Here is a 264,910-nt window from a genome sequence, read left to right as displayed (position 1 = left end):
ACCATAAACTTTATTCACAATTAACAAGTCTCCGAGGAGATACAGACAAATATATATATTTACAACAGGTGAAATAATAATAAATCTGAACGCCACCAGTAATATGGCTCTAGTAACACTTTGGTGCGGAGTACGCACTACTCTTAATGAATAAGTATTGGTACAACACAATATATATCAGAGGAGACGTGATCGTAATAATTATTGCAATATACAACGGGAAAGTTAATAAGACTGATTAATTGTACACGACATTATATCAGGGAAGGCTTAATCGTAGTAATTACTGTGCAGGGCACAAGATAACAGGGAGGACTTAATCGCAATAATTATTGTACAGGGCACAATATAACAGGGAAGGCTCAATTGCAATAATTATTGTACAGGGCACAATATAACAGGGAAGGCTCAATTGCAATAATTGTTGTACAGGGCACAATATAACAGGGAAGACTTAATTGCAATAATTAATGTACAGGGCACAATATAACAGGGAATTACTTAGACTAATTGTTTGTACAAAGCACAATATAACGGGGGAATTAATTAGAATAGTTATTTGTCCAAGACAATATACGTATATCAGTGGGGAAATTAATGTAATGATTATTGTACTTATGTGAGTCTCTATCCTTAAGGTCCAAAAGTTTGAGCTCATTAAATCATAAACTAAGACACAGTTTTTTATTATAACCTGGTAAACACAAACCAAAGTTTTTAGTTAATAATCACAACATGAAAAAGCTGAAGCTAACATGGCCGACATTACTCCTCACAGTGACGCTTGACTTGACATCCTACCAGCGCCTCCCCTCTCTCCTTGTGCTGACCCAATTCCGCCAACTGACTCAGGGAAAAAACAAGTCTGGGGGGCCGCCACTCTTGGGGAACCAAACAAGTGTAATATATTTTAATCCTTGTTATCCATAACCTGTGATAAGATGTCGTATTTTGTGTTAAATTTTTTTTTTTTTTTTTTAATCAAATTCCTTTAATCGAGAAATATTCTTGTAGGAGGGGTGGAGGGGGAGGGGAGGTTACATTAGGTTATCTATAACCTTACACTAAAATCGCTCGTTATTGGTATTAAAAAAAAATATATATATTATTACGAACATATTCTTAGTGTTTATTGTGCTAAAAGTGTCAAAGATTATCCTCCTAATGATAAAAATATTCTCATGTTAAATATTGCCGAACATAATTCGTTTTCTAATATGTGGTCCAAGTAATTGTGGTAAATTAAATTTAAAAATAACATTAAAATGTGATAAAAAATATTTCCAAGTCTTAATAAGTGTAATATATTTTAATCCTTGTTATCCATAACCTTTGATAAGATGTTGTATTTTGTGTTAAATTTTTTTTTTTAATCCAATTCCTTTAATCGAGAAATATTCTTTGTGGGAGGGGGGGTTACATTAGGTTATCCATAACCTTACACTAAAATCACTCGTTATTGGTATTAAAAAAAAAAATATATATATATTATTATGAACATATTCTTAGTGTTTATTGTGCTAAAAGTGTCAAGATTATCCTCCTAATGATAAAAATATTCTCATGTTAAATCACAACTCTAATCAGGTCTTAAATCGTACATATTTTTCTTTTTTTAAAAAAAGTTAATATTTATCCTCTAATGAACACACATTCTAAGTTATAAATAAAAATTACATTAAAATTGTGATAAAAATATTTGATAAAAAAAATGTCTTAATAGGTGTAATATATTCTTATCCTTGTTATCACAATAACCACCGGATAAGATTTGTGTTAAAATGACGTGCGCGCGCAACCTCGGCCATAAGGAGTGCATACGAGTGGGGCGACGCACGGACGCGCACAGCGCAATTCGAGTGTGGTCCGTGGTGATGAAGCGGGGTTACCCCCCTGCATTCCCTCGCCCTGTCACCCATAATTCCGCGGCTCAAAAATTCGGGGCTCAATCGGCTAAATCCTAATGTTTAGTATATGAAGTTTCGAGTTTTGTGTGTGTGTGTGTGTATTAAGGATACTAGATGGGAACATGCTGTGTTAAAAAAAAAAAAAAAAAAAAAAAAAAAAAAAAAAAAAAAAAAAAAAAAAAAAAAATAATGGGTTACAAGTTTTACTAGTATGTTTTTAACCCCTCCAGATGTTTCCATTTTCCCATACTTAATATAGTAAGTAATAATAATATACTTATTTACTTAATACTCAATACACAAAACTTACTATCTTTATGTATTTTTATGTTTTTATGTATTTCTACTAGTATTGTTACGTCGCCCTCTACAAATACCTCTGGGCAAGGCAAGCTCAGTGGAGACGTGGTTAGTAAGGAAAAAAAGGGAAGATAAGGAAGAGAAAATATGATGACTAATAATAAGCCCAATAATAATAAGGGAAAATAAAAATTAAAAAAAATAAATAAGTAAATTGGAATTAAAAAAATAGTTACCTAGTAACAGCTCCTCGGGTAGCGAACCTGCGTTGCGCGACTATATAGGCCGATACTCGAACCAGGCAGCCACACTAATATTCTACTAAATATTTAAATTCCATATACATGTGCTGTTGTTGCTAGGAGAGGTTCAAATAAAAGATTCAGGGTTAAGAAAATACTTATTATTGTTCACAAAACCGAAAATTCTCTTTACAAAGAAATACAAAAACAAACCCTACTTAATGCTAAATTTAGGGAAACAAAATAAGAAGCGAACTTGATTGATAACGTTATGAAAAGGAATTTTCATTAATACAACACGAGAACTAGTCCCACTCTTAACAAAATTGTCTCACCTACATCAACCCCAGGCCTGGTTTTGATATCAGTCGGCACTTCTCTTCATTCTTCTTATTAGAAGGTCACCACAGCTCAGGCGCTATTCCGTCCCGCTCCCTTGCGAGAAGTAGAGATTCTTCGCTTGCGGATTACCCTGGGATAGCCAAATTCCGCCAGGGTGATTTCTTTATCTTCCAATTTGTGTTGGGACTCAACCAGAACGGTACAGCATCCAATTCCCAACTCGTAATATTTTTTCCGATCGCCTCAGTCTCTCCCATATGTTGCTAGCGTCGCTTGTCTTTTTCCGCTGCCCTCTTCGCACCACCATGTGCTCTTCAAGTATAATTCCATTAACACATTCTTTATTTCTCTTAAATTTCCTAGGCTTATTTCCTTACTCCCCGATTTTACCTGACCCTCACTAACTAAACCGCACAAAATTCAGAGATAATAACAATCATACTGTAAAAATTATTTTCTTATGGAAAAGCTGTTACATGGTAACATTCCCTCTCCTTCCTGAGGAAAGAAGAAACAGGCCAAAGCAAAATGATAGATTAACAGATGGAGGAATATACTAATAAAGGACCTTAATAGAGCATATATATAGAATAAAGTAAGGATAAAAAAAAACAAAGGTAATTCGAAGGGTGAGTTCAGGGGCTGAAGGACTGAGCAGGTTGCTGGGTATGGTGGTTTCCAAGTAATCAATCTTCTGGTTGCGGCTTCATATCTTTTGGGTGCCAGATTCCCATATTCCGGCCCTCTTCATCTTCTAATTCGTAAGCTGTATTGGATATCTTCTGTACCACCGTGCACTTCCTATATTTTGGCGCTAACTTACTAGAAAAGTCTTTAGAGGCATCAGACAATACAAACTCCCTCTTCCATACAACCTGTCCCGGTGTATAACTCACTTCTCTTCTCCACAGGTTGTAGATCCGCTTGGCCTTCTCATAGGCTTCGGTCAGATTCTTCACTACTGCACTCCATACATCTTTTATGTTGCTAAATTTGTGGGCGAGTGCCTCTCTCGACGTGACGTCCAGCCCATCTAGGTCGGTATTGGTCTGCTGGACGTTGCTGTTGATTACCTGTAGTTCACGCCCAAAATTCAGGTATGCGGGTGTATAGCCAGTTGTTTCATGTTTGGCCGTTCTTAAAGCGAATGCTATATTCTGCAGCATTTTATCCCAGTGTTTCTGATTATCATTTATGTATGCCCTGATAGCCGTTTTAACGACGCGGTTCACTCTCTCCGTGGGGTTGCTTTGCGGATGATAGTAAGGTGTCCGAACTAACTTGACTCCATAGTTTCCCAATAGAGATGTAAATTCTTTACTCACGAACTGAGAGCCATTATCGGTTATAGCGACCTTAGGCGCTCCAAACACTAAAAATACTTGGTCCTCCACAAATTTAGCTATAGATTTAGAGGTGGCCTGTCTCAGTGGGTGCAGTAGCACATATTTGGTAAAATAGTCACAGACCACTAGAATATATCTATGTTGCAGAGAACTCCTGGGCAGTGGACCCATAATGTCCATGGTAACGACTTCCCATGGCTGCGACACTTTGCGTTGTTCCCCATAATACCCAGCAGGTTTCTGCTGCTCTGGCTTATTCGCCATACAGGTGGAACAACGCCTAACGTACCGTGCCACATCGCTCGTCATGCCTGGCCAATAGTATCTCTGCGCTATTCTCCCCTTAGTCTTGAAAATCCCTAGGTGCCCAGCAGTCGGATTATCATGGCATTCCTTTAATACCTCCATCCGCTGATATTTTGGGATAACCAACTTCCAGGGGTCTTCTGATGCTAAAAAATCCTTGGCATCCTTGACATATTTCCGAAGAACTCCACTGTCTAGATTCCATAAGGGGTACTTTTCGGGGCATGCTTCTACTTCCACTCTTATCTTTTCATACCAGGCATCACGCCTAGAAGAGTCTGTAATGGCACTAAGTAACCTCTCGTTCACTCTAGAAAGTGCGTCAGCCGCCTTATTCAACTTCCCGGCACGATGCACGATTTCAAACTCGTGTTCCTGTAACTGCAGAGCCCACCTTACTAGCCTGCCACTGGGATCTTTCAACGCCATTAACCACCTTAGAGAACTGTGATCTGTGATAACCGTGAACTTCATGCCCTCTAGGTAAGGCCTAAATTTAAATCGACCTGTAGTCAATGCGTCAGTCTGAAGGACAAATGGGCGTTCGAAGTCGGGGCAGGTGAGTATCGGCGCTTAGACCAGTCGATTTTGTAGCTCCTGTAGTGCCCTTTCCTGCCGGTCTTCCCACACAAACTTCTTGTTTTTCTTTAGCAAATCCGTCAACAGAGAGACTAAAGTTGAAAAGTTGGGCACGAATCTTCTGTACCAACTTGCTAACCCAATAAACCGCCTTACCTGTTTTGCAGTTGTAGGTCTAGGGAAGTTCAGAATAGCGGACACTTTTTCTGGATCTACCCCGTGGCCATCCTCGTTTACTATATATCCTAAGTAGTGAAGTTCGCTCCTACAAAACTGACATTTTTCCCATGATAATGTCAGGCCAGCCGCTCTTAAACGCTCGAGAACATCTTCTAGTACTTCTCGATGCTTCTGAAAAGTAGGTGTGACGATAATGATGTCATCCAAGTATGCGAAGACGTATGGTTCTAGCGTGGGTCCCAATATATTATCTATTAGCCTTTGCCATGCGGCAGGGGCATTATGCAGACCAAACGGCATGCGGCGAATTTGAAACAACCCTCTACGCGGTACGGTGAAGGCCGTGCGCTCTCTGCTGTTCTTGTCCACAGGGATCTGCCAATGAGCGCTCTTGATGTCCAAGGAGGAGAGATACCTACCGTTTCGTAAACGATCCAATATGGCCGACACATACGGTAGAGGGTATGCATCTCGCTTGGTGACTCTGTTTACTGCCCGATAATCCACACAAAAGCGGTACTTCCCATCCTTTTTCTTTACCATGACAACTGGCGATGACCACCCACTACTTGATGGTTCCACTATCCCATCTTTCAGCATCGCATCCAGTTCCTTATTTATGGCCTCTTGAATAAAGGGAGACACTGGGTAGTATCGCTGTTTCAGTGGGGGATGATCCCCCGTGTCGACGATATGTTCCACCCGATCCGTACAGCCCAGATGCGGTGGTGACGCTTCTCGGAACTTCTTGGTGACCGCTCGCAGTTCTTCTCTCTGCTTGTTCGTTAGTCTCTCGTGGCTGATGACTCCAGTATCTGCACATACACAGGCTAGGGCCGGATCCCCTGACTTATAGTATTACCCCAAAACTTGGTGGCAATGATTAAAGCCTGACATCGCTCAGTGGTGAAGGGGGTGGGCGGCTTAAATGACCAAAAAAAAAGGAATCGAAGAGGAAGCAGAAGTATCAGGGAAGAAATTAATTCAAAAACCGGTAACCGTTGAGCGCCACGCTGTTAATAAAGTGGTAACAGCGAACCACAAAAAAAAAGGATAAAATAATAAATCAATAAACAGAAACAAGAAAAAAATAGAACAATAAAAGTTAATATCAAACGCAAAACGCAATATGTATAAAGTGAAAAAACCCAAATACAAAAAAAAAATGACAAATACAGTTTATTAAATTAATAATTAACTATTGGCCAATATTACAAAATGATCTTACAGCTTTGTTTTCGCAGTTTTCTAAAGAAGCCTCACTTCCGGTCGTCCACGTAGGTTGTAGGCATTTTCCCTAAATCCCTCCGAGGTGGTCTGCCTGAGAAAACTCCTCCAGACAGGTACGCTGGCAGGGTACCTCTGTTTGCCTATTTTGTCCTTAAGAAAAAGTTCCTTAAAAAATCCGGTATTGACCGTATAATGGACGTCCGTCTCACATGAAGTCTTTCAATACTCTGTCCCCGTCTCTCCCCTCTCTCGGCCTCCGCGTCCACCAGTCTCCTATTCCCCCACCGTTCTAAGGGGTTTCCGGCCTATTCCTTTTACGAGTATTAATAAAATAAATTATCTATATTACCCGAATATATTCGGGTAATATTCCCCCCCTTACCTCCAGGACGGAACGTCCCGCCGAGAGGATCTAAGGGTTTGGAAGGTACAATAGATATTAGGGACTCGAAGGATTCGGTTTCAGATCTTGCACATGCCAAGTCCCTAAGTTTCTTCCGTCCAAGTCCTCCAATTCAGCAATAACATCAGACAGCATTCGTCTCACTTTACATTGCACAAATCTTGGTGCAAGTTTGCGGGTGTAATGTTGACTCGCATCGGACTGAGCGAAATTTTTCTTCCAGACGATGTCACCACGTCGATATTTCACCGGCCGTCTCCGAAGGTTGTAGGTCTTTTGGCCCTTCTCATACGCTCTCGCAAGTCGATCTCGCACTTCTTCGTATAAAAGAGGAAGTTTTTGTAGCTGTTCCTTGCGGCTTTCTCTCGAAATATCCGGAACTTGATGTTCACCGTCATTACCAAGGGTGTCTCGGTAATCTTTTCCGTTCCTCTTGAGTTCTCTACCGAAGTTCAAAAAAGCAGGGGTAACTCCAGTAGCTTCGTGAACGGCGGTTTGTAATGCAAACCCGATCTTTGCTAGGTTTTTGTCCCAATGCCTGTGGTTATCGTTTATGTAACAAGAGATCATGGTCTTGATCACTCGATTAGCTCTTTCCGTCGGATTTGCCTGTGGGTGGTAAGCAGCCGTATACCACAAGGTGCATCCGTACTGTTCCATTAGATCTTGAAATTCCTTGCTTTTAAATTGCGTTCCATTATCGCAGACAACTAACTGAGGGGCTCCAAACTTCAACAATACGTGCTCTTCTACCAAGTTGCTGACACCTTTAGCTGTAGCTTGTCTCATCGGTAACAATATACTGTATTTAGAAAAGTAGTCAACTACTACTAATAAATATTTATTCTGCTTTGAGGAAGAGGGTAAAGGTCCCATCAGATCTATGGATATCAACTGCCAGGGTTGTGTCACTATCTTCTGGTGTCCCATAAGACCTGCTTTAGCTTGTTGCGATGGTTTATTTTGGAGGCAGATCGAACAACGCGCTACGTATCGAGCTACGTCCGCTGCCATGCCTGGCCAATAATAGTACTCCTTAATGCGGTTGAGTGTCTTGAAACCACCTAGATGTCCTGAGAGGGGACTGTCATGAAATTCTGTTAGAATATCCTTTCTTTGAGGCTTCGGTACCACCAATTTCCATCTGCATTCATCACCCAACCAAGTGTCTCTTGAATCTCTGACCCGTTTATACAATTTCATGCCTTGCTCAACCTTCCAGCTTGGGTAACTTGCAGCGTTCTTTGTTACCTTCCTTACCATCTTCATGTACCAATCATCCACATCAGTGAAGGAAATCTGGATACTGGCTAGCATGTCTTCGTTGGTACGTGACAGTGCATCTGCTGCTGCGTTGTCTTTACCAGGTCGATGTTGTATGTTGAAGCTATATTGTTGCATTTTTAATGCCCATCTGGCAAGACGTCCTTGCGGATCTTTTAAATTCTTCAACCAAATGAGAGAGTGGTGGTCTGTGAGTACTGTAAATTCTGCTCCTTCTAAATAAGGCCTGAACTTCTCTATGGCCCAGAGGACCGCTAGACATTCCTGTTCGGTTGTTGAGAAGTTACGCTCATTCTTTGTGAGACTCCTACTCGCATAGGCGATGGATTTCTCGCCCTCGTCATAAATTTGAGATAATATTGCCCCAATGCCAGTCGACGAAGCATCGGTTTGAAGCACAAACGGTCGTCTGAAGTCTGGGCACATAAGAATAGGTGCGGACACAAGAACTTCTTTTAATTCCTTGAAGGCCTTATCTTGATCTTCTCCCCAACACCATTTCTTCTTTAGGAGTTCTGATAAGGGAGCACTCACTGAAGCGAAATGAGGAACAAACCTTCTATACCAACTAGCCAAGCCTAGAAAACGTCGCATTTGTTTTACTGTCTTGGGTTGCGGAAACTGCAATATGGATTCCACCTTCTGTGGATCCACATGTAGTCCATCTTCATCAACTATATATCCCAAATAGGATAGTTTTGCTCGGCAAACCTGTGCCTTTTCCCAATTTATGGTAAGTCCCGCATCTCGGATCTTGGTTAAAACTTGTTCCAGTGTTTGAATATGGGTATCAAAATCCTGTGTCACTATAACTACATCGTCTAAGTACACAAATACCTTTGGCTCAAGTTCTGGCCCTAAGATTGTGTCAATGAACCTCTGCCAGGTGGCTGGTGCATTATGTAGGCCGAATGGCATGCGCGCAAATTGATACAATCCTCGTCCAGGCACGGTAAAGGCAGTCTTTTCTCGATCCTTTTCCGCTACTTTAATCTGCCAATAAGCTGATTTTAAATCTAAGGAAGTCAGATACTTAGCATCTCTCAATCTGTCCAGAATCTGGGTTACATATGGTAAAGGGTAAGCGTCTCTTTTTGTCACTGCATTTAATTTTCTATAATCGACGCAAAAACGGTACTTTCCCTCGGGCTTTTTCACCATGACAACTGGCGATGACCAAGGACTAGATGATCTTTCGATAACTCCTTCTTGAATCATTCGCTCCAGCTCTTCATCTATTATCGCTTGCATTGCTGGGGAAACTGGGTAATAACGTTGTTTGATCGGTCGATTGTCACCCGTATCAATGAAATGTTCCACCAGATTAGTTCCTTCTAGCTTCTGTGGAATCACCTCCTTCCAGTAATCTAAAATATTTTCAAGTTGAGCTTTCTGGTCAAGAGAAAGGTTTGATCGTTCAACTAGTGCTGCCGAGATCAATAGTTCATGTGTATTTCCTGACTTAGCTCCAAAAGTCCAAGTATGATTTTGTACATTCGGCACAATGCTCATCTCCTTCCAAAAGTCGATGCCTAAAATGATGTCATTTACTAGGGATGGCACAACTAAGAAATTAATAATCTTCACATTTCCTTCTAAAGTGACTGGAATTTCCACCGATCCTTGAATTTTGCATGGAGCGCCATTCGCAATGGTTACCTTCAGGTGCGGTTCAGGTCTAAGTGGTAACTCTAATTTTTCGAGTTTCCTTCATCCTTGGCTTCCAATCATTGATCTACTGGCTCCTGAGTCTAGTAATCCGGTAAAATTAATTCCCAATAGAGAAACCATAACATGTGGTCTTCCATCAATAGTTTCTGCCGTTTGAAGAAGAGCACGGGCTGGAATCTTGGCCTGCATAAACTGTTGTACTACTTGTAGCCATTCTCTCCACTCTTTATTTCATGTGGACACTGGTGAGTGGATCGAGCCTTGTTCACTTAAGCTCGACCACCCTGGTCGTTTCCCTGCCTGGGTGTACATCTTAAGCACTTCTCTTTTAAAATGCCTTGCTGTCCACATCCAATGCAGAATGTCTTCTTACTGCTGCGGCACATCCGGTGTACATGGCCAGGTTTCTGACAATTCCAACACTTCACCTTAGAAGCGTAATAAGAAGTTGACTTAGATATGTTAGAATCCAAGCTGGATGAACAAGCTATTGGATTAGTCTTTAAATTCTTCTGGTGACCTCCTCGATAAGCCAGATCAGGTTCTAAAGCACCTTTCACAGGAGGTTCGCGGTATCTTGAGGCCATTGTTGCTCCTATTTCCAACTTACTAAGAACTGCTTCCAGTTCATCAACTGTTGTGTAGGTAGTTAGTGGTAGTAGACCACGGTACTCTTTCTTGACATTTCTCGCTATAATTGCCAGTTTGTTTTCCTCCGACATCTCTGTCGACAGGCAGGAAAATAATCCTTGCATCTTGGCGATGTAAGTTGTTGGACTTTCTAACGGACCCTGGGTACGGCGATAAATCTCTTCCATTAACTGATGGTCGTAATCCACATCGAGGAATGCCTTCCGGAGGTGCGAAACTAAGTCATCCCATGTCTTGAATGAATTTCTCTTTGTCCGGTACCAGACAAGAGCAGTACCCCTGAAGAGTTCGCTGGCTGAACTAAATAATTCCTCCTTGGTTATTCCTCTCGACATCTGCCTATCTTCTACTAGAGCTAAAAATGAACATAATGATGGAGACTGATCGTCACCAGAGAAGGTAAGATTCCATTTGTACAGTCTTATATCACGTTCTGTAGGTTGGCGAACTTCCGGAGAATTTCCTATATGGTTGCCGACCTCGAGAACGGGTCTGTCTTGTTGACTAACAGCTCCCTCCTCTTTTATGGGTTGTGGAACTGTAGCGGTTGCATTCTCTAATTCCTTTAGCGAATTCTTGACCCTGGACAAAAGCTCCTGACGACGCTTCTCGTTGTCATCTTTCGTGGCAATTCTCCATAAGCGATCTTTTAAGTGGATTAATCGAGTGCGGAAACGTTTTATTTCATTGGTTTCGGTTAACTCAGCTACTTCCAGCTGACTCTGAATTGAATCCCATTTTGTTTCGCAAATATTCAGCTCTTCTTCAACCTCTAAGGCTGCAAAACATCTTTCCAAAACAGGGACCTTGTCGCTAAGTGCCTTAGAAAGTCGTCTGCGTAGATCCTGGACGCATCCTTCCGTTGGTTGATCTCTAATGAATAGTTCGTAGGAAAGTTCATCCTTCAGTAACCTATAAATATCCATGATGCTGGAAACTGGAAAGAAATTTGACAGAAAGTAGGGAGACCAATAATACAATAAACTGTTCACAGATTAAAAAGAATTCAGTGTGACATAAATTAAAAATGAGTAATACTTAAACTCGTGTTGACTTCCTAAAGTTAATAAAAGTTTTAAAATATTCCTGTAAATGAGGATAATAATCAAAAAGAATTACACAAACCAAAAAAGAACAGTATGAATACTTTAACAAACTAATTTCTTAAATAGAGATATTAACTTAAGAATTTCGTATTTACAAAATTAAAATAAAGGATAAATATGTATACAATAACAATAGTAAGTGATAAATCTACTTAAAAAGTCACAAGACGGAACACAAACAATGTAATACCCTATAATAACTACTAAGCCTAAGTCTTTAAACAAAACAAAAAAAATCCCTCAATAATTTTTTCTACTTCCTGTTTTTGTTTGTTTCCTTTTCTTATTATTAATATTTGTTCTTTATCTATTCGTTTTACTATTCCCTTTTCTGCCTTTCTCTTTTTTTTTCCTTAATAAATTTTCCTCAATTAATTTTCCAAAATTCTAAAATTAAGGTAGAAATATTTCTAAAACCACTGAGAACTTCAGATGAAAGCCAATATGAATAAAAATTAAGTACACGTTCAGTTAAACCAAGCCAAGTTAAGTCGGACCAAGTTAAGTCGAGCCCCACGTTGGGCGCCAAATTAATATTACCCCAAAACTTGGTGGCAATGATTAAAGCCTGACATCGCTCAGTGGAGAAGGGGGTGGGCGGCTTAAATGACCAAAAAAAAAAAGGAATCGAAGAGGAAGCAGAAGTATCAGGGAAGAAATTAATTAAAAAACCGGTAACCGTTGAGCGCCACGCTGTTAATAAAGTGGTAACAGCGAACCACAAAAAAAAAGGAAAAAATAATAAAACAATAAACAGAAACAAGAAAAAAATAGAACAATAAAAGTTAATATCAAACGCAAAACGCAATATGTATTTATAATAAAGTGAAAAAACCCAAATACAAAAAAAAATGACAAATACAGTTTATTAAATTAATAATTAACTATTGGCCAATATTACAAAATGATCTTACAGCTTTGTTTTCGCAGTTTTCTAAAGAAGCCTCACTTCCGGTCGTCCACGTAGGTGGTAGGCGTTTCCCTAAATCCCTCCGAGGTGGTCTGCCTGAGAAAACTCCTCCAGACAGGTACGCTGGCAGGGTACCTCTGTTTGCCTATTTTGTCCTTAAGAAAAAGTTCCTTAAAAAATCCGGTATTGACCGTATAATGGACGACCGTCTCACATGAAGTCTTTCAATACTCTGTCCCCGTCTCTCCCCTCTCTCGGCCTCCGCGTCCACCAGTCTCCTATTCCCCCACCGTTCTAAGGGGTTTCCGGCCTATTCCTTTTACGAGTATTAATAAAATAAATTATCTATATTACCCGAATATATTCGGGTAATAATAGGTAGCCTTAGCTATGTCCACCACCAGTGACATTTCCCTCCAGAAGTCAATTCCAAGTATCAATTCCACACTCAGAGATGGTACAACTAAAACATTCAAAATCTTAACCGCCCCATTCAGTTCGAAAGGCACCACTGCAAAGCCTTCTACAGCGCAAGTCCTTCCATTTGCTAGGGTTATCTGTTGGTTATCCGATGGCTGAAGGTTGATTCCTAAGGGGGATAACCTTTTCCACAACCTGTCGTTGATTACTGTCCTCGTTGAGCCCGAGTCAAGTAATCCACTAACTGCGATACCCAACAATCTCACTTGAAGAAAAGGTCTTCGATCTTCAAGGCTTGGCTGGCTTAATCTATGTGACATCCCGTAACAGAACATATTCCTGACCACCTCCACCCAGTCCAACCATTCTGTACCTTCTCTGGTTAATCTCGGGCGGCTGTGTTCTGAGGAGCCGGTCTGTGCCGACCCCCTTGGTCCGTTTCCCGCTTTCTTTTGGTTTGGGCCACAGCGAGTACATCCTTGTGTGCTGACCTTTTGAAGCCCACACCTTCCACAAAATGGTGTCTTCGGACTGCTGCATGTTCGTGCCAAGTGTCCTGTCTGCCCACAGTTCCAACAAACGGGACCTCGGTACGCCGACGTTCTTCTCTCCGGTACCTCCTGAGTTCCGGTTTCTCGAATAGTTACTACCTGTGGTAGCGGTTTCTTGGTTCGATGACCTAATGCGGGTTCGAGTAGACCTTTAGCTGGCGGCTCCCTATATCTTGCAGCTCTCTGAGTCCATATCTCCAGGTTGCAGAGAACTGATTCCAATTCTTCCACCGATGCATAGGTAGCCTGCGCGAGGTGAGGTAGATGGTCGCCCTTAATATTTTTCTCTAGTATTTGCAGCTTTTGTTCTTCTGTCAGAGGAGTGTTTAACCGATTAAACAAACTTGTCATCTTGGCTACGAACAATGATGGCACCTCGTCAGACCCCTGAGTTCGTCGGCGTATTTCTTCCATCAGCCGGTCGTCGTAGGCAGGATCCTGAAAAGGTTTCTTCAATCCTCGCACCAGCTCTTGCCACGAAGAGAATTCTTGCCTCTTGGCTCTAAACCATATTTTCGCCGTGCCAGTTAACAAATCGTCGAATCCTCGAAAAACCTCTTCCTGCGATACACTTCTTGAGGCCATCCGCACTTCGACATCTTCCAGGAAGTTAGCCAGAGTACATCCTGCCTCTTCACCTGAGAAAGTCAGGCCCCACTTGTATAATTTCGGGTCCCGTCGAGAAACATGCGGTACGTCATTCTTGGTAGAGGTAGAAGCGGTAGCTCGCATCTCGGGGAGGGTAATTGGTGACAAAGCCTCCTGTGGTACACTCCATCTGATGTCTGTCCGAGTAGGTTGGGGGTTCCTCCCTAATTCTAGTTGGTCCAGTTCTTCTACGATACTAACGTGCTTCCCTTCTTTCCTCCCTGCATAATCTGGCACCGGAAATTGCTCCGTCGATGATGTACCCAGGGTTGAACTCTTAAGCTTGATTCTCAACTCCTGTATCGCCTCCTTTAACTCCGCAATTTGACCTAACAGCCCTTCTTCCGGTAAGATCCGGTTGCATCGCTGGTATATGTGTAACAGCCGCGTATTAAGTCGCTTCAGTTCACTAGATTCTGCTTCTTTATCACATTCTTCCACCGCTCCTTTCAACACCAGGTTTTCTTCTCACAAATTGTGAATTCCCTGTTAGGGTCTAAGTTTGCAATAAAACTGGGATCAAGAGAAACATCCTTGGATAAAGCTTCATGCAGCCTTCTGCGCAGATCTTGGCAATTACCTTCAGCGTTTATTCCCCTTATTTCTAATTCGTACTGCAACTCTTCCTTCAACAGCCTATACACATCCATCTTAGGGAACGTAAAATTCTACTTCCGGCTCAAGATGAACATGTTGAAATGGTCCCTTAATTTCTTTCGAGCTCCACGTTGGGCGCCAAATTGTTACGTCCCCCTCTACAAATACCTCTGGGCAAGGCAAGATCAGTGGAGACGGGGTGGGTAAGGAAAAAAAAGGAAGATAAGGAAGAGAAAATATGATGACTAAAAATAAGCCCAATAATAATAAGGAAAATAAAAATAAAAAAAATAAATAAGTAAAATTGGAATTAAAAAAATAGTTACCTAGTAACAGCTCCTCGGGTAGCGAACCTGCGTTGCGCGACTCTATAGGCCGATACTCGAACCAGGCAGCCACCCTAATATTCTACTAAATATTTAAATTCCATATACATGTGCTGTTGTTGCTAGGAGAGGTTCAAATAAAAGATTCAGGGTTAAGAAAATACTTATTATTGTTCACAAAACCAAAAATTCTCTTTACAAAGAAATAAAAAAACAAACCCTACTTTAATGCTAAATTTAGGGAAACAAAATAAGAAGCGAACTTGATTGATAACGTTATGAAAAGGAATTTTCATTAATACAACACGAGAACTAGTCCCACTCTTAACAAAATTGTCTCACCTACATCAACCCCAGGCCTGGTTTTGATATCAGTCGGCACTTCTCTTCATTCTTCTTATTAGAAGGTCACCACAGCTCAGGCGCTATTCCGTCCCGCTCCCTTGCGAGAAGTAGAGATTCTTCGCTTGCGGAATAACCTGGGATAGCAAAATTCCGCTTGGGTGATTTCTTTATCTTCCAAATTGTGTCGGGACTCAACCAGAACGGTACAGCATCCAATTCCCAACTCGTAATATTTTTTCCGATCGCCTCAGTCTCTCCCATATGTTGCTCGCGACGCGTGTCTTTTTCCGCTGCCCTCTTTGCACCACCATGTGCTCTTCAAGTATAATTCCATTAACACATTCTTTATTTCTCTTAAATTTCCTAGGCTTATTTTCTTACTCCCCGATTTTACCTGACCCTCACTAACTAAACCGCACAAAATCCAGAGATAATAACAATCATACTGTAAAAATTATTTTCTTATGGAAAAGCTGTTACATGGTAACAGTATGTTTTTAACCCCTCAGGATGTTTTCATTTTTTCCCATACAAAGATAATATTTATCCTCTAATGTGCATATTTTTTCTAATTAATAATAACATTAAAATGTGTGTGATAAAAAATATTTCCAAGTCTTAATAAGTGTAATATATTATAATCCTTGTTATCAATAACCAGTGATAAGATCGTATTTTTTTTTTTTTGTTAAAATTTAATCAAACTCCTTTAATCGCATTCCATAATGTTTAAGATGCTATCGGGTGACCTTAAAAGCACCAAAAACATATATATAATTATACTGGAGGAGGTTACATTAGGTTATCTATAACCTTACACTACAATCACTCGTTATTGGTAAGTATATTAAAAAAAAAATTAATAAATAAAATAAAAATAATATTACGAACAAATTCTTATCTCTACAAGTATGTTTTTAATCCCTCAGGATGCTTCCATTTTTTTCCATACAAAGTTAATATTTATCCTCTAATGAGCATATTTTTTCTAAGTAATAATAACATTAAAATGTTTGTGATAAAAAATATTTCCAAGTCTTAATAAGTGCAATATATTATAATCCTTGTTATCAATAACCAGTGATAAGATGTCGTATTTTTTTTTGTTAAAATTTAATCAAACTCTTTTAATCGCATTCCGTAATGTTTAAGATGCTATTGGGTGACCTTATAAGCACCAAAAACATATATATAATTATACTGGAGGAGGTTACATTAGGTTATCCATAACCTTACACTAAAATCACTCGTTATTGGTAGGTATATTAAAAACATAAAATAAAATAAAAATATGATTACGAACATATTCTAAGTGTTTATTGTGCCAATAGTGTCAAGATTATCCTCCTAATGATAAAATATTCTCATGTTAAAACACAACCCTAACCAGGTATTAAATCGTACATATTATTCTTAAAAAAAGTTTGTATTTATCTTCTAATGAACACATTCTAAGTAATAAAAATAACATTATAACCTTTAAGATGCTATTGGTGACCTTAAAGTTAAAAAAAAATATTTCTGAGTCTTAATAAGTGTAAAAAAAAAATATTTTTATTCCTTTAATCTAAAATATTCCAAGTCCTATTCTCTTACTCTCTCTCTCTCTCTCTCTCTCTCTCTCTCTCACACACACACACACAAGTTTGTATTTATCTTCTAATGAACACATTCTAAGTAATAAAAATAACATTATAACCTTTAAGATGCTATTGGTGACCTTAAAGTTAAAAAAAAAATATTTCTGAGTCTTAATAAGTGTAAAAAAAAAATATTTTTATTCCTTTAATCTAAAATATTCCAAGTCTTATTCTCTTACTCTCTCTCTCACTCTCTCTCTCTCTCACACACACACACACACACACAGTTAGATGTCGTATTTTGTGTTAAAATGGTGTCATAATGTGCGATAAGATGCTCACAATACCGCTCACTTATATATATATACATATAATATATATATATATATATATGTTAATATATATATATATGTTAATATATATATATATATATATGTTAATATATATATATATATATGTTAATATATATATATATATATATATATGTTAATATATATATATATATGTTAATATATATATATATGTTAATATATATATATATATATATATATATGTTAATATATATATATATATATATATATATGTTAATATATATATATATATATATATATATATATATATATGTTACCTTGTTAATGTTTAAGATGCTATTGGGTGACATTAAAAGCGCCAAAAACACACATAATATTCTAATGGGGGAGGTTGCATTTGGTTATCCATAACCTTACACCAAACTCGCTCGTTATTGATATTTTTTTTTTTTTTTTTGGCGCATCGACTGCCTTGGCCATTAGCGCTAATAAGTATTAAAAATAAATAAAAATATTATTATGAACATATTCAAAGTGTTTATTGTGCTAAATAAGTGTCAAGATTATCCTCCTAATGATAAAAATATTCTCATGTTAAATCACAACCCTAATCAAGTCTTAAATCGTACATATTATTCATTTAAAACAATGTTCATATTTATCCTCTAATGAGCATATCCATAACTTCTATATATTATTATAACCTTTAAGATGCTATTGGGCGACATTAAAAGCACCAAACACACATATTATAATGGGCGAGGTTACATTAGGTTATCCATAACTTCTATATATTATTATAACCTTTAAGATGCTATTTGGTGACATTAAATTCGCCAAAAACACTTTCTAATGGGAGAGGGGGTTACATTAGGTTATCCATAACTTCTATATATTATTATAACCTTTAAGATGCTATTGTTGTCATTAAAAGCACCAAAAATACATTCTAATGGTGGAGGGGGAGGTTACATTAGGTAATCTGTAACCTTACACTAAAATCACTCGTTATTGGTATTAAAAAAAAAAAATATATATTATTACGAACATCTTCTTAGTGTTTATTGTGCTAAAAGTGTCAAGATTATCCTCCTAATGATAAAAATATTCTCATGTTAAATCACAACCCTAATCAAGTCTTAAATTTAAAAATAACATTAAAATGTGATAAAAAATATTTCCAAGTCTTAATAAGTGTAATATATTTTTATCCTTGTTATCCATAACCTTTGATAAGATGTCATATTTTGTGTTAAATTTTTTTTTTTTTTTTTTAATCAAATTCCTTTAATCGAGAAATATTCTTGTGGGAGGGGGGAGGGGAGGTTACATTAGGTTATCCATAACCTTACACTAAAATCACTCGTTATTGGTATTAAAAAAAAAAAAAAAACAAATAAATATTATTACGAACATATTCTTAGTGTTTATTGTGCTAAAAGTGTCAAGATTATCCTCCTAATGATAAAAATATTCTCATGTTAAATATTGCTGAACATAATTCGTTGTCTAATATGTGGTCCAAGTAATTGTGGTAAATTAAATTTAAAAATAATCACCAAAAACACACATTACACATTAACCTTAGTAAATCTAAGATCCTAGTTTTCCGTAGAGGTGGTCGATTGGGATCTCGTGAGTGCTGGAGATATGGGGGTCAGAAAATTGAGATCGTAAAAGCCTACAATTATTTGGGAATCACACGGTCCAGTCGGCTCTCCTTCTGTGAACATTTTAAGAGGAAAATCTCAGTTGCCAAACTTGGTATTAATACCACGTGGGCCAATGTGATTTCGGTGAATGATGCGCCATTGCGGGTCAAATATCTAATTTATAAGACTGTATCTCGGGCAGTAGCATGTTATGGTGCTCAAGTGTGGGGGCATGAACAATATGAATTGTTGGAGAAATTTCAAAGATACTTTCTTAAAAGGTTGTTTTCTCTTCCTGCCTGCACTCCCAACTATATGCTGCACATCGGAACTTCCCTAGATCCGGTTTTTGTCTTCACATTTAAACTTAATATAGGTTATTGTCTTAATTTGCTTGAATTACCTGACTATCGCTTGCCTAAGATAGTGGCCATGGAAGTAATTAGGCGTAAATTATCATGGTTTTCTTCGTGGAATAGTTTATCCCAATTGCATGGTGTACACTTTGACTCATCAATCCAGGATAAATCCGTATGGTCAAAGCAACTAGGCTCATTAATTTCTACTTTAACACGTTTTTATAGGAAAGAATCTCTTGAGCGTGCTAGAAATTCTGATAAGTATCTATTGTATCGAGCTTTAATAGAAAACAAGGAAGAGTTCGGTACTCATTGCGGGTTGAACTCAGTGACTTGTTTAATTTATCTGATCTGAGTAATTTAAGGGGAGCTCTTAAATTTAAATAGAGTCCCGTGGATGGAGAGGGATTCGGACAAGGAGTATTGCCAGGTGTGTAATCTTCGGCAGCCTGAGACTCTTTATCACTTTCTTGGGGAATGTCCAGCATTTGTTGACTCGCGAAAAAGGTTCTTCGGCTCTGATCTCATTTCTGGTAGATTTATTGTTGAATTGTTTTCCACATCAGATCGGTTATTGCTTAAATTTGCTCGTCATATTTGGGGCATAAGAAATTTAAGATTGTCAAACTAAATATCGTATGTACTCTTCACATAAGGAATGTACACTTTTTTAAGCAGTATAATTCAGAGAATTTAATAATTTTTTTTTCTTCTTCTTTCTTTCTTTCTTTTTTTCTTTTGTCTCTTTTTATTTTTATGTGATCTTATTCATTTCCTTTTCTATATATTTTTTATATCTGTATTTTCTTTGTTTTTTGTGTAGAAGTTTCCTAATTTATATTTTACTTATTACATTATTGTAGATATCTTAATTTTTTTTTTTCTTCATATCTTTTTTTTTTACTTAAATTTACATATTACTTTGCTTCAATTGCAAATAGTTATTTTATTTTTGTATGTATTTATGATATTGTATTTAAGACAAACTCCGGCAGACGGTCTAGCCATGCCTATTGTACTTATTTTTATATATCAGTTTTTGTATTTATTTTCTTTTGTATAAATAAAGTACTATTTAAACTAACTAAACCAAAAACACACATAATATTCTAATGGGGTGAGGTTACATTAGGTTATCCATAACCTTACACTAAAATAACTCGTTATGGGTATTAAAAAAAAAATATATATATATATATTATTACGAACATATTCTTAGTGTTTATTGTGCTAAAAGTGTCAAGATTATCCTCCTAATGATAAAAATATTCTCATGTTAAATATTGCCGAACATAATTCGTTGTCTAATATGTGGTCCAAGTAATTGTGGTAAATTAAATTTAAAAATAACATTAAAATGAGATAAAAAATATTTCCAAGTCTTAATAAGTGTAATATATTTTAATCCTTGTTATCCATAACCTGCGATAAGATGTCGTATTTTGTGTTAAAATTTTTTTTTTTTAATCCAATTCCTTTAATCGAGAAATATTTTTGAGGGAGGGCGGTGGGAGGGGGGTTACATTAGGTTATCCATAACCTTACACTAAAATCACTCGTTATTGGTATTAAAAAAAAAATATATATTATTACGAACATCTTCTTAGTGTTTATTGTGCTAAAAGTGTCAAGATTATCCTCCTAATGATAAAAATATTCTCATGTTAAATCACAAACCTAATCAGGTCTTAAATCGTACATATTTTTCTTTTTTTTAAAAAAAGTTAATATTTATCCTCTAATAAACACACATTTTAAGTAATATATAAATATAACATTAAAATTGTGATAAAAATATTTGATAAAAAAAATGACTTAATAGGTGTAATATATTCTTATCCTTGTTATCACAATAACCACCGGATAAGATTTGTGTTAAAATGACGTAATGTGCGCGCGCAACCTAGGGCATACGGACGCTCAGGTGCGCGCAACCTCGGCCATAAGGAGTGCATAGGAGTGGGGCGACGCACGGACGCGCACAGCACAATGCGAGTGTGGACCGGGTTGAGGAAGCGGAGTTACCCCCCTGTATTCCCTCGCCCTGACTCCCATAAGGCCGCGGCTCCAAAATCAGACCCTCAATGCCCGTTACTATACTACTGGCACTTAAGTGTCACGCACTCTTAATTCTTCTTCTCGCCAAATTTAATCTAAATCGGGTGAAGTTTCATAGTGTTATTAAAATTAATGATTAATAATATATTAGTTTAAGGCGGTATTATTTACGTGAGGCAAACTTCTCTGCGAAAGTATATAATGCGTCGAGACCCTCAAAAGACATTTCTACATTAATTTTCGATTCTAATGACACTCTATTCATGAAAATCGATTCACGCGTTGATGATATGGAACGATTGCAATACTTCCCCTTAGTAGGTGTAAGAGCAGATCGTCGCTTTAATATTATGTAGGTGAGCGCTAACCCTTTAATCCTGCCAAATTTGATCAAATTATTTTGTCTATTCTGCAAAGTTACATATCTGCTTTACAGATATTCTTAACATTTGGAATAAGCAATACTTCCATTATAACCTGATACGGTGTTAAGTAACCACTGGAGAGATCTTTTAAAAGAATTAAGAATTATTTAAAAAGAATTTAATCTTAGAGTTGCGGTCCCCAAAGAAGCAAGAAAAAAAAAAATTGGGAAAACGTTTGGAATAAAATAGGAAGGTATTTGTACGTTAATAACAAAATTAAACTGCGATTACAGTAGTTCCTTTTAAAAAAAGTAAGAAAAATTTACGGCGATTGCATTACTTCTCCCTAAAAAGAAAGAGAAATTATACTTCAAATACGCACAATTGCAATACTTCTCTTTAGTAGCTGTAAGAGTATTTTAATGGCATTTTAATGTAATGCAGTAAAAGTTGAAACCTTCTTTTTGCCAAATTTAATCAAAATCGGGCGATGAATATTGATTAATTATTGATCAATATTGAATATTAAGATCCACAAAAGCAATATCCACATAAAATTCCCATTCGTAATGTCAATTCATTCATGTAAATTGATCGGTTCACTCGTCAATAATTTTAACGATTGCAGCACTTCCTCTTATTAGGTGTAAGAGCATGATGGCGCTTTAAAGTCACATAAGAAAGCTGTAACAATTTCTTCGTGCTTAATTTTATCAAAATCGGACTAAGCGTAAAAGAAATATTAGTAAAAATAGTATTAAAGAAAGTCTAACCTCTCTACCCCTTCCTCCCCTACTGAAGTGGCACAACGTCGAGACTTCTAAAATGCAAATCTGTACAAGATATAGATTCGAATGACGCTTTATTATTCATGAAAATTAGTTCATGCGTCGATCATTTGAAACGATTACATACTTCTCCCTAATAAGGGTAAGAGCAGAATGTCGTTTAAATGTTACGTAGGAGTGCTCTAAATCTTTCAACCTGCCAAATTTTATCAAAATCGGGTTAACATTTACAGAGTTATTAGTAATAATAATTTTGAGAATGGGCCTCACATATATGGGGCTAACTCCTACCCCATTCGATGTACAGCGTCGAGACCCCAAAAAGGCACATCTACATAAAATTCCGAATCGTATGACTCCTCATTCTCAAAAATCGGTCGGCGCGTTTAGGCGCTACGTTGTTTACAAAAAAGGTAACAACAACAACAACAAGAAGAAGAAGAAGAAGAACAAGAACATTTTCTGAAAAAGCCGTTTTTGGTCATTTTCGGCAACTTTTTTCTCAAAATCTACTTAATCTGGGTTGTTGCAAAAAAATTACAATTATAAAGGAGGGTTTGCCCTTTATTTTAAAGAAAATTTGGGGATTTTATCTTTTATAGTAAAAAGAGAAAAAAAATGTCAAAGTTGGGTGTTTTCCAACATTACGCTTTTTCGTGCAGTTTTTAACGATCAACCCTTATACAACTGTCCTACCGGACAGTTTTAATATACAACTGTCCTACCGGACAGTTTTAATATACAACTGTCCTACCGGACAGTTTTAATATACAACTGTCCTACCGGACAGTTTTAATATACAACTGTCCTACCGGACAGTTTTAATATACAACTGTCCTACCGGACAGTTTTAATTAATGGTGCGAGTGTAATAGACTTAGTACGGGCGAATTTTTCTATTGCTAGGGTTATTCATAATTTTGAAGTTTTAGATTTAGTAGAAAATTCTTGTCATCTTCCATGTTTATTAAAACTGTCCGATAGGACAGTTGTATAAGCGTTGATCGTCAAAAAATGCACGAAAAAGCGTAACGTTGAAAAACACCCAACTTTGACATTTTTTTTCTCTTTTTCTTTAAAAGATAAAATTCTCAAATTTCCTTTAAATTATAGAGCAAACCCTTCTTTATAACTGTCATTTTTTTTTTTTTGTCAAAATCCAGATTCAATATATTACGAGAAAAAAGTTGCTGAAAATGAGCAAAAACAACATTTTCAAAAATTGTTCTTGTTGTTGTTACCTTTTTTTGTAAACAACGTAGCGCCTAAACGCGCAAACCGATTTTCATGAGTGAAGTGTCATTCGATTTGTAATTTTATGTAGATGTGCCTTTTTGGGGTCTCGACGCTGTACATCGAATGGGGTAGGAGTTAGCTCCATATATGTGAGGCCCCTTCTCAAAATTATTGTTACTAATAACTCTGTAAATGTTAACCCGATTTTGATAAAATTTGGCAGGTTGAAAGATTTAGAGCACTCCTACGTAACATTTAAACGACATTCTGCTCTTACCCTTATTAGGGGGAAGTATGTAATCGTTTCAAATGATCGACGCATGAACTAATTTTCATGAATAATAAAGCGTCATTCGAATCTATATCTTGTACAGATTCATCATCGGCTGCTTCCGGCCCTACGTCACTCGAGTCTGCCTGCTGGTATACTTACTGCACCTCAACCTGCTAAGAGTCACTTCCGCTGATATCTAGCACTTCGCTTCATCCGCATCTAGTGCATTGATTGTAATATTACCTCTTCCTCATCCGCATCTAGTGCACTTGGTGCACTATTACCCTTCCCTCTTCCGCTTACCTCACTTCCAATTCTAATACGCCTCATTGGGCTTGATCCCAATATTTCTTACGCTTCTAGGATAAAGTGACCACACGTCCCGATTTTGGCGGGACAGTCCCGCTTTTTAGTGGACTGTCCCGCGTCCCGCCGATTTTTAAAAATGTCCCGCTTTTTAGCAAATATCTGCATTTCTTATTTAAAATGTACTGTAAAAATATATTATTTATTAAGTATTATGGTGAATAAAAGAAATAAAAAATACATTAAAAAACACATAAAATGCATGCAGAGTAAACTAAATTAGGCAATGTACCGAGTTAGATTTACTCGGTGGTGTTCAATCATTGTCGTTACGTCTACATTGGGATCGTCTAATTGGGTGACATTAAAAAAGGAGATTTTATGGGAATATGTGGAAAAATCTTTTGAATATATAAGTAACCATTTTCCGAAAAATAATATTTGCGAAAATGATCTTTTTGATGAGGTGTCATTGGTAAAAAGATATGTTACAGATGAAAAAATTAAATGTTGGTTGTCTGCAAATGTGGAAACAGACAAAAAATGGACGGAGTTATTCCTTCATTTTAAACAGAATAATATTCCTTATCAAAATATTTTGAAAACTTTAGAATTCGCGCTCTCCCTTCCTGGAACAAATGCAGCAACAGAACGTGTTTTTTCTAGTATTAATAAAATATGGACAACTGAAAAAACGCAGTTGAACATTAAAACTTTAAAATCTATATTTTAAATATAATTATACCAATTAGCCAAGGAGGAAAATATAATTTGACCAATTCATGTGAAATATTTCACATTTTAATAAATGATCCGAATCTCCTGCGAAGTATTCACTCGGATCAAAAATATGACCTTGAAAGAAAATCAATTTTTTTTAAATAAAAAATTTAATTTGATTAAAAATCATGATGTTCAAATTATTATTTTTTACAAATATTTTTATAGTTACCAATAATTAATAATAAATACATTTTTTTACAAGTATATGAATGTATACAATAAAATATATATAACTAAATTGTAATTCTCATTTCCCGCTTTTGTCCCGCTTTGCCTCAATGAAAATGTGGTCACTTTATTCTAGGAGCCCTGCTACACATTACACACACACACATCTTTACACACTTGTTTACCTAAGCTCCTTAATAGTTCCTATTCCCTTCTACCGCTTAATTAGAGATCCTTCATCGCCAGGCGGATGCTGTGTGCGCTCGCTTCCGGTGCGTTAAAGGTAAGTGTTTTCTTGACCATTTTCATTACTAAATATTTTCTTTGTATTTATTTATCCCCCCCCGAGCACGTATCGATTTAAATTACGTTTACGACATCTTCCCCTCTCCGCATCTGGGTGTAAGCCTCACGCGCTTACACCTTCTGTGTCTCTAAACGTTGTTACCTGCTACTTAGATCAACTAGCGCGCCCCACTGTGAAAACTTCTAAAATTTTAAAAAGAACAACGATATGTCTATACTGATAATATATTGTAAAGTTTTTCTAAAAAAAAAACTTTACTTACACAACTAATGCCTGCCACTAGTTATTAAATATGTGGGTTTGATTAACTAATAAAACTCGCTAAAGTTGTAAGTAATAACCTGATTTATTAACACGTTAACATTACTCACATTAACATTTACAAGCAACTAACGCTATTCATTACAGTCACCATTTACAACAGTCACAACAGTTTACTGTTACTTACTCACTTCGTAACGCCACAAAACTGTTCCCCGACTGACCACTGGTCCGCACTGCACCGAATTGCACTAGTCTCAGCTGCACTAACACAGCTCTACTCATCAACTGACTAATTGCCCAACTAGCTACCACTGAAGCACTCCGCAACACTGACTGTCCAAGACTAACTCATAAACTTGACTAATAACTATAAACTCTAATAACTCCTTAAAACTTAATTGAAACTTAATTGAAAACTAGATTGAAACTCGATTAAAAACTAACTTCTCCAGCTGTGTCTGCCTCCTTTTAACTGGGTGCCTCCCTCCAACTGGGACTGCCCTCCTCCAACTCTCTGAGCATAAGTTTCCACGCCCTCCTGACGTTCATTGGCTGGAGAAAACATACTGCCACCACCTCAGTTGTGAGACGCCTCCTCCCATTCTCCGTCTCTCTCCAACTCCGTCTGTCTCACTCTCACCTGTCAATCACTGGCTGGGAAACACATATGCCACCACCCCAACTGCGGCCTTTCTCTTAGCTGGCTTTTACACAGGTCACTAACTCCTTGAACAATCTAGCCCTTTCCTTTCTAGTTCAAGTAAAGACCGGCCCTTTTGTCTACACAGTGGTGGCCTGTTACCGGCTTTAGTCGCTTAACCCCTAGAACAATCTAGGCCTTTCTTTTCTGCCACAAGTAGATACCGCCCCTTTTGTTTATGCAGTGGCGGCCTGTTACTGACTTTGGTCGTTCAACCTCTAGAACAATCTAGGCCTTTCTTCTCCGCCCAGGTCAACTTCGTTACAATATGTACAACTAATTCCTAACTTAATAAAATATATTTTACTATACTTTATTCATTTGTCTGAGTTTGTGAACAAAAAAATAGTGTTTTACTTAATAAAGGTTATAATAGTGTGATTCCCCTCCGTTATGGTTTGTATATGTTACGGTAAAAGTAGATATTGCGGCAAATGTACACATTTTCCGGTAAATGTGCACATTTTCCTTCTCGTTTGGGTAATGTACATTCAACTAACATTTACAATTTCAAAGAAGGGAAATGTACATTAAATTCACAATGACCATGTCGTTTTGGTAAATGTGAGCATACAAAATACGAAATCGCAAGTGAAACTTTTTTCATTATGAAATTTCTTTTGTTCCTTTATAGTTTTATAAAATTTAACTGTTATTGTCCAGAGAAGTAGGCAGCAAGCCATACTTCAGGAACTTACAATAAAATGATTTTTTTTTACATTATTTATTTAATGTTTTGCTCTTCACTTCTTTCTTCATCTCTACTTTCTTAAGAGGAATTTTCAAAAAACTTATAAACTTTTACCCCTGGCAAATATTTAACAAAATTTTGTGAAAATTATGTTATACTCTCGATAAATATTTGCACAGTTATAATAAAGAAAAGTATGTTATTATTATTATTTGTTTGATTCCCATCGTATTGGTCCTGAAAAACTAGGACGAAAATTGTATTTATGAATGTTGGGATCATAACCTACGACATATTATACGTGTAATATGCAAAGAGAAGTATGTTTTGTTTGTCATTTACATTTTTTAATTAAAATAATTTTCGTTATTAAAGCCTTTTGTATTATGTTTATTTAAGTAAATATTTTTTTACTGCAACAACATTTTTAATTTATTTGTATTCCAACTTTTCTTAAAACATGAAGGTAAGAGTATACATTTACCAAAACGTGAAGGCAAGAGTACACATTTGCCGGGAAATGTACTAATGTACATATACATTATATTCAGTTCACATATACCTAACTTTTTAGGAAATGTACACATTTTACGGTAAAAGTGTACATTTCCCAAGATTGTACATTTACCGTAACGTATACACTGTAAAATAGAAGTAAAGATATAACCTAACCTAAATCAAACGTCTTTTAACAGTTGTTGAAATAAGTTTAGCAATTTTTGCGATTTTATTATTTATTAAGCAACTTTGTTGAAGACTTCATATTCATACATTCTTCTTAATTTTGTAAGTAGATATTTTGCTATTACTTAGTTTCATATAGTAGTATGAATTTGGGCATACTAGGACGTTTTTCTGCGTCGGGATCGACGACCGCGCAACGCGTCATCATGACGTCACAAGCCATACCCCTCATCATAATTTTGTGGTCCAGATGGACGAGGGGTTAGGGGTGTGACGTCATATTGACGACACAATACGTCACGATGACGCAAATTAATAGAGGTATTTTCCTCCTACGTAACAAGGAACGCAAGTCCTACGTCACAAGGTATACCGCTCCTCCTCCTCCTCCCCCTTTATGAGTGCAAGAGAGAGAGAGAGTGAGAGAGACATAATATGTAATAAAAAATGCATGCACGAGGAGCGCGCATCTGTCCTTATCCATTTTTTTTTGAACAAGGATCATACCACACAAACCGATCTTTTTGTGTACATTATTATTAATACACCTTGACCTTGTGCCTGCTAAATCAAGGACATATCCTGTGTACATCCACCTCTCTCTCATTAAAGGTGAGCACATCCTATGTAGTGTTGTAAAATTTGTAAAATGATTAAATAATATTCATAATAATAATGTGTTATCTGGAGTAAGGTTGGGGAATAACGGCTTCACTGACAGGAAATGCGTCAATGTATTGTTCTTCATAAGACAAGAATAATGTGATTTATTACTTACCACCACATCAATTATACAAAAAAAAAAGAAGCAGTTTATGTTAGTTTATACAAATGAAATAATACTTAATTTAAACTTTAACTTTGAGGGGGGAAACAACATGCACGCGTGTTCCCGTAAGATTATGGTGTTGTTGTTGTTGTCTACATCGTTAAATAATACTAACAGACTGCACACATGTACTATTAAAGAAATAGAGCCACTGTCGCCAGCATACGTAACATCGACAAGGTAACGAAAACAAGAACGAGGAAGAATTAGATGTTAAAAGTAGGAAAACAGATTATTTGGAAAAGAAGGCAGCAATAAAGGAAGAATATAAACTGCTTCTAGAGAAAGAAGAAAAGATAAACCAGTTAAGGGAAAGATTAGAAGACTATTTTTACACCCATTGGAAGAATTTACATCCGAATGCGGAGTATAAGGTGTCTGCATTTACCGTTAATAATAAAGGTAAATATACGTATGTGGGGGTATTGGTCGAAAAAGATGGAAATAAAGAGGTTTATTACTTAAAAGGCTGGCATGTTTATTAATGTATACAACAATAAAGAAGAACTTATTAAAGAGGGATACGTTATTATTCCGTACAACGGAATGGATTTAATTTGTCTACTTACCGAAGAAACGTTTGTAACGTTTGCGACAAATGGTCTTACAACGTATCATGGCCACACCTTCTCCAAGATAGAAAAAGTAAACTTTTACCCAGATGTATGGAGAAATATGGAGAATATTCCTTTTACACAAGAAGACGTGAATCAAATTAAGAACATTAACATTAATAAAAAACATATTAACTTTCGCGATTGTAGTCGTTTAGAAGAAATCGCCGAAGGGACAGAATTGATAATTTCTGGTATTAAGTTGTATACAGGAAGAATCGACGATATATATTACAGTTCGAAAATATAAATAGGTTCTACTGCTCAAATTACTGGCTGGAAAGGGAATTGGCGGATGTGGATTTAAGATACAGAATAAAAATTAAAGTAGATACGCCCAGTAGGAATAAGGAAATAGAGGTATTTTGCGTGTAACATTAGAGAGAGAGAGAGAGAGAGAGAGAAAACATGTAAAATAATATTATAATAAAAGATGTTGTAAAACGATTATTACAATAAAGTTTTGTAGTTAAATGTAGAATAGAATAGAAAAAATTCTGTATTCCGTGTTGTCACATTACAGGGGTTCAGTGCTAATATATAATATATAAACTAAAATAAATTTGCTACAGACATAATAACTAAAATAATAATAACAATACTAATAAATAGAAAATAATAATAAAACAATACAAATATAATAATAATAAGAAATAACCAAATAGTGCTCTCTACATATGTATAGTTTCTTAATTTTATTCCAAATGTATAGCTTTCAGAGCTACTATTCATTTAGAATAAACGATCTTTTTTTTAGGGCCTCAATAATAAAATAGTACAATTTATTCAGATGATCAAGAGACTCAATTATTAGCAATTTTTGGTCTAAATTAATTTCATTTTTAATGTGTAGTGCTTGAGGTAAATAATGTTTCCTGATAGAATCATAAATTGGGCACTGGATCCAAGACATGTTCCATACTTTCTGGTTTAAGCAGGTTACACAATGAACAAACGGAGTCAGTATTTATTGCATGATATCCACCTTTTCTAAACTATATTTTAATAACCTTATTGCTGGACACTCTTAATTGACTAATTACTCGTAATTTATCTATTGCGCAATTATATTTTAGATACTCCTCTGACATCCCCAAGCCACTTATATCTCTATAAATATAACTGTAACTAGAATTGACCGCTCGCTGAACATCCAAACTAAGTACATGGTTGGTCCATTTTTCCAATATGTTTGGCATTGCCCTTTTGACATAATCTAAATCATTTCAATAAAATAAATCGTATTCACCTACAATACAAAACCATTGACGCAGCTGGGTGAACCAATTTCTAGTGCAGTGTTTTTTATCTAAGCTGACAAATTTCCTTAATGCGTTGAAACAAAGTTTAGGCATCCAGTTTAGGCAATCGCTTCTTGGCTAAGATCAAAGTGTAGTATCTGTAGTTAAATGTAAATGTATTAATAAATCTGCATTTACTACACTAATTTGCGTTATTTGTGATAGATCCCTACTCTCCTTATTCCTTTGGATATTGCATTAAAAGAATTTGTTTTAGATAAATTAGTACATGTGCTTTTTGGTTAAGATGATAAATATTTATTAAAATATTGGAAGGACTTCGGGTACACGCGTCAATCTACGGAATTCAATTGGTGGAGAGGGGGTCGATGAAACTGTTTCGTGGATGGCATAGCAATCTAAAATCTTTCCTATATGATGAGCAAACCATACAAACCGCGCGTGTATGTTGGGTGATTCACACAAACTTGACACACTAATTGAGGGTGTTATCAAGTGTATTGGACACTAAAAAAATTATTATCGCATAAGGAAAAACAACACACTCGTTAATTATATAAACACTTACATAATGCCAAAAAATATTTAGAAATAGATATCTTACAACTGTCAATCATACATAGAAAAAAAAAAAAAGAGTGTACAATAATTATTATAAGTTTAATTTAATGATAACTATTACCATGGTCAGTTAGAAGGTGCAATGTGTCATCCTGCGACATACTGAAGGCTATCTCTATTGCAATAAGATCTATGACGCCGTAGGAAATGATATCTTTCTCGCGCGCTTTTTTTTTAAAAAAATTTCCTTAAGTTTGTAATTGGTTGTGTTACCTTCATGCCTCCCATATCTCTCCCCCTCTCTCTCTCGAGCGCAGTATATAAAATCGGTGAATAATTGTGAGGGTTCATCCAGTAGCTCTTATGTGTTACTACATGCAGTACATCATTTGATTTTTTCATCATTTAAGAACCAGGTAATTAAGTTTGACATTTTTTTATTTTTGCTTTTTAACTTTTTTTTTTTTCAAAAACAAAAAACATTTTTTCTAGAATGAGCGATGAACTGTTAAAAAAATTGCAACATCCTTCAACAAGCCACAACCGAACTTATAAAAAGGTATCAGAATTAGAGGTTGATAGACCTTATTTGATCTTCTCTTTTGCTAGAGTGGAGAAAACCAAATTTGGTCCTGCGATTGTGGTCCAGATACGGGATATTGATGATACAACGTCTTGGATTTTTTTACCGAGGCGTTATACATCCTCTATCACAGATCAGGATATACAACATTATATGGGTATTTAAAATACTTTTTTATTTATTTTTACTTTTTTCTTACCTTTGTAGTTAAAATAATTTTTTTTTTAAGATGGTGATTTGTCCCTTATCTATAAGGGGATAAGCAAGACAAGCAAGTGTTACATGATAGCATTCGAAGCATCTAAACAACAACAACAACAACAGGAGGAGGAACCGGCGAAGAAGAAGCAGAAGAAGAAGAAGGCGACCAAAGATTAGTTTTATTTTGTAAGTTCATTATGTCTAATCCGGCCTGTGTTAAATGTGGGAAAAGTTTCTCCAGACCGTACGATTTAAAGAGACATGTTGCGACATGTTCGCCAAAGAAATGCCCCAAATGTGGTAGTATATTCCGCACTTTGCTCACCTTAAAGACACATGTTTTGACATGTTCACCCAGGAAATGTCCAAACTGTGCTAGTATATTACCCAATTTGGTGTCATTATTAAATCATGTCTCTTCAGATTGTACTGCATGTGACGATGATACAACAACAACACCCCCAGTTAGGACTAGAGGAGGGAATGTACAAAATCAAAAGAAATATCGTCTATTATCCGTTCCTTTACAGGATGGTGTGGTGATTACCGCTTTAAATAGATCGGCTCAGAATATATGCATTAAAAATACTAATAATATAAAAGACCCTGTGCTATTTTTACAAGATAAACACGGGGTACTATTAAAGTATTTACTTAAAGCCAGAGAAGATCTATTGACCTTTAAATCATCCATCTTCCTAGAATGTGTTTATAGTCGATATAGAAATTCTGATCTTGAACAATATACGGATGCAAATTTTAAAACCTCGATAGAGATTATCGACGCTAGCACCATCCTAATTCACTACCTTCAAAGAAGTTTTGCAAAACTTTTGCGCGAACTACAGGAATTTGAAACTAGTGGATCAGGTTGGAAATTACATTCCGTAGATTCCCTTGTCCTCCGATTGACTAAATATCGCCCTTTAGGTGGAAGAGCGTACATTCCTTTACCAAAGAAAATAGCCAATAAAGAAGCAATTGTCAATATATGCAATACTGACGATTACTGCTTTAAATACGCCATTCTATCTCGTCAACTGGAGAAACCCCACCGTATAACCATGTATAGAAAACTTAACCACTATTACAATTTCGACAATATTTCCTTTCCCACACCTTTAAAGGATATACTTAGGTTTGAGAAAGATAATAATGTATCGGTTAATGTTTATTCTCTAACCGAGAAGGAGAAGCAGGTTTTTCATCTGATGGTTAGATCGAATTTAGCGGCTGTAGAACACTTTGACCTTTTATTTCTCCGTGATTTAAAAACCTCTCATTATTGCCTAATAAAAAATCTCTCACGGCTTATATCTTCCCAACTTAGTGACCATCATGATGGTGTTGTTATGTGTAAACGATGCTTCAAATCATTCACTCGTGATTATAGAACAGTGGATGGGAAAACAGCCGAGGAACGATTAGCCGCCCATTAACTTTTCTGTAATCAACACAAACCATGTCACATTCAGATGCCCACGGAAAATGCACAATTACAGTTTACAAACTACCACCATAAACAACACATACCCATAGTTATCTATGCAGACTTTGAGTGCCTACTTTTACCCGTACACAGCGTACCCGGATGTTCATCCACATCATGGTCTAGACAAACACATAAACACCAGGTTTGCAGTGTGGGGGCTAAGGTGGTCTCTACGTTAGCCAGCTATCAAAAAGACATTTTCCTATATACGGGCGATGATGCGGTCCAGCAATTTATGGAATATTTACATTCCGTTGTTAAAGATGTGGAAGTCCTATAAAAGGTGATCATTCCAATGAACGCACTATCCCACCAACAACAGGAGGATTTTGCTAATGCCACACATTGTGGCATTGGTGAACAGGCGTTCAACGGGTTAGAGAAGAGAGTTCACCATCATGATTACCTTACGGGTGACTTCATCTGCGTGGCCCATAATAACTGCAACCTCAAAGTACAATTGCCGAATTTCATTCCGGTCTACATGCATAACCTTAGCGGATATGATGCTCATCCGATTATATTGTCTTTAGGCGTTGATCCGGGAGATGTGTGGGTAATACCAAATTCCGAAGAGAAGTATATAAGTTTTTCGAAAATGTTTTCCGATTGCCCATCCATATGGCTTCGCTTTTTGGATACATACCGGTTTCTACCTGATACTTTAGAACATCTTATAAATAATTTGACGGAATACCCACAAATGGAGAAACAATTTCCCGACAATGACCAGAGACAGTTACTTAGAAAAGGCGTTTTTCCATACGCCTCTATGACGGGTATGGAGAGAATGGATGAACGAGCCTTACCAGCTAAACGCTATTTCATTAACGATTTAACCGATGAGCCCATATCCGATAGTGATTACCAGCACGCACAAAAGGTTTGGTCCTCATTCCACATGAACACACTTCGGGAGTACACAGAATTGTATCTGACAACTGACATAATTCTCTTAAGCGACATATTTGAACAGTTTCGACAGGTTTGTGGGTCTATCTACTACATTGATCCTTGTTGGTATTTTACAACACCTGGCCTGGCATTTGATGCATGTTTAAAGTGTACAAAAGTTAAATTGGATCTTCTAACGGATTATGACAAACTGCTCATGATCGAATCGGGGATTAGAGGCGGCATCACTTCCTGTGTTACAAGATATGCTAAAGCCAATAATCCCTACATGCCCGGCTATGATTCTACACAACCAACCAACTTTATTCTTTACATAGATGTTAACAATCTCTACGGGTTCTCAATGTCACAATACCTCCCGATTGGTGGGTTTGACTGGGTCGAAGTAGGACAAACCATCGACATAACCACCATTCCGGATGATGGCAACATTGGGTATATTCTAGAGGTTGATCTACACATACCTACACACTTACACGACTGTTTCGCTCAGTTTCCACCACTACCACATCATCACAATAAAAAACTCTATACCACACTAGACGACAAACACCATTATGTGATCCACTATAGAAATTTAAAACAGGCTCTAATAGGGGGTTGTACTTAAACAAGTGCATAGAATATTAAAATTTAATCAATCCCCCTAGCTTAAACCCTACATTGAATTCAACACCAGCCTTAGAAAAGCGGCTAGAAATGATTTTGAAAAGGATTTCTATAAGTTGATGAACAACTCTGTTTTTGGTAAATGTATTGAAAACAAGAGGAAGCGTTTATCTATTAAGATTGTCACGTCTGAACAAGCGTTGCTCAAGCTGTCGAAAAGAGCAAACTTTAAGGATCGAACAATCTTTAATGAAAACGTTATTGCTGTTCATCTGCACAAAGAGTCCATTTACTCTGATCGGCCCATTTACGTTGGATTTTCCATTTTAGAACTTTCCAAACATTACATGTATCATTTCCATTACCAGGTCAAGTTAAAACACTATACTCCTAAATCATTAACCCTCCTCTATTCCGACACAGACTCATATCTTTATAAAATTGAAACCGCCGATGTCTATGAGGACCTAATAGTATTAAAAGCACACTTTGACACTTCTAACTACCCGCCTACACACAAATGTTTCTCAAATCACAATAAGAAGGTGTTGGGCAAATTTTCCGATGAGTCTGGTGGTGATCCTATTGAAGAGGTGGTTGCATTAAGGCCGAAAATGTATAGCCTTAGAATATTTAAACGAGGAATTATAAAGAAGGTGAAAGGTATCAAACGGAGTGCCATTAATAAGATCAAATTTTCTGACTATTTAAATATCTTACATAATAGAGATTGTGTTCTATATTCCTCGTTTAAAACTATACTATCTAAAAAACATCAACTATTCACCTCTGATTGCAATAAAATGAGTTTATCCTCGCTTGATGATAAACGTTTTATTTTAGGCGATGGCATAAACACGCTTTCGTTTGGTCACTATCGGCTAGACACATAACAACAACAACAACATGCACACTTTAGCCAATCTATGTTTACGCTTTACATGTGATGAGAGGTATTTCCAACCAATTTCACTGTTAGATATAAGTATGATTGAAATATGTAAGTCTGTAAATAGAAGAAGTGATATTTCCCTATTGGAAATACCCAAAACTATTAAATGTAAATTAATCGATAAATACTCTTATTATTGTATAGATACTTATAAACAATGTTTTACCGATTTGTATCGAATTCAATGCTGGTAAACGCATGTCTGTGTCAGATTATATTGCTATATCGTATTGTTTTCCAGATAATACTTCTTTATTTTTACATTTTAAATCGATTAGAATAACTATTAAAATGTATTATTATAAAAAATTTAACATTCTTTCCCATAATATTACTAATAATGACATATTATTGACCGATAGCAATTCCAATTATAATTTTTGTGCTCAATGTTGTAACTTGCTCACACCGCCTCCTACCGGCATTTTCTGGCATTCTTACTGCACCACTATGTGCACAAACAATGGTAATCTTCTTCTATCCAGTATTATTTGTGACAAACTATTTTGGTGCTTTAATTGCATTACAACCCCACTATTTAGTGTAGACCATCTCCCCCACCCATAGTTAGCCCACCTACACCACAAGTGTGTTCAGTTGTATTACGATCGTTATTTTAAAAGGTAACAAAATGGAAGAATGGAAGCTTGTCATGTCACACCCTTTCTATCACCAATTTCAACAGGATTTCTCCAGCTTAACAAATAGTAAGGAGAATGCTCTTGATTTTATGCTATTATACGTTAAACTACAGGAATTGGAAACATTATCGCAGACATTTGTGCCAAAAAGCGATTATAAAGACTTTCACTATTTGAATTGTGTTTGGTCCACTCCGAAATGTGTGGAGGGCCCTGATACGTGCAAATGCTGCCATATCTCTAGTTTATGTTTTAATATTATTAGCAAATTAGATGCACTTTACCATTGTAATTACATCGAAGTGTTTTTGTCTAAAAAGGTAAATAATTTTAGTTTTACATAAATAGCGTTGTATATATTGGCTTGTAAACTAGATGAAATAAAACTTGTATATATTTAAAACATTTTTGTTTTTATTATAATCACCCATTTTTCATGCCATCTAAAAAGATGCGTTCGCTTTTTATTGAGGTGTTACAATGATGATGATAATGATGTACAAATAAACTGGATAAGATGAGCTAAATAATAATAGTTCTATAAGAATAAAAACAAAAAGGTACAAATTTGGTTTTTTATTATTTAATCATAACCCCATTATACTAATATTCTCAAATATGTGCTAATAGATGTACACAGGATATGTCCTTGATTTAGCAGGCACAAGGTCAAGGTGTATTAATAATAATGTACACAAAAAGATCGGTTTGTGTGGTATGATCCTTGTTTAAAAAAAAAAAAAATGGATAAGGACAAATGCGCGCTCCTCGTGCATGCATTTTTTATTACATATTATCTCTCTCTTTCTCTCCCTCACAATCTCACTCTCTTGCACTCATAAAAAGGGAGGAGGAGGAGGAGGAGCGGTATACCTTGTGACGTAGGACTTGCGTTCCTTGTTACGTAGGTGGAAAATACCTCTATTAATTTGCGTCATCGTGACGTATTGTGTCGTCAATATGACGTCACACCCCTAACCCCTCGTCCATCTGGACCACAAAATTATGATGAGGGGTATGGCTTGTGACGTCATGATGACGCGTTGCGCGGTCGTCGATCCCGACGCAGAAAAACGTCCTAGTATGCCCAAATTCATACTACTTCATATAATTTACTTCAAAAAGTAGCTGAATATTCAAAGTTCGTAGAGCTTGTTTTAGTAAGTTTGAGTGCACCTTAATTGCTGATGTCTCGTCAAAAAGTATGCCTAGTTCTGATTAATTGTTAAATTTCAGTTTCTTATTTCGACAAGTTATTATTATATTGCTTAGATTGTTTTCGTTGCTTGATCAAAAGAAAAAAGTAATTACCTGCCTGATGTAGTTTTTAGAAGTGGATCCCCTAATTTATTTATTTATTTCTATCTGTTTTTCGGAAGGTGTCACCTTTGTTTGATCAACTTGCAACATTTTTTTGTCTTGCTTCTGGTGAGGAAAATATTCCAACCGCCCAAATTAGATCTAGTCGATAATAAACTTATTACCGAAAGTGTCAACCACTTTACTAAGCAGTTTTTCACTTTCACGATTACTAGAGCTTAGTTTCATACTTCAATAAATAGGTTTTATTTCAAACATTTTTTCAAAGTGCTTTATTATATCTTGTATCAAATACGATTACATGAGTCCTAAACTTCCAAGATTGAAGACTTTCACAGCCTTTTCTCAACTCTCTGTCATTGCAATTCATTCTTGTTTCGAGTTCAGGCTTTTTATTTACATAATTTTAATTTTCCTTTTGGGTTTTTATTTATTTTTGTAAGTTGCAAATCTGATATAATCGTAACTCATATTCAGCTTGGATAACTAAAAAATATTTTCCTCCATTACTGTTTGTAGTTATGGTCAACTATTGTTCTGGTGGTCCACTTTTTATCTTCTTTTTTTTTCTATACTAAAATATTTTCAATCGGATAAATTACTTTTTGAAGTTCTATTGCAACAAACCAAAAACACTTTTGTTTACAAAGTTCAAAAATAATTTTTGTTTTCAGAATCTAAGATAAAAAATACGTTATTTATATTTTATATTAATTATTTACTTATGATTATATTTTTACAACAATGCCTTCTAAATACCGAAAAAGAAAGCAAATCATCAAAAATTTAGTAACGGGCATTAGACAGACAATTGACAGCACTGCTGAGCTCGAGAACTACACTGTTGTGACTGCCGCCGCCACTAAGCAACAACGGTACTACGTTAAAAATCGCGAGGGAATAGTAAAAAAACAGCGACAATACAATTTTAGACAGAAAGAAAAAATCCAATAGAAACAGAAAGAGTAATATTTAGAACATAAAGTACACATTAAAGAGAAACAGAAAGAGTACAATACAGAATATAAAGAAAAAATCCAAGAGAAACAGAAAGAGTGCAATTTAGAACATAAAGTACACATTAAAGAGAAACAGGAAGACTACAATTTAGAACATAAAGAAAAATCCAAGAGAAACAGAAAGCGTACATTATAGAACATAAAAAAAAATCCAATAGAAACAGAAAGAGTACAATTTAGAACATAAAGTACACATTAAAGAGAAACAGAAAGAGTACAATATAGAACAAAAAGAAAAAATCCAAGAGAAACAGAAAGAGTACAATTTAGAACATAAAGTACACATTAATGAGAAACCGAAAGAATACAATATAGAACATAAAGAAAAAATCCAAGAGAAACAGAAAGAGTACTATTTAGAACATAAAGTACACATTAATGAGAAACAGAAAGAGTACAATTTAGAACATAAAGACAAAATTAAAGAGAAACAGAAAGCGTACAATATAGAACATAAAGACAAAATTAAAGAGAAACAGAAAGAGTACGATTTATTTCATAAAGTGGGGGAAAAAAAAAAAACAGAAAGGGTACGATTTATCTCATAGAGAGGAAATAAAAAAAAACATAGAGAGTACAATTTATCTTATAAAGAGGAGATAAACAAAAAACAGAGAGAGTACGATTTATCTCCGCAAAGGCCATTCTACAATATTATTACCTTTAGTAGTGTACTTTTTTAAATTGTGTCCGTTCTCGATAACGTTCTTGCTATTTGCAAGTAATGTATGGCCAGGGGGAATCGCGCTATAAGAGCTTTCGAAGAAATAAGGTTCAGAATGTGCAGTGTGTTTCTGTTATTTTTAGAATTATTTTTGTTTTAGAAATTTCTAATCAATAAATTAAAAGTCGTTGTTAATAAGTTCGAAATCAATAAAATTAAAACCCTAACTCCTACAAATATTGTGAAAGTATTCCGAGGTAAACAGAAGCACACTGCACATTCTGAACCTTATTTCTTCGAAAGCTCTTATAGCGCGATTACTCATATATTAGTAATGGTCTTATATTACTTGCAAATAGCAAGAACGTTATCGTGAACGGACACAATTTAAAAAAGTACATTACTGAAGGTAATAATATTGTAGAATAGCCTTGCGGTATCACGTGAAAATTTTCAACACTAAGTATTAACACTATTTTAAATAAATTAATAGAATTTGTCCACGGCAGTAGAGAGGATTTGCCGATTCTGGCGCACCTAAAATACAAAATGGCGGCCATCCCCTCCCCCCACCCCCCCCACCCCTCCTTATTGACCAATCATCGATTTCGACGAGGGTTTAAGCCACGCCCCCTACCCCCACCCCACCTTATTGACCAATCATCGAACTCGACGAGGGCTTTAGGCCACGCCCCTTCCCCCACTCCACCCTTTTAATCGACCAATCAGCGAATTCGATGACACCCCTTTTACCCCCACTCCTTCCCCCACCCTTATTAATTGACCAATCAGCGAATTCGACGACACCTCATTACCCCCACCCTAGCCCTACTCCTATTACATGACACCTACCTTTACCCCCACCACCTCTAGGTCGTCGTATTCGTTGGCCTCTTAAGCTCCTCCTACAAGATGGCGGCTCTCCTAACAGCTGTAGTACACAAGATGGCCGACCTCGTACCAGCTGATGACCACAAGATGGCGGACCTCATACCTCCACCCCCCTCGCCCATTGATAGACAGGAGGGGATTTTTTTTTTTAATTATTTTTACTTACTTGGGATTCGATCCTACAACCTTCGTACTGATAGACACGTCATCTGCACCAGTCGGCCACAGTGGTAGTCTCGCTTACTCTAGTTTTGAATGTTCTCTTATGTTTTAACTTGGAATTATTTTTTAAAAAATCTAACCCCCCTCACCAAGAATTTTTTTTTTTTTTATTTAAATTACCCCCCACTATCACAAAAATATTGAAAAATAAAAATGGATAACCTCACTTTAGGTAATAGAAAAATTATTTACTTACCCCTCCACCTGGACTGCTTCCGTTGCTGATGACGCGACCTACACTCACTGAAAACTAAACCCGAACTGACACTTGGACTGCGATACTAGCATTAACCCCCCACCACAATTACGTCACACTCTAACTAGCCAATAGAATTGCATCTTTTTTTCCAAATGATTACCTCTCTGGACAGGTCTCTGTAGCAAGCCACCCCCTTTCCCTTCCACATCTTTTATCATACTGTTAATTTATATATATGCCAACATAGCTGAACAAGCTCCAACAAGTCTGGACATGTAGCCAGCTGCCTCTTTCGCTTTAACCGTTTTATTATTTCCGTTTACCAACTATACAAACCTGTATGAACATATCGTTATAGTCTCAATAGGATGACACGTATGATTAGCTGAACATGCTCCAACAAGTCTGGACATGTAGCCAGCTGCCTCTTTCGCTTTAACCGTTTTTTAGTTAGCCAATAGAATTGCGTGCTTGTCTTCCCTCTCTCTCTTGCAAGTGTCTCTCTCTCTATAAGGTGAATCATACCTCCCACCTTTGATGCAGGACTCAACCTGTCCGTTAACTTCATATATGTTTCTTAGAAAAAACAATATTTTTAAAACTGAACTTTGCCCTTATTAGCTTTTATTGCTTTATAAATAATAAAACTTTGAATGTTTTGGAGACTTAAAAACTTACTTTTTAAAAAAATGTTAACACTCTTGCACAACATGTTTGAACAGGCAAGTAAAAATAATGATGACTCATACCATTGTCATATCCTCAACGAGCACAAACATGCTCCAACAAGTCTGGACATGTAGCCAGCTGCCTCTTTCGCTTTAACCGTTTTTTTTGTTATTATGAAGTTAAAAGTAAATTGAACTTTGAACTTATTAATAAAATATAAATAAGTTTTAATTAACTTTTCTTTATTTATAAGTGTATAAAGTAAAAATAAGAATGAACAAACATTAATTAAAACATTTTATTTTTATTTAACGGAAGTATACAAGTAAAATAATAACATTTATTTCACAGTATAAATTTTATTTAAATTCTATGTCATATCTTCCATTATTAAAGCCTTTGTACATTATTAACAGTTTTTTCTTTGATTGTTGGTAATCTTCCACCATTTCATCAGTTATCACTGCCGCAAATCTGCGTGGAAGGAAGATCCTCGTTGGGTAGTCCATTGTCGGGCCAATATAATGTAAATGGGCAACGATGGCATCTCCAAATTTAGTGTTGATTCTTTCGAATTGCTTCACTTCGTATGAGTATCCGGTTCTTAGATCTGATAATTTGCCAATGCCCGCAGACCTTGTATTCACATCATTCAAAAAGCTTGCCAACTTAGACATCTGAAAGAAGAATATTATATGAAAGTATCACATCATGATCAATATATTGTTTCAATAAAAAAAGTATTATTACTTACCTTTGAAGTATGAAGTTAACCTCTCGAGCTGTGGGCAACGAATGACGAATTACCTTACAAGCTTCACTACTCTACCGTTACGGATGTCCCCCCCCCACTCTATGACGTCACTTATAGTTAGCCAATAGAATTGCGTGCTTGTCTTCCCTCTCTCTCTCTTGCAAGTGTCTCTCTCTCTCTCTAAGGTGAATCATACCTCCCACCTTTGATGCAGGACTCAACCTGTCCGTTAACTTTATATATGTTTCTTAGAAAAAAACAATATTTTTGAAACTGAACTTTGCCCTTATTAGCTTTTATTGCTTTATAAATAATAAAACTTTGAATGTTTTGGAGACTTAAAAACTTACTTTTTAAAAAATGTTAACACGCTTGCACAACATGTTTGAACAGGCAAGTAAAAATAATGATGACTCATACTATTGTCATATCCTCAACGTGCACAAGCTGCAGCTTAGTTTTTTCTTTTTTTTTTAACTAAATAATTTTTGGATATGCGCCCCTCTTAGTTCGGCTTCCGCCTTAAGCTTCCTCACCACGTCAAGGTGGAGGTCATCGAGGAAGTTTTTATTTTTTTTTTACATTTTTTTATTTTTTTTAATAATTTTATAATAATAAAAGGAATACTTGAAAAATAAAGCAATAATTTAATTTAATACATTTATTGAAATAAAACTTTAAAAGATACATATACCTCAGAAAAATATATAAAAACTTAAAAATCAACTTCAAATACAAATAAAATATTTAACTTCTAATTAGTACATTAAAGTGAAATAAATAAGAAATGTTTTGCTATCGAATCAGTTTATTTTAATGGTTGTTGGAATTTTAGCTGCCTTGCATCAATCGCATTCATACATTGTACAGAATCTGCACAAATCCATTCATGGTTTACGGGGATTTTACACCCCGCCAGTGACCAACATTCAGGTTTGTGTGCAACTCAATGCATTCGCCAGTGACCACATTCGTTCTTCAAGGCAAAAATATTTCCGTCTCATTCCAACCAAATTTACTGTTGAGCCAGCAATTGATGGCTTTAATTCGATATTGCGTACATTTCTCTTTACAAGTATTGTGCATAATACAATGATTTCCTGCTGTTTCTAATGAATCAAGTTTTGGACAGTCATAATCTTCTAAATTAATTACACAACAACTGTACAGATTTTGCAAAAGAAATCTTTTCTTTTCATAACCCTTAACAAACACAAATTTATAATTACAATCAATAAACTTGAAAATATCTCTAATCATTTCATATTCAATATCCCCGTCATTCCACTTAATTTTATGATAATAATTTTCTAACCAATAATTGGTTCTTCTACTTTTTTCACATTGTTTATGTTGGACAGGTGGCTTGAATATCCAGTGTCTGACTGATTGAAAATTATAGTCTAATAGAGAAAGCTCTTTAACAATATAACCTCCTACACTGTCTACAAAGCACTGGAAGTCAGCTATCAGCACGCCTGTTTGAGCCATACTGAACACTGAACTAGCTCTTCAAGCCTTCTTATACCATACGACGTACAATACCTGTTAGAGGATTATATTCTACCACCCTGTCGTGAATAATAAGACAATAGGCAGTGGTGTTGGGCGGGAACATTTCTTTTGATTCAAATTCCAATCTAACATCTACCGGGCCACATTTGATAGATTCACACTGTTTAGAACAATCTATTACAATTAAGGGTGTTTTCTCTTTAAAATTTTGTAAAGAACTTAGAGGATACATTTGTTCTCCATAATATGACATTTGAAAGGAAGCATACATATGATATAGAATGGCAAAACGGTTAGAGGAAAAATCTACATTCAAATCGCCGTATGGGAAAGCTTTACAATTAAGATAAAGTTTTACATTTGAAATAGAACAGTGGTCAAAGTGACTAGCGTTGCTTTCCACATTATTAGCACGTCCGGTCTGAAAAGCTAGAATGATATATCGGGGCTTTTCCATTTGACTAGAAGTCTTTACTGACCAGATTTGCCTCTGAGTGGCCGGCAACAAAGGGTAATCATAGAGTTCCCAACTTCTAAAACTTAGAGCAAATACCTTAGCAGATTTAAGATGACGCATAAGAGCCAATCTCTGATGTTCGTTGACTGTTACATAGGGTAGCATCCAGCAAAGCTTCACCATTTCAATTTTACACCTCTCCACCGCTTGTTCTTCATTCAATCTGTTGAATTTATAGGCATTTCCATCTTGTCTGCTTCTAACAAGTATCAATTCTTGTTTAACATTAATCACAATTTTCTGGTAATCTTCACAAAATCCCAGCAGCGATGACAGCGGAATGCATAAATTAAAACATCCTTCTGCTGAAGTGATGTTGAGAGCATCGCTTTGGGGATAGCACCAGCCCCAGTTTGTAATATACTGGCAGCCTGCCTTAAGCGAAACCAGCCCTTTAAGTGTACAAGCTATTCCTGGGTTTTTTACTCGATCTATTTCAACTCCACTTAGTTCGTATCTTATTTCATCAAATAGAAATGCAAAAGCATTATTGGTCAATTTGGATGAGACAGGAACTGCAGAGCCGTCTTCCTTTAAAAACTTGCCTTCCAAGTAGAGCAAACTTTGACTAGGTAGCGTGTATAGATCTTGATGTTGTACACTAATGCGTATTTCGTCGCCTGGTAGTAGTTTTGAAGAAGCATATGGGTGATGGGAATGCAATTCTATGCACTCGATTGAATTGTCAAACTGACATTTCTCTTCCAAATCTAACACTTCCATGATGATGATAGAACGTAGTAACCTGCAGCCTGAAGAAATCGAATACTGCTGTTGGTCAGCGATGTTCGCTCGGCAACTGTTCTCACTGGAATGATGCTCTTTTTCTCCGCAACTGTCCTTTTATCGCCTCTTCTAAAGTCTAAACCCATCTCCGTCTAGTGATCAAATGGCCAACTTCAGTTGTGAGCCTCTCTTTTATAAGACATCCAGCAGGAAGAGTAGACAAAGCTGACCGCAGTTGTTAGTGCCAACTTTCTGATACTGCTTCCTGTTCCATGAAATTCGACTTCCCTTTACATATCGGACAAATTCAGCAGGGGGATTGGCACCACTGCTATTGAAGAATTGAACATATTCTCCTCTCTTCTTGTAACAAACCCAGTGAGTACCACTGCCAACACTGCTATCCAAATTAAAAATGGCTCGTTCATTTTTCCAAGGTTTCTTTGGAAATTCATCAATCATGAACACTCCTCTGAAATGAGGAATTTTATTTGATTTTGCCAACTTAATTAGATCAAAATTACTTAGTCGCAGGCGAGGTAGCGTATCCAGCATTCGTTTAGCTTTTCCACTCAATTTTGAAGATTTGCCACCCATCCGTCTAGGAGTGGGTATGATTCTCTTCTTTTTCTTCTTATCTTTAGCACGTCTCATGATAAACTGAATCGCTGTTAGTTGTTTCTGGCTTTATATATGAACATTTTTAACATTCTCCCAACTGTTGTGTGAATTATCTAAGCCCAACCATTTCACCAAAATTCTATCACCTTTCCGTTTAATAACCTTCTCCACTAGGTAACTGTCGGGATGTTTGGCCAGCTGCAGTTCCTCTTGATAGAAACCTCCAGCAATCATTTGCCCCTTATAATCTTTCAGGTGATAGGTGACCGGTATGGTATTTTTCACTTCAGCAACTTTAAATATTTCTGTAGACCATGAAGGGCAGTAGCCTTTAGCAAATTGCGCTTTATATTTCGATATGCGTACATGATCACCAGCTTTGAACTTGGGAATGCTGGCATTTTTCAAAGTTTTCTTCGCATATACTTCACGTAACAGCTGTTCTTCTATTTCTTTTCCCCGTACTGAAGCCGGCGTCATTTTAATCGTTCTATGTTTAGTATTATTATATTTGTTCACTAGCGATTTAATACTGGTTAACCAGTCGTACGATCCTTGGAGACTAAATTTTTTCCACATTGCCGCTTTCAAAGTACGATTGAATCTCTCCACTATTGAAGCTTTTAAGTTACTATAGGTAGAATAGTGATTTATACCGTTCACGTTCATCAGCTTGCCAAATATCTTGTTGTAAAACTCTTTTCCATTATCCGTTTGCAAATTGTTTGGCTTCCGATCGGCTAATACTTTCTCGAATGCTTGACTCACTTCCAGGGCTGTCTTATTCTTCAGAGGGATCGCCCATGCATATTTGGAGAAACAATCAATCACGGTCAACAGATATTTGTGGCCTTTATTGAATCTAGCGTAGGGTATTAGTTCCACCAGGTCAGCTTGCCATAGGTCATCCAAGCCCTTCAGAAGGACTGCTCTTCTCTTGAACACTCTTCTTGCTGGTCTATGCAACTCGTTTACAATCTGTTCCTTAACAGAGGCCATGATGAAATGAAGCTTGCTCATGTCCACACTACGCTATTATACCTCCATCTCTCAGCTGGGCTTCAATACTTTTTATTTCCGCGCTGGCATTGCTGGTGCCAAGTAAGCTTCTTAATCGATCTACGAGCATGTTAGGATCTACATATCCGGCACCTCTTTTTGTTGAAAACAATTTTGAAATCACATTCTTGTATTTCATGTTTGTGTTCAGAACTTTAATTGGTCCGGAAGGGCTGTGCCCTTCTCTATGAGCGTTCGTCTGTTGCAGTATGCTCTTATAATTGATATAATCCGTCTTTTTCACCATAGATAAGTTTGGATTTGTCATGAATAATAACTCGAAAAGACCTGGTGTGCCGAAATAGGTATTATCACCAACAGATAGAATATCTTTGCTGATGGAGACCACTGAGTCACCAATACTAAATCTCCGACCGTCATAAACTACACCATATATCATATCCAAGTCCTTGGTCTCATTTTTGACAAATTTTTTGATATATTTTGAGGACATTTCTCCAACTTCCTTCAAATATTTTGCTGAAATTTCCTTCCCTTCGGGCGTTTGTGCTTGTTCTCGTACCTCTTGAAGCGGGCTGGCTGCTTCAGCAGAAGCAGAAGAAGATAACTTTAGAACTTCCGGTCGCTTTGGGGTTGAAAGTTCTTCATGCCATGTTTTTGTTAATCTTGACGGTGGTGTTGTAGCCGATTCCAGCCTCAGAAATTTTAGTCTCTTTGGAGGTGGAAGGGGTGTTTCACAAGTAGCTACTTCCGGTTTAGGAGATTGTTTTAATTCAAGTGGTGGCTTTTCCTGCTTTTCCACCAATGCTTTCAATGGACTCAATAAAGGTTGATATTTCATTTTCAAATATTCATCGGTCTCTTCTCTGTTTCTCTTCAATAAATTACACTTTTCTTGAATCGCCTTTCTGGTTTCGATTATTTCACGCATTACAACGTCACTAGTTGACCCCTCCATGGCTCAATGAACAATGATCTTCAAGTACATAGTTAAGGTATTATATAGGCTTCGAAACCTTTTCGATACCTTCCCTCATTAATCTGTCTATCTTTGTCCAACACTAGAAAACCATATCTATTTTCTTTCCAACACCAGTGGCAAATTTTTCTAAAAGTTTTGAATTCCATGTCGGAATTGATATGGTCATCGTAAATTCTTCTCAAATTTAATTCATCTTGCCGAAAGAGTATTAGGAAATTTGCATTTTCTCTCACTAGGTGCTTAGGAACTCTAGTATAACTTTGACTTAGATAAAATATATCAACTCCACTGTGGCGCCCCATACAAAAATAGGCTCTTACATTATCTTGCTTGTCACATGCTATATCATCGAAAATAATTATTGAATTTGGCAGGGCCTCTTTAGGTGGGGGAACTTGAGAATTGTCTTCAAATTCAAAGTACCCAATATCTTTTAAAGGTTCTAAAATTTGAGCTAGCTTCCGGTACTTGGGCTGTTGTAATGACTTTGCAAACAAATATATATTTTCATATCTCAACCCCTTTGGATCGTATATTAAGCTCAACATCAGGTTAGTTTTCCCACAATTGGACGGCCCACTTATTAAACATCTAATGGAATCTGGGAAAAGCTGACCGTGTTTGGAGCATTTCTTGGAAGAGGCCCTGTCGTCAAGATTTTGCACGGAGAGGGTGTGATGTTGCTTTATCAAGCGCATGATGGGAACTAATAAGGAACGCTCTCTCGCTTCTGTATATATATAACTAAGCTATGTACATGGCACAGGAAATCTATCTACACTGCATTCATACACCCGCCACCAACATTCACACATCCTATTTACATAAAATAAAATAACTTAAACTAAAATACCCACCACCTTTTTTTTTTTATTTATTAATTTTTTTAATTTTTTTTTTATTTTAATAAACTATTAATTAGAAAAAACTTAATACTAAATACTAATAATAAATAGAAAAAAATATTTACAAAAAATAATAATATATGGAAAAAAATATTTACAAAAATACGTTTAAAAAAAAAAATTAATAAATAAAGATTGACTAGAACAAAAAAAAAGACCTACTCTAAATAAGGTAACCATGCACATAGTATATGAAATATATATTTACAAAAAAAAATCCACAACGTTACACAGGTTAGTCCGCTATGGTAAAGTGGCCATGGGCGAGAGTGTGAATGCGATCGACTAGATGGCGTTTGTCGTCGTGGGGCGAAAGGGATACTTTTCTCTGTTCGACGGAAAAGAGTTTATGTTCTTTAGAAATTATTGTTCTAAACGTTGTTGTAAACTCTTTTCCCTCGAACAGGGCAGCCATATAATCATCAAAGGTGATTTTTTTATCTACGGCTGCCTTCTTTATCCCTTTCGCCCGCTTCTTCTCTAGGCCGCGGATGCGTACTGCGTACATCTTTGCGCGGAGGCCCACGAATTCAGAGACAGGCTCTCCACTGGCTTCATCCTTGAACTTCCCCAACACCTTCTTATTTCTGTTGCTCTTACATGGATGTCCGTCAGGGTAGTCACTGGTGTCAAACTCGTCCATCATTGTAGTTATGTCCTCGTAAAAGTCTTTCGTCTGTACCAAGTACATGAGGCTGTCAGTGTCTGTGTATAAAAGTTTTAGTTTGTCAGGTCCGTATTTTGTCAGCATTGTAGCGTAGTGAAAGTCATACATCCGGACTTTGGACAGATCAAGAATGGCCATTCCAACATAAATTGGTTTGTTCATCGTGATCTGTTCAAAGTCCAGATGTACAGCAGTCAGCGTCTCAGAGTAGATCGTCCTGTCTTTAAAAGTAGGTTTCGCTATTAGTTTCCGTATTCTACGTTCGTCGGTTACCAGTTCTATTTTTGTTCGTTTTCGTACGTCCTCCATGAATTTACCAAATACCGCGTTGTTCATTAGTTTGTAGAAGTCTTTGTCAAAGTCGTTGGTCGCCTGTTGTCTCATTTGGGTGTTGAGGTCGATGTAGGGACGAAGCCAACGGGACTGCCTGAATCGCAGCGCTCTATGTACGCGTACCAACCGCAGACCTAAACCCATAGCCTGCCTCAAGTTGACGAAGTGAACAACGTATTTCTCCCTGTTGGTCAATGGAGCCAACAATTTCTTATTAACCTGTCCCGGAGGCACCCTATTCTCCGGGAGGAGGGGGAAATCGTTGTGCAGTTCGTGCAACTCGGCCGGATACTCAACATCGGCTTCGACAATATACCCGAAGGGACCATCTTCCTGCATATTGCCCCAGTCTAGAATATCCGGATCTGATACCCATTCGAAATCCCCGTAAGGAAGCGGATTTGACATTGCCCACCCGTACAAATTATTTGCATCTAGGTAGGCAATGTAGCTAGATTCCTTATGGGGATCTCGATCTGGGTACAGATAAGCATTGTCAGCTTTACCATAGCGAAGACTGCATTGGCAAATGCCACCCCTAATACCCCGCTCAACCATCAGGAGCTGGTCATAATCAGTGAGTAGATCTAACTGTACCCCTGTACACTTCAGCATGGCATCCCAAGCCAGTCCTGGGGCCGTGAAATACCAGGCAGGGTCCAGCGAATATGCTCTTATGCAAACATCTCTGAAATTTTCAAAGATGTCACATAAGAGCATTACGTCTACCTTAAGGTAGAGTTCGCTGTACCCCCCTAGGGTTCTAATTTCAAAGGCCTCCCAAACTGACTGGGCATGCTGATAGTCTTCGTCCGAGATGTGGCATTCATTAAGGGTGCTGTAGAATGCCTCCTTAGGGGGTAGAACCGTCTCCCTAAGTTTCTCGAACGAATCTGTGTAGTCATAGGGGTACACTCCTTTTCTTACGACCAGATCCATCTTGTCGGCGGGGAAGAATTTGCCCGTGTCTATAAATTTATTGTTGGGCAAATTCTTGGACAACCTATCTAAGCTAGAAGACATGAAACGGAAGGTGTCCACAAATCTGACGGTTAGAGCGCCCACTTGCTTGCTAAATGAAATGTATTTCTCTTCGCTGTTGGGGATGACGTCAATGCGACTTGAGTCATACCCCAACTGGCGAACAATAAAGTGGGCGTCATAGCCGCTCAGATTGTGGAGGAAGACGGGAAGGAAACGAGGAGTGCGGTAAAGGATATTGCAGGAATTGTGAGCAGGACCACGATACACACCAGTGATGTGATCGTGATCCGCCACTTTAGGATCGGATCTATTGAAGGGAAGATTGCAGAGGTGACATTTTGGGGACCGTTTAAAGTCTTCCAGCTGAGATGGTGTCAGGGGTAGCATTGGCCGCTTAATGGAGTATACCAGAGCCACCTTCTCGGCCACCGCCTTTATGTAAGCCATAAATTTCTCTGCGGAATCTTCACCCGTATAGATGTAAGGTTCCGCAGGAAAATCGGCAGGAAGGCAGTGGCATATGTCTTCTGCCACTTTCACATAAGTGCAGAAACTCATAGGAAGGTGGCTCTGGTAGGGAGTTGTGTATGACCGGCCCAGATTGTTTCTGTTTGTATCAATTTTTTTTAAAATTGCCTCAAAATCAGCATAAACGACGAAGGGAACCCTCATTTGGTTTTGTATTTTTGTGAAAGATATTTTTGGAGGGGTCCCATCGTCGTTACAGGCTGGCAATACAATCCGGGTCGGTCTATTTACTCCACAATACTCCATATGTTCCCTCACCCGCTCGGCGATGCTTTCACCATCCAAGTTGAAATGGGTAAAGCACCGCTTACAAACGTGTACCCTATCTTTATGTTTTGTTATTTGACTGACGACTAATCTATCAAAATCTTTAATATACGTGTAATGACTTCGGCCATTCTCTAAAGTCAGAAGAAGGAGATCTCGATGGTCCTCCTTCTCCTGCTTTACCACTTTTAGAGGGTACACGTTTCCTTTCTCTCCAAGGGTGAAAACATTTATCGTGATGTTGTTGTACTTTTCAAATTTTTTCACCTCATGGAGAGGAGTGGGGAAGGAAATGCAGTCAAAATTGTACCTGTGCTCTATATTAGCATACTTACTAACGCGTTGTGGATTCTTTGTGATGAAGCAAGAGAGTATTGCGTACTGAAAACACCGGTCATCTGTATTTTGGACATTGATGACGGCTTTTTTATTGGCAATGTGAGGAGGAAGAGGAATAAAGCTGGAGCCGCCGAGAGGGGTAAATTTATTAACTTTTAAGAGGACTCCGTCGAACTCTTTTAGACACCAGCCACTCCCCTTTAGTGTTGACTCCTCCATCTCTACTATAATCTTCTTGAAGCTCTCATTAAGAGAGTCGTCGATGGAGGAGTCTTCATAAATGACTTTGTTCTTAGTCTTGAAGGCGCGATCACAAGTTTCACCTTTGATGTTTTCAAAGGTCGCCTCCAAGACCAAGTTATATTTCAGGGGAGAATCGCTGTCTGCCATTACTTCCTGAAGCAGACGACGCAATGTTTCTATCTGACCTGTTAGAAATTCCATTGCGTCGACTGCCCCGGAACTTGGAAGGAAAAAAGTTCGAAGAGTCCTCCCAAAAGCTGACTCCACTTCATACAAATGGCCTTGAGCTGCCTCAATACGGGCTCGTTTTGCCATGACTGGTGTTTCAGTACCGCAGCGTCGCAAATGAGCAAGCATCGTTTTTCGAGAAGAATACCTTTCTCTACAATTTGGACATTGGCGAGATTGCTCATTTGCGGCGCAAGCACGTTCATGACGTTCCTTATAGTCCCCCCGTAAAAATATTTTTGCACAATACTGACACTCCATTATTATTATTAAATTTTTAAAACACAAAATAAATACAAATATATATATATATCTGTGGCTTAGTGCAAGAAGTGCCAAAGTCAATATTTCTGGTTTTGAGAAATTTGGAGTTGAAAATAGTCGTTAGAATTCACTTGTATATAACAAATAGTACAAAAATCCTAGTCACTCCTAGTTATGTACCTATTGAAATAATTTCGAATGCAAACTATTGGCAGTGTTTTGTCGGAAAATGTTGGATAATAACGGGAAATCTCCTGACATTGGCACCTTTACTAGAAATTTTTATTTTTTATTTTTTAGACATAGACTATAAAGCAAACTTTTTTTTTTTATATACGAGCATGAATTGATTTTTTATTATTTGTACAAACATAAAACGATGTTATTTTTACATTTAAATGAACATTTTATTTAAATTCTTCCGTCACTTCTTTCACCAGGTAAAATATCTTCAGTTTCTTCGCTATTAGCTAACAACTGATAAAATGTCTTGCTAGTGTCGCTCAGAAATATTGATACAAATTTCAGATCTGAAACTTTTTTCCGAGGCAAAGGAATGGGAAACTTATTAATAGGGGTCAATTGTGTGATGGAAGATTTGGATGGAAATGGTTTGCTTCGGGGTGTCCTGCTTAATTGTAGAACGTGGAAGGGCTCTTCTTTTTTAAAGGTATTCTTGTAAAACATTTTACCCGGTGAATCAGCTTTATATTTAATCTATTTTACTTTCGCCCACTCCACACTTTGTCCAGAAGTGTTAATTTTGCGATGGATATAATCATTATTTAACAGAACATCAATTGGCATATTTGGATTCTGTTTCCATTATTGTCAGATAAGAAATACTTCTTCGTAAAATTTCGACGACTTTTTGATTTGTCAGGCTTCCTAATCCTTTGCACCACTTTATCTACTTCTTCAATTCTCTGCGCAATAAATTGATTCTGTGAATTGCCCGATAATTTGTAAAATTCTTGAAAAATTTTATTTCTTTGTTCTTCATTAATCTTCATAGAACAATTGCTCCTACAAGAGCAGGGTGGAACAGTTTCGCCTGCAGTAGATGTGTATTCCAAACCTTGAATTTTGGCTGACTTTCGAACATTTCTTTCCCATTGTGAACTATCGCGCCTCCGTTTTCGAGTAATTTCTTTTTCTTTCTGCTTTTTCTTTCCGCTACATAATTTTTTTGCTTTCTCTCCTTTCCCAGTTCTTTGCTTTTTTGTGAGCACCGATATTTGTTTTTCCTTATTATTTTTTTCAAATATATCAGAATCTGATGAAATATCACTTTGCTGTGGTATACATTCTTTTTCTTTAATCGAAGTTGAAGGCTTTCGTGTCCTGTTTAAATTAAAAAAAAAATTACTTTTGGCAAAAACTACAAATATTTAAGATTTATTAATTAGAAAAATTAATAAAGCGAAATTTCTAAATAAGTTACAAGTAATTTCAATAAAAGATTAAAAACAAAAAAGTTACAAGTAAATTAATTCAGTAAAATGGTATAAGAAAAAGAAGCATACTTATTTCATTCCTTTCTTGGCATAGCTATAAAATCTTCTTGCTTCTTGAATACATATCACTAATAATAATAACCACTACTAAAAAGAAATTAAATAAAAGTTAAAATTCCAAACTCGCAAGCGAAATTTTGGAGCACTAAACTGATGAAGCGCTTGAGGTTACGGAAATCAGCTTTGGTAGGCGGAAAACAGAATAAAAAAGCGGTAAAACATATCATTGCAGTGCAGCCAACATAGATTAGACGGAAAAAATTTTAATTCAATAAGTGCCAATGTTGACATTGGTACTTTCCTCTCAAATATTACTTTAGGATTACGAGTCTATGTCCTATTTGGTTTTTCTGACAAAAAAAGATATTGATGCTAAATTTTGACATTGGCACTAGTAACTTTCAATATCTCAGTTACTACTTTGAATTTGACTTTGACACTTCTTACAAGAAAAATTCTGATGGTGTATATATCAAAACAGACTTTAACTCATTTTTGCCAAAATCTGACATTGGTACTTCTTGCACTAAGCCACAGATATATATATATATATTTATAAAACACGAATGTAAAAATTAAGAATAAAAATGAATAAAGAATATAAACTAGACTAAGATTAAATTACTAAAGAAATATACACAAGAAGTAAAATTAACTATATAAAATGAAATTAAAAATTGAAAACTTAGAAAAAATGAAATACTAAAAAAAAGTGAAATAATACGAATATATATTTATATATTTGTAAAAAATTAATAAAAATAAGTACTTACAGTTTAAAGAAGGCAGGATGCTGGAAAAACTGTTGACACTAAGAACACTAAACACTTTATGACCGCAGCAGAATTCGGAGCGACTTTTATAGCATCAGAAGAATCGATTATGATAATCGATTATTAGTGAAAACATGAAATGCTATTGGCTAACTATAAATGACGTCATACCCAAGGGTGGGAGATATCAGTTAGTTACTGACCAATACAAACAAGGCATGCTCAGACAAGCAAGTTGAGCAATATTAAGCCATATACAAATAATGAGATAAATAAAGAAAAGTTAATTAAAACTTATTTATATTTTATTAATAAGTTCAAAGTTCAACTTACTTTTAACTTCATAATAACAAAAAAAATGATTAAAGCGAAAGAGGCAGCTGGCTACATGTCCAGACTTGTTGGAGCATGTTCAGGTAATCATACGTGTCATCCTATTGAGACTATAACGATATGTTCATACAGGTTTGTATAGTTGGTAAACGGAAATAATAAGATATATGCTAATTAGTTACGGTTGTAACAAGTTGTGTCATAATGTTTTAATTTTTTCTATATTTATTCAAAAATATAAATAAAACGGAAATAATATGTGAGTCATCATATTGAGACTACAACGATATGATCATACAGGTTTGTATGTAAACGGAAGATATGGTAATTAGTTAAGGTTGCAACAAGTTGCGTCATAATAAGTTCAAATTTTATTTAATTTTTCAAAAAAAAATTAATAAATGCAGCGCATATGTATTTGGGTGCAATTGCCTTCTGTATTAAGATCTCACACAATTTACTGGAGTTTGCGCATGCGCAGATGATTAAGTTAGCAGTGTAAAACATATTCTTATTTAAATAGCAGTGGTTATATATATTACTTGAATTAAGAAATAAATCGATATTAATCAATACATATAGTCAATGTGATAATCGATAGGAATAATCGATATTGCAACTGCCTGCTGTATTAAGGTATCACACAATTGACTGTAGTTTACGCATGCGCAGTTGATTAAGTTAGCAGTGTAAATTATTTTCTTATTTAAAACAGCTGGTACAATTGACCAAGGTTTACGCATGCGCAGTTGATTAGGTTAGCAGTGTAAAACATATTGCTATTTAAACAGCAGTGGTTATATGCATGCGCAGATGATTATGTTAGCAGTGTAAATTATTTTTCTTAGTTAAAAAACAGCTGTTGGCATATATATATATATAAACTAACAGGTACGATAAAAGCTGTGGAAGGGAAAGGGGGGCTTGCTACAGAGACCTGTCCAGTGAGGTAATCATTTGGAAAAAAAGATGCAATTCTATTGGCTAGTTAGAGTGTGACGTAATTGTGGTGGGGGTTAATGCTAGTAATAGCTAGTATCGCAGTCCAAATGTCAGTTCGGGTTTAGTTTTCAGTGAGTGTAGGTCGCGTCATCAGCAGCAGAAGCAGTCCAGGTGGAGGGGGTAAGTAAATAATTTTTCTATTACCTAATGTGAGGTTATCCATTTTTATTTAAGTTCAATATTTTTGTGATAGTGGGGGTAATTTAAATTTAAAAAAAAAATTCTTGGTGAGGGGGGTTAGATTTTTTAAAAAATAATTCCAAGTTAAAACATAAGAGAACATTCAAAACTAGAGAAAGCGAGACTACCACTGTGGCCGACTGGTGCAGATGACGTGTCTACCAGCACGAAGGTTGTAGGATCGAATCCCAGGTAAGTAAAAATAATTAAAATAAAAAAAATTCACCCTCCTGTCTATCAATGGGCGAGGGGGGTGGAGGTATGTTTCATTGACTGGTACGAGGTCCGCCATCTTGTGGTCTACAGCTGGTACGAGGTCCGCCATCTTGTGTACTACAGCTGTTGGAAGAGACGCCATCTTGTAGGAGGAGCTTAGGAGGCCAACGAATACGACGACCTAGGGGTGGTGGGAGTGGAGGGGGTAAAGGTAGGTGTCATGTGATAGGAGTAGGGCTAGGGTGGGGGTAAAGGGATGTCGTCGAGTACGCTGATTGGTCGATTAAGAAGGGTGGGGGTAGGAGTGGGGGTAAAGGTGGTGTCATCGAATTCGCTGATTGGTCGATTAAAAAGGGTGGGGTGGGGGAAGGGGCGTGGCCTAAAGCCCTCGTCGAGTTCGATGATTGGTCAATAAGGTGGGGTGGGGGTAGGGGGCGTGGCTTAAACCCTCGTCGAAATCGATGATTGGTCAATAAGGAGGGGTGGGGGGTAGGGTTAGGGGAGGGGGTGGGAGGGGAGGGGATGACCGCCATTTTGTATTTTAGGTGTGCCAGAACCCCCAAATCCTATCTACTCACGGCGATATAAATACTGTGTCAATCAAAAAGCTCGCAAACAAATGTCGGTACAGACATCACGAAAAAAAAGGTCACACCATACACTGCGCCTCACACAACAGCATTTTTAAATGCAGTACACTTCTACCACTTCTATCGGAATTATCGGTCCACTACACCGCGTTTAGGAACATAAAAAGACAGATTTACATCATTCGTAATCTATTTTTCAAAATTAATCGTGTAAGTACAAGAATCAATAAAGCAAATAATTTCGAATCTATTTTACGGTCCGTTAATGATTTAAAAAGTTTCTCGGAACACTTAAAATCGATACCAATAAATTTAAGAAGTACGTACCTTCTACTAGTTGCGACACCAATGAAATAAATATTCTGCATAAATATATTAGAAAAAAAATATCTTCCTTAAAACGTACATTCTCTTCTTTTCTGGAGACTTTTTGCGCGTGTTGCAATATGTTAATTTATGATGAGGATTTAAAAGATTTCCTAAATTTTAAGAAAAACAATAACAAATCACCAAAATCATGAAGTGGTTGTACTTGTTAATGGCGTACCTACACAAAACCGTGTCATATGGCGAGATTTAGTGAGCGCGAATAAAATTTACAAAGCGATTGCCGCTTTAAAAGAAATTAACCCATTATACGCGAACGTAAATCTAAATGTAAAATTATTACCGAATATTAACAAAAATATAGGTAACAAATATACTTTTAAGGATGTATGGGGGTTTCCTTAAAAAAAGTAGATAGTACAACTTTTTATAAAGCCGGATTTTATACTTTTCACTACCTTCATCCGATAAATATGAGCGCGGTTGAATCGAGCGAAATCGAATCGTATCAAATGCAGGGTGAGTACGTGTCGGTTTTTGATAAAAATTTAGATTATTTAACATTTCCGCATTTGTTTCCTAAAGGCAGGTTCGGAAAATTTGACGTAAATAGAAAGATTCCTTTGTCGGACGCTGAGTATCGTAAAACGCGAATATTGAATAAAGACGGGCGATTTCGGCGGGATCCTTGTTATTTATTTCATTTGTTAAATGACAGTGAATTTAAATACCTTAGCGGGGTCATTGCCCACTTGTTGAACGTTCACGCGTACAAACCGTACATGGTAAATGATATTTTAACTAAAGTTACCGTAAATGATGTACAGTTAGAACAGCATTTAATCTATTTATTTAGTTCGTTGCGGGGTACTAAAGAGTATTGGCAACGTCGACGCCAAGAACTCAATGCCATGACACGCGATTTTGACGCGCCGACTTTTTTTGTAACATTGTCATGTGCAGAATATGATCATTCTGAATTATTGCAATACATTGTCGAAATTAATAAAGATGTTCCTAACGTGGTAAAATGTCCGTCGGGGAGTAATGTGCGTTAGATCCGACTAGCGTGGGTAGATATTATCACCGTCTCATCCGAAGTATGTTCAAGTTCCTAATAAACGATAAAATAAACCCGGTATTAGGTTTTGTTGAACATTATTTTTGGCGCGTAGAATATCAGGAAAGGGGGGCGCCGCATTACCACATGTTATTGTGGATTCGGGATAGTCCGGAAATTAATAACGATTGCTTTAGAAAGGTTGCCGATTTTCTTAACACTTATATTTGTGCTCGGTTACCGGATCCTTTAGAGTCACCTGTCTTACACTCGTTTGTCCGGAAATATCAATTGCATAAGTGTAACTCGTATCGCCAACGAAAATATCGCGTTAAACAAAAAATTTATACCAAATGTCGGTTTGGATTTCCGCGTAAAGTTACCGACGAATTAATAATTAATGACATAATTTCTACAATTGCGCCTAGAGTTAAAGGTTTCGGTCCCAAACGTGTTTATGACTTTCCAAGACAGAGAAGTGAGGTTCGTATTAATGACTACAACCCTGTCCTTCTACTTCTCCTTTACGTAACCAGTTATATATCTAAAAATGAAAAAACGGAATTAGAAGATTTGTGGGCTGATATATGTAAAGAATCGAATAGAAAAGCATTGTGCAGTTTAGGTTTAAAGAAATTAACGCATCGGCAGATGGGGTATACGAAACATTGGATCGGTTACTCGGGCATCATTTGTACGGTAAATCGGAAGATATGAGATATATCAGCACCATGTTTCGCGAGAATAGAAAACTATGTTTAAAACCGTATAATGAACTAAAAAATATGCCGGCTAATTCCACGGATATATTTTTGAAGTCATGGCTGAACGACTATTATCCGAATCGACCCGACAATCTAGAAACTTTAAACTTATACGATTTCTGTCGTTATCACGATCTTACCCGCGATCAATTAGAAGCCGAAAACCGAAAAAAATTAAAAAATAATGTTATTTTAAGAAAGCGCGGCAAACCTTACGTAATTTAACATCCAATTTACAAAACTTTAAATACAGAACAAGACCGCAATAAGTATTATCATTCCCTTTTACTTCTTTTTAAACCGTGGCGAAATGAATTGGATATTTTAAAAGGTTTTCGGACGTACCAAGAAGCGTTTGACTATTATTCCACGGAATTAAAAGAGGCCATGATTTACCACGATAAATTAATTATGATTGAAGAAGGAATCAAAGAGCTTCAGAGTAAAATTTCGGAATTCAAAGAAGAGAATTTCATTAATTTAGAAGACGATAATATTATCCGAGAAGTGCAGGTTGCAGACGTGGCGATGTTGGAAGTTTGCGCGGCAATGTACCCTAACACTGACGATCGCGATAGTAAATTTAATTTAAACGAAGATCAGAGCCGGAATTTTTAATAAAATATCTAAAACACTTATCGACCAAAGTCATAAAAAATGCAATAGTCAAATAAAATTATTCGTCTCTGGTGTAGGCGGTACGGGTAAATCGTATCTCTTAAAAGCGTTAAAAGTTTGGATTAACAATACATTTCCGCCTAAGAAAGACGCTGTTTCAGTGGCTATTACGGCTCCGACCGGCCTGGCTGCGTCACCATTTACCGGCTTTTTAAACTCCCGGTTGAGCAACAACAAACCGCGGGATATAATAAATTAAACGTCGAAAGCTGTCGGGCGATTAGGCACGTTCTTCAAAACATGAAATTGTTGATAATAGATGAAGTTAGTTTAGTTTCGAGTCTCGTTTTCGCTTATATTCTTCTTCGGTTGACGGAAATTGCCAAAAATAATGAACCTTTCGGTAATTTTAATATTTTACTTTTCGGTGATTTGTTGCAATTGCAGCCAGTTAAAGGTAATCAAATTTTAAAAAATTAACTGGCATCGAATGCAAATCCAAACTCGGGTCTATGGAGTCGATCTCGGGCTGATCTTTGGTCGATGTTCGAATACGACGAATTAAAAATTAACGTGACAGAAAAATGATAAAAGCGGTTTCGTAAACACTTTGCTCAATATTCGGTCAGGTATTATCTGCGCAGAAGACATCGCACTATTAAACTCACGTGTTTTGCCAAAAAATTATTTAAATAATTTAATTGAAAATTATAAAGAATTACTCGATTCCGGTAAAAATCCGTTATGTCTCTTCGCGACTAATGCTCAGTGCACAACTTTTAATAAGCTTTATTCAGATAAATTCGCGAAAGAAATAGTCGCAATAGATACTATTATCGATGAAATTGATTATAATTTTAAACTCTCGAATAAAAAATAAAAGATTTGAACTTTTTAATTAATAAAATTTCGGAAGACGTCTCCTGCACTGCTAATTTATCTAAAACAATAAATTTATTTGTTGGCGCGAAAGTAATGATTAAAAGAAATATCGATATTGCTAATGGAATTGTAAACGGAACGATAGGTACAGTAGAACGGTTTGTTTATAAAGGAAACGTGGTAGATTCTTTAATAAATATCGTCAATAACAAACCCTTTTCTTTAGAAAGGGTAAAAGCGCGATTTCTGTTGTTAAAAAATATTTACGTGCTTAGGAAACAATTTCCGGTGACTCTTTCGAACGCTGTAAACATCCACAAAACTCAAGGCTTAACCTTGGATTGTTTATTCACGAGTTTAGGTAAAGAAGTGTTTGTACCGGGAATGCACTCTCTCTCGCGGGTAACTAACTCAAACGGGTTGTATTTAATAGATTTCGTTTCTATTAAGTGAATACCGTCGTTTAAATAAAATGATCCAATCACCATGTTTGCAAACTGCGAATAATAATATTTGTGTTTCCCCCACTATGAAGTTAACAAAAAAAGAATCCCATCTCCAATCAGATGTTAATCGCGAACTTTTTGCTAAAACGGAAATACGAGTATTTGGCTTACCAAATTCTGATGGTGTTTCGTGTTACGCGAATGTTGTTGCACAATGTTTGATTAATATAGATTCCTTTAATTTTTTTTTCATTGGCTTCCGCCATACAGCCAGCATCGTCTAGGTGCTTATCACTAGGATATCACTCACTCTCCATTCTTACCTACAAATACATTCGCTTCACACATCCTTTAAATTTAACCAAACGAATAACCTCGTCAATAATATAAACTTAACTTTCCCGGATTCAAAAACTCGCTATAACTACCACTCAGTGAGTGTAACAACCGGAATAACTCTTGGTATAAACAAATCAAATACTAAACGACTCCTCGAATTAATTGCTCACGATAGCGACATAAACTTCAACGCTAATATTCAGCAAGACGCGCAAGAATTTCTATCGTTCTTAATAAATGCTTTAAAAACAGAAAATAACATTCCGAGCAAGTTATTTGATTGCAAAGTTAAATTCGTAAGAAAATGTTTCAATTGCAATAATTATTGGGATACGTTCCCTTTAATCCTGAAGTAATGTACTTCCTAGAATTCGGGGTTGTCCAAAATAACGAACCGGTTAGATTTCTAACGTTATTGGACTATAAATTATCGGATATCACGTGTTCAGAATGCGGGGAAAATAAAATTTACATTAAAAGTAAATTAAATTCGGTATCGGATTATTTAATAGTAATATTAAAGCGTTATCAAGGAAATCGTGTTTTTAATAAAATTCACTCTTTTGATGAAAATCATGTTAAAATTGACGGTTTTAATTTCACACTGGCGTCGTGGACTTTGTTAAATGAAAATTAATTAATGAATTGCTAGTAGTGTTAAGAATCACTGGGCAAAATATTAATTTGGGACGACAATGGCTTCATTGTTAAAAAAATTTAAGACTAAAGCTCCAATCCGATTAATTCAACTCTGAATTCATGTTAATACAATAATGCTAATAATAATTCCACTAATAAGTCCAATGTAAAACATACTGTTAAGTAATAGGATCTCTTTATTATTTTAAGCTTGAAAAGGCTTCATTTGTTTGACATGCATCACTTTCTAGAAGGACATATGTAAGTTCTTCCAGTCAGAGTCACAGGATCAATTTTTATCAAAACATCCACTACGGAGACCCAAAGAATATCGGCATTTCTTGGATGCGATATGATTTAGAGGGTCCAGCTGGATGAAGAAAAGGTACTTTTACTTCATCAAGTTCTTCATTTTTCTCTAAAACGTATCCAAACCACCAGTTTCTTTATAGACTACACTGATATAACCTGATATGTCGGCTAATTTTAGTTTATCAAGGAATTTTGAAACTTCCATTTCGCAAGCTTCTGAGTTCATAGAAAAGTTTTTAACCTATATTTTGGATTTACTTCAGGGAATGAAAGCATGGTATTGCTGTGTTCCTTTAATAGTCAATGCTTGAGCAAACCGATTTTTTAAAAAACACTCAGATTCAGCATAGTCTTCCTGGGTTGAATACGTCTATGTTGGTGATGTTTTCTACTGCCCACTCAAAAAGTTGTAGTGAAGTTTAGATTTGATTTTCATAGGGTCGTTGCAAACTGGCACGAGCTGCCAGTCTCTTTACCGAAGTCTCTTTACCGAACCCCCTACGCCATCACAAGGCCCTTTGCCGACTTAAACCAACTTAAAGATGCTGTTATCTCAGCCAAAGAAGACTGTTCTTAAACAAAGATATTGAACTGAATTATTTTTGTATAATTTGACTGCATAATTTCATTAAAATAATATATTCTAATTAATATGGATAATTACTGTAATCATAATTATTAATTCTAAAAATGATTTCAAAATCAATATTTTAAATCTTAATAATTATTAATTATGATTCATTGATTCATTATTACTATTTTCAATTTATTTATTACTTTAATTTTATTAAAATATATTTTCCATGAAAAGGAGCTTTAGTCTTAAATTTTTTTAACAATGAAGCCATTGTCTTCCCAAATTAATATTTTGCCCAGTGATTCATAACACTACTAGCTATTCATGGAATTAATTTTAAAATTTTAAAATATGTACTTTTTACAAAATTTAAAATTTAAATTTTAAATTTAAATTTAACAAACTTTATTTATCCTAACGCATATGGTGTCGCGTATCACAGGAAAGGGCATTATATATGCTATAAAATGACACCAATCCCAAGTCTGTAGCTCAATTAGGAAAGCTTCTACAGTAATTCAAAAACACGGGGTTCCCTGTTTTTCAGCCCATTTTTGACAACTTTACAGCCCTGTAACTCATAAACCAGTTGACATATCACAGTAAAATTTCATATTTTTCCAAGTCTGTACTAATAGTACACATGTGCCAAATTTTAAGAAAATCCGAGATGGTGAGGTCAAAAATGGTCTTTTTTTGTGTTGATTTGACATGGAATGACTCCAATGTTTTCATCAAACAAATTAACTTTATTTTAAAAATTAATTTTTATGTAGTGGGCAAAGAAACCATGCCATATTCTTGCTTATTAGGAAGAAATTTTATATCTGATCCTAAAATTTCAATTGAGTTTAAAGATAGAGCTCAGATATCTTTATGTTCTAATCCCGAAAGTTTACCTGAGACTAAAGCAAATGTAGTAGATGGTTCCGAGTTAATGCTAATAGATCACAGTGGTGTAGAGCAAAAACCTTCTCCAATTATAAACCCTGAGCTTTCTGTAAATGAGGTACAATCGGTCTCTAAGGTTATCAATGAATATATAAATACCGAGAAGCCTTGTAAACCCGCGGTTGATTTTGAGGTCGAAATTAAAGTGGTTCCGGAGCATAAATGTTTTAATTATAGCCCTCGTCGGTTGTCTCATTTTGAAAAAAGAGAATTACAAGTAGTTTTAGATGGTCTGCTAGAGAATGGAATTATTAGAGAAAGTAATTCGCCTTATTGGCTGGACCAATAGTTCTCCAGTATTTATGAGATTTGTAAACAATATTTTTAAAAAACTTATTTTAAATTCCAAGCTGTTTAGATGATATTTTGATAGCAAGTGATACAATTAAGGAAAATTTATGTGTTTTAGAAGAAGTTTTGCATTTATTGTCTAGCAATGGCCTGGAATTAAGATTAGACAAATGTTTGTTACTTATGTCGACTATTACATATTTGGGCTACTCTGTCAGTGCTGAGGGTATAGCTCCGTGCGCGGACCACATAGAAAATATTTTAAACTATCCAGTGCCCAGGTACACAAAAGAAGTCCACAGTTTTATAGGGTTGGTGAGTTATTTTCGCAAATTCGTTCCTAATTTTTCTGTGTTAGCAAAACCCCTTTATGACCTAATTAAAAAGTCGGCTCAATTCGTTTTTAACAAAGAGCATTTAGAAGTTTTTGAGTCCCTAAAACGTACTTTGGCTTGTTCACCTGTATTAGCAATTTATTCTGTTTTATCAAAGAGACAAGGTGATAATAAGTTTCACCCAGTTTCTTACTTTAGTAAGCGTACGACAGATGCTGAAAGTTGTTATCGTAGTTTTGAATTGGAATGCTTGTGCATTATCTACTCTCTCAAAAGATTTCATATTTACCTTTTTGGTATTCCCTTTAAAATATTCACAGACTGCAACAGTCTCAAATTAACTCTGGAGAAAAAGGACATAAATCCACGGATTGCCAGGTGGGCGCTAACCTTACAAAATTACGATTATAAAACAGAACACAGTAGTGGCAAGCGCGTGAGTTATGTGGACGCTTTAAGTTGCTGTCACGGAGTTTTAGTGTTAACTGAAAATACTCTTGAACAAAATCTGTCAATTCTACAGGGCAGTGATAAGGGGATTAGCGAAATTCGTAAATATTTAGAGGACAAAGAGCATAGAAAATTTGAATTACGTAATGGGTTGGTATACAGAAAGAAAAGGGGGAAAATTTTATATGTAGTACCCGAAAAAATGGAGAACCAAATTATCAGGAAGTACCATGATGATGTTGGACATTTAGGTATTAATAAAGTTTCTGAGTTAATTTTAAGATCCTATTGGTTTCCAAAATTGCGACAAAGTTAAAGAGTATATTGCTAACTGCATTAAGTGTATTACATACAATCCAATCCTAGGAAAGAAAGAAGGGGTTTTACACATCATTCCAAAGGGGAAAAGTCTGTTTGTTCAATTACACATTGATCATTATGGCCCATTAGAGAAAAGCTCACAGGGCAATAAATTCATTTTCGAAGTCATTGATGGGTTTTCAAAATTTATTAAGCTCTATCCGTGTAAAACAACAAATGCTAAAGATGCAATTAAGAATTTAAATATCTATTTTCATACTTTTAGTATCCCAGAGATAATAATTTCCGATAGAGGTTCTGCGTTCACCTCGGAAGCTTTTAAAGACTATTTAGAATCAAAAGAAGTCAGATATATATTAGTGGCCACGGGAACCCCCAGGGCTAATGGCCAAATAGAGAGAAGTAACAGGGACATAACCCCTATGTTGGCCAAACTTACTCCTTCTACAAATAAGTGGGATACGGTTATTCCAGAAGTCGAGTTTGCTTTGAACAATACATTTAATCGTTCTCTTGGAGATACCCCAGTCGTGTGCTGTTTGGTGTTGACCAAAGGGGCAAAATCAAAGACATTTTAAAGCAGTTTATAGATGAGTTGAATAGGAACGAACGAGATTTAGCTGAAATACGTAATAATGCGGCGAAGAACATTGAAAACTCGCAGGCTCAGAACAAATTAAACTTTGATTGGCGACATAAGATGACAAAAAAATATAAGCAAGGTGACCTGGTGATGATCACCAATACATATGTTACCCCAGGTGTAAATAAAAAATTAATTCCTAAGTTTCGTGGACCTTACGTGGTGGACAAAGTTTTGCTCCACGATAGGTACCTCATTAAGGATATATCTGGCTTCCAGGTAACTCAGATTCCTTTTGAGGGGATTTTTGAGTCTGGAAGGATGAGGTCTTGGCAAAGAATTAGTAATTCCTGCGTAAATTTAATTTGTTGAATAGTATAAGTGGCTCTTGAATTTTGTTTATAGAAGATATATACGATATTGTTCGCTTTTGTTTTGTTAATTAAGATTATGATAGTTCTAGGTTGATTTATTAATCATTTATGTAATCTTGTTATGATAGTTTTAGGTTGATTTATTAATCATTTATGTAATCTTGTTGTGATAGTTTTAGGCTGTTTTAATTATCATTTATTTATTGTATTAATTTCTTATTACGCATTACTTAGCACTTGTTTAACTTAATTCTGTTTCTATATCAGCTTATATTTGTATACTTAAGTGAGTTTTGTTTATTCGTATGATCAGTTAGTATTTTTATTTAAATTGTAATTTAGCACTCATGTGATCGAAGGCGATCATGGTTAGGATTGGCCGAGTTGTAGGGAAATTGGAATGTTTGGGATGTGAGTGGCCACCGGTTGAGGGTATCTGAGAAGGGATGACCGCTAGGGGTGGCAATAGGGTAGCAGGTAGCAAGGGACATTCCTTTATCCATTCCATTTCTGTGTGTGATGTGCTTATTACACAGGATATCCAACTGGATGCCGAATGTAATACACTTAGAGAATTCCAAGCAGGATTTCGTAAGGAATATTCTACAATAGATAACTTATATAATTTAATATCATTTCAATTATTGTATCAACAAGGGCTTTCTACAAAGTGCGTTCGAGCTATTAAAGATTTACACACTGATACTGATTGCTCTGTATGGTGTAAAGAAGGTATCACGCAAGCATTTAGAACAAACATAGGCGCTAAGCAGGGATGCCTTTTAAGCCCATTGTTGTTTTCTTTATTCATCAATGATCTAGAGGAGGCTATTGAGTGCGGAGGTATCAGGGTGGGCGATGCGAAAATAAAATTGTTGGCGTATGCGGACGATCTGGTCCTTTTGGCAACCGATCCCAAAAGTTTACAAATTATGATTAACGCGTTCTTCGAGTATTGCAATGCTTGGAATTTGAAAATTAACATAACAAAGTCACAAATATTAGTTTTTCGAAATGGGGGAAGGCCCTCGAAAAATGAGAAATGGAAATTAGGTAGCGAACTAATACAGGTTACTAATAGGTACAAATACTTGGGAATAATACAAACAACTACACTCTCGTTTAAACCCCACCTTCATGATAAACTTCACAAATCAAAAATAGCACTAAATTCAGTGTGGAATTATTGTATGAAAAATCGAGATATACCATTTTCTGCTAAGAGAAATGTATTTAACACAGTTTCTAGGACAGTAATGTGCTAAGGTATACAGGTGTGGGGAGGAAATATATTTGAAGAGGCGGAGAAGTTGCAAAGATTCTTTTTAAAAAAATGTTTTAATCTTCCGCGGTTCACCCCGACATATCTGCTGTATCTAGAAATAAACTCGACACATCTTTTCATCTACACGCTCAGATTGCACTTAAATTACATAATTAAAATTACACGTCTTCCTGCTAATAGATACCCTCTCTTAATGACAAAACATTAATAGCAAAAAAACTATTTTGGTATTCTGATTTAGAAAAACTCATAAATAAATTTAATATAACTGCGGATATTTCTTAGAATAACTGCATATTCTTTCTGAGAATATGAGTAATTGGAAATCTGAATTTGATAAAATACGTAACCGTTTGGAAACAATATTTCAAGCAGAATTCATTGAAAGGGCACAAAGATCAATTTCAAACATGATGTACAGAGAGCTGAACTTTGAGCATAAGTGTATTAGCTATGTGTACGACAATAACATGAGCGATAGTGTTTGGATCATGAAGGCCAGAAGTGGCCTGTTGAATTTAAACTTTAAAATCTATCAACATAGCGAACACAGCTCACTCTGTGACTTATGTATCTTGTCTCAAACGGAAGTCTCTTTCCACTTCATAGCTGTCTGTCCCAGATTGAAAGAAATAAGATTAAAATGTTTAATATTGCAGAAAGATGTGTTAATAAAATACATAAATGGAGAGTACGGCTGGAATTCAATTGTCAATTTCTGTAAGATTGCCTCAAGATTACGTCAAATGTAAACTCTAGAGCGTAGATAAAATTTTAGATGATTATTTTTCTGTATTACTATTATTTATTTTAGTTATTTATTTATTTCTTTTTTCTCGTTTATCTTTTATTAATTAATTAAATTATTTTTTGCTTTATTTTGTTTTTATTTTTTGCATAAGCATACAAATTTTCAATTTATTTTGCTTTTGCTTATTTGGAGAATTTTTTCTTTTATTTTCCCGTTTGTATTGTTTTTGTGTAAATTTTCCATCTCATTTTATTTTTGTATTTTGTACTTTTTATTTGGTTTTTGTATTTTACTAGTAATGTACCAAATCTGTTTAATTTAATGTATGAGATGACCGACTCCCCCGATGGTCGATGGCCAGGAGGTAGTCTTGAATAAAGACTATTATTATTAATTATAACTTACCCCCCCCCCCCCAAAATCCATTTTCATAAAAAAAATATCCATTTTACTTAAATATTCCAGAAAATATTTTAAGAAAATCACATATTTTCCACATAATTGACGAAAATAAATGCATATTTTAATTAAATATTTGGCATTTTTAAATACATAAAAATCCGTTCCTTACTTATAATACATAAAACATGTAATCTATGTATCGCATCAGGATATCTCCATACTTACAATACATAAAAAACTTTATGTAATCATGTTTTTTGAACCCAGGATGTCTCCATACTTATAATACATAAAACATGTAATCTATGTATCCCATCAGGATGTCTCCATACTTACAATACATAAAAAACTTTATGTAATCATGTTTTTTTAACCCCCAGGATGTCTCCATACTTAGTGGGCAACCAAAATCCTGTAGATCATACACCGGTATATTGACTCTTTGTTGTAAAAATCTACACCGCTCCAGACCTTTTGTGTACCAATAATCACAGTTTTGTGTTTGAGTTTGGAGAATGGCTTCAAAGTCTTCATACCTATGATGTCCATCGGTGAGGGTAATGCCATGGTGGTTGTTCTCAAGCCATCGATTGGCCGCACTATTCAGGTTGTGGGCTTCACAATCAGGCAATTTAAACAACCAACAACCAATTATTTGTTGGTTTATGCCTGCGATTGACATCTCCCGTACGATGTACGTTTCATCATCATCATCCTGCAAGTCTTTCCTTTTTCGATAGCCCTGCAAATCTACAATGAGCAACGGATACATAGCCGAGAGTGAACTGAACACATACGCACATAGTAACCCTGATTAATACTAAAATCCCCTCCACACCTAGATTAGTGAACGTGTGCACATGCGCGGGTGATGACGACAATGAAATTAAGAAAGCAGCATACACGATTACCTGTTACAAATAATGACCTTGGTGAAACAAAAAATCGTACCGCAGCATCCAGACATAGCGCACTTTTGCCCAACATTATTCGCTGTTTAATATGTGGTCCTAGTAATTGTGGTAAAACCAATCTATTAATAAGCCTAATAATCCAAAAGAATGGATTGCGATTCAATAATCTATACATTTATAGTAAATCAATAAATCAACCAAAATATGAGAATTTAAGCCATGTTATGAAACGTGTTCCCCAGATTGGTTATTATAGATTTTATAGCGATCTTGATGACATAATCAGCGCACAAGATGTTAAACCTAATTCACTGGTGGTGTTTGATGATTGTGGGTTGGGTAGTCAACATGTGATTAGTGAATTCTTCACTAGGGGCCGACACCAATATCTAGATATAATCTATCTAATACAAACCTACTCGTATGCAAAGAAACAAATGCTACGCGACATTGCTAACCTAATTATTGCCTTTAAAATGGACGAACTAAATTTAAAACATATTTACGATGATCATGTAAGTGCTGACATGAAATTTGACACGTTTAAGGAGTTGTGCAGACTATGTTGGTGTGATAAGTATGGATTTTTGGTGATTGATAAGGAGAAACCGTTGAATAGTGGTAGATATCGTAAGATTTTTGACGTGTATATTAGCGACATATCCAAATAGTAGATCACATAGTATTAAGATGGATCGTGTAATGAAAACAACGGAAAATGTGATCAAAGCGGCCGACTCGTTGAAACGTAAATATAAACTACTGAAACATCATGAACATGAACAAGAGAGGTTTATTAAGAAACAATTGAAACCCATTATAGAACCGCTAGAACAATTAAATGTTAGAAAAAAGGATGTTAAAGAAGAAGAGGAAGAAGAAGTGGACCCTTCTCCCATTGAGGGAAAAAAGAAAGATGGTGATGACATTAAAGTGGAACAAGAACCTGAATTAGACTCTTATCTCAATTAGGGGGAATCACAGCGGGATTCGCATTATGGTATAAAAACAACTGGTGCTAAAATGATGATTGGTAATAAGGAGATTCAACGAGATGGTGGTGATTTCATTGTTGACAAACAACATCGATTCAAGGGTACAAAAGGGTTATATGAATTATTGTTTAAAAATCAACCGCAGCATTATACCGACGCAGATTTAAATGCTTACAAACAGATTTTGATTATATCGAACGCGTTAATTCGTTTGATGAGAAACGAATTAATGCTAATGGTGGGAAAAAATATGCTTCTATCATATCGAAATTATTTCCCAAAGTTGGTACAGGCGTTGTGCGCGATGGGTTCATGCAAGATGCTGGGGAGGTAACTTATGAATACTATAATGACCCCAATGAACTAGTCGATAGGTTAAGATTATGTATAGCCTCGCAGAAAAGTGGTAATAATCGGATGGGAAATGAAATACTTTCAATTATAAGCGAATTGAAAGAGGATGGATACATCAGTTAAGTAGCAGCAGCAACATCGACGATGCCTATCGATAAATTTGGGAGGGCGTTAGAAATGCACACTCGTGGGGATATTTTCGACACCTATAACGTGGATAATGATATCTATATTGATTTCAAAAATAAAAAGGATCTGGATGTGGTTAATAAAGCTTACCTGGAAACTAAATTGAACGGGCTCGCTAAACAGATTCATGAGGAATTTGTCACTAAAACATATCTGGATCAGGCCATAAAAGATTATGACGAGAAAAGAGTGAAAATTGTGCAAAAACTATTACGTGATATATTTGCAATGATTAGAAATAGAGTTAGTGTTTGGCCGGAACATGCTTATGTTTCCATAAAGGTGCTTAAGGATCTTTTTATTTATTACTGCGAGGATGTCTAGCGACATAAAAAAGCAAATAATTGATGAGTAATGCGCCCGGTTAGGATTAGACATAAATGAAGGAAAACAGTGATAAAAGGTCTAGACGATTTACACCAAATAGATCTAATATATTTTAAGCAATATGCAAAGGTTAATGGAAATAATAATTACATTTTAACCGTTATTGATTGTTTCTCCAAATATGCTTGGACTGTGCCGGTGAAGACAAAAAATGCGAATGATGTCACCAATGCTATGAAAAAAGTGTTCCGACAGGGTAGAATACCAAAGAATATACAATCAGATCAAGGTTTGGAATTTTATAATGCTAAATTTAAAGCGCTTATGGCAAAATATAACGTGAATCATTATAGCACGTTTTCAACCATGAAAGCGGCCATAGTGGAGCGGTTTAATCGCACCTTACTGGAGAAACTCTATAAACAATTTCAATATAATGGTTCATATAAATATTTGCACATATTACCGCAAATTGTCGATGAATATAATAATACAGTGCATAGAACGATCCATATGAAACCTGCAGAGGGGAATAAGGGAAATGAAAAACAACTAATGAAAAATGTCTACCTAAAGGAGGAGGAGGAGGAAAGGGGTCGCAGCAGCGCTAAGAGTAGACATGAGATTGGTGATGCTGTTAGAATCTCCAAAATTAAAAATATTTTTGCAAAGGGCTTTAAGGGTAACTGGTCAACGGAGATTTTCTATATTTATTCAGTACATAATACAACACCTGTTACTTACACATTACAAGATGAAAATGAATAGGTTATACATGGTAAATGGTATCGTGAAGAATTAACACCTGCAAAACATGATAAAGTCTATTTAGTTGAAAAGGTGTTGCGGCGGAAACCGCCTGATCGTGTATATGTCAAATATCTTGGGATGAAGAGTAAAGGATGGATTAAAAACAAGGATTTAATTATTTCAGTGTTTATTAGTAGATATAAAGTGGGGATCCTGGTGCAGGGCAAATGAGCCAGGCCCCTCAGCCGCCTCTGGTTTACAATATCCTTACCCCTCTCCCTCAACATTGTGCAGGTAGTTACCCCCTCCCGCACCCCCACCCCCAGACAGGGCAAATGAGCCAGTGAGAAATAAAAAATTATTTTTATCTGGCGTATTCGATCCGACGACTCTGTGCACCAAAAGCCGACGCTTTACCATCCTTGACCATAGTGGTAGTCTTGTGTATGGTTATGAAAGATGTGAATCTTATGTTTCGCGGTCGGCGGTTCTCTGTGGGGAATTCAAGTTTTGTGCCCGGAGATCCGGTTTTGTGAATGTCAAGGTTACGTAGGCAACAGTTGCTGTTGGCAGGGTTATTCCAGCAGTTATAATTTATAGTTTTGTTTACTTCAAAGTCTTAATTCCTTTACCGGCGAGTATAATAAACAGGATATATTTTGGTTAAGATGATAATTGAAGGAGAGGTGGTCGTTGAAACTGCTTCGTGGATAGCATAGCAATCTAAAATTTTGCCTATATGTGATCCGGTTTTGTAAATGTCAAGGTTACGTAGGCGACAGTGTTATTGCAGGTGTGCGCGCTGCTGGAACATGTTCGTGCGCCGGTGGTGTTGAGATCCAGTTTTTAAATGTTAAGGTTACGTAGGCGACAGTGGCTGTTGGAAGGGTTTTTCCACCAGTTATAATTTATAGTTTTGTTTACTCCAAAGTCTTAATTCCTTTACCGGCGAGTATAATAAACAGGATATATTTATTTTATCTTAAAGAAACATGTTTATTATAGTATGGTAAAAACTCTTAGCAATAAATTTGAATCTTACGACCGTCATGTGGCGATTAGAATTTAAATTGGAAATCGTTGTTACACAGTTTTTTTTAAGTGATTTGCACACCCAACTCTAGAAGGTTGCTCTGGTTGGTTTTTTACTTTTATTCCAAGTCTTAGAGAGGGGGTTCTCCGGCGTGTATAAATAGGCCGGGTTTAGATGGAAGACATTGCACAACACCTGCACATACCGGACCATAATGTAAGTAGAAATAATTTTCTTGTTTTTTTTTTGGGTTAATTGTTCAGACACGTATAAAGTTCAATAGTATTTTGTTTTTTTGTGGCTAGGGATCTTTGTCAAGCACTCAATTCTGCGAGCACTAAAGGTGCAGTCTACATAAAACCAGCAGATTTAATATCAGGAAGAAAGTATAGAATAAAGGAGATAGGAGTGCTGGACACCAGGTACGGGAAGTCATTGGGAGTGACTATAGCATACGACCAAGGGATCGCACATCTCTTCCTGCCCAAGAGGATTCTTCAGGCAATCGATGAACAGTTAATTAACAGTTATAAAGGTAATCTTAACCTCATTTATCTGGGAGAAAAAGGAGGGTCCCTTTTTCGCAGAAAGAAACGCAGGCGGGTTTGGAAGAAGAGGAAGAGGAAGAAGAAGAATAATTAAAACGTAATAAGACATGTCTATTATGGGTGCGCCATGACATAGAATAGATGTTAAATATAGACGCGTTTAGGTGTGACCCGTCAAGACATGTTTTATAATATACGCGTTTTAGGAGAAGAGTTATTTTCTATTTTATTCTTGTAAAAATATATATTTTATTCTAGACGCGTTTTTAGGTGAAGGGTTTTTTTATTCTTTCTTTACTCTTGTAAAACAATTATGAATTCAGAGAACTTATTAGAAGTAGATAATTATGTATGTGTTAGGTATAGTGTGTACATAACTAAAAAAGACGGAAACATATGTGACGAATGTGCAGAATCGTATCATGTTTGTGACCTCTTAGACCTCAAAAGTAATCACATTTTACGTAAACGTTCGAAAAAAAGGGAAAATATAAAATGCTCCTTATGTAAGTCCTTGTTGGCGACAATTCAGCCTGCCCTGTCATGTGGTTTTTGTGAAAAGCAATTAGACAAAATGATTCTTGACCGTGCCGATAAAGAAAGGTGAACTCTTGTTTTTAAACAATAAAATGAAGTAAAAAAGTTTTGACCGTCAGTCCGTGGTAAAACATGGAACTTGCAGCAGCATCAGCTCAATGTGAAGTATGTAAAAAGTCTTTTAGTAGTGGGAAAAATTTAACACGGCATAGACTAACTTGTTCAAAATCCTATACTTGTAAATATTGTAGGAAAAAACTTGTCAGCCATGCAAATGGTATAAGACATGAAACAACTTGTCTTGAGGAACCAAAGAAGAAGAAGTTCCACCTATGGGAACCGAAAAAAGATGAATTATATTCTGATCAACGGGAAGAGATTGAGTATGAAACTGCGTTTAAACATAGATTGAAATCTTGGTTCTTTAGCTGCGTTACGTGTCAAGATCTGCAGGAATTTCTCTCAAACATTAGAGGTAAAATTATAGACAAAATTAAAAAACTACTTGAAAGTTATACTGCAATTAAAGTTAATTAAAGTTAACATCATGGTGGAGTGTGTTTTCGTAAATACTCTCGATGAGGAAACTGATAGATCGTTTAAGACGAAAAACAAGCCAGTGTTTCAGGCAACAGATGTAGCAGAGTTTATCGATGAGGAATTTGCCTCAATCATTGTGGAAAAGGAGGAAGCTCAAATGAAGAAAAGCGGATGGTCTTTGAAAAAGGTTAATGGCCTGCGGCTACGAATTAACAAGTATTCACCGCTCTCCTTCAAGGGCAGTTCCTACATAGCATTACCGGAAGTGATTGAGAGGAAAAAGGCTTGCATCAATGTTAAAAATAATGACTTTGAGAGTTTTAGATATGCCATAATGGCAAAACCTGTGACCAAGGATGCTGCACGCATGAGTAAATACAAAAATCTAGTGCATGGCTATAATTTTGATTGCATAAAATTTCCAACTCCGCTCTCTAGCATACCAATATTTGAAAAAATGAATAATATCTCCATAAACGTATTCGGTCTTGAAGAGAATAATAGTTTATTCCCTTTAAAGGTTGTGAAAGAGGAACTGGCTGATCATAGGGATTTACTTTTGCTTAGCGACGATGAAGGTAGAACTCATTATATGTATGTGAAGAATTTTGACAAATTGATACGTTTGCAGTAAACTACACGGAAATGTGGGATAAAAGTGTGTAAACGGTGTTTCACACATTATCAGACTCTAAATGGGGAGTCGGCTGAGGAAAAACTAAATGAACATTCCAGATTCTGCACTGAACACCAGGCTGCAAGAATCGAGATGCCTGTGAAAAAGCCCTACCTTCAATTTGAACATGTGGAGCGAGTGCTGCGGGTGCCGTACGTCATTTATGCAGATTTTGAGGCAATATTACAACCTGTGATTGGGTGTGATCCTAATCCTCAAGATACGTATACAAACATTTATAGTAAATATATTCCTATGAGTTTTTGTATTTATGTACAGGAATCTCCGCAAGTGTGTGACGTACCCTCATCATTACCCCAAAAACCATACATCTACAGAGGTGGAAATGCAGCAGCACATTTTGTTGAATGTTTAAAGAGAATAGCTGAAGAGATATTAAGATTGTATTCACTTCCAAATACTGCCATGGATATAAGTGAAGAAGAGGAATTGTCTTTTCAAAGTGCACGCACATGTCACCTATGCAATCAGCAAATAGAGGAAGGGCAAACCAAGGTGAGGGATCATTGTCATATAACTTGTAAATACGAGTATAGAGATGCTGCGCATGATTATTGCAATTTAAGGATTCAAAATCCCACTTTTATACCCGACCTGCTGCATAATTTAAGCGGTTATGATAGTCACTTTATTGCTAAAGAGTTGGGCTTTGACGAGTAGACTATTGACTTGATACCAAGTAGTAGTGAAAAGTATATATCCTTCTCTAAATGTATCAACGGTGGTAGAATAAAACTGCGATTTTTGGGCACTTTTCGCTTCATGCCATCCAGTCTAGATTCTCTAGTGAGAAATCTCTCAGAGTTGGAAGAAGTGAATAGATTTTTCCCCTCAAAACACGCAGATTTGCTGACTAGAAAAGGTATATTTCCCTATGAATACATAACCGATTGGAACAAACTTGAAGAGACCACACTTCCGCCTAAAGAAATTTTCTATAGCAGGCTTAATCAAAGTGGCATTAGCCAAGAGGATTATGAACATGCAGTTAATGTGTGGAATACATTCCAGTTTAAAACACTAGGACAATATGCAGATCATAACCTTCTCCTAGACACTCTTCAATTATGTTCTGTGTTTGAAAATTTTCGCACAATTACACTGAAAAATCACAAACTGGACATATGTCATTACTATACAGCTCCTGGATTAACATTTGATGAAATGCTAAAATTTACAAACGTTCGTCTTCAACTGTTGACCGACTACGATATGATACTGCTACTTGAGAGAGGGATCAGAGGTGGTATCTGTCAAGTATCACATAGGTACGCTCACGCCAACAACCATTACATGACTGATTATGATGCGAATAAGGAGAGTACATTTATATCTTACCAAGACTGTACGAATTTGTATGGAAAAGCTATGACAATGTCTCTACCTTACGGAGGATTTCAATGGGCGCCCCCAGAGACTTTCTCCTTAGAGTCTACACACGATGATGATGATGATGTTGGATATATCCTGGACGTTGATCTGGAATATCCAAGCCAACTACACAAGTTACACAACGATCTACCCTTTCTACCAGAAACTATTACAATTAATAAACACAAGAAGCTAGTTCCACATTTAGGTACGCGTAGTAATAATGTTGTTCATTACGTTACTCTACGACAAGCGTTAGAGCATGGTTTGAAATTGGTGAAAATTAATCGTGTACTAAAGTTTAATCAATCTAAATGGTTAAGTCCGTATGTGGAATTTAATGTCGAGCTTAGAAATGTGGCTAGAAATGATTTTGAAAAAGAGTTTTTCAAATTGATGAATAATGCAATTTTCGGTAAAACAATGGAGAACATACGTAAACGGGTGAACATTCAATTGGTGTCTAGTGCGAGGAAAATTGAACGTTTAGTAGCTAGACCGGATTTCATTAATCGTACAATAATTGGTGAGAACTTGGCCGCAATTCACATGGCTAAAAAGTGTATTGTATTCAACAAACCAATTTATGTGGGAATGAGCATTTTAGACCTATCAAAAACTGTAATGTATAATTATCACTATAACATAATGTTACCTAAATACGGTGTAGAGAAATTAAAACTCTGCTATGTCGATACCGACTCTTTCACATACTTCCTAAAAACACAGGATTTTTTCAATGATATGACAAGTTTATTAGAATATATGGACACATCTGATTATCCCGCCAACCATCCCTGTTATTCCATCAAAAATAGAAAAGTTATGGGGACATTTAAAGATGAAGTGGCGGGTAAGATAATTAGAGGTTTTGTAGGGCTTAGAGCCAAAATGTATTTTAAATATTAAAAAAAAAAGGGGAAAAATATTAAAAAAGTGAAAGGAATTAAAAGTAGTTCTGTGCAAAAGTCCATATGTTTCGAAGATTATGTAGACTGTTTGTTCTCTAAAAATGAACATAAAACTTTGATGAGTGTAATCCAGTCAAAGAAACATGTAGTGCATACTAGTGAAATAAACAAGGTATCTTTATCACCATTTGATGATAAAAGAGAGATCCTTGCAGACAATGTTCTAACATTAGCCATCGGTTATAAGGCATCTATGGTCATAATTATTTGTAAAATAAAAAATATTTTATAAGGCATCTATGTAATCACCATAATTATTTGTAAAATAAAATATTTAAAAAAAAAATGTGTGTGTTTTTCTTTCTCCTCCAAAAAAAGACAAATTTTCAAATAATCATTTTTTATTTTTTAAAAACATATTTACATATTAAAAAAATATTTACATAAAAAAAAAAATATAAACAGGTCTTCTTCCACTCGCAGTCTTGCGAATGGCTGCAGCAGAGGCACATCCTCCTTCTCCCCCCTCTTGATGTTTACTTCACTGCCACAAAAGAAGCATGTAACTGTTTTCCTATAGTGATAATATCCGTGGATGGCGAGTAGATTTCCATCCAGTTCACCATCATAATTGCTGAAGGTTTTAATTCTTGCATCCATTTGCTCCAAGTTCACGTTGTCCAGATTTGCATTTATCCAAAAAGCCAACTGTTTTGCTTGCTTTAGCGAGCAATAGTGCGTTCTATAGGAATGAGTATCCTCGCATATTTCAAACAATGTAGCCCCTGGCAGTTTCTGTAACGTCGGACATCCAAATTCGCCCAAGTCTAGAACATCTCTTCCCAGGATATTCCCCAAGTGTTTACACTTGTCGTATCCTTTTGCGAATATTGCTCTGAAATCTTGGATAACTTGTTGGAGTAATGTAGTAAATTCTTAATACCTTACGTCCCCTTTGGTCCATTCTATGGCATGGAGATTGCTCTCCAGCCATTTGTTTGGGTAGCTTCTGCCCACTTCCAACTTCTCCTCTGGCGGTTTGAGTAGCCAATGCGCAATTACTGTGTAATTTAGGAGATCGATAAGGGTGACCTCCTTATCTATAAACTTTTCTTGAAAAGAAAAGCCTGAAAATCTATAACTACACCGTTCATTGTTGTACTGATGAACTGACTGACTGACTCTCTCTCTGGAAACAGCCGCATTATATATCCAACAATACCCCCACAAAAAAAAAAAAAAAACTGGTTTTAGATACGTCTGATTAGTCCTTGTAGAGGGGAGTATTCGACTAATGTGTCGTGCAAAATTAATGCGTATGCTGTGGTGTTGGCCTTGAAGGCTTCACTACATTCCATCTCAATTCTTATATCAACAGAGGATGAACGAATAGCTTCAGATTGACGTGAACAATCAATCACAATAATGGGTGCAAGATCCTTAAACATATGTTTGCACAATAAAGGATTGTTTTCTCTTCCATAGTAACTATTTTGGAAATCCTGGTACATGTAATATATGGAACTGTAGTAGTTTTTGTTACAGTTACATTTAGGTCGTGATAGGGATATGCTTGTGAATTTAAAAATAGTTTCACATTTGGAATGTTGCACTGATCAAAGATTGTAGGATCTGCCGTGAAATTATGTTTCCTGTTTGTTTGAAATCCTACAATAACATAGCGTGGTTTTTCCAAATTTTTGCTAGTTTTCAAAGCCCATGTATGTTTAGTAGATGCAGGTAGAGTTGGATATTCAATAAGGTCCCAAGTTCTAAATGCCATGGGAATGTTCTTTCCCCTATTGACAACGTTTAGAAACTTTAATTTCTGTTGATCAGACACTTTCACATACGGTACCCTCCATTGGATAGACTTGATCTCTATATCATTGAGTCATTATTACTTTTACTTCTTTGCAGAATAAGTTCATGTCTACCCTGTAGAATTATTCTATTGTAATCTTCAAAGAAGCCCATTACGGTATCCAGTGGAATGCAACAATCGAAATTTCCCTCTTCGTCAGTTAGATTTACATCTTTCCTTGGAGGTTTCCATCCTGCAATCTCCAATGTTTCCACCTTGTCTCAGGTAAAAGATACATAACCTTTAAGAGTGGTGGTAATTCCAGGGTTACGGACATGGTCAATCAAAACTCCATTCAACTGATATTTGATTTCATCAAAGAGAAACAAGAAGGCATTTCTCACTAATTTAACATCTTGATCAGCTTCTTTTTTCACCTGCCCTTGAATGTAGAGAAAACTCTTTGAAGGAACGGTGAATATGTCCTATTGTTGAATGGAGATGATGATCTCGTCAGAATTGTTCATTGAACTATTAATGGGCATATTGGTATGATTATGCCATTGGTAGTCGGTGATGCGATCGTCGAAAACTACTTCATCATTCACGTTTAATATCTCTTCCATTGCGCCGCCGCCGCCGCTTTACCACCAATCCTATTCTCTGTAGAAATTTGATATTTGCAGGTGTTAACCTCGTCCTGCGGGTAGCAGTACTGTATGGCTTACTCCTAACGCTACCGCTTTTTATACTTTTTCTCCTTTGGTAATCATAGCCCATTCTGTTTTAAATGTGAACGTATGGTAATCACTTCTTTACGAAAATCCACTATATTGTTATCTTGATCCGTGAGAGTTAGCGTAATATTGTCAATTCTCTCTCCAGTGACTGGGAAATAAATGACCGGACTGGGTTCTTGTACTAGCTTATAACCTGGAGGAACTGTAGGAGAAAATTCATATATTGTATGTCCAGGTTCTCCATTTATATAGGAACCTATGACCAAATTACAATTAACTGCCACCATATTTACATTATGTATTCTCACTAGTTTTTCAGACTGATGAACCACCATCTTCTCCAACACTCTATGTTTAGTGAATCCGAGTAGCGGACCAATGGAATGTTCCTTGTTGAAATGGATCGGTTGCGAGCACATTAGTTCAACCTTTAACGTGTTCACATTACCTCTGATTTTGATAAAATCTGGAGATTTATTGTTTCTCTTTAGGTAGTCCGCAATAGCGTCAATCTCGTACGTACCAGTAGGAATTTCAATCACTCTACCACCATCATTCCTATAATGAAATTTATTGTTTACATCTTGAATTATGTTCGGTATAGAGTTGTAGGATTGTAGGCTGAGGAGACCGATGCTGTAACCTTCTGATGATAGATCAATGGGAGGAAATATGTCATTACTAAGCACACTGGATGTACCAGTCAGCGTGAAGGTGAACGACATGACTAACCTCTCTACACCAGATTAGGCATTATTATAGAGAAAGTTTAAACATAAATGTCCACAATAAGGCGTATTCCACTCCTGATACCTCTGACGATTGTAGGTAATTTTACAGTTTTTGAAATAGCGTAAAAGCTCTAATGGAGGTCTAAGATTTCCAAATGGAACAAAATAGGTGATTTCATTACCTTTTTTAGTATACGCAACCCAATGAGTACCGCTGTTTCTAATTGAATCTAAATTCACAATGGCACATTCATCCGCTTTAGTATCCTTCGGTAGGGTGTCGCGCAAATATACACCTCTAAAATGAGGAATGTCTTTGGCAAATTTTAACAAATCTATATTTGTGAGTGCTCTGTCAGGAGGATGTAGTCATTCTCCTTTCTTGACTAAACCATAACCAGTTTTATAGGGTTTGAGAAAAAATCCACTACCAACATGCTGCTCTTCTATTTTTCTATTATGTCTTCTCATTTCCTCCAAACGATCTCTCGCCTCTTGTGCATTCTTGACTTCTTTAGCTATTGCCGTAGCGCCTCCAGCTAAACTTCCTAGCGCAGAAAGTCCTGCAAATAAAGGTACTAAAAATGGAAGAATACCACCGGTTCTAGGCACTGGTAACACTCTTGGAATTTTCCTTATTTTAGTTTTATTTTTAATGTAATTTTAGCCTTTCTAGCGCTTTCTTTGAACCATCACTAATGGACAATATCGGTGAAGTTATACGAGCTGCATTTATCACATCTTTAACGGAAACACCTTTACTACGTTTCCCACCACCACCACCCAATTTCACTTTAGCTTTCATAACGTTTGTAACAGCCCAGGCTGCTGCTTTCTCGCCCAAAAGATGCGTCAGTAGCACTTGTTCTTTGCCAAGCCTTTTCCGCAAGTATACGATCAGCCGTATGTCTTACCTCTAGATCCTTATTTTCAGAATACGCAATATCGTGTTCTCTGCAAGCTTCGTCTAAAGGATTGATTCCTCTATCACCTCGTGATAATCTCTTTCTAAGTTTAGTTCCGGGACCGCAATAATTATAACCGGGAATGTGTGCTTCAAATGGTAGTTTCTCTATCACTGAGTTTATAAGTCCTCTCCCGACGGTTTTCTTTCTCATTATGATTAGTGCGTTTGCTACGTGAGCGTTTATATATATATGTAGAGCTAGCCATGCGTCTAGAGAAACAAAGTGAACGATTACCAATTTATAATCTACTACCTGATGTTGAGAACTTGGCCAGTCGTCATGGTGTCCTCTTGCCGAATAGTATAAGAGCATTGATCTGTGGAACATCTGGTTCGGGTAAAACCAACCTAATCACCTGTTTAATTCTACATCCAAATGGATTGAAATTTGAAAATATTTACGTATGTAGCAGATCGTTACAACAGGAAAAGTATTTATACTTGGAAGAGGTTTGTAAACGGGTGCCGGAAGTGGGGTTTTCCACAGTAAACGATACTAATCAGGTGCCCACGCCTGAAGAGGCTAAAACAAACTCCATTATTATTTTCGACGACATTGCTATGGATCAGCAGGATGTTATTAGACAGTATTTGAGTATGAGTCGGCACAGATCCATTGATTGTTTCTACTTGACACAGAGTTATGTCGAATACCAAAACATCTTATACGTGATAATGCCAATTTTATTATGCTATTCAAACAGGATGATTTAAATTTGAGACATGTCTATAGCGATCATATAAGTTCGCCGGATATTTCCTTTGAAAAATTCAAACAAATATGTCACGCCTGTTGGGATGAGCCTCACGGGTTTGTAGCCATTGATAAGACAAGAGATGTAAAAAAGGGGAGATTTCGGAAAGGATTAGATACATTTATCTATATATAGAGTGATTGCAACAACCTCTTCATCAGTACCAGTCGAAGACCCTAAACTTACTAAACAACTTATTCAAACTTCTCAAATACTGCGTAATAAATTTAAAAGTATGAAACGTGGCTTGCAGTTAACTCAGGAGAAGTTGGAAACCAGTTTTCGACCTATTACTGCAAAGCTTCAGGAATTAGTTAAAAAGAAGAAGAAGAAGGAGGCAATGGTTAAAGTGGAACCTGTTAAGAAAGAGGAGGAGGAGGAGGAGGAAACACCTCTAAAACATGATTCTCTATTGCTGCAAGAGTTGAAAGCAGAGGAAAGCATTGGTCCTCTACTTAAACCATACCTATATAAATCCATCACTTCTGCTCATACGGCGGCGACGGATTTAGATGATAGGTACGGTATTCGCATATTACCAACCGATGGAATGGTCATTGGAAATGTAAATGTTACCTTAAATGGAAATGATCTTGTGATAAAAAATAAATTGTTTGAGGGGACGCCAGGTTTATATCAGTTATTATTCCTTAAAAAACCCACATCATATACGGAAAACGATTTACAAGTTTATAAAAATATTCTAGAATTGAGTAATGCTCACAAACAACAGTTTAGTGAGGAAAAACAGATGAGTGGTAGTAAAGGATGGAAGTATAAAAATATAGTTAGACCTCTTTTCCACCCAGGAGAAGGAGGTGCTGAACATAGGTTGTTACCACAGGCTTCGACGCCGCCACCACCATCCAAGCCATATCAATTTAGATCGGTGAAGAAAAAGACAGGTATGGGAATGTGGGAAGGTCAAAGTATCTACGAATATTGGGACGATCCAAACGAGTTAGTCGCAAGATTACAGATTCTGTTTGCCTCTAAACTGGCAGGTCATAGCGGACATGAAAATGAAATAGAATCTATTGTAGAGGAGTTGAGAGAAGCTAATATAATCTACTAAAACTATGGAAATGTCATTAGTTTTGCCTGCACAGGTCACATGTCTACAATAGATAAATTTGGCAGACGGTGGTCGCAGAGTCCATTACACTTGATCGGAAGGACGAGGAAGAGTACGTTGACTTTAAACATAAACGACTCACTGGAATAGACGATCCGGTGGACATTTATGACGCAGTTAATAAGAGACACGTTCAAAACTATAATGTAAAACTGGCTGATTTAGAGGAATATATGAGAGTATATGTTACTAAATTAGTGAATGAAAGAGAAGATCTGGTCACAAAATCATACCTGTTGAATGTTTACGATCAATCTTGACAACAGTCGACAACCACCTTTGTAAATCGTATATTTGAAGTTATGAACAATAGAATAAGTCTATTGCCGCCGCATACACCTGTTACAGCCTTTCTGTTGAAAAAAGTTCTAGAAACGTGATGGCAAACATCAAAGAGGAAATAGTTGATGAACTTCACAAACCATCACGAGTGCATTATCCTAGACGACAAACTATTTTAAAAGGATTGGATGATCTATGGCAAATGGATCTCATCGAATTCCTGCCTTACGCGCGTGAAAATAAGGGTTTCAAGTATATATTGACAGTGATTGATTGTTTTTCCAAGTTTGCCTGGGTAGAGTCGGTAAAGTCTAAAGGAGGAAAGGATATTGTAAAAGCTTTGGAAGATATTCTTAGCAGTAGTGACGCACTCCAGAGAATATTCAAACAGATAATGGCAAGGAATTCTACAATGCTCATTTCAAGCAGCTTATGAAATCATATCGAATTAATCACTACAGTACATTTAGCAAAATTAAATGTGCCATTGTTGAACGATTTAATAGAACATTTAAAGGATTAATGTATCGTTTATTCAGCCTCCAAGGTAGTTACAAATATATTGGTCATTTATCTCGTCTAATAGACAAGTATAACAATACAGTTTACCGTACCATAGGAATGAAACCTTCAGAAGTGAATCAGAGTAACGCGCATGAGATATTGATGATGAAGAGGAGGAGGAGGCAAAGAGGTGAACCACGTTTTATGGAAGGAGATTATGTTCGCATTTCCAAAAATAGAACCGTATTCTCCAGAGGTTTTACATCAAATTGGTCAGCTGAAATATTTAAAGTTGTAGCTGTACGCAGGACAATACCTTATACTTATCTTTTAGAAGATATGTCCAAACAACCTATACAAGGAGCATTTTATTCGCAGGAATTACAGAAAACTAAATTCAAAGATGTATATATTGTGGAGAGGATATTGCGCAGAAAACATGATAAGGTGTACGTGAAATGGTGGGGGTTCCTCAAACCATCTTGGATAAATGCAAAGGATTTAGTCAACTAATACCAGATTTTCGCCTTCATTTTCTCGTTACCTTTCGTACAGTTAACATCATCATCATGGAACACTTAGAGAGTATACTCTCACACCCCTTGTACGGCCGATTCAGACAGGGTTTAGACATCAAAGTAAATCTTTGAGATTTCGATAAGGCTGCTTTACTTGTGAAGGTTGAGTCAGCCATTAAAGACCTGGAGGAAATAGCCAAGGAATGTAAACAAAGGAGTACAACTGATGGAGGTCACTACACGAATTGTGTCTGGGCAAATGAAGATTGTGAAGAGGGGCCTGATACATGCATTTGTAGTTACGCAGCTATGTTAGATCATGAGATTTCGCAAGCATTAAACACTTTGTATGGTTAAATAAATATTTTTTTTCTCTCTCTCTTAATTGTCTTCTATTTATATTGATCCTTGTGTGTTTCCTCATTCATTTGTAAACTATGCAGCATACGGTCAACATGATAAGGTACTTAATTCTTACGTTTTGTTTACCTTACGCATTATCCTACAACAACTCTGCGATTAATTATCTACAAATATATGGTTATTTGAATCAAGATGATAGTTCTTTAACAGTGGCTAGCAGCGCTTTAAAACTATTCCAGACTATACACTACCGGCAGATGGGCAGGAGAATGAAGAAACAATACGTTTTATGAATAGATCTAGATGCGGTGTTGAAGATAATTTCACCCCCTTCATGGTCGATAGTGGTAAATATAAATGGGGTGGACAAAATTTAACTTGGACAATTTATCCAGTTAAATATTTTTTAGTAGCAGAGAAAGCCTTTTCTCTCTGGTCAAAACATTATGGATTAGGTTTTTACCATGATCAACATAAACCAAACATTACAATTTCCTTTGCCAGTAGGAAACCTCTTTGCACTACAAATAGATGGAATTTTTGTTTTAAAGATTTTGATGGACTTGGCGATGTCTTAGCACATGCTGAGTTTCCCAGTGAAGATCGAGAACAAGTGGAAATACATGTAGATGAAAATGAACATTGGAATGGTGCCCTGATGATACCTGCTGATGACGAGCTATCCTTATACTCAGTGATTCATTAGATTGGACACGCTTTAGGCTTACAACTTTCATCGCATAAGAATTCCATAATGTATCCATACTATTATTTCCCAGATTTTATCAAACACATTGACGACATTGATTTTCAAACTCCAGAAATTGATGCTATACAATTGTTGTATGGTGAGGAGAAAAAGAATGTTACAAAACCTACAACGACGACGGCGACGCCTAAACCAATTCCTCCTTTTCAACCGCTACTAGCCGATATTTGTCAATTTAAAAATGTAATTGACAATTTTCTGGTAATAAATAAACGAATTTATTTCTTCTACAGACGATTAGTATGGAGTATACCTCTGCAGAAGAATTTAAGAAATATTAGAGACTTTACACGACCATTATCCGTAATGAGATGGTTAGATTTTCTACCTAAAAATTTTGTCAAAGTTTCTGCCATTTACCAACGACCTAACAATGATATAGTTTTAATCGCAAACCGTCAGGTTTACCTTTTAGATCATATGGTATTACGTTTAAAATCACGACCTAGTTATCATTCTTTGCTAAGAGATGGTAATGTAAATGCGGTAATTAATGCGAATAAGGGAAAAACGTATGTTATATATGATAGTTTTTTTTGTAAATGAAATAAACGAATGTGATGATTTGAAGGGTGATTATGTGGGAGATATATCAAATGTTTTTCCCGGAATACCACGTAACGTTTCCACCGCTTTTAAGAGTACAGATGGTTGTTTATATTTTAAAGCAAACGATCTTTTCTATATATACAATGAATTTCTAGAATCCTCCGTCGGCACTCTAAACAATCCATTATCATTATTCGATATTGAATGTAATGAACGAGATAATATCATAAATGATATACATGGACTTGTCAAGAAATTATGGTATAAGCAGAGTACACAAGTTACCACTGCCACTACCACCACCACCACCATTACCACTTCTGTGGACGAAATTTATGACAGCCTAAACATTTAATATATATATGTAGGGGTTAAATAATTCCAGTTCAGTTTTGCCACAACATCCACACCATGAGCCACCTAAACTGTAAGAATTTTTTTTTTTACGATTATTTTTTCGGTTTTATTATATTAATTGTACTTCTCTTTTAGTATCTAGATGCCCAATTATTTACACACACATTGTCAGGACTGGTTCGTTGGCAGACCATATTAGGGAATGTTCAAAGATGAACCCAGAGATTAAGCAATGTCAAGGATGTAAAGTATTTTGGGCACGATCGCAAATACTTTCATTTCATAAATCCAAGTATGTAAATTATTTATCGTTGAAGAAAATTATAAAAAATAGATGTAAAAGATTAAGAATATAATTTTTTTTCAATATCTTTTTTTTTTATTTCCTTGTCCTTGACGGGGTTAGGTAAGAAAAAAAAAACACATGAATTTCTAATTCTCTTTATTCTCCTCTGGATTATATTCTAGCGTACAAGGCTTATAGATTCTACTTAAATAATTAAACTGATCTTGTAAACAATTATACATTGCCAACAGTTGAAAATATTCATTTCTTAATAGAGATATTTTAGGAGGCTCTAAATTCAAAAATGTATCCATCCATGTAGGTTTGGCCGTAAATGTAATCACCTTATGCACACCCTTCTTCTCCAACGTCATTGTCGAATATTGCAATCTAATTTCCTCCTCCTCTACCTTTTTTTTCTTGAAAAAATCTTCACATATACCACGATTGTCGTAGAAAACACGCCAACCTCCTGGCTAATATAAATCACCTCAGCCTTACGTCCTTTCAACGCAGCAATAGGAATATCATCTTCAGATAGACCGGAAATGATTCTCTTACTATTACTATTGTTGATGGCAAAACTGGTGCACAATTGAAGTCCATACTCTTTATTAGACATGTTGGTAACTAAAGGTAGATATAATAAAAACTTGAATATATAATCCCCCACCACCACCTATTTCTTATCTAACTACCGCCGCACTACATTTAAGGTAGGTAGTAAAACTGTAGCCATTACTCTTTGCATAATGTTGTGCAATACAGCTGTCCAGTTGGTAAAGGAGTGGGGGTCGCTGAAATCACTTCACTGAATAGCATAGCAAGGTGATTTCTTACCTATATGAATATATAATCCACCGATTTCATATCTAACTACCGCCGCACCACATGACGGCCGTAAGATTCAAATTTATTGCTCTAAAGAGTTTTTACCATAATTCTTTAAGATAAAATAAATATATATCCTATTTATACACGCCGGTAAAGGAAAGTTTGGAGTAAACAAAACTATAATCGTTGCAATAACCCTGCTGTGCACGGACATGTTCCAGCAGTGCGCCAACCTGCCGCGACACTACCCAGACAAACTAATGCACTCTAAATGAATTCACTACCCAGACAAACTAATGCACTCTAAAGGAATTCACCAGTGCATTAACCCTGCCAGGCACGAACAAGTTCCAGCAGCGCGCCCACCTGCAATAACCCTGATCAAACACTGTCGTAACCTTGACATTTAAAAACCGGATCTCAACACCGGGCCCAGCATCCCACACCACAGACTAGCGACCGCGAGATCAAACACTGTCGTAACCTTGACATTTAAAAACCAGTTCCCCGGGCACAAAACTTGAATCCCCCACAGAGAACCGCCGACCGCGAAATATAAGATACACATCTTTCATAACCATACACAAGACTACCACTATGGTCAAGGATGGTAAAGCGTCGGCTTTTGGTGAACAGAGTCGTCGGATCGAATACGCCAGATAAAAATAATTTTTTATTCCTCACTGGCTCATTTGCCTTGTCTGTGGGTGGGGGTGGGAGAGGGGTAACTACCTGCACAATGTTGAGGGAGAGGGGTAAGGATATTGTAAACCAGAGGCGGCTGGGGGGGCCTGGCTCATTTGCCCTGCGCCTGGATCCCCACTTTATATCTACTCTGCGATGGAGGAGTTGGTGGTCGTGGATGGGGGTGGGGGTAGAGGGGGACTACCTGCACAATGTTGAGGGAGAGGGGCAAGGATATTGTAAATTAGAGGTGGCTGGGGGGGGCCTGGCTCATTTGCCCTGCGCCAGGATCTCCACTTTAAATCTACTACCTGCGATGGAGGAGTTGAGGGTCGGTGGTGGGGGTGGGGGTAGAGGGGGACTACTGCACAATGTTGATGGTGAGGGGTAAGGATATTGTAAACCAGAGGTGGCTGGGGGGCCTGGCTGTTTTGCCCTGCGCCAGGATCCCCACTTAATATTTTCTCTGCGATGGAGGAGTTGGGGGTCGGTGGTGGGGGTGGGGTAGAGGGGGACTACCTGCACAATGTTGACGGAGAGGGGTAAGGATATTGTAAACCAGAGGCGGCTGGGGGGCCTGGCTCATTTGCCCTGCGCCAGGATCCCCACTTTATATCTACTTTTATTGTTGTATATTTCTACACAATTATCATTTTCCTCAGTAGGAGGAGGAAGTGGTTCAAATGTATTTTCCATTGTAATTATTAACATTAAATTATGTAAATATTCTTTAATTAACCATGCATTATGTATAATTGCCATTATTTGTGCTTTATTTAAATACATTTCCTGAACTGTAGATTGTGTATCTTCCTTCATTGTTACCCGTTTCCTAGTTTTCTTATGCGTAAGACACATGTTGAGGGTGGAGTCATGCAAGAGTGGTACATCCCCCACAACAGCCTCGTTTTTCCTCTTCCGCCCAAAATATTGGAGAATTGCACCAAATTGTTGTTGTAATTGATGCAATTGTGCAAGCGAAAGGTTAATTTCCGTTTTATTCTTAGCAATTTGCACAATTGCATAATAGTTATGCGCCTGTTTGGTTAGGCCGACGGAAACTTTGAAATCACGTTTAAACTTTACTAGCGAGGTGCTATAGTGTAAACACATGATTGGTGTAATACGAACTGACCGATGGTGTTAATAATGAAAATAAATGAAAAAATATAACCCCAGCGATAACAGACAAGTCGGTGCAGGCGCCTTATCACAGGATGCTGTGTGCACGTGTGAGTGGCGCCGCCGCATCCGCATTCCAATGTTTACATACAATTAGATTACGACAAATTAATTATTTTTTACTCTTTAGAATTATTAACCACGAATCTACAATTATTACTATAATTTTTTTTATTCTGCATGTATAAAGAGGAATAAGAAGCTTATTGTTCAGTATGGAGAGAGCAGTGTTAACAACAACAGGTGCTGGTTTTATGAATTCTGCAATCAACAATCTCCCAGTTGAATTACATATCCCTGGCTATAGATTCTGTGGACCAGAAACTAAATTACAACAAAGACTACATCAAACTGGTATAAATCCGCTAGATGTTGCATGTAAAGCACACGACATTGCATATTCACAGAATAAAAGTCTAGAGTCTACAGCCGATCAATTGCTGGAGCGGGAAGCTTGGAAACGACTTTCTGCCAGAGATTCCTCTTTAGGGGAAAAAACTAGCGCATTATTGGTGGGAAATATAATGAAAGCTAAGGTTACATTAGGTGCAGGCAGCACTCCTCGCCCTACGTTTAATCAATTGGTAAAGGCTGTGGCTATTAATACCAAAGCTGATGCTGGTGATGTAGTAAAATCATCTCAAATTCCCTTGAAAAAAGCTAAACAATATTTAAAACATAGACATATTAAACTACCCAGAGTTATTCCATTAAGGCGTGACAGAAAGAAGAAGAAATGGGTGGGTGGTGTACTTACTACCCATTATTCCGATTCTAGAAGGACTTTCCGCATTAGGTTCTCTTGCTGCAGGCGCGGCAACAATAGCAAAAACGGTAAAAGATATAGATCAGGCGAAGAAAACCCTGCAAGAACAAAAACGACACAATATGGCTATGGAAACGCAAAAAGTGGGTCAAGGACTCTATCTAAAACCAAACGGAAAAGGTTTAGGCCTTTACACAAATTAAAATTACCCAATCGTGCGCTTACAGATTATGATATAATTAACGTTGCCAACAAGTATCTACCTCATTTCCGCGGAGTATTCATGAGAGATAATTTGCCCACTCAACCTTGGAAGCAAGAACAAGGTATAATTAATTTGGACTCGTCCAAGAACGAGGGTACACATTGGACGGCCTATTCAAAAAAAGGAAATAAAGTGTTCTATTTTGATAGTTTTGACAATTTACGACCACCTAAAGAATTGATTAGGTATTTAAAAGGTTGTGATATCTATTATAATAGGGAACGCTTTCAAAAGCGTAACCCTTGGAATTGTGGACATCTTTCGTTGGAATTTTTACTTCGAGAAGCGTCACCATGACAAGCTATTCTTTTTACATTCGAGAAGGTTGTGATTCTATATTACATTCGAGCGTATTTCCACCGTTGGAATTGGCTGGCAATTACAGCATTGGCCTATTAAGATTAGAAACCTACAATTCCATACCGAATGTGGAAGAAGGAGTAAACAATAAATTTCATTTCTCTTTCAACAATTCCGCACACATTGTGGAAATACCCACCGGTACGTATGAGATTACTGCTATTGAAAAGTATCTTAGAACACATACTCGTATATCAAGCGTAAATAAATATTGTATTTTTCATTTAACGCCGAATCATAACACCTTAAAAACGTCTCTTAAAGCAACATTTGATATTGATTTTACACAACCACACAGTATTGGCACCTTATTGGGTTTTGATCGGGTGTTATTGCCAGCTAATAAAACACACATTTCCAACAATATTATCGACATTAACCCAGTGAACGCAATCAGTGTTGAATGTAACCTCGTGGCCGGCTCATATAATAACGGACGATTAAGCCATAGTTTGCACACATTTTCCCCCTTAGTGGCTCCAGGCTATAAAATTGTGGAAAGGCCATCACCGGTCGTCTATTTACCCCTCAATACCAACTTTATTGATGATATCAGCGTAAGATTGGTGGATCAAACGGGGCGATTGATATCGTTTAGAAAGGAAAGAATCACAATTAGTTTACATTTAAAGAATAGGTATTGATTTCATCAATTCCACTTTTGTGCTTAAAGCTAAGCAGACTAAGAGCGGGGGATTCAGTGCGGATGTGAAAGGCAACAAGCAACCATTATCGCTACGCAACGTCAGCTTCTTAAAAACTCTAGAATATAAGGTGAACCGATAAGGATTACATACTAAACATTGATCAAGAGGTTGTTTACAACGACAGCATCGAGGGGTGGGAATTTCATTCTTACTCACCGTTTAACACATCCGGTTTGTCTATCAATGACGAGATCCGGATATCCGTTTATCAGACGGACATATACACATTGCCCAGTGAAAGCTATCTCTTTATTGAGGGAAAATTGGAGAAAGGTGTGTCGGAGGGGGCCACCTATGCAAAAGTAATAAACAACGCTTTTGCCTTCCTATTCGACGAGCTACGCTATGAGATAAATTCCGTTGAGGTGGACAGTATTAGAAATGTGGGCATTGCTAGCACGTTGAAGATCTATTCAACTTTTTCCCCAATCAAATTAGAGCGTTAGAAAATGCGGGAATTGTTGATCCAAATAGCGATGATAATATGACTGCACCGGCGTCGGTCATTAATGAGGAGGACAAGAGATTCAACGTCTGCCTACCTTTCAGCTATCTGCTAAATTTCTTTGAAGATTATAAGAGGATATTGGTGAATGTGAAACAGGAGTTAATTTTGAAGAGATCACGTAATGATTTGGACGCACTTGTTGGTGACGCAATAACTGCTAAAGATTGTATCATTAAGTTGGGTAAAGTTATTTGGCATATTCCACACGTTAAACTAGCGGATAAGGCAAAATTATATATCTAATATATAAAATTCTCGTGTCACGGTGTTCGAACTTGAACTCCTCCGAAACGGCTCGATCGATTTTTGTGATCCTTAGCGTGATTGTCGGCCAGGGTGGAGAATCGGCCAACATCTATTTTTCATCCCCCTAAATGTTAAGGGTAGTCCACCCCTAAATTTTTTTTTTTATATTTTAGGCAAAATTTTTTGTTTTTATTTTTTTATGACACATCATACAAAAATACATACAACCCTAAATTTTTACCCCTCTACGATCAACCCTTATATTTTATTTGTTAATTAAAAACTTTAATTTTTTTTAGTAAAAATAAAATTCTCATGTCACGGTGTTCGAACTTGAACTCCTCCGAAACGGCTCGATCGATTTTTGTGATCCTTAGCGTGATTGTCGGCCAGGGTGGAGAATCGGCCAACATCTATTTTTCATCCCCCTAAATGTTAAGGGTAGTCCACCCCTAATTTTTTTTTTTTTTTTTTTCATCCCCCTAAATGTTAAGGGTAGTCCACCCCTAAATTTTTTTTTTTATTTTTTAGGCAAAATTTTTTGTTTTTATTTTTTTATGACACATCATACAAAAATACATACAACCCTAAATTTTTACCCCTCTACGATCAACCCTTATATTTTATTTGTTAATTAAAAACTTTAATTTTTTTTAGTAAAATTTTTTTTTTATTTTTTGATGACTTACAATAAAAAATCTCATATTACTCTCAACTTTTCACCCCTCTACGATCAACCCCTATTTTTTATTTGTTAATTATAAACTTTAATTTTTTGGCAAATTTTTTTTTTTATTTTTTGATGACTTACAATAAAAAATCTGTTAATACTCTCAATTTTTCACCCCTCTACGATCAACCCCTATTTTTTATTTGTTAATTCCTATCCAGATATTATAATTTCAAGTTCCTTTAATTATGATTTTTTTTTAAATTCAATTTGATCTCCCGCCCTCACCGTTCGACTACTGATCACCTATCAATCGATCAGTTATCCCCGCCATTTAAGTATTTTAACTTCATTTATTTATATGTTCTATGTACAGTCAGCAATGCCAAAAAAACGCAAAGGGGCTAATTTGAGTCGTCGAACGATTAATTCTAGAGCCCGGCTAGATGAAAGAGTACAAAGATCAAGCGAACAAATTCAAAAAGTCAATGCTGATGCGAGTAGGGGAATGTCGCAGTTACGTGAATTACGATCACAAGAGGCACGAGATGAACGAAATCAACAAAGACAACTAGAACGAAGAGAAACTCGCAGATTCATAGTCGATGGACGTAGAGGAATTGACCAACAACGCCAACAAGTTCATCGAGCATTTACGTCAAATTTATTTCTTCGACTAGCGTTCCAGTACGAGCCGGATGTTGAATATTATAATCATTCTAAAGTGGTTATTGGTACTTTGGAAAAGGAATGCCCGCGTTGCCATGCACTTAAATTTAAAAATGAGCCAGTTGGGATGTGTTGCTCATCAGGAAAAATACAACTAACCGAAATTGAAACACCACCTGAACCATTGCACGGTTTACTTATCGGTACAGATCCAGATTCTAGCCTGTTCCTGAAGTCAATTCGCACATTCAATTCATGTTTCCAAATGACATCATTTGGAGCAACAGAAATAGTTAACAATACTGCTGCAAACGGTCAACAATTTAATTCCACGTTCAAAATCAAAGGCCAAGTTTATCACAAAGTGGGCTCATTGCTGCCAATGCCAAACGAACCTCATAAATTTTTACAAATATACTTTATGGGTGGCGAGGATTCCGAACGTGCACTCGCTAATCGCGTGGATGCACGTTGCGACTACCATAATCTTAATTCACCTTTTGCCAGGCGTATCGTCAGCGAGCTGGACGCTCTGTTAAATGAGCACAATGAATTATTAAAATTCTTCAAATCACACATGCCCAAGCTACAAAGTGACAATCACGCTATTGTCATCAATCCTGATAGAACACCAGCTGGAGAGCATGTACGTAGATTCAACGCACCTGTTGTTGACGACGTTGCTGGAATCATGGTTGGCGACCGTACAGCTACGCGACAAATCGTGATTCGAAGAAGAAATAATGATCTTCAGTTCATCAGTGATACCCATCGTTCATATGACGCTCTCCAATATCCACTAATTTTCTGGAAGGGACAAGATGGATATTGCGTAAACATTAAACAACGAGATCCCGTAACAGGTAATTCTTTCATTATTAAGAACACACCTATTTTATTATTAAAGAATAAATTTTCAATTAATTTAAATATATATTATTACAGGAGCTGAAACAAATAAGAACGTTAGCTCGAAGGATTTTTATTCATATCGTTTGATGATTAGACGTGGCCGAGATAACATCATTTTACGATGTCGTGAGCTTTGCCAACAATTTATGGTCGACATGTATGCGAAGATAGAGAGTGAACGGCTACGAAACTTGCGATATAATCAACAGAAGCTGCGTGCGGAAGAATATATTCACTTGCGAGATGCTATTGCGAACAACGCTGACACTGCCGAAATCGGTAACTCTGTTATCTTACCATCATCGTACGTAGGTAGTCCACGTCACATGCAAGAATACATTCAGGATGCTATGACTTTCGTGTGTGAATATGGACGACCGTGTCTTTTCATTACTTTTACATGTAATCCAAAATGGCAGGAAATTATATCATTGCTATTGCCAGGACAAAACGCAATACATCGTCATGACATTACAGCACGTGTGTTTAAACAAAAATTAAAGTCTTTAATCAGCATCATTACCAAATTGCAGGTATTTGGCCCCACACGTTGTTGGATGTATTCAGTTGAGTGGCAAAAGCGTGGATTACCTCATGCACACATTTTAATTTGGTTCGTCGACAAAATACGTGCTGAAGACATCGATAGTTTGATTTCTGCAGAGATTCCAGATCCGTCTACTGATCAATTACTGTTTGATATTGTTACAACAAACATGATTCATGGTCCATGCGGACGTCTGAATCGTTCATCACCTTGCATGGTAGATGGAAAATGTACAAAGCGTTTTCCTAAAGATTTCACTAACGATACGGTCACACATGTTGACGGATATCCAATATATCGTCGAAGAAGTACCGAAAATGGCGGACAATCTTTCATTAAAACTACCAACAACGGAGACATCGACATTGACAATCGTTGGGTGGTACCATATTCTCCTCTGCTGAGCAAAACCTTTAATGCTCATATAAATGTTGAGTCATGCAGTTCGGTGAAGAGTATCAAATATATTTGCAAGTATGTGAATAAAGGAAGTGATATGGCTGTATTTTGGATTGAAAATAATAATGTTCATTCTCCTCCGTTGAATCAAAATGATGAAATCACGAATTACCAAATTGGCCGGTATATCAGTTCCAATGAAGCTGTCTGGCGTATTTTCGGTTTCCCAATTCATGAACGGGATCCAGCAGTTATCCATTTAGCTGTCCATCTTGAAAACGGCCAGCGCGTATATTTCACGAACGACACAGCGCTTGATCATGCTATAAATCCACCGAAAACTACGCTCACCGAATTTTTTGAATTGTGCAATCGTGCGGATGCTTTTGGTGCCTTCGCACAAACACTGCTCTATTCTGAAGTTCCGCGGTATTTTACATGGGCTCAATCGAAAAAATGGATACCCCGCAAGCAAGGGATACCTGTTGATGCGTGGCCCGGTTTATTCAAATCAAATAGTTTGGGTCGTGTATATACCGTCAATCCAAGGCAGACTGAGTGCTTTTATCTGCGACTATTGTTGGTTAATGTCACCGGACCATTGTCATTTCAAGATATACGGAAGGTAGATGGACAACAGTATCCTACGTATAAAGATGCATGCCTTGCTCTAGGCTTGCTAGAAGACGACAATCATTGGGACAGCATGCTTGCTGAAGCAGCATTAAACTGCACAGGAACACAAATTCGTCTACTATTTGCTATAGTACTGACTACATGTTTCCCGGCCCGAGCACAAATGTTGTGGGATAATCACAAGGATTCAATGACTGATGATATATTGTATCGACATCGTACAAGGTGCAACGATCTAACAATATCATTCAGTGAAGCAATGTACAATGAAGCATTGATTGCTATCGAGGATCTTTGCATTGCTATTGCGAATTTACCAATCAGTCATTTCGGTATGGGCTCACCGAATCGAAGTGCATCTGATTTACTCAACACAGATATGAATCGTGAACTACAGTACGATACTGTACAAATGGCGAGCATTGTTAGCCGCAATGTTCCACTACTTAATGATGAACAAAAAATTATCTACGACCGTATCATGCTGGCAGTTTCGGCAGGACAAGGAGGATTCTTTTTTTTAGATGCACCAGGTGGGACTGGCAAAACATTTCTTATTTCGCTACTTCTTGCCGAGATACGATCAAAAAATGGCATCGCATTGGCCGTTGCATCTTCTGGCATTGCAGCAACTTTATTAGATGGAGGCAGAACAGCTCATTCAGCATTTAAGCTGCCGTTAAATATTAAAAATAATCCAGATGCAGTGTGCAACATAAAAAAACAATCGTCTATGGCCACAGTGCTGAAACAATGTAAAATTATTATCTGGGATGAATGCACTATGGCACACAAACATTCGCTTGAGGCATTGGATAGGACATTAAAGGATATAAAAAACAACGATAAACTATTTGGCGGCACTTTGTTACTCCTTTCAGGTGATTTCAGACAAACACTTCCCGTTATTCCGCGTTCAACCTACGCTGATGAAATCAACGCGTGCTTAAAATCATCGCGACTATGGCGTAATGTTGAAAAAGTACAACTGACGGTGAACATGCGCGTTCAAATGCTTCAGGATCCATCCGCCGAACCTTTCTCTAAACAACTGTTAGTTATTGGCGATGGGAAAGTTGCTGTACATGAAAATACTGGATGCATAAAATTACAGACGGACTTCTGCACAATCATCGACTCGCAAAATAGTCTCATCGATCACATATTTCCCGACGTACACACACAATATGCAAATCATAAGTGGCTGGCAGAAAGAGCGATCTTGGCAGCTAAAAATGTGGACGTCAATGGGTTAAATTTAAAGATACAACAGCTGTTGCCTGGGGACTTGGTGTCATATAAATCTATCGATGCAGTTTGCGATACCAACGAGACTGTGAATTATCCAATTGAGTTCTTAAATTCATTGGATTTGCCAGGCATGCCACCACATCATTTACAATTGAAGGTTGGATCTCCGATTATTCTACTTCGAAACTTAAACCCACCACGGCTATGTAATGGCACACGATTAGTCATTAAAAAATTAATGAATATTGAAGCCATCATCTTGAATGGCAACTTTCAAGGCGAAAATGTGTTGCTGCCACGAATCCCTATGATTCCTACAGATGTGCCAATTGAATTCAAACGCACTCAATTCCCAATTAGATTGGCATTCGCTATGACAATCAATAAGTCACAAGGACAAACATTGTCTGTATGTGGCTTAGATTTGGAAACACCGTGCTTCTCCCACGGACAACTATATGTGGGATGTTCTCGCGTGGGAAAACCATCCAGTTTGTTTGTGTTGGCTAAAGACGGACTAACCAAAAATATTGTACACTCTATTGCGCTAAGAGATTAATTTTTTTTTTTTTCAACTGCCATAATTGATAGTAAAAATATAAATATTTATTTTTGATGTTTAGATAGCTATCAAAGACTGTTGTTTAAAATATATTCGTTACTCTAATAAAGATTTATTTATTAACCTAAATAAAACATACTTTTATTCTTTATAATGCATTCGATTATAAATACTTCCCCGCACACTTATAGTAGATAATTATTTTTATTTAACTATAAAAATGTTTCCTAGAAATAACATACATGGCAAAACAACGTTTGCCGGGTCAGCTAGTTTATAATATAATTGAAAGTGGTAAATCCATACCTCTGGCCTTTCGATCATTGGAATTGCACGAATATCCAAATTTACCTTCAACTAACAAGATCTCCTGGCACGTGAAAACGTCAAATCAATTACTCAAACCAAGATATGTAATTCTAGCATTTCAAACGGATAGGAAGGATAATATTGCTAGAAATCGTTCAGTTTTCGATTCAGCGGATATTCGCAACGTTAAACTATACTTGAACGATCAACAATACCCATATTATGATATGCAATTGGACTTTACATCGGGCAGAATAGCGCAATTGTTTGAAGAATATATTCGCTTTCGTCAAGACTACTATGGAGTGCAGAGAAGTGAGCCGCTGTTTGATAGAAAAGGATTCTCCAATACACCTTTTGTGGTGATTAATTGTGCAAAACAACCAGATAAATTGAATACAACTGTGGTCGATATCCATATACAAATGGAAACCAATAAACCATTTGCACAGAAAACAAGTGCATTTTGTTTACTAATTCACGACTCTTTAATGGATTACGTACCTTTGAACGGGCTAGTGCGTAGATATTAAAAAAAAAAAACAATTTTGCGTTAAAAGGGAAGGGATTAGCTATGAGGTTAGCATACTGGACTCCCATGCGGAGGTCCCGGGTTCGAATCCAGCAGCTGACCCTTAGATTTTCTCTTCCTAGGAGCTTCTTACAGCTCACTGTCCGGTGATGGACAGTGTTATCTGTAAAGAGAGAACACTGTCCGAAGGCCGGCAGTGCACTGGAAAAAGCTCCGGGCGCTAATAACCTCAGCTGTTAATGCGCAAAAAAAAAAAAAAAAAAAAAAAAAAAAAAAAATTTGCGTTAAATATTATTTTAAATAAATAATATCATAGATGTGTGTGTGTTTAATGTTATCTTAAACGAACCTGCAATAACAGGATGTTTGCTATCTAATCATGAGTGATAAGTAACAGGTTGTTTTTTTCTATTGTTATCTTAAACGGATGTGATAAGCGATTATAACAGGATGTTTTTTTCAAATGTTATCTTCCACGGATGTGATAAATAATTTTTATATTAATTGTTATCTTAAACGAACCTGCAATAACAGGATGTTTGTTATCTTGGTTGATAGTATAATCTAATAAAATATTCTGAAAAAACACGATGTGGATTTTTTTTCCATTTCCCTCCCACGCACTTTGTATAAATAGGCTGCGTCTGAGCCGAAGATAATCAGTACGTTTCTTAGTCGGCAATGAGTGATAAACTGTTAAGAAAACTACAAAACCCAGCAACCGTTAGATTGTATAAGAAACTTAGTGATTTGCTGGTGAATAGACCATATATCATCTCATCATTTACTCTAGTGGAGAAAACAAAATATGGACCATCAATGTCGGCTATAATACATGGTGATAATGGTGCGTTAATTTCTGTGCTTCTACCAAAACGCTATTCAAACTTGTTCGATAAGCAGGACATTGAGACCTATAACGGTGAGTAAAAAAACATATTTTGTGTGTGTGTTTATTCGTACTTCATGCAGTAAATTTAATTTTTTTTTTTTTTTAAGATGGTGACTTATGTCTTGTATATAAAAGAATGAGCAACGGTGTGTGCAATATTTCAATCGCCAGCATCAGCTTACCCTGAGAAGGAGGAGGAGGTGGTGAGTAGGGAGAAAAGTAGGATCCTGGCCCCAGTTTCTGCGCAACATGGCCGCCATCCTGGCAACTTAGAGAGGGGTGGTGAGGGGATTATTAAATTTTAATTTTGCCTTTCACCCCCTCCCCCCAGGATCACTAGGCCTGGTAGAGAGGGGAAATTAAATATTAGAAAAATAAAATTTAATAAATTTCTGGCCAGGATTTGATCCGGCAACCCTCAGCGTATGAATTGCGCACGCTAACCACTACATTAACTGGACCTTGTTAATATAACTGGTAGAAATCATGGCTATAAGACTGTTGTTGTTTTTACGTAAGTCTATGTGTTTTACGCGTGTGTGTGTGAAACAAGTTTTATTATATCTGCATTAGACAGGTTTTAAACGTTGAAGGTTTCCGAGGTGCAATTTTACATAGTACAACAGTTGTTGCATCATACATTAGAATGTAAAATGCAGTTGTAACCTTTAATAAAGAACGACAGTTTGCTTTCATAAGATATAATAAGGCCACTAATGTACTATAAATATACTGCAAGAAATCAAATTAAGCCAGTACATTTTCAACTGGAAAAAATCTGTTAGTACGATGGCTGACCAGTATTCAGCAATTATCGCCAGTGATAATTATAAAAAATTTGTATCAAGTTTATCAACAGTTACTTTAGATGACATCACTTTGGCCAAACAATACATGAATATTGATTATAATTTAAATAAGTTAAAGGAAATTTCAAAGTATTATAAAGATAAAACAATAAATGGGCATTATAGCAAATGTGTATGGTCCAATCCAAGAGTACAAGACGGTCCTGACACCTGCGTGTGTGATACCATCGCTCGGACCTCTCACTTGATTTATACTTCATTACAATACTTGTTTGGTGGGGATTCTGATAGAAAGGTTTAATGTATAATTCTTATTAGTTATAACCGTGCGCTCCTAGCTTTTAGAATGTCTAGTGAAACAGGACTGCAACTTATTACCAGTTATTCGCTTAACAGTTATAAATCAAAGGAAGTAGTCACCGGCTTATCAGAAGAAGGTAAACCGCTTGTAGCATTCAGAGCACGCAAAAAAGGGGTTATTTACCTAAACGAGGAAGACTGGAGCACATTTCAAAGCAATGATAGTATGTTTAAAACATTTTTCAAGAAGAAAAGCGAATATTCTTTAGAAGAAATACAGCTGCACAACGCAATCATCTTTTTTGAAGAATTTACACGAAAAACTGTCGCCATTCAGGGAAAACCAACTTGGTTGGAAAGTCTACTAAACTATCAACCACCAAGGTTTACACTAATAAAAAATGAATATTTTAAATTAGTTAGTTTGTTTCCAGATATTACTAAACAATTAAATCACTTGGAAAAGCTTTGTGCGCCTATTGTATTAAACGTTTATTCTGAAAATGTAGAAAAAAATCAATAAACTTTAATTTTTTAAAATTTGTTTATTTTGTTTTTATTTATTTTACACCGGCATGTTATTATTTTAGACTACGATACACATTATTTATTAATTCACTAAATCATTTACGGTTATCCAAGAAGGTTTTGAAAACCCCAACCATTTACATATATTTTATTCTTATTACGCTTTAATATTTTTTCTACAAGGAAAATGTTTCTGTATTTGGTTTTCTGCAATTCTTCTGCATAAAAACACACCTTGAATAGGCTGTTTATTGCTGTCCTCCAGTAAGTATGTATATGGTATTGTTTTACGAACAGTGATTACTTTAAATATTTCAGCACTCCAATTAGGTGTATAACCCTTTGCAAATATAGTTTTTCTTTTTGAAATACGTACATAATCACCCTCTTTAAAACGTTGTTTATCTCGTCGAACACCAGAAGAAGAGTATGAATTTTTTAATAAAAATGCTGCATTGCTAGAATTAACGTCTGATGGTTTAACGCCGATAGTGCGGTGCACCCGGTTGTTATAGGTATTTATCAAATCAGTCAGGTGTTTTGTGTAGTTATATTTTCCATATAAACTAAACAATCGATACATCATAGTTTTGAATGTTCTATTAAATCGTTCTACAATAGCGCTTTTAATTTGACTGAATGTACTGTAATGGTTAATGTTGTGTTTTTTTAAAAGTGTTTGAAAAACATTATTATAAAACTCTTTACCATTATCTGTTTGAATATTATTAGGCACACGCCCACTTGAAATTAAAATTTTTTGCATTGCCTTAGTAACATCCTGAGCATTTTTCGATTTTACCGGCTCAACCCAGGCAAACTTTGAAAAACAATCAATCACCGCCAATATGTATTTATTACCCCTATTTTGTTGTGCATAAGGTATCATTTCAATTAAATCTGCTTGCCATAAATCATCTATACCTTTTAACAGAGTGCGTCTTCTAGGGTAATGCACTCGTGCTGGCTTATGCAGTTCATTTACAATAGCCTCCTTGAATGACATGTTTTCTAATCTTTTGTTGATAAAATTTGTTTTAATACTGCCACATTTACAAGAAGATTGGGGTCTAATAAACTTAGTTTATTTTGTATAAATGTAAATATATCTTTTACAAAAGTGTTAGTAACATTATTTCTGGCCTCGTCGTAAGTATCTAATAGGAACCTTTTAGAAACAAACTCTCTGTCTAAAAATGATTTTGTTATCAAACCTTTTTGCTTTATATAACTTTCCAAGCCTGACTTTGTAAGAATGTCATCAGTATTGCGTATATTTAAATTAGTTAAACGTCGTTCAAAATAATTCTTATTAACCGCATCAGAATTATTAACCGGATCTTGGATTCCTTGTAAACGTCTGTTTTCAAAGTCTATGTATTCACCTTCATTATCTTCACTTACTTGGAACAATGTTGGTTGATGAAGAGATCTCCCAAACTTGTCAATAGACATATTGCTTGCATGAAGTAAACAATATAAATAAACCAGTTTAATATATATACTTTGTTAATAAATAATACCAGCCTCTCTTAACTCTTCAATTATAGATAGCATTTCATTTTCATGGCCGGTATGACCCGCATTCGCTGATGCATATAAAAGCCTAAGCCGCTCGACTAATTCGTTCGGATTATCCCAATATTCATAGATATTTTGTTTCTCAACCATCATACCTGTGCCACTCACATTTCTTGGTCTTAATGATCGCGTAGAAGAAGGTTTTGTAGCTATTAAAGTTAGAGGTGTACGCTTATAAGACGACGTTGATGGTGGAGTGAATCTTGTTTTTATTAATTGCTTTTCTGATAGTGGCGATAATGAGGTGGGGGAAAAAAGAGGGGCAATTATATTTTTATACTTCCATCCTCTACTAGAGCTTATACTTTTTTCGCCGCTAAAATGTTGTTTATGCGCATTACTTCTTAATAATATATCTTTATAAGTATTCAAATCCTCTTCTGTATACTTTGTTGGTTGCTTTAAAAATAATAATTGTAATAAGCCAGGTGTGCCCTCATACCATTTATTATTGACATTAATATCATCGCCATCTATAGATACTTGAGCATTTCCAATGGTCATACCCCCTTGTGAAAGCACTCTTATTCCGTATCTGTCATCCAGATCTTTGTTGCCATCGCTACCGCTAACTGATTTTAACAAGTACGGTTTTATTAACGAACCTATATCTTCTTGCTCCTCAATGGTTTTTTCCAGATCCTCTTTGTTTAATCTTTTTATAAGATCTAAAGGCGCTGTTTCTTCTTCTTCTTCAAAAATTTCTTCCTCTTTATCTTCTTGTTTAAGAGGAAAAATTATTTGCTTATGCAATGGAGTTGAGAGGGGTTCCGATGTTTTTTCATTTAATATGTCTTCGGAAGATGTCGAAGCGTCTTTTTTTAATTTAACTGATAATACAGGTGTTGAAGTTGAAGCTTTAAAAGGATCTTCAGATGTGGTTAAAGCTTCTTTTTTCAATTTCGATGGTAATAAAAATTCAAGTTCTTTTGGTCTTTTTTGTTTTTTGTGTTTAATTAATTCCTGAAGAGGGTCTGTAAGGGGTTTAAAACTTTTCTCTAAATCTTCTTGCGTTAATTGAATACCACGCTTAATACTTTTAAATTTATTACGTAATGATTTAGAAGTTGCAATCAGTTGTTTAGTAACCTTAGGGTCCATGATGGAATGAGCAACTATTTAATAGATAATCTATATATAGATAAAGATATCGAAACCTTTTCGAAACCGACCATTCTTTATATTTCTTGTTTTATCCAAAGTTAAAAACCCGTGAGGATCCTCCCAGCAAATATTGCACATTTGTTTAAACTGATCGAATGAAAGACTGGGTGAGCTAATGTGATCGCTATAAACATGTGTTGGAACCCCAACTTCACTTTGCTGCATAATTGAACAGCTACATAATTTTTGTAAATAGAAAAAAATAATTTTTATATGTACATATGATTGCTTATCAAAGAAAAATAAAGAAGGAAAAGAGGCAAATAGCCCATTTTAAAAAGTCTTTCTCAAGACTCTGGAATGGCAGTGTGGTTCTTTGGACGGTACAGAGATAGCGACGCAGTCGCGACGCCAGGGCGCGGCACGGTCGACTTCGCTATAAAAAGGGCAGAGTCGGCCGTGTCTGCATCAGTCCAAGATAATTTTTCAACGGGAAAACATCCACAATAGCTACCTTAGCTGGAAGATTGCTGACTGGGCCTTACTCTCAACCTGGATCTCTGTACCGGCCAAAGGACCTCACTGTCCGGACCAGAACAAAAATCGATCACTTAACCCCTGTATTTTGAAGAAAGAAGAAAGAAGGAATTGCAGCACACGAGTCGCCCAGTTCACCAGCTACGAAGGCAAGCCGAATCACCAGCGCTGCCACAGTGTGAGATACAAGCGAGGACCAGGCCAATTGGTACCGGGGTTTATCGGGGTGCTGGCCACACTGCCGGGGCTCCCAAAGCCGGTTGACTGGTATTAGCGAACGGCCCTTTTCAGAGCCTCTCACATCCCTTTGGCTGTGGCCTTGCGCTGGGATCAAGCCATTCTCGGAGCGGCGCAGTAACTTCAACCAACAGTGTGAACGGTCCTTTTCAGGGCCACCCAACTGTACGGCTTCCCCGCCATAGGCGAGTCAAGCGCCGACATATTTTTTGTGAACGGTCCTTTTCAGGGCCATCCAGTCACTTGTACCTGCGAGCGGTGAGAAGAAGAGCTTGTATACTGGACTTCATCCCTCGGCCGCATTAGTATACAACAATTGGTGACCCCGACGTGATGACTGAAGCGAGGGACGCACCGCTCGAGCCTGCACCGGACACAGAGGCTGTAAGCCTCGTGAAGTTACGCCAGTTCTGGGAGGAAAATCCAGCATTATGGTTTCTACAAATCGAAGCTCTATTTGGGGCCTTCAAGATCAAGAGCGAGGCTGGACGATTTCAAGCCCTGGTTGGTCAGCTACCATATCAGGTGCTTACACAAATAGCCGGCTCAGTGCAGTCACCTGGTCCAGTGCCTTACACGTCAACGAAGGAAAAACTGATCGCTATCTACAGTCAAAGCCAGGAGAGAAGGATACTAAGGCTTCTGGAACAAACACAGCTTGGCGACATGACTCCTTCACAGCTGTTGCGACAAATGCAAAACCAAGCGGGTACAGTGATGTCGGACGGCGTCTTACGTACCGTTTGGCTGCGAGCACTACCGCAGAGAGTGAGAGGGATTCTAGCCGCTATTGAACAGGACGACCTAGACAAGTTGGCCACTGTGGCAGACAAGGTAATGGAGGTAGACTCCAATACCTCTGTTCACGCTGTGAGGGATACTGACGGCGACAGACTGGCTCGACTGGAGAAGCAACTGCAAGATTTGCACGAGCAATTTTCTTCATTGGCCACTACCATTCAGCGCAGCAACCGTGGAAGAAGTAGGTCCCGGAACCGTGACCAAGGAGCTCCCAAGGATGGGTATTGCTACTACCACCACAAGTTCGGGGAGAAGGCCACAAAGTGCAAGAAACCTTGCAAATGGGAGACCACCAGCCAGCCGTCAACAAATGGGACGCGGTAGACGGGAAGGCGGAAGCCGCTACCGCTAATAAATTCCGCCGTCTCTTCGTCACTGACATAAAAACAGGGACAAGATACCTGGTGGACACTGGCGCGGCGATATCCATCATCCCCAACTGTAACAAGGCCAGGGAACGAGACTCAGGATTCAGCCTGTATGCGGCTAACGGCACTCCAATCCCAACTTATGGAGAGCAAAGGAAAAGCTTGGATCTTGGCTTACGCCGACTGTTCGTGTGGGATTTCATCGTGGCCAACGTCACGCAGCACATACTTGGGGCAGACTTTCTCGCCGGAAGCAATCTGGTGGTGGATTTGGCCCAGCGCTGTCTAATAGACCGGGCCACAGGACTCGCAACTATAGGGTCCATTGAAGTCGTGGAGCTACTAGAGCTATCTACTGTACCACCGCACGTACCATTTAGGGAGTTGCTGCTACAGTTCCCTACCTTAACGAAGGTTGGCTCACGTAAGATACGACAAAACAACGGGATATTTCATCACATTGAAACTACAGGGCCTCCCGTATGCAGCAGGGCGCGCAGATTGCCGCCAGGCAAGTATCAAGCTGTCAAGGAGGAGTTCCAGCAAATGATGAACGACGGTATCTGTCGGCCATCCAAGAGCCCATGGGCCAGCCCACTGCATGCGGTTGAGAAGAAGGATGGAACATTGCGACCTTGCGGTGACTACCGCCTGCTGAATAGCAAGACCGTGCCAGACCGATACAATGTGCCTAACTTGCACGACTTCACGATTCAGTTATACGGCACTAAGATTTACTCGGCTCTGGATATAAACAAGGCGTACCATCATATACCAGTGGCGGAAGAAGACATTCCGAAGACGGCTATAATCACACCGTTTGGCCTATTCGAGTTCGTCAAGATGACGTTCGGTCTAAGAAACGCAGCCCAGACCTTTCAGCGATACATGGACCACCTTTTTAGGGATCTACCATTCGTGTTCGTCTACGTAGACGATATACTCATTGCGTCCAAGGATGAGCGAGAACACGAAGCCCACCTAAAAGTAGTGTTCCAGCGGCTGAGTGAGCGAGGGCTGACGCTAAGGACTGATAAATGTGTACTGGGACAACCGACAGTCAGCTTCCTTGGGTACACCGTGTCACCAGAAGGGATCTGCCCACTTCAGGAGAAGGTGAAAGCTATTCGGGAACTACCAGCCACCATCTATGATCTAAGGAGATTTCTTGGGATGGTAAACTTCTACAGGAAGTGCCTTCCCAACGCAGCCACCACCCAGAGAGAGCTCAACAAATATCTCCACCACGCTAAACGCAGGGATAAGACGCCTATAGTGTGGTCGAGGAAAGCAGAAGCGGCCTACGAGAAGACCAAGGAGGTCCTTGCGAATGCAACATGCATAGCACATCCTTCACCGGACTCTCAGCTATCAGTAGCTTGTGACGCCAGCAACATCGGCATGGGAGCAGTGCTACAGCAACAGGAAGAGGACACACTACAGCCGCTAGGTTTCTTCTCTAAAGCGTTCAACAAGGCGCAACAAAACTACAGCACATACGACCGAGAGCTTCTGGCAGTGTATGAGGCAATACGCTACTTCAGACCCATGATTGAGGGCAGGCATATCCTAATATACACCGACCACAAGCCACTAACCTACGCAATGCTACAGAGCAATAAGACCTTGTGTCCCAGGAGATTACGGCACTTGAACTACATCTCTCAATTCTCCACGGATATACGCTACCAGCGGGGAGAGGACAACACCGTGGCTGATGCTTTATCGAGGATTGCGGAGGTAACTGTACTGAACCACTTTCAGAATCTAGCTGAAGCTCAGAAACGGGACGAGGAAATCGATACCCAAGAGAAAAGGGAGACTCTTCGCCTCCAGCTAGTTCCGGTACCTGGTGCAGAGTACAGTCTTTTCTGCGAGACCACAAAGGGAACACCCAGGCCATACGTACCAGGGGAATTAAGGAAGCCAATCTACGAGAATCTGCACAGCCTTAGCCATCCAGGGATCAGAGCATCAAGGAAGCTGGTGACCGCTAGATTCTTCTGGCCAAACATGGAAAAGGACGTAGCATATTGGGCAAAACACTGCGTACCCTGTCAACGGGCCAAGGTCAACCGACACACCTCGACATTGTTTGGGACCTTCATGCCGTCCAAGAAATTTGAACACGTGCACCTGGACTTAGTGGGACCACTCCCACTATCAGACGGGAAAGAATATCTCCTGACAATGGTCGACCGAGCGACCGGGTGGCCGGAAGCGATACCTCTGACTAGCATCACCGCTACCGCTGTGGCAGAGGCCTTCTACCGCCACTGGATAGCTCGATATGGAGTACCAGTCCGCCTAACAACTGATAGAGGAAGGCAATTCGAGTCGACGCTGTTCAACCAGCTAGCGCAACTTCTAGGGATCACGCATCTCAGAACAACGGCTTACCATCCACAAAGCAACGGAATGGTAGAACGATGGCACCGTTCCCTGAAGAGCGCACTTCGGACGAGGCTCGAAGAGGCCAGCAAATGGACCAAGACCCTGCTTACGGTCCTGCTAGGACTAAGGTCGGCTCTAAGGAGAACCACCGGGTTAAGCGCAGCAGAGGCAGTGTTGGGACAGCCACTACGTTTGCCCGGATAAATATTCATGCCTTCTCGAACTCAAGAACCCACAGACGCCAGTTTGCAACTGTTACGGCAGGAATGGGCACGAACCATCGGTCCAACGCAAACAAAATGTTTCGTCAGCCCGGACCTGGAAAAGTGCACACATGTATTCTTACGAGAAGAGGTTCACAAGCGGTCACTGACGCCACCTTATTCAGGACCGTACCTAGTGCGGAAACGGGATGACAAAACGGCTACAGTGCAACTACCCGGCAGGGAAGACCGAGTTTCGTTGGACCGCCTCAAGCCAGCCTACCTACTGGAGGAGAGCCAACAGGATGCACCAAAACCTCCGGAGCCTTCCACCGCCAACGATGAAGGAAGCGAGCATCGGTCAACTAGACCATCGAGGACCATCAGGCGGCCAGTGCGATTTGCAACGTAGCTCTTCAATTAGGGCGGAGGCATGTTGGAACCCCAACTTCACTTTGCTACATAATTGAACAGCTACATAATTTTTGTAAATAGGAAAAAAATAATTTTTATATGTATATAAAATAGCCCATTTTAAAAAGTCTTTCTCAAGACTCTGGAATGGCAGTGTGGTTCTTTGGACGGTACAGAGATAGCGACGCAGTCGCGACGCCAGGGCGCGGCACGGTCGACTTCGCTATAAAAAGGGCAGAATCGGCCGTGTCTGCATCAGTCTAAGAAAATTTTTCAACGAGAAAACATCCACAATAGCTACCTTAGCTGGAAGATTGCTGACTGGGCCTTACTCTCAACCTGGATCTCTGTACCGGCCAAAGGACCTCACTGTCCGGACCAGAACAAAAAATCGATCACTTAACCCCTGTATTTTGAAGAAAGAAGAAAGAAGGAAGTGCCGCACACGAGACGCCTTGGTTTACCAGCTACGAAGGCAAGCGAATCACCAGCGCTGCCACAGTGTGAGATACGAGCGAGGACCAGGCCAATTGGTACCGGGGTTTATCGGAGTGCTGGCCACACTGCCGGGGCTCCCAAAGCCGGTTGACTGGTATTAGCGAACGGCCCTTTTCAGGGCCTCTCACATCCCTTTGGCTGTGGCCTTGCGCTGGGATCAAGCCATTCTCGGAGCGGCGCAGTAACTTCAACCAACAGTGTGAACGGTCCTTTTCAGGGCCACCCAACTGTACGGCTTCCCCGCTGGGGAGCGCCATAGGCGAGTCAAGCGCCGACATATTTTTTGTGAACGGTCCTTTTCAGGGCCATCCAGTCACTTGTACCTGCGAGCGGTGAGAAGAAGAGCTTGTATACTGGACTTCATCCCTCGGCCGCATTAGTATACAACAGTAATGAAAATGATTTTTATCACCTATTAACAATAAATTTCGATGATCACTGCACTTTTTTTTAACAATTCTAAGGGGGTATACGCGATTGCACTCGTCTAAACCAAAAATGTTTATTGTAATATTATTAGTTCTTTCAAAAATTGGAATACTTTTTAATTCTGTGGGATATTGTATACATTTGAAATTGTATTTATTTTTTAGCAATATTTTTTCATATCGGTTGGGGACATGAGCATTTTTTTTAACAAATTTAGCTAATATGGTATATATAAAACATTTATCATTGTAATTTTTAACATTGATACAGGCCTTTTTAGCTTGAATGTTTTTTGGTAATGGGATGTAAGAGGAAATTATAAGTGCAGGATATTTACCTATGCGCACCCTTAGGCCATCTACAGATATTAATTTCCAACCGCTTTTAGACATAACTGCTTGCTCCATCTCCCGCTTTAATCTAGAAAATGCCTCGGAGAGATATTCATCCATATCTGTTTCCATATATATAGGCTCATTGGATGTCTTCAACGCTTTACTCATTTCCTCCCCCTGCATATTTTTAAATGTACAGTCCACCCATAGATTAACCTTGATGCTGGAATAAAGTTTTACATGTTTTTTTATAATTCTATGTGCTTTGCTTTTTATATTGTTTAGAAATTGTGATAGGTCCATGCAGCAGGGTGATCTTATAAAATATGAGGCTAAACGTCCTTCAAATGCAGTCTCATAGGGTGCAATATTATCTTCCTTTGGTCTTAAAGCAAGCAGCTCATTTCTCGTGGGCTCTGCAATTCCGTTATGTCTATCAACTGTGGTTTGACAAACTGCTTCATGCATACGCCCATTGTGAATGTCCGATAAAATGCTTTCACATTTACTACATCTGGTAACACAAAATTACAACCAATGTTTTATTTAAAAATAACTATATTACCTTTACAGGCCTTACTAATTACCTATAATTTCCTCGAGCTGTGCATCTGCGTTGGTGTCTTTTCAAATCTTTTTTCAACATGTAATCTTTACCACATATACACTCATATTTACAACGCTCATTATGAGCTAATGCCTGATGAACGCTATATTGCCTTTCACTGGAAAATGTGATCTTACATTTATCACACTGTTAACATTTCAAAAAATATTAGTATTAATAATGTGCTGTTTAAATATATTTATTAGTATGAGAAAAATGTACTTACATTAAATGTGCGTACGCTGTTTAATTGATTCATTATTAATGTAATTGGGGTAGGCTACTTTTTATTTAAATTGTTCCGAAACTTATGATGTGTCCTTCGCTAAATGCTCTTGTAAATAATAGTGTATCTAGTTCATTACAACACCAATCACAGTTTTCGGCGTTTGTTGTTACTGTTAACAATTCTTCACAGTAAGAACAGAGATAAGTATTTAAGTCCTTTGATTTATGCTGAACTGAATGTTTGCTTTTAACCGATGCTATAAGATTAATATTCAAACTATTAGAGCAATCAAGGCATAATAGTCCGAATTTAGAATATATAAATTTAGATTTTACACAAGTGTAATCAGATGCACTATATACACCCATGATATTATATAATATTTACTATAAATAGAAAAATAAAATTTACTAAAGGTTAATTTTAATAATATAAATTTAAATTTTTAAGTTATGTTTAATGAAAATTAAGCATGAACGATTTATTATCAGGGTGAATTCCTTTATATACAAGATTATATGATAAAGGTTGATAAGTTTGAATCATTATATCGGTTATTTTAGACGCAAACTGTTTGGGCAAGTAACATTTAATTTGCTTCTTATTATCACTGTCTTCAAGAAGAACGTTAACGGCTAATCCATGCTGTGTGTTACCCTTATTAATTTCGATGATTCTATAACTTTTATTTATTGTTAGATCTCTTATAGATTTCACAACAAAATCTGATTTACAGCTGTTTAACGCAGTTAATAAATCTGTCATCTAAAACAACATTTCGCTACTATTAAATTAGCACATTTTCATTTAAATTAAATATTCTATATATAATAGTAAATAAATTGTCTTACCATTTATGCAGAGAGTTCAAATAGTTGAATATGCACTGGCTTAATGTGATTTCTTGCAGTATATTTATAGTAAGTTAGTGCCCTTATTACATCTTATGAAAGCAAGGTTACAACTGCATTTTACTTTCTAATGTATGATGCAACAACCGTTGTACTATGTAAAATTGCACCTCGGAAACCTTCAACATTTAAAACCTGTCTAATGCAGATTTAATAAAACTTGTTTCACACACACACACACACGCGTAAAACACATAGACTTACGTAAAAACAACAACAATCTTATAGCCAAGATTTCTACCAGTTATATTAACAAGGTCCAGTTAGTGTAGTGGTTAGCGTGCGCAATTCATACGCTGAGGGTTGCCGGATCAAATCCTGGCCAGAAATTTATTAAATTTTATTTTTCTAATATTTAATTTCCCCTCTCTACCAGGCCTAGTGATCCTGGGGGGAGGGGGTGAAAGGCAAAATTAAAATTTAATAATCCCCTCACCACCCCTCTCTAAGTTGCCAGGATGGCGGCCATGTTGCGCAGAAACTGGGGCCAGGATCCTACTTTTCTCCCTACTGTGGTGCAAACTATCAAAAAGACATTTTCCTTTATACGGGTGATGATGCTGTTGAACAATTTATGGAATATCTACATTCCGTTGTTAAGGAAGTGGCAGCCCTTTATAATGTGATCATCCTCATGAACGAGCTTACCAGCCAACAACAAGAGGATTATGCTAATGCCTCACATTGTGTTATTTGTGACCAGCTGTTTACTCCTTTGGAGAAAAAAGTTCGCCATCATGACCACCTTACAGGGGAATTTGTGTGTGCTGCACACAATAGCTGCAATTTGAACGTGAAATTGCCCAACTTCCTGCCAGTCTACATGCATAACCTTAGCGGATATGATGCCCATCTTATCCTTGGGCGTTGATCCTGGTGATGTGTGGGTAATACCAAATTCCGAGTAGAAGTATATAAGTTTCTCCAAAAAGTTTTCCGATTGTCCATCCATTTGGCTTCGCTTTTTGGACACATACAGGTTTCTACCGGGCAGCCTAGAACGACTCATAAATAACGACTGAATACCCACAAATGGAGAAACAATTTCCCAACAATGACCAACGGGCTTTACTACTTAGAAAGGGTGTTTTTCCATACACTTATCTCTCTAGCATGGACAAACTGATTGAACAGGCCTTACCATCTAAACACTACTTTTATAACGACTTAACTGACGAACCCATATCTGATAGTGATAACCATCACGCACAGTACGTCTGGTCCACATTCAACGTAAACACACTTCAGGAATACATAGAATTATATCTGACAACAGACGTAATTCTCCTGAGCGACATATTTGAACAGTTCCGTAAAGTCTGTGAGTCCATCTATTTTATTGATCCAAGTTGGTATTTTGCAACACCTGGTCTGGCATTTGATGCCTGCCTAAAGTGCACCAAGATCAAGTTGGATCTTATCACGGACTATGACTAACTACTTATGATAGAATCCGGGGTTAGAGGCGGCATCACTTCCTGCGTTACAAGATACGCTAAAGCCAATAACCCCTACCTACCCGACTACGACGCCACCCAACCAACAAACTACATTCTCTACATAGACATTAACAATCTCTACGGTTTCGCAATGTCGGAATATCTCCCTTTCGGCGGCTTTGAATGGGTAGTGGGGGGAAATGTTGACATAACCACCATTCCGGATGACAGCGATATTGGCTATATCCTAGAGGTTGACCTACACATACCTACGCACTTACATGACCATTTTGCCCAATTTCCACCACTACCACATCATCACAACAAAAAACTCTTCACCACACTGGACGACAAACACCATTACGTGATACATTACAAGAACCTTAAACAAGCTCTATCCATGGGGGTTGAACTTAAACATTTACATAGAGTGTTAAAATTTAATCAATCCCCATGGTTGAAACCCTACATTGAACTCATTACCAACCTTAGAAAGGCGGCAAGAAATGATTTTGAAAAGGATTTCTATAAGTTGATGAACAACTCTGTTTTTGGTAAATGTATTGAAAACAAGAGAAAGCGTTTATCCATTAAGATTGTTACGTCTGAAAAAGCATTGCTCAAGCTGTCCAAACGGCCCAACTTTAAGGATGGAACAATCTTTAATGAGAACGTTGTTGCAGTTCATCTGCATAAAGAGTCAATTTATTTCGACCGTCCCATTTATGTAGGGTTTTCCATCTTAGAGCTATCCAAACATTACATGTATCATTTTCACTATCAGATAATGTTAAAATACTATACACCACAGACGTTAACCCTACACTATTCCGACACTGACTCCTATCTCTATAAAATCGAAACCAAGGACGTTTATGACGACATGTTAGTATTGAAAGACCACTTTGACACTTCCAACTACCCAACTACACATAAATGTTTTACGACACATAATAAGAAGGTGTTGGGTAAATTCTTCGATGAGACTGGCGGAGATCCCATTGAAGAGTTGGTTGCATTAAGGCCGAAAATGTATAGCCTTAGAATATTTAAACGAGGAATTGTGAAAAAGGCTAAAGGAATCAAAAGGAGTGCCGTTAATAAGATCACTTTCGCCGACTATCTATCCATTTTACACAATAAAGATTCTCTTTTACATTCCTCATTTAAATCTATACAATCCAAAAAACACCAACTGTTCACAATGCAATGCAATAAAAAGAGTTTATTCTCGCTTGATGATAAACGTTTTATTTTAGATGATTGCATAAATACCCTACCTTTTGGACACTATCGGCTAGACACGGCATCATCATCATCATCAACATGTACGCAGTAGCTAATCTTTGTTTAAACTATGAACGTGATGAGAGGAATTTCCATCCGATGACCTTGTTAGATATAAATATGATTGTTATATGCAGGAATGTTATAGAACTGATTTAATTACATTCCCACTCTTTAGTGTACAACACCTTCGTTCTCAAGGCTCAGTTGTCTCCGAGCGTTCATTGTGTTAATAATAATAATGGAGGAATGGTCTCTTGTTAAATCACTCCCTTTCTTTCAACAATTTCAACAAGATTTCTCCAAACTTACTTTTACAAACAGAAATGAAAACTCGCTTCAATTCATGCTTTTATACATGAAACTAATGGAATTGGAAACATTATCTCAAACATATGTGACAAAATGTGATTATAAAGACTATCACTATAAAAATTGTTGTTGGTCAAATCCGAAATGTGAAGATGGCCCGGATACTTGCACATGTTGTAATATCTCTAGTTTATGTTATTATATAATCACCAAACTAGATGAAATCTACAAATGTAATTACATTAAAGTATATTTATCAAAAACTGTAAATAATTTTAGTAATACCTAAGTCATATATTGTAACTATTAATAAACATCAATTTATAATTAAAACTTTTTTTTTATTTAACCCCCGCGAATGATTAATTATGTGGTAAGTATTATGTTTTATGTATGGAAGATGGAAAAAAAAACACATCCTTATAAATTTTATGTATTGTAAGTATGGAGACATCTTGGGGGTTAAAAAAACATGATTACATAAAGTTTTTTAAGTATGGAGGCATCCTGATGGGATACATAGATTACATGTTTTATGTATTATAAGTAGAGATGGGTCCTAATCTCGTTATTTATCAGACACCTGTGACGTAGGATATGAGCACCCTGTTAGGAGATGGGTCCAGGTCTCGTTATTTATCAGGCACCTGTGACGTAGGATATGAGCACCCCTGTGTGACGTAGGAGATGGGTAAGTCTCGTTATTTATCAGAGACCTGTTACGTAGGATATGTGCACCCTGTTAGGAGATAAGTCCTATACCCCCCGTCCAGATCGACGACCCTGAGGGGGTGGGTGTGGGCGTGGCTTATACAGCCGTCCAGATCGATGACCTGCTCAAAAAAATGACACACAACCGGCGAAATCATACTACTAGCAAGAAACGCGCTTGTCACAAGATGTGCAGTACAAAATGTCTCCATCACTTCGAAAAAGTTCTGCTGGAAACTCGCGAAGATATTTAGCAACCAGTTGTTTGTTTGGGGCCGATGTTCGTGGCATTTCACCCAAAAAAGAATACACTAAGTGACCGAACGAAATGAATTGGACACTTCAACGAACGAGCTGAAAGAACAAACAACGTCAGACAACTTCAAAGAACTAACAAGTGCCCGTCACTGTTTAGCAGCATTCTGTGTAAATTACAATAACCATTGTAATGCCCTACAGTCTGTGGCTCACAGTTCCTGTCAACCACCTCCCAATTATGAAAATATGCCCAAAATGAAAACTATGTTGAAATATGTACATATTTTGATTAAATATGTAGAAATATTTATTTATTTTAATCAAATATGTATAAATATGCGATAACATCCAAATATGTGGAAATATGTGAAATAAAAGTAGACTCAAACGGCTTAAAAAGTGTCAGTATGAATACTTCTAGTTGAAAAACATCTGTAAATTGTCTAGAAAAAACATACGAATCGGTTCCCTAGTAATAACAGTCCACTATAAATTTTACCTATTGTGTTTTCAAAGGAAATTCCTCTATAGTTTTCTGGGAGATTAACATCCCCTTTCTTGTGCAATGGAAAAATTATAGACTGCTTGAAACAATTTGGGGCATTTCCGGTTTCATATATACTATTATACATTTTTAAAATATAAAGCAAAAATTTATCCGGAGAATTTTTATAGAATTCATAAGGGACCCGTTCAATTCCAGGAGCCATATTGTTTTTTGATTTACCTAAAACAAGTCTTAATTCTTCTAATGTGAATTGCTTATCTAAATAATCATCAAACACTAACGGTTCAGCATACGCGTACCTGTGGGCTTGCAGTGGCGGGTTAAACAAAGTCTCAAAATGATTCACCCAATTGTTTACATCGATGTTACTTCCAAAAACAAATACGGATTTTTTTAAAATTTCGCACCAGCTCCCAGAACAATTTAGAGTCTTTTATGTTTTTCAACTGAGAAGTAATGTTAAGAAAGCAAGATAACCTTTTATTTTTATAGATAAGTTTGTATTCACTATTACATTTTATGTATGCTTCTCTGTCTTCCTTTAAATTAGTCTTTCTAAATTTTTTTAATAGACTAAAAGACTTTTTGCAAGCACGAACACAATCAGAGTCAAACCATTTTTGTTTTTTATCGCGCTTAAAATTATTAAAATGAGGTTTATTAGCTACATCAATTTTAATTTGTATTACATACTCTATTTGTCTTTCTATGGGCAATTCTAAATTCCAAATTGTTTCAATTTTGTTTTCAAGGTTATTTTTGATATTTTCCTTTATTCTGAAAATCCCACAATAATTTAGGTGAAAGTGGCAAAGTAGAATTTACTGGAACAATAATTTTTTCTCGCAAAGTAACAACTATTGGCATATGATCAGAAAAAATGCAGTTCCCGACTTTAAATTCCTCAATGAAAGGCAATAATTCAAAAGAAATGGCACAGAGATCAATCACTGAACTGCCTCTAGCTCCTATAAAAGTATGCTCACCTTGCTGGTTACCTTTTACTCTTCCATTCATAATAATAAAATAAAAATTACAGAAAAATTCCTCTCTTTCATTACTATTAACAGTCAAATCTTTAGAACTTCTTTTCCTATTGATCACAAATTTTTGTTCTAAATACAGTCCACTTGGAAGTATTTGCAGTTCCCCAACCCTACTGTTAAAATCCCCAATTAACATAAATTTTAAATTAGACCTTTCTTCTATAAAATTATGAAGTTTAGAAAAATCTTCTGCCCAGTGATTACAATTTAAATAAATAGGAAGTACATACATTACTGTTTTTCCAAGAGATATTTTTATTAAACTTTGGCCAGAGAGATTTATTTATAAAGCAAATTTTTTTTAAATTATTTTTATTCAATTTAATTCCATAAAGACAGCCCCCACTAGCTCGCCCAAACTTAGCTTGCCTTTGAGCTGGTATCCTGTGCAAAATATAATCACAAAAAATATTGTTAAATTTTCCAAAATCATCTTCCACATAAGTCTCAAATAATAAAAATACATCAAATAGTTTAATGTAATTAAACAAAATTACGATCATATATTTTATTTGCTAAACTCGCAATATTATATGGAACTATGCTTAATTGGCCACATTTGTATGCAAAGTTATTATTTTTTTTTTAGATTTACTTGGAACCAAAGTATTTACCTTCAGACAAGAGTCGCTTACCACTGCTGATCCTTCCGCTCGCTCTAATTGCTAGACGTTCTGTTCCGCTTTCCTTTTCTTAAACTGCTTAGGTGCCTTCCCTTCGCCATGGAGCCACTTCAATATTGTCACTTTATCACCTTTCCTATGAATTCTCGCCAGCTTAGCAGCGCCCTCTCTTTCGGAGTCATCTGCTTCAGACGTAGTGCCTGTTCCAGTTGAAAGGATTTCTTCTTCTTCTAAATCCTGCAGCTGTTTTAACGTGTATAAGTCTCCATTAATTAGAAGCTTATCATATCGCAGTGAGGTGGTACATTGTTGGGCTTGCGCTCCCTTCATATAACTTATGAACTGTTTTCTCGTCTGCCTTATTTCATAAGAACAGTCTTGAGACAATCCAAAGTTACTTCCTTTCAAATTTTTCGCTGAATTTAAGACCTCTAGCAATTTACGGTGAGCAATGAATTTTATTAAAATAGGCCTGTTAGAATTACTCCCAAGTCTCACAATTCGATCAATTTCACTTAAATTTACCTCCACTTTAATAGCATTTTTTAATATATCCAAAACATTTGTTTCCAAAATTTGCATATCTTCATTTTCAGCTATTGGAACGTTATACAATATTAAATTTTTTTCACGTTTTATCTTCTGGTAATCGTTTATGTCGAGTTTTAGTCGTTTTATTTTGTTAGACATAGTAGAACAGTTCATTTCGATCGTTACTATTTTCTTCACAAACAACTCCAACCGTGATTGATACTGATTTATTTTACTTTCTAAACCCTTTACGTCATTTTTCATATCATTTCTCATTTCTTCTAATTTATCAAACAGCAATTTAACAGTTTTGTCATCCATTATTATTATTATTATTATTATTATTATTTTTAATTTTTATTCCTTTATTCTTATTTTTTTCCTCCTTTATTTTTATTTTTTTATTCTTTTATTTATTTATTTTTTTTATTATTATTTATTTATTTATTTAATTTTTTTATACGTTTAAAAAAAAAAATTAACTTTGCTGCAGACTGAGAAATTCAGTATATTCTTTTTAATACATTTTAATAAAATAAATTAAACTTATTCTTCATGGAGTGAGTCTAGTTCAGGAACACTCACAAAGTGAGCAAGTGAGCGGGGCTGAAAGATATACACTGCAATCCCCACTTATTGAACAACTGTAGTTGTAGATAAATAAGATTCGGGTCCATTAACCTGGCGGCACTTTGGTTGAATTTTGGGACGAAACTTTTGCGCTGAGCTCGAAACACATTGCGCTCTTATGCGCCACCAAGAAAAAATCTAAATTCGCAAAGGAAAAGCCACAATAAGCAATTAAAGTTTTTTCCCGCCAAAAAAAATTTGACCAGATTTGATTGCAACTAACATCATTATGTTCAGTACTCTTTGCGCTCCATTGCGCCACTTTAAAAAATTCTGTAACTTTAATAATTACGGAGATATGGCCATTCAAAAGCTCAAAGGAATTTGCCGCAAACCTTGAATTTCGACCCGGGACTTGGTATACAAGTAGAGGAGAGCTAGCGCCAGCTAGAACCACAAAAAAAATCTAAAAAAATATGCACACATTCAGAAATATAAGGAATTAAAGTGCTAAAAAAAGCATTAACTTGGCGGCACTTTGGTGGAATTTTGGGGAAAAAATTATTGCACCCTGTTCGGAACCCTTTGCGCTCCTATGCGCCACCAATGAAAAAGCTAGCGCCACTAAGGAAAAGCCTCAATTTTCCAGTTAAAGTTACGCGCGAAATTTAAATTCAAAAAAAATGGTACCTATTTGCGGGCGAATTGGTGCGTTTTGTCCCGAAATACGTAGCACTAAAATTAGAAAAGCTAGCCCCACACAGAAATTGCCAAAAATTAGCATATTTCTAAAGTAATTTACAAATTACTTAACAGATTTTCCCGCCAACTTACCATTAACTTGGTGGCACTTTAATGGAATTTAGGGGAAAAAATTATTGCACCCTGCTCAGAACACTTTGCGCTCCTATGCGCCACCAATAAAAAAGCTAGCGCCACTAAGGAAAAGCCTCAATTTTCCATTTAAAGTTACGCGCGAAATTTAAATTCAAATATAAATGGGTCCTATTTGCGGGCAAATTGGTGCGGTTTTTTCCAAAATACCTAGCACTAGTAATAGAAAAGCTAACCCCACACAGAAATTGCCAAAACTTAGCATTTTTCTAAAGTAATTTACAAATTACTTAACAGATTTTCCCGCCAACTTACCATTAACTTGGCGGCACATTGGTGGAGTCTTAGGGAAAAAATTATTGCGCCAAGCTCGAAACACATAGCAATGCCAATAAAAAGCCAGGTACACACCAGAAATGGTAAAAATTCGCCAATTATACCCCAAATATGACATTAACCGGAAGTGCCACAAATTGAATTGAAACTCATACCATTTTGTTCAGGTTAGCTAGCGCCAACATGCGCCACAAAGAGAAATATTGAATTTACACTAATTGCTGAGATATTGATAATAAAAGATGCACAGACAGACGTGACCCTTAACTTCACGACACATTAATGTAGTTTTGGGGAAAAAATTATTGCGCCAAGCTCGAAACACTTGCAAAGCCAATAAAAAACCAGCAAAACACCGGAAATGGTAAAAATTCGCCAATTATACGCCAAATATAACTTTAACCGGAAGTGCTCTAAATTGAATTGAAACTCATTCCCTTTTGTTCAGGTTAGCTAGCGTCAACATGCGCCACAAAGAGAAATATTAAATTTACACTAATTGCTGAGATATTGATAATAAAAGATGCACAGACAGACGTGACCATTCACTTGACGGCACATTAATGGTGTTTTGGGGAAAAAATTATTGCGCCAAGCTCGAAACACTTTGTAATGCCAATAAAAAGCCAGTAACACACCGGAAATGGTAAAAATTCGCCAAATAAAACTTTAACCGGAAGTGCCATAAATTGAATTGAAACTCATTCCATTTTGTTCAGGTTAGCTAGCGTCAACATGCGCCACAAAGAGAAATATTAAGTTTACACTAATTGCTGAGATATTGATAATAAAAGATGCACAGACAGACCTGACCATTCACTTGACGGCACATTAATGGTGTTTTGGGGAAAAAATTATTGCGCCAAGCTCGAAACACTTTGTAATGCCAATAAAAAGCCAGTAACACACCGGAAATGGTAAAAATTCGCCAAATATAACTTTAACCGGAAGTGCCATTAATTGAATTGAAACTCATTCCATTTTGTTCAAGTTAGCTAGCGCCAAAATGCGCCACAAAGAGAAATATTGAATTTACACTAATAGCAGAGATATTGATAATTAAAGATGCACTGACTGACATGACCATTAACTTGGCGGCACTTTGGTGGAATTTTGGGGAAAAAATTATTGCACCCTGCTCAGAACACTTTGCGCTCCTATGCGCCACCAATAAAAAAGCTAGCGCCACTAGGAAAAGCCTCAATTTTCCATTTAAAGTTACGCGCGAAATTTAAATTCAAATATAAATGGGTCCTATTTGCGGGCAAATTGGTGCGGTTTTTTCCAAAATACCTAGCACTAGTAATAGAAAAGCTAACCCCACACAGAAATTGCCAAAACTTAGCATTTTTCTAAAGTAATTTACAAATTACTTAACAGATTTTCCCGCCAACTTACCATTAACTTGGCGGCACATTGGTGGAGCCTTAGGGAAAAAATTATTGCGCCAAGCTCGAAACACATAACAATGCCAATAAAAAGCCAGGTACACACCAGAAATGGTAAAAATTCGCCAATTATACCCCAAATATGACATTAACCGGAAGTGCCACAAATTGAATTGAAACTCATACCATTTTGTTCAGGTTAGCTAGCGCCAACATGCGCCACAAAGAGAAATATTGAATTTACACTAATTGCTGAGATATTGATAATAAAAGATGCACAGACAGACGTGACCCTTAACTTCACGACACATTAATGGAGTTTTGGGGAAAAAATTATTGCGCTAAGCTCGAAACACTTGCAAAGCCAATAAAAAACCAGCAAAAAACCGGAAATGGTAAAAATTCGCCAATTATACGCCAAATATAACTTTAACCGGAAGTGCTCTAAATTGAATTGAAACTCATTCCATTTTGTTCAGGTTAGCTAGCGTCAACATGCGCCACAAAGAGAAATATTAAATTTACACTAATTGCTGAGATATTGATAATAAAAGATGCACAGACAGACGTGACCATTCACTTGACGGCACATTAATGGTGTTTTGGGGAAAAAATTATTGCGCCAAGCTCGAAACACTTTGTAATGCCAATAAAAAGCCAGTAACACACCGGAAATGGTAAAAATTCGCCAAATAAAACTTTAACCGGAAGTGCCATAAATTGAATTGAAACTCATTCCATTTTGTTCAAGTTAGCTAGCGCCAAAATGCGCCACAAAGAGAAATATTGAATTTACACTAATAGCTGAGATATTGATAATTAAAGATGCACTGACTGACATGACCATTAACTTGGTGGCACTTTGGTGGAATTTTTTAAAAAAAATTTTTGTACCCTGCTCAGAACACTTTGCGCTCCTATGCGCCACCAATAAAAAAGCTAGCGCCACTAAGGAAAAGCCTCAATTTTCCATTTAAAGTTACGCGCGAAATTTCAATTCAAATATAAATGGGTCCGATTTGCGGGCAAATTGGTGCGGTTTTTTCCAAAATACCTAGCACTAGTAATAGAAAAGCTAGCCCCACACAGAAATTGCCAAAAATTAGCATATTTCTAAAGTAATTTACAAATTACTTAACAGATTTTCCCGCAAACTTACCATTAACTTGGCGGCACTTTGGTGGAATTTTGGGGAAAAAAGTATTGCACCCTGCTCAGAACACTTTGCGCTCCTATGCGCCACCAATAAAAAAGCTAGCGCCACTAAGGAAAAGCCTCAATTTTCCATTTAAAGTTACGCGCGAAATTTAAATTCAAATATAAATGGGTCCTATTTGCGGGCAAATTGGTGCGGTTTTTTCAAAAATACCTAGCACTAGTAATAGAAAAGCTAACCCCACACAGAAATTGCCAAAACTTAGCATATTTCTAAAGTAATTTACAAATTACTTACCAGATTTTCCCGCCAACTTACCATTAACTTGGCGGCACTTTGGTGGAATTTTGGGGAAAAAATTATTGCACTCTGTTCGGAACACATTGCGCTCCTATGCGCCACAAAAAAAAGTTTCTACTTACACTAATTGCTGAGATATTGATAATAAAAGATGCACAGACAGACGTGACCATTAACTTGACGGCACATAGGTGGAGTCTTGGGGAAAAAATTATTGCGCCAAGCTCGAAAAACTTAGCAATGCCAATAAAAAGCCAGGTACACACCAGAAATAGTAAAAATTCGCCAATTATACGCCAAATATAACTTTAACCGGAAGTGCCATAAATTGAATTGAAACTCATTCTATTTTGTTCAAGTTAGCTAGCGCCAACATGCACCACAAAGAGAAATATTAAATTTACACTAATAGCAGAGATATTGATAATTAAAGGTGCACTGACATGACCATTAACTTGGCGGCACTTTGGTGGAATTTTGGGGAAAAAATTATTGCACCCTGTTCGGAACACTTTGCGCTCCTATAAGCGACCAATGAAAAAGGTAGCGCCACTAAGGAAAAGCCTCAATTTTCCAGTTAAAGTTACGCGCGAAATTTAAATTTAAAAAAATCGGTCCCTTTTTGCAGGCGAATGGGTTCGTTTTTTTCCAAAATACCTAGCATTAGTATTAGAAAAGCTAGCCCCCCAAAGAAATTGCCCAAAATTAGTTTCGAGCTTGGCGCAATAATTTTTTCCCCAAGACTCCACCAATGTGCCGTCAAGTTAATGGTCACGTCTGTCTGTGCATCTTTTATTATCAATATCTCAGCTATTAGTGTCAGTAGAAACTTTTTTTTTGTGGCGCATAGGAGCGCAATGTGTTCCGAACAGAGTGCAATAATTTTTTCCCCAAAATTCCACCAAAATGCCGCCAGGTTAATGGTAAGTTGGCGGGAAAATCTTTTAAGTAATTTGTAAATTACTTTAGAAATATGCTAATTTTTGGCAATTTCTGTGTGGGGCCAGCTTTTCTAATACTAGTGCTAGGTATTTTGGAAAAAACCGCACCAATTTGCCCGCAAATAGGACCCATTTATATTTGAATTGAAATTTCGCGCGTAAACTTAAATGGAAAATTGAGGCTTTTCCTTAGTGGCGCTAGCTTTTTCATTGGTGGCGCATAGGAGCGCAAAGTGTTCCCAACAGGGTGCAATAATTTTTTCCCCAAAATTCCACCAAAGTGCCGCCAAGTTAATGGTCATGTCAGTCAGTGCATTTTTAATTATCAATATCTCAGCTATTAGTGTAAATTCAATATTTCTCTTTGTGGCGAATGTTGGCGCTAGCTAACTTGAACAAAATGGAATGAGTTTCAATTCAATTTATGGCACTTCCGGTTAAAGTTATATTTGGCGAATTTAACTTTTTTTTCCGGTGTGTTACTGGCTTTTTATTGGCATTACAAAGGGTTTCGAGCTTGGCGCAATAAATTTTTTCCCAAAACACCATTAATGTGCCGTCAAGTAAATTGTCACGTCTGTCGGTGCATCTTTTATTATCAATATCTCAGCAATTAGTGTAAATTCAATATTTCTCTTTGTGGCGCATGTTGGCGCTAGCTACCCTGAACAAAATGTTATGAGCTTCAATTCAATTTGTGGCACTTCCGGTTAATGTTATATTTGCGGTATAATTGGCGAATTCTTACCATTTCTGGTGTGTACCTGGGTTTTTATTGGCATTGCTAAGTGTTTCGAGCTTGGCGCAATAATTTTTTCCCCAAGACTCCACCAATGTGCCGTCAAGTTAATGGTCACGTCTGTCTGTGCATCTTTTATTATCAATATCTCAGCTATTAGTGTAAGTAGAAACTTTTTTTTTGTGGCGCATAGGAGCGCAAAGTGTTCTGAGCAGGGTGCAACAATTTTTTTCCCAAAATTCCACCAAAGTGCCGCCAAGTTATTGGTAAGTTGGCGGGAAAATCGGTTAAGTAATTTGTAAATTACTTTAGAAATTTGCTAATTTTTGGCAATTTCTGTGTGGGGCTAGCTTTTCTAATACTAGTGCTACGTATCTTCGGACAAAACGCACCAATTTGCCCGCAAATAGGACCCTTTTATATTTGAATTTAAATTTCGCGCGTAACTTTAAATGGAAAATTGAGGTTTTTCCTTAGTGGCGCTAGCTTTTTCATTGGTGGCGCATAGGAGCGCAAAGTGTTCTGAGCAGAGTGCAAAAATTTTTTTTAAAAAATTCCACTAAAGTGCCGCCAAGTTAATGGTAAGTTGGCGAGAAAATCTGTTAAGTAATTTGTAAATTACTTTAGAAATATGCTAATTTTTGGCAATTTCTGTGTGGGGCTAGCTTTTCTATTACTAGTGCTAGGTATTTTGGAAAAAACCGCACCAATTTGCCCGCAAATAGGACCCATTTATGTTTGAATTAAAATTTCGCGCGTAACTTTAAATGGAAAATTGAGGCTTTTTCTTAGTGGCGCTAGCTTTTTTATTGGTGGCGCATAGGAGCGCAAAGTGTTCTGAGCAGGGTGCAAAATTTTTTTTTAAAAAATTCCACCAAAGTGCCGCCAAGTTAATGGTAAGTTGGCGGGAAAATCTGTTAAGTAATTTGTAACTTACTTTAGAAAAATGCTAAGTTTTGGCAATTTCTGTGTGGGGTTAGCTTTTCTATTACTAGTGCTAGGTATTTTGGAAAAAACCGCACCAATTTGCCCGCAAATAGGACCCATTTATATTTGAATTTAAATTTCGCGCGTAACTTTAAATGGAAAATTGAGGCTTTTCCTTAGTGCCGCATAGGAGCGCAAAGTGTTCCCAACATGGTGCATCAATTTTTTCCCCAAAATTCCACCAAAGTGCCGCCAAGTTAATGGTAAGTTGGCGGGAAAATCTGTTAAGTAATTTGTAAATTACTTTAGAAATATGCTAATTTTTGGCAATTTCTGTGCGGGGCTAGCTTTTCTATTACTAGTGCTAGGTATTTTGGAAAAAACCGCACCAATTTGCCCGCAAATAGGACCCATTTATATTTGAATTTAAATTTCGCGCGTAACTTTAAATGGAAAATTGATGTTTTTTCTTAGTGGCGCTAGCTTTTTTATTGTTGGCGCATAGGAGCGCAAAGTGTTCTGAGCAGGGTGCAAAAATTTTTTTTAAAAAATTCCACCAAAGTGCCGCCAAGTTAATGGTAAGTTGGCGAGAAAATCTGTTAAGTAATTTGTAAATTACTTTAGAAATATGCTAATTTTTGGCAATTTCTGTGTGGGGCTAGCTTTTCTAATACTAGTGCTACGTATCTTCGGACAAAACGCACCAATTTGCCCGCAAATAGGACCCTTTTATATTTGAATTTAAATTTCGCGCGTAACTTTAAATGGAAAATTGAGGTTTTTCCTTAGTGGCGCTAGCTTTTTCATTGGTGGCGCATAGGAGCGCAAAGTGTTCTGAGCAGAGTGCAAAAATTTTTTTTAAAAAATTCCACTAAAGTGCCGCCAAGTTAATGGTAAGTTGGCGAGAAAATCTGTTAAGTAATTTGTAAATTACTTTAGAAATATGCTAATTTTTGGCAATTTCTGTGTGGGGCTAGCTTTTCTATTACTAGTGCTAGGTATTTTGGAAAAAACCGCACCAATTTGCCCGCAAATAGGACCCATTTATGTTTGAATTAAAATTTCGCGCGTAACTTTAAATGGAAAATTGAGGCTTTTTCTTAGTGGCGCTAGCTTTTTTATTGGTGGCGCATAGGAGCGCAAAGTGTTCTGAGCAGGGTGCAAAAATTTTTTTTAAAAAATTCCACCAAAGTGCCGCCAAGTTAATGGTAAGTTGGCGGGAAAATCTGTTAAGTAATTTGTAACTTACTTTAGAAAAATGCTAAGTTTTGGCAATTTCTGTGTGGGGTTAGCTTTTCTATTACTAGTGCTAGGTATTTTGGAAAAAACCGCACCAATTTGCCCGCAAATAGGACCCATTTATATTTGAATTTAAATTTCGCGCGTAACTTTAAATGGAAAATTGAGGCTTTTCCTTAGTGCCGCATAGGAGCGCAAAGTGTTCCCAACATGGTGCATCAATTTTTTCCCCAAAATTCCACCAAAGTGCCGCCAAGTTAATGGTAAGTTGGCGGGAAAATCTGTTAAGTAATTTGTAAATTACTTTAGAAATATGCTAATTTTTGGCAATTTCTGTGCGGGGCTAGCTTTTCTATTACTAGTGCTAGGTATTTTGGAAAAAACCGCACCAATTTGCCCGCAAATAGGACCCATTTATATTTGAATTTAAATTTCGCGCGTAACTTTAAATGGAAAATTGATGTTTTTTCTTAGTGGCGCTAGCTTTTTTATTGTTGGCGCATAGGAGCGCAAAGTGTTCTGAGCAGGGTGCAAAAATTTTTTTTAAAAAATTCCACCAAAGTGCCGCCAAGTTAATGGTAAGTTGGCGAGAAAATCTGTTAAGTAATTTGTAAATTACTTTAGAAATATGCTAATTTTTGGCAATTTCTGTGTGGGGCTAGCTTTTCTATTACTAGTGCTAGGTATTTTGGAAAAAACCGCACCAATTTGCCCGCAAATAGGACCCATTTATGTTTGAATTTAAATTTCGCGCGTAACTTTAAATGGAAAATTGAGGCTTTTTCTTAGTGGCGCTAGCTTTTTTATTGGTGGCGCATAGGAGCGCAAAGTGTACTGAGCAGGGTGCAAAAATTTTTTTTAAAAAATTCCACCAAAGTGCCGCCAAGTTAATGGTAAGTTGGCGGGAAAATCTGGTAAGTAATTTGTAAATTACTTTAGAAATATGCTAAGTTTTGGCAATTTCTGTGTGGGGTTAGCTTTTCTATTACTAGTGCTAGGTATTTTTGAAAAAACCGCACCAATTTGCCCGCAAATAGGACCCATTTATATTTGAATTTAAATTTCGCGCGTAACTTTAAATGGAAAATTGAGGCTTTTCCTTAGTGGCGCATAGGAGCGCAAAGTGTTCCCAACATGGTGCATCAATTTTTTCCCCAAAATTTCACCAAAGTGCCGCCAAGTTAATGGTAAGTTGGCGGGAAAATCTGTTAAGTAATTTGTAAATTACTTTAGAAATATGCTAATTTTTGGCAATTTCTGTGTGGGGCTAGCTTTTCTATTACTAGTGCTAGGTATTTTGGAAAAAACCGCACCAATTTGCCCGCAAATAGGACCCATTTATATTTGAATTTAAATTTCGCGCGTAACTTTAAATGGAAAATTGATGTTTTTTCTTAGTGGCGCTAGCTTTTTTATTGTTGGCGCATAGGAGCGCAAAGTGTTCTGAGCAGGGTGCAAAATTTTTTTTTAAAAAATTCCACCAAAGTGCCGCCAAGTTAATGGTAAGTTGGCGGGAAAATCTGTTAAGTAATTTGTATATTACTTTAGAAATATGCTAATTTTTGGCAATTTCTGTGTGGGGCTAGCTTTTCTAATACTAGTGCTACGTATCTTCGGACAAAACGCACCAATTCGTCCGCAAATAGGAACCATTTGTTTTGAATTTAAATTTCGCGCGTAACTTTAACTGGAAAATTTAGGCTTTTCCTTAGTGGCGCTAGCTTTTTCATTGGTGGCGCATAGGAGCGCAAAGTGTTCCCAACAGGGTGCAATAATTTTTTCCCCAAAACTCCATTAATGTGCCGTGAAGTTAAGGGTCACGTCTGTCTGTGCATCTTTTATTATCAATATCTCAGCAATTAGTGTAAATTCAATATTTCTATTTGTGGCGCATGTTGGCGCTAGCTAACCTGAACAAAATGGTATGAGTTTCAATTCAATTTGTGGCACTTCCGGTTAATGTTATATTTGGGGTATAATTGGCGAATTTTTACCATTTCTGGTGTGTACCTGGCTTTTTATTGGCATTGCTAAGTGTTTCGAGCTTGGCGCAATAATTTTTTCCCCAAAATTCCACCAAAGTGCCGCCAAGTTAATGGTCATAAACCAAGGACTATTACCAACATTGCCTATTTTATGAATTTTCCTGAGTATACCCGCTTCGGTTAGAGAAAGATAAAGAGTGTTAGTTATGTTAGAAGATAATAGATCAACATCATCACTGTTTATGTAAATGTTGGTTGAAACGTCAATATTCTGTATAAAATCGAGCCATTTGTTTACGTTTTTTCGATCAATGGAATAATAAGTTAAATTATTTTCATTGGAAAGAACCTTCTTTTCAGTTTTGTTAATACATAGCAAAGTTAATAAACACAAACTATGATCAGAGTTACCAGTCGTATTAACAATTTCAAAGTCCCTACAAATAGAAAGAGCATTATAATTGATAAATAATAAATCTCTACAACCTCTCTCACTTAAGTTCGTAAACTGCCCTGGAATATCGGACAGACTTCTGCCATTGCACAAAATAAATCCATTTTCCTCCATCATATCAATTAACAAAACACCTCTACGATCTGACTTTTGATCTAATGAGCTTCTACAATTATTAAAAATAGATCCTAGCAAAATATCTTCTTCCAAATCATTTAAAAGGCCCGGTCTAGCGTTAAAATCGCCGCCTACTATTATATTAATATGACCAAATTCCATAATTATGTCATTTAAATGATCTTTAAAACTGTTTATAATTAACTCATTATTTAAATTAGGTCGCCAGTAATTGGCGCAAACAAGAAACGACATTATCAGAGCTTATAAGCTAAGAAAACCAATGTTCATGTTTATGAAAAATTTTAGTAATATTATTATAATTTGAACGGACCAACAAAATAATACCTCCTGAAACTTTACCTTTTTTGTGATATTTACTAGCGGTGTTGTTAAATATCGAATAATCACAAAAGAAATTTGGCAATTTAACGTTTTCTAAACCACACCAGGTTTCTAACAGGCAGATCACGTCTGCTGACAACAAAAACTTAATTTCATCTGAATCAAGATTGTATAATGTTGTCACACCTCTAATATTCCAAAAAATCACTCTGAAATCATTTGCCACTAGGGGACTTTTTAACGCTTTTGTCCTAAAAAAGAATCTGAAGCTTTCGTCCTCTTGTTGGAATTCTTCCTGGTCCTGGAGATTTTACCTGAAGTTTTAATCGTTGACAATTGAGCTGTAGAATTACTATTTCCGGGTGTTGCCAAAATTTCAGATGTGTTGATAACATCAGATGTTGGTACAAATTGTGACAGATCCTTCTCACATTTAATTTGAATTACAGCAGAACTTTCATTTTGTCGAACTTTAATGCAGTTGTTACTGATCCAGACATATTTAAGTATTTGACGCTGCAAACTCTTCGCCTCGCAAAACAACGAGGAGTTAAAAGGCGACATTGATTCATTGACAAAGATAGGCAATTTGCCAAGGTCACCAAATAATTCCGAAGTTAATTTATTTTTTGAATTTTTTTCTTTTTTAGAAAAACTTGTTTATCAGCTTCATTAATAAATTTTAATAGAATTGGAGGGAGATATTTGTTACTTTTAGGTTTGGGCTTCAGTCTGAAAAAACTAGACGTTTCCCTTATATACAAGTCTGTATAATTGTAATGTTAATTAGTCCTGTGTCATTATTGTACCTCGTTTGGTATTGTCAATTAATAAGAGACATTCCCCTGTGCACAGTCCTGTACAGTTATTTTAATTGTTAATTTTTTTTTTTTGTGATAATACCGTGCCTGGTATTTCTGTAGAAAACAGTTATAAGAATCTTAATTGTTGTACAAAATAAATATTTGTCGTTTTGTAAAAGGTATATTGAGTGTTGGTGGTGTCCCCCATCCTTGTTCCATCCTTTTGCGCTTTATTTCAGTTTAAAATATTTTACAAATTGCCCCCCCTTCATTCACTTCTTTTCAATAAACTTCCTAAAGTACTGTATATTACTTAAAATTAAGAGGACTTTATTTATAAAAATGACAAACATTTTAGCTGAAACAGTTAACATAACTGGTACATACAATTACTTAAAAATAATTCGGAATGGATACTATTTTATACCTTGAAACAACCAAAGAAATTGCATGTTATACTTGCACCATAATTTTTAATTATCAGTCTTATTTACGGAAAAAAAAATTAGTCAGCTGTTTATTCTGCTATAATCATTTTTATTTTGAATATTTTGAAACTGATTACATGTTCAAATCAACGTAACTTCTAATCTGCATTTTAACTTGAAGTGCTTTATTGCTAATCCAAACTATAAGGCAAATACATACACATATCTAAATTTACTTATTGAAGAAATTTTGTAATATTAAATCATTCTTGAGTATGTCCATTTGCGAAAATAGTACGTTATTAATAGGATCTTTATTTTTATGCAAAATGCCCACTTTTACCGTTTCGAGATTTAAGTGTGCTCCAGAATTGTTGGCTTTGTATTAATTTTTTTTTTTTTTTTAAATTATGAAGTTTCTTTTATTTAATAAACCGCTAAATCTGTATTTACTTAATACTAATGCATTAGAGTTAAAAATAATTTTATTTTTGTTTTGTTATGGGTTGAAAAGAAAATAATAAGTAGGTCGGTCACCCTAATGGAGGAGATGGAGGCAGTAAAAGTTTGAATAAGCAAAACAAAACAAAACAAAAATAATAAAAATCAAAAAGGAAAAATAATAATAACTAATTTGAATAACAATGATCTATATATTTTTCGTTGAGGGGGGTCAGTCATTTTTTTTAGGCACCTCATAATAAAGTGAATGTAATTTTGTTTATTTAAAAAAAATAGCAGTAGTAAAGAAAATAAAAGAATTAGAAGAGAAAACAAAAATAACTAAACAAAAGTAGAGAGAAGATCAAGGATTGCAGTAGGCAGTGGAAGCTGGGAAATGAAGTATAAAAAAAAAAAAGCGTTAATACAGATTAGTTGGTTCTGACGCTTGGAACGACACAGGTATTGAAAAAAAAAAAAATTTGAATCTGGAATAGCTGCTTTAACCACGCAGAATTAAACCGATTATGCGAGAACCTGGTGTCTGACAAATTCGCAGTTAAATTGAAGGAGAGCGGTACGTGTGGCAGTGACCCCAGCGCTGGTGGAAAGCTAGGTAAAAGGAAATTGGACAGAGTGAGAAGTGAGCCAGTTTTATTTTGAACATTATTTTTTTTTATTGTTAATATTATTTATAATTGTTAGGAAACATATTACATATTTTTGGCCAGCTGGGTTTCAATGTAATTATCAGTTTTTTTTTGTGGTTAATATATTATTTCATAATCTATCTAGAATTTTCTTTTTCTCTTCCGTTTTGGCTATCAATTGTATGAGGTCTTTTGCTGGTGCAAGATAATTTGACTGATTGCCCCGTTAATTTGAACTAGATAGAATAAAATAATTGTACTGCTTCTCCTTATTCCTTTCCTCCTTAGTGACTGTCTGCCTATAATTGAGGCATAGATCTTCCCTTTTCAGCGATACTTACTGGTTCAGGTATTGGGGGTTTTTCGCTGTTGTTCCCCCAAGGACCATTACTCAACCCATAAGCATCCCCTCTTCCTACTCCTTTGTTTATTCCTTTATTTTCCTTTATTAGGGTGAAGGGACCAGTAATTGACTGCTTAAGAAAAAATTTGAGTTTAAGATAGAATAACTTCCGTTATTTTGACTCCAGGTGTATTTTGTAAAATTGTACCGCTCCAGTAGGATGTATTTTATTTTATTAATATTTTAAAAGCAGTAAATTCGATCTTTATGTCAACCAAAAATGATTTTTTTTTGAAAATATGTCAATGACCCAGTAATTGACATACCGAATTTTCGGTGGAACCAGTGTTTGACATGGGGTGGGACCAGTAATTGACATACAAATATAATCATGAAACGACATAAGGTATGCATTCAAAATCACTTTTAAATCTAAATAAATCACTTTTTCAATTAGATTTATAACAAAAATCAGTCTTATTCATAATTAATTACAATCAGTTTTTACATAGGCAAACCTAAACATTCTAATATTTTTCAACGTTACCCTTTTTTATGCAGTTTTTGACGATCAACGGTAGTTTTAATTAAGTCCAAACCAAGACAGCTAATTTGAAGAACAGCCCTTACTTTCAATAGTACCAAGGAGATATTAGCTTAACATACTTGTTGGATCGTACACAATGTCTGTCGGCTCGCTTTTATCTCTTTCTTTCAACTCTTCCGCTCTCTTATCCTTTCAAGTTTCCGCTAAATATTTTGTTACTTAAACCTTTTTTTGGGAACTTTTTTGGTCCTCACTTTACCAAACTACCCTCTCTACTTCCGATTAGTAGACTATGTGGTCACATCCTTGTTTCATTCATTCCGCCTATAACGCTGCTACCGATCGCAACTACGCGACTTTGGGTTCGAGTTGTTGGCGCTTTCTAGTGAACCAAATTTCTCCTACGCTTCCCTTCTTTTGGAGCGCTTCGCTAATATTTTCCACAATCTGTGCTGCCAGTGTCATTTGCTTCGAAACCAAACTATCTGGATGTAATTCATTCTTACTTTCTGCATCTATTCAGTATTTTATTGTTTATTATTACTGAGTTACCTCTTGGGCACATGTATATATACATTGTGTGCACGTTCATCGCGTCCCGCCACAGGTTGTAAGCATTCGCACTTATAACAGTAATAAATAAATGAAACGTCAATGTAAAAAAACTAGATTAAAGAATATATATCTGTTATTGACTCATTAACTTGAAAAAGATAGGTATTAAAATACACATACCTACAAATAAACAACTGATATTCATATAACTAGGTAACCAATTTGTCAAAAATATGTGTAATAGGCTCACCATAGAAGAAAAAATGAATGAAAAAACAAAATATTCTTTCGGAATACATAGGAAATGAACATCATATTATATCTTATGTAATTGATAATTAGCCGCTTGAAATCACAAGCCATTTGAAAACCTCACACATCAAAGGTTTTATTAAATTGGCAACGTTCTCCATAAAGTAGTACAGGGGCAATCCAACCTTCACCTATTTGGGAATTAAAAATGGTTTTCAAACCGATTTCATTTTTTTTTAATACAGTTTAGTCTATTTAGTCTATGGGATGCAATATATTCGTCTTCGGTCAACATGTCTGTCAATTGGTAAATACAATAGATCTTACAATCTTTTTTATGTTATTAATGTGTAACATCACAAAGTCACCAACTTCTCCACGTATGTTTGATTTCGCACCTGGTACTTCTCTTGAGGGAACTTCTTTTTTTATCTGGCCGTTTTCTTTGATGGAATTCTATGGTTTAGCCATTTCCTCCCATTCTTCTTTGTCATGTGGCAAGGACCCAAAACTGAGGGGGAATGAGATATTTTCCAACTCCGATAAGTGGGCGTCGTATTTATTAGTCACGTAGGCCTCGTGAAGCTGTTCGGCGATCTCAACTATTCCAGTTTGTTGTTCATACGTTGTTGTTCTCTACAGAATAATCATTCTGCATGCCCTCTTGAAATAAGGCTTACATTTGCTAATGCATTAATTTAAACATATTTTGTTGAAAGTTTTACTATTTATTTTATGTTGCCGATTTTTATCAATGATTTTATTTTACAATGTATTGAATTTTTAATTATAATAAAATTTATCAACCTATCTTATCATTTTCCCAGGAAGTCAATCACTGGTCTCAAACAAAAAAGCTGCAGGACTAGTAATTGACATACATGTCAATTACTGGGCTAATTGCCTTTTCAAGGACCAGTGATTGACAGCCCCATTTTAATCCTCAATGCTTCTTATAATTAAAAAAAAAACTACCTAAATGAAATCTACAAGTAATACTAATTATAACAGAACATTGATAACCACACGAATATATGAACAAATAAACGAAAAATAAGTAAAAGAAAAATTATTTTCTTATCAATCCTCCTTAGCAGCGGCTTGATTTTGAACTATTAACACAAATAACCTTCCACTGATACCAAGGAACATTCCAATAATTAATATTTTTCTGGAACTGCTGCCCAAAGGCTTCTCAATAACGAAATTGAAAGAATCACCACTAAAAACGGCTCATATCCCTTATAATACCAGTTTATTTCTGGTAGGTCAATTACTGGTGCCCAGACAATTACTGGGCCCTTCACCCTACTTATTTATTTATTTATTTTATTTCTTTTTTTTTTTCTCCTGTATCCGATTCTTATTCGACCTTGAACAACAGCGTGGCGCTCAAGGCAAGTATAAACCACCCTTCCCCACACCCATCTTCACTGAGCTGGTGGCACTCTTTTACCTCCCCCATCTGAGGAGGGTAACAGTTTGTATAGTTGAAAGAATTTGTTCAATATTTTGTTTAATTTATTGATATATAATTTTTGTTTTATTTTATATATAATTTTTTCTGCCTTAATTTCTTCTATTAATATTATTTTATTTATTTTTTAAATGATTCGTTTTGTTATGCAAACAAGATTAAGTTTAGTTACTTTCTATAAATCATTCCCTTATGTTATTTAATATTGTTTGATTTTTTCATTTTTATCTATTTTTATTAAAAATGAATAAAGACTGGCCTTGAAAAAGTTGTATAATATAGATCAAGAAGTAATTAAATAAAATACTCCACTCTTTTTTCATTATCTGTTATCTAAACTGTAAAAGGCTGTAGAAGAATACAGAAAGTAAATTATTATCAAGTAATCAAGTAACAATATTATCAAGTAATTCAGAATTAATTAATTGCAAGGTATGGAGGATGGGTATTGGACGATATAACTTTGGACACGGCAGTTTGGTTGACCTTGCAAGCCTATGGTGTCCTACCCTACAATGTTGTATTTATGCGTGATCCTAAAATGCTTTCGTATTCCAATATATATTTACAAGAAAATTATTCCAACATACAAGAAAAGCAAGCAGAAATTTGTATGTATTATTTACAAATTTTACATTTTTACATTTTTACTACTTACGCAATAAAGCTAAAAATATTATTAAATTGTTAGTTTACTTTAAATTTTTTTTCATTATTTTGTTTATTTTAATCATTTATATTTGCATAATTTTTCCAGCTTAATTTATAATTCGAGCAATTTTATTAACTGATTAATAATCTTTGCGACTACTACCAAAAGTCGGTTTTGAAGACCGTGTAAATAATCATGTGCAAGGCTAAGAAAAAAATAATATATATAACAAAATTTTTTAAAGGACGCACTATCAACATACATATCCAAGGACCTACAGATAAACCAACCAACCAACCAGGTGATAGAAAAATTTTAATTGCTGTATTTGCGATGTATTAATAATATTAAATGTAGAGCAATGTAAGTTGAGTTGCCGCTGAGGAGTGCGAGGAAAAGTTTTCTTTAATAATTTTTAATTTTTTTAGTTACAGGGCTGGAATTTAGAGGATCGCCGGCAAAAGCGACACAAACAAATGGTAAAAAGAAATTTTCAAAATCTCAAATAATTAAAAGTTGCTATACCAACTTGACGTTGTTTGTTTTTTTAATAACTTCCTTAATGTAGCGGAACAAACGATGAAACTTGTGCATCTTGCAAAAAATTTTTTTGCCTCATTTGTACCATATTTGCCAAACAAAGGAAAGGACAAGTTTTTCTTATATTTTTTTAAAATATTTATTTCGTTAGTGACGCAACTAGTAGAATGCACATATTTCTTAGTTTTGTTGGTATCGATTTTTTAGATCGATAAATCTTTTTTAAGCTTTGGAAGTTTATTGTGAAGATTTAGTGGACAAGCTATAAGTTTTGATAGCCCATATTAACACTTAGAATTCGTATTTTTAAATCTAGCATTTACAAAAGTCAATTTGCTTGCAAAAAGTATTGGGTATTATATGTTCTCTTATGGAAGGAGAGGGACACATTTCAACATCACAGTTCAAATGTGCTGTTAATCTGTGGGGGAGAACAGAAAAATGGTGTTCAGAATATATAAAAATTGTCAGAGTAAAGGAAACTATAATTAATTATTCAAATAAAAGTTACATTTGTACATAAAAAGCAATAACTTATGAACATTGGTTGCGACCTTGCCAATTTACTCACTTACTCATTAATTGGTACCTTACTAATAAACAACTCATAATTAACGAGATCTCAATGACTGGCAGCACGCAAGTATATCCATCGTCTTCAGAAGAGGTAAGAGGAAGGTAATCTCTGATCAGGTTGGTACCTTCTGGCGGACGCTTGTGCTAGTCGGTTTCGATACCTGCGCGCTTTGTCGATTAAATTTATTTCTAATGGGGAGACTCGACGTCGTTATTACATTTTCCTCAACATCACTCCCCCAATAACGGCATCGAGGAATCGCACGCTACGTTTGACCTGACGAACACTCCTAGTATGATAGCTGCTCTCTTTGTCTGGAGCGGATTCTTCTGTTGAGGCTGCCAACAAGAAGACGGGTTTGAAGCGATCCAGTGAGACAGTCAGTTACTTGTCAGCCAGCTGGATAACGCATGTTTTCTCTCACCGTTTGAGAACTTTATAGGGTCCTGAATATGGAGGCTGCAACGGCTTCTTAACCTTATCTTCACGTAAGAAGACATGTTCGCATGATTTCTACTTTTTAGGCTGGAATACTGCCCTGTTGCTCACGCGAAAGACGGCAGAAGTAAGCTTGCGCATGGCTTCCTTTAGCTCCTGTACCAATACGTTCGGGTCCTCTGTCGTCGAAGGAGACAGGATGTTACAATGTAACAGCTTTGCCACAAGAAAATAATTTTTACAGTATGATTGTAATTATTTCTGGATTTTGTGCGGTTTAGTTAGTGAGAGTCAGGTAAAATCGGGGAGTAAGAAAATAAGCCTAGGAAATTGAAGAGAAATAAAGAATATGTTAATGGAATTATACTTGAAGAGGGCAGCGGAAAAAGACAAGCGACGCGAGCAACATATGGGAGAGACTGAGGCGATCTGGAAAAAAATGATACGAGTTGTGAATTGGATGCTGTACTGTTTTGGTTGAGTCCCAAAACAAATTGGAAGATAAAGAAATCACCCGGGGTGAGAAGGATATTCCGCAAGCGAAGAATCTCTACTTCTCGCAGGGGAGCAGGACGGAATAGCGCCTGAGCTGTGGTGACCTTCTAATAAGAAGACTGAAGAGAAGTGCCGATTGATATCAAAACCAGGCCTGGGGTTGATGTAGGTGAGACAATTTTGTTAAGAGTGGGACTAGTTCTCGTGTTGTATTAATGACAATTTTTTTCCATAACTTTATCAATCAAATTCACTTCTTATTTTGTTCCCCTAAATTTAGCATTAAGTAGGGTTTGTTTTGGTATTTTTTTTGTAAAGAGACTTTTTGGTTTTGTGAACAATAATAAGTATTTTCTTAACCCTGAATCTTTTATTTGAACCTCTCCTAGCATTATTATTTTTATTTTAATTTCAATTATTATTATCATCATTCATGATTGCCACGCCATTTTTATTGTACGCACAGCATATTTACTTATTGTACTGCACGAGTGCAGGTGTAAATTTCAAATAAAAGATATAAAAAAAAAAAAATTATTATTTTTTTTTTTTTTTTTTTTTTTTTTTTTTTGGCGCATCAACAGCTGAGGTCATTAGCGCCCGGAGCTTTTTCCAGTGCACTGCCGGCCTCCGGACAGTGTTCTCTCGTTACAGACAACACTGTCCATCACCGGACAGTGAGCTGTAAGAAGCGCCTAGGAAGAGAAAATCTAAGGGTCAGCTGCTGGATTCGAACCCGGGGCCTCCGCGTGGGAGTCCAGTATGCTAACCTCATAGCTAATCCCTTCCCTCTATTATTATTATTATTATTATTATTATTTTTTTTTTTTTTATGATTTAAGGCGCGTCAACCTCTAAAGTTATTGGCGCCCGGAGCTTTTTTCAGTGCACTGCCGGCCTCCAGACAATGTTCTCTCGTTATAGACAACACTGTCCATCACCGGACAGTGAGCTGTAAAAAGCTCCTAGGAAGAGAAAATCTAAGGGTCAGCAGCTGGATTCGAACCCGGGACCTCCGCGTGGGAGTCCAGTTCGCTAACCACTCAGCTAATCCCTTCCCTTATATTATTATTATTACTATTATTACTACTTTCTTGTTATTATTCATTATATCTCCGATTCCTCTTTACTTCCTTTATCTCCCCTTTCCTTCTTACCCCCCCTGTCTACAATGAGCTGGCCTCCTCGTGAGCTGAGGGTGGCCTAACAAGGAACTATCCCGGGAGTCGTAATGATAGTCCATATGCTGCTTCGGCAACATTTGCCGGCACGTCTTCTCGAATGGTCGTCCTGAGTCTTAGTAAGACAGTGGGCAATAACCTACTCTAATTAGCAGCATCCAAATGGGCTATTAGTGCGCTCTTCAAGGACCTATGCCATCTTTAGGGTGGTTTGCTGTTGTTCTCACCCGCTGAGTACCCAAGAAAACTGTCAGGTGGTGGAACAGATCAGACTCGAACTGGCGTCCTTGTTCGGTAGTCACTTTCGCCGGCACTCCAAACCTGCTCACCCATCCTTCGTAGAAGGCAACAGTGACAGTCTCCGCCGTGATTTCCTCTACGGGTATTGCTTCTGGCCAACCGGTCGATGAACGTCACACAGTACCTTTTGCCATTTGATGGGGGCAGAGGACAAATTATGTCCAAATGGACATGTTGAAAGCGTCCAACCTTACCGAATTCTCCGAGCGGGGTAACAGTATGCCTCGTAACATTGGCCTTCTGGCAAGCTACACATGACAGCCCACATGGCTACGTCGCTATTCAAGGTCGGCCAAAAATATCTTTGCGCCATTAACCTTTTAGAGGCGCGGATGGTGTGACTAAGTCCGCGCGTAAAATTGAAAGTTGACTTGCGAAAACTCTGTGGTAAATATAAACGTGCGCGTTTGGTGGACGTTTCGCAGAGTATTGGCTCCTTGGCGCCGGGGAGGTGGATGTACTGTAGGTTCTCCTGTTCCTTCAGAGGTTTCAGTTCCGGATCATTCCTTTGCGCCTCTGCAAGTCCTTCTAGATCATTAGTTAGGTCGATCTCCTCAACTCGCGATAATGCATCGGCCACTTGATTTTCCTCCCCTTCCACATATCTAAGGTCACTAGAGAATTGGCTAATATAGTTCAACTAGCGAATCCTTCGTGGCGAAGCGGAGCTAGCTTTCTGCCTCATAGCATATAATAACGGCTTACGATCAGTAAGTATTGAAAATGGACGACCTTCGAACAGGGTCTGAAATAACGGACTGCGGAGTAGGCAGCAAGCAGTTCCTTATCATAGACGGAATAGTTGCGTAGGGAATCAGATAGCGCTTTAGAGAAGAACCCAAGCGGTACCCAATGATTTCCTTTTGCTGGAGTACAGCCCCCATACAGTTGTTGGATGCATCAAATGACAGTGAGAGCCCTATAAAAATTGAGCATTCCAAGGAACCGACTACGTCCTCGGACATCCTCAGGTTTCGGAAATTCAGTTATTGCCTGAACTCTATTCTGCAAGGCTTTAACTCCTCGCGAAGATATGTAATATCCTAAGAATTCAACTCCAGGAAGTCCGAATTTGCACTTTCCTGGGTTAAGAGTGACACCATGCATCTAAACGTCGGAATACTTCACGGAGGTGTTCGTGGTGCTCCTCTTCTTCTTTAGACGCCTCTAGAATATTGTCTAGACAAAACAGTAGGGTAGGTCTCGTAGGATGGAGTCTATAAACCTTTGAAATGTCTGGGCAGCATTGCGCAGCCCAAAACACATTCGCGTAAATTCGAACAATCCGAAGGGAGTAATAATTGCTGTCTTCGGCACATCTTCTTCGGCTACAGGAATCTAGAAATATGCTCTAACTAGGTCAAGGGTTGAAAAAATCTTCGTACCATTTAAGTTGTTACGGAAATCCTGCAAATTCGGTACACCGTATCTGTCAGGAACCGTTTGCTGATTCAACTGTCTGTAGTCCCCGCATGGGGTTATAATGGGGGAGTGATGCGCACCGCATGGTCGGCCCGAACAGGTTCGGCCACAGCCTATCCTCCTCAACTTCACTCTTGCCTACCCGTGGTATCCCTGTTGTTGAGAAATCCATCCTAAGGTTGTGGTAAATATTTTAAATTTAATTAAATTTTCCTTAGTAACAGCTGATTTGAACCGTTTGTACAAATCAAGCTTTTCCCAGCAGTTATACTCAATCCATACTCTTAAAGATTTTCTTACGTGTCAAACATATCTCGAACAAAATGTACCTCTGAAATTTATTATATTTTTTGCAGAATTTAGGCTATGTAATAATTATTTTATGAAATTTAATATTAATAATATAATTTACAAAATAGACCCTACAAAAACATGTATGTTGTGTAATCTGAATGAAAAGGAAGATCTTACACACATTCTATTAAATTGCACTTTGTACAATAATATGAGAGATGTAATAAATATTAACAGTAGTGACTCACCTCATCAAATTATAGTTAACTTCAAAAACAATTATTCTAAAGCTAATATTTTTAATTTATACAAATACTTCTCTGCCATTCTAAAAGTCCGCTCTTCTTCTATTTTAAACGATTGAAATAGACAAAAAAAAAAAAAAAAAAAAAAAAAAAAATTTATACTTTCTATGAACTATTTTCTTTATTTGATGGTAAAAAATTATTTACAAGAAGTATTTTTTATCTTTTGTGTGATTATGTATTGCACTCATGTCAGCAATCAACTCACTTGTAACAAGCTATATGCTTAAATACAATAAAGTTTATCTATCTATCTATCTAGGTTGTGGTAACCAATCCCTTCGGCGGTATAGATCAACGAGCAAACGAGAGTTGGAGGTCTTAGTGGGGCTGCCCTGGAATAACTGGGGTTAAGGCCTGCTAGGATGCAATGTGTCGGCAGCAGGACACATGGCGGGGTGGCGGCGGAAGAGCCTTGATATATAGACCAACGGCGGCACCCATAGGTCAAGTAAGTAGATTTACTGCGAATGGGCAGAAGGGGTTCATCAGTCCAGTGAAGATAGCCCTTCTAGGGGAAAGCTACCCCAAAATCAAACTCTGGTCCTCCAGGTCTGGGGGTTGGGCGCAGGGTTGACGGCTCGTCCCGGAAAACTACCTTGTTATGAAACCAAAAGAAATAGAGAACAACGGACCGATTAAAGGGAAAAGATCTGGAACTTTCAAAAGGCGTCACGATTTAAAGATTGCGACCTGGAACGTACGTTCCATGTATAGACCTGGAGCCCTGAAGATTTTATCTGATGAGGCCTTTAAATATAAACTTGACATCCTGGCAATCCAGGAGATGAGATGGACAGGTAAAGGAATGATGAGTGGTAAAGATTTCTCAGTATGCTACAGCTGTGATGACCGAAGACACACTTTTGGAACGGGATTTCTTATAAGTAAAAAATTACAAGCAAGTATTATCGACTTTCGGCCTTATACACCCATGCTCTGCAAAATAAGAATACGGGGTACCTTTTTTAACTACTCTATTATTAATGCGCATAGCCCTACGGAAGATAAATCGGATACTGAGAAAGACGCCTTCTACGACCTTCTTGATGATGCCTACTCTCGTTGTCCTAGGCACGATATTAAGATTATTATTGGGGATATGAATGCGAAAATTGGCAAAGATGACACCTGCGAAAATATTGGTAAGATAAGATAAGATAAGATATTAGATGGGACGGGACCTATGCCCCAAGGCACCGCAGCCAAAGAAGACTTATTGTGCCAGTCCCTTCTTAGTTCTAGTAGGCGAACCCTCCCCTCCTGAAGAGGTCAAGGACTTTCCCTACTAGTTCTTTTTGCGCTACTATCTCCTTCGGCCTCAACGTTCCAAAGGTTTCATAGCGCAAACGTTCGATTGCAACACAATCGAACAACAGGTGAGAGGCCGTTTCCTGCTCTTCCTGACATAATCTGCACAACGGCTCCGAGCTGATAAGCCCCACCTTGCGCAGATGCTTCTTGAACCTACCGTGCCCCGTGAATAGGCCTGTATTCAGAGTAATCTGATTTCTGCCCAAACACAGGGTCTCTTTGGATCTTTGCTTACACAGCCAAGGCATCAAAGTCTTGCTGTGTTTAACCCCAGGACACATCACCCAGTTCTTTTCGTGCTCCCTCCAGATCCAATCTCTGAGAGCCGCGCGAACCGAACCCCTGGTGATCCCCAGGACAGGCTCTGGACCGATGAAAGGAGTGTTAGCCCCATTCCTGGCCAGATAATCAGCTTTTTCATTCCCTTCAATACCCACATGACCCGGCACCCATTCCAACCGAACTTTGTTGTGCCGCGCCAGTAGTTCTAGGGCCTTCCTGCATTCCCAGACCAGGGAAGAGGTGATTCTGAAGGATACGAGAGCCTTCAGTGCAGCCTGGCTGTCCGAAAAGATGCGAATCTCCCTATTTCTAGGTTGCATCCGCAGGTTTTCCTCAGCGCATATTTTAATAGCAAAAACCTCGGCCTGGAAGACTGTGGCGTATCTCCCAAGAGATCTCTCAATGAGTACCTCGGGTTTGACCCCATACACTCCAGACCCAGTCCCACAGTCCATCTTGGAGCCATCGGTAAACCAAATGCCTCACTTCCGGTACTGATCCGTCCAGTTTACCCTCCATTCAGTCCTCGGTTTAATACAAACCTGAAAAGGAGTCTCGAAACTGTATTTAGGACAGATACTGTCCCCTGCCATGTCAATAACCGGCCCAGGGTCGACCTTATCTGAAATAATCATATGGCCAATGCAGGAACTTATACGCCTCCATTGCCCATTGCTCGCCATTCTGTACGCACTGGCCCTTGCCTCCGCCTGAATAACATATTGAAGCGGAGCCAACCCCAGAAGTACCTCCAGCGCCGCAGTAGGGGTGCTACTAAAGGCCCCCGTGATCATCAGACAGGCCAGTCTCTGCACCCTTCCTAGAGCCTTAATTGCCGTCTGTTGTTCAGTCTTCCTCCACCACACCACTGAACCGTACGTGATGATGGGTATGACTGTACGTGTGTAGAGCCAGTGGGTCATCTTTGGGCTAAGACCCCATGTCTTCCCACAGGTTCTAGTTATTCCACAAAGGGCCTGTTTAGCCCTTAATGTAACTCTCTCTATCTGCGCCTTCCAAGTGAGTCTGGTATCCAGGACAATGCCCAAATACATGACCTCACCCGACACATCCAGAGTTTTACCAAAAAATCGAAGGTTTTTGTAGCTCTCCTTGTCCCTTCTCCTTGTAAAGGGAACCAGAGTAGTTTTAGAAGGGTTCACTGAAAGCTCTACCCTTCTACACCAATTTTCTATAACCTTGAGAGCTTCCTGCATGAGTTCAACCACGATTGTCTCATGTCTACCCCTGACCACTACAGAAATATCATCTGCATAGCCAAGGACCGAGAACCCACGAAGGTCTAACACTTCAAGTAACTCATCTACGACCATACACCAAAGGAGCGGGGATATAACCCCCCCTGAGGGCACCCCCTAACTGTCGTTAACTCCAGCGATTCCCCAAAAAGGGTCGCTGTAATTCTCCTTGACGATAGCATGTTACAGATCCATCTTGAAACAGTGGACTCTACGCCATGTCTATCCATCGCCAAGGCAATTGAAATAGGTAGTGTTGCTGAAGGCACCCTCAATATCCAGAAACACGCCCACAGCTGTCTCCTTGCAAAATACCGAAGCCTCCAACTCCTTAACCAGGCAATGGAGGGCTGTCTCGCAAGATTTGCCTGTTTGGTAGGCATGCTGATTGACATGCACCGAGGTCATCTCTACCTCTTCACAGAGCTTCCTCCAAGCATCTCTTTTAGCCTTTCTAATGGCTATGTTGTAAGAAGTTAGGGCCTCACGGTACTCCTTCCCCTTCTTTTAGCTACATTGAACAGTTTCCTAACTTTATTGCGGAGCTCCTTCAGCTGGTTATTCCACCAGCCTACTTTCCTGTTAGATGTCATCACTGTCTCCGCACAGTTCTCCCAGTAGGCCTCCTTGATGACGCCCTGAAGTCTGTCAGCAGCTTCATCAATGTCCATCCGGGACCTAAAGCTATTGTTGACTGTATCAATGTTTGCGCTGAGATCCCGTCTAAACGAGTCCCAGTCTGTTCTCCTAGGGTTTCTGTAAGTAACCACCGCCTTACAGTCAAACCCAATGTCGAACCTAATGTACATGTGATCCGAAAGTGAGGGGACCTCCGACACATGCCAGTTTCTAACAAGGGTCGATACAAAATTAGTTCCCAAAGTTAGGTCGATCACTTCCCTACGAATAGAGTTGTGGAAGGTGGGTTCTTCTCCCTCATTTATAACATGCAAATTATTCGCACTAATGAAGTCCATAAGATACTTACCTCTCTGATTGGTTCCTGAGCTGCCCCATACCTCATTATGGGAATTAGCATCACACCCAATCAGTAGTTGCAGTCCTCTCTCCCTACACCGGTTGGTCAGATACTGCATCTCCTCCGATGGGGGAGGGACTGTAGAGTCATATGGAAGATAATTCGAGGCCACGACAATCTCCCTGGCCTCCTTATCCACATGTAGCTTCACCTTTATTGCGGTCTGGTCTCTGAAACAAAATTCCATTAGCAGTAAAGAGGTAATGTTTTCCCTAACAAAAATACATGTCCTGGGATTGTCAAGGTTATGGTCATAATAAATCTTACCTTTCGCTTCGCCAAGCCCTGCAATTCGCCCCCATACCAGCCAGGGTTCCTGGATGAGGACAATGGCGATATCTTCCTCCTCGATGAATTTTACTAGAGCTGCAGACGCCCCTCTACTGTGATGGAGGTTCACCTGAAGCAACCTCCATCGATTCAGGGGGGTCATGAGCTGCAGCACCAGTAGAAGTCTTCGAAACTACCCTGAGTCTCACCACTTCGAGTCCTAGAAAAACCTCGAAGTTAGTCCCCTTCAACCTACTCAGGGCCTGTTCCGATATTTCGAACACAAGAGTTTGACCCTTGGGCTCGATTTTCCTATTTAGGAGCCTCCATTCCGCTATATCCAAGCCCTCGTTTTGAACGAGCAGCTTGTCCAAAATAACGGACGGAGTGGTATTCTTGAGAGCGCCAGGTACCCACATAGCCACCTTAACCGCCCTCACGATATCTCTGGCAGGACCCACCCTCAGCTTAGCTCCCTCACCCAACTGGAGCTCCGGAACCACCCCCTCTAACCAAAGTCTCGCATCCTCACCCTCGCAAGCGAGAATTAGTGAACCTTTGGAGAGAAAGCAGCTCCGAAACTGGGGTCCGATGCTGCCAGTACATTTCTCACTACAGATCTCCTCCACCAATTTCTGCTGAAGAAGATCCGCTTGCTCCTCCGACAAAAAGTCATTCGGATAGGAGTCAAGAACGATGGCTATCTTTTGAGCACAGAGCGCGTCCCTGAAGGAGCCCGTAGGCCTTTCCTCTGGGAGTTTCACTCTCTTGCTACCCTGCGCCACTGCCTTCTCCGACGCCGAACTTGGAGTACTGACCTCCGACCTAGGCCTCTTAGGGGTCTGACTTGATTTGGGAGGGAGAGAACTAACGACTCTCACCTCTTTCCCAATGCCTGCCCCATCCGAGGAGGTCGAAGGAATTATACCTTGCCCACCTGGCTGGTTTACCACTCTGGAGGTCTTCTGCCCCTTCCCCCTTTCCCTCCAGTCTTTCCCAGGAATCCACTCCTTTCCAGCCTCAGCGACCTTAAGCTTAGCCAGCTTTCTCCGCTGAGCACCACTCGGCTTCCTAGGTGTAATGTGAATACCCTTCAACTTCTGGGAGACTCCAGCGACTGCCTCTTTACCTGGAGGGTCTGCGTTGCCGCTCCCTCCAGAAGAACTTCCCTGTAGTCCCACCAAATCCGTCTTAGGGCCTTTCACTCTTTCCCCTTTTGGTTCTAACCCAGCCTGTGTTCCTTCCTCAGTAACCTGAGGAACACCACTGGCTGTCGTTTTACAATCTAGATTTTCATTGTAATTGCTCATCTTGTTCCCACGAGAAGTGGGGGATAGACGGTCACCTGTGACAGACCCCCACTGCCACAGGAAGGCTACAATACAATGGGGTTTCGCCCGGTGCCCCAAGGTGATCGTTACCGCACATATATTTTACTACCCTGTACGCATTCAGCCTCGACACGAGTCCCCATCTCGGCTTGTGTAGGGATTCAAGAGGCAGGAAAGGGAGAGATAGGATCAAAGGATAAATGGATAGACGCAAGGATTGGCAGTAGGGGTACAAGAAAGGATTAAAGGATGGGGAAATAGAAGGAGGGAAGCCGATGGGGGAGACACACCGACCCGTCAGAGCCCCGTTAGCCGCAACAAATGCCGCGTTACCAGTCCACACTACGATGAAGAGAGGTTGTCTTGCCGCCTGACCTCCGGAATCGCATAAAGCTTTCAACCGGAGTCACAACGACCTTGTGGACCAAAATATTGGTAAATATAGCCTGCGTCAGAACAATTAGATACAACACGGATTTACTGAAGGATTTGGAGGTGAAAAACAGATGAAAAGATAAGAGAGATAGAAAGGGTGAATGTGGAAGGACAAAACGTGGAAAAGGACTGGTCTACCCTCAAGAACATTATGCTAACCACGGTTGATGAAGTCATTGGGATAAAGCAAAATAACAGAAGAAATGGCTGGTTCGACGAGGAATGCGAATAAGTAACAAAGAAAAAGAATGAATTATATGGAATGATGATACAGAAGAAGCGCTCAAGTGCAGCACAAGAGAATTATAGGGTAGGAAGAAGAATGGAAAAGAGGGTTCACAGACGGAAAAAGAGAAAGTTCATGCAAAAGCAACTCGAGGAGATCGAGGAGTATAAATGCAAAAAGCTTAGTAGAGAAATGTTTAAGAAAGTTAATAGTACTAGGCAGGAGTTTAAACCGAGAACCTATGCGTGTAGAAGCAAGAACGGTGAGATTGTCAATGATATTCCGAGAGTCTTAAAAAGGTGGGCAGAACACTTTGGCGACCTGCTGGGGAGTCACGGAGAGGTGGAGTTGGAAACTGAAGAGGAATTCCTTAAAGCGGAGGATGATAGGAAGGAACTACTCCCGTCTTATGAAGAAGTGATTGATGCCCTAGAAAAATTAAATAACAATAAGGCGGCTGGATCCGATGGACTACTTGGCGAACTATTTAAGTGTGCTGGGCAAGACTTTATCAAGGAACTAACGCACCTCTTGGAGAATATATGGGCCCAAAACAAAATGCCTGACGATTGGAATATTGGTATTTTATGTCTGATTCACAAAAAGGGAGACCCCCTTATTTGTGATAATTATAGGGGCATCTCTTTATTAAACACCGCCTACAAGATTCTGTCAAACATAATTTTCAGTAGGATGCTACCCTATGTGGAAAATAACTTTAAGGATTATCAATGTGGCTTCACTAAGGGAAAATCCACCACTGACCAAATATTTACGTTGCGACAAATTTTGGAAAAAACCACTGAGTATGGCATTGCGACGCAACACCTCTTCATAGACTTTCAGGCAGCCTATGACAAAATTAATAGAAACATGCTGTTTAGAGCAATGCACGATCTCAATATCCCGAGGAAATTAGCGTCCGTCAAGTTGGTATGGCCACCACCGAGTTTTTTAACCAAATTTTGCACATCGTTTGTGCCGGCGATTTGCCAAGTTTCATCGTTTGTGCCGCTAAATTACGGAAGTTATAAGCAAAACAAAGTGGCCATACCAACATGACGTCAAGTTGGTATGGCCACTTTTTATTTTTGAGTTTTTCGAAAATTTCTTTTTACCATTCGTTTGTGCCGGCGATTCACCAAATTTCAGCATTATAGCTTAAAAATTAAAAAAGATATTAAAGAAAACTTTTCCTCGCACTGAGCGCACCACAGCGGCAAGTTAGCTTACTAACACTTATTTACGAATTTAACCAAAAACACTTATCAAATACAGCAAATATTAGTACTTTTCTTTAACCTACAACATTAGAAATAACTAATTTATTAAAATAAAAATTTTTTTTTGTTTGTGGCGCCATACCAAGCGAGATATTCGTGTGTCAAGTTAATATGTCACAAATTGATATCGTTTGTGCCGGCGATTCACCAAGTTTCATCGTTTGTGCCGCATTATTAGGCGAGATATTCCTATGTAAAGTTGGTCTGGCCACTTTTTATTTTTTGTTTTTTCAAAATTTCTTTTTACCATTCGTTTGTGCCGGCCATTCACCAAATTTCAGCCATTTAGCTCAAAAATTGAAAAAGTTATTAAGGATTTAAAGTGGCCATACCAACTTGACGGAAGTTGGACACGCGATTTCGCTTGTCTTTAAGAATTTTCAAAATTTCTTTTTCCCATTCTCTTTGGCCTCGTTTGTGCCGGCGATTCACCAAGTTTCATCGTTTGTGCCGCATTATTAAAGATGTTATTAAATCAAAGTTGTAAATATAATTAATATGTTGCAGATTTTAATAAGACAATTAAGTGTTAGAAGGGGAGTTTTGGTAACGGGACCCAGAACAACAGGCATAGGCCTCCCCCAAGGTGCCGTGCTTAGCCCTTTGCTATTTAATATATATACATCTGATTTGAGAGACTGGTCGTTCCGGAAATCAGGATAAGATAAGATAATAGATGGGACGGAACCTTACTCCCCACGGCACCGCAGCCACAAAGACTTATTGTGGTCCCCTTCTTAGTTCTAGTAAGCGAACCCTCCCCTCCTAAAGAGGTTGAGGACCTTCCCTACTAGTTTCTTTCCCGCTACTATCTCCTTCGGCCTCAGCGTCCCAAAGGTTTCATAGCGCAAACACTCGATTGCAACGCAATCGAACAGCAGGTGAGAGGCCGTTTCCTCCTCTTCCTGACATAATCTACACAATGGTTCCGAGCTAATAAGCCCCACCTTGCGTAGATGCTTCCTGAACCTACCGTGCCCCGTGAATAGGCCTGTAATCAGAGTAATCTGATTTCTACCCAATCACAGGGTTTCTTGGGTTCTTTGGTTACACAGCCAATGCATCATGGTCTTGCTGTGTTTAACCCCTGGACACATCACCCAGTGTCTTAGGGCCGCACGAATCGAACCCCTGGTGATCCCCAGGGTAGGTTCCGGACCGATAAAAGGAGTGTTAGATCCATTCCTGGCCAAATGATCTGCTTTTTCATTCCCTACAATACCCACATGACCCCATTCCAACCAAACTTTGTTGTGCCGCGCCAGTAGTTCTAGGGCCTTCCTGCATTCCCAAACCAGGGAAGAGGTCATTCTGAAGGCTACAAGAGCCTTCAGTGCAGCCTGGCTGTCCGAAAAGATGCGAATCTCCCTATTCCTAGGTTCCATCCGCCGGTTTTCCTCAGCACATATTTTAATAGCAAATACCTCGGCCTGGAAGATTGTGGCGTATCTCCCAAGAGATCTCTCAATGAGTACCTCGGGTCTAACCCCATACACTCCAGACCCAGTCCCACAGTCCATCTTGGAGCCATCGGTAAACCAAATGCCTCCCTTCCGGTACTGGTACATCCAGTTCGCCCTCCATTCAGTCCTAGGTTTAATACATACCTGAAATGGAGTCTCGAACCTGTATTTTGGACAGATACTGTCCCCTGCCATGTCAATAACCGGCCCAGGGTCGACCTTATCTGAAATACTCATAGGGCCTATGCAGGAGCTGATACGCCTCCACTGCCCATTGCTTGCCATTCTGTACGCACTGGCCCTTGCCTCCGCCAGAATAACATATTGAAGTGGAGCCAACCCCACCAGTACCTCCAGCGCTGCCGTAGGGGTGCTACTAAAGGCCCCCGTGATCATCAGACAGGCCAGTCTCTGCACCCTTGCTAGAGACTTAATGGCCGTCTGTTGTTCAGTCTTCCTCCACCACTCCACTGCACCGTAGGTGATGATAGGTATGACTGTACATGTATAGAGCCAGTGTGTCATCTTTGGGCTAAGACCCCATGTTTTCCCACAGGTTCTAGTAATACCACAAAGGGTCTGTTTAGCCCTTAGTGTAACTCTATCTAAATGCGCCTTTCAAGTGAGTCTGGTGTCCAAGACAATGCCCAGATACTTAACCTCACCAGAAAGGGCCAGAGTTTTATCAAAAAATCGAAGGTTTTTGTAGCTCTCCTTGTCCCTTCTCTTTGTAAAGGGAACCAGAGTAGTTTTAGAGGGGTTCACTGAAGCTCTATCCTTCTACACCAATTTTCTATAACCTTGAGAGCCTCCTGCATGAGTTCAGCAATGATTGTCTCGTGCCTACCCCTGACCACTACAGAAATATCATCCGCATAGGCAAGGACCGAGAACCTACGAAGGTCTAGCCTCTCAAGTAGATCATCAACGACCATACACCAAAGGAGTGGAGATAAAACCCCCCCTGAGGGCACCCCCAAACTGTCGTTAACTCCAGCGATTCCGCAAAAAGCCTCGCTGTGATTCTCCTTGACGATAGCATGTTACAGATCCATCTTGAAACAGTGGACTCCACACCATGTCTATCCATCGCCAAGGCAATTGACCTGTAGGGAGTGTTACTGAAGGCGCCCTCAATATCCAGAAACACGCCCACAGCTATTTCCTTGCAAAATACTGAAGCCTCCAACTCCTTAACCAAACAGTGGAGGACTGTCTCGCAAGATTTGCCTGTCTGGTAGACATGCTGATTGGCATGCAGAGCCCGTTGCTTTAAAGCTAACTCCTTAATATGCAAGTCAGTTATTCTAGCACCTTCAACATGAACAATGTTAGACTGATTAGTCTAAATTCCTTAGCCTGGGTATGAGTCCTCTTCCCAGGCTTAGGAATAAAGATAAATTTTACAGGCCTCCATGCCCTAGGGACATGGTTGAGTGCCAAGCTTGCCCTCATTATCCTGCATAAAATAGGAGTAATTAAGTCTTTCCCCTGCTGCAAAAGAGCAGGGAAAATGCATCAGGACCCGCGGATTTATAGGGCTTGAAATAATTTACATCCCTGACCACCTTATTGAAGGTAATGCAGTCTTTTGCCACGGCCCAGGTTTCCCTGTTCCCCCGACACCTATCGGGTCCCAGAGCATCCTCACCATGCTGTCCTGACTCAATTACCTTCGAATCGGGAAAATGAGTTCTCGTGAGACACTCCAATGTGTCTCTCCCCGATTTGGTGAAAATCCCTTCCTCGTTCCTGATGGTATCCAGGGCACCCCCTGGACTTTTTGATATTATGCGATGGAGCCTAGCCCCCTCCGAGGTCATCTCTACCTCTTCACAGAGCTTTCTCCATGCGTCTCTTTTAGCCTTTCTTATGGCTATGTTGTAAGAAGTTAGGGCCTCACGGTACTCCTTCCATGTACCCCTTCTTTTAGCTACATTGAACAGTTTTCTAACTTTACTGCGGAGCCCCTTCAGCTGGTTATTCCACCAGCCTACTTTCCTATTAGATGTCATCTCTGTGTCCGCACAATTCTCCCAGTAGGCCTCCTTGATGACGCCCTGAAGTCTCTCAGCAGCTTCATCAATGTCCATCCGGGTCCTAAAGTTATTGTTGGCTTTACCTATGTTTGCGCTGAGATCTCGTCTAAACGAGTCCCAGTCTGTTCTCCTAGGGTTTCTGTAAGTAACCATCTCCTTACAGTCAAACCCAATGTCAAACCTAATGTACATGTAATCCGAAAGTGAGGGGACCTCCGACACATGCCAGTTCCTAACAAGGGTCGATACAAAGTTAGTTCCCAAAGTTAGGTCGATCACTTCCCTACGAATAGAATTGTGAAAGGTGGGTTCTTCTCCCTCATTTATAACATGCAAATTATTCGCACTAATGAAGTCCAGAAGATACTTACCTCTCTGATTGGTTACTGAGCTGCCCCATACCTCATTATGGGAATTAGCATCACACCCAATCAGTAGTTGCAGTCCTCAGATTGTCAGATACTGCATCTCCTCCGATGGGGGAGGGACTGTAGAATCATATGGAAGGTAAGTCGAGGCCACGACAATCTCCCTGGCCTCCTTCTCCACATGTAGCTTCACCTTTATTGCGGTCTGGTCTCTGAAACAAAATTCCATTCGCAGTAAAGACGTAATGTTTTCCCTAACAAAAATACATGTACTGGGATTGTCAAGGTTGTGGTCATAATAAATCTTACCTTTCGCTTCGCCAAGTCCTGCAATTCGCCCCCGTACCAGCCAGGGTTCCTGTATGAGGACAATGGCGATATCTTCCTCCTCGATGAATTTTACTAGTGCTGCAGATTCCCCTCTACTGTGATGGAGGTTCACCTGAAGCAACCTCCATCGATTCAGAGGGGTCATGAGCTGCAGCACCAGTAGAAGTCTTCGAAACTACCCTGTCTCACCACTTCGAGTCCTAGAAAAACCTCGAAGTTAGTCCCCTTCAACCTACTCAGGGCCTGTTCCGATATTTCGAACACAAGAGTTTGTCCCTTGGGCTCGATTTTCCTATTTAGGAGCCTCCATTCCGCTATATCCAAGCCCTCGTTTTGAACGAGGAGCTTGTCCAGAATAACGGACGGAGAGGTATTCTTGAGAGCGCCCGGTGGGTACCTAGCCACCTTAGCCCATGGAGAAGGGGGTGGGTCGAGATGAAGAAGGAAACAATAAAATAAAATGCAATAAGTAAAGGAGAGAAAATAAAAAAAGAATAAAAGAAGAATGTATTTAGGGCGCCACGCTGTTTTAAGTTAGTCCCGCAGGAAACAGCGAAACCTACGGGAACATAATAATAGTTTTTATTTAGCCTGCAACTAAAAATAAAATAGGGTGGAGGGAGGGAGTTCTGGGATAAAAAGAAAAAGACGAAGGCAATTTGGAGACAACAATGTATATTGAAAAAGAAGTTTGTAAAAAAAAAAGATTATTGGGTGGCAAATGTATATCTTCTGATACAATATTATTTACCCTTACGGTACTTAGCACAAGTATACGATATATTAAATCAAGTGATTGATGTATTTACAGAAGGAACAAAAATAAAAAAAAAAACCTTGTTTAGGGGGGAAAAAAAAGCCCAAGGCGGAAGCTTCCTTATAACTGTACTATTTCTTATACTAAACCAATAAAATTATCCTCATAGGGTTACAAAAAAAATAAAAAAATTACACTGTTGAAAACCTTAATACTATAAAATATAATTAGGAAAAAAACCGTGAAAACTATATACATAACTATATACAAAAGAAATACTCCACTTACCCCAGGCCTGGGTCTTACTTTGGTTTTTTGCGTGGGTGAAATTGTATTTTCGCTTTTCCGGCGCTTGTTCCGTAGTCCACTGCAGCACTCTCTACTTCCTTTTCTGTAGTAAATTACGTGGAGGGCAATCCCCACACTGGGAAATGTTACAGAAAAATAATGTTCACCAACACTGGTAACTTCAACCCCTCACACGAACTTTCCAATTTCTGTATGAAAATTGTAGGTGCATCCGGCCAAGCCGAAGAAAAGGAAGTCACCTTATAACAGAGCTATCCGTCACTTACTGCTCACAGTCGAGCTCTGGCTCCTCGCATACGCGCCGCTCTGTTTATCCCCTTTTGTTCGCTTCTTCATAAACAGGCCGAAGTACAATTTCACTTGCTTATCTTACCAAAGACGTATTTCTTTGTACTCATATTCTATTTTTATGTATACAATTGTCCCCAATTGAATTATTTAAATTAAAATTAATTAAGAATTCTTGTTACCAGATTTTCCATCTGTAACAATTCCCCCTCTGCCTCCGGAGAGAAACGTCGGGATTCAGAAAGGAAAGAAACGGAACAGGATTAGGAAGAGGAATGGGTAGGAATTTGCGGACGGGGATGTTTTAGGGATTGGGCAGCGGGTCGGCTTTTAGTTCTTTTATGTGCCAGGTGCCCATACTCTTTCCTTCGAAGTCCTCCAACTCCGCAATGATATTTGAGAGCATCTTCTTGATTCGGCATTTGATGTATTTCGGTGCCAACTTCCCGGAGTAGTACTGGCTGGCGTCGGAACGGATGTGACTTTTCCTCCACACGATATCTCCAGTACGATACTTCACTGGTCTTCTCCTCAAATTATAAATTTTAGCCGAGCGTTCATAGGCCCTTGACAGACGATCCTGGATCTCTTCATAGAACAAAGGCATCTTGGATAACTGATCCAAACGAGATTCCCTATCAATCTCTGGTACAACCTCTGCGTTCTCTCGATCAGGATAATCAAGGCCAGATCTTCTTAACTCTCTGCCAAAGTTCAGGTAGGCCGGTGTCACACCTGTCACTTCATGCACTGCGGTTTGCAACGCAAATCCGAGTTTCGGCAATTCTTTGTCCCAGTTCCGGTGGTTATCTCTGGCATAAGAAGACAACATCGTCTTTAAAACCTTGTTGACTCTTTCCGTAGGGTTAGCCTGGGGATGGTAGGACGCCGTAAACCAAATTTTGCTCCCGTATTCTTGCATTTTCGTCTTGAATTCTTGACTGGCAAACTGCGTTCCGTTATCACAGATAATTGTCTGCGGAGCTCCGAACTTCAAGATAACGTTCTCTTCCATAAGCTTGGTGACCCCTTTTGCGGTGGCTTGTCTCATGGGCATCAAGACACTATATTTTGAAAAATAATCGGCTACGACAAACAAGTATCTATTTTGTTTAGTAGATAAAGGCAATGGACCCATTAGATCTGCCGATATTACTTGCCATGGCTCCGTAATTGCTTTCTGCTTTCCCATCAAGCCCGCAGGTGCTTTCTGTAGCGGCTTATTCTCCAAGCATATTGAGCATCTGGCTACGTAGCTAGCAATGTCGGCTGCCATTCCTGGCCAGTAGTAGGCTTCATTGATGCGGTGTAGCGTCTTATAACCTCCAAGATGGCCTGACAACGGACTGTCATGGTATTCCTGCAATACATCTATTCTCTGGCGTTTCGGAACAACCACTTTCCATGAATAGGGCTCGCTCAAGATCTTATTTTGCGCCTCTTTTACTTTCTTTAAAAGCTTCTTATGGTCCTCCACTCTCCAATTGGGATAGTTCGCCGGCTCTTTCTTTATTTTGCGGATCATCGCAGCATACCAATCTTCTACCTCTTCAAATGTCACGTTCACTGCTTCCACCATGTCCTCATTTACTCGGGATAGTGCGTCAGCCGCCGCATGTTGCTTACCAGGTCTGTGTTTGATGGTGAACGCATACTGCTGAAGCTTTAAGGCCCACCGGGCTAGCCTCCCATGGGGATCTTTTAAGTTCAGCAGCCAGACGAGAGAATGGTGATCAGTTATAACGTTGAATTCCATTCCTTCCAGGTATGGTCGAAATTTCTCGATGGCCCACAGAACTGCTAAGCATTCCTGCTCGGTTACCGAGAAATTCTTTTCATTCCTGGTCAAGCTCCGACTGGCGTATGCTATGGGCTTTTCTCCATCTTCGAACACCTGGGAAAGGATGGCTCCTAGCCCTGTCGATGAAGCATCAGTTTGAAGCAAGAAGGGCCTACTGAAATCTGGACACGTCAGTACTGGTGCGGAGACAAGGAAATTTTTCAGCTCTCTAAAAGCCTTGTCCTGCTCCGTACCCCAACACCACTTCTTGCTCTTCTTTGTCAATTCCGATAATGGCGCGCTAACAGATGCGAAGTGTGGTACGAACCGCCTATACCACGATGCAAGACCTAGGAATCTTCTAATTTGTCTAACTGTCCGTGGTTGTGGGAAATTCAGTATGGCTGCTACTTTCTCTGGATCAACATGTAAACCTTCCTGATCCACCACATAACCTAGATACTTAAGCTCTGCTCGGCAAACTTGCGCTTTTTCCCAATTAACTGTTAATCCTGCGTCCTGAAGTTTCGTCAGCACCAATTCCAGCGTGTCTAAATGGTCTCCGAAACTTTGGGTAGCAACGATAATATCGTCGAGGTAGACAAAAACTTTGGGTTCCAGCTCTGGCCCTAGGATGGTATCTATTAAACGTTGCCAGGTTGCAGGTGCGTTGTGCAGGCCAAAAGGCATCCTAACGAATTGATAGAGACCTCTCCCCGGTACGGTGAAAGCTGTTTTCTCCCTATCCTCTTCTTTGACCTTTACTTGCCAATACGCCGATTTTAGATCTAGAGAGGATAAATATCTCGCATCCCGTAGCCTGTCCAATATATGCGATACGTAGGGTAGCGGATAGGCATCCTTCTTCGTGACTGCATTCAACTTCCTAAAATCGACGCAGAACCGATATTGGCCATTTGGTTTCTTAACCAAAACTACAGGGGAGGACCAAGGACTAGTGGAACGTTCTACAATGCCCTCTTCTATCATTTTGTCCAATTCCTGGTTAACGATGGTCTGCATTGCCGGAGAGACAGGGTAGTATCTCTGTTTTATTGGCTTATTATCTCCGGTGTCGATGGAGTGTTGGACAAGATCAGTACCTTCCGAGTTTATGGGAAGTGACCGCCAATTTTGTAAGAAGGCGCTCAATTCTTGTTCTTGTTCTGTGGTGAGTGCGGATCTTTCCACTAAAGCTGCGGACACCTGAACTTCTTCATTGTCCCCTTCACTGAACGTACACCTTTTGTTCTTTACATCAGGGACGATGCTCATAGACTCCCAGAAGTCTATTCCTAAAATGATGGGATTAATTAGGGATGGCACAACCAAGAACTCTATTATCTTAACTTTTCCCGCTAACTCCACTGGAATCTGAACGGAGCCAAGAACATCTACTCGGGTACCATTGGCAGTGGTAACCTTTACTGAGTCCTCTGTTTGTAAGGGAAGGTTCAGTTTCTCTATTCTCCGCCATCCAGCTCCACCTATCAGCGACTTGGAAGCACCTGAGTCTAAAAGGGCGGTAAAAGTCATTCCAAACAAAGATATCTTCAAATGTGGTCTTCCATCCTGTTTGCGTGCCATTTGAAGTAGGGGTATAGACCGTTCTCCTTGCATGAAGTTTGTCACAACGGAAATCCATTCCAGCCATTCCGGATCAGATGTGGACATTTTCGAGGGGCGGCTCGAGGTCTGTCCACTTAAGCTCGACCGCCATCGAAGTTTTCCTTCTTCTGACAATTTGGACAACTCGCATTAGGTTTGAGGCTGCTGGTCGAAGGCTGACTACTGTTAGGTGACCTATTTCTTTTTGGACAGAATCTGTAGGTGTGGCCTACTTGGTGGCAGTGCCAACACTTAATGATAGGTCGGGTACCCTTCGATGCTTCTGATGTTGTGGAAGGTAATGGAGAAGTGCTTACCGGGCAAGCTTTAGTTGTCTTCCCTCGAGGTCCTCTGTAAGCCAGGTCAGGCTCCAAAGTGCCTTTTGTCGGTGGCTCTTCATAGCGCGAGGCCATAGTAGCACCGATTTCCAGGTTCTGCAAAACTTTTTCCAGCTCCTCAATATTGTGGAAGGAAGTCAGAGGGAGAAGGGCTCGGTATTCTTTTTTGACGTTACGCTTAATGATGGCTAGCTTTTGCTCTTCCGAGATGGGCTCACTAACACGAGAAAACAGGGCCTGCATTCTCGCTATGTAAATCGCAATACTCTCTTGAGGACCTTGCGTGCGTTTGCGAATTTCCTCCATCAGTTGGTGGTCGTAGTCAGGATCCAAAAATGTTTTGCGAAGCCCTGCCACGAGTTCTTCCCAGCTTTTTATTACACTCCGCTTGGACCGATACCACACCAGTGCAGTGCCTCCTAAAATTTCGCTCACTGATTGGAAAAGGTCGTCTTTAGAAATCCTTCTGGACATTGCTCTGTCTTCTACCTGTGCCAGAAAAGAGCAGAGGGGTTGATCTTGGTCATCACCCGTGAATTTGAGACCCCATTTGTAGAGCATTAAGTCTCTGTTCCTGAATGTCTCGTGAAAATTTTGGCACTGTGTGGATTGGCCAGTCAAAGCTGCTGGCATATCTAGAAAAGTCCTTAGAGTAGTTTCTCCAGTAGGGTTAGACTCCACCACATTAACTTTAGTTCCTTTACTTCCTGATGGTGGTGGTGGAAGTTCTCGGATCTCTGTCTTCTCTTCAATTTGCTTTATGAAACCCCAGAGATCTTTTACATCATTTTTAAAACTCTCTAATACCTTCTCTTTGTCCTTCTCAACCTTCATGATTCGGTTAAGCCGCTCTTCTACATGGAGAAGTCGAGTTTTCAGGCGTTTGATTTCATTCGCATCACTTTCTTCGACTACCTCAGCTTGCTGTTTGAGTTCGTTTAGCTTTTTGCCACAAAAACTCAATTCCTCTTTGGGTGATAAAGCCGAAAAAATGCGTTCAACCGGCAAAACGTTGGATCCCAGGGCATTCGCTAATCGTTTTCTTAACTCAGCGACTGTACCCTCTCCTTGAAGACCCCTAATAACCAATTCGTAACTCAGTTCATCCTTAAGTAGTCTATAAACATCCATGGTGAAGAAAATAGAAAACGATGAAGAAAATTTAAAATGCTCTCAAGATGCAGGAAAAAGTACGTAGGGAAAGGAATATTGAAACGGAAATGGGTAGAGAAAGGAACAATAAAAATAATGAAGAAAATATCAACCTAAATAATAGGAAAAAATGTAAAAGAATATCTCAGAATAAAGAAATAAAATCATTGAAAGGCAAGAAATAATGAAGACAATAATATAAACAAATAAATTAAATACCCTGTAAATATTTACTAAAGACGAAAAGAAATCTGAAAATTAAGTCTATTTTAATGCTTTATTTATTATTACTAAACTATTTTATTTTTATTTATTAATTTATTTATTTATTTTTTTTTTTTTTATTATTTGTTTCCCTTTCTATTAAACTAAAATTTATTATGAACTTCAAGGCAGTTTGGATTCACTATAATTAGCCCGATCAACAAATACGGAAACCAACTAATAATTACAAGTGAAGCACAGAATGTATTCCGCAGTATCAATTTCAGAAAATGTGTAACTAGACGTAAATAAAATAATACACAAATTGATAACTTATTCAAAAATAATTCTGAGATGAAATTACAGCTCCACTACGGATTACCGACAGACAACAGTCTAATCTAGACGACGCTTACCGGAAATGCCCGATTATCAAGGGCCCCACGTTGGGCGCCAGAAAAATGTTACGGTGCCATTTAGGCCCAGCGTCACTTCAATGGAGAAGGGGGTGGGTCGAGATGAAGAAGGAAACAATAAAATAAAATGCAATAAGTAAAGGAGAGAAAATAAAAAAAGAATAAAAGAAGAATGTATTTAGGGCGCCACGCTGTTTTAAGTTAGTCCCGCAGGAAACAGCGAAACCTACGGGAACATAATAATAGTTTTTATTTAGCCTGCAACTAAAAATAAAATAGGGTGGAGGGAGGGAGTTCTGGGATAAAAAGAAAAAGACGAAGGCAATTTGGAGACAACAATGTATATTGAAAAAGAAGTTTGTAAAAAAAAAAAGATTATTGGGTGGCAAATGTATATCTTCTGATACAATATTATTTACCCTTACGGTACTTAGCACAAGTATACGATATATTAAATCAAGTGATTGATGTATTTACAGAAGGAACAAAAATAAAAAAAAAACCCTTGTTTAGGGGGAAAAAAAAGCCCAAGGCGGAAGCTTCCTTATAACTGTACTATTTCTTATACTAAACCAATAAAATTATCCTCATAGGGTTACAAAAAAAATAAAAAAATTACACTGTTGAAAACCTTAATACTATAAAATATAATTAGGAAAAAAACCGTGAAAACTATATACATAACTATATACAAAAGAAATACTCCACTTACCCCAGGCCTGGGTCTTACTTTGGTTTTTTGCGTGGGTGAAATTGTATTTTCGCTTTTCCGGCGCTTGTTCCGTAGTCCACTGCAGCACTCTCTACTTCCTTTTCTGTAGTAAATTACGTGGAGGGCAATCCCCACACTGGGAAATGTTACAGAAAAATAATGTTCACCAACACTGGTAACTTCAACCCCTCACACGAACTTTCCAATTTCTGTATGAAAATTGTAGGTGCATCCGGCCAAGCCGAAGAAAAGGAAGTCACCTTATAACAGAGCTATCCGTCACTTACTGCTCACAGTCGAGCTCTGGCTCCTCGCATACGCGCCGCTCTGTTTATCCCCTTTTGTTCGCTTCTTCATAAACAGGCCGAAGTACAATTTCACTTGCTTATCTTACCAAAGACGTATTTCTTTGTACTCATATTCTATTTTTATGTATACATTTGTCCCCAATTGAATTATTTAAATTAAAATTAATTAAGAATTCTTGTTACCAGATTTTCCATCTGTAACATCACATATGGTACCGACCCAAAAATAGCCCTTCTGCTTTACCGAAATTTAATTTTATCTAAAATAGATTATGGTTGCGGTATTACGGAGATGCCTGCCAGACTTCACTATCTGGATTAGACAAGGTCCAGTACAAAGCAATACGCATTTGTCTGGGAGCTCTGAGATCAACTCCCACAAATGTTCTCCTTGTGGAGGCTAAAATTATGCCTCTACACATACGTCGAGAATTATTGTTGGGAAAGTTTTTAAGCAAAAGACTAATTAAGTTTAAAGAAGTTTCCTTGATGAGAATCTCAGAGCTCTCAGAAATGGTTCGCTCACACAGGTTTTGGTTAAAAAAGAAAACGCCATTAATGTGTGAAATGTTTAGAGTAACGGAGAAATTGTACTCTGGCCTAGAGGTGTTGCACGCGTCTCCTCGAAGATCTCTTATGAAGTATCTTGTAAAGAATCTCCGTACGTCCATTCAGATTTATATGATAAGGTGAAAGAAGAATGGGGGGATTTAACATACCTAGCTTTTTTAGCGCGCATGAGGGAAATAATAATCAACCCTTATTTACTATTTACGGACGGATCAAAATCAGAGCAGGGAGTAGGTTGTGCTGTACTTGACCCGCAAACGGGAAGTTTTCGCCTATACAAGCTCCCTAATAATGCCTCAATATTTACCGCAGAAATTGTAGCGATTTGGAATGCGGTAATCCTGGCGGAACAAATACAAAGTAATGACATAATAGTCATTCTTAGTGATTCTAAAAGTGCACTCCAAAAAATAAAACGTCCGGGCGATGTTTTTGATCCCATAATTATAGAAATTGTAAGTCATTTGATTAATGCAATTGGTAGGTTGCATCTGGTTTGGCTGAAAGGGCATGCTGGGATAGTTGATAACGAGAAAGTCGACGTGCTAGCAAAAAGAGCGATTTTGTCAGGGGAACGTACTCCAGTGCTCAATTTAGCGGATTTCGAAGGTGCTTTAAGAAAGCGTTGTTATGACGCATGGCAAAAGCTCTACGATCTGGAAAAAGAATTTAAGGGTAAATATTACGCTGATTTACAGCCTAGGATCCCCAACAAGCCATGGTTTGTAGAAGTACTGGGGGGGGGGGGGGAAGGCAATTTTATACAACAATAATGCGACTGAGGTTCAACCACAATCTCACAAATCCGCATCTGCACAAAATTAAGTTATTAGATAGTCCCAAATGTGATTGCTACAGCGGGGAGGATAGGGACATCGATCACCTCCTCTTCAGATGCAGCAGATATAATAGAAATAGAGACAAGTTCCTACAGGAATTGGCAACACATGTACGATTTCCCTGTAGCGCTAAAAGTATTTTAGCTATAATGAATCCTGATGCGCTACGAATTATTTACAAATTCATTAGAGAGAATAAAATAAAAATATAGGATGCAGCGAAACTCCATAGTTGCGATTTTAGTTCTTAATTACTCACACAAGTACTATCATAACTACACTACTAATTACACCACTCTAAGCTCACATCAAATAACGAAGTGACACCATTGTGTTGTTCTAGGAAGGAATGTCAGTATGCAGCGCTCAAGATACCCTTATCTCATGGAAGCCACGAAGCAGAATGTAGTAGAAGAGTGGCTGGCATGACGAAGAAAGAAGGGAAAGAGGCTGCGCTATTTCTCAAATTGTATATTGGGAAAAGATAGGGCTGGTTTTTTTCCACCAACATATTGGTAAATTGAGGCATTCAAAGCCAACTGTAATTGTGCATACCAATATGTTGGTTTTTTTCCAGCCCTCATATAAAGTAATTGGTTAATGTGCAAACAAGATCACTATAACAATAAATAAATAAATAAATAAAAGTTTTACCCATATTAGAATTTAACACGGTCGACTGGCGCTCTGCTACGGCAAGTAAACTAACTGCTAACGTGTATAAGAAAACGATTGTTTTATATTTCGTCTCAAATACTGCAAATATTTTTATTTTTTCCTCCCCTACAACTTTGGAAATAACTATTTTAGTAATATCAAAAGTTTTTTCATTTTGTGCCGCCGTACTAAGCGAAATATTCGTGTGTCAAGTTGGTCTTGCCACTTTTTATTCTTTGATTTTTTTTTTTTTATTATTATTTGTTTGTGTCGGCTATTTGCCAAACTTTCGCTTTGTTGCTGAAAAGTTAATGTAAAATGTGTACTTTAAAAAATAATTTCTTTTACCATCAATTTATACGTTTCCAAAGCAAGAGGAAAGTAACTGCATTCCTAACATAATGTGGTCTTTATATTCATTCATTGTTACTTCTTTATCTTTAGAGTGCATTCTTGGTTTCCGTAAGAGAAAGTTTTTCTTATGCCCTTTATTCTGAGTAATCACATAAGCATGCAATGAAAATGGTAGAATACTTAGTTACTGTAGGTTACAATTGAATTTTGAATTAAGGAGTTAAAACCAAATTTGAATATTGTGTTGATCTTACAGAAGTATTCGAGAGCACAAATTACACTAAATTATCAAATAAATTAGTAAGCAATAATTATTCATTCTTAAATTAAAATTGAATGCACTCCCTTTAATTTCTTGTACTAAAATAATTTACTAAAAATATGCGTATCTTTACTTATTTTATATTACACGTATAAAACATTGTTTCTGAAGAGAACACACAATAATATTGAAGAAAACTATATTATTAAACATTAACCCAGATTAAATATTACATATTTTTAATGATTGACTTCTTCCTAATAAAATAAAGTAAAAAATCAATTTCGTCGGTGAATGAACTTCAAACGATAATTTTTATAAAATATATAATACAAAAAAAAAGAATTTTTTTTTTCTCCCAAACTTTGACGAATGGAAGGCAATTTTTATTCAGGAACATCATTTTATATATATTCTCGTTAATGTTTTACAAACATTTTGGAAACTAAAAACAATAACAATAATTCAAGTTGGTAGAATTGGCAAAAAGAAATTTTAAAAAATTCAAAAAATGAAAAGTTATATCAATTTTTCTCATATTTACTTGACACGCTAATATCTCGCTTGGTATGGCGGCACAAACGAAAAAACTTTTGATAATACTAAAATAGTTATTTGTAAAGTTGTAGGGAAAAGAAAAATACTATAATTTGCTTTAATAGATATGTATTTATGGCTAAATATAAACATCAGCCGCTGGTGTATGCTGGCAGTTAGTTACTTTAGATGACGTAGAGATGCGCTGCTGGCGTCAGTATGCCATTAACAGTTTTTCTTTAATAACTTCTTTAATATTGCGGCACAAACGATGAAACTTGGTGAATCGCCGGCACAAACGAGGCCAAAGAGAATGCCAAAAAGAAATTTTGAAAATTCTTAAAGACAAGCGAAATCGCATGTCCAACTTCCGTCAAGTTGGTATGGCCACTTTAAATCCTTAATAACTTTTTCAATTTTTGAGCTAAATGGCTGAAATTTGGTGAATGGCCGGCACAAACGAATGGTAAAAAGAAATTTTGAAAAAACTCAAAAAATAAAAAGTGGCCAGACCAACTTGACATGCGAATATCTCGCCGAATAATGCGGCACAAACGATGAAATTTGGTGAATCGCCGGCCGAAACGAGGCCAAAGAGATTGGCAAAAAGAAATTGAAAAGTTATATCAATTTTTCTCATATTTACTTGACTTTGGATAGGGACGATTGGGGTCGATTTCTTTTGGAGGTCAAGGCCCGACCCGGGCTGTAGCACCAGGGAAGTAAGTAAGTAAGTAGTCCCCGCATGGACTAACGTGCCATCTTTTTTGTCAACAACATGTAGAGGGCTCGACTATTGGCTCCTCGATGGGCGGCACACGCCTTCTTCCATCATCCGTTGAAATGCATCCTTTACTGCTTGATATTTAGCTGGAGGTAGTAAACGTGCCTTAGCGGACACTGGATGTCTTGAAGCCTCCATTAGGTGCTCAACCTGGTGTTGAACGGTGTTCTTAATCGGTACAGGTCTAGTGATCCCTAGGAAATCGCGCAGAGTAGGTTTTTTTGGTAGAGCTGAAATTTCAGGTGTCAAGTATCTGGAGACTTTTCCTGTGGAGGTCAAACCGGTCTTCCTATCAATAAGGGATAGGATAAGCGATTTTCTGCCAGTAGGCTACTTGACTCTTTCTTAGTAGCTACTGCGCAAACTTCAGTTGGGCGCTGTACCTCTTGTATTCTATCTGCCACCTCGGCTAATTTTTGTAGCTCAGTGTGACCTGTGGACAGAAGAATAGACTGCATACTCGTACTTGCTGGAAGAGAACGCATCTATAAGGTTTTCAGCATCTCGTTGGCCACAGTTTCGCCCGCTAGCTGTCTCATATGGCGTAATAAGAGTGATGTTTCTCATCACCTAACTGTCTGCCTTCCAGGAGCTGCTGGATTCTCTTACTCTCAGATTCTGCATACGCACTCACAAGACGTGCCTTTAAATTTTCGTACGGTTGAGTAGGATGTTTGACAATGTCACCCGCTTGCTGTAAAACATCAAAATCTAATGTTGGTACTATGGTATGAGACTTGGTGACGCTATTAGTTATCCTGGGTCTTTGAAATACGGATTCTTTTTGGCAGAACCATTACTTTGGATCCGGTTTCCAGAAAGGCGGAATCTTTGGTGCAGAAGCGTATGCTGCTACCGCTGCCTGTTCCTCAGTTTTTACTACAACTCCTGGTACAGGCTTCTCACTTGTCTCCATAGTCGTAAAATCAATTTTAAATCTAAATCTGGCTATACTAAGACACAAAAACAAGAAAATAAACAAGAAACTAAGTTTAACACTAATTATAAAAATGAAATGTATTAAAAAAATGAAGGAATAGAACAACACCTTAAAAAATAATAACCTTATTAAAAATAACCTTAAAATTATAACTAATAATAAAACAATACAAAAAATACTATAATTACAATATATACGTAAATTTTTAAGATCGAAAAATATATCACGTCGGAGTCACCAATGTTAATTTGTGGGAGAGAACAGAAGAGGTGGTGTTCAGAATATATAAAAATTATCAGAGTAAAGGAGATCTGAGTAATATCTAAACAGGTTGGTACCTTCTGACGGACGCTTGTGCTAGTCGGTTATCGATACCTGCGCGCCCTTTCGATTAAAATTTATTTCTAATGGGGCGACTCAACGTCGTTATTACATTTTCCTAAACAGTGCCCTACTGACCTGCAAGTTTGTGACTTTTTTGTTTATTCGAAGAGAAGGGGAAAGTGGTCCGAATCTATATTAAGAAGCGCAACAAACCGAATATTTTATGAAACTTCCTAAACCCATCACTTCGAGTCAACATCCCGAACTGAGTCATTCTTCATTTTTGAACTAGATTTCAGTGGTTTCAAAGAGAAAGTAATGTAGTAGTGAAATAAATAACTGATAGAAGACAGATTAAGAGTAAAGTAATATCATTTCTTTGTATTTTATATTGTGTTTAGACAGGTAGTACGTAATTTTCGAAGCAAAAAGCAACCTAAAAATGTTTTAAGTATGAAGATCTGGAAAGATTTTTATAATAAATTATTCTCTGAGCATGTGTGTGATGTTGTCCATTTCTTTGGAGTCTATTGCCCCGAGATGGATTCTATTTTACTCTGGAGGAACTTCAGTGTAGTATTGGTATGCCAAAAGGGAAAAAAAGCCCCGGGTCCGGATTTAATAAAAAATGAGCTTTATAAACACCTTTCCCCTGCTTGGGTGCATTATATGATAAATATGTTTAATAACATTTGGAATAAGGAAGTTATCCCTCCACAATGGAGCAAAGTATATACTAAGATGTTATATAAGCAGGGTGATCCGGCCAACCCGTTCAACTATAGGCCTAGATCTTTGGTTAATACAATAGTTAACATTTTACATACATACTTATCACGAGAGTGGCTGGGTGGGCGGAAAAACACAATGTAGTGCCTGAAGAGTAGTTAGGATTTCGGAGAGGAAAAGGATGTCGTGATGGGATCTTTATATTGTGTTCCGTTATTAATATACAGCTGCGGTTAGAAAGAAGGAGACTGTTTGGAATTTTTATCGATTTTCGTAGGTCATTTGACTCTGTCATGGAAAGTTATGGCTTAAATTATTACAGATAGGCGTCAGTGCAAAATTTATTAGAATTGTTAAGAAGCTCTACGATGGTGCAGCAATGAGGGTAGTAGATGGAGATCTAAAATCAAACGAAATAAAAATCTCTAAAGGAGTAATAATAATAATAATAATAATGCGTTTATTTAAATACTTATTTTACAAAATATAGAAAATTTTATTAACCTCCCAAACACTTGAGCATGGACTCAGTCCATCTGCTGGAGAAGTGTTGAACATTAATAAAAAATCATAAAAAGTGATATAAATAAAACAAAAATCCAAAAATTAAAGAATACATAAAACCAGTCTGGCGAACAGAAAAAATTAAAATAATGAAAAAAAAATATTTTCTACTTTTATAAATTAAACAAAACAACTTCTGAAATAAATATTTACAATCACACAATCTCACTCAAATACAAACAAAACACCCATACAAATACCACACCACGCACAATCTTAAGGCTACATAAATAAAAACATAAATTAATTTAAATTACACTTCATTTTTATATATAAAAAAAAATAATAATCCTTTCTTTAAATTAAAAATTAAATTCATCGACTAAAATCTGCCGATACTTTCTAGCCTCTAAGTGATAATAGTGCAACTTCTTCCAATTTTTACCATTTAAAATTTCGATTACCTCCTCTTTTTTTAACAAATGCTTGCCAAACCATCGAACCCGGAATTCCCGCAGAATGGGGCACTCCCCTATATAATGAATTAATTCCTCTTTTTTCCCCCAATTGCATAATGAGCAAAGTCTCCTGTCCTCAGTTCGGGAAACATTAAAGTTTAAATTCACTAATTGGCCTCGAAGCATAAATATAGACCTCATAAAATTTAAGTTGTTTTCATCCGTCATGTAATGATTTGAGCCCAAATTCCAATTCAAATCTTTGTACAAAGAGTGAAAATAAGAATTTTGGGCCCTGCCCTTTACCGTTTCTAAAAAATTAAATTCTAGATACTCTAAGATTTTTTCTTTATTATTGGCAGCTTGCTCATAAGATAATAAACCAACTTTTAAAAATAATTCCATGTTTACTTTATGCCAGTAAAATTTCTTTTTTATTACTTCCTCTGCTAAAACTTTCGGAAGGCGGCCACATGGTAAACTCAGAACTTTTCTGATGTAATTTAGATGAAGGAACAGGTAATAATGAAATAACGGGAAAATTTTGGACTCCAAATAGACAATATAATTTGGAGCATTCCTAGGTAGGGAAAATAACTTTTTAATGAAAAATAAATTTAATTTTTCGACTTCTTCATAATTTTCGAAACCCCATGACTGCGCACCATAACAAACAATTGACCTCATCACTGAATTAAACACTTCAGACTTACTGGTTACGGGCACCTGAGGTTTCATCAGAAAATTATTGTAGGTTGAAGCTATTGCAAATTTAGCGGAGCTCGTTTTTTCTTTAAAATGTTTTGTTAGTGATAGTTGAGGGGTTAAGCCAACGCCCAAATACCTATAATAATTTACTATCTCTAACTTATCTCTATTTCTGTGGCTTGGTACAAGAAGAGCTTGAGTCAATTTTTTCAATTTTTGTTTTTTTGTCTTAAGTGATTTAAAAAAAGCCCGTGCTTAATTTCAAGAAGTGTCCAAATAAATTCTACGTTTAGAAACACGATTCTATGAAATAAAAAGTAATTAAGTCACTTCTCAATTTTATCCAACTTTTCTGCAAGATCTGCCTATCTAAGACATAGTTAAATGTGGTTTACAAAATTTTGTGCAAGAATTGTATATGTGCACTTGAGCGTTTTTGTTATTTATTTTCAGTGTCAGAAATGCTTAAGTCATGACATAGATATTTCTTGCAAAAATATATTTATTTTTCATTACACGTGGCAGCAAGGCTGTTTGACTTAAGTCACACTGTAGGTCGCACTTTGATGCGGTTTTTGGCGGCAAATAATAGCAAACCAACCATTTTCCTTGTTACTTTTTACGCTGTATTAACACCGTGATAAATCTTACGCTCTATCATTTAAGTGTTATAAAATGTATTCACACTTTTCACGCGGAAAAACTATGGTTAAGTTGTGTTCTGATGCGACGGATAAAGGTAAGTGTGAAATATTTAAGTTAAAGTACATTATGCATTAAGTTTTATATAAAATAAAATCTGTGGCTTGGTAAAAGAAGTGCCTAAGTCAAATTTTATCATTTTTCAAGAAAGGCAATTTATCAGATAAGATTTTTTTGTTTTTATGTAAATCTTTTATATTATGATATTTTTTTAAAAAAAAGTTGTGTTTTATGGATAGGTTAACACTGAATTAATAATTTTACAGTAAAAAAAAATAAAATTATGCTTACCTTTACATTTTTATCAGACATAGTCACTTCTTGATATAAATCTCCGAATGAAAGACTGACTTAGGCGATAAACACATTTAAATAATTAATTCATTAAGTTTTATTTTAAATTATACAATTAAAAATATTACATTAGGAAAGTTCCCCATATTAAAATGAACTGTTGATTAATCTTCTCGTTCATCTGGTAAATATTCATCCTCAAGGGGCACTGTTGGTCCTAAAATAAGTGGCTCATAAAAGGAGCGGCTACTTTCACTCAAAAATGGCATCAAATCTTTTAAGTCCTTCATTTTCTTTTCCGGTAAAGGGATTCGGTTTTTGTTAATCGGGATTAGCGTTGGTGTTTCTATCATTTTAACTCTTGTTAATGTACTTGAACGGGTGGAATATGTTTCATTACTATTGTTCTTTCTGGCCAAGTCCAATATTTTAAACGGTTCAGAAGAACTAAATGAATTTTTAAACGAAACTTTTGTAGGAGTTAAGGTTGAATATTGTAACCATTTTATCTGGGACCAGTTAATGCGTTCTTTTTCTGAATTCAGTTTTCGATGTACGTAATGGCTTTTTAAAAGATTTTCGAAATTTAATAAATCTGTTTGTTTCATTTCTATCACTTCTATCGGAGGTTTCCTTGGTACTAATCTAATGAGGTTTGCCCAGTCTCTTGGTATTTCTATTTTAGCAGTTGTATTTTTTTTTACTTTTTCAATTGTCGCGTGTATAGTATCCGCTTCTAGATGCGTGTGACCGGGTTCTAGAAATTTATGATTAATCACAAGCTTTCTTCCATTTTTGCTGCAATTTTCTATTATAAGTGAGAACATGGCTGTTAAATAAATATTTCTCGTTTGTCCCGTACAGCAATCACTAAATATATTAATTTCAGAAACATTTGTTGGTAAAGTTAAGATGTACTGTCTTAAACAGGATGCGATTTCTTGACCTCCTCTGCCTCCAATAGATTCATCCCAGATGTAACATAAAGCTTGTTTCTTCTTGCTAACACAACTGTAAACAGTTAAGTTAAATGTCCACAAACATCTTTTATAAAAAGAAATATTGTTTTGAAGCATAGGAGTGGGGAGACATTTCTGTAAATCAAAGCTTAAAAATGCTACATCTCCATTATCGAAGCTTTGGCTTTTATCTTCTTTTTTTACGTTATAAGCCTGGTCAGCCAAGGCAAGGGGTTGGGTGTAAGATTCTTCTAGTACTGCCTTTTCTTGTAAATCTGTACAGGCATTAATCTGGATCTTATATTTGTCGCATTTTGCGCAGATGTCATTGGAAGGATGATGAAATGATAAATTGAATTTTTCGACAAATACTTTTCTATAAAATGATTCAAGTTCTGGTACAATGTTTTGATGTGAACAGTGTTCTTTGTACAATTTATACATTTTGGAAATGTTCAAATCTCGGAGCAAGTACTTTTTTTCAGAGTGTGATCTTGAATAATGACTTATGTACGAAGGGAAACTTTTTATATGTTCTTCAATTTTTGTAACTGAATCAACACATATTCTCTGCTGGTGACCATGTTTCCCCCTTTCATCGGCTGGGCAAATGAAACCACTTGTAGAATCTCTTTTCTTTTTTGCTATAACTTTAATTTTCCCCGGCTTGATATCTAACGTATTTAGAAACATAGAGCGGCATACTTGAATTTTATACCCCTCGCAATTATACAAAAAATATAACAGAGTAAATCGTTGCTGTTAGGGGTTAAAAAGAAAATAATAGCTAGGTCAGTCAGTCTGGTGGGAGAGAGGGAGGCAGTGATTATTTGAACAGACAAAAAAACCGAAATATATAAATAAATAGTAATATTTTTTTGTTGAGAGGGGGGTCAGTCATTTGTAATGCACCTCTTAATGAAGTGAATTTGATTTTGTGTAATAAAAAAAAATTAGGCTTAGTAATAGTTGGAAAAAGAAAGGATTAGAAGACCAAAAGTGAGCGGAAACAAAAGAAGAGAGAAAATCCAGGAGTACAGAAGGCAGTGGGAGCAGATGAAAAAAAAAAAGTTGCGAACCGAACAGAGTTGGTTCTGACGCTGGCAAAGTAAATTGAGCCTTTGGATAGCTGGTGAAGAAAAGTAAACGAAAACTCGCTTGCAGGAGGATTTATCGTGTACCGAGAGAACGAAAACTCTAAAGGCGTACAGGCAAGAGTAGAGAACCAGGTGTCTGCCCAATTCAAGTTGAATTTAAAAGGAGCGGTGAGTGAACCCCAGCGCTGGTGGTAGCAAAGGTAATGGAGATTAGACAATTTGACAAAGTTTGAATCCGTTATTATTCTGAACTGAAGTTTTTTTATTATTATTATTATTATTTAAATTTATTTATTTTTCTTATTAAATGTATACAATGTGTTGAAAATATTCTTTTCTTATGGGCCCATTAATTTAATTCCAAGTTTTGTTTGTATAACTAATATAATATTCATGTTCAAGAATTGCTAACCAAGCATTATATTTTCTGTTATAGATCATAAAATAGCCTATTCTGATATTGAAGTGAGTACGACCTGCTGTAGCTGGTGCATTACACGATGTCTGATTGCTCCGTAAATCTAAATTAAATTAAATTCCTGCTTCCTTATAGTTACTGTTCTCTCTTTTACTCCAGCCAACCTACTATTCCGGGTATTGGGGGTTTTCGCTGCTGTACCCCCAAGAACCTACTCTTACCAGCCCATAAACAACCTCTCTCCCTACACCTTTTGTTTAATCATTTATTATTTTATTTTCTTTTATTTATTTTCATTTATCCCCTTGAAACCGGTACTTATTTCACTCGAAACAACAGCGTGGCGCTCAAGGCAACTATAAACCGCCCTTCCCCACCCCTTCTTCACTGAGCTAGTGGCACTGCTTTACCTTCCCCATCGGGGAGCGTAACATCGCTTACTTGGTTTTTGATTCTGACGAAGCCGTTCCACTTTCTTTTCGATTTCTTCAAAGCTCTGTGCAAGAAACTGATTCTGAGAGTTAGAATCCAATGCATAAAAGTCTTGAAAAATTTGTAATCTCATCTCTTCGCTATGTTTTTCTCTGCACTTTCTTTTACATGTACAAGCATCTTTTAGAGCTTTTCCAGGAACATACTTCTTTGAAGTCGAGAAATAAGGGTCACCTTTACTTCTTGCCTCATGACGCCTATTTCTCTCCCAGCTACTAGGATTTCTTTTCCTCTTTCTAGTTTTGTCTTTTTCGGCCAATTTATTTCTTCCTCTTCCTTTTTTATTCAGGATTCTTGATTCTGAGTTGTTTACAGCAATCAAGTCTTCAACTTCTCGAATGTCTTGAGCATTTTCTATTTCTTCATAACCAGAAGATGACTCCTCACTATGCGAATGATTATAAACATCTGAACTATCATCAGATATGAAAAGATCTTCTGAAAGACTGACATTCTGAATATTTACTAACGGCCCTGAAGTCGCCAAATGATGAGACGGCCCATCAGCGATTGATGGTGTAGCCAACACAATTGTATCGTCTGGTAAAACGCGGTGAATTGAATTGACTGGAAAAAAAAAACACTATTCACAAATTTCCAATATTAGTTTCTGTACACAATAAAAAATCAGAATATTACAATAAAAAACCAATACTAAATGATATCGTACATCCCACTTTTTAACTTGAAATGAAAATCATAATCATAACTCTTCTAGAATTTAATGACCACGATTCGTTCTTTTTCCTCCTTCCACCCCTCCCGAAAATCATGACTTTGGTCTTACTTAAGTTTACCACAAGGTTCCACATTTTACAATATTCTGCTAAATTATTTACCATTGATTGTAAACCCTTTGGTTCCGAGGACATAAGCACCACGTCATCTGCATACATTAAACATCTAATGTTCACATCTCCGATGTAGATTCCTCCACCAATGAAGTCATGCAGGTCGTTTAAAAAAAGAGAAAAAAGTGAATGAGAGAGCAGGCAACCTTGCCTCAGCCCGACTTTAGTCTCGAAAGATGTCGTCAAACCATTATTCGTCCACACTGCAGATTCAGTACGCCTATATAGACCCCTAAGTACCTCAATAAACTTACTCGAGACGCCTAATGAATTTAGCTTGTAGTATAGAGAGTTTCGGTCCGGGGAATCGAACGCTGCTTTCAGATCAACAAATAGACAATAAAGTTTTCTTCTCTTATTATAAGTTTTTAACTTAATTATATTTAACAAGGTAAAAATATTGTCATTTATTGAATAACCTTTACGAAAGCCCGCTTGATATTCATTAAGCACTTTTCTAACCGAAACCCATTTTGTTAACCTTTCTAAGAGCAAAGCTGTAAATAATTTTGAAATACAATCTAAGAAGGATATCCCTCTGTAGTTTGATGCATCGTTCGGATCACCTTTCTTATATAAAGGAAAAATTATAGATCTACCGAAACTATCTGGCACTTTCGCTGACTGATAAACAAAATTAAAAAAATTTAAAAGAGAGGATAAAAAATTTTGTGGGCTATTTTTGTAAAACTCATAGGGTATTCTATCGTATCCTGGTGCCTTTCCGTTTTTTGTTTTACCGATTACTAAGACTAATTCATTAAATTCAAAAGGTTTGTCTAAAATTTCGTCTTCATTAAGTGCTGGCGCAAAAGATATAGAAACTGAATTACTAACCGGATTTAACAAATTGCTAAAATGCTCCACCCAACTTTCACATCTAATTTCCGTACTACCAGTAAATTTATCAGATTTTAATGTTCAAACTAAATTCCAAAAATCCTTCCCATCCCTGACAGCTTTAAATTTTTCGTTTAATTCTATAAAATATTCTTTTTTCTTTATCAAACATACCTCTTTATACTCTCTATTAACTTCTAAATATTTCTTCTTCACCCACACCATGTTTGAAATCCTATAAAGTTTCAGGTAAGCAAAAGATCTTGCTCGCAATGATTTACATCTGCTATCATACCATTTTTTATTGTTTTCTTGGGTAAACGATGTAGGAATGTTTTGACTACTTATACCCGCAGCTATTTTAATATTTTCAGTAAACAAATCTACCGCCTCGTTGGGATTTTCAGTCAATATAGAAATACTGTTATTGTGTAAAACCTCCAGCTTTGCGCTGAAATTCGTCTTATCGCTTTCTTTCCATTTTAATTTCGGCAGTAAAGGTAAGAGATCAGAACCATTGAAAACTTCATTTCTTAAATTCAATAATAACTGTACAGGTAAATGATCCGAGCAAATGTTCGATTCAACACTAAAATCACTCACAATACTCAATAGATCGGAAGAAACGCAACAGTAATCAATGACGGAGCTTCCGGGACCTCCCACAAAGGTATACTCCCCGAGAGCGTCCCCCAATGACCTTCCATTCAAAATAACCAAGTTATTTTCTTCGCATGTCTCCAAGAAATTTACTCCATTTTTATTAATACGGCAATCTTTAGAATTCCTATTAAGACTGAATCTATAGGGGCCCGTGACCCACTCCGCGGGAACATCCTGGCCTTGACCAGTTCTGGCGTTACAATCACCAATTAAAATAAACTTAGCAGAGGGGTAATTATTTAACAAATTTGTCAATTCAACGTAATCTTCATACCAACTAGAAATATTTAAATAGACCGGCAATATAAAAAAACTTGATTCTTTCATTTTATATTGAATTATATCAAAATTATTTAATTTAACAAAAGAGAAACCATGAGAAAGTAGAGACAGTTTAATACCAAATAAACAACCACCTTTAGCTCTTCCAAATTTGAATGTTTTGGACGCACCTACCCAACATAACTTAAAACCTTTAAAATATTTTTCATAATAATTAAAGTACTCTTCCTCAATAAAAGTTTCATAAAGAAGAAAAACATCATATTTTCTAATAAAATCAAAAAATATACCTTGTCAAGTTTATTCTTTAAGCCAGCAATATTAAAACTCACAATAGAACAAATAGAATTAACACTTTTTTCATCACAACCCTTATTCACACTCACTCCTTCACAAAAGGGCGGCCGTTTTTTGAAGAACCCAGCGACAAAGAAATAGAGGCGTTTGCGTCTAGAAGTTCCTTCAGAAGCCCAGAATCCTCTTCCTTATGTGCAATCAGAGTCTCCTTCTCCTCATCCCAAAGAAACCTTTTGTTTTTGTAAAATAGATCTGTGGTGCGCACCAATATTCTTGCTTCCTTGTTCCTATTAATTACCTCCCTTCTAACGATCAGCAACTTTTTCTTTATGATTCTTTCCCTGTACGTCAAATCACGGTGAATTCTAAATTCAGTACCTTTCAGTTTTTTTGCATTGGACAAAATCCTTTGAACATCAATTCGCTTGTAAAACTGTACAATTATAAATTTGTTAGGGCCAGTAGTAAATATATTATCTATAGATAGATCCTTTATACCCAAAGCTTGATCACAAAAAGTCTCAATAAAAGTTTTCAAATTCTCCCCCACATTTTGAAAGCCCTTAAAAATTAAGTTTTTACTTTTTCCTTCTTTTTCCATGCTTTCCATTTTGTTTTCTAGTTTCCTGCATAGATCTCTTTGTAATTTCAATTCGTTTTTCGTGGTTACATTTTCTGAAGACAGCTGTTCCATGGAAGCTGCCAGAACCGCCACATCCTGTTTAGTGGCCGTATGTGCCAACTTTTGATCCAGAATTACGCTAAAACAGTCCATCAATTGACTTAAGCTCATACTTCCCACTCTTTCCTCACCGTTTCCCATTTTATATTTCTCTTTTCTTTTAAAATTTGCTGCAGTTTCCGGTGAACTACGACTCCTTTTATTTCTTTGTACTTTAGGCGAGAAGAAAATATCGTTTTTTTCACTCATGTAAAGCTAGTTTAATTTTTTTAAAATGAAAATGCTTTAAAGTTAAGCCTCGATTCAAGGATTACAGAGGTACGGCTTATTAATTGGTATTAGTAAGTGTCCAGACGGTAGTGCTAATGCAAGTGAGAATGTGGGCGTGGCTTCCAGAGGCACTCGAAGAACCCCACCATCAGTATTGCACTAAAACCTAAACACAGTATCGTAAATACACTATTCGCTCCGGTATAAAGTACACTTAATAAAATTTTATAATTTCTGATATTACTGAAAGTTTTTCATCTATTTCTCTGAAAATCTCTGCTTTTCAGACGAAAAAATAGCATCAAAGCACGTAGAAAAAATTTCTACCTCGACTGGTACAAAATTATTATCAATTATCAAAACTGACACCAATTTTTTAGGCAAAATTACACGAGCACACAATAGACGTCTACACTGTATGACTGCTCAACAAATGAGCTTTATAAACACCTTTCCCCTGCTTGGGTGCATTATATGATAAATATGTTTAATAACATTTGGAATAAGGAAGTTATCCCTCCACAATGGAGCAAAGTATATACTAAGATGTTATATAAGAAGGGTGATCCGGCCAACCCGTTCAACTATAGACCTAGATCTTTGGTTAATACAATAGTTAACATTTTACATACATACTTATCACGAGAGTGGCTGGGTGGGCGGAAAAACACAATGTAGTGCCTGAAGAGTAGTTAGGATTTCGGAGAGGAAAAGGATGTCGTGATGGGATCTTTATATTGTGTTCCGTTATTAATATACAGCTGCGGTTAGAAAGAAGGAGACTGTTTGGAATTTTTATCGATTTTCGTAGGTCATTTGACTCTGTCATGGAAAGTTATGGCTTAAATTATTACAGATAGGCGTCAGTGCAAAATTTATTAGAATTGTTAAGAAGCTCTACGATGGTGCAGCAATGAGGGTAGTAGATGGAGATCTAAAATCAAACGAAATAATAAAAATCTCTAAAGGAGTACTTTAGGGGGAGATACTCAGACCGCTATTGTCCTAATTGTTTTTGAGTGATATTAAGGAGTTTTTCGAGCTTAACGGCGTACAGGGCTTGAATATTAAAGCTGATAAAGAATAAATTATGTAGCTTTACTCAGACGATATTGTTCTTTTGGCTTCCTTATGAATAGACGCACAACATAAGATTAATACACTGTACAAGTATTGTGAGGAAAACTCACTTGAAGTAAATGTAGCTAAAACCGTCGTAGTGCCGTTCAAGAAAGCAGGACCGAAAAAACATCTTAAACCCCTCTATTATAACAAAGAAGTGGTTGAAGTAAAATCATATTTTATTTATTTGGGAGTCCTTTTTCCTCTAGTGGAAAATTTAGGAAAGCTTCTGAGCATTTCGTTGCAAGGAGTCAGCTGGCGATTCCTCAGGTGTTAAAATTTTTAAATAGTTCCAAATGTGACACATGGCAGCCTAGAATTCGTTTATTTAATTCTTTGGTCTCATTTACTACTCTATTGTTCTGAAGTGGGGGCCCTTCCCTACATTGAAATGATAGAAAAAATACTGATAAAGTTTTTTACATTATTGTTGGGCCTACCAATACATACTCGTACACCGGACTCATATGTACGAGTGCTCCATTAAAATAATAATAAAACGTCACTGGGTGGTCGACGCTCCCTGCCAAACACAATGCTTACAAGCATTCGCTCTTTGGTCTCTGGAACTGCTGAACGGTACGCCATCTTTAGGAGAGGTGTATGTTCATCCCATTCCTCCTGATGTTCATTCCCCAAAGACCTTTGATGGCCATCTAGGGTCCTGTTGATTAGCTCCAGCGGCGTCGTCCGAGTTCTCCTGATGCCGAGGATCTGGTAGACCGTCGATGCTGCAGCTGCCGTTGACGCGTCCTGATCCGCTAAGACGTAGGCCTCTGCCCACTTACTGAAGTGGTCCATCGTAAACAGGTTACAGCGCATTCTTTGTCTGTAATCAGGAGAAGGTCCTGCCATATCGCTGGCTATTCTCTTGCACGGAACTCCAACCTTGTATAGTCTCAGGGCACCATGGGTTTCGCGGCTGGGTCCCTTCCTTGCTACCCACTCGGTGCACCGACTAGCCCAGTCTGCACCATCTTCCTGGTAGCCTACCCAAGAGAACCGCGGCCTCCGCTTGGCCCATGTCCTCTTCACTCCAAAGTGACTCCCGGCGATACCTCCGTGAATTTCCGCTGATAGCTCCTCTTCCTTTCTCGATCCTGGCAGGATTACTCCATTCCCCTCTTCTTTGCTGTCCACCCTTTCTTCGGCCTGGTTCTTCCTGACACTTGAGCACAGACACAATGTTCTCACCCTGGAGTTGTTCCTCCCTCGTCGCTTCAGTGCTACATTCCACTCCTGGTTGAACAATTGTTCTGTTATCTTGATTTTTCTCTTCCTGTCCGCTGCAGTTTTCTATGCTTTCTTCTTCCCACGCAGCTTCCTGCACGGCTACGTCCTCCTTTAACCTGGTCACCTTTTAAGTCTGACCTACTATCTGCATCATCCTTGCTGCCTTCATCTTCTTCTTGTATGTTGGGTGTTTCTGTTCCGTCCTCTATTTCTTCTGGTATCTTGCTTACTTCCCTTCTTATTTTCCTTATTATTTCTTCTTTCATCTCTTCCTGGCCCTTGTTTGTTTCATTTAGGCGCTTATTCAGGTTTTTCAGATCATCTCTCGCCTCCTTCATCAGTGCTATTAACTCCTCCATGTTCTGCTTCCTGGTACTCACGGCATATAACACTCGTCAGTTCTCCACAACTTTCCGGCAATTCACTCGAACTAATCGAATCACACTTACTCGTTTAGCGGCTTTATCATATCCCACTTCTGACACCAATGTAAAGTTTTTGTCCTTTTACTAAACTGGTGACTTGTCAAACACATTTGGGGGTCGCAGTTTTTAAAAGAAGTATAAAGTGGTGGTATAAATTGCTGACTATGCCAAAAGATAGTTTACCTAATATTTGCTTCACAAGATTAATTGAGATTATGGGTAATAGAAAGATACCTTTTAATTGGGCCACGTATTTATTCAATTCCCTCGTTACTATAGGGGCTCAAGATATATGGCAGGTCAAAATCCTGAACTTTTAAAGCGAAATATGAAAAATATGTTTGAGTTTACAAATAACTGTTTAAGTCGAGATCTTGATACTGCTCTTAATGCCTATAATTCGCACTATACTCGTAGACATGTTTTGCCCCCTTGTTAATTGGCAGGTCATATCTCTCACTGAAGGTACACCTGGCTAAAATTAAATTGCTCTCACAAGTACGTCTGGCATCTAAAAAATATCCAACACTTTATATCCTAGGGAAGAAATATATATTGTTAAGTTTTTGTCCTTTTACTAAAAACTTTAACAACTATAAATAATGCCTGCCACTAGTTAATTTAATATGTGGGTTTGATTAAATAATAAAACTCGCTAAATTTGTAAGTAATAACCTGATTTATTAACACATTACCTTTACTAATGTAGTACTAAAATGGTAGCTCAACAACAACAAAATAACAAAAACCAAAACACAATATTTATTTTATCTTTTACAACACAACATAAACATAACATTGATCGCAAGCAATCGCCATAAGACACATAAGACGCCAACTTGACTTTTTCTAGCGCGCACACCAGCGCTCCACATGGCATTATTATTATTTACTACTACATCTCGTCCAACCTGACGATTGAGCGACCCGATCAATCAACCTTTAACTAACATAGTGGAAAATAATTGGAAAATACATTTCTTTTGCCTTAAATGAAAGATAATCATAAATTATTGTTGACAAATAATCTTAAAACTTAATCATAAAAACGGTGCAAGCTTGTTCTTGAGCAGTACTCATAAACTAAAGTATAATAACATTAATTAAAAATGATACATAAATAATACATTAAAACAATAACCACAAAATGACATAATATTGAACATAGCAGAAGTCTATGCTAATTCACAACTCATAAAATTTGTGGCAATCATCACATAAGTGTCAAGTTTTATTAAAATGATTAACTAATTGTCAGTTAAAAAATCAAAATCCATGCCAGAGTTCGAACTTTCTTGCCATGGTCGCATTCTACCTGATTCAAAGACTCCTTCAAACGGTATGCCAGTAATTTGGTAACCGTCCACGTCCGCTATCACGTACCTATCATTGGGTAACACTTTCTTGACCTCGTACGGCCCCCTATACTTTGGTAATAATTTTTTGTTAATGCCCGGTGTTACGTCCGTATTAACTATCATAACATAGTCACCTTCTTTATACCTCCTAGGTGCTTTATGCCGTGCATCAAAGAGTTCTTTATTATGTGCTTGCGTATCCCCGATTGCTTTAGCAGCGGAGTCCCTAATTTCAACTAAGTTTCTATTCTTATCACTTTCATCTAAGTAAAATTTCAACGCGTCTAGTATTTCCCCTTGTTGATCCACACCAAACAGTAATCTACTAGGAGTATTTTTAATAGATCTGCAGAAGGTATTATTAAACGCGAATTCTACACGATCTAAAACAGTGTCCCATTTATGTAGCTCAGGCGTAATTTTAGCTAGAACTGGCGTAATATCGCGATTAAATCTCTCTATTTGCCCATTGGCTCTAGGGGTACCAGTAGCTATTAGGATATGTTGAATCCCCCTCTTCTCTAAGAATTCCTTAAACAAATTGGAGGTAAAGCCAGTTCCTCGATCAGAAATTAATTTAATTGGTTGACTATAATGTCTAAAGTAGTTCGTTAAATGTTTAATCGCTTCCTTACTATTGGTAGTTTTGCAAGGGTATAGTTTGATAAATTTCGTAAACCCGCAAACTACTTCGAATATGTATTTAAATCCCGCGGATGTTTTTTGCAAGGGCCCGTAATGATCTATATGTAGATGACTAAATGGAACATTCCCTTTATCAATATTATGCAGTTCCCCTTCACGCTTTCCAGAGTTGGGTGAATAGACAATACATTTAAGGCAATTCCTAACGTAATTTTTGATTTTATCTTTCATGTGTGGGAACCAGTAAGATCTTGTCACTAACTCAATTACTTTGTCAACACCGAAATGTCCCATTTCATCATGATAAATCTTAATAACACTATTCTCCATACTTTCAGGCACGAAAAATAAAATCTTTTTATCTTTCTTTCTATAGACTAAGCCGTTATTTAATTCAAACTTATTATGTTCGTTGTGTTCTAAATAATCTCTTATCTTGATAATAGCTTTATCTTGAGACTGCTGGAAAGCTAAATTTTGCTCCAACGTGTTCTCATGCAGTACTAAAACATTCTGGCATCTGCTTAAGGCATCAACGTGACCCATACCCTTCCCAGACCTATGAACTATTTGATAATTATAGTTTTGCAGCATTAGTGCCCATCTAGCTATTCTTGGACAGATGTCTTTTTTATCTAAGGTCAATTTCAAACTTTGACAGTCTGTAAAAATTTTAAAGGGTATTCCAAAAAGATAAATGTGAAATCGTTTTATAGAATATATCAAACACAGACATTCTAGCTCAAAGCTATGATACCTTTTTTCTGCATCACTAGTACGCTTACTGAAATAAGCAACGGGATGAAATTTCCCATCGTCACCTTGTCGCTGCATAAGTACCGACCCAAATCCTAGAGAGCTGGCATCACAATGTAGCTGGGTCTCAGCGGTGGGTGAATAAATAGACAAAACAGGAGGTGTCACTAGAAGTTTTTTAAGATTATTAAAACATTTTATATGTTCTGCATTAAATTTGAATTCGATCCCTTTCTTAATAAGATCATATAAAGGAGAGGCTAAAATTGAAAAATTGGGTACGAACCTTCTAAAATAACTAATCAACCCCAAGTAACTATGTAGCTCCTTTGAGTTCCGTGGAACTGGATAGTTAGATATCGCATCAATATGTTCACTGCAAGGAGAGATCCCATTTGCATCTACAGAATACCCAAGGTAATTTATACTGGTCATCAGGAACACACACTTGTCCAGACGTAATTCCAGCTTATTATCCGCCAGTAAACCTAAAACATCTTTAAGAATTGTCAAATGGTTATCAATTGTTTCCGTCGCAATCAAAATATCATCGAGAAAAACGCACACTTTTGAATCGAGAATGAGATATTTGAATATTTGATTAATAAACCTAGCGAAAATTGCTGGGCTATTGCACCACCCAAACGGCATTCGCAAATACTCGTACTGTCCTAGCGGGGTGATAAACGAAGTGTATTTAACGGACTTTTCAGCTACCCTAATCTGATGAAACGCACTCTTAAGATCGAGTTTAGAAAAATATTTCTTTCCTTGGAGCCTATCCAATTGGTCATCGATTAATGGGAGCGGAAATCTATCTTTAATCGTGACTTTATTTAGTTCTCTGTAGTCAACGCATAACCTTAACTCCCCCGTTTTTTTCCGAACAAGTACAATAGGCGAAGCGTAAGGGGATCTGCTCTCACGAATAATTCCCCTCGACAACAGATCATCAATAAGTTTTTGAAGTTCAATTTTCTCCGTATATGCTAACCTTCTCGGACTGAAATTAAACGGTTTGTGACCAGGCACTAATTCGATTTCTACCTCTGGATGAATGACTGACTTGTTATTCACGGTATTATCGGCACCTAAATAATTTTTAATAAGTTTTTCTACAGAAAGCTTATTCTCTATGCTTAGATTCTGATTCAAAATAATTTCTTTTTCACTCGTTACTACGTTATTATTTATTAGCATTAAAGCTTGCACGTTCGAGTCATAACTTTCGTCTTTAATATCTAAATTATGTTTACTAGCGACAATACTAACGGTATCAGAAAACGTTATGCATATTTGTTTATTTGAGATGAAGTCTCTACCTAAAAGGCAACTACAAGGAATTGCATTATTATTAACAACATAAAAATTAATATCTAAAAATATATTACATGAATTTAAAAATACTTTTGTACAAAATATACCTATAATGCTTAATTTGGACTTATTTATACCTTCGTACTGCTTAATATTGGATGGGGCGACTAGAATTCTGTCAGACTCCACCATGTCATTCCTAATTAATGAAATGCATGATCCGGAATCTATAACAGCTTCTACTTCACTCTGTACTCGGCTTCCATCTATCACCAAAGAAGTATAATATGGCGGCAGTGGAGGTTTTTCTGCCACAATGCCCACCACCTTAGAAGTTGAGGCTGCAACGGATGTTCCTGCTGAGCGCTTTCTGTTCGGGCAACTGTTTTGTAAGTGGCCCTTTTCTCCACAGGTGTAGCAGGAGCCCCTTTCCCGCCTAGGACGAGGACATTCTGCTGCTCGGTGACCCTCGCCATTGCAGTTGTAGCACTTGTTGTTCTGCGTAAACTTAGACGCCTTGCTACCCTCAGTTTTGAAAGTCAGAGCGGAAGGTTTCTGTTTATTTTCCAATTTCTCTCTTATGCTTTCATAAATAATTATCTTGTCTTTAAGTTCCTTTAAACTTTTGGCCTCATACAACGTAATTTTATTGTTGACCGCATCTGGTATTCCGTCTACAATATACTGGATTAACGCCTTCGGTTCCACTGACCCTCTGGATGCCATTTCTCTCATGGTAAAATAATATTGTTGCAGACTTTCATTTTTCTTAGCCCGTCTCTCACTAAGAAGGCGGTGCAAATCTGCACTACTTATACGGTGAGAAAACTCCTCCAACAGAGCAGCTTTTAATTTATTAAAAGTACACAATCCCTTTTCACTTTGTACGAACAATTTTGCTAAACCTGTCAAAGAACGCTTTGCAAAAACTAGCTTCTGTATGTCACTCCATTCCATTATATCAGATAATTCTTCGAAATCCGAGGCCCAAGCTTCGATGGAATAGTCATTTTCGCCGCTAAATGAACGTATGGAATCTTGCACATCGCGAAAAGACATTACAAATTTATTGGCCTTCTCTTTTTTAGTGGTCGTAACCTCTGCATCAACATATTCGTTATAACTCTTTCCTTCTGCCTCAGTTTCTTCATGCTCACTATCGGAATCTTCTTCCACCTTTTTTTTAGGTGCTAGTAGTGCTAAATCGATTAAGCAATCCAATAATGTAATAGTCATATCATCGAAATCATCTTCACATTCCAAATTTAGTAAAACACAAATCTTGTACAGTTCACTTATTTTCAAATTTTCTTTAATCCAACTAAATTTATCTTTATAGCTCTCAGAATCTTTTAAGAAATTAAAACCTGTAAATTCTTTAATTCTTTTCCTCTTATTCCTATTACCTTCTTCAGAAAAAATAAATTTATGGAAACTTACAATAGTTGAAAGTGCAGCATTACTAATGTTGGCCGCTATTGCTTGATAATCTCCTAATTTACTCATTTTTTTTTTTTTTTTTTTTTAAAGATAAACTAAAGAACTATTCTAACAAAACAAATGTCTAATTATTACTAAAAAAAAATATTTTAAACAGTTTAACTTAACCACTTAACCTCACCTCACTATCACCAAAAATTGTTTGTCTTTTATTTATAGTTTATTTATTGTGAACCCCACACCTGAGAATTGTAGTACTAAAATGGTAGCTCAACAACAACAAAATAACAAAAACCAAAACACAATATTTATTTTATCTTTTACAACACAACATAAACATAACATTGATCGCAAGCAATCGCCATAAGACACATAAGACGCCAACTTGACTTTTTCTAGCGCGCACACCAGCGCTCCACATGGCATTATTATTATTTACTACTACACTAACATTAACATTTACTAGCAACTAACGCTATTCATTACAGTCACCATTTACAACAGTCACAACAGTTTACTGTTACTTACTCACTACGTAACGCCACAAAACTGTTCCACGACTGACCACTGATCCGCACTGCCCCGAATTGCGCTAGACTCAACCGACTAACAAAGCTCTACTCACTAACTGAATAACTGTCCGACTAGCTAACTTTGAAGCACTCCGCAACACTGACTCTCTCAAACTATCACTTCCAAAGTGTCTCTCCAAAACTGTCTCTCAAAGACTAACTTCTCAAAAACTCACTCGAAAACTTGACTAAAACTCTGTCTAAAAACTGACTTCTCCAGCTGTATCTGCCTCCTTTTAACTGCGACTGCCCCACCGTCTGAGTCACGCCCACCGGCCGGTAACTGGCTGAGGAAAACACGTACTGCCACAACCCCAACTGGGGCCGCCCTCCTCCAACCTTCTGTCACACTCCAACTCCGCCTGTCTGCTCCCACCTGCCGCTCATTGCCTGGAAAACACATACTGCCACCACCCCAACTGGGGCTGCCTCCTCCAATTGTCTGTCTCACTCCTACCTGTCAAACACTGGCTGGGAAAAAACATACTGCCACCACCCCAACTGGAGCCTTTCTCTTAGCTGGCTTTTACACAGCGGTGGTCCGTTACAGGCTACGGTCACTAAACTCCTACAACAATCTAGCCCTTTCTCCTCTGGCTCAGGTCGAGACCGTCCTTTTGTTTACACAGTGTCGGCCTGTTACCGACTTTGGTCGCTCAACCCCTAGAACAATCTAGGCCTTTCTTTTTCGGCTCAGGTAGAGACCGGTCTTTTGTTCACATAGTGGCGGCATGTTACCGACTTTGGTCGCTCAACCCCTAGAACAATCTAGGCCTTTCTTCTCTGCCCAGGTCAACTTCGTTACAATATTTAACCCTAAAAATGTATGCCAGGTATGCAATATAAAAGAGTTGGACTGGAACGAGTCCGATGGTGGAACCAGTTGATTCAAATCCCTATTTTAAAAAAAGTGATTCCGCCCCGCCCCAAAAACTTGAGGCAAATTAAAATGAAAATGAGGCAGCAGAGGGTTTGGAACGATCAAACATAAGAACAAATGTCACGCAATTTACTAAAGTAGATAGCATTAAAAGTTAACTTTCCCAGTTAATAACAAATCTAAATTTCCTTAACACACATTAATTACTATCCCTAATTTTCAATTGCTCTGATAAACATAAAATTAACGCAATATAAATTAAAGCAATGCAGTTTTGTCGTTATCTAGCTTGACCACTGGAAGAGGATTCAAGATAGAGAAACGGAAATGGGTAGGAAATTATTCCATAAAAATTTTAACTCTTCAAATAAAATAATAATTACTCATAATATTTATTTACTGAAAATTGAATATCAAGCTTTTAAAATATTATCTTATTGTTTTACAAAAAGAAAAGTGTGCTTAATCTTTAACTAAGCGCTGGACACTGTTACTCTTATCTTCATTGGCGTAAGTTTAAACGTGCACATGTTCGTGTGACGGTCAAAGTAAAACTGAGCCAAAATGTAGTATTACCTAACTGGTTTGCTTACTAATAGAGCATTCTATTTTAATAATTCTAAAATCATTACTGTAAAAAGCGTGAATTACTTCGGCGTCAGGTTCTCATCTTCAGGTGTATTCTCCTTGGCCGCTGAAGTTAAAGAAATTCTTGTATCCTCTAAATCTGACGCTTGGGAGACTAAAAGTGAGCTTTACAGAGCGATGGCCGGTTCAGTCTTATTATACTCTTCAGAGATATGGGCTCCTTTATACACAGATAAAATAGAATCTGTTTCGTTACAATTTTTAAATCAATTTTCAATTGGCCTCTCCATACTCCTAACTATATCGTGCACCTGGAAACAGGATATTTTCATGTAGAGGTGGAGGTTCTTAAAAGAATGATTAGCTGGTGGGCGAAGATTAGTAATGTGAGTAATGAGCGACTCCCTAGAATATGTTTTGTAAAAGTTAAAGTACTTGGATAATCTCTGTAACAATGATATAAGATTCAACTGGTTTTCGCAATTAAAAAATAAACTATTTACAATTGGTGCTAGCTGAATTCTTAATATTTCAGACCCTAATTTAGTCCATCGCGAAATTTCAAACATAGTTGAAAAGATTTGAAACCACAATTCTGTTATGTAACAGTGCTGTGAAAGTAGTTGCTATGTTTATTAACCCCAGCTGTGGATTTGGTTTGAAAAATGATTTTATTTAGGATTTTGTCAGTTAGAGTTGGCACTTGCTGGAATACAGACGAGGATTGCAAATTTGTAGAAAAGCCAGTTTTCCTCTTGCTGACCTGCGACTTTTCTTGTCTGCGGCCCATGCGGCGTATGTATGTTCATTCGTATATTAAATATTTTGTTAAGTAAATTTATCCGACTTATTGTTATTATAGCTTTGTTTAAGTAGTTTAGTTGTCTTATCTCTCTGTGTGTGTGCGTGTGTGTGAGCACACATGCTTGAGTGTGTGTAAGGTGCTCACTACAGAAGTGTAGTTCGTACGAGGTGGTGGCCGGCGTACATTGGTGTCAGGTGTGGGGTATCGTCGGAAACCCGTAACGTGCCGATTGCCCAATTCTTATTAATAGTACTTTGGAATTATGGAATAGGTGAAGGCACTAAAGGAGGAGGTGGACAGGTTGAAAGAGGAGGTGCGCTGGATGAGCTCCCAGAGGGAAGCAGCAAGCTTATCCTCCAATGAAGGGGGGGGGTTAAACGAGATCTTTCTCTACAATCGTTGATCATGCCATGGAGCGGGGACATATAAGACAGGCCTATTGAGCAATTTTTGCAGAATTTCTCATTAGAGGCCGAAAGAGGCGGGTGGTCAGAGGCTGATAAAATTATGACATGTCGTCTTAAACTGAAAGGGGCTGCAGCAGATTGTGTGGCTTGTCGACCGGAACTATTGCTGCCCGCGGCAACGTTTGCTGACCTGGTTGATGTTATGAGAACTCGCTTCGCGGGGGGGGGGCACGCCTGAGCAAAGGCTATTGGAGCTTAACTCTCTTGAACAACTGTCGGGTGAAGATGCGTGTCAGTTTGCAGATCGGTGTCGGCAAGTCGGGGAAAAAACATTGCCTATCACGGCATCAGTAGCTGAAGCAGGTTGGGCTAGGGCTCAGCTTGAAAGAATTCTTATGGCTGCTTATATAAAAGGACTCAAAGGAGAACCAAGTCGACAACTGCAATACGATCCCCCGAAAACGTTTCACGAAGCGGTGGCTCGGGCTTCGCGAATTGAGCAAGTGAGAGTTCAAACTCTGCACGGGAAATATAGGCTGTGCAAGGAAGTTCCGGTTTAGAAGGGAAGACAACCGGGGAGCCCCAACGATCAGGGGGCATGTGCTTTCGTTGTGGGAGACCGGGACATTTTGCAAAGGCCTGTGTTCTGAAAAGGAGGAAGAGCCTTGGGTGGAGTAACCAACGCAGTGACCTGTGATACACAGGTAACTTGCACCCTTCTAGCCCTGGCTCCACAAAGACTTGTAGATACGTTTGTAGTACTCGCATCAGTTTATCGCGATCTCCCTCGGCCAAGTGACTTAACTTCCCCAAACATTCGACTTCTACTTCTTCCCCCATGTGACTGATCCCTCAAAAAGGGAAACAATCTGTTTTGTTTGTGGCCAAATTGGACACTTATGCGCGAGATTGCGCTCGACGAGCTACCGTCACAAATGAAGGGGAAGAGCCGCGCCCAAAAGCGGAGAGCCCGACCGATGGCCCAACGTCGAATGCCCGTTAGAATCTCAAGGGCCCCTGCCCTGGTGCCAAGTGTGGCAACAGGGAAGTCTAAGGGCGTAACACTATCTGGGTTCACAGTAAGCGCCGCTTGGAAGTACTTGTTGACAGCGGCTCAGAAATTTCCATTTTAAAACGAGCGATTCCTGAATTAGTAATCAAGGAAGCCCGGATTAAAGCTACAGGAGTTACGGGGAGTTTGGTACCCATTAGGGGTGAACAAGAGCTGGAGTTGCTTATAGAGGGGAGCCGAGTAAACCACACCTTTGTGATTGCTGCGGTAGCCACTCGGGTTGATGGTCTCATGGGTTGGGACTTAATGATGAAACTAGGGTTGGTTGTAGACGCTGGCCGAGGTCAGGTTACAATTAGACCAATGAACCCGTCAGTAGCAATGGTGGAGTAGGGCTGCAAGGCGGAAGCCTTGTCCTCGGGCGAACAATCAGGGAATAATCAGACGGATAATCAAGGGAAAAGGGTAAGGAACCCTAACAGGTCTCGGGAAGGCAGTGTAAGCGAGATCGGCGTGAAGGTAGCACGCAGTCAGAAGATACTAGGTCACAGCGAATGCTTAGTGGAGGGAAAAATAGCCCAGGACCGGGAAGGGGACATCCTTTTAGAACGCCTGATGCCGATTAAAGGGGGCGTGAGGATAGCGAGGAGTCTAAACTGAGCTGAAGGCCGCCGGGTTTGGGTGAAATTAATAAACTTAACGGGGTCCGAGGTGAGTGTTGGAAAGGGACAGTGGGTAGTAACAGCGGAGAGGGTAATCTTAGGAAGCAAATCATCTCACTCGAAGGTGGTGGGGGCCGTGGGTCAGGAAGTAGTCCCGGGGGAAGAAGTAAAAGTCGAATGTATGGGGAAGTTAAGCCACTTGGGCGAGGGAGATCGCGATAAACTGATGCGAGTACTACGAACGTATCTACAAGTCTTTGTGGAGCCAGGGCTAGTAGGGTGCAAGTTACCTGTGTATCAAGGATTAAGATAACAGAGGAAGGTCCCGTTATCAAGCGTCTCTACCGGGTTCCCTATAATCAAAGACTCATTGTAGAAGAGCATCTCCGCGAAATGCTGGATAAGAGGGTAATTGCACCTTCAAGTAGCCCATGGTCTGCCCCGATCGTGTTAGTACCAAAGAAAAGTAGTGATGGCACTTGTAAATACCGTTTCTGTACTGATTTTAGGGGGCTGAATAAAATCTCTGCCCAGGTCAACTTCGTTACAATGTATAGGCTAATTACACAATTTTATAGTTTAAAATGACAAGTTTTAAAAACAGAATTACAGAGCCACAAGGCATAGACAAGACATAACATATTATGGGTAGACTAAAGAAAATAAGTGCATATAATTTAAAAGGTAAGTTTACCTTTAAGGCTAAATCAACAGGTGATAAAACAGACTTATGAAGATTAATAACAATTTTGTTCAATATGATTTGAACATAGAAAACACAATGGATTTTTTTTTATTATAATTTTATTTTATTTTTTAATCAAGATATATTTTTAATTCTGAGTGGTTTCCTGGTTTCGGCACCATGTAAAATAGTCGAAGGAACTAACTGGTCCTTCCAAGACAATGACGATCTTTGGGAAAGCAAAAGGAAGAAACAATAATTAGAAGACAGACAATTAAAGGGAAATTAATTGTGGTGGACGCCACAGCCACCCAAAATACCTTCTCAGTTTTCTTGTAAAATGACACTATTTTATTATTAAATGTGAAATATATATATATATTTTATGATATATAAAATATAATAATTATTCGCTGAATGTATCTGGTTCTTATCGCCAATAAGATTAAAAAAATGACGACAGCCTGCCTGGCAGCCTTTGCAATAACCCTTTTGTTTTAATAGGGAATTAAGTCTAGTGTATACACAATTTACCTGATTGCACAATACGCACTTCCTGGCGAAGTGACAACTCAAAAAGGGAATAAATGACTTCGAATAATAAAATGACAAGACTGGAAGCAAGACACAATTCCAAAATGGCAAATTGGTACATATTCACAAGTCTAGTCCGACTACAAAATTGGCTAGGCCAGGGGTCGGCAACCTATTTCAAGTAGAGAGCCATTTCTCCTTAAATAATTTTAATAAATCTTACCAAGAGCCACAAGGATGTTAGTGTAAACAGACTCTGTAGATCATTTGTATTCACAATTTATTATTTTATGATATTCAATAACATTTAAATGTTTTAAAACTGTTTCCGGTAGGACAGCTGTATAAGGGTTGATCGTCCAAAAATTGCACGAAAAAGCGTAACGTTGAAAAACACCCAACTTTGACAATTTTATATATCTATTTTCACATATTGCAGTAAATAAACGAATAAATAATAACTAAACCTGTATTTGAATGAAAATGGCGGCAGTCTTTTATAATAACTACTGTATTTTATTATAATTCTATTCAATTTCAAACCTATCGCATTTAAAATTCTTTTTGGAAAAATATCTCTACTTTAATAAATGAAATTTTCATTTGTTTCAATAAAATTGAAATATACAATATATTTTGGGCAGGCTGAAGAGCCACCAAATTTGGATAAAAGAGCCGCATGCGGCTCGCGAGCCGCGGGTTGCCGACCCCTGGGCTAGGCCATAAGACGCTAAGTTCCACTTCACACACAAAAAGATGGCGAAACGACGCAATAAACTAGGCTGTAAAAAACACGTCTATTTCCTTATCGCAGTCAAGGGCAACTGGCCACTAGCACACCGCCGCGTATGTCTCAGTCCCCACTTCTCCCGAACTCACAGGTCCGCCAACTAAGGAGAATGTAGCTCTGGCAGTGGTAGACAAATTCCAAACAGGGAGGCCGAACAGATACCTTGTTTATTTCACTAGTATGCACTACATGTTTCATTGACTGGATTTCACTCATTAAAGTTTTATATTCATTTTTAGAGAACAAACAGTCTACATAATCTTGGAAGCATAAAGTCTTTTGCACAGAACTACTTTTAATATAGGTCTAAAATGCTCATTCCCACATAAATTGGTTTGTTGAATACAATACTCCTTTTAGCCATGTGAATTGCAGCCAAGTTCTCGCCAATTATTGTACGATCAATGAAATCCGGTCTAGCTACTAAACGTTCAATTTTCCTCCCACTGGTCACCAATTGAATGTTCACCCGTTTACGTATGTTCTCCATTGTTTTACCGAAAATTGCATTATTCATCAATTTGAAAAAGTCTTTATCAAAATCATTTTTAGCCAACTTTCTAAGCTCGGCATTAAATTCCACATACGGACTTAACCATTTAGATTGATTAAAGTTTAGTACACGATTAATTTTCACCAATTTCAAACCATGCTCTAACGCTTGTCGTAGAGTAACGTAATGAACAACATAATTACTACGCGTACCTAAATGTGGAACTAGCTTTTTGTGTTTATTAATTGTAATAGTTTCTGGTAGAAAGGGTAGATCGGTGAGTAACTTGTGTAGTTGGCTTGAATATTCCAGATCAACGTCCAGGATATATCCAACATCATTATCATCTTTTGTAGACTCACTGAAATCCTTTATTCCCATTGCCATAGCTTTTCCATACAAATTCGTACAGTCTTGGTAAGATTTAAATGTACTCTCCTTATTCACATCATAATGTCATGTAATAGTTGCTGACGAGAGCGAACCTATACGGAACCTGACAGATACCACCTCTGTCGCGTATTACTACGCGAATTTATAAAAAAAGGGACACCGGAGGGGGGACTCTCAATTTTTCTATACATGATTGACTGGCCACACTGTTCGGTAGGCAGTGCTGAGTTCAACACCCCTGGCGGCTAGTAGTAGTAGTCATCTATCGTCATTCGTCATTGCTCTCTCAACCTTTTAACTGTGTGCTTGAACAGTACAGCCTTTTACAACTGGACCGGAACGCCATCTTGCCTTCTACCAGCACATGTCTGCCTTTTGATCATTATTCATTTATCTGCCCTAGACGGCCTTTTTTGTGGCAGTGGTGGTTCCTTTTATACTGTGCCATTCAACTTAGTAAGCAGCTTTATTCCAATTCGCTTCAAATAGTGGATTAACAGGTGAATCAATTCGTCAATCGGTAAGTCAGCCTATTTTATCCTTTACATCCTCCTTACCCCTGGGGTATTATTCTTATTACTATTATCATTATTATTATTATTCCTTCTACCTGGGAGTGGTCTGACTTGCTGGCGGATGTTTATTCACTCTTTTACATCATTCATCAATTACGCTACACTTCCGCTGCTTCACCTAATTACTCGGCACTACCTACAACTTGTGAGCACTGTATTACACGCATTTTGCATCATTATTACTACCAGCTATCCCAGTGTTCAAGGGACATTACGTCGGAAACCTGGTAGCTGTACCTACATCTCAACAGTGTGCGTCCAGTTAATCTCAGCCTCCTTCTTAGCGCTGATTCAGGGTAGCCTCGTCCTCAAGGTATTTCCCACTTTATATTTGTTATTTACTATCCAAGGTGATTTAAGGGCCTTTTAACAATTATCCTCTATTTTATAACTTTTTTGCTCTGATCTTTTCCATAGGCCAGAGCTGGTCCTCCATTTCATAGGAAACCGGATTGTGGGGGCTTGCTTCTACGTCTGCCGTTTCCAACCTTTCACACCAGCACCTTGGATCTGCATGGGCTTCTACAGCTTAATCCAGTCCATTCCCAGTGCGCCTGACATCGGCGTTGCCGGCTAAAGACTGGGTTTTGGGTTATCATCACCAAAAATGATGTAGTGAAGAAAAATAAATGCATGGTCGTTGTAAACACTAAAAGACTAGTTCTTATTTTTCGACCACCTGATTCCTGATCTTTAGCAAGTGGGTATTTCCAGTTTAAATACTCCACATTTACTACCAGAGGTTAATCTTTACTTACATTCTGGGCCGTTTTCGACTGGTATTTACTACCAGAGGATTTTCTTTAATCTCTAATTGCATTCTGGGCCGTTTTCGACTGGTATTTACTACCAGAGGATTTTCTTTAATCTTAAATTGTATTCTGGGCCGTTTCTTACTGGTTTCATTACTATAGAGGACATACTTCATTTCCGTTCTGGGCTCTCTTCCTTCTGGCTACATCCGGTAAGGAATTTTACAATTTCCCTTTAAATCATCTTTATTTTACACGTGTCTGGTGACCCCAACCACAGGGATTTACGACCCCTTTGCTTGAGTGTCGCTTGCACTGAATACAGTGTTACCATCACTGTTTAATCTAGCCCTGTCTAGTATTGTTATCGGCTTATTGCCTGTGTGTATTAAGGAGTGTGGATAAGCACCAACTTAGCGTGCACCCCCCTTAGCACTTACTTCTGGTCTTGGGTAACCATTTGACTCTTTGAGCTTACTTTTATACATTGCCTTGTATTTCATTTTGTATTTTGTATACTTACATTCTTCTATGCTTCTAGATACATTTTATTATACTTAATTGAAGTGTGATCCACATTTTATTATACTTAATTGAAGTTGTGATCCACATTTGCACATCTGGGTATGCTTGTTACTTCCTAGGGTAAGTGTGCCTTTTACTCTACTATTTGATTTTTGTTAACTTTTGTGCTCTAGTGACTTCCTTTGATTCACCATGTCACCCCATTTGTCTGCCAAGGCATTTAATCGCATATGCCGATTAGCTATTCGCGGTTATAATCAAATTCAAGCAGAAATTGATAGGTTTTCGCAGTCCATTTCTACCCCCGTGACTGAGTATCAAGCCCTTTTAGATGCTCTTCAAAATGATCACAATAATGTCAAAGGGGAGCTCACTCCATATCGGGAGTTAGCTGAGGCCTTGCCTGACCTTACCCTTGAGATTCTCGACCAACAGTTGGAGGCTGTTGGCGATTGTTACACAGGGCTTGTGCGACGACTATCCTCATTAATTCGAGTTTCCTCATTACCGACGAGCTCTACTAGGCTTAGCATTGATCCTCAAGACATTAATACTACTATGTCTACTGCACCTTCTTCTATTAACACCTCTAATGCTTTTTATCCGGTGCAGTCAATACCTAAATTCTCTGGGAGACCTTCGGATTGGCGCGGGTTTATTTCCCATTTCGAATCCATTATCGATACGAGTAACCAACTAAATTCAATTCAAAAGTTTCAATTTCTTTATGATGGTCTGGATTCCAATTCACAAACCTTAGTCTCGCATTTGGATTTCACACCTGAAATGTACCCAGTAGCTTTGAATATCTTAAAGAAGCGTTATGATGATCCTCAGGGCATCATTGATTATCATGCTAACGGACTTGTTGGCCTTTCTAAACCGGGCTCCTCCTTTAAGGACTTTGCCACATTTGTGGACACTTTAAATGTACACTATCGTGCACTGGCGGCTCTGCCCCAGGTTGATGAACATCAAGCCATTATAGTTTCACTACTGGTCTCGAAATTTGATCCAGCCACCTTACATGAATATAAAAAATATCGGCGGAGAGTTGCTCAAAATAACTCCACGGTTACAGTCAACCAACTGCTCGAATTTCTCGATCAAAGCTTGAAGGAGAGACAGTTGGACGTCTCTCACCCAACTGCAACTTCAACTCCGACTCCCAGATCAAACTATAAGCCTAAGCCTAGATTTAACCAGTCTAAATTTAAGGCGCCTGTCTATGCGGCCGAACCATTAGACTTAACATATACTTGCAACTTTTGCAATCAAGCTTCACACATTATATTTCATTGTGAAGACATTAAAGCCAAGTCACCCCGCGAGCGTTACAATTTCATTAAATCCAAGAACCTTTGCATTAATTGTTTGCGGAACCATTCTATTTCCCAATGCACTAATCGCGCGAAATGCAAAAGGTGTGGGAAGCCTCACCATACTCTCTTACATTTTGGGACTTCTCCCACGAAGAGAGGTGAATCTCCTAAACCCAAGTCTCCTCCTTCGAGGCCTGGTAATACTACACCACCCGGAACTTCTAGAGCTCCTCAGCCTGAATCACCACCACCTACAGTGTCGGTGACTGTACCAGCCCATGTTGCTGCTACGACTGTATCCACTAAGCGGCAGTCACTCTTACTCGCGACCACACTCGTCCGCATTCAAACATCCCCGCACTCCTACTTGGTGCTTAGGGGAATTTTAGACACCGCAGCTGGAGCCTCTTTCTTAACTGATCGTTGCGTGCAGAGATTAGGATGTCGGCGTTGGCATTCTCCAATTTCTGTTTCCGGGATAGGCAATACTACCGCAACAAATAAGGGCGTCTGCTCCCTTGATATTGCTACTATAGGTGGTTCCATCCTTGCACCTCAACACCCATTTATCATTTTAGATAAAATAGCAGTCACAACTCCTACTGTTGAAATAAATGCTTCAGTACGTGAAGCAGCCAAACATTTGGTTTTAGCCGATCCCTCTTTTGATAAACCTTCTAGGATCGATTGCATTTTAGGCTCCGATTTAGCCTCTTTGTTATTTGGTCAAGGCTCTCCTATCGCGTTAGGAACGGATATGCCAGTAGCGGTACCTTCTCCGTTTGGCTATATTCTCTTGGGATCAGCCCCAGTGGCAACTTCTCCTTCTTCGGGGTCTACTTCAAACCCCATTACTTCAACTTCTTCTGCCGTAGCCGCATGCTGCGCAGCACCCGACAATGAGTTACATGCCCTTGTAGAGAACTTTTGGCGGGCTGAAGATTCACCCCCAGTTTCTCCTGCACCTTCTCCACAGGAACAGCTGTGCGAGCAATTTTACCGCAACACCACTACACGTGATGCCTCCGGTCGGTATCAGGTTAGATTACCTTTCATTAATAAGGATCCTTCCTTAGAGGCCAACTCATATGCTGCCGCGTACTCACGCTTTTGCGCCTTGGAACGAAAGTTTAAAACAGATCCTAACTTTCAGAAACTATATATTGAATTTATGCAAGACTACCTTGACCAAAGCCATATGCAATTAGCTGATGGACCTGTCTCTTATTATATTCCCCATCATGGGATTTTCAAGAATCATGGGGACAACCCCAAGATTCGCGTCGTCTTCGACGCCTCTGCTAAAGCCCCCAGTGGTACTTCATTAAACGATCTTTTGTTTGCTGGTCCTAAATTGCACCCTCTTTTATCCGATATAATTTCATTGTTCAGACAATATCCATTTGTCTTTTCCTGTGATATTAGGCAAATGTTTCGCCAAATATCTATGCATTACGAGGACAGACAGTTCCAATGCATTTTATGGCGGTCATCTCCAGACCAGCCTATACGCACCTATTACTTAAACACTGTTACATACGGCACAAGATCAGCTCCTTATCTGGCACTCCGTACACTGGCTCAGCTTGCCGATGATGAGGAAACAAATTTTCCTGAGGGAGCTGCTGCTTTAAAAAGAAACATATTTGTCGATGACGTTGCCGTGGGTGCGTACTCCCTGACAGCAGCTATACGTCTGCGTAATCAACTTATTACGTTATTACACTCTGGAGGCTTTGACCTCCGTAAATGGGTTGCTAACCACCCTTCCCTACTTATGGGAATCCCGTTGGAGCACCACGTTGCTTCTACTTCTTTCAGCACCACTTCAGCGTGCTCTATTTCTTTATTGGGCGCATTATGGAACCCTACTACGGATTCCTTTAGCATTCGACTTGACATCAAGTCCAGCCCCAGTGGCACTGTTACGAAACGTTTGGTACTCTCTTTTATAGCCCAAATTTTTGACGTATGCGGTTGGCTTGCACCCTTTACATTCAACTTAAAGGCCTTCTTACAAGCCTTATGGAGACAGTCTCTTCAATGGGACACTCCTTTGCCAGAGCAACTTGCCTCTCAATGGCAATCTCTTATTCATGATTTTTCTACTTTGGAGCAGGCAACATTACCTCGCCCATTCACGCCCACTGCGGCTACTACTTCCTACATCCTTCATGGATTCTCTGATGCCTCAGCACGAGGTTATTCAGCTGTTTTATACTTGGTTGGGGTGGAATCGAGCTCACCTCCAGCTCTTTTATGCGCTAAAACGCGCGTTGCTCCTTTACACGCTTTAACTATTCCACGATTGGAACTGTGTGGAGCTCATTTGTTGGCATCACTTGCCGCTCATTACTTGAACTTATTTTCTTCTATTCTTACTATCACAAGTGTCCACCTCTGGACCGATTCGCAGATCGTTCTGCATTGGGTACAATTACCTCCTTATAAGTTCAAGGTTTATGTTTCAAACCGGGTATCCCAGATCCAAGATTGGGTTCCCACTGCCACTTGGCATTATGTACCCACTAATGACAATCCAGCTGACATTGCCTTTAGAGGTTGCAATGCCTCTACACTTCTTAACCATACACTGTGGTGGCACGGACCATCATGGCTGTCTACGCCCTCTTCAGGGCCTAACATTGGCCCTTTGGCTCTTCCGCATTCAGTCTCATCGGAATTTTCACTCCAAGCTGAATGCGCTACTGTAGTTCCGATTCCTACTGTGCAACTATTTGATCACATTCCATCATGGAGTTCATTACTCCTTGTAATTAAACTTTTACTCACTTGGAAGTCCAAAGTCAAGGGGTATCCCCCCCCCCGGCATTGAGTCATGTGATTACTGCTATTTGTTTCTACATTCAAAGGACTGCCTTTGAGAAAGATGTCTCTGCCTTACGATCAGGACGATCTTCCTCTGCCGGACTACAGCGTTTAACGCCTTTTATTTATTCTAATGGGTTAATTCGAGTCGGCGGTCTACTCCAAAATACTTCTTCTCTTAAAACTTGTCATCCCATTATTTTACCTAAGAGCCATTATTTAGTCAATTTACTGATTGACCATTATCACACTTTATTTCTTCATTCAGGGCTAAATCTTACACTCTATCATCTTTCACGTTCCTTTTGGATTCTGTCAGCCAGACAAGCTATTCGTTCACGCATCCATAAATGTATGGTGTGTTTCCGGGCCAAACCATCCCATAACGTTCCCTTAATGGGTCAACTTCCATCAGCGAGGGTCAATCCCTCCTTTCCTTTTACACATACGGGCATGGATTTTGCAGGGCCATTTACAATTCGGATCTCGGACTGTCGTAAGGCTCTTACTGTCAAAGTTTATCTTTGCATATTTGTATGCTTCTCTACTAAAGCTGTTCATTTAGAGCTGGCATCGGATCTTTCCACCAGTGAATTCTTAGACGTTCTACAGCGTTTCATTAGCCGACGCGGCTGTCCTGCCCATCTTTATTCAGACTGCGGAACTAATTTCGTTGGCGCTTCTACCGCCCTTACACGAGCACTTCAATCATTACAAGCGGAGTTACAATTTTCTAAACTTATTAATGATTTTTGTTTTTCAAAATCTATATCATTTCATTTCAACCCACCTTCTGCACCTCACCAAGGAGGGCTGTGGGAACGTGCTGTTCAATCAGCTAAATACCATTTGAATAGGCTCATTGCCAGTTACATCCCCACTTACAAGGTCTTAAATACTCTTGTTATACGCATTGAAGGCATCTTAAATTCTAGGCCTCTTTCTACCATCTCCAGTGATCCTAACGATTTCTCTGCCGTAACTCCGGCACACTTTCTATTGGGTAGATCGTTGATTGAACCACCAGATGCGGATGCGGCCATTCAACGATGTTCGCCTCGCCAACTACACTGGATTCAGACCGTCATTAAGGATTTTTGGACACGCTGGAAATCTGAATACCTTCCAGCTCTTGCACCTCGTGGGAAGTGGACCTCAACCTCCCCTAATCTTTCGGTTGGAGATCTCGTATTGATTGATGCTGATAACACTCCGCCCTCTTGTTGGCCTTTGGCCCGTGTACTGCAGGTCTTTCCTGGTTCAGATGGTATAGTACGACGTGCTCGTCTCAAAACTGCAACTTCGGAGCTTACTCGTCCAGCAGTTAAGCTCTTTCGCCTTCCAATTTATGATTAAATTGCAAGCTACCTTCATTAACTATTCTTAATCTTATGTTTCTTGTTCCGCTAGTTATTTCAATCAGTTTTACACTTCATTTGTTTTTGTATTCTCTCAAGAGGTTGCTTTATATAATTTATCTCAAGGCCCAGCGCCGTTTCCTCCTGTTGGCCCCTATCTAATCTTCTCAAGACCTCTCGACGACGTTGACCCCTTGGGTTCAGTCTCTTAATCTTGCTCCGTAGCATGACTTCCCTTGGGCGAGTCTGAGTGGAGGCCGGGTACATATCTGCTTATTCTCTCGTTACTCTCTCCCTGTAGCCACAGCGCTACACCTGAGCTTTGCTCATTTGTATATACACTTTATAGCTTACGCCTCTATGGCCTATATTTAGTTAATTACGATTTTCACATGGAGTCATTCTCCTTTTGGCCCCCAGTGTCGCGTATTACTACGCGAATTTATAAAAAAAGGGACACCAGAGGGGGGACTCTCAATTTTTCTATACATGATTGACTGGCCACACTGTTCGGTAGGCAGTGCTGAGTTCAACACCCCTGGCGGCTAGTAGTAGTAGTCATCTATCGTCATTCGTCATTGCTCTCTCAACCTTTTAACTGTGTGCTTGAACAGTACAGCCTTTTACAACTGGACCGGAACGCCATCTTGCCTTCTACCAGCACATGTCTGCCTTTTGATCATTATTCATTAAACCCCCAGATTAAAAAGCTTAATCATCAAAGCATCCCTATCAACCCGATCGAAGGCAGCCCGGAAGTCAACAAAAAAACCAAAAAGTTTCTTGCTTTGAAGAAAGCGGAGTCTGATTATGTTTATCAGTGTAAAGATATTATCGACTGTGGAGTAGCAGCGTCTAAAGCCAGCTTGAAATTCGGACAATAAATTGCAGGAAGATACGAGGGTCGTTTGAAAAGTGCGTGCAAAAATAAAAACTACTTAATTTTTTGGGGTAAACCTTTTTTATTTTTCAACATAGTCTCCTTTTAGGCTTATACACTTCGTCCAACGCTGCTCTAGTTTGTTGATCCCTTCCGAATAATAGGATTTGTCCAAGTCTGAAAAATAGCCATTCGTTTCTGCAATCACCACCTCGTTTGAATAAAATCTTTTTCCCGCCAGCCATTTCTTCATATTGGGGAACAAATAGTAGTCCGAGGGAGCCAAGTCTGGAGAATAGGGGGGATGTGAAACGAGTTGGAACCCTATTTCCATTAATTTTGCGACCACAACTGCTGAGGTGTGAGCTGGTGCGTTGTCGTGATGGAAAAGCACTTTTTTGTGGGCCAATCGTGGGCGTTTTTCTTGCAGCTCGGTTTTCAAACGGTCCAATAACGATGAATAATATGCACCTGTAATAGTTTTACCCTTTTCCAGATAGTCGATGAAGATTATTCCTTGCGAATCCCAAAAGACAGTCACCATAATCTTTCCGGCCGAAGGAACGGTCTTCGCCTTTTTTGGCGCAGATTCCCCCCTTGGTAACCCATTGTTTAGATTGTTCTTTGGTCTCAGGAGTGTAGTGATGTATCCATGTTTCATCCACAGTGACGAAACGACGCTTAAAGTCCTGCGGATTCTTCTGGAACAGCTGCAAACCGTCCTTGCAACACTTCACACGATTTCGTTTTTGGTCAAGCGTGAGCAATCGCGGCACCCATCTTGCGGATAGCTTGGTCATGTCCAAATGTTGATGCAAAATATTATATACCCGTTCATTCGAGATGCCCACAGCACTAGCAATCTCACGCACCTTCACTCTTCTGTCATCCATCACCATATCATGGATTTTATCAATGATTTCTGGAGTAGTAACCTCAACAGGGCGTCCAGAACGTTCAGCGTCACTTGTGCCCATATGACCACTCCGAAAATTTTGAAACCACTTATAAACTGTTCTAATCGAAGGTGCAGAGTCACCATAATGTTTATCAAGCTTCTCTTTAGTCTCCTGTGGCGTTTTGCCTTTCATAAAGTAGTGTTTAATCAACACACAAATACTTTTTCGTCCATTTTTTGAAAAATCACTCGACTTCCTCGATTCAAACGAATGCCAAACACAATGAAATAGACCGATCTGGCCGAAACTTGGTGTGTGTTCTTCCAAAGAGATGCTATTAACTAAACATAACCTCGATACGCGCCAGTGGTGCTATCTCTCTGACTTTGCACCGACTTTTCAAACGACCCTCGTATGTAGGTTTCAAGACGTATTAATAAAAGACTAAAAAAAATTTTCGTGATAGTATCAATACACGAAATGTCTCTATAATTGACTACATCATTTATACCTCCGCTCTTGAAGAGAGGGAATATTATCGAACGGCTAAACGAAGCGGGGGTAACATAAATATAGTTAAAAAATTGCAATAGGCCTTTATGTAAAGCTTTGGGTGCATACTTATAAAATTCATAACCAACCCTATCATAACACGGCGCTTTATTGTTTTTTAGCTTGGAAATAACTACTTCCAACTCTTCAAAAGTAAAAGGTGCATCCAAAATATTCATCATACTTACACGGTTCTGCATATAGATGGACCACTTTATTACACTGAGGGTTCAGCAAATTATGGAAGTGGGAGACCCAAGAGTCCATGGTGATGCTATTTCCACTAACAAAGTTTATCCTTTTAAAATTATTGACTAACTTCCAGAAAGATTTCGTGTCTTTGACACGTTCAAACTGACCAGCTGCAGAAATAAGGAATTCACTCTTTTTTTCCGCACATATCCTTTTATACTCCACAATGGAGTTCTTGTATAATAACTCAATATAACTGGTCTTAGTTCGGCGGAACAAATTTAAAAGACTAAAAGAACGATTTCTTGCTTGAAGACACTTATAATCAAAACATGGTTGTTTTCTTTCTTTCCTGATGAACGAAGGGTTAGTCTGAGAGACAGGATTTGCACATTTAACAATCCCTACTAACATATCCGCGTAATTTTGAGGCTCTAATGGAATTTCTTTTATGTTATAAAGTAAGTGTTCAACATTTGTTGCATAGGACTTTGCGCTAGTAACCAACCAAACTAATTGAGGAAGAAGAGGCAGTTCGCTAACTTTCGGCATACCTGCGACAAAAATAGAGAAGTAGAGAGGAAGATGGTCCGAGAAAGGTTCAGAGAGCACCTTAAAGTCATCAATAGCAGCCATACAACTCAGTTGAACACAACAAAGATCATTAACCGATGATCCCATACTTCCAATGAACGTAAAATTACCAACGTAATCAGAGGGAAATCTGCCATTTAAAATAATAAACTCATGCTCATCGCACATTTCATGCACATGCGCTTAGATTAGAATAGATGTCTAATATAGACGCGTTTAGGTGTGACTCGTTAAGACATGTTTTGTAATATACACGTTTTAGGTGTAGGGTTTTCTTATTTACTCATGTAAAAAATTTGTTTAATTATAGGTGCGTTTAGGTGAAGGATTATTGTCAAAAATATATTTTATTCTAGACGCGTTTAGGTGAAGGGTTATGTTTTTTTCTAATTTACTCTTGTAAAAAAATTATGAATTCTGTTGAACAGAACTTATTAGAGGTAGATAATTACATATGTTGTTACGCCACCCTCTACAAACACAAACACCGCTGGAGAAGGTAAGCTCAGTGGAGACGGGGGGGGGGGGGGTAAGGAGGAATGAGAAAACAAGGAAGAGGCAATATGCTGAATAATAATAAACAAATAACAATACTAGTGATTAGAATTAAAGTTAAAACAATACTCGGATAATAAGGGAAAAAAATAAAATAAAAATAAATTTATAATAGAAACTAGTTACCTAGTAACAGCTTCTCCGTTAGCAAATCTGTGTAGTGCGCCCCTGCTGGCCGTTACTCTAACCAGATCACTACTTCATTAAATAATTAAATTTATTGTCCATGTGAGATGTTGCTAGGGGTTTAAATAAAGATTCAGGGTTATGAAAATATTATTATTGATCACAACAAAAAAAGTCTTTTTACAGCAAAATACAGTATCATAAACCCTGCTTAATACTGAAAAATACAAAACTTGATTACTAGGTAATGAAATAATTGTCCTCAATAGAACCAGGAAACTGGTCACTCTTATTACATTGCCTACACTTACAGTCAATCCCAGACCTGGTTTTGCTCCAATCTACCCTTCTTTCCTGGTCTTCTTATGGGAAGCTCGCCACCAGTCAGGTACTATTCCTTCCTGCTGCCCTTTGGGAAGTAGAGGTTCTCCGCTCAATGAATCCGTCTCTCCCAGAGGCAAATCCCGCCAAGGTGATTTCTTTTCACTCCAATTTGTTTTGGCTCCAACCAGCTCGGTACAACAACCAATTTTCCACTCGTAATTGATTCTTTTTTTCGAAAAAATCCCATCAGTCTCTATCTCCCATATGTTGCTCGCGTCGTTTGTCTTTTTTCCCCGCTGCCCTCTTCACACAGCCATGTGCTCTTCAAGTATAATTTTATCCACTTTCTTCATTTCTCTTAATTAAATTTCCTAGATTTATTTTCTTAATCCCCGATTTTACCTAATTCTAACTAACTGACCTGAACGAAATCTAGAAATATTTACAATCATACCCTCAAAATTGGTTTCGTTTGGAAAAGCTGTTACATCGTAACAATGTATGTGTTAGGTATAGTGTGTATATAACTAGAAATGACGGAAACATATGTGACGATTGTGCAGAATCGTATGATGTTTGTGACCTCTTAGACCTCAAAAGTACTCACATTTTACGTAAACGTTTTAAAAAAACTGAAAATATTAAATACCCCTTATGTAAGTCCTTGTTGGTAACAATACAGTCTGCCCAGTCATGCGATTTTTGTGATAAGCAATTAGACAAAATGATTTTTGCCCTTGCCTGTAAAGAAGGGTGGGGTCTTCTTTTTAGAGAATAAAATAAAATAAAAAAATTTTGAACCGTCAGTCCGTGGTAAAACATAGAACTTGCAGCAGGAACAGCTCAATGTGAACTATGTAAAAAGTCTTTTAGTAGTGGGAAAAATTTAACACGGCATAGACTAACTTGTTCAAAATCCTATACTTGTAAATATTGTAGGAAAAAATTTCTTAACCATGCAAATGGTACAAGACATGAAACAACTTGTCTTGAGGAACCAAAGAAGAAGAGGTTCCACCTATGGGAACCGAAAAAAGAAGAATTATATTCTGAGCAACGTGAAGAGATTGAGTATGAAACGGCGTTTAAACATAGATTGAAATAGTGGTTCCTTAGATGTGTTACGTGTTAAGATTTGCATGAATTTCTCTCAAACATTAGAAGTAGAGTAACAGAAAAAATGAAACAACTACTTGAAAGTTATACTACAATTAAAGTTAACATAAAGGTGGAATGTGTTTTTGTAAATACTCTCGAGGAGGAAACTGATAGATCGTTTAAGACGAAAAACAAGCTGGTGTTTCAAGCTACAGATGTAGCAGGAAGTCATTGAAAAACGTCAATGGCCTTCGGCCACGAATTAACAAGTATTCGCCGCTTTCCTTCAAGGGCAGTTCCAACATAGCATTACCGGAAGTGATTGAGAGGAAAAAGGCTTGCATCAATGTTAAAAAAAATGACTGAGTATTTTAGATATTCCATACTGGCAAAACTTGTGACCAAGGATGCTGCACGCATGAGTAAATACAAAAATTTAGTGCATTGCTATAATTTTGATTACATAACATTTCCAACTCCGCTCTCTAGCGTACCGATAATTGAAAAAAATGAATATTTCCATAAACGTATTCGGTTTTGAAGAGAATAATAGTTTATTCCCTTTAAAGGTTGTGAAAGAAGAACTAGCTGATCATAGGGATTTCCTTTTGCTTAGCGACGATGAAGGTAGAACTCATTATGTGTATGTGAAGAATTTTGATAAATTGATGCGTTTGCAGAAAACTAGAAGGAAATGTGGGATAAAAGTGTGTAAACGGTGTTTCCCACATTATCAGACTCTAAATGGAGAGTCGGCTGAGGAAAAACTAAATGAACATTCCAGATTCTGCATTGAACACCAGGTTGCAAGAATCTAGATGCCTGTGAAAAAGCCATACCTCCAATTTGAACATGTGGAGCGAGTGCTGCGGGTGCCGTACGTCACTTAAGCATATTTTGAGGCAATATTACAACCTGTGATTGGGTGTGATCCTGACCATCAAAATAGTATACAAAAATTTACAGTAAACATAGTGAAGAAGAGGAAATGTCTTTTCAAAGCGCACGCACCTGTCATCTATGCAATCAGCAAATAGAGGAAGGGCAAACAAAGGTGAGGGATCATTGTCATATAACTTGTAAATAAAGAGGTGCAGCCCATGATTATTGCAATTTAAGAGTTCAAAATCCCACTTTTATACCCATCCTGCTGCATAATTTAAGCGGTTATGACAGTCACTTTATTGTTAAAGAGTTGGGCATTGACGAGGAGACTATTGACTTAGAACCAAGTAGAAGTGAAAAGTATATTGCAAGTGAAAAGTAGCCTGCTTTAGCTATTGCCGTAGCGCCTCCAGCTAAACTTCCTAGCGCAGAAAGTCCTGCAAATAAAGGTACTAAAAATGGTAGAATACCACCGGTTCTAGGCACTGGTAACACTCTTGGAATTTTCCTTATTTTAGTTTTATTTTTAATGTAACGTTTAGCCTTTCTCAGCGCTTTCTTTGAACCATCACTAATGGACAATATCGGTGAAGTTATACGAGATGCATTTATCACATCTTTAACGGAAACACCTTTACTACGTTTCCCACCACCACCACCCAATTTTACTTTAGCTTTCATAACGTTTGTAACAGCCCAGGCTGCTGCTTTCTCGCCCAAAAGATGCGTCAGTAGCACTTGTTCTTTGCCAAGCCTTTTCCGCAAGTATACGATCAGCCGTATGTCTTACCTCTAGATCCTTATTTTCAGAATACGCAATATCGTGTTCTCTGCAAGCTTCGTCTAAAGGATTGATTCCTCTATCACCTCGTGATAATCTCTTTTTAAGTTTAGTTCCGGGACCGCAATAATTATAACCGGGAATGTGTGCTTCAAATGGTAGTTTCTCAATCACTGAGTTTATAAGTCCTCTCCCGACGGTTTTCTTTCTCATTATGATTAGTGCGTTTGCTACGTGAGCGTTTATATATATGTAGAGCTAGTCATGCGTCTAGAGAAACAAAGTGAACGATTACCAATTTATAATCTACTACCTGATGTTGAGAACTTGGCCAGTCGTCATGGTGTCCTCTTGCCGAATAGTATAAGAGCATTGATCTGTGGAACATCTGGTTCGGGTAAAACCAACCTAATCACCTGTTTAATTCTACATCCAAATGGATTGAAATTTGAAAATATTTACGTATGTAGCAGATCGTTACAACAGGAAAAGTATTTATACTTGGAAGAGGTTTGTAAACAGGTGCCGGAAGTGGGGTTTTCCACAGTAAACGATACTAACCAGGTGCCCACGCCTGAAGAGGCTAAAACAAACTCCATTATTATTTTCGACGACATTGCTATGGATCAGCAGGATGTTATTAGACAGTATTTGAGTATGAGTCGGCACAGATCCATTGATTGTTTCTACTTGACACAGAGTTATGTCGAATACCAAAACATCTTATACGTGATAATGCCAATTTTATTATGCTATTCAAACAGGATGATTTAAATTTGAGACATGTCTATAGCGATCATATAAGTTCGCCGGATATTTCCTTTGAAAAATTCAAACAAATATGTCACGCCTGTTGGGATGAGCCTCACGGGTTTGTAGCCATTGATAAGACAAGAGATGTAAAAAAGGGGAGATTTCGGAAAGGATTAGATACATTTATCTATACATAGAGTGATTGCAACAACCTCTTCATCAGTACCAGTCAAGGACCCTAAACTTACTAAACAACTTATTCAAACTTCTCAAATACTGCGTAATAAATTTAAAAGTATGAAACGTGGCTTGCAGTTAACTCAGGAGAAGTTGGAAACCAGTTTTCGACCTATTACTGCACCGCTTCAGGAATTAGTTAAAAAGAAGAAGAAGAAGAAGGCAATGGTTAAAGTTAAACCTGTTAAGAAAGAGGAGGAGGAGAAGGAGGAAACACCTCTAAAACATGATTCTCTATTGCTGCAAGAGTTGAAAGCAGAGGAAGCATTGGTCCTCTACTTAAACCATACCTATATAAATCCATCACTTCTGCTCATACGGCGGCGACGGATTTAGATGATAGGTACGGTATTCGCATATTACCAACCGATGGAATGGTCATTGGAAATGTAAATGTTACCTTAAATGGAAATGATCTTGTGATAAAAAATAAATTGTTTGAGGGGACACCAGGTTTATATCAGTTATTATTCCTTAAAAAACCCACATCATATACGGAAAACGATTTACAAGTTTATAAAAATATTCTAGAATTGAGTAATGCTCATAAACAACAGTTTAGTGAGGAAAAACAGATGAGTGGTAGTAAAGGATGGAAGTATAAAAATATAGTTAGACCTCTTTTCCACCCAGGAGAAGGAGGTGCTGAACATAGGTTGTTACCACAGGCTTCGACGCCGCCACCACCATCCAAGCCATATCAATTTAGATCGGTGAAGAAAAAGACAGGTATGGGAATGTGGGAAGGTCAAAGTATCTACGAATATTGGGATGATCCAAACGAGTTAGTCGCAAGATTACAAATTCTGTTTGCCTCTAAACTGGCAGGTCATAGCGGACATGAAAATGAAATAGAATCTATTGTAGAGGAGTTGAGAGAAGCTAATATAATCTACTAAAACTATGGAAATGTCATTAGTTTTGCCTGCACAGGTCACATGACTACAATAGATAAATTTGGCAGACCGTGGTCGCAGAGTCCATTACACGTTGATTGGAAGGAGGAGGAGGAGTACGTTGATTTTAAACATAAACGACTCACTGGAATTGACGATCCGGTGGACATTTATGACGCAGTTAATAAGACTCACCTTCAAAACTATTATGTAAAACTGGCTGATTTAGAGGAATATATGAGAGTATATGTTACTAAATTAGTGAATGAAAGAGAAGATCTGGTCACAAAATCATACCTGTTGAATGTTTAATATCAATCTCGACTACAGTCGACAACCACCTTTGTAAATCGTATATTTGAAGTTATGAACAATAGAATAAGTCTATTGCCGCCGCATGCACCTGTTACAGCCTTTCTGTTGAAAAAAGTTCTAGAAACGTGATGGCAAACATCAAAGAGGAAATAGTTAATGAGCTTCACAAACCATCACGAGTGCATTATCCTAGACGACAAACTATTTTAAAAGGATTGGATGATCTATGGCAAATGGATCTCATCGAATTCCTGCCTTGCGCGCGTGAAAATAAGGGTTTCAAGTATATATTGACAGTGATTGATTGTTTTTCCAAGTTTGCCTGGGTAGAGCCGGTAAAGTCTAAAGGAGGAAAGGATATTGTAAAAGCTTTGGAACATATTCTTAGCAGTAGGGGACGCACTCCAGAGAATATTCAAACAGATAATGGCAAGGAATTCTACAATGCTCATTTCAAGCAGCTTATGAAATCATATCAAATTAATCACTACAGTACATTTAGCAAAATTAAATGTGCCATTGTTGAACGATTTAATAGAACATTTAAAGGATTAATGTATCGTTTATTCAGCCTCCAAGGTAGTTACAAATATATTGGTCATTTATCTCGTCTAATAGACAAGTATAACAATACAGTTCACCGTACCATAGGAATGAAACCTTCAGAAGTGAATCAGAGTAACGCGCATGAGATATTTACGATGAAGAGGTGGAGGAGGCAAAGAGGTGAACCACGTTTTAAGGAAGGAGATTATGTTCGCATTTCCAAAAATAGAACCGTATTCTCCAGAGGTTTTACACCAAATTGGTCAGCTGAAATATTTAAAGTTTTAGCTGTACGCAGGACAATACCTTATACATATCTTTTAGAAGATATGTCTAAACAACCTATTCAAGGAGCATTTTATTCGCAGGAATTACAGAAAACTAAATTCAAAGATGTATATCTTGTGGAGAGGATATTGCGCAGAAAACATGATAAGGTGTACGTGAAATGGTAGGGGTTCCCCAAACCATCTTGGATAAATGCTAAGGATTTAGTCAACTAATACTAGATTTTCGCCTTCATATAGGTAAGATTTTAGATCACTATGCTATCCACGAAGCAGTTTCAACGACCCCCTCTCCACCAATTGAATTATCTTTTAGAAGATATGTCCAAACAACCTATACAAGGAGCATTTTATTCGCAGGAATTACAAACAACTAAATTCAAAGATGTATATCTTGTGGAGAGGATATTGCGCAGAAAACATGATAAGGTGTATGAGAAATGGTGGGGGTTCCCCAAATCATCTTGGATAAATGCAAAGGATTTAGTCAACTAATACTAGATTTTCGCCTTCATTTTCTCGTTAACTTTCGTACAGTTAACATCATCATCATCATCATCATGGAACACTTGGAGAGTATATTCTCACACCCCTTATACGGCGATTCAGACAGGATTTAGACAGCATCAAAGTAAATCTTTGAGATTTCGATAAGGCTGCTTTACTTGTGAAGGTTGAGTCAGCCATTAAAGACCTGGAGGAAATAGTCAAGGAATGTAAACAAAGGAGTACAACTGATGGAGGTCACTACACGAATTGTGTCTGGGCAAATGAAGATTGTGAAGAGGGGCCAGATACATGCATTTGTAGTTACGCAGCTATGTTAGATCATGAAATTTCGCAAGGATTAAACACTTTGTATGGTTAAATAAATATATTTTTTTTTTCTCTCTCTTAATTGTCTTCTATTTATATTGATCCTTGTGTGTTTCCTCATTCATTTGTAAACTATGCAGCATACGGTCAACGTGATAAGGTACTTAATTCTTACGTTTTGTTTACCTTACGCATTATCCTACAACAACTCTACGATTAATTATCTACAAATATGTGGTTATTTGAATCAAGATGATAGTTCTTTAACAGCAGCTAGCAGCGCTTTAAAACTATTCCAGACTATACACTCTCTACCGGCAGATGGGCAGGAGAATGAAGAAACAATACGTTTTATGAATAGATCTAGATGTGGTGTTGAAGATAATTTCACCCCCTTCATGGTCGATAGTAGTAAATATAAAAGGGGTGGACAAAATTTAACTTGGACAATTTATCCAGTTAAATATTTTTTAGTAGCAGAGAAAGCCTTTTCTCTCTGGTCAAAACATTATGGATTAGGTTTTTACCATGATCAACATAAACCAAACATTACAATTTCCTTTGCCAGTAGGAAACCTCTTTGCACTACAAATAGATGGAATTTTTGTTTTAAAGATTTTGATGGACTTGGCGATGTCTTAGCACATGCTGAGTTTCCCAGTGAAGATGGAGAACAAGTGGAAATACATGTAGATGAAAATGAACATTGGAATGGTGCCCTGATGATACCTGCTGATGACGAGCTATCCTTATACTCAGTTTTGATTCATGAGATTGGACACGCTTTAGGCTTACAACTTACATCGCATAAGAATTCCATAATGTATCCATACTATTATTTCCCAGATTTTATCAAACACATTGACGACATTCATCTTCAAACTCCAGAAATTGATGCTATACAATTGTTGTATGGTGAGGAGAAGAAGACTGTTACAAACCTACAACGACGACGACGCCTAAACCAATACCTCCTTTTCAACCGCCGCTACTAGCCGATATTTGTCAATTTAAAAATGTAATTGACAATTTTCTGGTAATAAATAAACGAATTTATTTCTTCTTTAGATGATTAATATGGAGTATACCTCTGCAGAAGAATTTAAGAAATATTAGAGACTTTACACGACCATTATCCATAATGAGATGGTTAGATTTTCTACCTAAAAATTTTGTCAAAGTTTCTGCCATTTACCAACGACCTAACAATGATATAGTTTTAATCGCAAACCGTCAGGTTTACCTTTTAGATCATATGGTATTACGTTTAAAATCACGACCTAGTTATCATTCTTTGCTAAGAGATGGTAATGTAAATGCGGTAATTAATGCGAATAAGGGAAAAACGTATGTTATATATGATAGTTTTTTTTGTAAATGAAATAAACGAATGTGATGATTTGAAGGGTGATTATGTGGGAGATATATCAAATGTTTTTCCCGGAATACCACGTAACGTTTCCACCGCTTTTAAGAGTATAGATGGTTGTCTATATTTTAAAGCAAACGATCTTTTCTATATATATAATGAATTTCTAGAATCCTCCGTTGGCACTCTAAACAATCCATTATCATTATTCGATATTGAATGTAATGAACGAGATAATATCATAAATGATATACATGGACTTGTCAAGAAATTATGGTATAAGCAGAGTACACAGGTTACCACTGCCACTACCACCACCACCACCACCACTTCTGTGGACGAAATTTATGACAGCCTAAACATTTAATATATATATATGTAGGGGTTAAATAATTCCAGTTCAGTTTTGCCACAACATCCACACCATGAGCCACCTAAACTATAAGAATTTTTTTTTTCGAGTATTTTTTCGGTTTTATTATATTAATTGTACTTCTCTTTTAGTATCTAGATGCCCAATTATTTATACACACATTGTCCGGACTGGTTCGTTGGCAGACCATATTAGGGAATGTTCAAAGATGAAACGAGAGATTAAGCAATGTCAAGGATGTAAACTATTTTGGGCACGATCGCAAATACTTTCATTTCATAAATCCAAATGTGTATAGTATTTATTGTTGAAGAAAATTATAAAAAATAGGTGTAAAAGATTAAGAATATAATTTTTTTTTCAATATCTTTTTTTTATTTCCTTGTCCTTGACGGGGTTAGGTAAGATAAAAAAAAACACATGAATTTCTAATTCTCTTTATTCTCCTCTGGATTATATTCTAGCGTACAAAGCTTATAGATTCTACTTAAATAATTAAACTGATCTTGTAAACAATTATACATTGCCAACAGTTGAAAATATTCATTTCTTAATAGAGATATTTTAGGAGGCTCTAAATTCAAAAATGTATCCATCCATGTAGGTTTGGCCGTAAATGTAATCACCTTATGCACACCCTTCTTCTCCAAAGTCATTGTGGAATATTGCAATCTAATTTCCTCTTCCTCTACCTTTTTTTTCTTGAAAAAATCTTCACATATTCCACGCTTGTCGTAGAAAACACGCCAATCCTCCTGGCTAATATAAATCACCTCAGCCTTACGTCCTTTCAACGCAGCAATAGGAATATCATCTTCAGATAGACCGGAAATGATTCTCTTACTATTACTATTGTTGATGGCAAAACTGGTGCACAATTGAAGTCCATACTCTTTATTAGACATGTTGGTAACTAAAGGTAGATATAATAAAAACTTGAATATATAATCCCCCACCACCACCACCACCGATTTCTTATCTAACTTCCGCCGCACCACATTTAAGGTAGGTAGTAAAACTGTAGCCATTACTCTTTGCATAATGATGTGCAATACACCTGTCCAGTTGGTAAAGGTGTAGGGGTCGCTGAAATCGCTTCGCCAAATAGCATAGCAAGGTGTTTTCTTACCTATATGAATATATAATCCACCGATTTCTTATCTAACTACCGCCACACCTCACGGTCGTAAGATTCAATCTTTAAGATAAAATAAATATATATCCTATATATTCACGCCGGTAAAAGGAATTAAGAGTAAACAAAACTATAACCGGTGCAATAACCCTACCAACAGCCACTGTCGCCTACATAACCTTGACATTTAAAAACCTGATCTCAACACCACCAGTGCATTAACCCTGCTATGCACGAGCATGTTCCAGCAGTGCGCACACCTGCCGCGACAGGTAACTACCAGGACAACCCCCCCCCTCTAAAGGAATTCACCGGTGCAATAACCCTGAGCCAACAGACACTGTCGCAAAAACCGGATCTCAACACCGGCCCAGTATCCCCCACCAAAGAAGACCGCAGCCAGCCTTGACAAAAACCCCGGGGCACAAAACTGGAATCCCCCACACAGAACCGCGCCGACCGCGAAACATAAGATTCACATATTTCATAACCATTCTCAAGACTACCACTATGGTCAAGGATGGTAAAGCGTCGGCTTTTGGTGCACAGAGTCGTCGGATCGAATACACTAGATAAAACTAAAGTTTTTATTTCTCACTAGCTCATTTGCCCTGTCGGGTTGGGGGTCTACCTGCACAATGTTGAGGGAGATGGGTAAGGATATTGTAAACCAGAGGCGGCTGGGGGGCCTGGCTCATTCGCCCTGTGCCAGGATCCCCACTTTATATTTACTGATTATGAACATGCAGTTAATGTGTGGAATACATTCCAGTTTAAAACATTAGGACAATATGCAGATCATTACCTTCTCTTAGAAACTCATCAATTATGTTCTGTTTTTGAAAATTTTCGCACAATTACGTTGAAAAATCACAAACGTGGTCCATGTCATTACTATGCAGCTCTTGGATTTAAATTTGATGCAATGCTAAAATTTGCAATCGTTCGTCTACAACTGTTGACCGACTACGATATGATACTGCTACATGAGAGGGGGATCAGAGGAGGTATCTGTCAGGTTTCCCATAGGTACGCTCTCGCCTACAACCATTACAAGACTGATTATGATGTGAATAAGGAGAGTACATTTATATCTTACCAAGACTGAACGAATTTGTATGGAAAAGCTATGACAATGTCCCTACCTTATGGAGGATTTCAATTGGTGCCCCCAGAGACTTTCTCCTTAGAGTCTACAAAAGATGATGATGTTGTTGGATATATCTTGGACGTTGATCTGGAATATCCAAGCCAACTACACAAGTTACACACCGATCTACCCTTTCTACCAGAAACTATTACAATTAATAAACACAAGAAGCTGGTTCCACATTTAGGTTCGCGTAGTAATTATGTTGTTCATTACGTTACTCTACATCAAGCGTTAGAGCATGGTTTGAAATTGGTGAAAATTAATCGTGTACTAAAATTATCTCAATCTAAATGGTTAAGTCCGTATGTGGAATTTAATGCCGAGCTTAGAAAGGTGGCTAAAATGATTTTGAAAAAAACTTTTTCAAATTGATGAATAATGCAATTTTTAGTAAAACAATGGAGAACATACGTAAACGGGTGAACATTCAATTGGTGACCAGTGCGAGGAAAATTGAGCGTTTAGTAGCTAGACCGGATTTCATTGATAGTACAATAATTGGCGAGAACTTGGCCGCAATTCTCATGGCTAAAAGGTGTATTGTATTCAACAAACCAACTTATGTGGGAATTAACATTTTAGACCTATCAAAAACTGTAATGTATAATTGTCACTATAACATATTGTTACCTAAATATGGTATAGATAGGTTAAAACTATGTTATGTCGATACCAACTCTTTCACATATTTCCTAAAAACACAGGATTTTTATAAAGATATGACAAGTTTATTAGATTATATGGACACAACTGATTATCCCGCCAACCATCCCTTGCTTTAGCGAGCAATACTGCGTTCTATAGGAATGAGTATCCTCACATATTTCAAACAATGTGGCCCCTGGCAGTTTTTGCAACGTCGGACATTTAAATTCGCCCATATCCAGGACATCTCTTCCAAGGATATTTCCCAAGTGCTTACACTTTTCATATCCTTTTCCGAATAATCCTCTGAAATCTTGGGTTGCCTCCTGGATTAGTGATTTAAAGTTTTCGTACCTTACGTCCACTTTGGTCCATTTTTTGGCATGGAGATTGCTCTCCAGCCATTTGTTGGGGTAACTTCTTTCTTCATCGTACTTTTCCTCAGGAGGCGTGAGCAGCCAATGCGCGATTACGGTGTGATTGAGGAGATCTATAAGTGTAATCTCCTTGACGATGTACCTTTTTTTGTAAAGAAAAGCCTGGAAATCAATTACTACACCGTTCATTGCTGTAACTGAACTGACTGACTTTCACTTGAAGCAGCCGCATTATATATCCAGCAATCCCCCACAAAAAAACTGGTTTTATATACGTCTGACTAGACCTTGAAGAGGTGAGTATTTGACTAGTGTGTCATGCAAAATTATTGCGTACGCTGTGGTGTTGGCCTTGAAGGCTTCACTACATACCATCTCAATTCTAATATCAACAGAGGATGAGCGAATGTCTTCAGATTGACGTGAACAATCAATCACAATAATGGGTGCAAGATCCTTAAACATATGTTGGCACAATAGAGGATTGTTTTCTTTTCCATAGTAACTATTTTGTAAATATGGGCTGTAGTAGTTTTTGTTATAGTTTACATTTAAGTCGTGATAGGGATATGCTTGTGAATTTAAAAATAGTTTCACATTTGGAATGTTGCACTGATCAAAGATTGTAGGATCTGCAGTGAAATTATGTTTCCTGTTTGTTTGAAATCCTACAATAACATAGCGTGGTTTTTCCAAATTTGTGCTAGTTTTCAAAGCCCATGTATGTTTAGTAGATGCAGGTAGGGTTTGATATTCAATAAGGTCCCAAGATCTAATTGTAATGGGAATGGTCTTCCCCCTATTGACAAAGTTTAGAAACTTTAATTTCTGTTGATCAGACACTTTCACATATGGTACCCTCCATTGGATAAACTTGATCTCTATATTAGCCTTTGTAGTCGCATGAGCGGCAAGCATTGAGTCATATCACTTTTACTTCTATGCAGAATAAGTTCATGTCTACCCTGTAGAATTATTCTATTGTAATCTTCAAAGAAGCCCATGACGGTATCCAGTGGAATGCTACAATCAAATTTCCCTCTTCGTCAGTTAGATTTACATCTACATTTGGAGGTTTCCATCCTGCAATTTCCAATGTTTCCACCCTGTCTCTGGTAAAAGATACTAACCTTTAAAAGTGGTGGTAATTGCAGGATTCCCCTGTGGGTTTGGGGGTAGAATAGACCCACAGTGTCTCCCGCTTGTCGTAGAAGGGGACTAAAGGGGCAACTGTCCGTTGACCAATTTCCCTTTCCTTCTTGCTCAAACTTCCTATTCCTATGCCCTCTCCTCTTTTATTTTCTTAACCCTCTCCCTTGGGCAGACAAGGCTCACTGCCGCAGTGAAGGCAACTTGTCTAGGGGATGATGACCTTGAATTCAAACATCCTGGTCCTCCAGGTTGGGGGTTGATGCAGTGGGCCAGCTCCTCACTCATCACAAAAAAACTAAATTGCTTTCGGATCCAATAGAAATATGCTGGATGGTTTTAATCGGCAACGACTAAAGGCGCGGAAACGGATAGTATTTTTTGGCACGTGGAATGTCCAAGGTTTGAGCACAAAAAACAAGAAGTGCTTGAAGAAATGCAAAAACAAAAATTAGGTGTTGCAGTCCTTACAGAAACCAAAATTAAGGGAACCTACAGTGAGACCGTGGGAGATTACTTGCACATATACAGTGGAGTGGATAAAGGTGAACGAGCTAAAGCTGGTGTTGCAATATTAATTCATAAAAAGTTAAAGCGCTATTAGTGTAACTATGAGTGTATAAACGAAAGAATTATTAAAGTAGAAATGAAGATGTTTGGACAGGAGACTGAAATTATTGGGATTTATGCTCCAACAGATGATTCTAGGCAATCGGAAAAGGAAACCTTTTTTGACAGTTTGTGCGATGTGCTTGAGAAAATACCAGATCGTAAGGTTGTTGTTTGTATGGGAGACTTTAATGGACAAGTTGGAAGGAGAAATGGGGATAAGACGGTTGGTGATTTCGGAGAGGATGTTAAGAATGATAACGGCTGTAGATTAATAAGTCTATGTGAAAGTTAAATATGAGTATATTAAATGGTTTTTACAGTCACAAAGAAATTCACAAATATACCTGGCACCAACCAACTAAGAAGTTAAAATCAATAATTGATTATATTACGTTGAGGAAAACTGGTAAAGTAAAAGTGGAAGATGTCAGGATGATGAGGGGAGCAGAATGTGGATCTGACCACTTTCTTCTAAAAGGAAAGTTTCGATTTAAATATAACCACTCGTCTAAAAACCCTGGAAATCCCAAAAAGAGTAATAATCCACAAGAAATAGTTCACTATTCAATTGATAGCATGCAACATCAAGACTCAGTCAAAACATTGTACAGTAACAGGCTAGAAGAGAAATTGAAAAGTTTTGATTGTGTTGACAATGGAGACCCATATGAGCAGATATGTAAAAATATCCACGAAGCGGCTTCCGAAGCAGTCGGAATTACGACAAAAGAAAGATGCACCGGTAACAAATACTGGTGGAACGAAGAAGTGGAAGAAGCTGTCAGGGAGAAAAAAAGACTATATAATAATTGGTTGAGCTGCAGAGATGAGGTGAATTTAAAAAAGTATAGAACGGCCTCAAGGAAAGTTAAAAAAGAAAGAGGAAAGGCATTGAAGATCTACTAGGAAAACTCTTGTAAATATATAGACACCTACATCGATGGGCAAAAAACTAGTGAAGCTTGGCGTACCCTAAGGAGAATGAAAGGATCAAAAGTGAGAAACAGCTTTCCAGTAATTAAGGAACAAGAGTGGGTTGATTATTTCTCAGATTAGTTTAGTGAGGACAGACCAGATTTTATTACGAACTCCGACTATTTTACAGAACTGGACGGTGAGGAAATCCCTACGGTTTCTATTGAAGAAGTAGACTCAGCACTTAAGGGAATGAAGAATGGAAACTCTCCTGGCCCCGGATCTATCTACATAGAACTGATTAAGGCAGGACCAATTAGCTTAAAATCTAAGCTTGCAGAATACATGTCCGAACTCTTGAAAGGAAAAGAAGCTCCAATAGAGTGGAGGATGGGACTTATAACCCCAGTGTTTAAGAAGGGGCAAAGGAAAGACTGCTCCAACTACAGGGGAATCACAGTAACAAGCTCTCTTAGCAGGGTATACGGGCGCATCCTTAACAGCAGACTTGAGGAAGAAGTTAAGGATGTTATTAGCGAAGAGCAGACAGGTTTTCGAGCTGGTAGATCATGTATCGATCATATCTTCAGCCTCAAAATGCTCATCGAAAAAAGATTAGCCTGTGATCGGGAACTCCACATGATCTTCGTGGATCTGCAGAAGGCCTATGATACTGTGCCACTAGCCAAATTGTGGGATGCTCTTCATAATGTAGGAGTCAAAAGTTACCTCATTAGAGCAATTCAAGGGCTATATAAGAATGCAAGTGGAGCAGTAAAAGTAGGTGGGCGGATCTCCGCAAGTTTCCCGGTAAATAAGGGACTGAAGCAGGGTTGCTGTTTATCCCATCTTCTTTTCAACATATATGTAGAACAAGCGCTCAAACACTGGAAAAGATCCTGCTGCAAAATGGGTGTACCTGTTCGTGATAAGTTTATCCACTCCCTCCAATACGCCGATGACCAGGTAATAATAGCGTCAGAGGCAGAGGATGTGAGCTACATTTTTAGGAAGTTAATAGCCGAGTATTCCAGATGGGGACTAAGCGTTAGCAAAAAGAAAACTGAATACATGGTGTTCAATGCTCCTTCCGTTCCGGTAGAGATAGACGGCTGGATGCTATATCCAAGTAAGGAATTTAAATATCTTGGGTACTGGCTGTCATCTACAGGAACAAGTGAGACAGACAATGAACACAAAGTAAATAATGGCAAGAAAATTATGAATGCATTAAACGCGACCCTCTGGAGCAAGGAAATAGGAATAAAAACAAAAAGGAAAATTTACCACTCATTTGTGGAAAGTGTAGCCACATACGCAGCAGAAAACTGGACGTTGTCCAGTTAGCACTGGAAATGGACTTTTGGAGGAGGAGTTGTGGTGTATCCAGGCTCCAGCGAGTTCCCAACTCCGAAATTAGGGAGAAAGCCAAAGTCGAAAAGACCATTCTCTAAACAATAGAGACCAAAAGACTGAAATGGTATGGCCACCTTATGCGGATGGATGAAGATCGCTGGCCCAGGAGAATCCACAGCTTCACTCCACAGGAAAGGAGGAAACGGAGCCGACCTAGGAGGCGGTGGATGGAGGGTGTGGAACAGGCGATGGCAGCGAGGGGATTGAGAGAGGGAGACTGGGAAGATAGAGAGCGCTGGCTATTGGGTATCGGGGATATGACCGCATAGGTTGTAAACTACCCGGAATATATATATAAAAAAAAAATTCCAGGGTTACGGACATGGTCAATCAAACTCCATTCAACTGATATTTGATTTCATCAAAGAGAAACAAGAAGGCATTTCTCACTAATTTAACATCTTGATCAGCTTCTTTTTTCACCTACACTTGAATGTAGAGAAAACTCTTTGAAGGAACGGTAAATATGTCCTGCTGTTGAATGGAGATAATGATTTCATCAGAATTGTTCATTGATTATGCCATTGGTAGTCGGTGATGCGATCGTCAAAAACTACTTCATCATTCACGTTTAATATCTCTTCCATTGCGGCTTTACCACCAATCTTATTCTCTGTAGAAATTTGATATTTGTAGGTGTTAACGTCGTCCTGCGTGTAGCAGTACTGTATGGTTTACTCCTAACGCTACCGCTTTTTATACTTTTTTTCCTTTGGTAATCAATGCCCATTCTGTTTTAAATGTAAACGTATGGTAATCACTTCTTTACGAAAATCCACTATAATGTTATCTTGATCAGTGAGAGTTAGCGGTAATATTGTCAATTCTCTCTCCAGTGACTGGGAAATAAATGACCGGACTGGGCTCTTGTACTAGCTTATAACCTGGAGGAACTGTAGGAGAAAATTCATATATTGTATGTCCAGGTTCTCCATTTCTTTAGGAACCTATGGCCAAATTACAATTAACTGCCACCGTATATACATTATGTATTCTTACTAGTTCATCAGACTGATGAACCGTCATCTTCTCCAACACTCTATGTTTTGTGAATCCGAGTAGCGGACCTTCTTCCTTGCGGAATTCCTTATTGAAATGGATCGGTTGTGAACACATTAGTTCAACTTTTAACGTGTTCACATTACCTCTGATTTTGATAAAATCTGGAGATTTAATGTTTCTCTTTAGGTAGTCCGCAACAGCGTCAATCTCGTACGCACCAGTAGGAATTTCAATCACTCCGCCATCCCATCATGAAATTTATTGTTTACATCTTGAATTATATTCGGTATAGAGTTTTAGGATTGTAGGCAGAGTAACTTGATGCTGTAACCTTCTGATGATAGATAAGTGGGAGGAAATATGTCATTACTAAGTACACTGGATGTACCAGTCAGTGTGAAGGTGAACGACATGACTGACCTCTCTAAACCAGATTAGGCATTATTATAAAGAAAGTATAAACTTAAATGTTCACAATAAAGCGTATTCCACTCCTGATACCTCTGACGGTTTTAGGTAATTTTACAGTTTTTGAAATAGCGTAAAAGCTCAAATGGAGGTCTAAGATTTCTAAATGGATCAAAATAGGTGATTACATTACCTTTTTTACTATACGCAACCCAATGAGTAACATTGGTTCTAATTGAATCTAAATTCACAATGGCGCATTCATTCGCTTTAATATCCTTTGGTACGGTATCGCGCATATACACACCTCTAAAATGAGGAATGTCTTTGGCAAATTTTAAAAAATCTGTATTTGTGAGTGCTCTGTCATGTGGAGGAGGAAGAAGTCATTCTGCTTTCTTGACTAAACCATAACCAGTTATATAGGGTTTGAGAAAAAATCCACTGCCAACATGCTGCTGTTCCATTTTTTTATTATGTCTTCTCATTTCCTCTAAACGATCTCTCGCCTCTTGAGTATTCTTGACTACTTTAGCTATGTTGTAGCGCCTCCAGCTAAACTTGCTAGCGCAGAAAGTCCTGCAAATAGAGGCACTGAAAATGGTAGAATACCACCTGTTCTAGGCACTGGTAACACTGTTGGAATTTTCTTTATTTTAGTTTTATTTTTAAGGTAACGTTTAGCCTTTCTCAGCGCATTCTTTGAATCATCACTAATGGACAATAGTGGTGAAGTTATACGTGCTGCATTTGTCACATCTTTAACGGAAACACCTTTACGACGTTTCCCACCACCCAATTTCACATTATCTTTCATAACGTTTGTAACAGCCCAGGCTTCTGCTTTCTCGCCCAAAGATGCGTCACTAGGAGGAAACGCCTCTAAAACATGATTCTCTTTGCTGCAAGAGTTGAAAGGAGAGGAAAGTATTAGCACTCTGCTTAAACCATACGTATAAAAATCCATCACTTCTGCTCATACGGCGGCGTCGCCGGAATTAGATGATAGGTACGGCATTCGTATATTACCAACCGGGGGAATGGTCATTGGAAATTAATAAATGGAAATGATCTTGTGATAAAAAATAAATTGTTTGAGGGGTCACCAGGTTTATATCAGTTATTATTCCTTAAAAAACCCGCATCATATACAGAAAACGATTCACAAGTATATAAAAATATTCTACTATTTACTCAAAAATATTGAGTAATGCTCACAAACAACAGTTTAGTGAGGAAAAACAGATGAGTGGTAGTAAAGGATAGAAATATAAAAATATAGTTAGACCTCTTTTCCACTGAGGAACTGAGCATAGGTTGTTACCACAGGCTTCGCCGCCGCCATCCAAGCCATATCAAATTAGATCGGTGAAGAAAAAGACAGGTATGGGAATGTGGGAAGGTCAAAGTATCTTCGAATATTGGGATGATCCAAACGAGTTAATCGCAAGATTACAGATTCTGTTTGCCTCTAAACTGGTAGATCATAGCGGATATGAAAATGAATAGAATCTATTATTGAGGAGTTGAGAGAAGCTGATATAATATAAAAACTATGGAAATGTCATTAGTTTTGCCTGCACAAGTCACATGTCTACAATAGATAAATTTGGGAGACCGTGGTCGCAGAGTCCATAGATAGGAAGGAAGAGGAGGAGTACGTTGACTTTACTCGTAAACATAAACGACTCACTGGAATAGACGATCCGGTGGACATTTATGACGCAGTTAATAAGAGATACCTTCAAAACTATTATGTAAAACTGGCTGATTTAGAGGAATATATGAGAGTATATGTTACAAAATTAGTGAATGAAAGAGAAGATCTGGTCACAAAATCACACCTGTTGAAAGTTTACGATCAATCTCGACTACAGTCGACAACCACCTTTGTAAATCGTATATTTGAAGTAATGAATAATAGAATAAGTTTATTGCCGCCGCATACACCCGTTACAGCCTTTCTATTGAAAAAAGTTCTAGAAACGTGATGGCCGCCACCACCATCAAAGAGGAAATAGTTGATGAACTTCATAAACCATCACGAGTGCATTATCCTAGACGACAAACTATTTTAAAAGGATTGGATGATCTATGGCAAATGGATCTCATCGAATTCCTGTCTTAAGCACGTGAAAATAAGGGTTTCAAGTATATATTGACAGTGATTGATTGTTTTTCTAAGTTTGCTTGGGTAGAGCCGGTGAAGTCCAAAGGAGGAAAGGATATTGTAAAAGCTTTGGAACATATTCTTAGCGGCAGTGAACGCATTCCAGAGAATATTCAAACAGATAATGGCAAGGAATTCTACAGTGCTCATTTCAAGCAGCTTATGAAATCATATCAAATTAATCACTACAGTACATTTAGCAAAATTAAATGTGTCATTGTTAAACGATTTAATAGAACATTTAAAGGATTAATGTATCGCTTATTCAGCCTCCAAGATAGTTACAAATATATTGGTCATTTATCTCGTCTAATAGACAAGTATAACAATACAGATCACCGTACCGTAGGAATGAAACCTTCAGAAGTGAATCAGAGTAACGCGCATGAGATATTGATGTTGAAGAGGAAGAGGAGGCAAAGAGGTGAACCACGTTTTAAGGAAGGAGATTATGTTCGCAATTCCAAAAATAGAACCGTATTCTCGAGAGTTTTTACACCAAATTGATCAGCTGAAATATTTAAAGTTGTAGCTGTTCGCAGGACAATACCTTATACTTATCTTTTAGAAGATATGTCCAAACAACCTATTCAAGGAGCATATTGTAACGAAGTTGACCTGGGCAGAAAAGTAAGGCCTAGATTGTTCTAGGGGTTGAGCGACCAAAGTCAGTAACAGGCCGCCACTGCATAAACAAAAGGGCGGTATCTACCTGTGGCAGAGTAGAAAGGCCTAGATTGTTCTAGAGGGTTGAGCGACCAAAGTCGGTAACATGCCGCCACTGTGTGAACAAAAGGCCGATCTCTACCTGAAGGGTCTAGATTGTTCTAGGAGTTTAGTGACCGTAGCCTGTAACGGTCCACCGCTGTGTAAAAGCCAGCTAAGAGAAAGGCCTCAGTTGGGTTGGTGGCAGCATGTGTTTTCCTCAGCCAGTGACCGGCCGGTGGGCGTGACTCAGACGGAGTGGGTAGTCGCAGTTAAAAGGAGGCAAACACAGCTGGAGAAGTCAGTTTTTAGAGTTTTTAGTCAAGACTTTGAGTGAGTTTTGAGAAGTTAGTCTTTGAGGTAGTTTTGGAGAGAACTTTGGAAGTGATAGTTTGAGAGAGTAGTGCACTGAGTGCTTCAGTGTTAGCCAGTTGGGCAGGTAGCCAGTTCGTGAGTAGAGCTTTGTTAGTGCGGTTGAGTCTAGCGCAATTCGGGGCAGTGCCGACCAGCGGTCAGTCGTGGAACAGTTTTGTGGAGTTACATAGTGAGTAAGTAACAGTAAACTGTTGTGACTGCTGTAAATGGTAACTGTAATGAATAGCGTTAGTTACTAGTAAATGTTAATGTTAGTAAAGGTAATGTGTTAATAAATCAGGTTATTACTTACAAATTTAGCGAGTTTTATTATTTAATCAAACCCACATAATGTTAAAATAACTAGTGGCAGGCATTAGTTGTGTTGTTAAAGTTTTTAGTAAAGGGACAAAAACTTTACAATATCTACGTATGTGTACTGTGTATGTTTAGTCAACCGTAAGTTGTGGAAAATTAAGTTTGCGTTCTGGATTATATTCAGTCTCCACACATACATATATGTGTATGTATAAGCCTTTTCTAACTTTTGTTAATTTTGAAGTTTGGTTTGGTCCATTTCTGTCAAGTTTCTTGATCAATTTTGTTTTAAAATTTATACTTGAAATATTTTTTTTTTGTATTTTAAACTACACCTATCTTCCGATTGTCCCAGACTGAGGACAAGGAAGCCTGGGAGTGGCTTCGACTGTTAGCACCCGAGGACAGTGGCCCTCTAGCCCTGGCCCTATCTGGAAGTCATGAGCAAGCTGAGTTTGCTCACCTGTTTATGGTTCTGCCTGCTGTAGCTACCCCGCTTCCTGTTAATCTGCGCCGACATCCTCATCGTCTCCCAGTACAGTAGTCGATGAGTCTGTGTCTGAGCTAGCCATAAGACAGCTACACGAATTGGTTATCCTTAAAATACCGCTTTTTTAAGGCGAGATACTATCCTATAGGGAGTTTAAGCGGACGTTTCAGTCCGAAGTCCACATATTGGCTCTCCTTGCTGCCAAGCGGCTTCAGTCCCTCGGGTCTTGCCTGAAAGCTCCCCCCTTGCCGATAATTCAGAATGGTACATTGACGGAAGCGGGATATCTCTATGCCTGGGAGACGCCCCGTACGAAGGAAGACTGCGAATTGCTAGCGCTATGATGGAATCCTTCCTTCAGTTTCCGGCCGCGGATTCCAGCATAGAGGAATGTATAGCCTGGCTGTCTGGCAGACAAATTCCGCTGGACCACTGTTACATCCTGCATCCTTTGGACTTCCTGTTATGCCACATCACCCTGTCTGTTCTGTCTCCTGGCCTTCAGGAGGAGTTCAGAAAAAAGTGTCTGTGGCCCTTTGAAGAACTACCTCGTAGTGCCCAGGTAATGGACTTCCTGAAGGATCAGGACAGGTTCTCGCCAAAACTGACTGTTAAAAAATCGTCGCCCCTCTCTGTCCAGGCTAGCCCCGGTCATATCCCAACTCCTTCTTCCCATCAACCTGGTCCTACCACTCTTCTAGAATCTAAGGCGGTAGGAGTTCCCTAGCCGAGTCAGTTCAAACCTTATACTCCCAAATCGATCCGGTTTGTTCCACGTACACCGAGGATGTCTTCACCCTCTTCATCACCGCCTCCAGTCCAGCGGACGACACCCTCTACTTCCAGTGCCCCGGCCTCCTTAGGCCCTTTAATCCGGTGCTATTTCTGTGAGGTGGCACATAGATTGACCAAATATGACAGATATTTGCAATTGTCTGCCAAGGACAGGTGGAATTTCGTCACGGAAGGACGCCTGTGTGTTAATTGCCTTTACAAATATCACCCGGTACCTCGCTGACCATGTAGGCAAATGTCATGGGAAGCACCGCACTACCTGCTCCACCCTCCATAGTCTTCCAGCGTAAGCCAAGAAGCAAGGAGAGTCTCCCACGTTCCTCCCTTAATGTCTCTAAGGACATGTCCGCCTCCAAAACCTAATTCCTCCTCCAAAGAAGCCCCTTCATCCATTCAACCCAGATCTCCACCTTCTTTTCCCAAACGTTCACTCCTTCCCCCCAGGTTCGTTTGAGCCTCCCCTGTCTGCAGTCAGAGCCAGGGACTCGGAGCCCCGATCTCGAGCAGCATATCCCCTGCCCTTCCTATAACCTACATTGGCCGACATCCGGCACCACCCCCACAGTCAGATTTATAGGTTTTTGGCAGTCGCGATACCTTTCCGTTGTCCAGTGTTGCCTTCTGCCGTCGCAGACACTGTCGTCTATGTCATTTGACGAAAGCCCCCCCGGAAATCAATAGTCAATTCCGTCCATTCTGACATGTCAGTCTCCCCCACTGCCCTGGTATATCTCCTTGGAGGAGATGGCCAGTGGTATCGCGCTCGTGTCCTACTGGATTCAGGCAGTGAGATTAATCTAATGTCCGCAACCTTCGCCAAAGAATGTAAATTGAGTTATTCTCCCATGTCAGGTGCTATCCGAGGAATAGGAGGAAATATTGCCACCCAAGTCGTGGGTTTTGTGTCAACAAATTTAAAACAATGTCCGCCCTTTTCCCAACTCAAAGTTCACTTTCGTGTAGACACCAAGACCGTTCAGGATGCCCCATCCTCGTATTTTCTCGTCAATGATTGGAAACACCTAGCAGACAAATACTTAGCCGACCCAATCTTCAATGAACCAAGTCCAGTAGGTGTGGTATTTTCAGCCTCGGTCTTTGATGCCATCGATCTCAGTCAGATGATTCGCTTACAAAATGGTTCCCTCAACGCACGATTGACAACCCTTGGCTGGATCATGTCTGGTCCCTTGAAAAAATGTCCACACGTCTAACTCCAAACTTTACCGGTATTACTCTAAAATCTTATTCAAACATAAGTACGGTCATTTAACTGTCCCTAAGGTACTTGCTGGCCAGTCTATTCCAGAAGACAAGACTTCAGTCAGAGTGTGAGCCAGTTGCTCATTGAAATAACCCTGAACTCGTCATGGAGTCCAAACAGTCAGTTCCCCCTAGCCTTTTTTCGTCCTCTGCTCAAAATTTTTCAACTTCCCAAAAGGAAGTCATCCCTCAGCAATCTGCTCATCTAACTTAGCCTATTCAGCTTCCTCCCCCTAAACCACAACCTTTAACTAGAACGCGGCGTCCGCTGCAAATTCTTACTAACCCTGATTCTGAACCCCTTCCTCCTACCATAATTTCTGCGGAAGTCACTCCTTCTGAAAGTTCTTCTATGCCGGTGGAATCCCCCTTGGTCAATCCTGTGTCGGCGGTTTCGGTTCAACCCACAGTACTTCGCCTCGGTTCTGCAAAAGTCTCCCAACCAGTTCAGCACCCCCTCACAGGTCTTGTCCCGTCTTATGGAGAAAATGTTCGCCCTAGACGAAGTGTCTGAGGTCTCCCCCCTTACTTCAGATGAATTGAAAGCCGAAGTACGCTTCGCTAAGTCACATTCCCGACTCCCTGATGGTCGCTTTTCTGTGGCCCTGCTGCTGAAGACCAGTGCTTGTTGCCTAGGCGAATCTAGAAAAATTGCTCTAAGGCGCCTTCTCCAAACTGAGTCTCGGCATGCGAAGTCCCCACATCTCCGTACTCCCTACGTCGAGTTTATGCAAGACTGTTTGGAGTCCGAACATATGGAGCTGGCCCCTCCTCTTAAGTCAGGTCAAATTGCATATTACATTCCCCATCACGCAGTACACCGTCCCGATGACCCCTCGGAAAATATCAGAGTCGCTCTTGAATGCATCCCAAAAGTCTTCTTCAGGCATCTCCCTCAATGAGCTCTTGCTCCCTGGACCCCGACTACAACTCGACAACTGGAAGGTAGTTACCAGATTCAGAGTTGATAAATAGGTATTTACAGCCGACATTCGTCAGATGTTTCGCCAGATATTACACTCCCCCCCTGAAGATAGAGACCTACTAGGTATCCTTTGGCGCTTCGATACCAGTCAACCGGTTCAGGAGTTCAGACTGTGTACTGTAGCATACGGAACCACGTCAGCGCCCTATCTGGCATGTCGCGTGTTACAAGAGTTAGCCCCCACTTCGCAGAATTTCTTTCCCCAAGCAGCAGAGATCCTTAGGGATCGTACTTATGTCGATGACATTTCGGAGGGGAGGTCCTACTCTAAAAGCGGCATTGAAATCGAGAGATCAATTCATAAGGTTACTAAGTAAAGCTCAAATTGAGCTCATAAAATGAGCATCTAATCATTCTCGGCTATTAGAAAAAATTCCTCTCGAACACCTTCTCTCAGCCATCTCCTCTGTATGTCTAGAAAACGACGAGGAGTCGCAATTAAAAATTCTTGGCCTCTGTTGGAACCCCTCTCAAGACTATTTTCATTTTTTGATTCGTTCAGTCCCCAATATTCAAACAAGAAGACAGGTTGCTAGTCAGATTGCCAAGGACTTTGATCTGTTAGGATGGTTAATCCCAATAACAGTTTTTGCTCGAGCAATATTTCGGATTGTTTTTCAAGCCTCCTTTAACTGGGATGACCCTTTACCTGCATCCATTGTTCAGGAGTGGTCTCAGTTTGCTGTCACCCTTCCGGAAACCTCAAATATCCGCATCTCCAGATTTTTGTCTTCTTATAACCCTAAGTTATATTTGATCGGCTTTGCTGCTGCATCAGAGCGGGCGTATGCGGCCGTAGTATACCTTGTCACAATCTGAAGAAACAGTCATCAGCCTGGTTATATCTAAAGCTAGAATGGCTCCAATGAAACCTGTCACGCCCCCACGTCTGGAGCTTTGCGCCGCTCATCTCCTGGCTCTTACCCTCCATATAGTCAATCTCCTCTTCCCTCAGATACCCTCTCCAAAAATTTTAGCCTTTTCCGATTCCTCCATAGCTCTCACATGGATAACAGCTACCCCACCTCCGCATTTGAAGGTGTTCAAAGGCAATAGAGTGGCTGCCATTTTAGAAAAGGTTTCTCAATGGTTTCACGTCCCCTCCTCGCAGAACCCTGCTGACAGTGCCTCACGTGGGCTACGTCCACAGGAATTAGGAAACCACCACTTATGGTGGGAAGGCCCTCCTTGGCTAAAATTAAATCAAGAGTAATGGCCCTTAGAACAAGTAAGTGCAGATTTGTCGGTCCTGATTTTGAGGGCAGAAATTAGCTCCCAGGCTCTTAATGTATCGATCGCAGCCTCCTGCCCCAAGGAATTGGAGTCCAAGTTTTCCAGTTTGCATACTAATTGTAGTAGCCTGGCGCTTAATATTCGCCCACAACGCCAGAAATTCAGCCCATCACATGTCAGGTCCATTAAAGTTCAAAGAACGTAATGAAGCCTTGCGCGCCCTGATTATTCGAGCGCAGCAACACTCGTTCCCAGAAGAAATCCAAGATACCCAGTCCCCTCGACCTAAATTACCCCTAGTTAAAACTTTAGGCCTGTTTTTACATACTGATGGAGTACTACGAGTAGGAGGAAGGTTAAGGCTAGCCAATATTCCTGAAATTAGTAAACACCCCGCCTTGTTGCCTCCCGAACTCCCCTTGACACCCCTGATTATCCAGAATGCCCTCATCTCCAATCTCCATGTAGGCCCTACTGCCACTCACGCTTTTCTCCGAAACCGATACTGGATCACTAATGGAAAAAATGTGGTTCGACGGCAATAGTCATCAATGCCCTTTCTAAAACTATTATTACCAATATTTCTATAAAGCTTAGTCCGATTTTGATAAAATTCAGCTCGAATAAGTGGTTAAAGCTCCTCTACGTGGCTGTGAAGTGCTATTATGCTCTTGCACCTACTAAGACGAAGTACTGCAATCGTTTAAATTATCAGTGAGTGAACCGATTAATATCAATGAATTGTCGTTCGATTAAGAAATCTTTGCCTCTTTTTCTTTTAGGGAGAAGTACTGCAATCGCAGTTTATTTTTCTTACTCCTCTTAAAAGGAAGTACTGAAATCGCAGTTTAATTTTGCTATTTACGTACAAATACCTTCCTATGTTATTCAAAACGCTTTTTCAAAAAATTGTTATTGAGGATGGTTTGGGAGGCCGCAACTATATTCATTCTTTAAAAAGATCTCTCCAGTGGTAGTTACGGTTCCGACTTAACACCTTAACAAATTATAATGATAGAATTGCTTATTCCAAATTTGAAAAATCTGTAAAGCAGATATGTAACTTTGAAAATATATAAAAAGCAAAATCTCCTTAACAAAACTTACTGTTTAAAATGTTTAGTATAAGTGTTGATTAAACGCCAAAAGGTACACAAATCAGCGAGTACCCAACATTTCATTAATACTTCATTAATAGTTAAGTAATTCTACTGCATTAATTGTCCTTAATAAGTTATTTTTTAGAATTTATTAGATGTCGCAGACCCTTATGCTTAAAATTATGATAAATCTCATTATATGTACATGCATGTTAAAGTAGAAAAAGACAAAGTTAGAGTAGGCTACTGTCTTGAATTCGTCTTACCGAAATATTGGTGAGCACAAATAACACACAGTTAATAACAAGTAGATTATTCAACAACAATTATTGATTTCTCAATTGTAATTTAATTTAGTCCCCCTAATTTTATTTATAGTAAAATATTGGAATAATTAGCTGTCCTAAAAATATGCATCTCTTATTTACTTTATATTACATATATACAACATTGTGGGATGAATACCTAGATTGAGAATGTAATTGAAGAAAACTATATTATTTGTGATAAAGCCAGATAATTATAGTAGTATAGTTTAGGGGCTCCGAGGACGGATTTTTGCGCCGGAAGTGATGACGCCCCCCTGCGTCGTCATTACGTCACAGGACATACCTCTCATCCTAATTTTGTGGTCCAGATGGATGAGGGGACAGCAGTGTTGGGCACTGATTAAAAAAAAAATTAAATTCTAAATTTAATTGATTAAATTTATTTTTAATTTTAATCAGAATTTCAATCGTTAATCAAACTAATTTAATCATCCACTTTTATGGCTTTTCAACCAATGGTTCGAACCACGTTTTGGCGAGGCCATTTTCTGAGCGTCTTCAATAAATACTTTTCGGTTAATTTTTGTAGACTTGGACTTCTTAACGACTCTCTATACGTATATAGGACCACCTTACACTCACAAGACTTAGATAAGACCACCGTGCACTCACATTTAACCATGTTTACCACTCACTATACTTAGATAGGACCACCTTACACTCACATTTAACTATGTTTACCACTCACTAGACTTAAATAGGACCACCTTACACTCACATTTAACCATGTTTACCACTCACTAGACTTATATACGGTCTACCGGAAAGTTCTGTCCGTTTTTGGAATAAAACAAAATACAAATTTTTCTTACCAATAAACTTTATTAAATAATATAATTGCCATTATTATTAATGATATCTCGCCAGCGTGAGCGCAATATTTCATTTTTGAAAAATGTATTATTTTTTGATGCGAAAAATTTAACCAGTGCTTGTTTGATACCTACTTCATTTTTAAATATTTCGCCCTTCAACAAATTTTGTTAGGACAAAAACAAGTGATAGTCAGAGAGTGCTAAGTTCGGGAAATATGGTGGATGCGACAGAATTTTCCAGCCTTGTTCCGCAATTTTTAGACGAGTCTTTAAAGCAGCAGTTGGCCTGGCATTGTCATGATGCAGTATGATGTTCTTCCTATTGAACATCGCCGGCCTTTTTTCTTGGACTACTGTTTTTAAATTATGCATTTGCTAACAATACTTCTCCGAATTGAGCTTTTCGTTCGGTTTTAAAAGCTCATAATATGTAGGTCCTTGAATGTCCCACTATACACACAACATTCTCTTATTCAGAGTGAAATTAGGTTTAGAGGTGGAAGGGCTAGGTTTTCTGGGTTCACAATATGTCTTTTTCTTTACGATGTTTTCGTAGGTAATCTACTTTTCATCCCCAGTTATCATCCGTTACAAGAAGAGCTCGATATTGACCTCGAACTACGGATTTAACCCCAATAGACTATTTTCAGAGGGGATATCTAAAAAATAAAGTGTACAGCAACCTTAATCCCTTGGCTTCAATCGAAGATCTGGAATATCGAATAACTCTAGCCTGCCTAGATCGTTTTTGTTCCATTTGAAAAAAAAAATTAGATACTGTATCTAGGGAAATTGGGGTTTAAAAAATGGGTCAATTACTGAAAAAAACTAGATTTGATTAAATACGACTTGTCAATTTTTTTGAAATTTCCCGCCGTTTGAAAAAAGTGGGTGGAGCACATAACACTGGTCACCCTGTTCATAAGTTTATTGAGTCGTCAACTAGATTAAATGTGAGTGTAAGGTAGTCCTATCTAAGTATAGTGAGTGGTAATCATGGTTAAATGTGAGTGTAACGTGGTCCTATCTATGTCTATTGAGTCGCCAACATGGTCAAATGTGAGTGTAAGGTGGTCCTATCTAAGTATAGTGAGTGGTAAACATGGTTAAATGTGAGTGTAAGGTGGTCCTATCTAAGTCTTGAGAGTCACCAACATGGTATAGATGAGACACCAGAATGGTAGAATGAAGGTGCCAAGTTTGGAAAAGGTGGATAATATTGATTGAGAAGAGGCACACCAGCTAGGCGGAAAAAAAAATGCATTGGTCCGATTCTGGTTTAACCATTTGCAATGTTTGTTTTAAAAATTTAATCTCTCAAATTTTGATTAAATTAAAAAATTTAATCGTCCAAAGTGATTAAAACTAAATTTGGAATTTAATTCAATCAATTAAAATTTTGATTATTTAATCTTAATTTTTAGTTATGATTAAAAATTTTAATTGATTAAATTAAAAGTGAATTTAATTTTAATCAATTAATTTTGGCCGATTAATTTTTTTAATTTTAATCATGATTAAAATTAAATTTCAATTTATTTCAATTGTTTTTTAATTGATTAAATTTTTGCCCAACTCTGGGGGATAGGGGTGTGACGTCAACACTACGACACAACACGTCACGATGACGCAAAATAATAGAGGTATTTTCCTTGTAGCGCATCTCATACGTCACAAGGAACGCAAGTCCTACGTCACAAGGTATACCCCGCATGCCGTCTAAATGGATGAGGGGCGGATCGGGGCATCGTGAACGTCACATGTATGTCCTGTCCCATGACCATGCAGATCTCCTACGTCACAAGACATACCCCTCATGCCGTCCAAACGGATGAGGGGGCATCATGTACGTCACATGTTTGCCCTGTCACATGTTTGTTCTGTGCTAATGCATGCGCACCTCCTGTCCTACGTCACAAGGAACACATCTCCTACGTCACAAGACATATCCCTCTTGTTTAACTCCTCTTCTGTGAGCTAGAGAGTGAGAGAGAGAGAGAGAGTGATGGAGAGAGGTATAATATGGTAGGCTGTGGTATGTGGCAGCATCTTTTACCTTATGCCTGCTAAAATTATAGGATGATTAATAAAAAACAAAATGGTTTAAAATATATACATGTATATCGTATATATATATACATTTATATTAACAAAAAAAAAAAAAAAGATAGGATATCAGGTACGTTTTTCCCAGTTTCCCAAAAATCACATCCTGTTTGTTTGGCTATTATAATAATTATTTAAGAATATTAGTATAATGGGTTATGATTAATAATAAAACTTGTATGTTTTAACCAAAAAGATAGGGTATCCTATACACTGTCCACAGGGGGCCGCTGTACGTCTTGCCTGTTTGTTTGCTATTAGCTCATATTTAAGAATATTAGAATAATGTGGTTATGATTAAATAATAAAAAACAGAATTTGTTTGGTTTTAATCTTATAGAACACTTATTATTTAGCTCATCTTATCCAATTTATTTGTACATCATCATTATTTTAACACCTCATTAAAAGCGAGCGCATCTTTTTATATGACACGAGATTATAATAAAACAAAAATGTTTTAAATATATGTTTTATTTCATCTAGTTTACAAGCCAATATATACAACACTATTTATGTACAACTAAAATTATTTACCATTTTAGACAAAAACACTTCGAAGTAATCACAATGGTAAAGTTCATCTAATTTGCTAATAATATTAAAACAAAATAGAGATATGACAGCATTTGCACGTATCAGGTCCATCCTCGCATTTTAGATTCGACCAAACACAATTTAAATAGTGAAAGTCTTTATAATCGCTTTTTTGCACAAAAGTCCGCGATAATGTTTCCAATTCCTGTAGTTTAATGTATAATAGCATAAAGTCAACTGCATTCTCTTTACCATTTGTTAATTTGGAGAAATCCTGTTGAAATTGGAGATAGAAAGGGTGTGACATGACAAGGTTCCATTCTTCCATTTTTTCTCTGTTACTAGTCTAAAATAACGATCGTAATACAACTGAACAAACTTGTGGTGTAGGTGGGCTGTCTATGGGTGGGGGAGGTGGTCCACACTAAATAGTGGGGTTGTAATGGAATTAAAGCACCAAAATAGTTTGTCACAAATAATACTGGATAGAAGATTACCATTGTTTGTGCACATGGTGGTGCAGTAAGAATGCCAGAAAATGCCGGTAGGAGGCGGTGTGAGCAAGTTACGACATTGAACACAAAAATTATAAATGGAATTGGTATTGCTCAATAATACGTCATCATTATTATTATTACTGGAAATAATGTTAAGTTTTTTATAATAACACATTTTAATAGTTATTCTAATCGATTTAAAATGTAAAAATAAAGATGTATTATCTGGAAAACAATACGATATAGCAATATAATCTGACACAGACATGCGTTTACCAGCATTGAATTCGATATTTTCAAAACAATACAAATCGATAAAACATTGTTTATAAGTATCTATACAATAATAGGAGTATACATCGATTAATTTACATTCAATAGTTTTGGGTATTTCCAATAGGGAAATATCACTTCTCCTATTTACATACTTACATATTTCAATCATACTTATATCTAAGAGTGAAATTGGTTGAAAATACCTCTCATCACATGTAAAGTGTAAACATAGATTGGCTAAGCAGGCATGCTGTTGTTATGTGTCTAGTCGATAGTGACCAAACGGAAGCGTGTTTTTCGCCATCGCCTAAAATAAAACTTTTATCATCAAGCGAGGATAAACTCATTTTATTGCAATCAAAGGTGAATAGTTGATGTTTTTTAGACAGTATAGTTTTAAACGAGGAGTATAGAACACAATCACTATTATGTAAGATATTTAGATAGTCAGAAAATGTGATCTTATTAACGGCACTCCGTTTGATACCTTTCACCTTCTTTATAATTCCTCGTTTAAATATTTTAAGGCCATACATTTTCGGCCTTAATGCAACCACCTCTTCAATGGTATCACCACCAGTCTCATCGGAAAATTTCCCCAACATCTTCTTGTTGTGATTTGAGAAACATTTATGTATAGGTGGGTAGTTGGAAGTGTCAAAGTGTGCTTTTAATTCTATTAGGTCCTCATAGACATCGGCGGTTTCAATTTTATAAAGATATGAGTCTGTGTCGGAATAGAAGAGGGTTAATGCTTTAGGAGTATAGTATTTTAACATTACTTGGTAATGGAAATGATACATGTAATGTTTGGAAAGTTCTAAGACAACAGCGTACTAATAGCGCCATTATGCCTCAGTTTGGATTTCCAACAATTCAATTTTGAGCGCGCAAAATATCAAGAACCGCCCCGTGGCTAAATTAGATTTTGAAATATCTTGTTAAAAGCGTATGAGGAGACCAGAATTTGAGAAAAGTACTGATAATTAATTAAAACATTTAACTATTTCTACCTTTCGTTTTTATAAAATATTTGTCGTTCCTTTCTCGGTCTACCTTTATAAAACTTTATAATCTTTGTCTTGTTTGCAGACTCTTGTAATGAGTTTTCTTCTGAGTATATTCTAGGTAGTTCTAATTTCCTTCTAATATCAGAATTCGAGTCACCGAAAAAAGCAGGTTATGTTTAAGATGCTTATGTTTGGGTCGCCAGTCTAGAAAATGTTCTAAAAGGAAAGATGCAATAATTGCAAAGATGAACTCTGTTCAAAAGATCTCGCGCTGAGGCTGGATCCTAAAGGTGGTTCGTCCCACCTTATAGCGTTAAAATGGAGTCAAGTTGAAAAAACGAGCATTTTCGACAACTCCTTTTTTTTTTGCTTGCCTATACTTTAATATGAAACTGCTCAAGGAATGGCTAACAACAATCTTAACGAGCAACATCGCGCGTGGTGCAAGACCTTCATTCGCGTAAAATGATGTTCGTATGGTAGGACTAGCAAGGGAATATCAATCACGAATTGCTTGAACGGAACCAAACCGTCAACGCAGAACTCTCTGTTCAACAGATGAAACGAATCAATACGGCTATTCAGAGAAAACACCAAATCGGCAGCAAGGAGTTTGTACAAAATTGCAATAAGGGGGGGGGCAGTATGAGAAAATAAGCAGTTAAAGATTCAAATTTGAATTTATTGAGCAGAGGAGTATGGGTGGGGGACACCACAAACACATGAAATATCTTTACAACGGAAATAATTTATTCGCCAAAATAAATTTACTAACAATGCTTTACAGACAATTAACTAGTAAGTAAAACCTTATATTAAGCCTTTTCTTCAATACCAAGGCACGGTATGGGGGGGACAATTACTTTAAAGGCAATTAACAGGCTAATGGAGTTTTGAAATATAATACCAGGCACGGTTTTGGGGACAAATACAGTTTTACAGTAATCAATGTACAGGGCTGTGCACAGGGATTTTTATATGCGCATAATAAGTACCACACAGGGTATCGAGGCATAAATTCAATAAAAATAACTATGAGCACCCCGGACAGGGGATATCAAATGAATTTGTTCTTAACAAAATTGTACAAAACTTACAGTAACTTTACCGACGATACAAAACACAATGCTAGTCGGTACTAATAGCCTATCTGACACAGACAATTTAGGTAAAACTTGCACAAGGTTTTTTGAGAAAAACGACGCCATAAGATGGCCGGTCACAACTCTTCGGTTTTCACTCGCTAACATACGCACAATGAATCTCTGTCATCACAAGGGGGGCACATCTCCTGCATCGCACCAGCCACCAACCCCCACTCCTTGCACAACACCAATACTGCCAACCAAGGGCCAACGCTGATAGAAAAATTCTGACCCAGAGGGGTCGCAACCAGTGCGGGGACCAAACAGAGTTCTTTTCCTGCACGACAACGCCCGCCCTCATGTCGCCAATAACGAAGGATGCCATTCAAACGCACGTCTGGAAAGCGCTGCCACACTCGCCGTACTCTTCCGAGTTGACACCAACGGATTTCCACCTCTTTCAATTTCTTCCAAACGCTAAGTGCATTGTTTCGTTCAATACTGATGCATAATTGACTGCTTGGTTGGATGAATTTTTCCAGTCGGAAGAATAATTTCTACCAACGAGATATTAAAAATCTACTTGACCCTAACTCCAGCATCTTCGTTGGTTAAATCCACTGGAGTTGGTGGAGTTGAATCCGGAGTGATTTAAATCCTTTTGAAACCGGACTCGTTCCATTTTTTCGTTCACTGAATCTAGTCAATAGAAATTGCTGGAACTGAAACCGGAGTCGTTTAACGACTCCATTGTCATGGTAACTAAGACTGACTCCACCCAAGCACTAGATCATTCTGTGTTTATATTATATTTTATTTGAAATTCTTCGTATTTTATAAGAGTAATGGACTAAAACAAATTTTAAAAATTAAAATCATCTTATGAAAGCGTAATAATGTTTTTTATATATCATAATGTTTTTCATTGTCCTCAGATGATGTCCTAAGATGCTATAAAGAAGGCAAGCCATACTTCAGAGTCCCGAAATATGAAACTCTCGCTGAAGAGGACAAAGAAATGCTTTATGGAATGCGTGAAGATCTGGGAGTCGAACAAGAAAATGTGATGAGAGAGGATGAAGAGAGAAGCCAAAAAAAAATTGACGTTAAATTAAAAGGCAAAGGTGAAAATTCGGAGGAGTCTGATGTAGATAAAGTACTGCGCGATGTGCAAAGGGAATTTTTAAAAGATTATTCTGAAAGTAAGTCCTTTATTAAAAATTTGGATTTTAAAACGATCTTTTTTCAATTCACTGATTTAAGGAAGCCTTCTGGTTACAACATTTCTGGACTTCCTTCGTAAGTAATTGATATCAATATTCCATTGGATGTTTTGGTAGTTGTTCTTGAATCTTTGGAAGAAATCACTTTCAAGATAACAATCACTTCTCGTCATGGTTTGATCCTTAACCTAGCACCAAAACTTTTGACAGCCACTTGGCTGTGCCTTTTCTTCATGTAAAAATATGGTAAATAATAATAATTTTTCTTTTTCATTAGATTCCTATGGGTTTAAAGGCTCGTCAGACGTAGCTACCCTTCCGTTATTGCCTCAGTTAGTCTGGAAAGATAGTGACGCTGAAGAGCACACACAATCATTGTTGGCGCTTATCGGTAGTGCTCCTTCACTTCCTGAGGATCTGCAGGCGTGTGTTGATTATTTCGCAAATCTAATCAAGTCTTCCTCTCATCCTTCTGCCTCAGGCCACTCCGCTTCTTTTATTAAACTACATCAAAAAAAGCCATGGTTCGACTATTCTTGCTTTCATGCGAGAAGAAGATCCTTTAGCCTGCTCAACCTGTTTCGGAAAACTAGTTCTTGCTTTGTGCTTGCTGCATATCACGATGCGATTAACTCATACAAACTGCTCTGTAGAAACAAGAAAAAGAGTTTTTTTGCTTCAATTTACTCGCAGCTTCAAGTGGTTAAGGATACAAAACAGTTCTGGCACCTAATTAATAAATTCAAACATAGGGGTTTCGTTTGTAGTAACGAGATCTGCATGAGTGCTTGGGTTAATCATTTCCGCAACCTGCTTAATCCGCGGGGGGGGAGCTGCACTCACTCTGTACGCGGAACCTAGTATCGTTGATCCGCTAATAGATTCGCCTTTTACTATGGAGGAACTTCTTGTTGTCATCAATAACTCCAAGAACTATAAAGCCCCTGGTCACGACCGTATAACATTTGAATACTATAAAAATGCTCCTTCTATGTTTTTAGATATGCTCCTGTCACTGTTTAATTATATATACAGTTCAGGTATAACTCCAGACTCATTTAGTAAGTCAATAATTTTTCCCATTTTTAAAAAGGGTGGCATTAATGATCCCTCTAATTATAGAGGCATTTCGTGTTTAGACACTATATCTAAACTCTTTTCAGGACTTCTCTTAAACCGTTTAGAGTTATTTGTTAAAGATAATAACATTCTGTGTGAAAACCAGGCGGGTTTTAGGCGCGGTTACTCGACTCTGGATAATTTATTCATTTTAACCAATCTGGTACAGTTGACTTTTCAAAGACCCAGGCAGAAACTTTATAGCTTCTTTATAGACTTCAAATCGGCATTTGACTGCGTTGATCGTGATTCACTAATGTATAAACTTTTTAACGTAGGTATTTCTTCTAAATTTATTCATGTGCTCAGGTCATTATACTCTGTCGCGAGGTCGGCAGTTCGAGGCAGAAATGAGATTTCAGATTTTTTCCAAGTTGCTTGTGGAGTCAGACAGGGGTGTGTCCTTAGCCCTATTCTGTTTTGTCTGTTCCTTAATGACCTACCGCTGCTTTTGGAGGGCGGTGTACGTGTTGGCTGCGCCAAAATCAACATCCTCCTATACGCAGATGACGTTGTGTTGCTGGCAGATAGTCCTGTTTTACTTCAAAGGAATATTAACCTTCTTGAGCAGTATTGCGACCGCTGGAACCTTAATCTCAATCTTACTAAATCTAAAGTACTGGTTTTTAAGAAAGGAGGCCGTCCAGCTGCCCGTGAGCGTTGGTATTACAAAGGCTCACGCTTGGAGAATGTAAATCAGTATAAATACTTGGGAGTAACATTAACTCCACGACTCTCTTTTAAGCCTCACTTTGATGATAAAATTTCATCCGCTAAAGCGGGAATTAATAGTATCTGGTCTCGCTTTATCTCTGAGAATGAGGTTCCATTAAGTGCCAAGCTTCAAGTCTTTAATGCAGCTTCACGTGCGGTTGTCTGTTATGGATGTCAGGTTTGGGGATGGGAAAAATTTGACGCTCTCGAACAATTTCAGCGGTATTTTATTAAAAAACTATTTGCACTCCCTTCCTGTACTCCTAATTACATTCTCCATATCGAAACCGCCATGGACCCTTTATTCCTCTTTACTTTACACCTGCATTTTAAATATTGCCTTAAAGTATTAGCCCTACCCTCGTTTCGACTGTCTCGTATTGTAGCTCTCGAAGTAATTAAGAGAAACACAGCTTTCTTTGGACGTTGGAAGAATCTTGCCGAAAAACACTCTGTGGAGTTTGACACTTCATTGGCCAGTCACGATCAATGGCAGTCACAACTATCGTTAAGAGCAAAAATCCTCGCAACCTCTAGGGACGAATCTGTTAGAAGAGCTGAAAATACGGAACGTTTCCTCCTCTACAGGGAACTGACTACTATTAAAGTGGAATTTGGGGCCTATTTTGGTAAGAATCTGGATAACAAAAGTAAGTTGATTGATTTGAGATGGTTCTTCCGATTGAGAGGCGAGTTAGTAAATTTGGGTAGTGTGCCGTGGTTAGACAGCGAGGAGGATGAGAGACTTTGTACATTATGTACGTTTGGAGTGAGGGAGGATCTGTTCCATTTTTTGGCAGAGTGTCCGAGATTAAATGAACTTCGCATTAAATATATGAGATGCTCTAATATTTCCGGACCCCAGATTGTTCAGTTGCTATCCTCTCTAGACTATCACCCACTTGTAAAATTTTCCAGAAAAGCATGGAGTCTTAGAATTAAAATTCTTAAGGGAGACGATTCTTCCATTCAAAACTTTTAAATCCATAGTTATTTTAGTTAGAAGTGGTCAGTTTATTTTTTTCAATTTTTGTTTTATATCAATGTAATTATGAAATCAACACAATCATAACTTTGCATTTCATTGTCAGAATTTGCTTGTTTCTTCTTTTAATTATTTTTATGTCTGTATTATTACCTATATTGCTCCTTCTATTTTTTACTTTACATTATAAAATTTGGTGAAAATATTATTTAATGTTTCTTTCACTGTTACATGACATCATTTTTCTTTTATTATTACTATTATTATTATTAATTATTATTTTCTTCTAATGAATGTACCAACTCCTGCAGACGGCTATTAGCCATGCAATATTTCCTTATATTATAATTTATGATTTATGTATGTATATTTTGTATAACAAATAAAGGTTTATTATTATTATTATTCTTTCTTAGTGGACCCTTTCATCCCCGAAATTCAAATTTTACCGGATGTTTTTCGAACTGCTCAACCAAATTAACAATAATTATGGAGCTGTGACCTAATAGATCACAAAGAATTTGCTCCGGCAAATTTTGACACTTAAAAAAGACAAAAGGCTAAGTGGTTGCCTTTGAACCTCCGCTGGAATGGACATTGATAACAAAGTCCTAAAAATCTCATGAAGTTAATTCCCAGTAAACATCAGGTCACGTGGGCAACAGTGTGAAATACAATTCAACTTGGCGTCCATAAAGCGGCTACAAAGACTATAGCATTCTGAACATCTTAGAATGGAAGATTTGCGAGGAATCGGTCAAATAAAACAACTCGTCTCTTTGCCAACGTTTCGACAAATATATTGTACTCTTCAGGGCCTGAATATTACAAATACAAACAATTTACAGAGTCGGTAACATAGAAAAAACAGTAAAAATCAGTAATATGAACATAAACTGTAAAATACAATAAATTTTTTTATAATTATTAAAACTTACGTGGCTATGCGGGTTGGTTGAGTTACAGAAACTAAGAGCCAGAAATGGAGAAGCAGGTATATGTTACACGGGAATTTTGGTAATTACAATTGGACAGATTAGATTAGATTAGATTAAATTAGGGTGGCCTCAAGGCCTGCGCCACCGCGACCCCTATGGATCTATTGTGGCTCCCCGGCTTTAGAGCTCACCCTCCAGACCCGTCCGATTAATCAGACTCTTAATTCTGGAGAGTGGCTCCTGGGTAAAGCTCTCAGGCCTTGGTTTTTACTTACCGAGAAGTAACATCCTTAGCCATACGAGCCCCTCACACTGACACAACACGTGCAGTGCCGTTTCTTCCTCTTCCTGACAGAACCTACAAAGGCTATCATCTGCCAGGCCCATGCAAATCATGTGCTTTCTGAGCCTGCAGTGGCCCGTTAATAGGCCTACAATTATCCTTATAGCCCCACGGCCTTGACGGATTAATTCTGCGGTCAGCCTCGGCGAATAGCCTCTGATAAACTCCTTCGCCTATCGTAGCCCAGTGGTGACAAGCCACCACTCCTGAGCCTTACTCTGCACCCATGCATTGATGGCCGCAGACTTAACACATTTCGAAACCCCAAAGCAGGGCTCCGGGCCAACGAAGTGTCCCGCAGAGCCTTCCCGGGCCAATAAATCTGCCACTTCGTTCCCCTTGTGTCCTGAATGACCAGGTACCCAAACTAGAAAGACCATATTCTGGTCACTAATTTCCTTCAGGGCACCCAGACAGTTCCAAACCAGCCTTGAATTGACCTGGTAGGAACTAATTGCCCGTAGAGCAGCCTGACTATCCGAGAAAATTACGACCTTAGAGTTAAAAATTCGTCGCCCTTTAATCTCGGTAGCACAGAACCTAATTGCAGCTAGCTCAGCCTGAAAAACTGTAGCTAGTTTTCCTAGGCTAACCGAAAAGCTACATTTCGGTTTCGCCCCGTACACTCCCGCTCCTACTCCCTCCTCCAACTTGGAGCCATCTGTGTACCACATTGAATCTCCCACAACTGGGGGTCCACTTTTCCAAGCCTCCCGGTCCCCAATACAGACTTTGAAAGGCTTGTTGAAGTTATGTTTGGGAGTCATAAAGTCCGAGGGCAGGCCCAGAATTGGGTCGGCCTCCAGCTCCTCATATAACTCTTGATACGCTCCTCCATGCCTAACGGTAATGGGGGCTTGTCCTGTCATAAGCCTAATAACAACGGCCTTTGCAACGCCTTGAACATATATGTGCAATGGAGGCAAATTTAATAAAACCTCCCAAGGCCGCAGTAGGGGAAGTCCTCATGGCCCCAGTGACACTCAGGCAAACCAGCCTTTGAATACCACTGAGTGCTCGGACTCCCCCCACCTGCAAGGTTTTCGCCCACCACGCCACCGCCCCATGTGACACCATGGGTCTAACCACACTTTTATAGATCCAGAGCGTCATCCTAGGGCTTAAACCCCAACTTTTCCCACACAGACTTTTGCAGCATCCTAAGGAAACCTTAGCCTTGTGGGAAATCATATTTATGTGTGAATTCCATGTAAGCCTTTTATCGAAGATGACCCCAAGATATTTGGCCTCCATGGACAGGGGGATAGTAACTCCCCCAGAGTTGGTTGCTCCAATCCACCCAGATTCCTCCTCCTCGTGAAGGGAACAACCCTAGTTTTATGAGGATTGATGGAGAGACCTTCCGCTATACTCCATCTATCCACAATATTAAGCGCTCTTTGCATGCGCCCCGAAACCGTATGAGCGAATCGTCCTTTAACCACTACTGCCAGGTCATCCGCAAAACCTAGACAATAGAAACTCTCCGCCGTCATTTTCGCTAAGAGATCATCCACCAGAATCGTCCACAGAAGGGGTGACAAAACTCCCCCCTGCGGGCAACCCCGCACCACTCTGACCTCTACCGAACAGTTATCCAACGTGGCCATAACAATGCGGCCTAATAGGTTGGACTTAATCCACTGACAGATGGTTGGCGCCAAGCCTCCCTTGACAGGGCATCAATCAGCGACATAGCCGAGACATTATTAAAAGCCCCTTGTATGTTTAAAAATGCGGCCATCGCAAATTCTTTGTCCTCTTGGGACTTTTGTTTGTAGCCTATTAAAATCATCTAATGCAAGATCCACAGACTTGCCTGCCTGATAGGCATATTGACGATCACTAAGGGGTTGAATTCTTAGGATTTCGTCCCGAATATGTCTGTCTAAAATCCTTTCCAATGTTTTAAGCAGAAAGGACGACAGACTAATCGGTCTGAATGACTGCGGTGTTTGGTCCCCTAATCTCCCAACCTTAGGAAGGAACACGACCTTCACCCTTTGCCATACTTCAGGGATGAACCTCCAAGCCAAACAGCCTCTGAGGATTCTACACAGGAAGGGCATTAGCACCTCCCCTGCCTTTTTTGTAGAAAGGCTGGGTAAATTCCATCCGGCCCCGGGGATTTAAAGGGCTGGAACCTTGCGATCGCCCACCGCAGCCTATTTGGTTGAACGATGTGCGTCGCAATCTTCCAATCCGCTCTTGAAGGCCTTTTCGGAACCTCCGAGCAGACCTCTTCATAACCCGAGGCTGATAGACGAGTGGACCCCAGAAAATGAGCACTCAAGAGTAATTCCAGGGTTTTCTCCATCGACTTAGTGTAGGTTCCATCATCTTTAGCCATGAAACCTACTCTGCCCGCAGAACCTTCTTTCGCCAAGACTCTATGTATTCTGGCGCATTCAGGGGTTTCTTTAATGTCCTCGCAGAATGACCGCCAGGCGCTTCACTTGGCCTTCCTTATCTCCTTGTTGTACTGCGTCAGAGCTTGTCTATATGAATCCCAGTCCTGGTTATGTTTGGCCTTATTGAACAGCCTTCTCACCTCTTTCCTCCTCTTTTCGAGGTGACTATTCCACCAGACCTTTGTGATGTGATCTTTTCCGGGCAGTTATCCTGATAGGCCTCTAATATCGCCTCGTTAATATGGACCACTGCCTGTTCGATGCTCTCTGTCCTTCTAACATCAACCTTAAAGCTTGTTAGGGACTCTGTGAGCGCTTGAGTAAATCTCGCCCAGTGGGTTTCTCTAGGGCTTCGCAGCCTCTTGATAACCAGGGGCGGGACGCATATATCGAATCTGATATGCCTATGATCGGAACAAGACGGCTCGTTCGATACATGCCAATTAACTACGGTATTTGACATGCAACGCGTGGCTAGAGTTAAATCCAACACCTCCCTCCTAGTTGCAGTCACAAAAGTCGGGACTGATCCTATATTAGACACATGCAGCCCCTCACCAGAAATGAATTCTAAAAGTAACTTACCTCTGGCGTTGTCGTCGGTGCTCCCCTATGCAGTGTTGTGTGCGTTGGCATCACACCCCAGTTCAGCTGCAATCTCTCTCTCCTGCAGTGGGCAACAATGTCGCCTAACAGAGATGGAAGGCAGTCCTCATCACCGTGAAAATAGGCCGAGCAAACCACAAGTTTTCTTGGTCCTCCCTCGGTGATGATATTTAGAAGAGCTGTAACAAAATCTCCAGAGCATAGCTCCGGTATAAGTGTACATCCAATTCCATACTTAAGCACTATACAGGCTCTGGGTCTAATAGCAGACTTGCTGTATAGTGTCTTCCCCAATTTGGGATTAAGACCCCGGACAAACCCCCCATGGTACCATGGCTCCTGCAGTAGGGCTAAATCTAGCCCCTCGCTGTCAAACCTCCTACACACCACGGCCGAAGCAGCCTTGGCGTGGTGAAGGTTTGCCTGCACCACTTTCAGCACCATGTTAAGCGTCCAAGGTGGACGGGGCGACGTCTCGAGTTCCCGCGGCTCCCCCCTGTGTTTCAGCGGATCCTGACTCTTGCTCCTGGCCGCTGGGCCTCTGGGGCAAGGATCCGCTTCCACCCGGGAGTTCGCCCACGAAACCTCCATCGCCTCCACCCTCTTTCCTTTGGGATATCCTACTCCCGCCGGTAATTCGGACAGAGCGGCACGGAGGGCCTCCATTTCCCCCTCCAACCCACTCTGCCCCCCCCGGCGTAGATTCTATTACAGGGTTTGTGGCTTCCAACATCAACCCCTCCTCCTCCGTTGATGTTTTGGCCTCTTCCGGGCCTTGATATTTTGAGGACTTCACCCTAAACTTCACCTGTCCCCAGCCGGAGAAAGGAGACATATTCAGCCTCCTCAGTTCGTCTAATGAGGCCCTGTCCATGGAGAAGGTCCACACCTGACCGCCCTCCACGGGCTCACAACCCCATACTTTCCAGTTGTCGGTGCATAACTTTTGATTGCCTACCTCCAACCGTTTCAGCACTATATCGGCCACTACTCTGCTGCCATGCTCATCGGGGATAAATACTACTGCGGTTTCAGGCTTTGGAATATCATCCCCTAGCAACGGCAGCAGCCTGGCTCCATCCCAGGGTCTGAGCTTGGGGACAATGTCCCTAAGCCACTCTGCACTAAATTGGTCAGCACAGGTGGCCAAGACAAACCCTGGCCTATACATGCATTTGGCTAATCTAACCTGTATGCTCCCTTTTGGGATTTGATCGTATTCCTTCAGCACGGTCTGCTGGATGGCGGTAAGCCTTTCCGGAGCCAGCTGAGCTTCAGGGTACCCCTCCTGCACAATGGCAACTTTGACAAAGGAGAGGGCCTCGCTGTAGGATTTCTCCCCAGCCCTAGCCCTAGCCTTCTTTGCCGACTGCCATTGTTGTGGAGATTCCCCCTCTGATCTGGGTCTTTTAGCTGCCTTAGAGGTTTGCTGGGCCCAGCGATTAAAATTTTCCCGGATTACCTGCCTCTTCGCTTCAACGTAATTCCGGCCCTCTCTAGTAAGGGCCATGACCCTCTTCTTTGAGCTAACCGAGATACGCGCCGCATGCACTTCTGCATCCGACATGTTCTCTATCGCCTCTAGGGAGTCTGCCCTAAAACTAGATCGTTGTCCACCTCCCGCACCTAGGGCCTCAGGTGTCTTAGGTTTAATTGTGCCGGCCATTTTGGTTGGAGGATTACCCATCCCCTTCCCTTGGCCTTTGCTGGGTTTTGCTTCCCCACTTGTACCCGCCATGGCCACATTTTTACGCCCTTTGGCTGTTACTGGTTTGGGATCGGCCTTAGAGGTCGTGGGGTTTTCACCTCCACCCCCCTGGCCTATTACAGTCCTTTCAGTCAGTTGGTCCCGTTGTTTCCATCTACTTTGTTTTCTTTGTTGTCGTGTCTGTTGTTGTTGTTGTTGTTGTGTCTGTTGTTGTTGTTGATGTTGTTGTTGTGACTGTTGTTGTTGTACCTGTAGTGTCTGTTGTGGTTCTTATACTGCCCCTCCCTTGTCTTTGTTTTTTGTTTTAATGTCCATTTTTGGTCCCACGAGTAGCTAGGGAATTAAAAAGTCCGCCCGGCCAGAGCCCCGCATGGTCGGGTAAGGCTACTTACTACCGGGGGGTCGCCTGGTACCCCGGAGGATCCGTTACTGGCACAAAAATCCCTGTGCCATCCATCCCTCAGCACGGAATCCCACACCTTAGATTGGGGGGTGTTTTCCACAGCTGCCCCCGGGGACACCACCCTGGTGACGAGTGACTTCCACCCTAAGCCACCCGGGATTTTTATCGACATCCATGTCTAGATCCGCCGAGTTTAGTTATCCAGCAGGGCCACCTCTTGCAGGATGTAGTATAACTTAATGCTACGCTCGGACGGTCTTGGTGAATAGAAGGTGAAGCCTTAACTATTCACCCTGGCGGAATGGAAGCCCAAAGGCTCCCCCCCCTTGGCCCCAATTGGACAGATACAATAGACTAATTACAACAAAAGAGTAAATACAATAAATATTGGGAAATTTCTTTAAACCACAAAAACCGTTAAACACAAAACACAGGAGAAACCAAATTACCCTTATGAACTAAATACCAAATAACCAAAAGATTTGAAGTAAATTTCAAAAACCCAGCAATAATTATGTACAAAATTTTGGATATCTATTTATTTTTTAATGATAAAATTGTAGCAATTGGCTAAATTAGACGTGTCTGTCCTAAAGTTCACTGTGTTGTTTTGTTTCACTATGTGGCACATTTCTAGAAAGTTGTGTTTGTATTGTTTCTTTTCCCTATCAAGTACTGTCACATTCTGGAAATCAAAGTAATGTTTATTTTCAATGTGGTATCTAAGTAGCGCGGTGGAATTGTCGTATTTTTTTTATCTTACAATCATATAGATGCTGGTACACCCTTGCCTTAAGATACTGACTTGTCTGGCCTACATAGCAACTGTCACAGTCCTGGCAATTTATTTTGTAAATAATGTTAGATAGTTTGTCTGAAGGTATGTTGCTCTTTGTTTAGGTGAAAAACTGTTTAATGGTGTTCCCCGATTTCCATGCGGGGATTATGTTATAGCTGTGAAGTAGTTTGTTAATTTTTTTCGACAAGGTGTTAATGTAAGGGAAAGCAATGTAATGTTTCGTAGGAGGTTCTTGATAGTCTGAGGGAAGTGTTGATTGTAAGTTAGCGTTCGGTCTGCTATTTATTAGTTTAGGGAGACTATAAATAATGCTTTTGGGATAACCATTGCTGGTTAAGATGGTTGTGATTTTCTTCTTATTCCTTTCTTTTAATTTATCATCGCTGATTGTCATAGTCAAAAGCTATTTTAAATTTACTTCAAATCTTTTGGTTATTTGGTATTTAGTTCATAAGGGTTATTTGGTTTCTCCTGTGTTTTGTGTTTAACTGTTTTTATGGTTTAAAGAAATTTCCCAATATTTATTGTACATATTTACTCTTTTGTTGTCATTAGTCTATTGTATCTGTCCAATTGTAATTATCAAAATTCCCGTGTAAGTCCCGCTATATCTATATATATATATATATATATACTCGTATATATTGTAAAATTTTTGTCCTTTTACTAAAAACTTCACAGCTACAACTAATGCCTGCCACTAGTTACTATAAATATGTGGGTTTGATAAATAATAAAACTAGCTAAAGTTGTAAGTAATAACCTTATTTATTAACACATTAACATTACTCACATTAACATTTACAAACAACCAACGCTATTTATTACAGCTACCATTTACAACAGTCACAACAGTTTACTGTTACTTACTCACTTCGTAACGCCACAAAACTGTTCCACGACTGACCACTGGTCCACACTGCACCGAATTGCGCTAGACTCAACCGTACTATTAAAGCACTACTCCCTAACTGACTACCTGCCCAACTAGCTAACTTTGAAGCACTCCGCAACACTGACTCTCTCAAAACTGTTACTTCCAAAGTGGCTCTCCAAACTGTCTTTCAAAGACTAACTCAAAACTTGACTAAAAACTCTGTCTAAAAACTCTAATAACTCACTTCTCCAGCTGTGTCTGCCTCCTTTTAACTGCGACTGACCCACTCCGTCTGTGTCACACCCACCGGCCAGTCACTGGCTGAGGAAAACTGACTGAGAGAAGGCCGCCCTCCTCTAACGCTCTGTCTTACTCCAACTCCGTCTGTCTTGCTCCCACCTTCCGCTCATTGGCTGGAGAACACATACTGCCACTACCCCAACTGGGGCCGCCTCCTCCAATAGTTTGTCTCACTCCTACCTGTCAATCACTGGCTGGGAAAACACATATGCCACCACTCCAACTGAGGCCTTTCTCTTAGCTGGCTTTTACACAGCGGTGGACCGTTACAGGCTACGGTCACTAAACTCATACAACAATCTAGCCCTTTTCTTTTCTGGCTCAGGTAGAGACCGGCCTTTTGTTTACCCAGTGTCGGCCTGTTACCGACTTTGGTCGCTTAACCCCTAGAACAACCTAGGCCTTTCTTCTCTGGCCAGGTCAACTTCGTTACAATATATATATAAATATATATATGTATATATATATATACCTGCTTCTCCATTTCTGGCTCTTAGTTTCTGTATCTCAACCAACCCACATGGCCACGTAAGTTTTAATAATTATAAATTAATTATTGTATTTTACAGTTTATGTTTATATTACTGATTTTTACTGTTTTTTTCTATGTTACTGACTCTGTAAATTGATTTGAATTTGTAATATCCAGGCCCTGAAGAGGACAATATATTTTTCGAAAAGTTGGAAAAGTGACGAGTTGTTTTATTTGACCGATTCCTCGCAAATCTTCCATCCTAAGTTTAACAATTTACGGTCACGAAACCAATATATTCATATTCCGAACATCATCATTAACTTGTATTTATTTATTGTGTTTGTGGTCTTGTTTGCACGCACATTAACCATTATTTTTTATTTTTAATAAGGGCTGCAAAAACTAACATATTGGTATTCACTGCTATTGTTGGCTTCTAACGCTTTAATTTTCCAATACATTGGTGGGAAAAACTAGCCATAGCTTTTTCAATATTCTATTGATATAAGGAATAGCGCAGGCTCTTTCACTTCACTCTTCTCCATGACTACTACGAGGTAACAGTGACTCTTTTCCTCTACTTTTTTCTTTGTGGTTTCCTGAGAAAGGGATAACTTTAAGCGCTCCGTTCAGGCTTATGCCATCCTAGAACAGTTTCGTCACTCAAGAACTTATCTCTCTAAAAAACAAACAAGCTTATTTGACGAAAAATCTGTTTGATTTTCAATATTCTGTGTACGAAATTAGTAAAAAAATTAAAATTACAGGCAAAAAGTACTACTAAATTACAAAGTGAAAATATAATTGACCACAGAAATAATTGACTCTTCTCGATCTAAAAGTAAAATTTTTATAAATGATTATATGTCCCCCTACTATTATTCGCTATATCAGAAAGTAAATCAACTGAGAGTTTAAGGCATACTAAAATTTACTTGGTTCCGTAACAGTAAGCTATATGTGAAAAAAATGAAAATTTCTCCGTTTTTAATAAGATCTGAAGAAGATATAGGTAAATTACTGTCATCAAAATATTGTAGATTGTATCAGAAGGGCGGTTCCACTAAAAAGGGGAAGGAACGCAGTAATCCAAATGCCCATTTTACCCCGCCTAACCATCATCTCATGAGAGAAACCGGGGCTTTAAAATAACAAAGCCAACTAAAGTTTGCCAGATGCCAATAAAATAAACTAATAAAGTAGTAACAGGACACTAGGGAGCATGGCGACTCAATCGCCCAGTGCATTGAATAAACCTAGAAAGTTCGTTAAGATTAACAGATGCTACAATCTCCGGTAGGGAGACATTTGACCTTCCGAAGACGAGAAATGTAGTTTTCGAAAAAACAGGGCACACCTCTACAAAGTGCCGCACAGTCTCATTGATCCCACCACAGCCAGCGCAAATTGGCGACTGGGTAAGGCAGCATTTAGAAAGACGGTACGATAAATTCGCATGTCCATTTAATACCTGAACCAACTGGCGGATCCGTGACCTGCTAAAACCAACTATAGTAGTATAGTTTTGGGCGTTCTGAGACGAATTTTTGCGCCGGAAGTGATGACCTAACATTGCGTCATAATGACCTCACAGGACATACCCCTCATCATAATTTTGTGGCCCAAATGGACGAGAAGGATAGAGTTGTGACGTCAAAACTACGATAAAATACGTCACGATGCGATGATGCGAAATGATAGAGATATTTTCCTTCTAGCGCATCTCCTACGTCACAAAGAACGTAAGACCTATGTCACAAGGCATACCCCTCATGCCGTAAAATGGATGAGGGGGATAGGGGCCCCGCGCACGTCACATGTTTGTCCTGTCCTAATGCATGCGCACCTCCTGCGCGTCACAAGAAACGCAAGTCCTTGCGTCACAAGACATACCCCATCGCTCTACCTTTTTTGTTTTAGACCTCCTCTGTGTATGTGAGAGAGAGAGAGACATAACATGGGAGGGTGTGGCATGTGACGACACAAGCGCATTTCTCCAATAGGACATACCTTCGCCCTCACTTTTTTTTGGGATGGTAAGAGAGATTTGCGGCGGCGGGCTGGCGGTGCGCTACACCTTTTCCTTTGCGCTTGCTAAAAAATATTTGGGGGCGATTATTAATAAAAACAAAATTTGTTTTAAATATATATGTTTTATTTCATCTTTTTTTTACAGCGTATTTGATGGTAAGAGATTTGTGTGGGGGGCGCGGCGCTACACCTTTCCGGATATCAGTGTAAAGCCAATATACGTTTTTCCGGTTTCTCCATTAAGACACAATATCAGGTTTAACTTATCATGTACACACACACACACAAATCTCCAAACTTGGCTTCACACTGTAAAGTATTCTTCCACATAAGACATTAATAATTAAGATATGAGTGATTTATTTCGTACCACATATTAATTATAAAAAAAAGTGTTATTTTTTACAAATGAAATAATACTAGAATATAATAATAGAATATGTTTTTGTTTCTTTTTTCCCAAAATAAAATTTTTGTTTCCATAGAGTAGATCGCCACCACCACCGCCACTAGCACATGCATATGGTGAGAGAGGATACTCTAGTAAAATAAACAAAAACCAAAGTATTGTAAAGTTTTTCTATCTTTTTACTAAAAACTTCACAGCTACAACTAGTTAATTTAATTTATGTGAGATGATAAATAATAAAACTCGCTAAATTTGTAAGTGATAACCTGATTTATTAACACATTAACATTATTAACATTAACATTTACTAGCAACCAACGCTATTCTACAGTTACCATTTACAACAGTCTCAACAGTTTACTGTTACTTACTCACTATGTAACGCCAAAAAACTGTTCCACGACTGACCACTGGTCGGCACTGCCCCGAATTGCGCTAGACTCAACCGCACTAACAAAGCTCTACTCACGAACTGGCTACCTGCCCAACTGGCTAACACTGAAGCACTCAGTGACACTACTCTCTCAAACTATCACTTCCAAAGTGTCTCTCCAAACTGACTTTCCAAAGACTGACTTCTCAAAGACTGCTCAAGACTGACTTTCCAAGCTGTGTCTGCCTCCCTTTAACTGCGACTGTCCTACTCCGTCTGTCTCACGCCCACCTGCCGCTCACTGGCTGAGGAAAACACATACTGCCTCCACCACAACTGGGGCCGCCCTCCTCCAACGCTCTGTCTCACTCCAACTCCGTCTGTCTCACGCCCACCTGCCGCTCATTAACAGGAAAACACATACTGCCACCACCACAACTGGGGCTGCCCTCCTCTAACTCTCTGTCTCACTCCCACCTGTCAATCACTGGCTGGGGAAAACACATACTGCCACCACCCCAACTGGGGCCTCTCGCTTAGCTGGCTTTTACACAGCGGTGGACCGTTACGGTCACTAAACTCATTGAACAATCTAGCCTTTTCTTTTCCAGCTCAGGTAGAGACCGGCTTTTTTGTTTACAAAGTGGTGGTCTGTTACCGACTTAGGTCGCTCAACCCCTAGAACAATCTAGGCCTTTCTTCTCTGCCTAGGTCAACTTTGTTACAGAATGTTTGTTTCTATTATACTAATTGTGATTTTTTTTGTTTTATTTTCTTTTTTTGTTTCCACAGGTAGAGGATAAAATGTAATAATATATATGTACATGTAAATAAATATAAATATATATGTAAATGTAAATAAATATACATATTTATTTATTTATTTATATATAATATATATGTATATTTAAAATAGCATATTGTTTTATTGGTAGTTAAAAATTATCATGGTATAATTTTATTTAAAGTAATATATACTCAGTAAAAATAGTCTCTGCACATCCATGAGAGAATTTTTCGCATTATTTAAAATTGCCTTAATAATGGGACAACGAGTATGACGAATATATGTTGTTTAAAACAGAAATTAATCTAGTTTGTTGATATATACGTGAAATATCAATAGAATGTAAATGAAAAAAATAAAAATAAAAAAATACCAAAAATCCAGAAAACATAAAAAAAAAGTCTCAGTACACAGTTGAATAAAATCAAAATAAAGATGAAAGGTCATTTTTCTCTCAGATTTATCTACTTTTTAGTGTTAGTATATTGTATGAAACGTTCCCAGTTATTGTGTGTGATATTTTGAAATTAAAATCTTATAAAATGGAAGTGCCTAATGACATCCGCGAATTTATTGCAAATTTAAGAAAAACGGGACATGCTTATAGAAGAATAGGAGAAATGGTCAACTTAGGGTTCTCCATTGTACGATATATTGTCAAAAATGTTTAAGATCTGGGTAATGTGAAAATTTGGTACCTTTCTGTTTAAGATCTGGGTAATGTGAAAATTTGGTACCTTTCTGGTCGTCCTTCTAAACTTGTGTCAAATCATGTACGGGCACTAGTGAGGTCTGTTGAACTAGAACCCCAAACCAGTGCCATTGAACTTGCTGGTATGATTCTAATTTAAACCCCAGAACATTAGGAACTGTCCGAAAAAAACGGGGATATCATGGGCGAGTTCCAAGGAAGAAGTTTTATATTAGTAAAAAAAAAAAATCAGCGCCTTGACTGGAATTTGCTAAAGAAAATGTCAATAATTCAATTTCATTTTGGGAACGCGTAATTTTCTCAGACGAAAGAAAATTTAATGTCCATGGGTCAGATGGGATAGGAAAAGTCTGGAGAAAAACAAATGAACATTAAAAAAAAAAAAAAAATTAGTTGCTACTATTAAATATGGGGGTGGTAACGAGTTAGTATGAATGCTTGTGTTGTGAGAAATCTTCATGTTATTAACGGAATAATGGATGCTTATATGTAGACCGCTTCCACGTAGTGCCCCTGGAAACGCAATATATTGCGGCTAAACGGTTTACAACCTATGCTGACGGCTGCAGGTCGCGTAGTATGGATGATGGCAAAAGAACCCTCACGTTTGGGTCAACGGCAGCGTCCAAAGTTCTAGTCAGAAGATCTACTGCGAATGGGTGGAAGAGACTCATCAGCCAAGGTGACGGCAACTTTTCTAGGAGTAGAACACTCCGAATTCAAGGTTCGTGGTCCTCCAGGTTGGGGGTTGGGCGCAGGGCTAACGACCCTGTCCCTGAAAAATTAATTTGTTACAAAGCCTCAAGAAGAAGAATGGCGCCTTAAGGCCGCAGACCGGAGCGGATGGGGGCAGCTTGTTGAGGAGGTCCAGGTCATACTCTAAGGACTGTTGCACCAGATAGTAAGTATAGTAATATGGATCTTTTAAAGAAAAATTTAAAGGTAAACCGCAGAAATGTAGTTTGGAACGCACTTTTTTATCTCAACAGGACAACGACTACAAGCATAAAGCTAACAAAGTTCAAGAATGGCTATTACATCATGCCCCCGTCAGCTCAGAATCCCTCCTCAGTCTCCAGACTTGAACTCCTTTGAGCACCTTTGGGATGAATTGGGACGTCTGATAAAAAACAGAGAAGAGCTGAAATCCCTTTTAAAAGAAGAATGGCTGAAACTAACACCCGAAATAATGAAAAGGTTAGTCAGCTCAATGCAGAATCGTTGGAGAGAACTAATTCGAAACAAAGGTGGCCCCACCAGTTGTTGTAATAAGTAAATTTGGACAATAATAGATAAAAAATATTGTGTGCAGATACTTTTTTTCCCCCTCTCAATTTTGAGGTCAATACTGAAGTTTGTCACTAAATTACTAAAATCAATTGTTCCTGGTTTATTATAAAAAGGAAAATAAACTTCATAATAAACTGCAAAAATACACATCCATTATTTAAAAAAAAAAAAAAAATCCTAATACTTATATTTGTTCATGAAATAACTTACACACTGCTGTGCACTTTTTTTTTACGTAGCGTAATTAACCGCACAATATTGCGCTATGCACTAAAGCCCCTGAAAGCATGTTTGGGGATAAAAATACACTTCACCTTGCGCCAAGAAATAGGGATATAACCCTGCACAATGGAATTCTTGAACACTCCAAGAAGAGGTTCGATCAAAACTTCCTGTCCCTACTGAAGCATGATGGGATATATTCCATCTGCCCCAGGGGACTTATATGGTTCAAACATACCCAGCGCATGACACGCGAATACCCGGTCCGCTAAATCTATGGAGGCCAGGCGGTCAACAGGAAAATCGCACGAAAAAGACGCCGATGATGAATCATCCTCAGACACCATACTGATAAGCATGGCTTCAAGAGTCTCAGCCTCCTTCTCACTCCAAATCTCCTTCATAGAGGTGTTTTTTGTTAAAAGAACAGCAGAATTAGGTCCATTTCTCTCTTTTCTTTATTTTATATATTTTGCCACACTGCGCAGTAGCTTTTTTGGACTTGATATAATTGGACCAAGTAGGTGATTTTTATACGTGTTGAAGGCTGCTATGTTTAGTTTCCTTACCCTATGTTATTACTATACCCAGGTGGTCAGATCCGAAAGGTTCGGCTATTACAGACCATTCTGTTCTGGTGACAAGAGATGGCGAGCAGATAGAGAGATCGATTGCCGAGAGCTGCTTGTCTGGTCTAGGTAGCAGCGTTGGCGCACCATTGTTCAGGATATAAAAATTCTCTGTATGTACTGCGTCTAATAGTTGTGTTCCTTCATAGTCTATAAATGAACAGCCATAGCTATTATGGTGAGCATTCATGTCACCGCATAATAGGGTGTTTTACTGATTTAAAGAGGGCTACCCAACTGTTATCTGTAATTTTGTGTTTGGGTGAACAATAAATTGATAGAATGGTAACTTCTAATTTATTTGTTTCTAAAGAGAAGGCACAAGTCCGTTCTATTTCGCTGTTAAATGTTTGTGGCACATTTACAGTTATGTATTTGTGTTGGTGTCTTATTATTAAAGAACGGATTTTGATGTATTTAAAAATGCCAAATATTTAATTAAAATATGCATTTATTTTCGTCAATTATGTGGAAAATATATGATTTTCTTAAAATATTTTCTGGAATATTTAAGTAAAATGGACATTTTAAAAAAAAAAAAATGGATTTTTTTTGAGGGGGGCAAGTTATAAATATTTATACAAGAAAAGAACATTTTTACAATTTATAATAATTTATTAGGAACAAAATAATTTGTTTTTACAAGTTATAATGATTTATACAACAAAGAACATTTTTACTATTTATAAAAAGATGTGTTAAATTTTCAATTTGGAAAACTTCACTCTTCGAAATTGTTTGCAACCACATGAAATTTCAAATGTTGGAACGTAAAGTGACGACGATCTGGGCGTAAGATGGACTTGTAACGACTAAAAGATCGTTCAACATCTACAGATGTTATAGGTGCCTTGCTGAAAGAAGTTATCTCGTTGGTTGTAAAGGGTACACGATGTTCTGAGCTGACTTCTGTTCCACTGATAATATCAGAAATCTGGAAGATGGTCTCCCACCCTTTGTTCTTGCTCAGTACTTCTACAAGTTATGATATGATCAGATCTCCCTTACTCCCAGGTATTCCTTCCACCTTTTCGATGACTTTTTTAACGTTGGACACGTTTTCTGTCAGTCGAACATTTTGGGACTCAAGTTGGGTAATGGCTTGTGCAAGAAATACGCAATTGTCAGAAATGAATGCAAGGTCGTTCCTTAAATTAGGTTTCTCGAATAAAGACTTGGCTGTATTTATCGCTACTGCTTCGTCTTCGAGATGTGAAAGGACATTCTTGATTTTATTGTAGTTTTCATAGTAATACTGAGCTGCTTCCAGCCAAGTACTCCATCTTGTCAATGTTGGTTCTGGTGGAAGGCACAAGTCTGGATAGAGATCTTTTAGCATTTTTAATGCGACTTGGTGCTTTTAAGAACACTTTTTTAACCGAGGAGATTAAGGAATCTACGTTACTGAACAAAGATCGGACAGTTTCTGCTACTCGATGCAAGGCATGAGCAATACACGTCACATGAATTATCTTAGGATAAAATACCTGAATAGATTGCCCAGCCTTGACCAAGTTGGGGGCAGCATCAGAGAGAAACAAAAGAACTTTTTCGTTCAAAACTCCACTGGGCCATAGGATATGCATTGAGGCGTCGAAGAATCGTGAAATGGTAGAATCATTTCATTTTTCGAGAACCTCACAGTTCAAAAGGAATGGCTTTGAATCCACATCAGCATCACTGTCAAGTTTTCCAATAACTGCATTGGCAATATACCTGCCCTCAACGTCAGTGGTTTCATCAATTGACACCCAAATCGGTCCATCTTTGATATGTTCTCGAATTTTGGTTAGTGTATCTTTATAGATATCTTCCAGGTAGTTTTTTCGCAGAGTGCTCTCGTCAGGCATTTTTTTCCCAATATAGGTCTCTAAGAATCCTTTGAAATGAGGATTTTTAAGTTTGTGGAAAGGGATATCTGCTCTAACCAAAGCCCGTCACAGATCTGTACTCAGAGTAGACTTACTTGATGATGGAGATGTAAGGAAGGCTTGATAGGACGTCCTCTCTTTCTTTCTGTTTTTATTCTCTATGTGCGATCCGGTGGCAATATGTTGGGTGACTTGGGAACGTTGAGAGCAAGAAACACGCTTGTCACAAGCTGTGCTGTACAAAATGTCTCCATCACTTCGAAAAAGTTCTGCTGGAAACTCGCGAAGATATTTAGCAACCAGTTGTTTGTTTGAGGCCGATGTTCGTGGCATTTCACCCAAAAAAGAATACACTAAGTGACCGAACGAAATGAATTGGACACTTCAACGAACGAGCTGAAAGTACAGACAACGTCAGACAACTTCAAAGAACTAACAAGTGCCCGTCACTGTTTAGCAGCATTCTGTGTAAATTACAATAACCATTGTACCCATTGTGATTCACAGCCCTACAGTCTGTGGTTCACAGTTCCTGTCAACCACCTCCCAATTATGAAAATATGCCCAAAATGAAAAATATGAAAAAATATGTACATATTTTGATTAAATATGTAAAAATATTTATTTATTTTAATCAAATATGTATAAATATGCGATAACGTCCAAATATGTGGAAATATGTGAAATAAAAGTAGACTCAAATTTTTAAAAAGTGTCAGTATGAATACTTCTAGTTGAAAAACGTCTGTAAATTGCCTAGGAAAAAATATGTAAATACATACGAATCCGTTCCCTATTTATTACTCTTTAACAAAAACTTACAGTTTAAAAAGTTAAGTATAAGGGTTGATTAAACGCCAAAAGGTACACAAATCAGCAAGTACCCAACATTTCATTAACACTTCATTAATATTATTTTAAGTAATTTTACAGCATTAATATTTTTTTGAATTTATTAGATGTCACAGACCCTTATGCTGGTCATTTTAATCTACAAAATATTTGTTCAAGTAGAACACTATTTAATATTAACTGTAATATCTAATCAAGAAACTATTAATCACAGGTTAAAAAGAAAAACTTTATTAAAAAAAATTAAAAAAAAAAATATATGAGGCTAAAAAATTCAAAAACTTTTTTAAATAAATGCTTACACCAACATTCATGAACGATTTCATTTATTTATTTATTTATTTTAAATAAAAATCGTCGGTTTAAGTTCATTCTTCGATTAAAGTAATTGTTACTTTATGTAGTAGTCAAACGTTTATAATAATAGGTAATAATTAATTTGGCCTTATAGAAAATAATATAGTTTTCTTCAATTACATTCTAATCTAGGTATTCTTCCCACAGTGTTATATATTTGGAATATAAGATAAATAAGATATGCATATTTTTATGACAGCTAACATAATTATTTCAGTATTTTACTATAAGTAAAATTAGAGGGACTACATTAAATTACAATTGAGAAATGAATAATTATTGTTGAATAATTTACTTGATATTACCTATGGTTATTTGTGCTCACAAATACTTTGGTAAGACGAATTCAAGACTGAAATATTGTTTTAAATTCGTGTTCAAATTTATACATTAGCCGACTCTGCCTTTGTCTTTTTCTACTTTAACTTGCAAGTACATACGAGGGTCGTTAGAAAAGTCCGTGCAAAAATAAAAACTACTTAATTTTTTGGGGTAAACCTTTTTTATTTTTCAACATAGTCTCCTTTTAGGCGTATACACTTCGTCCAACGCTGCTCTAGTTTGTTGATACCTTCCGAATAATAGAATTTGCCCAAGTCTGAAAAATAGCCAATGGAACCCTATTTCCATTAATCCTTAACAAAAACTTATAGTTTAAAATGTTAAGTATAAGGGTTGATTAAACGACAAAAGGTACACAAATCAGCAAGTCTCCATAATTTCATTTCCTATTACAGCTCGTAATAATTTGAGCAATTTAGAAAAGTTTTGAAAAAATTTATGTTTTATTTAAATTTCTTTCTAATTTTCCCCCATTTTTATAAAAGATTTCTCTTACTATTTATTAGGTTTTCTGATAACATCCCCCTGTGAACAGTGTCTTCATACATCCTTACAGAAGATATTAAAAAAAGAATCCATTGTACTTATGCAACAATTGATCTCATTTAAGTAAAATTTTACTGCATTAAGTTTTCATTAATATTTTTTTACATTTTATTTCACGTCTCAGACCCTTATGCTGGCCAAATTTTATCAATAAAATATTTTCTGCTAATATAGAAATGTATTTTATTAAGGCTTAATAAATGTCAATAAATAGGCACCTTAACTCTGTTCCAAATTATTCTTTTTTTATCTTTACTATACTCTTTATTTTGAATAATCATTAAATTATACTCACATAACACTCAAATTGAGATAAAAAAAGATAAACTTTGTTGGTCTATCACAGTTATAATCTGAATCACGGAGTTAAAAGAAATTTTAGCATTGAATAGGTATTGTTTATTACCTATATTTAATAAAAATTGATTTCTAAATTATAAATATATGAAGTCCCTTTATTTGATAACTTGTATAAAATTTTGATAAAGAAATAATAGTAAAAGAAATAGCAATGGCCTCATCTAAAAATATACGTTATCTTCTATTTTACTGATGAGTTAAAAAGCTGTGGAAGGACTGACTGGTGAGTAGACGGAAAATAGGCAGGCCTAGAAGGAGCTAGACTGAATAGAATAGAATAAACTTTATTTAATAATTGAAGGTATATATGTTACTTATGTACATAAGGAGTGCCAGTATAAATACTATAACCTCCAGCTAATTACTTACTTTTATACTATAGTAACAAATTATGTTCACTTCAGGGAGTCCTTAACTCTTCTGTGCCTGTGCACCGTGTCCAAACCGAGGGGAAGTTGTCACAAGCCTGCGGAGGTAGACTGAGGAATTGGAGTACCTCAGAAAGCTGGAAATCAGGTAATGGAGAAAAAAACCTCTGGCCAGAAATGCGAGAACAAATACACTGAAGGTCAACTTCCTATGCAGACTGTTGCACTAATAAACAAAAACAAAACAAAAAATCATGTGCATAATCAGATGAGGAAAGATGTAAAGGAAGCTGTATAAATTAACTGTATAATTATAAATATGTATTATTAATTAACTCTTTTTGGTAAAGTATTGTGCCCATCTGTTTAATCAAAGGATGAAGTTTAACCTACAATGTAAAGAAGTTCCTAAATTGTACTTGAATCTAATGTAAAAGTAATAATAACAATGATTTTGTCAATGTGTGTTGGTGATGGTGAATTTTCTTAAAAACGTGATGAATTTTTCAATTGTTCAATAGAATAGCGTCTCATAAAAAACCTTTGCTTTAAGCATTTAATAACTCCTACTACAATCTATTTAAATTAAATGGGTGCTACTCTTCACTGAGCAAAAATATTTTATTGATAAAATTTGGCCAGCATAAGGGTCTGAGACGTGAAATAAAATGTAAAAAAATATTAATGAAAACTTAATGCAGTAAAATTTTACTTCAATGAGATCAATTGTTGTATAAGTACAATGGATTCTTTTTTTAATATCTTCTGCAAGGATGTATGAAGACACTGTTCACAGGGGGATGTTATCAGAAAACCTAATAAATAGTAAGAGAAATCTTTTATAAAAATGGGGAAAAATTAGAAAGAAATTTAAATAAAACATAAATTTTTTCAAAACTTTTCTAAATTGCTCAAATTATTACGAGCTGTAATAGGAAATGAAATTATGGAGACTTGCTGATTTGTGTACCTTTTGTCGTTTAATCAACCCTTATACTTAAAATTTTAAACTGTAAGTTTTTGTTAAGGAGATTTTTGTACCTTTTGGACAGTTTTAATTATAGTTTCATAGTCCTATGACGAACAATATTTAAACTTCATAGACATCTCTGAATATGATCTCTCTGCGTACACTTTGCCTTTATATCTGCAACATAATGAAACGGACCCCTCATCCTTTTACAACCGGGGCTTGGGACCGGCTTCGGCGGATTTAGTCCGTCAGTTAGTTTTAGTCACACATAATATAACAAAAAATTGCAATTGATGTAATAAAATAATTATATACAACAAACCTTTCACAGTGAGGATTGTTTATTTAACATTATGTAATATTATTGGCTTCCTCTGCATTAGGTCTACAATCCTTAGAACTGCATCAAATTTAATTAATTTTAGTTGGTAATCTTAAAGTTTTCTACATTATTAAAAAAAAAACTACGAGCGTAGTATTTCAAAAAATAGGTAAAGAAGTTGGAAGTTAGTTAATTTAACGTTTTTATTACTCAGCTGTGAAAGATTCATCTAAAGGAATTTCAAAAATTTATGAATAGTAGAATTAAATTATTGAAATCATGGAATTAAATAAAATAAAGGAAATAACTAATAAATATTGTAGAATATGACATAGAATTTGTTTTAATCGCAAATATATACTCCTTAACAAAAACTTACAGTTTAAAATGTTAAGTATAAGGGTTGATTAAACGCCAAAAGGTACACAAATCAGCAAGTACCCAACATTTCATTAATACTTCATTGATATTTAAGTAATTTTACTGCATTAAATTTCATTTATTTTTTTGAATTTATTAGAGGTCACAGACCCTTATGCTGGCCATTTTCGTCTACAAAATATTTGTTCAAATAGAACACTATTTCTTAGATTGACTGTAATATCTAATCAACAAACTATTAATCACAGGTTAAAAAAAAAAACTTTATAAAAAAAAAATATGAGGTTAAAAAATTCAAAAACTTTTTTCAAAAATGCTTGCACCAACATTCATCAATGATTTTGTTTATTTTATTTATTTATTTTTATTTTTAAATAAAAATCTTCGGTTTAAGTTCGTAATTCGATTAAAGCAATTGTTACTTTATTTAGTAGTCAAGCGTTTTTAATAATAGGTAATAATTAATCTGGCTTTATCGCAAATAATATAGTTTTCTTCAATTCTCAATCTAGGTATTCTTACCGCAGTGTTATATATTTGGAATATAAGATATGCATATTTTTATGACAGCTAATTATACCAGTATTTTACCTACTATAAGTAAAATTAGAGGGACTACATTAAATTACAATTGAGAAATGAATAATTATTGTTGAATAATTTACTGGATATTACCTATGCGTTATTTGTACTCACAAATACTTCGGTAAGA

General features: G+C 38.0%; 8 protein-coding genes across 8 annotated transcripts; 6 read left to right on the top strand and 2 right to left on the bottom strand.

Moving 5' to 3' along the window:
* Positions 1-30,462: 30,462 nt before the first annotated feature.
* On the top strand, positions 30,463-33,359 carry LOC141459996 (uncharacterized). The gene is made up of 2 exons (XM_074139593.1): positions 30,463-31,876; positions 31,949-33,359. Exon 2 carries the CDS (start codon positions 32,118-32,120, stop codon positions 33,357-33,359), a length of 1,242 nt encoding a protein of 413 aa, XP_073995694.1. The 5' UTR covers positions 30,463-31,876; positions 31,949-32,117.
* A 348-nt stretch (positions 33,360-33,707) lies between these two features.
* LOC141459995 (uncharacterized) lies at positions 33,708-34,937 on the top strand. Its single transcript, XM_074139592.1, has one exon. It carries the CDS (start codon positions 33,708-33,710, stop codon positions 34,935-34,937), a length of 1,230 nt encoding a protein of 409 aa, XP_073995693.1.
* Positions 34,938-48,777: 13,840 nt separating this feature from the next.
* Positions 48,778-49,844, bottom strand: LOC141459989 (uncharacterized). The gene has a single exon (XM_074139587.1). The coding sequence runs from the start codon at positions 49,695-49,697 to the stop codon at positions 48,789-48,791; it is 909 nt and encodes a 302-aa protein (XP_073995688.1). The 5' UTR covers positions 49,698-49,844; the 3' UTR covers positions 48,778-48,788.
* Positions 49,845-76,370: 26,526 nt separating this feature from the next.
* LOC141459994 (uncharacterized) lies at positions 76,371-77,888 on the top strand. The gene has a single exon (XM_074139591.1). It carries the CDS (start codon positions 76,371-76,373, stop codon positions 77,886-77,888), a length of 1,518 nt encoding a protein of 505 aa, XP_073995692.1.
* A 16,133-nt stretch (positions 77,889-94,021) lies between these two features.
* On the top strand, positions 94,022-95,453 carry LOC141459993 (uncharacterized). Its single transcript, XM_074139590.1, has 2 exons — positions 94,022-95,404; positions 95,449-95,453. The coding sequence occupies exons 1-2, from the start codon at positions 94,234-94,236 to the stop codon at positions 95,451-95,453; spliced, it is 1,176 nt and encodes a 391-aa protein (XP_073995691.1). The 5' UTR covers positions 94,022-94,233.
* Positions 95,454-95,486: 33 nt separating this feature from the next.
* LOC141460004 (uncharacterized) lies at positions 95,487-99,114 on the top strand. The gene has a single exon (XM_074139600.1). It carries the CDS (start codon positions 95,540-95,542, stop codon positions 98,843-98,845), a length of 3,306 nt encoding a protein of 1,101 aa, XP_073995701.1. The 5' UTR covers positions 95,487-95,539; the 3' UTR covers positions 98,846-99,114.
* An 11,649-nt stretch (positions 99,115-110,763) lies between these two features.
* On the bottom strand, positions 110,764-112,098 carry LOC141459991 (uncharacterized). The gene is made up of 4 exons (XM_074139589.1): positions 111,953-112,098; positions 111,707-111,873; positions 110,839-111,633; positions 110,764-110,767 (listed from the first exon to the last, which is right to left on the bottom strand). Exons 1-4 carry the CDS (start codon positions 111,983-111,985, stop codon positions 110,764-110,766), a joined length of 999 nt encoding a protein of 332 aa, XP_073995690.1. The 5' UTR covers positions 111,986-112,098.
* Positions 112,099-136,352: 24,254 nt separating this feature from the next.
* LOC141459990 (uncharacterized) lies at positions 136,353-239,775 on the top strand. The gene is made up of 2 exons (XM_074139588.1): positions 136,353-137,019; positions 239,408-239,775. Exons 1-2 carry the CDS (start codon positions 136,935-136,937, stop codon positions 239,773-239,775), a joined length of 453 nt encoding a protein of 150 aa, XP_073995689.1. The 5' UTR covers positions 136,353-136,934.
* Positions 239,776-264,910: the final 25,135 nt, after the last annotated feature.

This window comes from Rhodnius prolixus, unplaced genomic scaffold, assembly GCF_049639745.1.
Source record: "Rhodnius prolixus isolate KJV_2025 unplaced genomic scaffold, Rpr scaffold_41, whole genome shotgun sequence".
Lineage (NCBI taxonomy): Eukaryota > Metazoa > Arthropoda > Insecta > Hemiptera > Reduviidae > Rhodnius > Rhodnius prolixus.
This window is presented reverse-complemented; position numbering and strand designations above follow the sequence as displayed.

Excerpts from the sequence above, each read along its gene's own strand:
- LOC141459996 (XM_074139593.1), top strand. The coding sequence starts at position 32,118 with ATGTCTAATCCGGCCTGTGTTAAATGTGGGAAAAGTTTCTCCAGACCG.
- LOC141459995 (XM_074139592.1), top strand. The coding sequence starts at position 33,708 with ATGAACGCACTATCCCACCAACAACAGGAGGATTTTGCTAATGCCACA.
- LOC141459989 (XM_074139587.1), bottom strand. The coding sequence starts at position 49,697 with ATGGGTTTAGGTCTGCGGTTGGTACGCGTACATAGAGCGCTGCGATTC.
- LOC141459994 (XM_074139591.1), top strand. The coding sequence starts at position 76,371 with ATGCCATCCAGTCTAGATTCTCTAGTGAGAAATCTCTCAGAGTTGGAA.
- LOC141459993 (XM_074139590.1), top strand. The coding sequence starts at position 94,234 with ATGTTCTATGTACAGTCAGCAATGCCAAAAAAACGCAAAGGGGCTAAT.
- LOC141460004 (XM_074139600.1), top strand. The coding sequence starts at position 95,540 with ATGATTAGACGTGGCCGAGATAACATCATTTTACGATGTCGTGAGCTT.
- LOC141459991 (XM_074139589.1), bottom strand. The coding sequence starts at position 111,985 with ATGAATCAATTAAACAGCGTACGCACATTTAAT. Across the intron at positions 111,874-111,952 it reads ACAGCGTACGCACATTTAAT|TGTGATAAATGTAAGATCAC; the intron begins GTAAGTACATTT and ends AAATGTTAACAG. Across the intron at positions 111,634-111,706 it reads ACAGCTCGAGGAAATTATAG|ATGTAGTAAATGTGAAAGCA; the intron begins GTAATTAGTAAG and ends TTGTGTTACCAG.
- LOC141459990 (XM_074139588.1), top strand. The coding sequence starts at position 136,935 with ATGCGTGATCCTAAAATGCTTTCGTATTCCAATATATATTTACAAGAA. Across the intron at positions 137,020-239,407 it reads AGAAAAGCAAGCAGAAATTT|ATGATGTCCTAAGATGCTAT; the intron begins GTATGTATTATT and ends CATTGTCCTCAG.